Source organism: Orbicella faveolata, unplaced genomic scaffold, assembly GCF_042242905.1.
Source record: "Orbicella faveolata isolate gen_17 unplaced genomic scaffold, um_ofav_v1 contig_46, whole genome shotgun sequence".
Taxonomy (NCBI): Eukaryota; Metazoa; Cnidaria; class Anthozoa; order Scleractinia; family Merulinidae; genus Orbicella; species Orbicella faveolata.
In genome coordinates, this window is record NW_028301576.1 from 22,177,536 (window position 1) to 22,455,000 (window position 277,465).

General features: G+C 38.2%; 9 protein-coding genes, 2 long non-coding RNA genes and 3 pseudogenes across 22 annotated transcripts; 6 read left to right on the top strand and 8 right to left on the bottom strand.

The window, feature by feature from the left end:
- The first annotated feature begins 20,163 nt into the window (after positions 1-20,163).
- LOC149098899 (uncharacterized) lies at positions 20,164-25,643 on the top strand. 8 transcript variants are annotated; one of them, XM_089277291.1, is made up of 7 exons: positions 20,164-22,295; positions 22,583-22,845; positions 23,315-23,439; positions 23,939-24,086; positions 24,438-24,564; positions 24,979-25,017; positions 25,265-25,367. In XM_089277291.1, exons 3-6 carry the CDS (start codon positions 23,372-23,374, stop codon positions 24,993-24,995), a joined length of 360 nt encoding a protein of 119 aa, XP_089133417.1. In that variant the 5' UTR covers positions 20,164-22,295; positions 22,583-22,845; positions 23,315-23,371; the 3' UTR covers positions 24,996-25,017; positions 25,265-25,367. The 8 variants fall into 8 exon arrangements, with proteins under 8 accessions (XP_089133417.1, XP_089133416.1, XP_089133411.1 ...); XM_089277290.1 differs by having other exon boundaries at positions 20,165-22,295; positions 24,979-25,367; XM_089277285.1 differs by lacking the exon at positions 24,979-25,017 and having other exon boundaries at positions 21,561-22,295; positions 25,265-25,643.
- A 49,417-nt stretch (positions 25,644-75,060) lies between these two features.
- LOC149098900 (uncharacterized) lies at positions 75,061-76,282 on the top strand (annotated as a pseudogene).
- Positions 76,283-109,123: 32,841 nt separating this feature from the next.
- LOC149098901 (uncharacterized) lies at positions 109,124-121,364 on the bottom strand. The gene is made up of 6 exons (XM_089277284.1): positions 121,175-121,364; positions 114,963-115,089; positions 113,171-113,242; positions 112,401-112,472; positions 110,141-110,212; positions 109,124-109,396 (listed from the first exon to the last, which is right to left on the bottom strand). The coding sequence occupies exons 1-6, from the start codon at positions 121,263-121,265 to the stop codon at positions 109,246-109,248; spliced, it is 585 nt and encodes a 194-aa protein (XP_089133410.1). The 5' UTR covers positions 121,266-121,364; the 3' UTR covers positions 109,124-109,245.
- A 6,526-nt stretch (positions 121,365-127,890) lies between these two features.
- LOC149098902 (uncharacterized) lies at positions 127,891-129,521 on the bottom strand. Its single transcript, XR_016203972.1, has 2 exons — positions 129,137-129,521; positions 127,891-128,072 (listed from the first exon to the last, which is right to left on the bottom strand). It is a non-coding gene; the product is annotated as an uncharacterized LOC149098902 (long non-coding RNA).
- Positions 129,522-134,322: 4,801 nt separating this feature from the next.
- On the bottom strand, positions 134,323-154,461 carry LOC149098903 (uncharacterized). Of its 4 annotated transcripts, XM_089277493.1 has the most exons (11): positions 154,081-154,461; positions 153,300-153,346; positions 152,316-152,603; positions 151,716-152,082; positions 147,054-147,202; positions 144,102-144,273; positions 143,529-143,617; positions 141,363-141,600; positions 140,119-140,233; positions 138,155-138,218; positions 134,323-136,869 (listed from the first exon to the last, which is right to left on the bottom strand). In XM_089277493.1, the coding sequence occupies exons 4-11, from the start codon at positions 152,035-152,037 to the stop codon at positions 136,786-136,788; spliced, it is 1,233 nt and encodes a 410-aa protein (XP_089133619.1). In that variant the 5' UTR covers positions 152,038-152,082; positions 152,316-152,603; positions 153,300-153,346; positions 154,081-154,461; the 3' UTR covers positions 134,323-136,785. The 4 variants fall into 4 exon arrangements, with proteins under 4 accessions (XP_089133619.1, XP_089133618.1, XP_089133617.1 ...); XM_089277492.1 differs by lacking the exon at positions 153,300-153,346; XM_089277491.1 differs by lacking the exon at positions 154,081-154,461 and having other exon boundaries at positions 153,300-153,653.
- An 8,265-nt stretch (positions 154,462-162,726) lies between these two features.
- Positions 162,727-167,380, top strand: LOC149098904 (uncharacterized; annotated as a pseudogene).
- LOC149098905 (kinesin-II 95 kDa subunit-like) lies at positions 167,345-192,087 on the top strand. Its single transcript, XM_089278017.1, has 26 exons — positions 167,345-167,586; positions 169,298-169,383; positions 170,303-170,407; positions 171,450-171,520; positions 172,511-172,564; positions 173,832-173,956; positions 174,496-174,579; positions 176,510-176,589; positions 177,044-177,113; positions 178,182-178,274; positions 178,524-178,595; positions 179,146-179,206; positions 179,400-179,443; positions 180,394-180,437; positions 181,295-181,390; positions 183,728-183,813; positions 185,766-185,902; positions 186,511-186,599; positions 186,768-186,876; positions 188,057-188,176; positions 188,543-188,661; positions 189,250-189,366; positions 190,057-190,162; positions 191,182-191,321; positions 191,530-191,604; positions 191,846-192,087. Exons 1-26 carry the CDS (start codon positions 167,584-167,586, stop codon positions 191,958-191,960), a joined length of 2,301 nt encoding a protein of 766 aa, XP_089134143.1. The 5' UTR covers positions 167,345-167,583; the 3' UTR covers positions 191,961-192,087.
- An 839-nt stretch (positions 192,088-192,926) lies between these two features.
- On the bottom strand, positions 192,927-204,263 carry LOC149098906 (sodium-dependent glucose transporter 1A-like). The gene is made up of 3 exons (XM_089278014.1): positions 203,961-204,263; positions 199,686-199,971; positions 192,927-195,328 (listed from the first exon to the last, which is right to left on the bottom strand). Exons 1-3 carry the CDS (start codon positions 204,261-204,263, stop codon positions 194,175-194,177), a joined length of 1,743 nt encoding a protein of 580 aa, XP_089134140.1. The 3' UTR covers positions 192,927-194,174.
- A 2,734-nt stretch (positions 204,264-206,997) lies between these two features.
- LOC149098907 (uncharacterized) lies at positions 206,998-229,080 on the bottom strand. 2 transcript variants are annotated; one of them, XM_089278015.1, is made up of 10 exons: positions 227,872-229,076; positions 216,714-216,986; positions 216,156-216,530; positions 214,448-214,596; positions 213,917-214,079; positions 213,196-213,278; positions 212,473-212,698; positions 211,595-211,715; positions 210,275-210,320; positions 206,998-209,916 (listed from the first exon to the last, which is right to left on the bottom strand). In XM_089278015.1, exons 1-10 carry the CDS (start codon positions 228,026-228,028, stop codon positions 209,803-209,805), a joined length of 1,707 nt encoding a protein of 568 aa, XP_089134141.1. In that variant the 5' UTR covers positions 228,029-229,076; the 3' UTR covers positions 206,998-209,802. The 2 variants fall into 2 exon arrangements, with proteins under 2 accessions (XP_089134141.1, XP_089134142.1); XM_089278016.1 differs by lacking the exons at positions 206,998-209,916; positions 210,275-210,320 and adding an exon at positions 210,911-211,095 and having other exon boundaries at positions 227,872-229,080.
- Positions 220,907-223,068, bottom strand: LOC149098908 (uncharacterized). The gene has a single exon (XM_089278013.1). It carries the CDS (start codon positions 222,870-222,872, stop codon positions 221,016-221,018), a length of 1,857 nt encoding a protein of 618 aa, XP_089134139.1. The 5' UTR covers positions 222,873-223,068; the 3' UTR covers positions 220,907-221,015.
- LOC149098909 (uncharacterized) lies at positions 223,064-225,418 on the bottom strand. Its single transcript, XM_089278012.1, has one exon. The coding sequence runs from the start codon at positions 225,314-225,316 to the stop codon at positions 223,064-223,066; it is 2,253 nt and encodes a 750-aa protein (XP_089134138.1). The 5' UTR covers positions 225,317-225,418.
- Positions 229,081-229,630: 550 nt separating the features above from the next.
- LOC149098910 (uncharacterized) lies at positions 229,631-236,822 on the top strand. Its single transcript, XM_089276737.1, has 3 exons — positions 229,631-229,958; positions 231,713-236,020; positions 236,655-236,822. Exons 1-3 carry the CDS (start codon positions 229,740-229,742, stop codon positions 236,820-236,822), a joined length of 4,695 nt encoding a protein of 1,564 aa, XP_089132863.1. The 5' UTR covers positions 229,631-229,739.
- A 287-nt stretch (positions 236,823-237,109) lies between these two features.
- LOC149098911 (uncharacterized) lies at positions 237,110-238,849 on the bottom strand. Its single transcript, XR_016203766.1, has 2 exons — positions 238,780-238,849; positions 237,110-238,113 (listed from the first exon to the last, which is right to left on the bottom strand). It is a non-coding gene; the product is annotated as an uncharacterized LOC149098911 (long non-coding RNA).
- A 32,629-nt stretch (positions 238,850-271,478) lies between these two features.
- On the top strand, positions 271,479-272,841 carry LOC149098912 (uncharacterized; annotated as a pseudogene).
- The last annotated feature ends 4,624 nt before the right edge of the window (positions 272,842-277,465 follow it).

The following is a 277,465-nucleotide window of genomic DNA, read 5'->3' on the forward strand; positions in this document are numbered from 1 at the left end:
TTCAATAATGCGCGGTTTTATAGCGCACTTTGGAAAAGAGTGATAGGCTGGGAACGAAGTCGCGCCGCAAGCGCTTATGGGATTATTTGGGGGGACGCAGGTCAAAACAAACTGGCGGAATTTAGTGCGGAATGTCATAGCGTGGATTGTAGTGGCGACAGCAAGGTTTTAACAGAGCTAGGTAGCAATAAGATCGAAGTCATTATTTTAGACGATCAAAAGTCAAGAGGGTTGAGGAGAATTCGAACGACGTGTCCCGCTGTTTATTTATACCACGTTGTAAATGAATACACGTGAATGCGGACATGGCGAAATGAGGGACAAATAGTTGAGAAATAGAAGAAACGACATCACCCAAGGCTGGGAGTTCTGCAGTTTTTAATATCACCTTCGAAAGGGCAGGAAAAAAAAGAAGATATTACAACACGGGGTATTCGTATTTGGTCACCCATCCAGGTACGAAGCCCGCCGAACAGGGCTTAACTTTGTAGGTGCTGTCCTTGTGGTATAGTGACTCTGAACGCAGTTTTTTATTATTATTATTTATTTGGAACATGAGAAAAGGTACAAAGAGAGAAAAAATCACTGATACTGGCTGGGAAATGAAAAGCAAATTAAAAAAAAAACAAAAATGAGAGCAATAATTGAGAGCAGTAATTGCCGAGTTTAGAAAAAATTAGTAGTAAAACGTGACGTTGAAAGCATTTCTGCAGATTTGTGTTAAATGCGGTTGCAGTTTGACAGTTATTTTAATAAAACGCCCTATTGAAAATGTGTCCAATCTAATTCATAAATTATGTCTAATTATGTTTTACCAATAGCTCCACAGTTTTATGTTCAGTGAAATGCCGAGTAGGAACGCAATATGGCGCTATTAAGGATAATGGTGTATGCAGCGGTGGTTCGTTCTTCTGCGCTTAGCAAAGTCTACATGTTTGACACGCGTGAAGTGAAACGAATATCGCGGTTTAAGAGGCAATGTACTGTCGTTTGCATTACAAATTGCCGTCTCCTGTTTGCGCGAATGGTATTTGAAAGCCTCAAACGACGAAACTGCGCAAAATGTGCTCCTTATCTTTGTCACTTATTGGTGGGAAAGCATGCATTAATCTCTTTACTTCTATATATTTGATAAACTCAGGCCGCTTTTAATTCCTCTGTCTTCGATCTGCCTTACACAGATTAGTAATCAACCAATCACAAGCCGTGCCTACTGTCCTGACACTGTGTGATATCAAGTCATTGACACGATATGGCAAGTTATTATAGTCACTTGGCCGAATTTGAGTACGGTAAATACCGAATCATACCTTTTATGGTACGCTTCGGCAGAACATCAGGCTTGTTTGGCCTCGGTCTTCATGGGTATTTTGGAGAGACTAAGAACCATGGGTCGACCAAACTCACCTGATATGCCACCAAAGCGGAATAATAGTGACCAAAACTGGCTAACGGGTGGCGGCCTTGGACAGCTTTAAAGAAATCTCATTACCAGTCACTTGACTACACAATAGACAGCACAGCACATGCCGACAGGTGTTGCTAATTCACCCTCATCTGCTACATCAGAGCGATTACTAGGAAACTTATTTGGTATTAACCACATACAATATTCGTTATGACAAATAATCTTGACGTGTCCTCGTAGAAGAAACAACAAAAGAGGAGCACAGGGGGGTGGAGTGGGATTTTACTTATTTATCCTGATTTTAATTTATTTTGTTTGAATCAGAGTAACATTGGGAAAAATGATCTTGATATGCAAAACCTTAATATAGCCTGCAGCTGTCTTACAATTCATTAGTCTGTCCAAAGACGTTTATTTTTTGCTACTGGCTATTTTTCTTCGAACGCGCTATAGCGGCCGCAAAGAGGGCGCAAAACAATTTTGTCTTTCTCAGGGTCGACCCTAGTGTTCGAGCATTTTTAAATCCCCTGCATTTAATACTTTTGCTTGGGCTCTAGACGAACTCAAAACGAACTAACAGGTTTGTAGATAGACTAATAATTAATGGGAGGTCAGACTATGGACTGAGCCACGGACTAACCTTGAAAAAGAAAAAAGGTAAGGTGAGCTTCACATTTTTCACGACATGATTTCTGCGAAGACGGCTCGACTATACATAGACATGACTCCACTCACTTAGAATGTATTCGACATTAGTGAAAGTGATTTCGAAAACTCTAAATGTCACGCACGGTAGCGAAAAATGAAAATGCAAAACCGTCCTTTGTCCATTTGGAAAGTCTTGAAAACCCTCTCTATTACCAAATTCAGTGCACTTGCGTCAGAAAATATCTCTGAACACGATGAAATAGAGACATTTTTTCATCGAATTCTACGTCAAACTTTGACTAATGCATTTTTTCGGCCTTACAGATAAATCCAATCTGAGTAGAATTAACTCGTATTAAGATGCAGTTTTTCGTTTATGTTCGAAAATAACAACACCACCAAACACACTGTAAGAACTTTCCCAAACTTTTCAAGCTCCGTGCCTACGTGTCGGCTCTTCTTCCCACAGAATTTCTCGTTCTTGTACACTTCTACTCGTGTTGCTACAACCCGATAGGAACACCGAAACAGTCTTTAATGTTCTAGATAAAATAATCATAAAACCCTTGGGTTTACCTATCATAGCAATTGTCCAACCTTTCGAGAGGAAAATTCGGAAAATGCCAAACTATATTACAACTTGAACGATGTAATTAGAATTAAGCAGTTACTATTTAAAAGGCCAATCGATATACTTACAGGTATCCCAAGTTCACCAAACCGGAGAAAACATTCTCTGTCAAATTCTGAATATTATTTCCCAATAAGTTTCTGCAATAGAAAAAGAAACAAGTAAAACATGTCTAGCTTTAATTGTGAGATTACGAATACGCATTGTAGTATAATAATAAGGTTAAATTGATCGTGCACCATGCGTCTAAACCAAACACAGTGTAAGCTCTCTTAACGAAGACTCTCGTAAGCGGACGAATCAACTTGCGACCGCCTTCAGAAAACCCGCGTTTGAACTTCCATATTAACTCTACATTTACTCATTCCCCACTATTTAGATTTTCCTTTGTTTTAAGCTCGCGTAAGCCGACACTCGAAAGGAATTGGGCCTGGCAATGAAAGATACTCATAACCATTTGTAAACTGCAGCACTGCATTTTGTTGCACTGAGACTGTTGAAAGAGTCTGGATTAGGGAGAGGGCGTAAGGGGCAGGTGGGCGGTGTAAATGTCAATTGTAAGTTAAAATGTTATCTATTTTTCAGTTGTCAGTTTAATTTTGGGCCATTTGTTATTTGTCAGGTAAGTGGCTCTTAATTATTAACTTAAAATGGCGTAAATCTCTCCTATTTGTCCCCGTTTGTAAACAACACAGTCGAAACCCTCTAAAACGGCCATCTTGAGGACAGAGGAAAAGGGGAGTGTAGAGAAGTGGCCGTTATGGGGAGGTAGTGGTGTAATATGACTCCCGTTTTATTGGGATACAACAATTCTTTTGAAGAAAGAGAATATAAATACGTAACACATTTTTCAAATATATATCCATGAAACAGAAAGTAAACTTAAACAGATGGAGACCAAAGAAGGGCTGTACAGATCAAGATTTGTGAACATTTACAATTAGAAAAATGGGCCTTCTATACACTCTTTGTCAGTCGTTGATTGTCTTAATTGTTATTTTGGAAGATGAGTCGACGCGTTTCATCGGGAGTTGGTGTTGTGGAGAGGTGGCTGTTGTAGAAAGGTTGAAAAAGAAATGTATGGCCTGTCCGCCTGGACCAAACCAACTGGCCGTTGTAGAGAGGTGGCCGATAGTGGAGGTTTCGATGTATGCCATGCATATAATTAAATGCAAAATCCTCAATAATTTTCTCTTTTTCCCACCCCTACCCCGTTACATTTGCGCTAATTCAATATTCAGCGCTTTTTGTTTCGCACGTGTGCTGACCATCCTGTGAGAAGTACAACTGAGTTACACTTCTCTATAAGCTCTGTTTTGATTCGGTCCGTGTTGATCTGAAAAAACAGACTATGAAAATTTACTTTATTGGGGTTGTGGATGGTCGTGGATGGTGTGATCACCAATTACTTGAAACAAAAGAAGCAAAAGATTCCAAAGTTAATAAAGAATACACAAACCAAAACACAAAACCTAACCAACAACATTTTCAGCAACACCAGGATGAAAGGGTTTTCTTATTATCCTCAATTCCGTTTTACATGCTGTGGAGCTTTAGTTCATAACTTCCTAACAGAAGGAATTTTTTGATTTTCCCTGACTCCTGAAGGGCGCGGCCTTCAATTGAGGAGCATGCACCAGATAGTATGACGGTGAAACTGGAAATGATTAATAGTAACAGACTTACAAGAAAACTGTCTTAAAAGAAAACTGATGTTTTCCATCTAAAGGCAGTCTAAACAACGTAACTTTGACATCAAGCAACAAAGGTTAAAGTAATAGTATTTTCGCCCAAAAAGGTAATTTTTTTCCTGAATTTTAAAGAATAACAATGGCTAAAGCTTTTTTTTTCAGTTTTCAGTAAATCTGACTGAAAATGTCGGTTGTCAGTTGACTTTTCAGCTATTTGTAAGTTGCCAGTTATTTATATATATATATTTTTTGGCCATTTGTCAGTTGTCAGTTAATCCCATCAAAACTCTATGTTAATGTTAATGCTGAGAGCAGTCATGATTAGTTCCACTAAATCCCAGAAGGCCAGTCCTGATACTTTACACTACTGTATAGAAATTATCGCCATTACGGCGGCATTGCATAGGGCTATCAATATAATGGTACATGTTTTCTCTCTCTCTCTCTCTCTCTCTCTCTCTGTGCATTCCAATTTTTCTTTTTATTGCTAACTGGGCAAGCTCCTGTAGGCCAAGCCGCCATCTATCCCTTATACCTCAAATGGCCACTGACGAGAACCATTGTCATAAGCGACCAGCTTCAGTTACGGACACCTTTATCGCGTGCCGAGGGTTCCGCGTTACGAGATGTTCCACTTTATCCATTCAGCCATTATTCAAATCTGTTCCGGCCGTCATGTCCTTTGAGGCAAGTTGACGGTTATTTTCTCGATGGCAATTAGTTTTAATATGTCTTTTTAGAAAAAAAAACCCAAGGTATATTCTATCAGCTGAACCACCCTACAACCTCCCGGCCCTCTATTGGAAACTTATCATTTTGGGAAGGAGGCGTGACGGAGGGAGAGTAGGCTTTTGCGTGTTCTACATGATGCTGAAGAAAAGACTGGCCTAATGATTTGACTAAATTTTGTTGAAAAAAAAAGGAACACTTGACAAAAGTCAAGGAGTCCATCAGCTCCAAAAAAAAGAAAACTTATTTTCAATTAAAAGTGTGAACATAAGTAACGAAGTGAAGCAAACTAGGAATACCCTCAAAACTCACATCAGGTAACTTGGCTTGCTAGTTAAAGTATATTGTCTGTTGTACTTTTGTGTTCAGCCTCTAAAGTATAATTTGCCTGATGAGAGTCAAACGAAGCTTTCATAAGGAGTTTGCAAGGCAGTCACGACAAATCATTACCTTGGTAACATGGCTCTTTCCGATATCTAACAATTCACCTAGTCTGGAGGCTTAGACGACACACACAGTAATTTCATTATCAAGTTTATCTATTTCTTTGTTCGAGTCCACTCGGCCACGCCAGCAGTAATAGCCGAATTTTGAAGAAAGATGTAAATATTTCAGTAGATTTGTATTAAATGCGATTGCAGTTTGCCAATTTTTGATTTTGAGCGGTTTTCCTCTGAAGTTCACTGTGAACTTGAAACTAAAACACTTTCAAATTTCCCGCATTTCATGAGCTCACCGACAATTATCCGACAATTTTCCCTACCGATCTACGATTATGAAGGATAAGAAACAGTAACTTTCAGAATATGTTTATTTCATACTTAATGAACAGTGAACTCGAATGAAAAAAAAAAGTCTGAATTTTGATTCATTTGACCTTTAAACTTTGTAATGAAAAGATCTCGTAAGTGACCACTCCAGTAAGCGACTGTGATCACATTTGGGATAACCCAAATGACTTTTCCTTTGTTTTTATTCTCTTTTAAGCGACCAAATCTAATGGTTCGTGTTAAAGATCTTGTACAGTGCAGTATTGTATTTGTATTTAGATTCGGGTTTACTTTCGTAATAACTAACTGAGACCAACTTTGTATGCGTCTGTCCTCGATTTGATGATAAATTGCGTCATAACATTGTCAAAGTAGCTGTGTATAAAGACACGAAAATCCTAGGTAAGAGTGCAAGTGAACGTGTTTTTTTTTTTTTTCTTTTCGCAAAGTTTACTAAAAGAATTATCAAAGCATTTTCTCAGTGTTTCTATCTAGTTTTCGCATAGTTTTACTAACGTCTATCATAAATGCCGTTCTATAGCTGGTTACGCTAGTCGTTATCTATTCTGTTGTAGATAGTGAGCATTGCGAGCCTAAAAGTGTGTAGCCTGCAGTACAGGCGGATCAGCGGGCTCTAGCGCGATACACGAGCGCGCGCGAAGCGCGAGGCGAGAAAAATTCGCCTGTAGTCACACCATTGTTTATCCTTGTCCAACCGTTCGCCTGGCGAACGGTTTTTGTTGATTGGTTGCTTTAAGCCACGTGACGTCAGACGCGAGAAAAAACAAAATGTGTTTAACTCGGGTGACAGGCGTACACGGACTCCTACGGCTCGTGACATTTCTACATTTGCCGTATCTTGTGTTATCAGGATGATTTTTTTTTTTTTAAGTAGAGTGGATCCGATAGATTGTTAGAGGTCAGAGCTCTGCATATAGTTTCAGCTGTTATCTATGGCTTTGTAGAGTTTGACAGCTCTGTAATTTGCCATGTGCCACGTAATGTGGTTTGTCTTGCCCTATTTCTATTGCAGAAATGTACGTTTATTGCAGAAATGTATCTCTTTAATTATTCGCTCTGCAGGAACAAAGTCGGTGAGCATCACTGTTGATCACTTGCATTCTATATTGTGATGCCGTGCCCGGTTGTTAGATTAAAACTGTGTTAAGCTATATGGCTTTTCACCACGGATCATATTTAGCTTTGTTCGGCGTCGCCAGAGAGTGCCGTTCTGTGTCGTCAAAGTTATGTTCCTTCCATCCTGAATTTGTTCGAGCTTTTCGTCTCTTGAGCTCGATGTTTAGGTTTATACCTTCTTTGTTCGTTTTGGCACAACATGATTTAAATTTAGCTAAATTTAGATGTTCACGTCTGTTGACTGTTTTGCGTCATGTAAACATTTGTAAATTGGTTATTTGAGACATTTTTTCGCGCCAGTAAATTGAATTGCTTTGTTCTCTCTCATTCTTTCATGCCAATCATTTCAAGGTGGCGGTAGAGCATAAACAATGGTGTGACTACAGGCGGATTTTTCTCGCCTCGCGCCTCGTGCTCGTTCTCGCGCTTAGCGCGCGCTCGTGTATCGCGCTAGAGCCCGCTAATCCGCCTGTACTGCAGGCTAAAAAGTGTACGTCTGTTAACAAAATGGCAGCCGCTTCTTTGCGTCTCCACGTGTGTGTAAAGAGGATTCAGATTACATTTTGAACAAGTAATATGCTAAAACAATTAGATTATTCTCTCTAGATCTCTATGCGTGATATAGTTGACTCAGACTGTGCCCTTAAACGATAGAAATCTCAAACTCATATTTTACAATAACTATGAGCCGTGTTGTACTCTTTCAAAAGTCTTCTTCCTCATGATAGTCATAGCACACAAACTAGCTTATTTTTCGAAAAAACAAACAAACAAACAAGCAAAAGAAAACAAAACGAACAAATAAATATATAATAATAATAGTAAAAACAAATTTCATTTCCCACCCTCGGTTTGGCCTGTTATGGCAAATGCTTCGTGTTCCTTTTCGAATTCCAAAAAAAAAAAAAAAAATCAGGGTTTGGTGTTAAAGCGATTTAAGTAGAATTAGGCAATGTTGCAATTTCGATAGTACGCTGAACAAAATTGTTGTGGATCGACGTCTTACAACTGAAAAACTGTAGAATTTTTACATTATTAAACTATTAAATTATTAAAATATTATAATATTAAAATAAAGTTTAACTTGAAATCAAAAAAAGTATTTGTGTCACTTTGCTTGTTGTATTTTTTTCTTGTAAAACGTTTTGTCCAGTGTACTCTGTATATTAGACATAGACATAGACAGTTTATTTTACTCGGACAACACATTTAGCTATGGTAATGGTGCGTCCCATAGACTTGATTAGCACCCGAGTCTACACTACGCATCAACTAGTTTATAGGTGCGCCAAGAAAACAAAATAGCAAAGTGAAAATGTATGTTCAATTGGTTAAAAAACACAATTGCTTTATTAATATATTAAAATTCAAACTCGGCTTAGGAGAAAAAAATAGAAATCAAGTCGAAGTTGAAGGATGAGTAGACAATTTGTTTTGTTTTATTCCCCTAAACCTAAGAGCTAAGTTAGAATTTTAAGATATCACAATTGGGCCTTTTATATTTTAAACGTTGATCGATTCACTTTACAAGCATAACAGGCTCACTAGAGAGTCACTTTTGCGAGTGGAACATCTGTGAAAAAAAAAAGACACAGGCAAGGATCTACTGCGCACGATTTTCCTGTCATTTGCGCGCACTTGACGAGCGCGTGTACATACATAGCATGAAGAGATGTCCTTCAAGTTAGTTTTCCCTTAAGGTTACAGTATACCTTCGGGTCGGCAATTTTCTTCAAATTTGGATTTTTGGGTCAAAATAGTGGTCGAAGAATAATCTCTAATTTCTGAAAAAAAAATTTGAAAAAGGTTAAATATTGGCGGAGAAATGGCGGTTTTACGTTTTCACCGGAGGTAAAAGTTTACCTCTTGATTGACAGCCCTATGGCGCGTATGCAATCAACCGAGACGATTTTCGCGGGAATTACCTATATGGATGTCACGAATTGACTACTCAGTTGATCAGCATTGTTGTTCTGACTACCCAGCATTTTTGATATTAGGCGTGTCTTTATTAAGTTTTAAGCAAACATAGACCACGTTTAAACCATGGACCGGTTCGAAAAAGCGAAAACAGCGAAGAACGAATGAAAATACATCAATGAGTGAAGAAGCGAAAGTTCGCCACGCGGATGAAGCTATAGTTATCGTATACGGCGGGCAAATATTCGTGGTAAGAGAAAAGAAAGATTCTGTAAAAATTTCGGAACTTGACAGCAATAACAGGGATGCTGACAGAGACTCTTCTGATGAGTCCGATATCGAGGAATCGTCGGACTCATTGAGACCATTTGAAATATTATCCATGCACAGTTGCCCACACACAGTTGCTCTCCGCGCTGTCTTTTGTTTATTTCGTTCGCTCAGCCACTCTAGCGTTCGTATCCTTTTTAGTCTTCCCCATTTTGCCAGACCAGCTTCAAGAAAAACCGAGCTACAGAAAAATTACCCCTCTGCCTTCGGTTCCTTGAGCGCATTGCGAAACACAAGAGTTTTTTTACAGATTCGCGCGTACATTTCACCAGGAGGTTAACGGTAGTAAAGTTTCCCTGCACTGATTGGCTTAGTTATCTGAGAACCCAGTTGAAGGCGTTTGTGGGCGGAGTTTGTTTGCGAAGCAGAACATTTTTCTTAGCGCTGTTTTCTCGAATAAATTTTTTCACTTGAAGCAGACACTTTAAAGAGTTATAACTCAAAGTGAATTTGTTCAATTGCTCTTAAATTTGGACAGTGGCTAGTTTAACATATAAACTACAAAAGCATGTCTGGGAATTGTTAATTTCGAAATACTTTTTCTTCGAGAGCGATTTTTGTACGATCACTCCACATTTTTTAAATCCTATTTCGAAAATGTTCTGTAACTTTTTACTGCAATCGAATATGCCAAAACGCAGACATGTTTTTTAAGCGCTTTGGGCCCTGAAACCGAGGAAAAAATTAAATTGGCGAAAAACGAAATTCCCTTTGCGGGCGCTCGCATTTAGTGGTCGTGAAAAATTCGACAATTCACTTTCTTTCAAAATTCTTGCTATAGTTTGATAGCCAGCTCCATAAGCTTTAATTTTATATAGGGGTTTAGGTGTCTACAGCTTAAACTGCACGCGCTACATCGCTTGCGCGCGAGACACCCCTGAAGGTATACTGTAACCTTAAACGAGCACGTGAGCTATATATTTTTTTTATTACCGACGTTTGGTGTACAATTTATTCTCTATAACTAAAAGGTTAAAAAAAATATGTTCGGAAGGAAGAAAGATATTGCTAAAAAAGTGCACAAAACCGTTACTCTAGGATGCAAATTATTATTATTATTAAAAACTTCGCTTCTATCGACTGCAAATTGTAACGTGAACCGATGAAATAACACACGTAATTCAGCATAAAAGGGGTAAGATTGGCCCATCATATATCTTTTGAGAGATCAGTGACCTTCTTTGTAATTGTATTTCTTGAAAGAGTTCTGGGTAGGGAATATTCAGAGAAAGTTTAAAAAAAATCGTTTGACAACTTTTATTTCTGAGGAATCATCTTAAAACGGCAAAATAAACAAAGAGCAAAAGCGTAATAACTTCTGTCCCTGAAAGAAAGTGCGCAAATAATCGCCGTACTTTTATTATATTTAATAAAGTCAAGCCGTTGTTTACTCTTCTGTCTTCGATTTGATGATCTACTGCACCCAGAATAGCAATCTGCCAATCAGAAGTCGTATCTAATGTCCTAACCATCCTCCAACCACCATCCTAATGATCAGTTTTGGGGGAAGGGAGGCTGGGATGGGGTGGGAGTTTGCTTGTTAATTATATTACGCTGGCCCGATTTTAGTTCATTTTGTTTAGATCAGAGTAACATCGAGAAAAAGAACATTGATATGCAAAGGCTTATAGCCTGCAACTGATTTATAATTAATTTTTCTGTGAACGGGACGTTTATTTTTTGGCTACTAGTTACTTTTCTTACGGTGCGCGATAGCGGCCAAGAAGCGGGCGCAAAGTAATTTCGTCATTCTTAGGACCGAGCCTAGTGTTCGAGCCTTTTCAAATCCAGAGCGGTTAATACTTTCACAAAATAGAGAGTTTGTGGACAGACTAACAATTAATGGGACGCCAGACTTTAAAGAAAATTCGCTTTAATTTGCTGGGCTTAAAACCATAAAATAAATAAGCAACAACAAAAAAGAACACCATGGTAATTCCTTTTCAAATATACTCAGTAAGGAAGCGCGCACTAAAAGCTGCACTTATACTTCTATTCAACAAACTCAGGCCAGAATTTTATGCGTCCTTGCATGATTTCATGACAAATTAGCAGGGCTCAGCCAAGTGGATCTATGAACACCAAAACTATCAAGATGGAAAATGCTAGGAAAAAGTGCAAGAGGGACTGACTTTCCTCTACTCAAAATGGCGAGTGTTGTCCATTATACCCAATGGGTGTTGATTCGTCTAGCCTTGTGGCCAACTCGACTTATCGGGAGTTATGTCGTGAAGAACAAAACTTAGTGGGCTATGGTTGTAGATGACTCCACAAAGAAGCATAAAAAGAAGTGCGAACTGACGACTTATTGAAGGGTGTTTGTAAATGGTCAGGGAACAGTGGTTATTAGATGAATTAGTTTACTGTCATTGCCCCAGTGCTACTGATGCCGGTTTTCAACTTGTTTGTTTTTATTTTTGCTCGAACCACTTAGCAGGCAAACGTGCGGTCTGCAGAATATGAAAGGATGTGATGAGATGTCGCGCTGGCTGCATCTTTTTATACGGTGTACTGGGTGTATCTTGACTATGGCAAAGCTTGACTTGTGATAATGCGTCGTAAAACGCTAATGTTCTTGATTCTCGAAAGATAATTGTATTGGTTTCCAGGGTTATCTAGTCGATGACATCAGTGACATCAGTGACATCAATGAGTAATCGATAGGCAATTATAATCGATGGGTAATCAGTTGATTAGTTATCGATTATTGCCAATGGGCAATGAGTAATCGATGAGCAATCGATAGGCTACTAAATTTTCAGTCCTCGATTAGTCATTGATTGAGTACATCGATTAGTCATTGATTGCAAATTTTGCAAATCTGTATTTGCTGTTACTGATCTTTATAACATAGCCTTAGCGAAGCGCGCGTTCTGATTGACTAATACGCTCGATCCATTTGCTCGTGGGTTGTACGCTGACGGCAGTTTGTTTATTTGTACTTTTTCTTAGCAATTTTTTTTAGTCGATGTTGATTGACACTGTAAAACATAATTCCTATTTTTTTCTTGTAAAATATGGGAAAATCTAATAATTCTTCTGGAGATGAGCAATATTATTCCTGTGAGCTACCAAATTTCGAGCTAAAGTTTTTTGCCGGGCCTCCACTTAAGGAATTTGCGAAGGCGAGCAGGCATTGGGTACTCGGAGACGGGTCGGGCCGAAAAAACAAAAAAAAGTTGGGTTTTGAAAACTGGTCTGTAGCAGCCTTTCGAGGTGAGTAATGCATTGCGGAAATTTTAGAGAGAATTTTCTAGCGATTTGACGACAGTAGAGTTTAGCACGAGCTTTCATTGTAAAACTTTTCTAGCATCGAAAGCCATTTAAATGCTTTAACAAATCTCTATTTGTGAAGTCTTATATATGAAATCCTTCTGTTCCGAAAACGTTATAAAGGCAATAGTTTTTCTGAGCTTTAATAAAGGAAGTTTTATCAAATATTGGTAGCCTCTGATGAATTATTTCAGTTCCCGGGGTTTTAGGTTAGCTCGAAAACTCGTCGCTTGATCGTGAATTGAACTCTTGAAGAAACAGCCGCTCGAAGGAAAGACTGTATCATGCACAAATATAAGCTTACATTTCTGACATTTTCCTTAAGGTCACAGTCTTCTGTTCATTTATACGGTGGCCCATTAGGGACAACTTTACAAAACAGAAAAAACACAAAATAACAAAAAATATCGCTGCACACTAAATCAAAGATATTACGAATGAAGTCAAACCAGCACTGCCAATGAAAGATGGAATGCACTCCTATAATTAACGCATGCACACCGCCAAAAAATTAAACGCACACTGCAAAGAAAAGTGGATTGCACACTACAAATGAAAGCAAAATGAAACCCCAAATTAAGTAAACAAAAAATCGCACAGCAAAAAAAACTGAACGCACACTGCAAATAAAAGCAAAATCATCACTGCAAACAAAAGTTAACCGCACGCCGCAAATGAAAGGGAAATAAACTATGCGCGCGCATTTCAACGAGAAGGCCTGAGACCTACGTAGTAAGCTCTAATTCGCGCGCTTTTTCCTTGAGGTGACAACCAAGATGGCGTCTCATTATGTACGGGACGAAATTCGTGCAGAAGTCCGTGAGGAGGTTTTCCGAATGCTTGGTTCTCCTTCTACATCAGGAACGGGACGCGAGATAAGTGAAGGTGCCAGTCGTTCTACAAGTCTAGTGAACTCGGATTCCCCTGATCACTCGTCGTCGTCAGAACGTACTCAATCGTTCGAAGAGTTCTATGGAAAGCGTGAAGAGGAACGTCAACACGGTTTTAAACCCCCCAAGAAGAAAATTAAAAAAATAAAAATAAAAAAACAGTCCCGCCATTCCATGGGCACTACTTCACAGAAATCGGCAAATGTAGAAATAAAAGTTGGTTTGGCAGCCCAAACAGATGGAGTGATAAAGCTTCGTCGTGGGAAGACTCAGATCATTACAGTAAATTCGCTAGCCAGCAAAGAAGAGATCATGCAGAGGGCAGTGGCAAAACATGCCAGCTTTGATCAGACGTTTGACGAGACCGTTGCTTACGCTTTGCTATATCCGGACTTTCGGGAAGTGATTCATGTTCCTGGAACAAATGACAAGTTCTCACTTGCAGCTTACAAGCAAGCAAACGGCAAGGAATTCACGCGATTTACATTTTACGTTATACCTCTTGAAGAGTTTTATACTAACAAGTCAGATAAAAGTGACAGCGAAACTTTCGAAGGTGCTGCCAAAGAATCGCATTTGTGTACATATGGTTTCTCTGGGCCATGTCGGAAAGGAAAGGCAACTGAGAGCACAGTTCTGGTTGTCGATGATATAAATGACGAGAATGAAATGGATCGGTGCCCTTGGGCTTCCACTGGATCTGCCGCTGAGCCTTTAATCACGGGTCAACGAACTGGTAGGTTTCTCTATTTTTTCTCGTCCTTGAAGAGTAGTTGAAGAAACTCGGTAACATTTAATCCAAACAAGTCAAGGTGGTAGTCAAAACTCATGTGAAACTTGATGTGAAGGTCAAAGGCTGATACGCAATTGTGCAATAATCACAGTCTTAAGCATAATGTGTGTGACCGGTGTGGGATAAGCACAAGCATAATACATAGAAATTTGTTCTTTTCTTGTACTTGAGCTTTAATTTCAAATAAGTGATACAGCATGAAACAAAATAAGCACAAGCATATGATCTGTTGTCACCAGATCTCCTCTGATGCCACTGCACTTGTCTTGTTGACTTATGTTTGTTCCACAGGCTTGGGCCTTGTTATTATTCACAAGTGTGGACAAGACTTAATGTTTACAAGTTATTGTCACAAAAAAGAGTCACGCAACTGACTGAGGTATCCAATTTCTGCATTTTTCTCATTTAGTGTCTCCAAAGAATGTAGCCTTGATGTGACACAAAATGACAACAAAATGATAATTCTGATTACATTTCATTACAGAAGGAAGTGATGTACAAGTTTTGAAAGAAACTTTTCCAACAAACACAGAAGAAGAAATCATTCAGGCCCTTGAAAATGCTGGTTCAAGAGATGGAGCTGCTGAGAAACTCCTAGCGACTGAACTGAGCAGTGAACCAATTGATCCCATTTGTAGCGGAGCTACCGCGCGCCTTTGGCGCGCGAGCAGAGCCCCATTCCTTAGAAATTTTGGTAAACCCATCAAGCCGAGAAAATTTGGTTATGACGTCACCGTACGAGCGAGCGAGCGAGCGAACGCCGTCCGTACAGACTGTGGGGGAGGGGGAGAGGAGCCTCGCGGTAACGCAAACTGGGGAACCGAGGAATGCTATCTTTTTTTGGCGGGATTTTTAAAGAAAAGAAAACTAATTTCTATTTGTCATGTCAACAAATGATAGCGGTGGTTGATCTAACGTTTTTAAGATGGGATTGCACTGAAGCATAAAACAAAAACAGAAAGCAAGAATTAACAGGCAAAGAAGTAGCGAAGAAGATCGTGAAAGAGGCCCTGTTAGGGGTAAATTCCGACAAGCGACATGGCCTTGAAACGGCGACATGAGAGCTATGAATTGGCGACGAACGACAGGCTACTCTAGCAAAATAGAGAAAGCGACACCAATGGCAAGATAGACCGGCAACGAATTTCGGAACTGAGAATGCAGTGATTGTTTTAAACGTCTGAGTCGAAGTGAAGACGCATTTCCAGAGTTTTAAATGTGTTTTCCTCTCTCACGCGCGATGTCGACGGGTCGTGAAACACAGGCTTTCTTATATATATGCTAAAACGTCCACGTCGAATAAATCGAGTCCGTCATTGCTGAGTATTTTTTCTCACTCTCAGCTAAGAGAGCAGTGGCCTAAAACGCCTAAAAACACGCTTAAGGAAAAAGGAAAGAGATCTTCGAAAGTCTTCTTCATATTTTTATCAGTGGGTCACCAGTAAAATAATATGAAGTTGTGTTATCAACAAATGGCATTATGGAAGGAAAAGAAAGACGGGAAAGCTGCCAAGGTCTTCTCGTCTTCAGCAGAAAGTAAGGGTTACGCCAAATTCAAAGAAAGATTATAGACAGGAGAGATTATCTGATTGAGGCCGTTGAGATTTTGAGTTAAAGAACGGTTGTTAAACATAAACATGGTAAACATAGTCATAGGTTCGATTGTACTTTAGGTCCAAATACTGACTGGAAAATGGCTGAAAATAGCAATTCCAAGCGTCTAAATTTCAAAATTTCGCGGGGAAGCATGCCCCCACATCTCCTAGGAGGTTAGCAACTTCAGCGCTCGAAAGCATGCCCAAGCCCTTAGAGAGCATGTCCCCAATATACCCCCCAGCATGCCCCCAGCCCCTTAGAAAATTTTGGAAAATTGAAGTAGTTAAGAAGTCTTCTCCTTCATTCTGAGTCGAAATGTGATGCTTTAAAAGTAACTTTAAAGTAATCATTAAACGCACTGACCGGAGAAATGCTGGCTCTGCATAAGAATTCCTAGTGCTAAAAAGTGTTCGAAGTAAGTGGAAAGCATACAAGGAGTAAATTATATCCAAAGAGATACTTAATTATATATGTACTGGACTAAAACAGTAAGGAACCTTCAATTCGTGAGAAATAATAGTTTCAGCGTGAGAGCGCAAAATTGAATTCGTTTGCGTGAGCCTCATGCTCAATGCGTGAGACTTGAGAGCACTGTGTCGGTTTCTTTTTGTAATAAACAAAGGTATTACGATGTGTTACACGTGTAGCTTCGTTTTAATTGAACAAGGTCAAATTTCCCGACCCAACTCCTCGGAGACGAAATTCCGACAGGCGACATAGTAATCTTGCGAAATGCCGACATGGCTGGTGGCGAATTCAGACAGGGGACATGGGTACCCCCCCCCCCCCCCCCGCCTAACAGGGCCTCGTGAAAAAGAGCAGACCAGCGGTGGGGAAGGAGGCGCAACAGTACTGAAGACTGCCGTGAATTATAGCGAGCCAAGGACTAGAGAAAGGGGATGAAATAATACGGAACAATGCCGTAAAGCAAAGCTAACGAGGACTATAGAAAGAGACGAAATACAGCCGAGCAAGAAAAGTCACATGATTAAAATCAGGTGACGAACTAGAGAACTCTGTGTTTAGAGTAATTGCAAAACAGAAGACACAGCGGAAAAAAGTGGTTGATTCGTTGATCTATCGAAAAGATTAGATCAGTTCGGTTCAGTCTTCACAACTTTTGCTGCAAGTTCCTGCCTGGAAGATTTACACTGGCCGAAGTGAATTGCCAACTTGATGTAAGTGACGTTTGTTGTGGCGTTTGCTATGGAAATTATGAAGTTGCCTCGGCGAGGTAAGGTTATTTTCAATAGGAATCCTTTTTAAAGTCTTCCTTATTTGAAGCCATGCTGTGGGACATTTCACAAATTACATAGGTTTAATTTCGCTCATAACAATAACACGTGAGTGGCTTTGTGGAGGTTGTTGTAAGTTGCATATTGTAAACAAATCATTAGTTTTGTCTCGAGTTTCGTCGTCACGTTAAAAAAAAAAAAAAAAAAAACTGTATATGTAAACACTGCCGGGCGAGTTTTGAAGTTTTCTCTGTGTTAGTTGGCACGTTACCGCTTCCTAGACTACAAAAATTTCTTAAACCAAGATAGGTCAACAAACCATTTTAAGCCGAAGCGAACAGGATTTGCTAAATTTACTTTTGACGTTCCTATGTGAATATTTACATCTTGTGATTACAAAGTATTTCCTCGTTTTGTTAGTTCAGTTTACTCGGTTTGGCAAATGCTTGGGGTGAATTTCCAGGTTAATTTGGTTGACGACTGGTAAAGTTACCGCCGATAAACTGACTGCAAAGGTAAATTACATGTAAGCCGTCGGCAAAAATACACACTGTGATATTGAAATCTATGCTTCAGTGTGAATAATTGTTAAACTTTAACACTGCAAGCTTAAACGAATTTTTTTTCATCCTTTCTTTCATTCGGTCAACCTTCATTGAGAAAGGATTTGCTGTTTGATACTCAGATGTAATGATATGCATATTGTGTTTATAATGTAGATTTCCTCGTTTTATTTTGTTGTTGTCCAGTTAGTTCGGTTTGGTGAAATGCTTGTAGTCGAAATGTCGAGTAGACGATTATGCATGTAAACCCTGTCGGCAAATAAAGCTCTACTTCGATTTTGATTTGCTATTTCATTTTATTAATGCCACTGCTTTTGGTTGGGGGTACATGGCCCCTCTTTTCCTAATGAAATGTTATTCACCAGTGTGGTATTTACACTTATGGAAATATTCCATAAAAGTGAGATAGTACTAATTAAAAAAAAAATGCTTAGAGCTTTACTCGGTAATGAACAGTGAAAATGGCATTTACATACTTAGAAAAAATTTAGGTCGTAGAAGTCCTCTGCCCTGACCATTTCTCGGTAATAAAAATAACTTTTACATATATACATTCAAACTTTAGTTGGTGAGAGTGCATTCCTCGCTCCACTCTCTCTCTCTGCTCTCTTCTTCACACTAATTTTTTGATTGACTAACTTATTAACCAAATGTCGCTGACTGTTTTCTTTGTTGTGCTTTACATTTTTGCTCATCGAAGAAAGTTTCAGTTTCTTCCTGGCTGTTTCCTTTGTCCTGTCCAGTACCAATTCGTTTCGTATTACTTTGTGAATTCTCTATTCTCATAAAATTTTATCTCATCAGGGTAATAGAATTCACTCTCAGAATGTTCAATCATCATTTTCAGTCGCTACAATTTTCAGGAAAAAAGCAGTGATTTCCTTAATTTCCTTTTGCTTTGTTTTAGGACCTTTTAGCAGGCCGGTAATTGTCCCATGGGCATTGTGGGAGAATAATTTTCCAGTAAAGAATTAGATTCATTTTAGTGTTAAGTACTTTTAAATTATTATAAATTGGGCATTTTATTTCTATTTTTGTCACACAGGATGTTTTACGATTTTACCAACATATATATGTACCATGTAAATGGAAATAATGCACTAGACAATCAGAGTGTACATTACATTTGCTCAAAACGCAAGCCATATATAACAAATGTTTGTAAAAAATATTTTTATGACTGAGAACTGGACAGGGCAAGAACTTCTCCTTCTTTTGTAAATATAATTATTAATTCCTCTCAGCCCTGTCAAAATGTCTCAGGAACCTTCATTTTTGCCACCTAGAGTCCATTATTTTCCACCATACCTGACACAGAAGCTCACCAAATCCTTACAAATAGGGTAAGGTCAACTTTATTTAGGCAGGGTGGCCCAATCAGCACTTGGCTGGTATCAAAAGGGGCCCTGCGTAAATTAAGACTACATTAAATTTCTATACATAGAGATTTACGTTTACAATTATAAAAAATTAAAAATAAAAACTACTCTCTAAAATAAAGTCTAAGAAGATTTTTAAAAATGGGGAGCGATGTTGCTTCTTTTATTGTAGTGGGTAAATTATTAAAATGAAGCGCACCAGAGTATCTGAAAGTCCTTTTCCCTAGCGTTAACTTGGGTTTCGGCAAGTGCATGTCGTTCCTTTTCCTCGTGTTGTAAGAATGAACGTTGCAATTTCTAATAAAATAATCCGACAAATATGGAGGAGCTAAATTATTTAAACATTTAAAAACTAAAATGCATTTGTGGGCTTTTCTTTGGGTTTCCAAATCCACCCACCCTAACATTTTAAAAGATCCTTCGGTTGTTGCCCTCCTTTGTATAATGCGTGCTGCTCTGTTTTGCAGACGTTGCAAGCTGTTACTGCAACCGATTGACAGCCCATCCCATACCGTGTTAGTGTAATCAAAAATCGGCTGAACTAAACAATTATACACGCATTTAGCAGCTTTTAGAGTAAGGTAGGGTCGTATGCGTGACAGCAGGCCGAGACGTTTTCTTACTCTCTTACAAATCAATTCTACATGTTCGTTCCATGAAAGATTCTCATCTAGTGTTACCCCTAAATAACAGAAGCTTGATACTCTGTCAATGTTTTTCCCGTGAAGCTCTATTTTATAGTCTGGACAGTGTTCTAGTTTTTGCCTAGTTCCAAACAGCATCCATTTAGTTTTACTCTGATTGAGTATCAGCCTGTTGCTTACTAACCATTTCTCAACATTGGTAAGATCGTTTTGAAGAACCTGCTTGATGATATCTGGACAGGAATCAGAGAAATATATAACAGTATCGTCGGCATACATGCCTATTTGTGACTTCAGTAGACTTTGCGGGAGATCATTGATGTATATCACAAATAGTATCGGGCCCAGTATGGATCCTTGGGGAACCCCATAACTAATAGTTAAGCTCGATGATTCGTCTTGGTTGTATTTGACCTTCTGGGATCGAGCTGTAAGGTAGTCTTCGAACCATTTCAAACTTTTCCCTCTAATTCCATAATGTTCTAGTTTGTGGAGCAGGCAGAGGTGGTCAACGAGATCGAATGCTTTTTTTAGGTCTATAAAAATAGACCCGGTAATCATCTGTTTATCCATTTGTTCTAAAATGTGATCAACAAAGTGTACAGTGGCTGTTTCAGTGGAGTGTTTCTTACGGAATCCTGATTGATGCACTGACAAGGAATGGTTTCTGATTAGAAATGCTACAAGCTGTGATTGAATTGCTCGTTCCATTACTTTAGAAATCAACGGAAGGACTGAAATCGGACGATAATTATTTGGGTCGCTCTTATCGCCCGATTTGTATATTGGAGTTACCTTCGCAGTTTTCCATTCAGATGGTATCATACAGGTAGAAATTGTTAAATTTATGAGGTAGGCGACTGGTCTAGATATTTCATTTGCTGCATCTTTCAGTAATCGAGCAGGAATTCCATCGAGGCCAGTAGCTTTAGTTGACTTCATTTTGAGCAGTTCTTTTTGAACAAATCCGGATGACACCTCTTCAAGGACAAAGTCTTGTTCAACTCTAGTTGACATAACTTTTGGCAGAGTACAACGTTCAAAATGGCTGCTCAGAGAGTTTGCGATCGATGTAAAAAAGCCAGAGTGATTTTGCTTATACTTATACTTTGAGAGATGGTGCAAACCCTTTCAGCAGGAGGAGACTCCATACAAAAATGAAGATAGCTAACTATCTTTGGAGATCAAGTTAGAAAACAAAACTTTTTAACTTTTTACATGTGTATACTACTTTGGTATTTTTGTGAGATTTCATTTGGTAGAAATTTGGGGACTGAGTACACTATATATTGTAACCACTGCATTTCAGTCATACCCCACAACAAAAAAATGTGTAAACTTCTTTTGTGCAGGAGTCCCAATTGTTAACTAAGAAAGAATGTAATGATTAATAACAATGTCTTGTCTTTCTCAATAAGAAAGAACAGGAAATGCCACCAAGAAGCACAGAAGACAGTTCTGTTATGTGATCAAGATCATTACATTTTTGGTGGCTCCCCTGAAATGCTTGAAATCATGGCTCTATTTTCATCATCACACCATCTTACACCTTAATCTGCTGATGTAATCCTAGTTCGGGCTGAAACTATAAAATCACTCGCAGTTTACTTCACATGCATGTACAGGTTGGATTATTTTCATCAGTAACAACATTCCAAAAAAATAACTGACGAGGGCCTCTTTTAGGCTTGGCTAAATCTGTATATTAGGTATGTAGTCCAAAGGGGGGAGAGGGAGGGGAGTTGATACACCATCTCACTTGTGAGAAAGGTGAGAGCAGTTATTTTCAGCTCAAGCATAAATTCATTATTGCATTTTTAGAGATATGGATGGATGTCTTTCTTTTAAATGTGTTTGTTTCATGCCAGAATGTACTTTCCTCTTGAACTTCCGGACTTGAACAACATTTTGATTAGCAGTGTTACAAAACGCTACCCATATCACTTGCCCATATTCACTGTGTGGTTTAGGCATGAATTGAAAAGTGGATGTTTTGCATCCATGCTTCTTCATAGAAGCTACAGCAGGTTTTCCTTCAATTTCAATAGTGAGAATCCATTAAATCCATCTGACTTTAAACTTGGTTCTCAACAATGTTGTTATAAATTTTGAAGCATTCAATAATGCTTTCTTGTCAAGTGCTGGTTTACTTTTGTTTTTGCTCTGGGAACCATTACTGGGATGGAAAACAAGTCCATCACAAATAACCTGTAAAATACTTATCACATCTCACTCAAAGTCTGTTTCATTTTTTTTCTTTTTGGCTATGCATATTGCCAGTTTTTTTTTTTCTTTACTTGCTTGTTTGCTTATTTTTCTTGTTCTTTTTTTATTGACTAATTAAGTGCTTTTTTCTCCTTAGCCTCCTATATGTCAAAATTAATATCCTTTACTCAACCCGATTAGCTTTTTAGTGATTACTGAGTACATTAACCTAATTTGGTCTCAAAAAATAATATTATTTTTCCACAGCCTTGATGATATCTTAAGCATCCTCTACAGAAAAGTTAAACAACAGGAACGAATCGATGTAAGAGTTAACAGACAAGATCTTTTGTGGGATGGCATCATCATCAAGTTCGGAGGGTGTGTTGAAAGTACAGTTCTTTGGAGAGTCTGGGATGGACACTGGGGGACTGCAGAAGGAGTTTTTATCTGGTAATTTAGACAGTGATATTAATTTCAGTAATCTGTTTTTGCCAAAATAATTATTAGAATGCAGGGAAACCTCAGGAATTTTTTTCACTGTGTGGGTGGCTGTAACTCAGTTATTTAATGGAGATAAATATATGTCCCTTTGTTGAGCTTTAATTGAGCTGGACAAAATAATTTATTTTCCTCCATAAATATCGAGAACATACATAGAAGTAAGATGTGTCTTGTAACTAAGTCTGTTTGATTAGCATACATTTGAAGACTTTTTCTTTAAATATTATTTTCTACAGCATTTGTTGCAGCTGTCCAGACCAACTTATTTGAGGGCACAGAACACAGCGGTCTGTCACCTGGACCCCATGTTGAGGCTGTGGGTAATGGCTCTTTCAAAGCCATTGGACAAGTCATGGCAATGTCAGTTCTCCAGGAGGGTCCACCACCTGCCTTCTTAGCTAACTGGGTTTACAACTATCTGTGTACTCCAGAAATCACAGACATATCACTAGCAGATGATGATATTGTTAATCCAGATGTCAGGACTTAAGTGAAAAGGGTAATAATATTCCCTTGTACAATGGCTTGACATAAAGCTTTACATTTGTATATCTCAGCTCGTTTTGCTACTGATTTGCACGACATTCTCACTTTCTTACATGGATTACTTTTGTGCTGTATATTCATCGAAAATGTCTTGTATATCATCATCATCATCCTCATCCTCATTTTATTTCTGTGATTTAAATTTAACAGATTAAAGTAATACAAAACCCACATATATTTAGCACGACTTTCCAAAGTTCATGCAAAGGTATTTGGCAAAAACAAAGCAAAAATTGATGGCAGTACTTTAAAATTCTCCCAAAACTCTCTCTACAGAATGTTCGTTTACATCAGAAAAAAGGTTATTCCATTCTTTATTTTAAAATGCTAACAAACTGCAGAGAGAGATCATAGAAGTAAGTTATTTATACATGTAATAAGTCTTAGGTATTAAACCACCTCTGACAATGATATGTCACCAGGTTAAAGAAGTGAACTGCCATGAAGAAATACAAGTCATTCTCCAAGATGATGCAGACATGGATGTTTTAATGAATACTGGCTTTACATCCAAAATTTCTTGGGAGAAAAAGGACAGTATTGTAAGGTACAAGCATTTACAGTATCCCAAGATGTATTTAACTGTTGCCTTTTTGCATGTAATTACTTGATTTGAAATGCTACATCCATGTCCTTTGTCAGCTATTGTGGACTACTTTGGCTAAAGGCAACGATTCTCTATAACTCCATTGAAATGCTGCAGCTTTTTCATGGATTAAACAATAAATAGAACATTTTCTCTGTGTATTTAAAAGATCAAGGAAAGACATGTAGTTAGTTGGGAGATTGTCAAACAGGAATGGAAACAGCTGAGAGTGGTTCAGTTTTGCACTGTTCTCCCTAACCTCTACCTTTGTTTCTATAACTTCAGGAAAACACCCTGAAATCTGAAATGTGAAATAGATGTAAGTACTACTTATCTAACAGTTTTCAAAGAAACTACCTAGGGATCAGAAACTTTTCCGTATTTGTTCACTTCGAATTTAATAGTGATATTGCATGTCATGGTTGACTTTGCATATGTAACAGAGAGAATTTGTTTTTAGGGTTATAACACTTCAGAACACCATTATGCGAGTGAAAGCTGAGCTTGATCAGATGAGAGAGGGGCTGAAGCTTCACGGTTTTCTGAGATACATGGAAGAATATCCATCACTGATGCAAAAACTCTTTGTACCAGGAGAGGATTACAATGTAAGAGTTCCTGGATGACACCTGCCTTGTTTTTTGTTATCTTTGTTAAGTTTTCCTTCCTCCCTTTTAATCACTTGTGCTGTTTATGTCCCTCACTAAGTTTGGAAGATTTTACCATTCAAAGGGATGAGCATTTGAGTTTATTGATGTACCTAGACAGCTATGTTCCACACAATCAGTCATATATCTCCTGTCTTGTTATTATTGTTCACCTCAATCCTTTGGCATATAATTTTTGTATTAAAGTCTTTACTATACAGTAGTCTTTACTGTATAACTGAACAGTTTAATTGATTTCCCAAATGAATTCCCAAAGTTAATGGTCTGATTAAATTTTTGGTTTGAATGCAGGTCACATCTACATACTTGATGAATGCATTAAATGCTGAATACTCGCAGTCAGGGTCCACAAAGAAAGTACAAGAAACAGCTGTAACGGCTCATTTCAATCGATATGTTGAAGAAACAGAAGACAGTAGTGAGTACCTTATTATCTCAAATCGGCCAGTTAATGCAAAAATTGCAATTGTCAAAATGAGTGTATATTGCTTACATGTAATAGCGATTTTAATCTGAACAGCAATTCTTCCAAGAGTGGTGCTTAGACTATCTCCAAATCTTTAGGATGCCAAAGTGAGTCAGGGTTTCCTATAAAAGTTCACTTTTGGAGAAAGTGATAAATGTTATCGATTTTTTTTTTTAAGAAAATACCATATATGGGGACATGCTCCAGGACATGACCATCATTCTCCAAGAGCTAACAGCTAATACTCCCCCCAAAAAGGCCAGGGATCTCATGGGTACCAATTTTATGCGGATAGCTTTTGTTTCTGAATTATTCCCTTTTAAACAGTAATGCCAGTGTTTTTTTTTTTTAATTTGTACCTCTTAGGAGGCAACACCCACTAAATGAGAGTCTGGTACCTTTGAGGTGAAATGAAGTTGCTGTTGTTGTTCTTGTTGTTTTAGGGGTGTTTTTAAAATTTTCAACAACCACACCTGCAGTATTTATAGGGGGGTAACTTCTCTTTCCTGGAGTTAGTATATCTCATTTTGTGTTTCACTCATAATCTAGAGAGTGAAAAGAGACCTATCATAAACCAGTACTGATAGATTTGTTGCTAATTGTCAGTATAAACTAGTACTGATAGCGCTTTATATTTTGTCTTATTGTACAGGGGACAATGAGTCTACTGACAGCCCTGTGAGTGTTAAAGATATTTTCCAGTTTCTTACTGGGAAAACCACGAGGCCAATTTTACCCTCAGAGAGGAACAGTTTTGGCATAACACTAAAATTCATTCATTGCAGCACTGACCACCAATTTGTTTTCCAATGGTTTCTACTTGTGTCCTTTGGGTACAGTTACCGGTGGCTCACATGACCACATACAGTGATTTTAAGTTTAACATGGACACTGCAATAACACACGAAAAAACCTTTGGCAGAGTTTAGATGACCTTTTATTGTCGCCAAGTGTTGGCCAAAGCCATTTCCGACAGAATGTAGAGTGTTAATTAGTAATATGGTTTCAATAAATTTGTTAAAATTCTGTAACTTGCGAGCAGCCTGTTGTTTGGATTACACGCATTTGTCATTGAAGATGGGTTCAAAATTCTCAGTGTATATCAGACATAGATGCAGAAATGAAACATAGTAAATGAACATGCAAATTACACTAGGAAGGTGAAATGATACCCATATCCCATTGAAGAGGATGCCCCTCACCATTTTATGGTGAGAAATGATTGTGTTGTTCCAGATAATATCCATACTCCTCCCGCAGAGGTTTGTTATTGGTTTGACCCCAGCCTTACGGATATTCCAGTTTTGGTTCAAACTTTTTTCTTTGAAGATTTTGGATTTGGAAAGTCCCCTCCCCCATGGACTTTCCAAGGCCTTGGGGTGAGTAGGGATATTTTCTGGTACCCCACAATATGTTATTTGGCTGGTAGCAGTGCATGAACTATTATGTTCTTGCCTCCTTCCTCTCTCCACAGGAGTCCTTCGCAAAGTGTTTTCCCCGGTCACAGAACGAGAAATTTAGGGTTCACCTTTTGCGAACTTGATTAGCTTCTCAAAAAGAATTCTTGGTTCCAGAATGCTTGTGGGGTGGGATAAGCTATGTTTTTCCATGACGTATTGAAAATACTCGCAGAAAACTAGGTTGGTTTCATCATATTCATTATCAAATCCTTCAAACCTATTTTCCATTTCTGTGATCTCGTGTGGGGATACTGGAACCAAGCAGTCGCTGTGTCCAAAATCCTCAGGCAGGAAGTACATCATGTCGGGAACACCGGAAACAGTGGCATGCTTTGACTTCCTGATCCGGTGACTGTTCCAATATTCCTTTACCTTATCCAGATCAGTCTGGAGCAGATCAGCAAAACAATTAAAAAATGGTTAACGCCATAGCGTGTACTATTGAGTTATGGATGCACGCGGGAGGTTGCTAAGCACGAAAGAAGCGTAAGAGTCGCACGAGGCGATAGCCGAGTGCGACTCTAGCTTCTTGAGTGCTTAGCAAACCTCCCAAGTGCATCCATAACTCAATAGTGTACGCTATGACGTTTACCATTTGTTTTATAACATAACATTGAGACATTGGAACAACAGAAGTCCTTTTATTGAGCTACATCACAAAAAAATGTTCGTGTAGTCTTACATGACAATAGAAAACAAACGCGCGAAAATTCATTCGTGACAACCGACTGCACACCAGTAACTCGATAAAATTTCATATTCACACAACTGTGAAGACAGTTTCGCATTTCTGGGAGAAGGACGTCGACCATTACTTTGGAAACAATGCCTGTCAAAAGATTTGCTTTGTAAACATTAGCACACACGTCAGCAGCGTACACCCATGGGCAAATAGTAGACGCTAAATTAACCAATGAGAGCGCGCGCTTTGCTTTAGTTATGTTATAAAACCAAATAGCCTCTTTATGCAAGTCTGGTCAGATCGAGAATATCCGATTCATGAAGGTCTTGAAAGACGTCGATCCGCCAACTTGAACGTTGTTTCCTGTAATGTGACCATTTACATTCAATACGTTGATTCCTAGTTCTCGATACATACTTGTGAGACTTCGATCCTGCATATTCATCCAATCCTTCAGCCCTCAAATAGCACTGTATTCCAGCAACCAGACCGTTTTCAGTGCCGGGGTCAGTATAGACGCGCATTGGGCACCCGTGTACTGCTTTGACATGCTTGATGAAGTAGCTTGCTACACACTTTGGATTTTTGTTCGATCGTTGGACCTCGAGTCAAATAATTCTTCGGCTAAAGCCGTCGACACAGCCGTGAATGGAAACTTGAAAGCCAAACGGCTTTAGTTTATCGTACCCGTCCATGTGCCAGCAGAAGTTGGATCCAGGTGACACATACATCCTGCGCTGAAGGCAACGGCTCCTTCTGTGTTCCACTCCCCTAGGATCGACCTCCCTTAACAATGACTCTACTAATCGCCGAGGAACATTAATCCGGTGTCTGAGACGCAAGACATGCCATATAGTCCTGTAGCCATTAAGGCTTTCAGGACCAGTACATATTTCTTGCAAAATGAGATCCCTGACGCGTTCCTTGAGCTCCTCGTCTACTTTTTCACGTCTCTTAAGAGCTTCTGTCTGAGAGACCGGGGCAGACTTGGAAATGAAGGTCCGCCGATTTCGCTTAAAATTGGTACACAAAGTCGTTATGTGGACTTATGCAATATGCCAAAGTTTCAGGTTCAACGACCTTCTTTCAGCCAAGTTCTGGATATCAGCCCCTCAGGGGCCCCTGAGGCAGATTTTTAGTGTCATTTTGGCCACTTTTCAATCTCTCGTTTAGCAACGTACAATTAATTTTAGACAAAACCAAAACCATAATTGTAATGCCCTATCCTTAGGCTTCTATGGGTAAAAACATTCGTCCAAGGGAATTTTTTGTTAGTCTGTGGCTGTGATCACGACTTGGTCCTATTTGAAGCATATGGGAAGCAACCGGAAATGGCCTGTTTTTCAGACCGCATATTTTCCATGCCCATGTTTTATCGCGTGAAGTCTTAGTATCCCTGCAAAGTTCAGCCCTTAGTTTAGTAATACCAAGAAAAAAAAATACTAAGGTTGAGGCTTTTTTACTACGAGACACTTTTAAAGAAATTGCCTACTACGCACCCCCTGTCAAACTCTTAATTACTTTTTAGGAGAGATTTTTAGACACAAGCTGCACAATTAACAAACAATCAATGATCCCAAAGTAAATTATTTAAAGGAAATATATATTTTCAAACCATAAACTAGAAATTAATCTTCCTACTGACGGATTTGAAACTAAATTTTATGTACCATTTGTACCCTGTACCCAGGGGACTGGAAGGTGAGGGGAATCTTTATACGTTGATAACAAGAAAAGTAATCAAAACACAATGAAACAAGTTGTTTACTGAGTGTATAAGTTAGGTGGCAAAAGCTCAGAAAAAAAAGCCTTATTGATGGGGCTCTGCCTTGTTTCCGTGGCAACCTTGCTTTGTCAGGCTTAATTACCCTAAGTTTGACTTTTCTCATCTAATTCTCTGTTTTTTATTGACGTTTTCAAGGTTTCTTGGGGAAAACATAGTTTTTTTGCACCTTTTAATTCTTTTAGTACCCTTTCTCTTCTCTTTTAATTTTGTTATACCTGGCAAAAACGATATTTTGATTTCATGGAATAGTCATGAAATCCAGACCGGTGGATTCAATATTACGGATGTTTTGAAATTTATGACATTCTAACGTCACGTGCCTTCATAGCTGACTATTCACCATGGTTAGAATTTTAAGCCGTGAGTTTTTTCTCCTTTCCCCTGACAGAAGATCACAAATACCCTGTGTGACTAGTGGTACCCAAATTTCCGACTTAATTGTGACGCACCCAGAGATACTTTCCTTCAAGCTTCCGTCCTAGCTCCTCTTTGGTATCGATTCTAAATAAGAATACTAACGTTACGATAGAGATTGAAAGTAAGTAAGCCTCGTGATACAATAGAGGGCCAAATTACTTCCTATTTTTGTCAGGAGATTACATTGTTTGAGCATGATACACGAAGCGTCTCCGCTGTGATTTAATATTGGGCATGTGAAACTACTTAATTCATCTCCAAGCCCTTTCGACTTTTCAAGTGAAACGACATCCAATATGGCGTCGAAAATGTTAGAAATTGATTTGTGGGTGGGTAGACAATTTAAGTTAGAGATATTTTGTTTAAGTGTGTATGCAGATGATGATGGAACAACGATCCTTGAACCAATGGAACGAATTAAAGACATTAAAGCGTGTAAAAAAAATCTTTGAACGTGCAAAATAAATTTATGTCTAATGAACATGCATGCAGTAACTCTACCCTTGGATGCTTATGGATGCAATAGGTATTACAATGCCGAGCGCCTGAAATATGCTATCTGAAACGTCAGCAGTAACCTTCTTTGATTTCTTCAATTTCTTTATTCTCCTTGATGGAAAGGGTGCTGACATGGCCCACTTTGGTCACGCAAACGGGTGAATTTTCGGCGGTGACGTTGGCAATCTTCTTTAATTCACACTTTAACTTCCATTCAGGGAAATTGTCAACTCTATAGGACGTGGCCAGTTTATTAGTACCAGTGCCCACTTTAATTTGACCAGCAGGTGGGTAACATCACGATCTAACGTCGCTAATGGGAGAGTCACAGCAGGCTCTGGCGGCTTGTTATCTCATGCCCCGCATATGTCATCTTCTTTCCAAACAGGACACTGTATAATCATGTTTTCAGTTTTCCAGGAGACTAAATTGTAATAGCCAGACTTTTTCGCTCCTCTGCCTTTCAAGCACACTCAAATGATAGTTTCTTTCCTTTCAAATAGACAATCAAGCCGGCAAGATGTCCACGTGCTGGCCATATATTCATTTCACAGTTGCATTTTATCAATTTACGACAGACTGAAGTAAACATGTAACGTAGTAACGCGTTCAGATTCTATACAAAACTGGCAACTGCCTAGCACATAGCACGGTAGCGGCCTAATGGTTAGCGGGCTGGACTCCGGATCGAGCGCTCCTGGTTACTAGGGCGTTGTCATGTCGTCTTGGAAAAGGCAATTTTCTTTCACAGTGTCTCTCTCCACCCAGATGTATAAATGAAAGCCGGTGATTATCATCCTGTCCAGGGAAGAAGAGCAATAACCAATTTAAGCTCCAGCAGGCATGACACACTGGACTTTGTGACGGCTTACCATACTACCTACACCAAGCATACTGGTCGTCCTTGGGATTATCGCTTCTTATTATGGAAATCGGAGTTAAGCGCCAGCAATCCTACCACTAGGGTGCTATAAGCAGTAGTCTTTGAAGGAAAATCCACTTCTCCCCTGCCCTATCTTTGGATATTTGCAGTACACCGACTTAGTCTGGATCTGTGCGCACTGAGAAAGCAACAAAAGGAAAATCCCGATGGAGAAAGGGAAAGTGTGCCGATGAGTAATTTTCTTGTAATTTAGTCAGCCATTCAGCGGCTTGGCGGGGAAAACGGACCATCTTGGACTTCCTCAATTTATAATACCTAAGCCGTTTGCACCGGCGGACTGGGTATGAATAAATATTCTGTAACATATCCATTCATTCTTCAGGTTCTCATGCAAGTTCTATACTTAATCATTCTATGTTGTATCAAGGAGACAAATCTAGACGAGAAAAAAACTGAACTTCAAGACAATCATAGCCAGAAAACTTCAGATAAGTTGGTGTGTCATGAACTCGCTACCTACGGTATGAATCAACCTGAATTTTCATCACTCGCAACGACACACTCACGATCAATTTATCGCCGGGGCTAAGGTTTTTAATGTTGCTTCACTTTTAAGGGATTATAAGAAAGGGGCATGTCTCTAAATCTGTAGCCAGAGAAGCATTCATAGTACGTGAATTTATCCAGACACCTTGCATATAGTGGAATAGTGAGACTGCATTTAATTTTACAATCAGCTTTCAATATATTCGAAATTTCCTTAAGGTTCAAGTGATTTTTAAGTAGTGTCATGAGAGACGTTGTGATTGCATTTAGAATGACTGATAAGTTGTTTTTCTTCAGAAAAGAAGTCCAGCGACTCCATTATCCGTAATTTTCAAGACTTCTTCCACAAAATTTATGACCGCTGCCAGACCAAAATCTGATCGGCCCTTAAAAAAATCACATGAAAATATCTGATTAACGGTAAGTCTTTTCGGTTAAAATTAACTTCATGATCAGAGTCTCTAATTCACGAATTAGAAGAAAAGAAACGTATTAATCGAAATCAAATGGCTCATTTTTACAGACACGCTTTGTTGAAACTTCAACCGGAGGTGGCCTGGTTAGTCATTTTCTCGTAAGTTTTTTCTTAGTAAAAAAGCCTCAACCTCAGTATTTTTTTCTTGGTGTTACTAAACTAAGGGCTGAACTTTGCAGGGATACTAAGACTTCACAATATAAAACATGGGCATGGAAAATATGCGGTCTGAAAAACAGGCCATTTCCGGTTGCTTCCCATATGCTTCAAATAGGACCAATTTGTGATCACAGCCACAGGCTAACAAAATATTCCCGTGAGCTAATACTTTTACCCATAAAAGCCTAAGGATACGGCATTACAATTATGGTTTTGGTTTTGTCTGAAATTAATTGTACGTTGCTAAACGAGAGATTGAAAAGTGGCCAAAATGACACTAAAAATCTGCCTCAGGGGCCCCTGAGGGGCTGATATCCAGAACTTGGCTGAAAGAAGGTCGTTGAACCTGAAACTTTGGCACATTGCATAAGTCCACATAACGACTTTGTGTACCAATTTTAAGCGAAATCGGCGGACCTTCATTGCCAAGTCTGCCCCGGTCTCTCAGGCAGAAGCTCTTAAGTCCATAGTCTTTCAGCCTTCGCTTAAGAGTTCGCTGATTCATTGTAATATTATGTTGCTTTTCGAACATCAGAGTAATATGCCTATACGTAAGACCTCTGTAAAAGTAATACTGACCCACGAAGTAACTCGCCGTGTTGAGTTGTTTCAGCCGATTCGTCCTCGCTGGAGCTGCTCGAGTTTCCACTGGACGCCATATTTATTAAACTCTGTCTTCGAAAAAGGGCGCGAATCTTAGAGCCTACTACTAGGTCTCAGGCCTTGTCGTTGAAATGCGTGCGCATAGTTTATTTCCCTTTCATTTGTGGCGTGCGGTTAACTTTTGTTTGCAGTGTTGATTTTGCTTTCTCTTCAGTGTGCCTTCAGTTTTTTTGCTGTGAGATTTTTTTTTTTACTTTATTTGGGGATTGATTTTGCTTTCACTTCCAGTCTGCAATCCACTTTTCTTAGCAGTGTGCGTTTTGCTTTCATTTGCAGTGTGCGTTTAATTTTTTGGCGGTGTGCATGCGTTAATTATAGGAGTGCATTCCATCTTTCATTTGCAGTGCTGGTTTGACTTCATTCGTAATATCTTTGATTTAGTGTGCAGCGATATTTTTTGTTATTTTGTGTTTTTTCTGTTTTGTAAAGTTGTCCCTAATGGGCCACCGTATAAATGAACAGAAGACTGTGACCTTAAGGAAAATGTCAGAAATGTAAGCTTATATTTGTGCATGATACAGTCATTCGTAGTATCTTTGATTTAGTTTGTAGTGATATTTTTTGTTATTTTGTGTTTTTCTGGTTTGTAAAGTTGTCCCTAATGGACCACCGTACATTTAAGCTTATTTTACCAAACAACGAAACTGACAGAGATCATTTTTAAAGGCCATTTATGTGTTCAAGTTCAGCCTTAGACGCGCAATTCATCAAACGTTTAAAGGGAAGTGGAAAAGAAAACATACCCCACAAACCGGCTATTGAATAACTGACATCTCAAGCAGCTCAAAGCCAGGCGTGTTTTGTTCGCTTTCCTCGCCACTCTCGCTTTTAAGAAATGTCTGGTTCCATTTTGTTCTTTTCTCTCGTCGAAAAGGCCGTGAAGGACAGAAAGCTCAACCACCAAAAGCTTCAACCATGTGCAGCTTGTTTTCAATTCTTCGGTAAACTGATCCAAATTTAGCTTAACGAATTCTTGAGTAACGCCTTTACCGACTGCCATTTCCGTTTGTTGTCAGCTTGATGTTTAGGTGAACTGAGCACTTTAAAATTGTTTGTTTGCCCGAGGAACTATTACCTCGCCGCTATTCAAGAAAAATTTTGATATGTCGCCTTGTCAGATTGTTGAATACACATTTTCGCGCGGTTTATCGCGGTTTATCTCAAAAGTCTCAATGTTATCAGAGAACTGGTGACCGTGCAACATGGAACTATCCAGTTGTGGATGCGCTTGGGTAGTTGGTTAACCACTCAAGAAGCTAGAGTCGCACTCGGCTATCGCCCCGCGTGACTGTTACGCTTCTTTCGTGCTTAGCAACCTCCCGCGTGCATCCGTAACTCGATAGTTGCACGCTGCATGCTTGCCATTTCTTAAACATGTCTCGACATGCTGGTACATTGTTTGACTTTAAGTGTAGGCGTAATTACGGAAACAAGAACGTCTGTTATAAAAGACAAACACTAAAAGAACTTACAAAATATCGCTACCAGAAAGCAAGAAATTTGTAATATTAGTGCACAATGATAGTTGATGAGTAATGATGGGTAATCGATGAGTAATCAATGGGTCATCAATGGGTAATCAATAATAGTAACCCATATCCTTTTAACTTCTGGACTACATATCCTGTATCCATTGACCACTATGTACAACAACATCGAACATTTTTTGAACATTTTTTTAACATGAAGTCAATGCGAGGAATAGTCATGTTTGAAGTTGGCCGAGAATATAAGACGGGGGTAGAGGGGGTAGTTTTGTACCTTACTTATTACCTTTAACAGGGGCGAAAAGGGTAAGAAATAATAAATCAGATCGAGGTTGACAAATGAATGAATAATGTGTTTTGTTTTATTCCCCGAAGTTTTCGGAGCCAAACTAGAATTTAAGGATATCGTTGGCCTACCAGTATTTGAAACGGTGTTCAATACACTTTACAGGCATTGCAAGCTCACTAAAGCCTCACTTTTCCGAGAGGAAAATGTGTAAAAGAAAAAAAAGGAAGTGGAGGGTTGGTGTTTTCATGATGTAAATGGAATTTAGCAATTAGAATTTAAAACACAGCTCATTGATATACTTACAGCCGCCTCAATCTCTTTAAACCGGAGAGAACATTTTCTGGTAAATTCTGAATATTATTTCCTTGTAGGTTTCTGCGATAGACAAAAAAAAAAATGTTTGTAAAAATAAAAAAATTCTTGGCATCAATATCGAGTTTAAGAGTACACAGTGTAAAATAATATTGTAACGTCGAAATAATTAAGCTAACTTTTATTTAATTATTTCTTAAGGTACACATCATTAATAAAAGCGTTCCAACCACCTTGCCCTCTGGAGCAAGAGCAACGTAAGTACCTGGTACCTTGATCTCCTCTTGGTTCAGGGCTAATTTCTGGATGGAAAATACTTTTCATGTCTTTAGGTGGGGTGGAGTGGCATTTGCTTGTTTATCACTATGTTGGAAGGTTCTGGTTAGATTAGAATAACACTGAAAGCATGACATGGATATGCGAAGTTTCACTAAAACCTGAGGCCAATTTACAATTTATGGGAAGCCAGACTTTGAAGTGAGTCCATCATAATGATTGAAAGAAAGCTTTTCCTGTCATTGAATCAAAAAAAAAAAAAAAAAAAAAGATAAATAAATAACACACAACAACAGCGTGTAAGTTCTTCTAAAGAAAAACATCTTGGAATAAAACGCGCAACAAACGTTGTACTTCTAATGAACAAACTCAAACCGCTCTTTTTTTGCTTGTCTTCGATTTGATGATCTACTGCAACCAAATTAGCAATCAGCAAATCAGAAACCGTGCCTACTCTCCTGACACGGTGAGATATTAGGTCACTGACCTGATATGGCTACGTTATCATGGTCACTTGGCCGAATTTGGGAAGAGTAAATACCGAATCATGCCTTGTTTGTAAAGCTTCGTCAGCATAGCAGGCTTGTTAGGTTTCGATCGCCAATCGACCAAACTCACCTGATATGCTACCAAAGCGTTCCAGAAAGTACCATGAGTACTTACAAATAATAGTGACTAAAACTGGCAGACGGTTGTAGACCCTAGACAGTCTAAAACAAGCAGCTCATGCCGATAAGTTTTGCTACTTCAGCCCTCTTCTGTTGCAACAGAAGGAGGTTTTTTTTCCTTTCGTTATTAGAAAACTGATTTGGCAATAACCACATTTCATATTTTCTATGACAAATAATCGTGGAAGAAAAATCAAAAGAGGATGTCATCGACCATCCTCCAACCGCCACCTGCCTGACCAAATGTGGAAAAAAAGAGGGGATGGGTGGGGTGGGGTGGGCGTTTCCTTGTTTATCCTGATTCTACTGAATTTTACTTAGATCAGAGTAACATTGGGGAAAATGGCATTGAAATGTAAAGCCTTGCTCTAACCGAAGAAAACAATTTCTGTCAAATTCCAAATATTATTTCTCGATAAGTATCTGCTATAGATAAAGACACAAGTAAAAATATGTATATCTAGTAATAGTGGTGAGATTATGGATACACTTTGTAATATGATAATAAAGTTTACTTTTATTAGAATTGATCCTGTGCACCATACGTCCAAACCAAATACAATGGAAGTTCCCTTAACGGACACTCTTGTAAGCCGACAGGTCAACTTACGACCTCCTTCACAAAACCAGTTAATTTGAACTCCCGTACAAACTCTGTGCTTACTCGTTCTCGAAAGCAGTCACAGACACGTTGAAGAATTGCCATTTAAAGTGTTCCTTTGTTTTTAAGCTCTCGTAAGCGGAAACCCGAAAGAAATTGGGCCTGACTATGAAAGCTACTCTCTGCATGAACATTTCTAAGCTATGGTCCTGCATTTTGTTGCACTGAAGCTGTTAATGTTAATGCTGGCTACATTTATGATTATTTCTTTTGCATGATTTTCCCAGACGGTGCCAGTCTTTGCAGAAGTTGGCAAAACAATTGCTAATTTGTTTGAAAAAATTAACTTAAAGGCATAAACAAATGTTCTAATTCAAGTAATGACGTTTTGTCTAAACGGACACCAAATTGAAGATTAAGGTCTAAAACCTTTATTGTCTTCCGCTATTTTAAGATGCGTCCTCTGCGAGTCAGAGGACAACTTCGATTATGGTGTGGTGTTTTAGCAGAGACCCATGATGTCAAGGCCAGGGGATAAAATACGTAACAACAAATATGGAAAACGACCCAAACAATTTCATACATGTATAAACTTGTTAACTTTAAACACGGAGTATTTTTCGATCGAGAATTACTCGAAAAAGCACATGAAAGTAAGAGGTTGCCCCAAAGTGGAGAAGTTGTCCAAGTTACTCTAGAATTTGCTTGAAATTTGTGATCCACCCATCAAGACTCGAAAAACACGAAAACTGCATTCACTGACAAAAGAGGAAAAAATAACCTAAAACACGAGAAAGACGTAGTGATGTTGGAAAAAAAACCTAACCAAAGCAAAATTATCCCATCGTAAACATAACCAAGACCGTCAGGCCTTTACAAGCAACCCGCCCCAGGCAAAGCGGTTTTAGAAGAACACAACTACTGGTGGAGCTGTTTTGCCATGTAACACGACCTTAAGCAAAACAATTTTGTTGGGAATACGCGCTAAAACGAAGCAGTGTGACTAAGAAAGAAGTATGACCAGAATTAGGCCGAGCGAAGTTCACTTCAGGTAGACGCGAAAACAAGATAATGAATAGTTACTGTGTGGGTAGAACGGCACATGCAAGTCAAAGGCTGAAGTAATTGCAGGAAACCTAGCCTGCGAACGCAGACGTATTTCCGGCTGTCACTTGGTTTCGCCGAAAAATAACGTCTGCGAACCCGAGCCAGAAAACGATTTCGGTGACGTAGGAATTATAAGCCAATCACAGTTTAGCTCAAATGAGCCCAGAACTACTGCGCGAGGTATTTGCTGTGAGGAGCATTCGAGTTTCATTCTATCATGGAATCTGATTGGCCAAGGAGAAACAAAAGTCATTACGTCACAGAAATCGTTTCCTGGCTCGGGTTCGTAGACGTTATTTTTCGGCGGAACCAAGTGACAGCCGGAAATTCGTCTGCGTTCGCAGGCTACAGGAAACCTGAACGACAAAGGCAAATCTGCCCTGCAGGAAAGGACAGAAAGAAAGTAGAAATTAAAGCGGTATGTGGAGACCACCTGACGAGAAGTGGAACCACCGGATACTCGATGCGACGAGGCAAAAGCAAAGAACGCATTCCATTCAGCCAAAACATCCACAAACATTGGAAAAGGTGACAAACGGTATGGACACTGATTTGCTGGTAAAGTGTCCAGAAAATCTTGAGCATTTTTAATCTCCGTAAAGCTATTTATTCAACAAAACAATTTGAAAGTTCCCGCTGGATTAAAATCAAATAGAACGGAAATTCTGGGTGAGAAATTTCCCGCATGTTTTTTTGGAAGGGCTTGATGACTACCAGTGCAGTGATCAGTACAGTGATATCATATCACGATGACATCAAGCGTCAGCTCCACTGACGGTCACACTTGTAAGTAGCCAACTGGTCTTCCTCGCTCCATTTGGGATTTTTAAGCCTGTTATGTTTATTTGCAATATTTGTTTCTTTCAGTTTAAGTGACATGCCTGAAAAGTAGCTAGCTGTAGCTAAGAGCATCCACCACTATATAAACATTCCGCAACGTCCAGCAGAACTCCTCGTCAGATTACTGACGTTTTACCAGGAAATATTCTCAACTTTCTAGGTAAAATAATGACACATCTAAATAACAACTACTTAAAATCGGAGTAAACTTTACTCAACATAATTCGCATTAACAATAATGGTTACGATTTACTCTACAGTTTGATATTCATATATGAACTCAGTTAAAATGACCTTGCTCTCCATGAGTTCTCGTAGCTCAGTGGATAGAGCGCCCGCCCGGTGTTCGGGAGGTCATGGGTTCGATTCCTGTCGGGGACTCAGAATTTTTCTTTGTCCCACGCTCGTGTCATGTTGATTAATTCACCTTCACATTTCATTACCGAGCTTAAAATTCACCATCTTTATTAACTTATCACTACTCACGATGACTTCGATAGGGTTGATCCTAGCAGTATGCAGGACACCTATCATATATGAACTCAGTTAAAATGACCTTGTTCTCCATGAGTTCTCGTAGCTCAGTGGATAGAGCGCCCGCCCGGTGTTCGGGAGGTCATGGGTTCGATTCCTGTCGGGGACTCAGAATTTTTCTTTGTCCCACGCTCGTGTCATGTTGATTAATTCACCTTCACATTTCATTACCGAGCTTAAAATTCACCATCTTTATTAACTTATCACTACTCACGATGACTTCGATAGGGTTGATCCTAGCAGTATGCAGGACACCTATCATATATGAACTCAGTTAAAATGACCTTGCTCTCCATGAGTTCTCGTAGCTCAGTGGATAGAGCGCCCGCCCGGTGTTCGGGAGGTCATGGGTTCGATTCCTGTCGGGGACTCAGAATTTTTCTTTGTCCCACGCTCGTGTCATGTTGATTAATTCACCTTCACAACATTTTAGGTGTTCACGGTTCGTAAAAGCGCTTTGTTTTCAACTGTTCGGTGTCGGCTTGGTCAGCTTCCAAATGGGCTGGCAGACTTTCGCAATCCTTAAATCAATTAAATAAACACAGGACAACGAAGGACAAGACCGTGGTGATTCCTTTTAGAAAACACCCAATCCCAGGTAAGAGTGAGAAAGAACCTGGGTTTCTTTAAGGCAAAATAATTCTGAAATCCAATCTGACCCTAACGTTATCGTTAACAATGTTGGTATAATATTCATTTCAAAGACCTCCCGTTAGATGTAATTTGAGCTTTAATATCGGGAAATTATAGTATCACTAAACACACTGTAAAAATGTGTGCATAATAGCGTAATCTATGTACCTGAAATCTTATTGACAGTAAAAACTGGCCAAGCACGTGGTTAATAAGTCGAAAGTTATCATAAAATGCACGACGGAAACACAAAACTACCGCGAGCGGTTGAGACAATGATGGCATAATAAAAGACAGTTTACATTTTGATAATCCAAATAAACAGTTAATTTCCTTTTATTTTCCCGCAGAGTTTGGTAAGAAAAATATCAAAGGATTTTATCAGTATTTTTATCTAGTTTTCGTATAGAACTAGCTGGTTGCACTACTCATTATCTATTCTGTTGTATATAGCGAGTAGCTTAGCAGTGTGCGGCTGTTAACAAAGTGGCATTCGCTTCTTTTCGTCTCGAACAAATAGTATGCTAAAACAATTAGATGATTTTCTCTCGATCTCCATGCGTAATATAGTACACTCAGACTGTCCCCTTAAGCGGTAGAAATCTCGAGCTCATAATCTAAAATAACTTTGAGCCGTGTTGTACTCTTTCAAAAGCCTCCTCCCTCCTGATAGCCATTGCACACAAACCTTTTTTTTCTTTTTCTTTTTCATTTTTCTAAAAGAAAAACAAAAACAAGCAAAACAAAAGAAACAAACAACGAAAGAAAGAAATGAGAAGGAAAAAAAAATAAACAAATAAGAAACAAACAAGATACAAAAGAGTTCGAGAAAGGAAAAATCAAAAAGTACCCTCCACCCTCCACTATCCTGGCCAGTTTTGGGCAAAGAGAACGGGGAACAGGGTGTTTGCTTGTAACAGCTCTGCTGAAATTTATCTCCGAATTTTAGTGCATTTTGTTAAGGATAAGATAAATTTGATTAAGAAAATGACATTGATGCACGAACTTGTACTACAACATAATTTACTATATATGGGAGGCCAGAGTTTGTGGTGAGTTAAACTTAAGCTTGATTAAACGCTTTTCTTTATATTTTACCTCTCACTTTCAATAATAAAAATGTAATGTTACTATTATAAATTTTTCACCCTCAGTTTGGGCTGTTATGGCAAATGCTTTGTGAAACTTTTCGAGTTAAAAATATATCAGGGTTTGGAGTTGGATCGATTTAAGTACAATTAAGCAATGTTGCAATTTCGATAGTACGCTGAACGAACTGTTTTGCATCGTCGTGTTAAAACTGAAGAAGTGTAGAATTTAATAATGTTTAAGAAAATCAAAAAAATAATTTGCGTCACTTTGCTTGTTTTATTTTTTCTTGTAAAACGTTTTGTCCAGTGTACTCTGTATATCAGACATAGACAGACAGTTTATTTTACTCGGAGAACACACTTAGCTATGGTAACGGTGCGTCCCATAGACTTGATAAGCAGCCGAGTCTACATTACGCATCAGCTAGTTTTTAGGTGCGTCAAGAAAACAAAATAACAAGATGAAAATGTATGTACAATTGATTAAAAACACCATTGGTTTATAAATATATTAAAATTCAAACTCGGCTTAGGAGAAAAAATAGAAATCAAGTCGAAATTGAAGGATGAGTAGATAATTTGTTTTGTTTTATTCCCCTAAGCCTAAGAGCTAAGTAAGAATTTTAAGGTATCACAATTGGCGCCTTTATTTTTTTTAACGTTGATCGATACACTTTACAAGCATAGCAGGCTCACTAGAGATTCGCTTTGTGAGTGGAAAATTTGTGGAAAAAAAAAAAAAAAACGATGGAAAGGGTAGGTCTACTGCTCATGATTTTCGTGTCTTTTGCGCGCGCTTCACGAAGGCGTGTATATACACAACATGAAGAGATGTCCTTCAAGTTAGTTTTCTCTTAAACGAGCATGGTGAGCTATATTTTCTTTTATTACCGACGTTTGGTATACAATTAATTCTATATAACTAAACAGTTAAGGAATAATGTTCGGAAGGAAAAAAATATATACCTTAAAGTGTCCTCAAAACCGTTACCCTAGGATACAAATTATGACCTTGAAAACAACGAGTGGAGAAACGTTTTAAGTCGATGTCGCTTTAAATTGTTTGAATATGCCATAAATTATATATTACATTGTTCCATATGCCTTAGAATTTCTACCTATCAAGTTTTTATGAAATCTTTCTTTCAAAAAAAAACTGTTTTATCGACCGCAAAATGTAACGTGAACGGATAAAATAACACACGTGATTAGGCATAAAAGGGGTAAGATAGGCCCATCATATATCTTTTTAGAGATTGGTGACCTTCTTTTTAATTGTATTTCCTGAAAGAGCTCTGGGTAGGGAATATTCAAAGAAAGTTAAAAAAAAAAATCGTTTGACAACTTTTATTTCTCAGGAATCACCTTAAGGTCATTCCTCACATTTGCATTGCGCATCCTTACTGCGCATAATTTATGGCGTCATTAGCGCGCGCTCGTGCACGCGCCCATTGAAAACATGACGGATTTGCCTTGATATTGAGCTCTGTCAGTTGAAAAATGGCTCTAGCTCACCAACGAGCACGGGCACCCCAATTTTTTTTTCCAGTCATTGTAATCAACTAATCATAAGCTTTGCGTGAGAAAGACTGATCTAATTTCTATTGCTGAAAATTGAATAAATAAGAAAAATAGCAGATACACTGTAGTCTTTTCTATTTTGCAGGCGGTAACCACGTCAAGAAATTTGGTTCAAATTTTTAATCAAGGATTTAACTTCCTGCCTGAATCAAACTTAAAATGTTTATTTGTGTCCGACACAATGTATTGACTCTAGTTTAATGCGTGTTCTTATGAGTCTGGGTTCACAAAGATTTTACAATTACTGGGAATGCGTTCTTATAATAAGCATTAAATAATGCCAAAATGGGGTATTTTCAATGCCTCACTGCTCCTTAATGAGCACGGGCACCCCCCTTTTTTATTTCAAAATTGAAATTATCATATGACAAATATTCAGTGGACAAAGTTTGAAAAAAATATATTGTCACATTTATTTCAGAGGAATTACCTTAAAACGGTAAAATAAACAAAGAACAAACGGGTAATAATTTCTGCCCCTAAAAGAAAGCGCGCAATAAGCGCTGGACTTCTATTAAATTCAATAAACTCAGGCTGTTTTTTACTCTTCTGTCTTCGATTTGATGCTCTACTGCACCCAGAATAGCAATCTGCCAATCAGAAGCCGTACCTAATGTCCTGACACCATGCGATACGAAGCCACTGACATGATATGGCTACGTCTTTATGGCAACTTGGCCGAATTTGAGTACGGTAAATACATAATCCCACCTTTTTTGGTATGCTTCGACAACACATCAGGCTGGTTTGGCTTCGGTCACCATGGGTAGTTTGGAGAGATTTCGAAACATGGGGCGACGAAACTCGCCTGATATGCCACCAAAGCGTAATAATAGTGACCAAAATAGATGGCGGCCTTAGACAGCTCAGATGAAATCTGATTATCAATCACTTTACTACACAGCACACCGGCACGTGCCGAGAACTTTTGCTAATTCAACCCTCTTCTGCTTCATCAGAGCGATTACTAGAAAACTCATTTGATAGTAACCACATACAATATAAATATTTTTTTGTTTATGACAGATAATTTTGATGTGTCCTCGTAGAGGAAGCAACAACAGATAATTTTATCAACCATCCTCAAACCATCATCCTCTTGACCAGTTATGAAATTAGAGGGGACGGGGGGGATGGGGTGGTGGTGGGGTGGTGTGGGAGCTTGTATGTTTATCCTGATTTTAGTTTATTTTGTCTAGATCAGAGTAACATTGGGAAAAATAACATTGATATGCAAAGCCTTATAGCCTGCAGCTGATTCACAATTAATTTGTCTGTTCACAGACGTTTCTTTTTTGGCCACTAGTTATTTTTCTTACAAAGCGCGATAGCGACCTCGAAGCGGGCGCAAAACAGTTTCGTCTTTCTCGGGGCCGAGCTTTTTCAAATCCCCAGCGGTTAATACTTTTGCTTCGGATCTGGACAAACTTAAAGCAAAATAGAGAGTTTGTGGACAGACTGACTATTAATGGGAGACCAGACTTAAGTTTCAAAAAAAAAAAAAAAAAAAAACGCATTTGCTGAGCTTAAAACGATAAAATAAATAAGCAACAACAAAAAGCAACACCATGGTAATTTCTTTTCAAATACACTCTGAAAAGAAGCGCGCTCTAAAAGGTGCATGTACTTCTATTCAACAAACTCAGGCCAGCTTTTTATGCGTCCGTGCTCGATTTTATGATAAATTAGAAGGGCTCAGCCAGGTGGATCTATGGAACACTAAAACTATTAAGCGTATTTTTGGCAGATGGGAAATGCTAGGTAAAAGTGCAAGAGGGACTGACTTTCCTCTAGTGAAAATGGCGAGTGTTGTCCATTATACCCAATGGGAGTCGAGTCGTCTAGCCTTGTGGTCAACTCGAGTTATCGGAAGTTATGTCGTGAAGAAAAAAACTGAGTGGGCTAAGGTTGTTGAAGACTGTACAAAGAAGCATAAAAAGAAGTGCGAACTGACTTGCTTGTGTTTGTTTTGCTGGAGCTACTTCAGGAGCAACCAAACGTTTGGTCTTCAGAGTATGAAAGGATGTGATGAGATATCCTGCTGGAAGCATCTTTTTATACCGCCTACTTGGTGTATCATGACTATGTCAAAGTGGTAAAACGCTGATGTTCTTGGTTCTCGAAAGGTAATTGTATAGGTTTCCAGGGGTATGTAATCGATGACATCAATAAGATCAATGAGTAATCGATAGGTAATCGATGGGTTATCAGTTGATTAGTCATTGATTATCGCCGATGAGCAATGAGCACTCGATGCGTAATCGATAGGCCACAAAATTTTCAGTCATCGATTAGTCATTGATTGCAAATTTTGCAAATCTGTATTTGCTGTTACTGATCTACATGTTTCGATATGCCGGTACGTTGTTAGGCCTTAAGCGTAGGCGTAATGACGTAAACAAGAACGTCTGTTAAAAAAGACAAACACGTAAAAGAATGAACAAAATATCGGTACAAAAAAGCAAGAAATTTGTAATATTAACAAAGAATGATGAGTAATCAATGGGTAATCGCTGAGTAATCAATAAGTCATCAATAACATCAATGGCAAATCAATGTCATCAATGAGTAATCAATGACATCGTTGAGTAATCGATAGGCCACAAATTATTGGGCTTCGATTACTCATCGATTAGTCATTGATCATCGCCAATAATCAATGAATAATCAGTTGATTACCCAACGTTTACTCGTTGATCATTCATTGATGTAATTGATCGTCGATTAGACACCCCTTGAGGTTTACAAAAACAAAAATTGTGCAAAAATATTCTGCTCCGTTGAGAGGGGGAGGGGTTTGAGTAACCCATATCCTTTTAATTTCTGCCCTATACATCCCATATCCATTGACCACTATACACAACAGCCTCTCACATTTTTGGAACACTTTTTTTTTTTTTTTTTTTTTTTAACATGAAGTCAATGCGGGCAGTAGCCATGTTTGAAGTTGGCCGAAAATAAGGGACGGGGTGGAGAGGGGAGTTTTGTACCTTAGCTCTTACCTTTAACAGGGGTGAGAGGAGTAAGAAATAAAAAATCAGATCGGCGAGGTTGACGAATGAATGAATAATGTGTTTTGTTTTATTCCCCTAAGTTTTCGGAGCCAAACTCGGCTAGAATTTAAAGATATCGTAATTGGCCTACCAGTATTTAAAACGTTGTTCAATATACTTTACAGGCTTTGCAAGCTCACTAAAGTCTGACTATGTGACCTCTTAGAACAGACGGAACTGGAAAATATGCCAGGCATTCTCCTCCAGCTCGGCTTTCGCAAAGCCTTTGACACAATCGAGTGGCCAATGATTCAGCAAGTCCTGTCAATTTTCAACTTTGATGTTTCTATTAAGCGTTGGATAGAAACTTTCTACTGTAATGCAGAGAGTTCCGTTATTAATAATGCTTTCACTACTATGCAGCTCATGTTGTCTCGAGGGGTAAGGCAAGGTTTTCCACTATCACCCTATCTCTTTATTCTATCTACGGAGATACTTGCGACTAAAATACGGTAAGATAATTCGATTTGCAGCATTTTTATCTTTCGTAAGGAACTCAAAATTCGCCAATTTGCGGACGACACCTCTCTCATTTACAGTAACCTAATATCGGTCCAAAACGCCTTGCTCATACTAAACGAGCTCGGGATTTTATCTGGCCTAAAACTCAACGAATCCAAAACCAACGTTCTTTGGCTAGGTCCATGGAAACAGCATACCGAAAGACCTCTCAACTTCATATGGAGGAAAGAACCGTTTAAAGTCTTGGGGATTCATATCTCTTACGATAAGGCGGGAAATGAGAGAAAAAATGTCAACCAAAAAATTGAAAACCTTAATGCAAAGCTGGGCACCTGGAGATTGCGCCAACTTTCTATCTTCGGGTGCTGTTTAATCGTTAAGTTTCTAGGGATTTCACAGATCGTTCACTCTATTGCCGTGCTGACATTCACAAGGATTACATTGCAAAAATTCAATCTTCAACTTTTAAATTTATTTGGAAGGAAAAGCAGGACAAAATTAAACGGAGAGTTCTATATCAAGATTATGAAGGAGGTGGTCTACGTGTAACACTCGTTGAAACTTTGGATAAGGCTCTACGTTTGGCATTGATTCAAAGGCCCCTAAAAAGTGACAGCCGGGGGACAGGAAATTGCAACGTCATCGCCTTGTTCCTTCTTTAAGAAATATGTGGGCCTATACTTCTTGCTTCACTGTAACTTTGAGGAAAATTTCCTAAAGTCCATTGAAATGCCATCCTTCTACAAGCAAATTCTCAGTTTCTTTTTGGAACTGAAGAGTATCTATGACACGAACAGAGACCAGGAATTAATCCTTTTTAACAACAAAGAAATACAAATACGTGGTAAAACTATGTTTTATCAGGATTGGTTTGACAAAGGAGTCTACTCAATTTGTGATATTCTCGACTCCAGTAGAATGTACTTAAATTTTGCAGATTTCTGTCGGAAATTTTCAGTTGAGTCCAATTTTCTAACCTATTTTCTGTCGGCTATCCTTAAACGACTGCTGGAAAAGGCGAGGGACTCTTTTGGCACCAATCCAATTTTTACTCTAGGGAATTCCACATGTCATCTGTCACCGTCGCTGTCGATCGACCTATCTAAATTAACATGTAAAGATTATTACTGGCTTTTTTTGAACAGGAAGGAACCTTGCGCAACTGGCCCTAGCAAGTGGCAACGCGACCTTCCACAGTTCACTCTCTCTTGGAGCACAATTTTTAAGCGGATAAAGTCAATCAGTAAGCAAAATAAATTAAAAGATTTTTTTACAAACTTGTTCATCGCAGTGTCACCACAAAGAAAGAGTTACATTTATACCGAATTGAAGACAAAAAGAGTTGTCATTACTGTGCGGATGACGACTCTTTAATGCACTTCTTCTTAGGTTGTCGTATTGCGGTCGACTTTCTCCGGAAAGTGCTATGCTGGTTTAATGAAAAGGAAAACTCTTCGATCACTTTAAACTCAAAAGAAATACTCTTCGGAGCAGTTACTGATAACGACAATTAAATAATAATAATAATAATAATAATATTTTAATAATAATAATAATAATAATAATAATAATAATAATAAATGTCTTTCTCCTCTATGCCAAATTCTACTTTCATTTCCAGAAAATCAACCAACGTGCATGTAATTGGGATGTTTTTGTCCGGAAACTAAATTTTATGTTGAAAATAGAAGGGTTCGCTTAGTGCAATTTGTCTTCTACTTCTCGTAATAAAAAAAAAAAAAAAAAAGAAAAAGAAACCTCGCAAAATTTTCATCTTAGCAATTACTTAAATTGAATAGAATATATCCTGTAGAAATCAGTTGTAATTATATGGTATTATTATTAGTACAGTGGTTACCCGTAAGAGTTGTATGTAGCGGTATGTTAATGTTGAAAAAAACGTATTGTAGGTAAGTTTGTCGTCAGTATTGTATTTAAGTAGTTTATTGTAATTAACATATTATAGGTAAATTTATTATACAAAAAAAAATGTGTGGCTATATCATAAGCTGAGACTCAATTAAAATGTGCAATCAAGTAAAAAAAAAAAGACTTAGAGATATGCACGGATATGTAAAGCTTCACTATAACCTGAGGCTAATTTTCAATTTATGGGAAGAGAGACTTTGGAGTGAGTCCATTATCGTGATTAACAATTTTTTTTCTGTCCTTGAATAATAATAGCGAAAAAAAAACAAAAAAACACTCGACAACACCGTGATAATTTTTCATCAAAAACATCTTGGAACAAAACTCAAATAAAAGACGTACTTCTACTGAATAAACTCAGGCCTTTTTTATTCGTCTGTCATCGATTTGATGATCTACCGCACTCAAATTAGCAATCAGCAAATCGGAAACCGTGTCTATTGTCCTGAGACGGTGTGATTTCAAGTCACTAACCTTATATGGCTACGTTATCATGGTCACTTGGCCAAATTTAGGAAAGTAAATACCAAATCATACCTTCTTTGTTATGCTTCGGCAGCATAGCAGGTTTGTTAGGTTTCGATCGCCATGAGTATTTTGGCGAGACTACGAACCATGGGTCGACCAAACTCTCCTGATATGCTAACAAAAGCGTATCAGAAAGTACGATTAGTATTTACGAATAATAGTGACTAAACCTGGCAGAAGGTTGATGGCCTTAGACAGCCTAAAACAAACCAGGAACCATTCACTTAACTAGCAGCAAATGCCGTCAGTTTCTGCGAATTCAACCCTCTTCTGCTGCATCAGAGCGATTTTTTTTGCTTTTTTCATTATTAGAAGACGGATTTGCTAATCACCACTTTCCATATTTTCTTCGACGAATAATCTTTATGTGACTTCGTGGAAGAAATATCAAAAGAGGATTTCATTGACCATCCTCCAACCGCCACATTCCTGACCAAATGTGGGGAAAGAGACGAGTGGGGTAGGGTGGGAGCTTGCTTGTTTATCCTGATATTAGTGCATTTTGTTTAGATCAGAGCACCATTGAAAAATTACATTGATATACAAAGTGTTGCCATAACCGAGGAAAACATTTTCTGTCAATTCCAATTATTATTTCTAGGTAAGTATTATGCAATAGATAAACTGAGTGATAAACATTTATATCTAGCATGGTGAGGTTATGGCTACACATTGTAATGATAATAAACTTTACTTTTATTAGAATTGATCCTATACACCATACGTCTGAATTAAATACAATGGAACCTCTTCTAACAGACACTCTCGTAAGCGAACAGGTCAACTTACGACCACCTTCACAAAACCCGTTTGAACTGCCATACAAACTCAGTGCTTACTTGCTCTTGTAAGCAGCTACGGACACGTGTAATTTAAATTTCACATTTAATTTTTAAGCTCTCCAAAGGAATTGGGCCTGACTATGAAAGATACTCAGAAACAATCGTAAGCTATGGTCTTGCATCTTCCTGCACTGAGACAGTCAATGTTACTGCTGGCTACAATAAGATTATGAAAATGAAGAGTTATATTACAAGTTAAACGATGTAATTAGAATTTAGCAATTGATATTTGAAATATTAATCGATATACTTAGAGGTATCAATAAATAAATAAATAAATAAATGAATAAATAATTAATTATTAGTCCGTCCACAGGCGTTTCGTTGTTGTCTACTAGTTATTTTTCTTCTGCGCGCAAGGGGACTGCGAAGTGTACACAAAACACTTTTGTCTTTCACAAGATCATCTCCATGTGCTCGAACTTTTTCAAATCCCTTGCGGTTGCCACTTTTTCTTGGGATATAGTCGAAGTCACGACAAAATAAATATCTTTTGGACAGAATAATAATTAAGGCAGGCCAGACTTTAAAGTGAGTTATACCTACGTTTAACAACAACAACAACAACAACAACAACAACAACAAAAATACGCAACAACAAAGAACAACACTATGGTAATACACTCTGTAAAAAAGTGCGCACTCAAAGCCGTCCATCTATTCAACAAACTCAGGCCAGCTTTCATGTGTCTCTGCTCGAATTCATGATAAATTAGGACAGCTCAGCAGAGAGGATCTGTAGAACGTCAAAACGATCGAGCGTATACTTGGAGGATGGAAAATTCCATGTAAAAGTGCGAGAGGAATTGATGATCGCGTGAAGTGATACTTGCCTCAAGAAAGCTATAGTAACTGGAAACATGTTATCAACGACTAAACGGTAGCAAACGTTAAGTGCTTCATAAAGAAAATACTAGACAATGGGTATGAGTAGCCAACCAACTAATATGTTTACTTTTAAGCTTAATTTTGTCTGTAGGCAGCAGGGCGAGGTTAGCAATTTCAAGCCCGAGAACACAGTTTTTCACTATACGGACGACCCTTAGCCGGCAAATAACAATTTGTTCTTCTCTCTCCTGCGGTATATTGGCTTACACTGTAAGTGGGTTTGTTTTTGCCACTGTGTCTCTGAATCGGCTTACGTGCCGTCTGCAAACCATTCCTAAAAAGCCTCCTTAACCACCAACTTACATACTAGACACAAAGGAATCTATGAAAGAACAGATTCATATCTTAGAAATTAACTTTTCTTGCATTTTGCTCACTTCTAACCAAAAACAGATCAAAGAGATAAACTCGACTGAAATTGACTCAGTTTTTTAGTTAAAGCTGTACGCCGTGATAAACACAAGATTACGCCCAATTGCAGCGTACAACCAAACTCACAAGCTTAAAACATTCGTTAGAATTTATTCATAGTGACTTCCCCTGACATTTTAAAGTGAATAGCGAAAAAGTTGTGTAGATTAATCGTCGATGGAAGTATGAAAAGGGAAAAGGAAGGCGATTGGCACTATTTCACTCACTAAAATTGATCAACACGACAAATTTCACCCCCTTTTTTCTCGCCGTTTAATACCTTACATACTTACATACTTTATTTATTTCAACGCGGTAAAATGTTCGGTAAATTATTATAATAGTATAAAAAAAGAAAATTTTAATTACAAGTACATTGTTTTACACGATTGCCGTGTGGGAGCCCAACTGACAGTTGTTATAACGTTGGTCAATTTCCCTTTCGAAGCGTTCAAGAGAGTCTGATTTCCGTAAATAAGCGGGTAGGTTATTCCATATAAGCGCCCTGCTATAGCCAAAGCCACGCTTGCAGTAGTCTGTGTGCGGCTTGGGCGGGTCTAGTTTGAGCTCAGAATTTCTTAGATTATACGATGTACTGCGGATGCTAAACACGTTTTGCAGGTACGGCAGAGTAAGCCCTCCCATCCCCCATCTCCCCCCTCCCCCGCCAATTTTTCAGTTTAAACATCAACATCGCCTTAAGACTTTTTTTTTTCTTTCCTGCGTGTGGAAAGATTGTTCAAGTGGAGTCTATTTAACAGAACTAAAAACTGGCACTTTTGTCATACCTAGACTTGGAAATGATCCTGGCAGCCCTAAGTTTTTGGAGTTTATCGTATAAAGACGTTCGTGCTAATTGTTACTGCGCACGCAAATTCACACGCCACGTCATGCACCGAGCGCATGCTCAGTAATAAAAAGAACAATGATAGGGCAGATGGCCATTGCTGTAGCTTTGCCTAGATTTAACGATCTTGGACGTTGGGTGATCCCTATGTTTCTTTTGATGGATCATTTTCTCTACCGATTTTCTACATTTAGCGAGAAAATGAAGAACATTTAAGCATTAGCAGTTTGAAATTTTTGCAAAATGCACCGTCGAATTCCATTGTTTTTACTCTTGGTTTTATCTGTGCGGCGGTTTCAAATGCGTCTAGAAGGATTAAGTTTTGTGAAAACGTTGGCAACATTTCGACTTATTTACGCAACATACCCTCTTCCAAAAAATATGACTAAGATCGTTTACCTCCGTTGACTCACCTTCGATATTTTTAATTATAAACCCCTGTAAATCATGCTGAGTAACGTGCGCCAATTTTTCAAAATCAGGATAGTTTTCCACACGCTTTATCTCTGAAACGAAGTCCGTGACAAGCATTTTTTTTTTTGGCATTTCTGACACAAGTAACTCATTATCTGACTGTAGTAAATATTAAAAAAAATCTATCGACTTGAAAATTTTCCTTAAAGTCCCTGTTGTAATGTAGGTAACGTTACCGAGTTGATTTATGCTCGGAACGTCGATCGCAACATGTAACTTTCACCTTGTCAAGTTAGGTCTTTTTTCCCTTTTTAACTGCTACCAAGAACTATTGGACTATTCAAAAGTTGAGCGTGTCCAGACACCTTAAGTTGTTATAGCCTTTGTTATTTTTATGCTTCAAGTAAGAGTAGAATTATCTTTATATCGCGTATTATTGCCTGTAATCGTTTAGTATCTTGTATTAAATTTGAGTGCTTATATCTGTTACTTAACTTAGATTTCTGTTTTTTCATTGTCGTATTTCAGTTCGAACCGATTTACGCGACATTCAGTGCGTGGATTGTCTGTTTTGAGACTAATTGAGTTTTGTAATTGTACTACGAACCTTATCACTCTTCAATAAACTCTGTTCACGTTACTGTTCAGCGATTAATTCTTGTCGAAATTTTGTAAAAACGAACTCGACAACGGTCTGCTTATGGGATTTACCTGGATCTTAGTTTGGTAATCTGTCCTTGTGAATTACAAGCCTATCAGTGCTATTTTATAGCTGTGAGCTGTGTTTGGAAAAGAGAGAGGGAAGGATGGCAGTGTCTGTCAACTCCACTGTTCCGTTTCACTTCAAACAGGCGCGCTATGGTAAAGATTGTATGATTGATAAAAAAGGAAAAACAGGTGTTCTTTGTTCGCTTGTTAGCTAGTAGTTTCCAAGTATTAATGCCGACGTCATCGCAAAGATTTGTTTACTGAGGTTCTTGAAGCGATTTGGCTACAAGCCAAAACTTCTAGCACCCTGGCCCTATTCTCTGTCATCTACAGACCACCTGATGACAACCTTTTCTCCGAACGCATCATCACGCCACTTGAAGAAGCCTGGTTGAGATCTGAGAATATTTTTCTACTTGGCGACTTCAACTGTGACTTCTCTTTCCAAGGCGATCCAGACAACATTCTGCACCGAAATACAATCAAACTGCGTTCTATCTTTGAGACGTTTAATATGCATAACATGATTCAGGAGGCCACAAGATCAACAATTTCATCATGCACCTTGTTAGATCTCTTTGTTACAACAACAAAAGATCTAATCAGTTCTACTGGTGTTTTCCCACTGGGAATATCTGATCACGATTTAATCTACGCAACCATTCGGCTCCAAAACAAAAGACCGCCGCCAAAATTCATTAAAAGAGGAACTTTAAAAGAATGGACATAGAGAAATTTAAACATGATTTTGAATGTACTCCATTTCACATCGCATCCATCTTCGAAGAGCCTGACGACCAGCTATGGGTTTGGGAACGACTATTCTACGATATTTCCAATGAACATGCTCCGTGGAAAGAGATAAGGGCAAGAAGCTTCTCCTCCCCACGTATAACTTGCGAAATTCGTCACAAAATGAACCGACGGTATAAACTGTTTAAGGCGGCAATTTCTAGCAAATGTCCAGAGCAGTGGTCTAATTACAAACGAGTCAGGAACGAAGTTACGTCTGATTTAAGGAAAGCTAAATCATCTTATTTTTTCCACCATTTTTAATGAAGTCAAGTCCTCGAGTGCATACTGAAATCTTCTTAAAAGGGCTACCAACCCCAAGGTCGCAAAAACATTGGGCCTCTCAAAAAGGATGACGGTGCCCTGGAATTTACGGACTCGGGAAAAACAAACCTTATGAACTCCTATTTTGCTACGATTGGCTTAAAGCTATCCAACACTTTACCCCCGCCTACAAGTTGTCGATACGGGAAAACTTGCGCAGACAAGGGCGAGACAGATAGTCCTCGACTCACAGATGCCTATGTTTCAAAGTCTTTAGTTGCGGACAAAATAAAGGCGCTAAAAACAAGAAAATCCACGGGTCCCGATAACATACCTTCAAAACTTCTGAAGCTAGCAGGCGATGCGATTGTCCCGTCACTCCTCAACCTATTCCGACTCTCCCTTAACACCAGTAGGGTGTTCACTAGCTGGAAAACTGCGAGGCTTACTCCAGTATATAAAAAGGACGATGAAACCGATTGTTGCAATTAGAGACCGATATCATTGCTAAGCGTCCCTAGCAAGATCCTTGAATCCGTAGTCAACGACACAATTGTTCGTCATGTATATAAAGCTAATAATCTGGTCACGGACAAACAATGGACATAGCGCGCAGGATTTTCGACAGAACTGCTACTAACAAAACAGACCGAAACGTGGAGAAAAGCTGTAGACGCAGGCTTAGTGGTAGCAGTTGCCTTTATAGATTTTAAAAAGGCATTCGACAGTGTGTCGCACACCATTCGCGAAATGAAGTTGGAAAGGGACTTTGGCATATCAGGACTACTCCTGGACTGGCTTAAAAGTTACTTAAAGGAAAGACAGCAATTTACAGCTGTTAATGAAGCAACTTCACAGATGATACCGATCTCTTTCGGAATTCCTCAAGGGTCCGTTTTGGGGCCAACACTTTGGAATCTGTATCGTGAAAAACTGCCCCGCGTATTAGCCAATCAGTGGTGAGATGCTTGAGAAAAGAGATGAAGGAGTATATTTGATACATATGCCTCAACACACAGAATATCGCACCCGCGTAAGACCGAGGTTGACACGTGCGAATACACTATCTTTGCCGCAATTCGCATTAAGCACGACGAAATTATTTTACCTCGAATAACACTCTAAGACAGATCGACCCCTGGTTTGACAGATGTCACAACATCAAAATAATTAAAAAAACCGCTGTCACTTCCGTTTAAAGTGGTGTCCTTTATGTCACTGCATTTCCCTTAAAACGTATCACTTTTAATTTCTGCACATGCTGGTAGTTTTGTACATAGCATGGGTTTCTATTGTATGCGCCAACTAAACATTCATGTAGCATGGGTTCTCTCCCGGCTTGGCTGACACTTTACATGTTTACTCGCACTCTTTGTACTTTGTTTGCGTGCGTAGTTTCATTTATATAAAATTATTGTTTTCAGGGCGAGGCTGAATATTTTTACTTTCCTGCCGATTTTATGCTGAAAATATTCTTGTGAACATTCTCAGAAAGAAAAAAAAAATGTACAAATATATATTCTTAATTTTGGTATTATTCTTTTGGACATTCTCAGAAAGAAAAAAAATATACATATATATTCTTAATTTGGGCATTATTCTATTTTTCCTTTCTTGCTAGAATGATTAGCGGGACCGTCTTTACTCTTTAGTTACTCTTTAATTTTGAATTCATTTAAGCACGCCGATGAAACCGCCGATAACCCTGTTGACAAGAAATCGTGCAACTGCAGACAAAAGATCACATGCCCACTTAACGGAAACTGCCTCCAATCATCAGTCATCTACCAAGCCACCGTCACACGCAACGACAATAACACCTCAAAAAACATACATCGGACTAACAGAAAACGACTTCAAGACAAGATATAGAAACCACACTGCATCATTCCGTCACGCAAACCACAGGAACTTTACCAAACTCAGCACACACGTCTGGACTCTTAAAAACAGCAACATTGACCACTTTATTTCATGGCGTATCATTTCATCTAGCTCGTCCTACAACAGTTCAAGTAGAAGATGTAATCTCTGTCTCAAAGAGAAATTTTTAATCATCTGTCGACCTGATCTGTCATCACTTAACAAACGTAACGAGCTTGTATCTTCTTGCCGCCACAGAAACAAAGCGTAACTACGTAACAACTAAACATTTAAACATTTAAATTTTCTGCAACAAAAATTGTGTAACTTTTATAGTATTTAACCGATGGTTTTGAACGTTCTTGTCATGAAAATCCCCTAAAGAGTGAGCGATCACAAAACAGGCTTGTCGGGATGAAAGTGTCGTTTTTTTTTTGTTTTTGTTTTTGTTTTTTTCTTTCTATTTTCAATATATATATTGCGCTCTACTTCAATGTATCGAGCACCGTAGTACGGAAAAATCGAAACACAGATTTCCTATATTCTTAACGGTATAGGAAAGGAGAGCATTATCTACAACAGTGTCCCCAGTTAGTTTTTCTTTTTTTTTTTCTTTTTTTTTAAGCTAAATATCATTGACTCTTAAATAAAGTCTTTCATTCATTCATTCATTCATTCATTCATTCATTCATTCGTTCGTTCGTTCGTTCGTTCGTTCGTTCGTTCGTTCGTTCGTTCGTTCGTTCATTCATTCATTCACCTGTTTCTAAAGGGCCTGGTGGTCCTCTCTCGTCAGGAGTATGAAACACTGACCAACTAAGGTTCCTTTCATAGGCTGATCGTTCAAGCATGCTTTATTAAGTACTTGCTTGTATGCCGGCACGCACTCGCCAGTGCGTTCGTTTTGTTTACGGTGCTCGCGCCCAGTTTGCATATGATGAAGAATTTTTCCGTTTAACGGAAAAATTCTTCATCATATGCAAACTGGGCGCGAGCACCGTAAACATATGCACAGGCTGCATTTCTTTGTCACATTTGAATATGGTATGGCACGAGCCATTATTTTCCAGGTCACAGCAAATTTGTCCTTCAGGGACCAGATGTGCTTGCTCAACTCGGTTGCGTTCCTTTTATTTTCGTTTCGAAATGAAGCCGTGTGATTGCTGAATCTTATTTTGAATTGGTTCGCGATAAGTCTGATATATGTTTCCTTTCCCATAGGGCTTTCAACTCTAGCTTGGTAGACCACGTTTTGGGTTAGGTATTCACCACTTAACGAGCAAATGTGTTTGTCTCTACAATTGCCGACACAACGTCAGATTGTCTGTCCAATCATAATTCTCATGCCGTTAAGTAATTTTGGAGCAAAACTGCAAAAACTTTGAACAACTTTAAAAGCACTATTAAAAAGTTTGACGTTAGCTCTCTGCTGGACGACTGATGTATGCGTTGTTCTTGCTGTTCATGTATGTAGTTAGTTGTGAAATAACAAATTAGGTAATAATATTATGATAGTATTTATCAACAAATTAGTGTTTTTTTTTTGTTTTTTTTTTTGAGTCAATTTTAATATTCTAATATTTTCTTAATTTTGCTAAATCTTAGGTGAATACATTTTACTTCATATTTTAGTCTCCCCAATTAGTAGAGCACTTGTGCTCAGCTAGTAAGACTGAGACTTAAATAAAGTAGTCATTCAGTCATTCAAATAGAGTATGGCATGACACATGGAAGTAAATGTGCAGAAATGTTTCAGCAACGAACATACAATTAGCGCTGTTTTAGACGGTTTTTGGCTAGCCAGTTTGCCTTTTAGAAAAAGAACTGAATTTTATTTGGTTTAATTAAAAAATAGTTTCGTTATTTCTTACACGAATAAGTTAGTTCAAAGACCAAATAACCAAAATAAACCATTCAGCTTGCTCTATTGCCGGTACAATATCCTCTATGTATTGGACCGGGCACTTTCCCGAATGATGCCGCGCAACTGAGATCTTCTGGTAGTTTTATGGCTTACGTTTATGAAAGAACTTGCTTTCACATAAGATAGCTTTTTGATTTATTTAACATCACATGTGACTGATTCGCCTTCTTGGCTCCCAATCACAATTGCGCGCTTGTTTTCGACTTCTTTTTCGGTACGTGTTCGTGGCAGTTTTTCTTAACATTTTCCGTCGGGTAATAAATATCGTATTAACCATGCTTGCTCGGGACCGTACTTGGAGGATATCGGCCCTCGGTCTTTTTTCAGTGTACGGACCTTGCTGTGCTCGGTCCGTACCGTCAAGACCTCGGCCGAAATCCTCCCAGTACGGCACTCGCGCATGTTTAATTACAAATTTTCAACACAAAATTATATTTTCAATATCTTAAACTTGGCTTTACTCTCATAACATGCTTAAAAATTCGAAAATTTTACTTTCGATATTCTTGAATCGCTTGAGTTGAGTGCATGAAACGTATTATTTTTCCACGCACTTTAATAGAACGAGTAAGCATTGCATTGGTTCTTAATGATTTGTTTGCATAATGAGTAATTTTATTTTCACTGCACACGGGTTGCACTTAAAGCGTAACATTAGCAGACTCTACTTTTGAGTCGACAGGTGTCGAATTGTGACGGCTCTACGACGACAATTTTACCCTCTCCCCTCTCTCGACCCCAATAGCATATCCTTTCCTGTGAGAGAAGTTTGTTCACGATTAGACTTCCGGTGAGTTTTGTCAACTATTTAAACTGCCCATTGTTCCATAGATCACTAATTGGAAAGGTGATAAAGTTCATTGTTCCAGTAATTTGAAAAAATATGTTGCAAAATTGATCGGAGAAAGTTTCAAAAAAAAATGTTCGGCAACGTTTATTTCTGAGGAATCACCTTAATTAAAACGATGAAATAAAAAGAAAAAAAAAAAAAAAAAGAACAGCGTAATAATTTCTCTTAAAAACCTCACTGCAAGAAAGCGGGCAATGATCGCTGTACTTCTATAACTTCAATAAACTCAGGTCGCTTTTTATTCGTCTGTCTTCAATTTGATGATCTACCGCACCCAAATTCGCAATCAGTCAATCAGAAGCCGTGTCTACTGTCCTCAAACCGTGTGATATCAAGTCACTGACCTGATATGGCTAGGTTATCATGGTCACTTGGCCGAATATGAGTACGGTAAATACCGAATCATACATTTTTTGTTATGCTTCGGCAGCACATAAGGCTTGTTGGTCTTCGAACCATGGGTCGTCCAAACTCGATCACCCGACATACCTCCAAAGTGTACCACAAAGGCACGATTAAAGTGAAGAATGATCATCGCAGTTAATTTTCCAATTTAAGCAATTGGAAAGAAGAAGCCTGAAAAAATCAGGGCTTCAACGGGATTCGAACCCGTGACCTCCGCGATACCGGTGCGATGCTCTACCAACTGAGCTACGAAGCCACACATTGGGAGCGAGGTCAATTAGTTGAGTTCATATCTTCCCGTGAGGAGTGAAATGATGTGAATTATTTCATGTAAACTTCACATCAAAGGCACGATTAGTTATTAGGAATAATAGTGACAAAAACTGGTTGACGGTTGGTGGCCTTGGGCAGCCCAAAAGAAATCTGGCCACCCGTCACTTGACTACACAGCGCACAGCACATGCCGAACGGTAAGGTCTCACATAAATGGCTTGATGCCCTTTGAGAGAACAATAGAACAAACAACAGAAACAATGCCCCTAACCCTAAAACAATAACAGCTGCCAACATTGAAGACTGATTTATTATAGTGTGGTCGTCCGGGTGAGTGTAGTTCTGAAAAGAACTGTTGTTGGTGACTGGCGTTTCGACAACCTGAGCGGAAGTCATCTTCAAAGTCAAGTGAATAGTGTTTGTCAGTCGATGATGTTACAAGTCTGGTCCGTTGAACGTGATTGGTCAGTATAGCCATGATGGTATTGGCTGAAAGACTCGTGTAAAGTTTGTCATCAGTCATTGGTGGGTTTCGATCCGTCTATTGTTAGTCAAGTAGGTCGGTTTTCGGTCCGTGTATTGTTAAGTCGGTCTGTTAGAAGTCCGTTTGTCGGTTTCGTTTCTGTCGTGGATGAGTCTTTTGTAAGGCGCCGGTAGTTGTTGACATCTGTTAAGAGGCGTTTGTTCTAGGTTAGTGTACCAGCTTTCCAGAGTCAGTCGTTGAAAATAGTTTGTACTGTAGGTTAAGCATTGAGCAGAGTCCCAGTCAATGTTGTGGTTTGTCAGTTGGTGATGTACAGCAATGTGATTGTTGGCATCACCATTTCTCGTGGCTCGTTTGTGTTCAGTCAGTCTCGTGTTAGGGTTTCTGCCAGTCTCACCAATGTAGGAAGTCTGGCAGTCGGAGCATTTGATCTTGTAAACTGCTCCCTGTCTGTCGTTAGGTTCGTCTCTGTCTTTCACGTTGGTCAGTAAGTGTCGTAACGTAGTTGTAGGTCTGTGGGCTACACGAATGTTGTAGGGCTGTAGAATCCGTGAGATGGTCTCAGAAGTGCCCTTAATGTAAGGTATAGTCACTGTAGTAACTGGTGTAGGGTTCCTGTTCGTAGCGTCAGCTTCAGTAGGTCGGTAAATGTTTCGTCTAATAAAGTCAGCGTTGTAGTTGTTTTTGTGAAAAACACGTTCAAGGTATCTGTTTTCGTCACGTAAGCTGTCCGGTGTGTCACAAACTAGTTGCGCTCGTCTCGTCAAAGTCTTTATAGTCGTGGCTTTGTGTGAAGTCGGGTTGTAGGATGATTCGTCAAGTAATCTGTCGGTATGCGTCGGTTTTCCGTACACTGTCGTTCGTAGTTCGTTGTTGTCGCGGCTTACCAAACAGTCTAGAAAAGGAAGTTTTCCATTTTCTTCGATCTCTTTAGTAAACTGGATGTCGGCGTTCTGTTCGTTTAGGTGGTCGTGAAAATCGTCAATTTTGTCTTTGTGAACGGCGGTAAAGGTGTCGTCAACGTAGCGTAACCAAAGCGGTATCGTTTGTCGGCAAGTTGCAAGGGCGCGTTCCTACACGTGTTGCATCACAATTTCTGCGGTAACAACAGAAACAGGCGACCCCACTGCTGTTCCATGCAACTGTTTGTAGTGTTTATTGTTGTACTGAAAGTAAGTCGATGTAAGGCAAAGGTTCAGTAAGTCCATGATGTTCTCTGTAGGTAACGGTAGTTTAACAGTAGATTGTTGTATAGCGGTCTCGGTACACTGTAATGCCAATTGAAGTGGAATACTGGTGAACAGTGATTTCACATCAAAGGACACAAGTTTGTAGTCGTCAGGTATCTGTACTGTCTTAATAGCGTCAATAAAGTTCTCCGTAGATTGTAGTTTGCGTCTTGATTTGTCGGTAAGGGGTTGCAGTATGGTCGTCAAGTACTTAGATAGTTGATACGTAGGGGACCCACAGAATGACACTATAGGTCGCATCGGTATACCAGGTTTGTGCAGTTTCGGTAGTCCGTAAAGTTTCACGGATCCTACAGCCCTACAACATTCGTGTAGCCCACAGACCTACAACTACGTTACGACACTTACTGACCAACGTGAAAGACAGAGACGAACCTAACTGTCGTGACAGGGAGCAGTTTACAAGATCAAATGCTCCGACTGCCAGGCTTCCTACATTGGTGAGACTGGCAGAAACCTTAACACGAGACTGACTGAACACAAACGAGCCACGAGAAATGGTGATGCCAACAATCACATTGCTGCACATCACCAACTGACAAACCACAACATATTGACTGGGACTCTGCTCAATGCTTAACCTACAGTACAAACTATTTTCAACGACTGACTCTGGAAAGCTGGTACACTAACCTAGAACAAACGCCTCTTAACAGATGTCAACAACTACCGGCGCCTTACAAAAGACTCATCCACGACAGAAACGAAACCGACAAACGGACTTCTAACAGACCGACTTAACAATACACGGACCGAAAACCGACCTACTTGACTAACAATAGACGGATCGAAACCCACCAATGACTGATGACAAACTTAACACGAGTCTTTCAGCCAATACCATCATGGCTATACTGACCAATCACGTTCAACGGACCAGACTTGTAACATCATCGACTGACAAACACTATTCACTTGACTTTGAAGATGACTTCCGCTCAGGTTGTCGAAACTTCAGTCACCAACAACAGTTCTTTTCAGAACTACACTCACCCGGACGATCACACTATACGAACTACTGATACTCCTGGGTTCAAACCATTTACTGTATTGAAGACTGAATTACAAGCTTACGAGGGCTGCTACACTTCTGCTACTTCAACCCTCTTCTGATACATCAGAGCGATTACTAGAAAACTCATTTGGTAATAACCGCATTCAATATTTTATAAGACAAATAATTTTGATGTGGCCTCGTAGAAGAAACAACAAAAGAGGATTTCATCGACCATCCTCCAACCACCATCCTCTTGATCAGTTGTGGGAAAGAGGAGGTTGGGGTGGGGTGGGTGTTTGCCTTTTTATCCTGATTTTAGTTCATTTTGTTTAGATCAGAGAAACATTGGGAAAAAAAAAGATTTTGGTATGCAAAGCGTTGCTATAACCTGCAGTTGATTTGAAATAAATAGATATCAGTCTGTCCAGAGACGTTTCTCTTTTGGTAACTAGTTATTTTTTTTCGAGCGCGCGAGGAAGTCAAGAAGCTGACGCTAAACCATTACATCTTTTCCTGGGCCATGCTCTTGCGCTCAAACTTTTTCAAATTCCCTACAGTTAATACTTTTGATTGGGCTCTATACGAACTCAGGGCAAAAAGGACGGTTTGTAGACAGATGAACAATTAATGGGAGGCAAGAATTTCAAGTTTCAAGTTTCAAGTTTCAGCAAAAACAAAAAAAAAACTGCTTTTGCTCTCCTTAAATCGATAAATAGTAAGTCCTTTTCAAATATACTTTGAAGTTATGTCGTGAAGAACAAACCTTAGCCGTCTAAGATTGTAGATGACTCTACTTAACAAAAGTTTTGGTAACATCAAAAAGGAAAGCGTGATGATGTAAAAAGGGAAAAAAGGTAGAAACTGAAACCACAAAAGATGAACTGATTTAAAAAAGAAAACAAAAGTGTTAGTAAGGTTATTGGAAATGGTTAGGGAACAATATTTATGATTTGTATTAGTTTGTTGTTGTTGTTGCTACTGCTGCCTGTTTTTCTTTTCTTTTTTTTTTTTTTTTTTTGCTTGTTTGTTTTTATTTTACTTGAGCTACTTAGCAGGTAAACGTCCGGCCTGCACAGTATGAAAGGATGCGATGAAATATCCTGCTGCAGCTGGAAGCCTCTTTTTATACCGTGCACTGCGTGTATCAAGACTATGTCAATGCTTGACGTGAGCTGCAGCGTGGCTAAACGCTGATGTCCTTGATTCTTGAAAGATACTTGTATAGGTTCACAGCATAGGGATATTTGCGCGCACGTACAAAATTTATACCAAAAAAAAAAAAAAAGTCTGCCCCGTTTAGAGAGGGAGGGGTTTAAAGTAAGGGCCTATATGTCCCGTATCCATTGACCACTTTAAACAACAACATCGAGCATTTGTGACTTTTTTCTTTTTGTGGGGGGCTTCAGCCTCCACTATGCTATCGTCGGCGGAATTTATTTGTCTATGTGTCGCGTATCGCGAGGTCTTCTGGGAGGAATTGAGTAGGCTTATATGACGTTATGACGTTACCGTCTCATGGCCACAAACATATTGCGATCTCGTTCTTTATGAACACTGACAACAACAGCAGTAAAATTAACAAGAAATTGTCAATACAAACTTGCATGTAATTTCGTTGCATTAAACGGGTTTTGTGGTCAATATTGACAGAAGCAACATTATATTACTTTGGTTGAAAGTAAAAGTTCCAGAGCGGAAAACAAGACGGTGTACTAACCTGGGATGATACTAACGGCAACATTAAACGCAAAAAAGATTTCCGCTGGCAATACTGGCCTAGCAACGATTACACGTATTGAGATGTTTATCCCAGTCGTCTGTCCCTTTTGTTCCTTTGGTGGGCCGGAGAGCAGGGAGCTGTATTTCCTCGTTGTTTACATTAGGTTACGGCAAATAGACACCACCTCTGACGTCTTTCCTCGACTATCTCGTTTGCACGCTAATAATTGAGGAAAAACTGCCCCGCCACCAGCAATGCCAGGCGATTTTTTTGATCCGAAAGAACAGCTAATATTTTCAAAACCAAGGAAAAACCTTTAGGTGAGATCGACATCTCGAAGTCCTGTCATCTGACTTTTGAATCTGTAACGGGTCACGCCTTCCGAAAACGAGAAAATCGATGTAAACAAGGGGTTTGTCGAAGTCCCAAAATTAAATTCAGGGAAAAGCTTCGCTCACTATTAACTTGCAGTTTGTTCTACTAAACAGCAAACGAGGCCAGTGAACTGAAGATCCACTCTGTTTTTCCATGCAGCGTGACGTTAAAAATAGAATTTTCGCGGGAGAATTTAGCATAAATAATGGTAAGGATTTGGCAAGTTTGAAATGTTTACATATGTTAATAACGATGTCACAGCTTAAATATTCTATTCTGCAGTCTAGCTAACTATTTTTTGCAAATATTTTAGTAAAACATGGATAACAATTGCAGAACGTCGGTATAGGGTGATATTCCTCGTTAAAAATTTGGAGGGAAATATTTCTGATTAATGATTTTTTTGGACTTCACGTAACCAATTGCTCCGATTTCCCTAAAGATACCAATTTTAACTAATCTAGATATTGATAACAGTGCAAGAGACTATCACAAGAATGTCTTTCTGTGGAAATAAACTGCCGCACTTTTGAAAAACGACTCACTGAAAATGGCTAAAATTTGGGCCACGCTCATTAACGATTCGGCGGCGATATTTGGCACCTCGTGAAAACCATAGAATTAATGTGAAAGACCTCTAATATTTCTCAATTAACTAATAAGGGAACAAACATTACCTCACGAAAATAAGAGTTTCTGGAATTTGTAGGAAGTACCTTTTAGGCTCACATATAGTTGCCCGAAATTTCGGCCATTTTAGACCGCTTTAGAGGCCAAAATCATTATGTGGTGATATCTCGAAGAAAAACGAGCGCCTACCTCGGCAAATGTCATGGTTGTTAATCTTTTCGGATAACTTTTATACTGGAAAAAGATGAATGTAAATGGCCGACCTAGATCTTTTGGTATTGCCCGGTTTTCTCTGACAATGACACTTAACTTCGAGGATTTGTATGGGATATCCTTTTCATTTGAGAGATACACTTTGGTCAGCATTGAAGAACTTAAAAACCTATTAAAGTTGCAATTGTGTTACGCACAAACATGGACTGGTTCTTTCAAAATGAAATGTGGTGTCAACTCACAAACATGGACTGGTCCTTTCAAAATGAAATGTGGTTGTCAAGCTGATATGCAACAAGTTCAACACGACCAGGAATGTGATTACAGTCAATGAATGTGTGTACAAGAAATTCTCCTAAAAAGCCGATAACAGTTCCTTTGTGTTCTTCAAATAACAAATTAATTAACTTCCCACTGTAAATAGCATGATAAAAAATATGTTGTCATCTTTTTGTATCTTAAAACAGATCCAACCGATCAAAGTAGTATCGGGTTTGACAAAACAATTATAACACCTACAATGAGAGACGTCTGTACCAGGTCATGTGCGCATAAGAACCTAGTAAACCAGAGTGAAGCACACTGAGCAATGTGGAACACTCCTTTAGACATAATTTTGATGTTTGTCATGTAGCAATGACTTTTTATCAAGTTTCAGCTGATAAACCTGTACTGCATACTTTTCACGTGAGTCGTTGGAAGTGCTATTACACAACTCTTTATAGAACTGTATGCTAACGGCCACTTGAAGATTAATATTGAATCCAGAAACAAACATGGATGTACTCTTCTATCCAGAAATTATTATGCAAACTACTAGTCAATCATCAACATATACTTTTAACATCACAAGGATCTACACGTATCAAAAGAAGCATGCAGACTGTATGAACAATATGTTCCTTTTTTTTTATTTTATATATATATATATATATATATATATATATATATATATATATATATATATATATATAGGCAATTGTGGAAAACGAGGACGGACAACTTCGAGCGAAAAAATATATATATACAGTAAAAAATCTAAGAAATCTAAAAAAAGGTTTTAAAATTTAATAAAAATAAACGTTTCGGTCAAAGACCTTCATCAGTTGCAGTGCCTGAAGGTGATGAAGGTCTTTGACCGAAACGTTTATTTTTATTAAATTTTTAAACCTTTTTTTAGATTTCTTAGATTTTTTACTGTATATATATTTTTTTTCGCTCGAAGTTGTCCGTCCTCGTTTTCCACAATTGCCTACAAATTTCATTACTCGAGGTTTGGACTACGAATCCTTTTGGATCCTTCTGGCGCGTGGCATCCCTGTTGGCTCGAAGCATCTTAACTTTATATATATATATATATATATATATATATATATATATATATATATATATTGTTTTTAATGCATTTACAGTAACTTGTTACCACATTTTGTATCATCTTAAAGCTGGCAATCAACAAAAGAACCTACATCCTGTAATTTGAAGATTTCGCAATTGAGCTACTAGTATTTAAAACGTCGATCCATATACTGTACATGCATTGTCTTCTCACTAAAATTTCACTTTTCCGAGTGAAAAAAAAAAAAAATTGCGCAAAAAAAAAAAAAAAAGGGAAGGGTAGGAGTTGGGATGATGTTAATAGGATACACACATGACCTTTGGGGCGCATATAGTTTATTTGTTGCTCGAGTAGCATCATTTGCACCCTCGCTCCGCTCGGGCGCGACAAAAGTCATTTCATTATTATTATTATCAATACACAAAGCCAAATCGTACAAAATCATTTAAATTAATAAGAAAAAAATGAAGCTATGATATGGAAAGTTGTTGCTAAAATACGATAAGCTAAACAAAAGCTAAACAAAAATCCTTTCTGTTTACAATAAAAGTCAAATGCTATCTAGTTTCAAAAAGATTAGTAACAATGATTAGCAAAAATCAAATGACTGCCTTGTAAGCTCCCGCCAACTTTCTCTGCCGCCGCGAGCAAAATGAAAATACAACGAAAACCAAATAAACTCAACCAACTTCTCCGCATCTCTCCAAACGCCGTCCGTGTTCTGCTCTTCCATGAGGTATTGATTCAATTTCTACCTGTCTCCTGACTGAATAGATGATTCGTGTTCTGGTTTTACATCGTTTTCTTTCGTAAATAGTTTGACCTTCGCTTCAAACATTTTGTTGGCAGACATGAATTCGCTGTCTTGTAAAATGTCTATGTTTCGGCTGAGTGGAGCGCAGGTTAGATGGCGATGAATGGCCGCTCTAATTCCACTTAATACACTTGGATTAAAGCTTGGCCTTTCTCTGTTTTCCCTTTCTCTGTTTTCCCTTAAGCGAAGAATTTTCGCAGAATTTCACTCAAGTCCGTCGGACTTACTGTTTTAAGATCCACTCTAATTTTTCTTTTCTCGCACCATTTCTCGAAATTCTTAACTCCCCCGCTGAGTTGTTTTCTTGGTGTTTTTGATTGAGCTTGTTGCTCAAATTCATCTAGTTGCTCGTTGTCCTTTTTCTAGTTTTGACTAGAAAAAATGCTGAAAATTTGGGACTTCAAAATCTCCAAACGTCAAACTTTCAATACAAAACTACAACGTGAGCAAGTGCAAACTCATCCACAAAAATTGGCGCTAACTCTAGCATTGAAATGATATCCTCAGTATCTCATTGGCCAAACGAACTTGTTTGACATCTCTGCAGCCAATCAGAATCAGGGCGGCAAATGCATTTTCAGTCCGCTCATTAATTTTCCAGTTTCGCCCGCAAAATGGCCCGTTTTACAGAGGGCAGTTTGTCATTTGGCCTCGTGTATTGATAGTAATGGAATTTAGCAATTGGTATTTAAAAGAATGATCGATATAGCAACAATATCGAGTTTAAGGGTATATAGTGTAATATAATATTGTAACGGCTAAATAATAAAGTTAACTTTTATTTAATTATTTCTTAAGGCGGGGGTAAACATGAATTTAAGTGAAAGAGGGATTAAAAGGAAACGAAAAGGGGTTTGGAACACCACCAGACAGTTGATTGCCCCCAAAAGGGCTCCCCGGGTTGGTGGGCAACTGTTTGGTGTACGTCTACCAATTTCTAACTGGAAATTCTAATTTTAAAACAGCATCAAATCTTCAAAATTTCATATTTCCATAAGTTTTACTATTCGTTTGAGAAAAACCATTTATCCCCAACTATACCCAAAAAACACCAAAAAATTTACAAAACAGTCCAAAACGTAGCTAAGTGAAATGGGTCTGAAATGAGCAGAGAGATTCTTCACTGCTTGAACGTGAACGAGATATTTGCATTCAAACCATAAAACCCAGCAAAAATACGGCCTTTATGTTAACCTCCGCCTTAATGGTATACGTCAATATTAAAAGACTTCCAACCGTCTTGTCTACTGGAGCAATATCAAGGTACACTATATTCTTAATTGCATAGAAAAGGAGAAATTAAAGCATTATCTGCAGCAGTGTCCTCAGTTAGTTTTTTCTTTTTTTTAAAGCTAAATATCATTCACTCTTAAATAAAGTCTTTCATTCATTCATTCATTCATTCATTCGTTCGTTTGTTCGTTTTTTTCGTTCGTTCGTTCGTTCGTTCGTTCATTCATTCACCTGTTTCGAAAGGGCCTGGTGGTCCTCTCTCGTCAAGAGCATGAAACACTGACCAACTAAGGTTCCTTTCATAAGCTGATCGTTCAAGCATGCTTTATTAAGTACTTGCTTGTATGCCGGCACGCACTCGCCAGTTCCTTCCTTTTGTTTAGGGTGCTCGCGCCCGGTTTGCATATGATGAAGAATTTTTCCGTTATGCACAGGCTGCATTTCTTTGTCACATTTGAATATGGTATGGCACGAGCCATTATTTTCCAGGTCACAGCAAATTTGTCCTTCAAGGACCAGATGTGCTTGCTCAACTCGGTTGCGTTCCTTTTATTCTCGTTTCGAAATGAAGCCATGTGATCGCTGAATCTTGTTTTGAATTGGTTCGCTATAAGTCTAAGGCTTTCAACTCTAGCTTGGTAGACCACGTTTTGGGTTAGGTATTCACCACTTAACGAGCAAATGTGTTTGTCTCTACAATTGCATGATATTTATTGTGATTGTGGATTATTCTAAGGTTGGACTTGTTGAGGGCGCTGATTTTTCTTTCTAAATTTGACATGCACGAATTCTAAGATGCAAAGTGAAATATGCCGAAACAACGTCAGATTATCTGTCCAATCATAATTCTCATGACGTTAAGTAATTTTGGAGCAAAACTGGAGGAAATAGAGTATGGTATGACACATCGAAGTAAATGTGCAGAAATGTTTTAGCAACGAACATACGATTAGTGCTGTTTTTGACGGTTTTTGGCTAGCCAGTTTCCCTTGTAGGAAAAGGACTAAATTTTATTCGGTTTAATTAAAAATTGTTTTCGTTATTTATTACACGAATAAGTTAGTTCAAAGATCAAATAACCAAAATAAACCATTCAGCTTGCTCTATTGCCGATACAATATCCTCTAAGTATTAGATCGGGCACTGTCCCGAATGATGCTGCGCGACTGAGATCTTCTGGTAGTTTTATGGCTTACGTTTATGAAAGAACTTGCTTTCACATAACAAACCCTTTTGATTTATTTAACATCACATGTGACTGATTCACCTACTTGGCTCTCAATCACAATCCTCCGTAGGAAAAAAGATTGCGACTGGTACATTTACCCATAATTCTTAGAGCACAAAAACCTTAACAACGTTGGTAAAAACGTAGAGAAACGTTATAAAAACGTCAACCTAGGCTACTCAGTTTCTTTAGCACAGGGAAAAATATTGTAAAAAATTTGGCTTTCTTTGTGCCTTATAGGCTGTGTTAGTTTCGGAAGGCATTGTGCTAAAATGTACAGCCGCCATCTTTTTTCCTACGGTGAATTGCGCGCTTGTTTGCCATTTCTTTTTCGGTACGTGTTCATGGCAGTTTTTCTTAACATTTTCCGTCGGGTAATTAATATAATATTAACCATGCTTGCTCGGGACCGTACTTGGAGGATATCGGCCCTCGGTCGTTTTTCAGTGCACGTACCTTGCTGCGCTCGGTCCGTGCCGTCAAGACCTCGGGCCGATATTCTCCCAGCACGGCACTCGCGCATGGTCAATTACAAATTTTAAACACAAAATTATGTTTTCAATATCTTAAGCTCGCGTTTATTCACATAACATTCTTAAAAATTCGAAAATTTCAGCTTCGATATTCTTGAGTCACTTGATTGCATGAAACGTATCACTTTTCCACACACTTTAATAGAACGGGTATACACTGCATTGGCTCTTAATCATTGGTTTGCATAATGCGTAATTTTATTTTCTCTGCATACGCGTTGCACTTAGAACGTAACATTAGTACACTCGACTTCTGAGTCGACAGGTGTCGAATTGTGACGGCTCGACGACGACAATTTTACCTTCTTCCCCCTCCCCAGCCCAATCGCATATCCTTTCCTGCTAGAGAAGTTCTTTCACAACTAGACTTCCGGTGCGTTTTATAAGCTATCCAACTGCCCATTATTCCACGGATCACTAATTGGGGAGGCGATAAAGTTCATTGTTCGAATAATACGTTGCAAAATTGATCCATACGAAGCCACTGACCGAATGTAGAAACACTGCCAACTAAACTACTCTGCCACCAACCAGCAAAATATACAAAGATTTTACTAATCTACTAAGATAGCTTTAACAAGCCCGTCGGCCTTAACAACCGACAAACATACAAGTTTAATGAACAAGTAAGGTCTGGAAGAAAAAATTGTCCAATCAGCCTATGCTAGCAATAACTAACAAAAACAAAATTTGCTTGACCTAATCCCTAAGAGAATTCATAACAGGCGAAATTTTAAACTTACATCTGACTAATAGCCTAAGAGAACATGACGCTGGCATTTGTATAGTAGTAGGCTTTACTGAAAAATAATAAAGAGCGTTGGACCCTATGATCCTTTTTAAGCCATTATAAAAACTTTTCGGTAGAAATTTAAAAGTTTGTTGACCTCTTTGTAATGCCCATTGCAGTTATATACATAAGTTAAGCAGCTGTAAAATTAACAACTGAACTTTCTCCGCAGCTCAAATATATGGTATTTCATATATTCATCCGCATTCTTCACCATCTACGAGTATATTACAAACTTGCAATGTTACCAGCTCCCAGTTGGCTTGATAGCTCAGTTGCGCACTGCAACGGTATATGTACAAATGTAGATGTATCGCAGACGTCATTGGTTTGAATCCCGTTCAAACCCAATTTTTGTCAGACTTTAATTTCACGGCTGGGTAGGTTGTGTATATAACTGTGATGCTCATTAATGTCTTCATATCTTTCTCCGCAGTCCAAATATAAAATCTTTCATCTTTCTTTAAATAATCATTAACAATTCGACCCTAGCATGTGTTACAGGATCTTTAATTTTTGATGATCACGCGTTTTAGAAGAGAAGAGAATCATTTTTGTCTTTATCCAAGGGACCGTCAGCATTTGTGTTTATCGTCTACATGTCGATACGGCGTTCGAAAATCAATGAAGCCCGCATGCCAAGGCTAGTGGTATTTCTAAGATGGCAGCAACTAATTGTGGCCTTGATATTTACCATCTTAATGACTAATACATGCTTATTTCCACTTGGATTTATAAGGTACTTTGGTGCACATCGTTATTAAGCAGATGGCAAATGGCCGTATTTACTTAGCAGGTGTTACACGTCCAACTAGTTTTAGCTATAGGTAGGTACGAGAGGCATGAAAGTCCATAAAACTCACGTGTTGACCTTTTGTGAGAGTGACCGTACTGGCTGGACCGTACAAAATTACCGATCCGTGCAGAAAGGAAACTTAGCAAACTCCATTGCGACACATTTGCGAAGCAAATGTAGAACAAAGCATTGTATGGGTGAAGTAATATTTTACCTGACTCTGCAGACCATCCACGAGAACACGAACTTCTCTTCAGCTACACAAGTAAAAACAGCGCCGAATTGCACTAAAAACGTGCGGAGCCATGTCCTTTACACAGTTTATTCACGTTTAGTTCGACTGTTTTACTACCTGGACGTATTATACGTCTGAGACGTATAATGACTGTTTTATACGTCGTACACATTGCCTAATTTCATGTCGCCCGGGAGACTGGCGCTAACGGATTTGTGCGGACAAAATGACAATGGCGTCCGCTGTGGTAGACGAATTAAGCACATCGTAGAAAGTAAAGAGTTACCGTTTTTGGCAGTGATAGTGTTCAAGGAGATATTGTAAGAGTTCCTGGAAAAGCGGTGGTGAATACTATACGTTAACAAAACTAGCCTCAGAAAGAAAAGAGGTTGTCGATGCTTATTTGTATGTTCTTGGCCAAGCAAAACATGAAGTTAATTTTAATGGCCATGTCATTTGCTCAAAACACTGGGCAGCAGGAAGCAGAACAGATATCGAAGACCTGTCGACTATAAAATTTACCACGTGTGGAGTCGAGCACTGGAACTGTGATGCAACACTTAGTATGAATTCGTTGAGAGCAAATAGTAAGTTGACTTACTACCGTTTCAGTGAAGTCGCTAATTGTCCAGAGAAACGCCATGCACACAGTAAAATTCTGAATAAAGGCGTGCATTTCAAACGAGATCTCATTTGTTCTGCCCACTGGACTAATACACCAAGAAGGGATATAAATGAACTTCCAGATTTGCCATGCAGTAACAGTTATCTTGAAAAGAAAATTACGACGAAAACAACACCAAGTGGAAAAATGGAGTCGGCCAAACGTGCTCTTACAATGCAGCCAAATGAGAAAGTAAAAAGGAGAAGACTAGTTTATAAAACAAAAGATAACCCCTCTGAATGTGAAGTGTTAAGAGAAGAAATTGAGGATCTAAAAGAGAAACTGAAAGTGAAAACAGAACTGGTAAATAAAATGTTTACATGATGAATTGAATTCACTTAAAGCGGAGAAAGAAGCCTATGCCAAACAACTCAGACAATTTGGCCAAAGCAACCAAAAGTCTTCATTCTCCTATGCTTGTTTGAAATTGTATCCACAACAAGTTCTGTACATGGTTGGATTATCATTAAATGACAAATAACTTTGACTGTCTTTTTGTGTGTGTCCTGCCCTCCATTTCTGCAGTTGTCTATCCTGATTATGAAAATGGACAAAGAAAGGGAACAAAGGGGACAGAACTAATGTGCTTTCTAAAAATATACAACACACCCTCCATCTAGGAATATTGGGATTTATGACAAATACAAGTGACTCTACACAGTCCAGAATTTTTAGTGCCTGGGCAGTTGTTTTTTGTTTTTAGTCTTTTTTTTCTTGTACTGTTTTCGATGCAATAGACCTCAGCCCTATACCTGGAGAGGTGTCCTCATTATTACCAGGGGATTTATGGGCTTCAGATTTTCAGGATACTGTACTTCTGACTTCTGGGTGATTGTACTGAAAACTGGATCTCTTCCTAAGAGAATTATGACATCCGCGGTGCAACACTTAGTTCTTTAAAGAACCATGACAGTGGCAAAACTGGCATATGGATCACACCATATGGTAGCTTGGTCATGTGTATTGATACATACCCAGGGTCGGTTACGAATTAATAGTGATTTAATTTCACACTGTGGTGTTCTTGACATGATAAAGGAAAAAGGCACCACAGTTTTGACCGACAAGGGATTTGAAATTGAGAATCTCTGTCACTCAAAGTGACCTGTACACAATCGCCCACTACTCAACTGTGATGCCCAGTATGAGGAGAGTGACATGAGCAGAAACTTTGATGTGGCAACTCTAGGAATTTATAATGAGAATTACATAGGTAGAATGACGGACTGTTCTATACTGGCATGTTGACCAAAAAGCAGATGTGACATTCTTAGTCGTGTTTATAAGGTTTTTGCCCATATTGTGAACATGTTGTTTGCCCCGATCGGTCCAAAGAGGCAGCTCAAGAACAAGGTTCTCATTAGCCATTCCCATTTGAAATTTAATCACTGTACTCATATCATGCATGTCTTAACCTTCGGACGTACAAGGCGGGAAAGAGAGGGTGGATGCCACCCACCCCCCCCCCCCCCCCCCCATAAGGTTTTTTCAAAGTTTTGAAAAGACGATTTACTCTACTGGGCTGAAACTTTCAGTAGCTGTTCCTTCGTTCTCCGTGAAAATTTTGATATGTAGTAAAGCAACTGTTCTATGCCATAGAAAGGTAAATTAGCTGGAGTAATCTGGCTCGTAATGAAGTAATCGTTTCTTCAACTTTTGTTTCGGAAGCCATTTTGAATAAGGAATTTTAAAAAGTCCGCAAAAATTCGTTACTACCAGTCTCCCGCGCGATTTGAAATTAGGCAATACACAGCATTTAAAGACCGTGTGACTAGGCGCAGCCACAAATTGCCCAAAACAAATGCTATTTTTCAATAATGGGTATAAAATACGTCTTATTTTGAGTTTAAAATTTTTGTATATTTTAAGTTTGGTTACTCAACAAACTATTGAGCAAACAACTGATTAATTAAAAAAAAGACTGATCTCACCTCAACCCCAAAATTCGGTTTTCTGCTGTGTTTATTTACAATACTGAGCCTAGGTCTTGGCGTCCATTTAGAATTTAAAGATATCTCAGTTGGCCTATTTAGTATTTAAGGCGCCGATCCATATACCTAGCAGGCATCGCGACCTTACTAAAGCTTCACTTTTCCGAGTTTGGAACAGGTAGGAGTAGGAGTTGAAACTATGTGAATTAAATTCAAGAATTAATACTTAAAACATGTACATTGATCGATATACTTACAGGTTCCACAAGCTCGGTAAACCGGAGAAAACATTTTCTGTTAAATTCTGAATATTGTTTCCTTGTAGGTCTCTGAGATAGATAGAGAAACAAAAACAAAAACAAAAAACAAAAAAAAAAAATGTAGCATCAATATGGAGCTTAACAGTACACACTGAAATATTATTACTGATCATGAGTAGTAAAGTTAACTGATATTAAACTATTTATTTAAATTATACGCTATTGGTTAACAGTGTTCCAACCGTGTTATACTCTGCAGCAAGTTCAGTTTCACCATCTAACTGGCAAATAGTTTTGATGTGTTTTTAGGTGTGTTGGTTGTTTATCACTATGTTAGAAAGGACAGTCCTCCAGATCTTAGCAGACTTAGTTTAGATCAGAGTAAGATCGAGGAAATGACAAGAATATACAACACTTTTATTTCATTTAGTTTATTTATTTTATTTCATTTTTTTTTTTTTACGTTTACATAGCCTACATAGTTAAAAGTGAACCATAGCCAGGTTAATTTTCTAGTGAGAGGATGTGAGCGTTCGTAACTTGGGGTCCCTATCGTGGAAAACTCCCCGGAGTAAAAAAGCCAATCAAATTCTAGGATTCGATATTTGGGGGAATGCTGAGAAGATTGAGGGAAAAATGTATTCCTTATTTGTTGCTTTAACAAACAATATGCCTGGATACTTTAAGTTGAGCAGTATTTTTTGAGCAAAATATATGCATGCATTATTGGACTAAGGGATTAATTATTCTTTTATAATGTCCTTTTCAAGTATGTCGACTCTTTTAAATACATTCTGGATCATCAGAAAATCGTACCGATTGCATAAGGCGCGTGCAAAAGACGAAAAACAACACAAAGGAAACCATTAGATTACCACTTGTTTGATTCACACTATGCGTAAACACACGGATACATTGTATATATTGAACGCAACACGCTTTACGAATGGCGAATAAACGATTACGCTATCTTTTGCAACCCATTTTGAGAAAGAAGAAATCATTTTACTTATCCTTCGCGCAGCATTCTAATCGACAACTGATTTAAGGCGTCACAATCTAGTTGGATCTTCACTATATATATTTTCGGTCTTGAAGGCCTTTTATAAAAGTCCATCAGCTGACGAAGTTGTATGGCTCACTTAAGGGGAACAAAGGAAACTTTTATATTCTTAATCTCTGACTCAGTATTATATGTATTATATGTAGATATGTATGATAGCAAGGATAGAACGGTAGCTCTCACTTTTTAAATCGAAATTTCAATTTGCCCCTAATACCCTGCGTTTAGTCGCTATCTTGGATTTCTAACGAAAACATTAATAATGCTATTTTTTGACCTAGACATATATTTGGAAAAAAATTGTATCTTAGACATTATTTCTGTATTACCTAAGGTAATTCGAGCTATGATGACGTCATAAATTACGTTACAGTGACACCATTTTGTTTTCTAATTTGTGTATTCAACCTCTATTTCAAATATCTGAAAAAAACTAAATTACCATTTGTTGTAATATTAACTTGTGGGTACCCCTCTGTGGAGTCCCTTACGTTTTCGTGGGCCGCCCCACATCTCGCGAACATGTGAGTTGGCTTATGTCGGACATTGTGTTGACAGTGTTTAACGTTGCGTTGAGTATTTGAGCCTTGTCTAAAGCTATCTTACAACATGGTGTCAGAAGTGAAAACCTTTTAGAGATTGCAAGGAGTTTATCAGGGCTTGGCTGAGTTACAAACCGGGATGGCTGAGCGAGATACGAGAACTCCAGGTCCTTTGGTGCTCGATGCAAACGCAGCGGACAACTGGAGAAAGTTTTTAATGCAGTTTGAAATTTATCTTGTGGCGAAAAGCAAAGATGACAAACCGGGCAAATTGAAGGTAAACATGTTACTTCACTGTGCTGGACCCGAAGCGATTGAAGAATATAGTCGTTTTGTTTACAGTGTTGGAGAAGACAAAGAATGTTATGCGGATGTTTGCAGCAAATTTAAGGCACTCTGTGAGGGAGCAAGGAATGTCATTTATGAGAGGTTAGTGTTTAATAAACGTAACCAGAAAGAGGGAGAGCGAGTTGATAACTTTGTCAGCGAACTGAAACGGTTGTCGCTAACATGTGAATTCGGCGAACTGCGAGATTCGCTAATAAGAGATCGAATTGTGGGAGGTGTATTATCTGATGAGCTGAGAGGGGAACGGCTAAAGAAACCTGATCTAACCCTACAGAAGGCTCATGATTATTGTCGTACCTTTGAAGCCTCAGAATTACAAAAGTCCAAGTTCAACATTCAAGCGAGTGCTGGAACTGAACATTCATTAGGAATTCAGCCTGTTAGACAAGACAGCTGCTCGTTCTTGTAAGTTTTGTGGTTACAAGCACCCATTTACTCGACCATCTCGTTGTCCAGCATTTAGAAAACAGTGCTTAAAGTGTAAGAAAGAAAGTCATTTTGCCCAAGTGTGCCCAGGGAATGTAAAAGAAGGTTCGAAAGTTGATTTAGTGCAACAAGAAAGTCCACCAGACCTAGACACTCAGAATATGAATAAGGAGGTACACACCTATTTTGGATCTATTGAACTGGACAGTGTTTCCGATTCCAGGAAATCAACAAAGAGCCTTATCACTCTTAAGATTGAAGGGCAGAATGTTGAAGTAAAAGCAGACACAGGTGCAGAGGCTACCGTCATACCCTTTCATCTGTATAAGAAAATCTCCAAAAAACCTCTCCAAAAGATTCAGCAGCCCTTGAAAGGCTGGCTTGCAACTAAGCCCATTCATCCAAGAGGCTGTGTACGCCTTCAAACTCAATACAAGAATCGTCAAATGAACCTGTTGTACCTTGTTGTTGACGGGAACTTTACACCCTTATTGGGATGTGATGCCTGCTTGGATTTAGAAGTCCTTCAGTTTAGAATCTCCAACTGATAGATACACCAGTACCTAATCCAGCCATGCCGGATACGCCAAGAGCACGTGGAGACCAGACCATCTTCCAGAAGGACCCAATATTGAGGGAGTACCCAGATTGTTTCAGTGACCAACCCGGCACACTTCCAAACAAAGTACATCTGGAAGTTGATGCTTCAGTACCCCCAGTTGTTCACCCTCCCAGGAAAATTCCAGTTGCTATGCTGGAGCCAGCACGAGAGAAACTCAAAGAGATGGAAGAAGATGGTATTATCGTGAAAGAGGATGAGCCTACGTCGTGGGTCTCATCAATGCTAGTTATTGACAAAAGAAAGGTGAAGGATAAAAGAAAGGACACTCCAATGTCAAAGGATGATGTCAGAATTTGTATTGACCCAAGAGATCTTAACAAGGCCCTGAAAAGACCCCATTACCCAATGGTTACCGTAGAAGAAGTTGCAAACCGACTTTCAGGTGCAAAGAGTTTCACATCACTTGATGCATGCAGTGGATACTGGCAACTCCCCGTAGATGAGGAGAGTTCCAAGCTCTTGACTTTTAACACACACGATACCAATTTACAAGACTCCCTTTTGGTATCTCACCAACCCCTGAAATCTACCAAAGGGAGATGGACAGACTGTTTGAAGGGGTTCCTGTTGAAATCATAGTGGATGATTTCCTGATACATGGTAAAGATCAGCTTGAAGTTGATGACAAATTGAGAAGAGTACTTGACAAGAGCAGGGAGGTAGGATTGAAAATCAACCCTAAAAAGGTGAAGCTTAGAGTACCAGAAGTAAGTTATGTTGGACACCTGTTCTCATCTGAAGGTTTGAAACCAGATCCGGAGAAGATCAGAGCCATTAATGAGATGCCACCCCCAGAAGACAAAGAAGGTGTACTTCGCATACTAGGAACTGTGAATTACCTGGACAAATTCATCAAGCACAAGGCTGACATACAAGAACCCATATCGTAACTTACCCAAAAAGATGCAGCATTTGTTTGGGAAAAGCCACAACAAGAGGCCTTCGACAATCTGAAATCAGTCATCACGAGTGCACCTGCACTAGCTTATTTTGACAACAGCAAGGAAACAGTGCTAAATGTAGATGCAAGTAGTAAAGGCCTTGGTGCAGTGATCCTACAGGACGGCAAGCCGGTTGCATTCGGATCCAAAACACCAACTAACTGTGAGAAAAGGTATGCAAACATCGAGAGAGAGCTGCTTGCAATCGTCTGGGGCGCACAGAAATTTCACACCTATGTATATGGGCGCAGAGTAATTGTAGAGACAGATCACAAACCCTTAGAGTCTATCTTCCGCAAGTCTCTGAATGATGCTCCCCCCAGGCTACAAAGGATGCTATTGAAACTTACCAAGTATGATCTTGATGTGCGATATATCCCTGGAAAACAGCAAGTCATCTCAGACTGTCTTAGCAGAGCACCTCTCAGTGATACGGAGCCAGTCAGTGAACCAGAAGATGTAATTGGAATCAATCTTATTGAGGAGCTCGGATTTGAAAGCAGCACACTGAAGAGATTTAAGGAGACCTCCAGCATTGACGAAACCTCGAGAGTAGTGATGGAGTATGTCTTGAAAGGGTGGCCGTCTGAGAAAGAACAGGTTGATGAGCTTGCTAGAGAGTACTGGAGTTTTAAGGAAGAGCTGAGTGTGGAGGATGGATTGCTGTTTAAATCAGACCGAATAGTCGTCCCAAGACCACTGAGGGCTGAGGTGCTGGATGAAATCGATGGAGCTCATATGGGAGAAAGTAAGAGCCTTAGCTTTGCCAGAGATTACGTATTCTGGCCCTCAATGACAGCCCAGATCAAAGACAAAGTCAGCTCCTGTTCAATTTGTAATGCCTTCCGCAACCGACAACAAAGAGAGTCATTGCATCCACATGACATCCCTGGATTACCTTGGCAGGTAGTCGGGACTGACTTGTTTGAAAATGGAGGCCAAACATACTTGTTGGTCACTGACTTCTATTCAAAATACTTTGAAATTGAATTACTGTGTCAGAGCACTGCCACCTGTGTCATTAACAACCTGAAGAAAATATTTGCAAGGCTTGGAGTCCCGGATAAGGTTGTGAGCGATAATGGTTCCCTATACAGCAATACCAGGAATCCATTCGACAGCACTCATGAGTTCAAGCAATTTGCTGAAGATTGGGGTTTTTGCCACACAACGAGCTCTCCAGAGTACCCCCAATCAAATGGGGCAGCGGAGAGAGCAGTGCAGACAGCAAAGCGCATTTTGAAGAAGGCTGCAGCTGACCAAAAAGACCCTTTTGAAGGGCTGTTGATGTACCGCAACACTCCATTTGAAGATATCGGCGTGTCACCTGCACAGCTGCTGATGAGTCGGCGCACACGCACAATGATACCAGCCCATCGACGTCTCTTATTACCGCAGGCAGTGGATCCTGATAGAGTAGTGAAAGCGCTGCGGCTACGTCAATTTGTCTCTAAGAAGAATTACGACAAACAGAGTAGAGATCTGCCTCCACTTGAAGCTGGGGACAAGGTGCGAATTCGGCCAAATAGAGATAGAGAATGGCGTGCAGCAGAAGTGTTGCCACGATCATACTTAGTACAGGATGAACGAGGGTGTGTCTATAGAAGAAATCGAAGGCAGATAATCTCAGTCCCAAATGATCATCCAATGAGACCACGGCTGCATGATCCTCCTTCAAGTCCCCAGTGTGCTGACTCTCCAATATGTCCATCATCACCTTCTATAAAGGACTCAGCACCAGAACCAATGGAATCAGCAGAAGGACCAAGAAATGCAGAACGATCACCTATTACAACCAGATCCGGGCGACAAGTTAAAAAGCCCCAGAGACTCATTGAATCCTGTTAGAAGGGAGATGTTGTAATATTAACTTGTGGGTACCCCTCTGTGGAGTCCCTTACGTTTTCGTGGGCCGCCCCACATCTCGCAAACATGTGAGTTGGCTTATGTCGGACATTGTGTTGACAGTGTTTAACGTTGCGTTGAGTATTTGAGCTTTATCTAAAGCTATCTTACAACACCATTAAGGTGCTCCACATCATACCATTAGAAAAATACCTTTTAGTACTGTTTTATTAACATTATATGCCATGAACCAATATAGCATAAATCAGAGTAGATACATACACTTTAGTCTAGAGCTTGTTTTACTAAAGAAACGCCAGGATCGTATAATGTCGTTCTTCGCTGCTCTCACTTACATTTTGGGCTATAATTTCTCAAACAAAATCACAATTCATCAAGTTTAAACACGATAACTCAAGACCATGAAGCTGTTGGATATCTGATCTTAATTAACAGATACTTTTACGACTTTATTTTTCTGTTTCCATTTAAGATTAGTCTGTCTTCTCCGTGTCGACATCTCTCCAGATTGCTACTGATAATTTGCTCTTGCAATGCGAAACCATAGAGACCACTCACTTGATAATGAGAATTACATAGGTAGAGTGAGGGACTGTTCTATACTGGCATGTTGACCAAAAAGCAGATGTGACATTCTTGGTTGTGTTTACAAGGTTTTTGCCCATATTGTAAACATGTTGTTTGCCCCGATCGGTCCCGAAGAGGCAGCTCAACAATAAGGTTCTCATTAGCCATTCCCACTTGACATTAAATCACTGTACTCATATCATGCATGTCTTAACATTCGGACGTACAAGGCGGGAGGGAGGGGGTGGATGCCACCCCCCATAGGATTTTTTCAAAGTTTTGAAAAGACAATTTACTCTACTGGGCTGAAACTTTCAGTAGCTGTTCCTTCGTTCTCTGTGAAAATTTTGATATGTAGTAAAGCAACTGTTCTATGCCATAAAAAGGTAACTTTGCTGGAGTAACCTGGCTCGTAATGAAGTAATCGTTTCTTCAACTTTTGTTTCGGAAGCCATTTTGAATACGGAATTTTAAAAAGTCCGCAAAAATTCGTTAGTACCAGTCTCCCGCGCGATATGAAATTAGGCAATAGACAGCATTTAAAAATCGTGTGACTAGGCGCAGTCACAAATTGCCCAAAACAAATACTATTTTTCAATAATGGGTATAAAATACGTCTTATTTTGAGTTAAAAATGTTTGTATATTTTAAGTTTGGTTACTCAACAAACTATTGATTACTCAGCAAACAATTGATTAATTAACAGAAAGAGTGATCTCACCTCAAACCCAAAATTCGGTTTTTTGCTATGTTTACTTACAATAAGCCTAGGTCTTGGCTTCCATTTAGAATTTAAAGATATCTCAGTTGGCCTATTTAGTATTTAAGGCGTCGATCCATTTACCTAACAGATATCGAGACCTTACAAAAGCTTCACTTTTCCGAGTTTGGAACAGATAGGAGTAGGAGTTGAAACTATGTGAATTAAATTCAGGAATTAATATTTAAAACATGTACGTTGATCGATATACTTACAGGTACTCCAAGCGCGGTATACCGGAGAAAACATTTTCTGTTAAATTCTGAATATTGTTTCCTTGTAGGTCTCTGAGATAGATAGAGAAACAAAAACAAAAAAAACAACAACAACAAAAAAAAAATGTGGCATCAATATGGTGCTTAACAGTACACACTGAAATATTACTACTGATCATGAGTAGTAAAGTTAACTGATATTAAACTATTTATTTAAATTATACGCTGTTGTTTAACAGTGTTCCAACCGTGTTATACTCTGCAGCAAGTTCAGTCCCACCATTTAACTGGCAAACAGTTTTGGTGTGTTTTTAGGTGTGTTGGTTGTTTATCACTATGTTAGAAAGGACAGTCCTCCAGATCTTAGCAGACTTTGTTTAGATCAGAGTAAGATCGAGGAAATGACAAGAATATACAACACTTTTATTTCATTTAGTTTATTTATTTTATTTCATTTTTTTTTTACGTTTACATAGCCTATATAGTTAAAAGTGAACCATAGCTAGCTTAATTTTTTTGTGAGAGGATGTGAGCGTTCGTAACTTGGGGTCCCAATCGTCGAAAACTGCCCGGCGTAAAAAAGCCAATCAAATTCTAGGATTCGATATTTCGGGGAATGCTGAGGAGATTGAGGGAAAAAAATGTATTCCTTATTTGTTGTTTTAACAAACAATACGCCTGGAAACTGTAAGTTGAGCAGTATTTTTTGAGCAAAATATATGCATGCATTATTTGACTAAGGGACTAATTATTCTATTATAATGTCCTTTTAAGTATGTCGACTTTTTTAAATACATTCTGGATCATCGGAAAATCGTACCGATGGCGTAAGGCGCGTGCAAAAGACGAAAAACAACACAAAGGAAATCATTAGATTACCACTTGTTTGATTCACACTATGCGTAAACACACGGATACATTGTATATCTTGAACGCAACACGCTTTACGAATGGCGAATAAGCGATTACGCTATCTTTTGCAAGTCATTTTGAGAAAGAAGAAATCATTTTACTTATCCTTCGCGCAGCATTCTAATCAACAACTGATTTAAGGCGTCACAATCTAGTTGGATCTTCACTATATATATTTTCGGTCTGGAAGGCCTTTTAGAAAAGTCCATCAGCTGACGAAGTTGTATGGCTCACTTAAAGAGAACAAACGAAACTTTTATATTCTTAATCTCTGACTCAGTATTATATGTATTATATGTAGATATGTATGATAGCAAGGATAGAACGGTAACTCTCACTTTTTAAATTAAAATTTCAATTTGCCCCTAATACCCTGCGTTTAGTCGCCATCTTGGATTTCTAAAGAAAACATTAATAATGCTATTTTTTGACCTAGACATATATTTGGAAAAAATTGTATCTTAGACATTATTTCTGTATTACCTAAGGTAATCCGAGCTATGATGACGTCATAAATTCCGTCACAGTGACACCATTTTGTTTTCTAATTTGTGTACTCAACCTCTATTTCAAATATCTGAAAAAAACTAAATTACCATTAAGGTGCTCCACATCATACCATTAGAAAAATGCTTTTTTGTACTGTTCTATAGACATAATACGCCATGAACCAATATACCATAAATCAGAGTAGATACATACACGTTAGTCTAGAGCTTGTTTTACTAAATAAACGCCAGGATCGTATAATGTCGTTCTTCGCTGCTTTCACTTACATTTTCGGCTATAAATTCTCAAACACACTCACAATTCATCAAGTTTAAACACGATAAATCAAGACCATGAAGCTGTTGGATATCTGATCTTAATTAACAGATATTTGTACCATTTTATTTTTCTGTTTAAATTTAAAATTAGTCTCGATTAAGAAGATATATCAAACACTCAAGACCAAGTTTCCAACCACCTCAAAATGTTTCAAAAATACTCCGCTACTAGCGTCGTATTTTCAACTGTCTTCTCCGTGTCGACATCTCTCCAGATTGCTACTGATAATTTGCTCTTGCAACGCGAAACCATAGAGACCACTCACATGATAATGAGAATTACATAGGTAGAGTGAGGGACTGTTCTATACTGGCATGTTGACCAAAAAGCAGATGTGACATTCTTGGTTGTGTTTACAAGGTTTTTTGCCCATATTGTAAACATGTTGTTTGCCCCGATCGGTCCCGAAGAGGCAGCTCAACAATAAGGTTCTCATTAGCCATTCCCATTTGACATTACATCACTGTACTCATATCATGCATGTCTTAACATTCGGACGTACACGGTGGGAGGGAGGGGGTGGATGCCACCCCCCATAGGGTTTTTTCAAAGTTTTGAAAAGACAATTTACTCTACTGGGCTGAAACTTTCAGTAGCTGTTCCTTCGTTCTCTGTGAAAATTTTGATATGTAGTGAAGCAACTGTACTATGCCATAGAAAGGTAACTTTTCTGGAGTAACCTGGCTCGTAATGAAGTAATCGTTTCTTCAACTTTTGTTTCGGAAGCCATTTTGAATACGGAATTTTAAAAAGTCCGCAAAAATTCGTTAGTACCAGTCTCCCGCGCGATATGAAATTAGGCAATAGACAGCATTTAAAGATCGTGTGACTAGGCGCAGTCACAAATTGCCCAAAACAAATACTATTTTTCAATAATGGGTATAAAATACGTCTTATTTTGAGTTAAAAATGTTTGTATATTTTAAGTTTGGTTACTCAACAAACTATTGATTACTCAGCAAACAATTGATTAATTAACAGAAAGAGTGATCTCACCTCAAACCCAAAATTCGGTTTTTTGCTATGTTTACTTACAATAAGCCTAGGTCTTGGCTTCCATTTAGAATTTAAAGATATCTCAGTTGGCCTATTTAGTATTTAAGGCGCCGATCCATTTACCTAACAGATATCGAGACCTTACAAAAGCTTCACTTTTCCGAGTTTGGAACAGATAGGAGTAGGAGTTGAAACTATGTGAATTAAATTCAGGAATTAATATTTAAAACATGTACGTTGATCGATATACTTACAGGTACTCCAAGCGCGGTATACCGGAGAAAACATTTTCTGTTAAATTCTGAATATTGTTTCCTTGTAGGCCTCTGAGATAGATAGAGAAACAAAAACAAAAACAAAAAAACAACAACAACAACAACTAAAAAACGTAGCATCAATATGGAGCTTAACAGTGCACACTGAAATATTATTACTGATCATGAGTAGTAAAGTTAACTGATATTAAACTATTTATTTAAATTATACGCTGTTGTTTAACAGTGTTCCAACCGTGTTATACTCTGCAGCAAGTTCAGTCCCACCATCTAACTGGCAAATAGTTTTGATGTGTTTTTAAGTGTGTTGGTTGTTTATCACTATGTTAGAAAGGACAGTCCTCCAGATCTTAGCAGACTTTGTTTAAATAAGAGTAACATCGAGGAAATATCAAGAATATACAGCACTTTTATTTTATTGAGTTTATTTATTTTATTTCATTTTTTTTTACGTTTACATAGTCTACACAGTTAAAAGTGAACCATAGCCAGCTTAATTTTCTTGTGAGGGGATCTGAGCGTTCGTAACTTGGGGTCCCAATCGTCGAAAACTGCCGGCGTAAAAAAGCCAATCATAGCAAAATATATGCATGCATTATTGGACTAAGGGATTAATTATTCTTTTATAATGTCCTTTTCAAGTATGTCGACTTTTTTAAATACATTCTGGATCATCGGAAAATCGTACCGATCGCATAAGGCGCGTGCAAAAGACGAAAACAACACAAAGGAAACCATTAGAATACTACTTGTTTGATTCACACCAAACACGTGTTCCCGTCAAATAAGTCAAGGTTTGCGTCATCGAGTTCGACCATTGTTGCTCCGCTCTCTCCGCCCGTATGTAAGCCGTGCATTATGGGCTCATATTGAAATTATATGATGAGATTGCGAAGTATAGTGAAATAATAAACGAGTATATGTGATATCTATGCGTAAACACACAGATACATTGTATATCTTGAACGCAACAAGCTTTACGAATGGCGAATAAGCGATTACGCTATCTTTTGCAAGTCATTTTGAGAAAGAAGAAATCATTTTACTTATTCTTCGCGCAGCATTCTAATCAACAACTGATTTAAGGCGTCACAATCTAGTTGGATCCTCACTATATATATTTTTGGTCTTGAAGGCCTTTTGTAAAAGTCCATCAGCTAACGAAATTGTAAGGCTCACTTAAAGGGAACAAACGAAACTTTTATATTCTTAATCTCTGACTCAGTATTATACGTATTATATGTAGATATGTATGATAGCAAGAATAGAACGGTAGCTCTCACTTTGTAAATTAAAATTTCAATTTGCCCCTAATACCCTGCGTTTAGTCACCATCTTGGATTTCTAAAGAAAACATTAATAATGCTATTTTTTTTGACCTAGACATATATTTGGAAAAAATTTGTATCTTAGACAGTATTTCTGTATTACCTAAGGTAATTCGAGCTATGATGACGTCATATATTCCGTTACAGTGACACCATTTTCTTTTCTAATTTGTGTACTCAACCTCTATTTCAAATATCTGAAAAAAACTAAATTACCATAGGGTGCTCCACATCATACCATTAGGAAAATGCCCTTTTTCACTGTTTTATAAACATAATAGGCCATGAACCAATATAGCATAAATCAGAGTAGATACATACACTTAAGTCTAGAGCTTGTTTTACTAAAGAAACACCAGGATCGTATAATGTCGTTCTTCGCTACTCTCACTAACATTTTGGAGCTATAAATTCTCAAACTCACACGCAATTCATCAAGTTTAAACACGATAACTCAGGACCATGAAGCTGTTGGATATCTTATGTTAATTAACAAATAATTGCACGATTTTATTTTTCTGTATCCATTTAAAATTAGTCTCGATTAAGAAGACATATTAAACAGTCAAGACCAAGTTTCCAACCACCTCAAAAATTGTCAAAAATACTCCGCTACTAGCGTCGTATTTTCAACTGTCTTCTCCGTGTCGACATCTCTCCAGATTGCTACTGATAATTTGCTCTTGTAACGCGAAGTCACAGAGATCACTCACATGGCGGCATAGCCTCTGGCTAGACTTCCCCTTCTCTAGCGCAGTGAATCTACCAGCGCAGCTCATCCACACTCTGGCACCTCTTCCTGTACAGCTGACACAACTGATACACAAGTGCCTCCGTGTCTCGTCAAATACTGTCCACTCCTCCCCAATTCTCGCCATATCTTGGACCTAAAGTTCACTGCATGCATTGGAGAGGTAGACCTGATATACATTACCCCATACCAAAGAAGGCAGGGATGGTTTCATGGCCTCTGATTGTGTGTACGACAATTAGGGTTTTTATGGGCTTGTTAATGCCTTGGTCAAGTTGCTTCTACAAGCAGTTAATAACTAAAGAAATTTCATTATTCTGATCTTTGCCTCTTCTTCACGCAGCACTTTCCAAGGTTTCGGCTATGAGCAAGCAGAAAGACAAGGTATCAGTTTTATAGTGGATGATGCATGTGCCTTCCACGTGATGAGTACGTCAAGAGAACCATACGCGTATCAATTGCCACGTACATGATTCGGTTACTGAGCCTGCATCTGAATGATTCTTTCTTCCGCTGTGACACGAGGGAATTGCCAATGTCAGGCATGTTTACAGTGATACTAAAAAGCTTGTGCCATGACTTCGCAGTATAGGTAGGAAGTATGTTGCTGTATTGTGCACCGTCAGAGGTAGTCACTCTTTTCGATCTTTCGATATTCTTGATCGATACCTGGTGATACACGTTGAACCCTACGTCTAGGCGTCTGCTACCTGAGCTACCACATTGGGAGAGTTAGGCTTTACTTGTTTGTCGCGGATGTCCATAGGGATCGGCAGAAGACCAAGGAAGTGGACTAATACCTGACTAAGAGGATAGGCGAAGACAGAATTCCTGTAAATCTGACGAAAGTGTCCGACAAGTGCAATCAGGGGGATACATTATGATCCATGCGAAAAGGAAATACTAGATCCCTATTGCTAACCTTATGCCTTCAAATCCTAATAGACTTCACCTTGGCTTTCTTCAGTGGATCAAAGTAATATAAAGTGGGATTGAATCAGAAACGGTCCGTTACAAAGTCATTTGATGCCTTCTTTCTGTTGCTCTTACCCTGCAGTAAGTCATCACTTACCTATCCTGTCACGTCGATACCCGTAAACACTCCCGTGAACACTGCCTATTGTTTCCATGGACTGGCGAATAAATCCTCAAGCAGATCCACTTGCTTTTCTACAGCTTTGATGTCTTCTTTAATGCTGGCTTGTGCCAACTCCTATACGCACCACGTCTCGTATCGTTAACATCTGAGTCGCGGCAAATTAACAGTAAACTCGATGTAGCCTCCTTCTGTCCAGCTGTCCAGCAATTAATAGTGTTCTCAATGGTCTTACCAGCTTTCTTTCGTCCAAAAGGATTAAAGGGACACAGTCAGCTGGTTCACGTGTGTTTTAGATACCATTTCATAGCTAATTTGCATATCACAGTGACGCGATTCATACTACTTTTAACCAAGGATGATAAAAAATAATACCATAGGATGAGCAAAAGCACACTCAAAAACAGGTTTCTCAGTAAACGATTGAAAATCAAGCAAAACAGTACGCAGATTGAAGCGTATTTCTAGATGTACTCTGATTTCAGGTTGAGGTGAACTTTTTTTTCAAAGTGAGAAAATTAGTGCCCAAGTCAGCGCGGTCCCACAACTGACTGTGTTCCTTAAAAGAAATATCTATGAAACAATATATCTATAGTGGGCTAGCTAAGAGCCTGAGCAACCGCACGTAATGCATTTGTCCGCCATTGATTAGATCATAGTGCGGAGTAAACACTTTCGAACTTTTAATTGTGAGACCACATATTTTCATGTGTGCCTGCTGTGCTTATAATTTAAGCACTAAAACAAACGGAAAATATGTTTGCAGTTAAAATACGTTTAATATTTGCATTTGAAACGCGACTTGTTCACTTCAACTTTAATGCCTTCCCCAAACATCCAAGATGGAGGCACGGGAAGGCTATTAGTATTCGATTTACAAAGTGAAAGCTACCGTTCTATTCTTGATATCGTATATTTTTATGATGCCTAATAGTCAAAGATTAAGAATATAAAAGTTTCGTTTGTTCCTCTTAAGTAAGCCATACAGTCCTGTCAGCTGATGCATTACATGTGAAGTTTTTCTTGTCTCGAGATATAAGCATACGCTTTCCAAAAAATCGTATATCCTTAAATTTTTGCGCATACCAATAGAAAGAGAAAGATATACATAGCATGGGTTCTTTTCGTTTTCTGTACATCATTTGATAGCCTTTTTTTCTTCATACATCGTCTCGAAACGAATCATAAGCCGAGTCGACCTCTACGTCGACTTTTGGGGAGTTGTAACAACCCGACGATATTTCACACCACCCCTCAACCTCGGATCCTTTCAGGTTGCAGAAGTTCATTCACCATTAGACTTCCGGAGAGTTTTGTAAACCATCCATACCTTCCATTTGCCTGCGAGCGGGCACTTCTGTTTGAGTTTCGCGCTCAAGCGCTGTTATCTGGCTTTTTCTCTTTTACGAACGATGCGCTTTGCGGAACGAACGACGTGGGGGAACTTGGAAACAGGGTAACTGCCCATTATTCCACGAATCACTCTGATTAAGAATGGGAAAGTTATTTTTCTACTGATTTGAAACATTTCCCAAAAGTTCCAAACGAAACAAGCAAGTTTGCAGGTTTACAAAGGCAATACTTAGATCGGCAACTAAGTGAGGCTTTGGTCATTACCTTCAGATTTATACAAATGGTTGACACGCCAAACGCACCACTTGGTCAAGATAGGAAAACTTTGACTTGAAAAGTCAAGCTCTAACTTGTATGTTTTTCAAAGAACTCTCCTTTCTTTACGTAAAACTTACTAAACACTCCGCCAAAACAACACCCCATACCCACACCCTCTCTCAGGGATATGCTCAGGCTTATCTCGAAAAAAAGAAATATTTTTGCATTTTAACGTCAAAACTCTCTCCAAACACAGGATGCCGTAATGGTAAAAAGAAAACAACAACAACAAAACAAAACAAAACAAAAAGCAAAAAAAGAAAATCTGTTTTACCAGCGTTTTCATCGCCGCTCACTCGCAAAAGATATATCGATGACGTCTTTTCTCCATGGAACATAAACAGAACGAGAAGAAATTTACAGATACAGAACCTTTCCTGGACTCATGTATACTAGGGCGAAAGATTTAAGAAGGAATCTATTCTCGACACTTGTGCGTACTTCAAACCGACAGAAACTTTCCAATGCGCACACTTCACCACCTGCTACCCCACAGGCGTCAGGAATGGCTTCATCGAAGACCAAGCGTTACGCCTTCTGAGAAAGAACTCTTCAAAACCTACATTTAAAGAACACATTACAGAGTACACAATTTAGCCACTACACTCTCAGAAATTAAATTTAGCGAAAGAATATAGACCCTACAAAGTCAACAAAAAACGGGCAAGGATTTTTGATGTTTGTAACTGAATATCGCCCAGCTGTGCCTAATCTTAAAGATATTCTTATGAGTAAACTTTTTAAGAGAAAGTAGGCCTCTGCTGTTTTAAGTGTCTTCCGCTATTTTGAAGCGTGTTCTGTGCGAGCCAATAAACACTACTATTATGGTGTGGTACCTCAGTAGAGACCCTTGAAGACAAGGCCAGGAGATAAAATACGTAAAAAAAAAATGCAAACCAACTCAAATAATCTCACACATACACTTTCAAAAATTTAAACACAGAGTATTTCTGGGATAAGTATTACTCGGAAAAACACACAAAGCTAAGACGTTGCTCCAAAGAAGAAAAATTGTCAAAAAGGTACCCTACACTTTGCTTGAAATTTGTGATCTCCCCATCCACACTCTCGCTAAACACTAAAACTGCATGTACTGACAAAAGAGAAAAAATAACCTAAAACACGTGAGACACGCTGTGGTGTTGGGAAAAACCAAACTGAAGCAAAATAATTCCATCGGAAATACAACTAAGACCGACACGCCTTTACAAAAAACCCGCACCAGGCAAAGCGGTTTTGGAAGAATAAGAAAAAAAAAATTGTTGGAAACTCCAGCAAAGACAAAGCAGTGCCACTAAAAAAAGAAGCACGACCAGAATTAAGCCCAGCGTAGTCAAAAGATGATGAATATGTGGGTAGAACAGCGCGAGACAACGGCTGAAGTGAATGCAGGAAACCTGACTGGCGACAAAAACAAATCTGCCTTACAGTATGTGGTATGTGGAAAACACCAGACGAGAAAAGGAACCACCGGATACGCGGTGTGACGAGGCTGTCTTGCTGGATGGACCGGACAACGCCGCAGAACAAAGTTTGAAATCACACACGTGAACAAACGAAAAGGAGCCAAAAATTTAAAAAGTTTCGAAACGGTGTCAAATGGTACAGTGATATCATATCGCGATAAAATAAAGCGTTATAATTAAATTTAACATTAAATTTTATGACTGAATTCTATTTACGGTGTGGTAAGTTGTTACATTTATAATTGCTGATTTTTCTTACATTTCGGTAGGACATGTTTTTGCATTTGCGATTGTTATTGCATTTAGCGTTAAATTGTATTACATTAACGGTTGATATTACATGTTTACATTACATTTTTACTGCACTTAATGTTACTATTATATTTAACGGTGACTCAGTCCTCTTTTCTCTTCTATTCCACTTAAACACTTTAGGATATTCCGGAAAACACTGGCCTATTTGTTGCTGGAATTTCCGAAATCCAAACCAGAATTTTTGATCGAGTGGAAAGCTCTAGCGCCCGAAAAGAACACATGTTCATGGGTGATCGAATTTCGACTTTTATCATCCGCATTTTGTCATCCGCATTTTATCATCCGCCATCCGCCATCATCCGGTCCGCACTTTACAGAATCCCTACATAAAGATTAAAGAATAGCTCAGCCTCACAGAAACGTCTTGGCCGTCCATGGGTAGTCCACGAACCCGGTCCACAGTGGGGTCCACGGAGCGGGGGTCAGTGTTTTCGGGTTACTCCACGCCAAGTTCCTTGACTGGTATACGAGCTGCTATTCACCGTACAATTACGGGACAACCTATTTCAAGGTCGATAAACATCTTGAAAGATGTCGATTTCACACAAGCGAACAAGATGTTTGAATTCGTTTGTGAATCATATTACAAGCGCGGGAACCCTAAACCACAACACAAGAATCCAATTGAAGTTGGAGATATGGCGAAATTGAACTCGTAGTTTTTCAAATGACTGTCCAGACAAGCTCCAAGAATTTGTGTGGTTCAACCTTTGTTATTATTTGGGGCGGAGAGAAAGGGAAGGTTGGCGCGAACTTACTAAGAACCCGCTCAAGTTCAAGCACGACGATCAACACAAAGAGCATATCACTATAAAGCATACAGAACAAACCAAGAACAATCAAGGTGGTTGTAAGCAGAAACACCAAGATTACACTGATTTGATTTCATGCCATTACAATAGCGGAAACAAAACTTGAACACAAGGAGGAAACGTTCTTAAACTTTTGCAAAGAGTTCTTTTTGGATGTGCTGCAGCTTATACAGTTTACATAGCTGTCGCACTACAGCAAGGCAACTTTAAAGCGTAAAATCTGTGATTTATTTGAAAAAACTTTAAGGCCGGACTGGAAAAAAGGACGAATTGGGAAAAGTAAAGAAAATGTTAAAAAGAAGATAAATAGAAACTTTATTTAGAATGTCATCAACCACCTAGCTGGGGAAAAACCCCCCTACTTATACGGGGTAATTTTGACCAGAAACCGAACAACTCTTTTAAAGTAACAGTCCTCATTAAAGCCACAAAGAAACTTCAGATAAGGAAGTGCTAAAAATAGCTTTGCACGCCCTTTCCAGCGAAACCCGTCAAAGTTCGTTGGATTTTTCACAGACACAACGGAATATATCAGAGATATATTTTGTTTGGTGTTTCAACCTAAGAAAGGTCAGTTACTATTGACACTACAGGGAAATAAGTTCGCCCCTTGTTTTTCTTTTTTTTTTTTTTTTATACAAACTAACCTGAATAGTCCATCATCAGTAACAGATGAAATGGTAGTTTACTGAAGCGTATCCGGCACGGCGTGGGAATCTACAAAAACCTAGGGCTAATTTAGAAATCTGTCCCAAAAGTACATAAACAATAGCCTCCATTTGGCGCGAAAATATGCGCGGATATTTGTCCGCGGACATTATTTGTTCTGAGAAGTGAACAGTTTTCCGAGAGCGTAGCTCGAGGAAAACTGTGAGCTTCGAGGAACAGATAATAACCAAGGACAAGTATCCGAGCATATGTTCGCCCAAAATGGAGGCTGTTGTGTTTATTATTCTTCAAATCTTTTTCACAACGCGCGCAGTTTTGAAAATTGGGCAATATTCTCGGATATTCCCCAGTTTTAGCTGGGGAATATTCGGACACGTGACGTGTTTAGACCAATCGCACGCGAGCGAAAATATTCGATGGATTATAACCATCAATTTTCCTAACTGAACATATGGAAATTCCCTACACTAGCCATAACAGGAAAAAATGGTTTATGATGATCGAATTCTGTTCACGGATATTCTATTTCTCCCTAAACAAAATATCGTAAGGTATTTTTCCCTTGTCCAAATTTTATCATCCGTAATACGGTTACCGCATTTTGTCATTCTCACATTTTATCATCCGGATTTTTCCATCCGCATTTTGTTATCCGCCTTTTATCATCCGCATTTTGTCATCCGCATTTTATCATCCGCCATCCGCCATCCGCCATCCGCCGCCATCCGGTCCGCACTTTACAGAATCCCTACATAAAGATTAAAGAATAGCTCAGCCTCACAGAAACGTGCTTGCTCGGACATTCTTGGCCGTCCGTTTCTTTCAAAAGAAGCTTCTGATGTGAATACCGCGTGTAGTAGCTCCATGGCCGGTGGCGAAGTGCATGTAGTTTTGCGGCTTTAAGCCAAACGCATATCGTTCAACCAATTATGTCAGTTTAGCAATTGTACTATCAATTTCAACACTTACAAATAAGCTTTGTCGAACTTTCCTTTCATGTCTTCTACAATTTTTGAAAACTCAAATGGCAAGATTTCGTAATTTCTAGCCAGCTATTGTGCATTTTCATTGAGGGAAAAATAAAAGTCATTCAACTTGTAAATGCTCGCATGATTGTTCAGACTGTTTTGTTGTCATTTTTTTTTTTTTTTTTAGTTTTTATTTTCTCAATGCCCTCCAGATTGGTAATAATAGTAATAGAGTTGATTTTGTTGGGCATCAATATGTTCCGGGCCCTTCTCAGGCTCATTTTAGCCCAGCACCTCGGGCTAAAATGAGTCTGAGTCGGGCCTAAAACATATTTATGACCGCGAACATAAACTCCATTGTTATAATAGCGCCCCGCTATAGCCAAAGCCACGCTTGCAGTAGTCTGTGCGCGGCTTGGGCGGGTCTAGTTTGAGCTCAGAATTTCTTAGATTATACGGTGTACTGCGGATACTAAATAAGTTTTGCAGGTACGCAGGAATAAGCACCCCCCACCCCTCCCCAATTTTTCAGTTTAAAAATCAACATCGCCTTAAGTTTTCTCTGCCGATTTTCTACATTTAGCGAGAAAATGAAGAAACTCTATAGTTAGAAATTTGAATTTTTTGCAAAACGCATTGTCGAATTCCGTTCTTTTTAGCTCTTCGTTTATCCGTGCGGCGGTTTCAAATGCCTCTTAAAGAGTTAAGTTTTGTGAAAACATCCCTGGCGTCATCCGCTTCTAAAAGATATGACTAAGATGGTTTACCTCCGTTGACTCACCTTTGATATTTTTAACTATAAACCCCTGTAGACCATGCTAAATTACTTGTGCCAATTATTTTCAAAACCAGGGTAGTTTTCCACACGCTTTATCTCTGAAACGAAGTCGGTGACCCCCACTATTATTATCATCATCATCATCATCATCATCATCATCATTATTATTATTATTAATATTATTATAATTATTATTATTATTGTCGCATTTCTAACACAAGTATCTCATTATCTGAGAGCAGTAAAGGAATCAAAAGGGTAAAGTCAACGCTGGGTAGAACTTGAAAAGCGCCACTTTCAGAGATAAATGGTCTCACACGTTTAAGGGCGCCTATGGCTGAGGATATCTTCTGATCTTGCCCATTTCGTCTATATGCCTTGTCCATGAAAGGTGTTCGTCAATTACCAAGCCAACTGATTTGGCTTCTTTAACTTTTTCGTTCGATTTGCCGTCGATTTCAATATTGATTTGGTTACTCCAGAGAGCATGTATTCGTTGATTTGACTCAATTACCACAAATTCAGTCTTAACAACATTAAGGGTTAGCATAATTATTACAATCCAGCAAATAAGTTTTCTTAGCTCTGAGATAACGACAATTTCAAGGTCAGCTATTGCACTGGCCGCTTAGGTTATATTTGCGTCGTCAGCAAACATCCTCGCAGAGGCTGAACTGAGGTAACTGGGCAGATCATTAATGTAAACTAAGAGTAGCAGGGGTCCAAGCTAGCTACCCTCTGGGACACCAAAAGAAACTAGGGCGACACCCAACAAATGGCCATTTATGCTGCAGTTTTGGCTACTGTCGAAGAAATATGATACAAAACATTTGAGACTACTCGTGGCAACACCATATTTATGCAGCTTCTGTATGTGGAGGCTATGGTCAATGGTATCAAAGGCCTTTTTGAGATCGATAAAGATAACACCGTTGACCACTGTCAATGTTGACCGACCAGCCATTTGTGGCTTCAATCAATGCAGTAAGTACACTATGTAGAGATCGAAATCTAGATTGGCAGTGAGTTAGTAAGTTGTTTACAGTAAAATATTCATAAAGCTGGTCGTATACAATTTCTGATTTCCAAAAATTCTGCGACTGTCGGAATGAGAGGAATTGGCCGCAAGTTGTTTGGGTTGTCCCTTTTTCCCTTCTTGAAAATAGGGGTCACCCTTGTTAATTTCCACTCAGTTGGAAACAAACCAGTGCCAATCGACTTTATAATTATTTGTGTGAGCGATGGTGCGACTATGTTGGCAGCCATTTTCAAAAACTTATTTGGAGTGTTATCTAGGCCCATAGCTTTCCTTTCATTAAGTTTTAGTAACAGTTTGCGAGCTACGTTCACTGCCGTAGCTTTCATAGAAAAGGTAGTTTCAGTTGGCTCGATACAGCTAGGACTCAGGTTCTATGTTAAACGACGGTATTTGTGAGGCTAGTCTCTCACCAATGCTAAACAAATATAGATTTAAGACTTCGGCCATCGCAGGAGATTCAGTTATAGGTTGTACTCTAATTTCATTTTCCGAAATATTCTTTACCTTGTTTGGATGTCGTGAGAACAACTTGTTAATTAAACGCCACTTTTTCTAGGTTGTGATTTACTGCAAGAAGATGATGAAGATTTGTAGTGAAATATTTCCGCTTGGCCTTCTTAATTTCGTTATTTGTATGGTTACGGGCACATCTGTATTGATAGCATGCCATGGTCAGAGATAGGAAATTCCGAAGCGCGTTAAAAACCAATCAGATTGCGAGATTCGTTACCGTGCGCCTCTTGAGGAAAAAAATGTATGTGATATTTGTCGGCGGGAGGTCCCTATCGAAAGTATCTTTACCTGAACGCGGTCTTGAGCACGGCCCGAGACCGAAAGCCGACGGAAGGTTGTTTCAAAGCGTAGCGCAAAATTTCTCTCGAGGTGGACCGTCCAAAGCCAGCAAATAATTTTTTTCATGTTGTTCTGTTGTCAATAAAATTGAACTGCCAAAATTAATAGCAAACTGAATATTTTTGAAATGGCGAAAAAACATAGGACAGGAAAAAAGATCTCTAGATCTTCCAAATGTAACGGCTTAAGATTTTAAAATCGCAAAATTTCATTGACAAGGAGTAAAAAAAAGCCAGTCAAAGGTAGGCTTGTTAACAATTATGCTTTTGTTTTCCTGCATAATGTTTGCTTCCAAATAGTACAATTCGCTTTCCCTCTGAGTGCTTTCATTCAGTCTAAATCCATGTCTTTACTATTTCGGCAACATTCTAAGACGTGGAGGTCACCACGATCTTGTTGGATAGTCACTCTGTTTATATTCCGCGTTGCAGACCTTTGGAACACGATCAGTACACATGCATACATGCTAAGGTTTCTTGTGTTGAGCTAGAGATTGCATACGCATATTTATTTCCATAAAAAAAAAGACTTGTTACTTTTTAATCTGCACACGATGATAGAACGAGGCATGCATAGTGCAAGTTCATTTTGTATGCGCCAGCTATACATTCATGGAGCATAATTCTCTCTCGGCTTCGTTTACACTTTACAGTAGTGTTAAAAGTATTTTTACTTATTTATTTATTTATTTATTTATCCATATATTTATAAATTTATCTGTTTACTCAATATTTATTTATTATTATTTCATTTTATTTTTTACCTTGTATGCGTTTGTAATTTTGTTTGTTTACATGGGCATTTCACTTAAAACATACATTATTTGTCTGCAGTGGTTTGTAGAACGAGATATACATTGCACGCGTTCGTAGTTTTATTTGTGTCTACGAGGGTATCGCTTAAAATGTATCACTGGCCTAAAAGTATACTTAAGACTGCTCTCGTTCATAGAACGAAACATACATTGCATCATTTTATTTTTCATTTCTTTTGTTTTGGTTCAATAATGCGCGGTTTTATAGCGCACTTTGGAAAAGAGTGATAGGCTGGGAACGAAGTCGCGCCGCAAGCGCTTGTGGGATTATTTGGGGGGACGCAGGTCAAAACAAACTGGCGGAATTTAGTGCGGAATATCATAGCGTGAATTGTAGTGGCGACAGCAAGGTTTTAACAGAGCTAGATAGCAATAAGATCGAAGTCATTATTTTAGACGATAAAAAGTCAAGAGGGTTCAGGAGAATTCGAACGACGTGTCCCGCTGTTTATTTATACCACGTTGTAAATAAATACACGTAAATCCGGACATGGCGAAATGAGGAACAAATAGTTGAGAAATAGAAGAAACGACATCACCCAAGGCTGGGAGTTCTGCAGTTTTTAATATCACTTTCGAAAGGGCAGGAAAAAAAAGAAGATATTGCAACACGGGGTATTCGTATTTGGTCACCCATCCAGGTACGAAGCCCGCCGAACAGGGCTTAACTTTGTAGAGCGGACGAGACGTGGTGCTTTCCTTCTGGTATAGTGACTCTGAACGCAGTTTATTATTATTATTATTATTATTATTATTATTATTATTATTATTATTATTATGTATTTGGAACATTAGAAAAGGTACAAAGAGAGAAAAATCAATGATACTGGCTGGGAAATGAAAAGCAAAAAAAAAAAAAAAAAGAATGAGAGGAATAATTGAGAGCAATAATTGCCGAGTTTAGAAAAAAATAATAGCAAAATGTGACGTTGAAAGCATTTCTGCAGGTTTGTGTTAAATGCGATTGCAGTTTGACAGTTATTTTAATAAAATGCCCTATTGAAAATGTGTCCAATCTAATTCGTAAATTATGTGTAATTATGTTTTACCAATAGCTCCACAGTTTTATGCTCAGTGAAATGCCGAGTAGGAACGCAATGTGGCGCTATCAAGGATAATGGTGTACGCAGCGGTGCTTCGTTCTTCTCCGTTTACCAAAGTCTACAGGTTTGACATGCGTGAAGTAAAACGAATATCGCGGTTTAAGAGGCAATGTACTGTCGTTTGCATTACAAATTGCCGTCTCCTGTTTGCGCGAATGGTATTTAAAAGCCTTAAACGACGAAACTGCGCAAAATGCGCTCCTTATCTTTGTCACTTATTGGCGGGAAAGCATGCATTAATCTCTGTACTTCTATATATTCAATAAACTCAGGGCGCATTTTATTCCTCTGTCTTCGATTTGATGTTCTGCCTTACCCAGATTAGTAATCAGCCAATCACAAGCCGTGTATACTGTCCTGACACGGTGTGATATCAAGTCATTAACACGATATGGCAAGTTATTATAGTCACTTGGCCGAATTTGAGTACGGTAAATACCGAATCATACCTTTTATGGTACGCTTCGGCAGAACATCAGGCTTGTTTGGCCTCGGTCATCATGGGTATTTTGGAGAGACTAAGAACCATGGGTCGACCAAACTCACCTGATATGCCACCAAAGCGGAATAATAGTGACCAAAACTGGCTAACGGGTGACGGCCTTGGAGAACTCTAAAGAAATCTGATTACCAGTCACTTGACTACACAGTATACAACACACAGCACAGGTGTTGCTAATTCAACCCTCATCTGCTACATCAGAGCGATTACTAGGAAACTTATTTGGTATTAACCACATACAATATTCGTTATGACAAATAATCTTGACGTGTCCTCGTAGAAGAAACAACAAAAGAGGAGCGGAGGGGGGTGGAGTGGGATTTTACTTATTTATCCTGATTTTAGTTCATTTTGTTTGAATCAGAGTAACATTGGGAAAAATGATCTTAATATGCAAAGCCTTAATATAGCCTGCAATTGTCTTACAATTCATTAGTCTGTCCAAAGACGTTTATTTTGTGCTACATGTACTAACTATTTTTCTTCGAACGCGCGATAGCGGCCGCGAAGAGGGCGCAATACAATTTTGTCTTTCTCAGGGCCGACTCTAGTTTTCGAGCATTTTCAAATCCCCTGCGTTTAATACTTTTGCTTGGGCTCTAGACGAACTCAAAACAAAGTAAAAGGTTTGTAGATAGACTAATAATTAATGGGAGGTCAGACTATGGGCTGAGCCACGGACTAACCTTGAAAAAGAAAAACAAGGTAAGGTGAACTTCACGTTTTTCACGACATGATTTCTGCGAAGACGGCTCGACTATACATAGACACGACTCCACTCACTTAGAATGTATTCGACATTAGTGAAAGTGATTTCGAAAACTCTAAGTGTCACGCACGGTAGCGAAAAATGAAAATACAAAACCGTCCTTTGTCCATTTGGAAAGTCTTGAAAACCCTCTCTATTACCAAATTCAGTGCACTTGCGTCAGAAAATATCTCTGAACACGATGAAATAGAGAGATTTTTTCATCGAATTCTACGTCAAACTTTGACTAATGCATTTTTTCGGCCTTACAGATAAATCCAATCTGAGTAGAATTAACTCGTATTAAGATGCAGTTTTTCGTTTATGTTCGAAAATAACAACACTACCAAACACACTGTAAGAACTTTCTCAAACTTTTCAAGCTCCGTGCATGCGTGTCGGCTCTTGTTCCCACAGAATTTCTCGTTCTTGTACACTTCCACTCGTGTTGCTACAACCCGATAGGAACACCGAAACAGTCTTCAATGTTCTAGATAAAATAATCATAAAACCCTTGGGTTTACCTATCATAGCAATTGTCCAACCTTTCACCCGAGAAGAAAATTCGGAAAATGCCGAACTATATTACAACTTGAACGATGTAATTAGAATTAAGCAGTTACTATTTAAAACGCCAATCGATATACTTACAGGATTACCAAGTTCACCAAACCGGAGAAAACATTCTCTGTCAAATTCTGAATATTATTTCCCGATAAGCTTCTGCAATAGAAAAAGAAACAAGTAAAACATGTCTAGCATTAATTATGAGATTACGAATACACATTGTAGTATAATAATAAGGTTAAATTGATCGTGCACCATGCGTCTAAACCAAACACAGGGTAAGCTCTCTTAACGAAGACTCTCGTAAGCGGACGAATCAACTTGGAACCGCCTTCAGAAAACCCGCGTTTGAACTCCCATATTAACTCTGCATTTACTCATTCCCCACTATTTAGATTTTCCTTTGTTTTTAAGCTCGCGTAAGCCGACACTCGAAAGGAATTGGGCCTGGCAATGAAAGATACTCATAACCATTTGTAAACTGCATCAGTGCATTTTGTTGCACTGAGACTGTTGAAAGAGTCTGGATTAGGGGGAGGGCGTAAGGGGGAGGTGGCGGGTGTAAATGTCAGTTGTAAGTTAAAATGTTATCCATTTTTCAGTTGTCAGTTTAATTTTGGGCCATTTGTTATTTGTCAGGTAAGTGGCTCTTAATTATTAACTTAAAACCTGAAATGGCATAAACCTCTACTATTTGTCCCCTTTTGTAAACAACACAGTCGAAACCCTCTAAAACGGCCATATTGAGGACAGAGGAAAAAGGTAAGTGTAGAGAAGTGGCCGTTATGGGGAGGTAGCGGTGTAATATGACTCCCGTTTTATCTGGATACAACATTTCTTTTCAAGAAAGAGAATATAAGTACGTAACACATTTTTATAATATATATCCATGAAACAAAAAATAAATTTAAACAGATGGAGACCAAAGAAGGGCTGTACGGATCAAGATTTGTGAACATTTACAATTAGAAAAATAGGCCTTGTGTACACTCTTTGTCAGTCGTTGATTGTCTTAATTAACTAACGGTTGTAGAGAGGTTATTTTGGAAGTTGAGACGCGTTTCATCGGCAGTTGCTGTTGTGGAGAGGTGGCTGTTGTAGAAAGGTTGAAAAAGGAATGTATGGCCTGTCCGCCGAGACCAAACCAACTGGCCGTTATAGAGAGGTGGTCGATAGTGGAGGTTTCACTGTATGCCATGCATATAATTAAATGCAATAACCTAAATGATTTTCTCTTTTTCCCACCCCTACCCCTTTACATTTGCGCTAATTTAATATCCAGCGCTTTTTGTTTCGCTCGTGTGCTCGACCATCCTGCGAGAGGTACAACTGAGTTACACCTCTCTATAACCTCTGTTTTAATTCGGTCCGTGTTGATCTGAAGAAACAGACTATGAAAATTTACTTTATTGGTGTTGTGGATGGTCGTGGATGGTGTGATCGCCAATTACTTGAAACAAAAGAAACAAAAGATTCCAAAGTTAATAAAGAATACATAAACCAAAACAAAAAAGCTAACCAACAACATTTTCGGCAACACCAGGATGAGAGGGTTTTCTTATTATTCCCAGTTCCGTCTGACATGCTGTAGAGCTTTAGTTCATAATTGCCTAACAGAGAATTTTTTGTGATTTTCCCTGACTCCTGAAGGGCGTGGCCTTCCATTGAGGAAAATGCAACAGATAGTATAAGGGTGAAATTGAAACAGACTCAGCAATTAAATTCGGCACAATTAATGCCACGTTTAATTCAAATGTCGACCTTGTTATTCAAGTCGGGTCAAATTAGTATCAGTTTTGGCGCATCTAGAATGCAACGTTTAAACCGAGCGTGAAGTTTAATGTGTCCAAAATACCTAATATTGATGCACGCTACTCTTAAGTGAAAAAAATAAAATAAAATAAAATAAATAAATAGATAAAGTAACTTTTAGTGATTCCAAATACATCATAGATGTTATTCACAAACTAATATCTCAGATTTTTAGACGTTCACCTTCTCTGAAATTTCTAGTATGGTCACGGGTATACATGTACGTGTTAACATAAAAAATCAGCTAAATAGTCATTCTTTTGATAATAACAACCAATGTCAAAAAAAAAAATTAAACGTACTGTAAATCTTACTGGTTCGTGAACAGCTAACAAGTCATTCATTCATTCACTGATTCATTTATTTATTTAATTATTTATTTATTTATATATTTATTTATTTATATATTTATTTATTTATTATTTATTTATTTTGTAACGGGAAAATCCGACTACAAAGGTCCATGTCAAGTTGATTATCCACTATGTACACGCTCAAAGCGTTCTTAGTTGTCTGGGAAAAGACAATTTGCCATCACCACGACCTTCTGGGTTAGAAAAAATATGTAACTATAAATGTCAAACGGTATAATTTTTTTTTTTTTTTTTCAAAAAAAAAAATAAACTTAAATAATTTAAATTTGAAATACTAAAAAAAAAAACTCAACCCAGACCTGAGACCTTCCTGAAGTCGACGTTTTACCAACACCCCTTCCTATCAATTCAGACCGACCAAAGCCACCAAATAAGGCTCTTTTTTCTTCTTGCAATAAATAAAGCCAAACTTAATACCCAGACATTGAGACAAGGGCAAATACTGGCTTTAAGGTAGTTTTTCGGCGGCTTTACGGAACAGTCAAGTTTCTATTTCGTGCTATGTAAGCTTCCATGTCTGGTCTGTAAACTTCTCAGCACCATTGGCCATAAATGTTAGACAGCTAATTCCTTGAAACCATCCTTAAAATTTGCCTATTTACCAGCTTCCAGTGAGAGGGAGCCGACCTACACATTCAAGAGAGGATTGGTAAAGCCATAGGGGAATGTATAACAAAGGCAAAAAGATCTACCAAGCTTGCGTACTCTGTCTGTACTATTATATCAATCACAATGCTGGAGAATGACCTGAAGAAGTTGGAAACCTTTCACCCTTCTTGTGTTCGTAAAATCTCGGATATCTTATGGTCAAGAAAGGTTTCCAACAATCTGCTCTTCAAACTGACAGAGCAAGAGGATATGGGGATTGTTCTTGTAAGAATAAGGTGGCGTTGGATCACTTACGCGCACCGTAAAGAATCTACTAACATTTCTAAAGATGTTTTCAGATGGACACCAGAGGGTAAAATGGAGAGGGGCCGTCCCAAATCCACCTGGAAGAGGACTGCAGAGGCAGAGCAACAGGACCTAAACCTTAACTAAGGACAAACCACAGGGCTTGGAATCGAAAGGACCGATGATGATGATGATGATGATGATGATGACGATGATTCTATTCGGAAATTCCACTAAATTCCTAGCGCACTCACATCAGATACGATTTTTTAAACACAATAAAACAAAAGAGATTTTATTCATCAAGTTCTTTCGTGTTTTCGGCTTACAAATAAATCCGATCTGACTTCAAGGTCATTCTTTAACAATTTTAATGCTTTTAGCCCTGAAGATAGTCCGGTAGAGTTAACTGAGGGCTGTTGTAAAAAAAAAAAAAAAACACAATAGACGTACGTCCAGGAGCCATAATCGGGGACGAAGACCGTAAGCGCGCGCTATTTCTAGTATTGGGATTGTCCCCATGATATGAGACAATAATTCTATTTTTAGAACAAATTGCGCCATCGCCTGCGGCACACGCGTGTACATGCTGCGAGGATTTTTGCAGATGTCGCGCGGGGGGAATGGCGTACATCGAACTCAAACAATAACTCTATAGTTTTTAAATATGTTTAAGATTGATAAATGTTTGAGAACATATTAAAAGCTAAGCTGGAAATATGTGAATAAAGCAGAAATATTAAGCAAAGTTACAATGACGCTTTCTTTAATCAACTTCGAATAACGATTTCGATTTTGTTGATCGAGTTATCAAACCTCCTTGTCTATTTTCATATCCGCAGTGTAAAACTTCGCTATGCTTATGTTGAAGAAACACTCATGATGTTAGTAGCCTTTTTTGCGTTCTTGAAATTTGTTGCATCTCAGCACAAAAGATAACGAAAGAAATCTTTGTCAATATTTTTTTGACAATTGAAAACACCGACTCGGCCTTGAAAGTGCACGAGCTGCACTATGCAAATGAGCTAATTGTACGCGTCAGACTTTCCTTTCAAAAACTTTTGCAAACTCACCAAACAAGCAGAAACAATAAGAAACCATCAAAACAGGTTTTGGTTATGATTAACCATTGTCTGAGAAACTCACAAATTAACTCGATACCAGAGTAGAGAGTTTTCTTGCTATATTCTTAAGTCAGAACAAACGCAAAAACTTACGCGTGAGCTTACAACTAGCGCGAGTAGATCTTATTATTCATTCCCAGCGCGAGATTGAAGTCTTGTTTTCGACCCTAAAAAACTCACCTTTTCCGTTAGCTCAGAGCATAAAACTACATATAAGCGTCCTGGTTCTTGTTCCCTGCCTTATTCCCTGCCATCACGGTGAAAAATCTGCAAGAGAATCTCGCAACTCTCACCATCTGATCACGCAACGTGACAGCATCCACGCGAGAGCCCCCGACATGTGCGTGGATCCGCGTGGATATATGACGTCAGGATGGCGCAATTTGTTCTAAAAATAGAAAAATTGTCCCATATCATAGGTGCGCGCGGATCCCAAGACTTACGCTCTCCGTCCCCGATTATGGCTCCTGGTACGTCTTGATAACATCAAAGAACTTTAGCCTGCGTAGCGTAGCAGGACGTAGCAGGCGTTAAACGGAAGAGGTGGAGGAGGGGGACTGGGAGAAAGAAGGAACGCCTGCTATAAGAACCCCCTTCTTTTCATTTCTGCGTTCGCTGACGAGCGCAAAATTCCTATTGGCTAATACTCACTAAGTAACTTATTAATTGTCAGTTGCACAATCGCATCAAAAACAACCAACAATAGTCGCGGACCAGAAAATGTATTAACAAGGGTTTTGAGAGAGCAAAAACAGTCGGCCAGCACAGTCTCTAGACATTTTGTAAATAAAATTTCGAAAGACGCTCTCCGCTTTTGCCCAGACTCGATGCCACAGAACCTGTGGAGATTATTGCAATTGTAATCCTCCTTTCTATTCCCTAGTTTCGAACTCTTGTTGGAAGTGGAGGACATTTCCACGCTAAAATGACCTCGATGTTTATGTTATGTTGAGATATTCCCATTTTTCACACTTCGATAATTGAGCAATAACACTCCGGAAAATGATTTTTCAGTTGACTAAATTCCCGCAGGAAGTCAGTTTTGCCGATAAGCCTGCGCTAGTTTCTGATTGGTGAAACTGTTGACAGTAATTGACAGCTGTTGAAATCGAATTACATCGAAAGCGGTGGGCGTGATGCGAAAAACCCGGTTCTTATAGCAGGCGTTCCTTCCCCTTCTTCCTCGCGTTTTAATTTTTGCCTCCCTACCCCTTTTCAGTTTACGACTGCAACGCAGGCAAAAGGACTTACAAGAGCTATTAAAAAAAAGAAATAAACATAACTTGTTTTTTTTGTTTGTTTGTTTCGTTTTGTTTTGTTTTGTTTTGTTTCGTTTTGTTTTTTTCGTGTTTCTATTTATTTATATAGAAACACTCGTGAAAATTTGGGATAACTCGTGAGAGCCGTGAAAACACTCATTCTCCCACCCTTTCTCCCGCGTTTCTACAATTCGATAAGACTACGAAAATGATTCCCTATTTCGTCAATAAAATAATAAATGTAATGTTGCTGTTATAATATAATCTTTTTTTAACATAGGGTTGACCTATAACCGCCCAACTTTACGAGTGGAAAATTTGTCAAATGTCTGGAGTATCGAACGATGTAAGTGGATAATAATGCTAACTTTTATTAAAATCTAACCTAGACCATTTGTCTAAACCAAATATTCTCTTTTGCCATGATTATTCCAACCGGTTATAACCGTCTACTCTTGCATGGGGAGTAAGCCCAACGTTATGTTTTCAATAAAAAATAGTCTTTGTTTCTATAGTGTGTCTTTTGGAGTTAAACTTAGCAGGATTTCATCGACCACCCTTCACCCATCACCCTCTTGAACAGTTAAGGGGAGGGACAGAAGTGGAGGGGGAGGGGGTTGGGCGTTTCGTTGTTATCATTATGCTGGAAAAGAACGGTCCTGTGGATTTCAGTACATTTTTTGGTTGTTACTGCATTTTGACATCTCCCTCTTAAAGGTCCCCCACTCTTATACCACTGTGCACTGTTGCTTTTAGCTTTCGGTCATGGCCTGTGAACAATGTAACAAACGTACCGATAACGCTTTCAATAATTCTTAGCCTGTAACTCGCAGGAAGAAAAAAACCGCTGAGCACAGGCTATTCGGCATCTATTCACGCAAACTTGATGATTTTCTTTTTGCTCGACAAACGGAGGGTAGGGGTTGATAGGACGCCCCGGCTACTGTCCTATTTCTGAAAGAGACTTCAATAATATAATATATTTGTCCGTTCAACCTTTTGACTACCAATTTTTCACCCAAAAATGCCATATTTAACCGTTAAATCAGTTGTTTGGCTGCCATTGATTATTATTATTATTATTATTATTATTATTATTATTATTTTAATTTACAATCAGTTTACAACATGTAATAAATATCTACTTACTTAATAATATATATCTTTTTTTTGTTAATACAGTTAACAATAAAGATTAGCGAAAAAACTGAGCAACGACGTTTCGGTGTCATCCTGGCACCATTTTCAAGTTAAAAAAATATTTGTGCGGAAAACACCTTCAAAATGAACACCGAGTTGATACAGTTGGTGACCTGACTAACAACTTTAAGATCCTAAAGAAATGTCAGGGAAAGTTCGATTGCTTGATCCACGAAATGTTGTGGATTCGCAAGAAGAAACCGAGCCTTAACACACAGTCAGACTCCATTCGCGCAAAAGTATTTGTTTAGGCTTTGAACAGACACTGAACTCATTACCAGTGTTTGACACCTCATTGGAATGAACATGAACATTGAACAGCTATCTTAATCTTAATTTATTCAATTTCGCACCTCTACCATTGGTATAAATTAGTTTACTTTTCGCACAAATATTTTTTAACTTGAAAATGGTGCCAGGATGACACCGAAACGTCGTTGCTCAGTTTTTTCGCTAATCTTTATTGTTAACTGTATTTCCAAATTTAATCTTATAAGAATTTTTTTTGTTAACCTAATTACTTCACAACTTCACATAAATCTGTGGGTTAGTAAACGTAAAAAACAAGAGAAGACAAGAAAAGTAAAGCAAAAAAGACGAAAAATAAAAAAGTTACAAAAGAAATTTATATATAGTCTTGAACTTTGTAATGTTGTTATTATGAACAGCAATTTTCCGTTGTATATTGATTTTTTTTCTCTTAGAAGCGTGAGAAAACTGGAAATTGCTGAGCTGAAAAGCATACGTCTAAACTAAAAATTCTAATATAGATTGAGAGACGAAGATTTGTTACAGGATTAGTAAACAATTGCAAAATATATAAATAACAAAATATTAAAAGATCTAGTAAGATCCAAACATGAAGGAAACATAATTTACTCGCGTTTCAGTCTGGGCTAAGCTGGTATGACAGAAGCGAGTTTATAGAGTCTCCTCTGAAAATCGACGGTTATGATGCAATTTTGTAAAGACACCAAAAACATTATTTTTAAGAGAGCTTTAGAACATCTGGCATAACTTTAATTATTTATTTATCCATTTATTTATTTTAGCATATCTTAAAACACAATTTTATCTCGTTTACATATAGATATAAATTTTTTTAGATATCTTTTAACCTTTTAGAATTGTAAATTTAGTCAGCATCGGGCAGGCGAAGAGCCACCCTGTGGATATACTGCCCGAAATGCCATTATTATTATTATTATTATTATTATTATTATTATTATTATTATTATTATAAATTATACTAAGTCGGACCCGGTATCTTAACGAGTCGATGTCATGATAAAAGGGAAAGCAACTTACTTGTTTGAAATATAAATGTCTCAAAGGAAGAACTTTTTCAGGCGTTTTCTGGTGTTTCTTGAAGGGATCCTGTTTCATGCGCACTTGGCAGATCAACAACCAGAGCGTTATGGCCGTAGATGTCGTTCTGTTGAGGCTGTGGTTGATCGGGCCTCCACTTAATAGGAATCTTGTTGAACGTCTACCGACGTCCGTTTATTACAAGCTTGTCTGCGACTATGGAGGCTTTAACACGGTCGGTCTTTTGGGCTCTCCTGAGAGCAGGAACTAAAATATTTTTCCGTATTTCACGCACGTGAAAAGGCAGGTCTTCCCCCATTCTGATGTTAGACTCTGCAAGAAGACGGCGCTGGCTCCAAACGTGGTCCCTGTCTGCCCGGCAGGTGAAACGGACAATAATCGGTCCTGGCCGTTGGCATGTTGTTTACACGCTGATCTGGGATTTGAAGGTTATTCTTCAATATATCCTTCACGATGTGATGTCAATTCTCGCCCTCTGTTTCGTTGATTCTAAATAGAAGCAGGTTCCATCTGCGGCTGTAAATGCTTTGGCAGGTCAACTCTGTCTCCTGCCTGATTTGGTCTTATTCACATGTGGCCACGCGGTCTTTGATGTCATCTTGCCCCTGTTGCGTAAACTGCAAGGAGGCTTCGAGTGCCGCCACTTTATCGGTCAAAACCTTTATTTCATCCTTCGCTGTTTGAAGGAGGGCTTGTAAGCCTGCGATATGTAAACCTTTCTCCGCGTCTTTTTGCTAAAGTGCCTTGTATAGGGTTAAAAGCTTTTCATAACGGCGGCCATCTTCCTCGAGTTCATCGCTTGTCGAGCTCCTTGGTCTTGCTCGTTTCCCTTTTTTTCTTTTTGCGTTCACCTCAACCACCCATCGTTCAAAAAACGTTTAGGAGAAAAACTTCAATTTACCTTTAGGGAATGATTGAAAGCAATAACTTTACAAGTAAGCTCACGTATGGCAAGACCTCTTCGGAGACTCGAAACGCAAGTACGCTCTCTATGGATGCATTCCCCAGACTCGTCTTTGGCTGCCATGACGCTAAATGGGCCAAAGTTTTGCTGAAAAAGCTAATTTTTATCAAAAAGAAAGATTTCCCGAGGACTAGGCACAAAAATGTGCAAGTTTCAATTTGGCGTGATTTCCCGTTCCGAATTTTTTTTTTCTTGCCCCTTTCCTTTCCTTTTTCTCGGCCCTTTGACGTTCGCGACCTTTTGCGTTGCATATTCTTTCTGGCTGCCGTAAAAAGTTGGGTGTTGATTATGGGCAAAGCCTAGAAATCGCACCGTGATCAATTATAGGTCAAGTGGGCCATTTTACCACCACTTTTGCACCAAAACTGATAACGTTGTTTTTCAGTTTGCTACGTCACAATGCCGTCAATATCCAAAGCCGACCATTGTGCGTATAGATCTATCCTAGCTCTACAATCTGCTTATTAAGAATATCTGGTGACGTTTAAATTGATGACGTCACAAGTGGTACGAAGAGCACGACCACCCAGGACGTGTATAAACGTCCTTGGCGGTCAAATGTTTACAGTATCCTCAACTTTGAAAGATTGGAAAACAAACCCTCGGGTAGTTTTTTAATTTCGTTGTCATCCAGCTTCCTGAAATTAGGTAGAATGTTGTTTATCTATTGTGCTTACTTACATAATTATTTTGGCTTATTTAGGTTTTTTTTTTTTATCCTGTTTACATTTAAAGCAATGCAAATAATATGAAGGATTTTAAAAAAATACAACAACAACAAATAAGTGGGTTTATCTTTCGTAGCAAGACAACTAACTCATTGTACCTTAACAGTGTTTTTGTCGAGGTGTTAATCTGTTAATATTGTATTCTTTATTCATAAAAGCCTTGCCGTTCTTTATTATCAATTCAACACTATATTTACAGCAGGAAAGAGTGACTTTTTATCATATTTGTTAAGAGAAAAATAAAGATAAACGTACAAGAGACGTAATTGAGATAGTCCGGTGAATATCCTTGGAGGAAGACGACGAATGGCATTCTGAGACAGATCCCTGCAAACAAAGAAGGAAAAATAGACACGTAAATATATATTTTTATGAAAGACATTAAAAACTTGATGTATATAATCGGGAGATGTTAAAACTGTTGTAGTGACGCAAAATGGTCTCGTATAACGTTGCGGATATACATGTAAACACTCCCAGTTGCCCCACATTATCTCTTTCAGCCTAGACATTATCCTCCAGCTACCCGCCCCCAGCCCCGCATGTTTAGTAACATTTTTACGTCGTTACTGAAGTTCAGTGTTTCATGTGGTAATGTACATTTAAACGTCACAATTGCGTCATAACCGCTTGTAGCTCGTTTGTAAAAAAACGCTTATAGGCCTCGGGGAAAAGTCTCCTATTTTTCTCTCAAGACCGCCTGGTATTCTAATAGAGACCGCAATGCGGCATGCGACATCATATTGAAATTCCGAGTATTTCTAAATCACTAGCGTGATCTGATATGTTGCGCAGCAGTCACTCGCTATATTTCTGGCGTACCACGCGTAAAATTGTGAACCGTTAGATAGCAGGCAATTTGAGGTGGCTTTTGAAAAGCAACGAATGCCGAAGTCGTTCGTTCAAAACGTCTTTCAAAGTCACTATACGAGTTGCTTGTAACGTTTCTATAGGTCAGTGTCAGACACAAATTTAAATGTATATTGCTAATATCCATCCCTGACTGCTATGTTAGCATTTTAAGTTCAATGTGTTATTTAGTATGTACAGAACGTAAATGGGTATACTTACAAGTATTGCAAGCTCGCCAAAGCAGAAAAAATATTTGCTGTCAAATTCTGAATATTATTTCCCTTTAAGTATCTGCAAAACAACAAGGAAGAACACATCAGCTAGGGAGCAGCAACCATAACAATTATTGTTAAGTTCACTATCGGGGGACCCTTCTTCGGAAACTAACTAGGTATCCAATGTTCTGACGTAAAGTAAAAAAAAAATTGCTTGAATCGTCTTTCACAAGATTTCCAGGTTTGCTTTTCAAGGGTATATATCTTATTCTATATATATATATATATATATATATATATATGGGACGGTACAAAAAAGCTTGGAAATCATGGAGGCGACGTTGAAAATAGTGATACAAAACTGAAAATTCGAAATCTTTATAATTTCGCAGTCACTCTGCAACGTATGAAGGACACTTAATATACAGAACTGACTGTCAGTGCCTTAGAGGTAGAGATTAGTTTATTCTGGTGGACCCTTTTTGTGTACTTATGGGATATATTAAAGCTTTTGTTTCGTTAAGTCCGTGTCTTTGACTTGTAGGTAAATCTGGGCTAATAATTCATTTAGGCAATTAACAAAAATGTACCCATTTATTGAAAAAAAATGAAATTATGTTTCTACTATTTTTTAAGCGTCTTATAACATTGATCGTAGCCTGAGTATTAGGCTTTTCATACTTGCGGGGTAAAAGGAGGAAATACACGGCAGAGAAGAGCCTGACACAAGGGTCTTTATTGCAGTCTTCCACCTTCTCATAGCGTGACAAGCGTCAGTGTGCGTATAGCTGGTTTTCACATGACGTCACTAAAATTCGAAGTACGAAACTATTGATCTTCCTGAGATTTTACTTCAATGATGTATAAGAGCAGCTGAAAACTAATTTTCGTACAAATTTTCGCTCCGAATGGGTTCTTGGTTTTGTGATACTCTACGCTTGAATTTCTAAGCTTTTGCGGTACGCGGCATTTACATGACGGCCTGGAGAGCTGTCACGATGGTTAAAAAAGTGACTTATTTCGGGGAACTTGGCTATCTGAACAGTTCATGTCTTAGAGAAAGTATTATTTTAATGTTTTAGAGTTCGTCGAGGGATAAATTCACGCGTTTGTAGCAAAACTCAGTGACAGATGTTTCTGTTAGTTTCTAGCCGGCATGTTGGTGCCCATACGGATGGGCACCAGCATGGCGTCTCCTTACAAATCTCTATAAATTTGGGTAAAAAATTTCTCCGCATATCTCGCGTAAGAAAAATTGCTCTGACCAGAATTTTGACGAGAGTCTTTGCATATTTACCTTCTTTCATTTCCCAGATTCTGGACTTTGTCCATTGACCGGTTTTGATTTTTATTTTGATCTATTTTGAGCTGCGTGACACTGAAAACCAGCAATTAATCAATCAAAATCGTTTCTGGCTGTCATGTTTAATTGCATGCATCACAGATCACAACGGCGAGAATTTGAGCAAATAATACAGTTTCGTCCATGTTTGAAATGGTTTCCGAGAATATTTGCACAATTTGCCTCGAAAATTTTCACACAGAGTATGGTAAGTGTGTCACCACAGTAACGCTTTTTTTTTCCCTGAAACTTCGAACAAAGAGTTTTCTAATGTTTTGTGTGAAAAACCTGTCATTCTTGTGGAATTATTTCTCGAGTTGAGAATTGTTGTCATTCAAGATAGTGAAGACGGCAAAAGGTCTGTTCGCAAAAAATGCGCTAGGAAAATAGTGAATTGCTACAGAATGTACGAGGAATTACGGGAGGCATTTGCGGGTGGTAGGGCACTTGACCAGGCGAAGGAAAGCGCTCCACGAACTCCTTCGAGAGCTGGTCCTAGAGGTTCAATTCCTGTTCGAGGCCAGCGATCCCCAACAGGAGTGACTCCAAAGGCGAAGCGGCAAAAAAAAAAGGGACTTGTGAAAATGAAGCTGAAGGGGGTCAGCGAAGACCTTCAACAAAGAGAGCTCTGTTTTCTGACCAATACTCTAAGCTCGACGATGAAATATCAAGCCTGATGAATATCGCGACAGAAAAGAATTTACCACAAATCGAAATACTTTCACTTCCGGCAGTGTGACGTTATGTTGCATTGTGTATTACCCAATCAGCGTAACATCCAGATTTTGGATGTTTGACAGAAGCCAATTAAAACGTTTGTGTCAGGCCTTTCTCTGCAATTTCCCCCTACCCCTACCCTCTTGCTAAGAAAGGCCAGATACTCAGGTTACATTGATCGAATTTCGATGAGCTACAAACTTACAAGTCTTGCAAACTGAACAAATCTGAAAATACGTCTTCTGGTAGCACTTCTATTTCATTTTCACTGATATTACTAGGGACAGTAAAGAAAATTATTTACAATCAAGTATCGCTATGATAGAATGACGATTATGCTGTTGTTGAACCACTCCTTGGGCTGGTAGTGTGGGGGGGGGGGGGGGGGAGGTAGTAATCTGCTACCGGTAACTTACAATTTAAGACTAATAAATTACAAAGTGGTTGTTATGCAACTCTAAACATCAGAGAAAAAGCTCACTCAGATAATGAATGAACATGCAAGTTATAAAAGTTATCTTGTTTTCGAAACAAAGCACTCATCGGATCGCTCTACCTTTGCACGACAAGGAAAATAAAAAGAATAAAGTGAAAAGATAACAAAAATAATAATAATAAACCCAAAAACAGTACATAGAAAAGTAGGGGGAAAAGCAGCTTTCGCTTTAGCCTACTCTTCTCTTGTTCGTTCTAACTTCACGACCTAATTAAAACGTTTCTATTGTACAAAAATATTCCCCTGATTTTATTTGTAAAGAATTGACTAAACTTTAGATAGAAAAAGTAAGTTTTGTGTATCTTCGATAATAGGCAAAAAATATAATAAAAATAGCACGTGATGACAAAGGTCACATTTGAACAGGTTCCTCAATAGAGTGTTCTTTTAACCAAGCTCGAAACGTTCGATTTTCTATTTCACCCAGGATTCCCAGAAAGGAGCCTGTTCTCAGACACTTATTGTTATTAGGTACTTACAGGCTTTTAATCGCCACCATGTGTCGGAAGGCTTCTTTAGGTATATAAGTTATCATGGTCCCATTTATATTGCTAATTCATAAAGACAAACACGATATTAGAAGTGTGATGTGCCACATGACCATCAATAACACCCGTAATAATTTAAGGGTGGACCTTATATTTATAATTAAATAAGGGCTCACAGTCGCAGTAAAAAAAGGAGTTGAAGTTGCTTACATCCAGGAGATTTACAACACAACTGTTATGAGTTTATCACATGCAACTTAAAGTAGGCCATATTTTAATTTGAATCTGCTTATTACGTTTTCTTATGCCCTTCCGTTGAATCGCAAAGAGATGTAATCTTCTCTGACATGAAGCATTTCTCCCAGGAATTCGTGAACAATGTTACTGCAGTGCATTTCCCAACACCCGGACGTAACAGATGCGAAGCGATAGCCTTCCCCAGTCCCTAGAAACCACAAGCCAATTGTCGCAAGCTTCTCTATCGGTACCGCTGCCAGGAATAGAGTGTTTCTTTTTTGTTATAACTGGTGAAAGAATACGGAAAAGCGCTTGAAAGGCCTCAATGCTCATTCGGAAGTGCTCTCTATAAAAGTTATCAGCATGGCAGGATTTCTCGTGATTTCCTGAATGAAACCATCACTGATTCAAGGACAGTTCATTTGACCGCGATGGAGAACATTTTGACGTCTACGCAAAAATCAGCATCTTGTTTGAAAGAACTCACCCTTGGAAATTTGCATAGTGTTTACAGGAAGGAAGAAGAACTGCCTTAATTGTGAGTATAGATAAACGAAACAAAAGAGAAAGAGAAGAATCGAGAAAATAAGAACAAGGTCCTCGAAGGCTGTCAGTTTGTTGTTTTTATAAGACATTTCAGTGCGGCCGCTCAATCACAAAGTATAGCCCCATTATTTCATCATAACCAACTTCTAACCGAGTTAAGTTATTTGGAAATTTTAACCAGGTTAGTGCGGCCGCAGCCAGTCTATTTAATCTCGGTGGGAAATCTAATATGTCTTCTACCTGTCCTCTAAAAGGTCGAAAGGAAATTTCAAGTAAACTATTTTTAAGGACGTTCGCGATAATTGTTTCTGCGCATCCTTACTTCGCACGCAAATTCACACGCCACGTCATGCATCGAGCGCGCGCTAAGTAATCAAATGAACAATCATAGAGCAGATGGCCATTGCTATAGCTTTGCCTGGATTTAACGACCTTGGACGTTCGGTGACTCCTATTTTTCATTTGATGGATCATGTTCTACGGTTAGCGAAAAAAATGAAGAAAATCTATCGATTAGAAGTTTTAATTTTTTGCAAAATGCACCATCGAATTCCGTTCTTGTTAGTTCTTCGTTTACCTGTGCGGGGGGTTCAAATGCCTCTTGAAGGGTTTTGGAATTATTTACGCAACAGATCCTCTTCTACAAAATATGACTAAGATCGTTTGCTTCCGTTGACTCACCTTCAACATTTTTAACTATAAACCCCTGCAGACCATGCTGAATTACGAGCGCCAATTTTTCAAAATCAGGGTAGTTTTCCACACGTCTTATCTCTGAAGCGAAGTCCGTGACCCCCAATCTTTTTTTTTTTTTTTTTTTTTTACTTACTTTTTTTTTATTTTGCATCTTTGACACAAGTGACTCATTATCTGACTGTAGTAAAAATTAAACAAAAATCTATCGACTGGAAATTTTCCGCACGACCGTCCTTAAGTCACATAGGTCAGCAACATCATGGTCGATACACATAACCATAATCTAATAAGAGAGTACACTTACAGGTTTGTTGTTGTCGTTGGAAGACACTTAAAGATGTAAAATGATGAATTTGACGTCCTGCACTTAACTTTGTTTTCAACTTGGCCGTTCCATTTCTCACCATGGCTGACACACAGATTTCTGCAATCTGAATGCAAATGAAGGAATTAAGAGCGTGTCCGATGCCAAAACACAAATGTTTGGTTTGGACAGGAGCCATAATCGCGGACGGAGACCGTAAGTCTTGGGATCCGTGCGCACCTATGATTTGGGACATTTTTTTTCGGGGGGGGGGGGAACAAAGTGCACCACCCTGACGTCATATATACACGCGCAATTTCACCAGTAGTTGCCAATCGTTTTATGGAACAGACAGAGCTGAGCCTTGTAGGCTACTGGTATAATTGTTAATTAGAACATTGAGAATGAAATTGGCGAAATTGTAAGAATATGTTAAGAATATACCCACGACTGAGGCCTACTCTGGGGCCTCATGTCGCCTTAGGTCGCCTAGAGCCGCCTAAAGTCGCCTAGAGTCGCCTCATGTCCCCTTAAGACGCCTAAAGTAGCTATTCGTTACGCAATGTAAGAAAGGTTTTCACACCCTCAAATTGCCCCTGTAGAAGGACATTACACTTAATAACCTTCATGTTAAGGTAAACTCCACTCCAACCTTAAAGAGGAGGGGCACGGTGGCCAAATGATTGGTGCAATGGACCCCTGTTGGGGATCATTACATTGTGCTCGTATTCTCACAGTGTCTCCTCGCCCAGATCTATAACTGAGTTCTGGTAAGGGGAGGGGTGGGAGGAGGTGCAGCAGAGGTAACTTCAAGAGATCATTAGTTGATTTGAGGTAGGCAATCAGTTCAATAAGTGTGCTTTCTATATTTTTTTACGGCCGTTTTCAATGCATTGGAACCATCTAATACTCCTCTTAAGAAGCTGAGGATCTGGCAATTACGTGAACATGGCTACCCTGCATGGAAAAAACCTCATATTATAACAGTCCTGCGCTTGTCTAGCCTCCATGTTAGCGTGAATTATTTCTTCATGTAGACAATACTTAAATAGGAATGACAATCTGATGAACACTCTTTATTTTCCCTAACAGAGACAGCTTTCTATTTTGGCTCAGTTCTTTTTTTTCTCTTGTATTTTCAATGTAAAAGAGTTAATAAAGAAAAAAAGATGACACTGTTGTATCATCAGGAAATATATTACATATAGAAAGAGATAAAATTTTACTGTATTGCAATAATTTCATTTATTACTTTTGTTGGGATACTACTGAATCAAACTCTTCAAAGGCCTACAGTGTATAAACAACAACAATGAGAGGTGTTCTGGGTCATCAAGGTAAAAAGAAAAAAAGGAAATTAAAGTATTCTGGAGTAAAGCTCATTTTTCTCTTTTACGTTGGGCAGTTAAAATATGGTCGTCCAAAGTCAATTGAGCCGAACTGAGGCTACACTTTAAAATACTTTGCTTACCCACTGTAAAAGAGTAACAAAAGTGAGTCATTTCTCCAGCAAAAATCATTGTTTGCATTTTTTCCACATTCGACAGCTGTAAAAGTTTGAACTTCGTAACTGGACGAACCAACTTGCAGCATAAATGTTTTCCTATCTTGACCGTTAAATTCTTTTCCTACATTTCATCGTCGTCAGTTTGATAAAGCCAGGTATTCACATCATCTTATATACTTTGCGTGGACTGTGCTACTCTTACTTTCACAAGGTACAGAAAATAATTTGTGATCAACTCTCAGCTAACATGCCGCCAGCACAATATTTTGATCACGTGACAGAATTTGGCCCCATGACAGTGATCATAGATCATGAGAGTAATCATAGTAGTACACGCGAGCACAACACGCGCGCAAGTGTGATTACTCCGAGATGCGTTTACAAACCGTAACAGAGAAATAACTAATTAATCTGCGCAGAAAAGAAACAAATCGCTAAACTGATTCTCTCTGAAAGTTAAATTGGGTGATTTGAAATAAACGTACAAGAAGTCCTTGGTTTCCGTTGAACTGACGTCATAAAATGAATGAAGCTGTATTGTATTGCTCTCCTTAAAAAACCTTGGTACAGCTGTACCCGCTTGTCATGAAACTTATCCCGGCGACACAGTTCGAGGAAAAAAAAAAGAAAATTTTTCAATCAGGCATTTTGTGGAAACACTTGGCGGGAGAGCTCGAATTTTTTTGTTATCTGATCAACAGTGGTAAAAAAAAAAATAATTCGGTTCACTCTAACTGGGACATCAAAGTCTTCTGGAACCTCCACAAAAATCAACATTTCTAAATTCCAATTCGATCGGGAATTCGAGGGCCACGGGTTTGTCTGTCGTAACACTGTTGTGTGTTACCCTCGTTGAACAAAGTTAATTTATTAATTTATTTTAGTGTTCTTACGATGGACCTTAGCATGTGGTATTGGGATGTTTTCTCTCACTGAGGCAAGAGAGTAATAAAATATAAAATATATAAATATATAAAATATAATATAAATCGATTGGGTCCCTGAAAATGACTGAGCAACTTTGCAAATTGGAAAACTATTCCCCAAAGTCGCCTTAAGAGAGGCCAACAGCTCAGATTTTGTCACGAGCGTTTTCTGGGTGCTGATGTAAAATAAAATGCAATAAAATCATATAATGTTTTCAAACGAATTGTATTTTAATTTACCTTTGAAAAGTATGGTGTATTCCTTCCTTTTTCTGACAAAACTAGCTAGCAAACTGAGAAAAACTAATACCAGACACACAGTTATATCAGGCTGGTCACATCCGTTTTGTTTAACTGAAATACACTCACTATGCTCAGTCTGTGATCTAAGAATGTACATAGCAATATTTTCAGCATAAAGTGGGTATAAACATAAGGATATCCAATCCGGGTATAAAAAATATACATTCATAGTTATTAATACAAAGAGTGTATCGATATGCCGGTGATTCGAGAACCAAAATTCATGAATATGCAGTGATCTCGACTTCGACTATCTTGATGTCACTGATCCAAACATTCAGTTCACTTTGCAGGAAAACAAAAAAAAAAAAAAAAGCTCCATGAAAAAAATTCCATTCCTTGACACCTGCCTACATGTGAACCAAGATGACTCATGGAATGTCTATGTACCGGAAAACGACTCATTCTGTTCAAACCTGAATTTCCATTCTAACTATTGTCTACAACAAAAAAGAGCTGCAGTTGACACTTGGCAGAGCTGGTACGAGAGAGTCCGAAGAATTGTCTTATCCAATAAAGTCAACAGCAACAACAACAACGACCATTTTATTTTGCTTAATACATAGAATATCATATAGCAAAAAAAATAATAATTAAACGTAAATGAGCAAAAAAACTACTCAAAATAGCAAGAACTAAACGAGCTGAGTAGTTACAAGATTATTATGCTTTAAATCGGTTGTAGGAAAAATAAAGAAAAGAGGAGGGAGAAAAAATACATTATTATTATTATTATTATTATTATTATTATTATTATTATAAGTCCGTAAAGCCTTGCCGCTTTTAACTTATGGTGCCGAGTTCAATCCGTGAGCTTAGGGCAGTCATATTATTATTATTATTATTATTACTATTATTATTATTATCATTATTATTATTATTATTACGATTATCTTAACAGGAGAATATGTCATAGTGTCATACATCAAAGAGCATTTAAATTACACGAAGTCCCACTCGTCCGAAGTCCCACAAGTTTTTTTAATTCTCTGTTCAGATCCCAATTAGCACATGTTGAGAAAAAAAAAAACAGAAAACCTCAAAAAAGTGAGGAGCAGTGTAACTAAGCTCTCTTTGAATAAAGGCGATGACTTCGAATAAGCCAACACCACCCCACCCCTCCCCCCTCCTCCCGTCCCCCTCAAAGACCCAAATGAAAATGATTAAACCGTTCCTTACATACACGTTTATAAAGTGGCTGATCAAGTTCGGTTGAGCCGAACGAAATATTTCAGACGGTCCAAAAATTTTAAAAAATTGGCATATAAACCGTGCATAATTAAAGATCCTCAATGATGACGCAATGTTTTATTATCATTATCATTATCATTATCATTATCATTGTTATTATTATTGGTTTTGAAACAAGTCTGTATGTTTATAGCAGCAGGGATGGCTCTCCATGGGTGTTGAACGGCATTTTGAGTAGCTTTCCTAACAGCCTGTCTATATCTCTGATGATAAAAGCGGGAAGGCCGCGGATATTCTTTTGTTTAAAACGCGCATCGAGGCAGCCGAACAGATGACACAAAACTGGACATTTTGAGGAGGCACCTAAATCCAATTATTGTCTCTTTTGTGTGCGTGCCAACCGGTAATGTTAAAAGCGCTTGTTAGCACGTGAATTCGAACGATTGAACAAATTGACCAGTTTCGATATATTAAAATGCAACCTGAAACAATACTTCTGAGCACGAGGTTCCAGGGAATACCTACAGAATTTGTGGGGTTTATTCGCCGGAGCGGAGGTATGGGGCCAATCAAAATCTTCACAAATTCCGAGTAGAAACAAATACTGGCAAACAAATGATCTCATTTATGGCCATGGATCTTTTGGCAAGAAATACCATACAAGTTTAAAGATCTAAATCAATTTACTTTCTCCAAAAGTGTTAAAAACTATGCTCTATCTCAGCAATATCAAACGTAAGTTTCCACAATTCTTCTAGCTCTTTCCTTTAGTAATCCGTCCTTCTACTCCCATGTATTTTTATGTTCACTTAAACGAGATGGAGGCTGACTCGATAACTTCGCGGTTCTATTAGCCTCCATGCACAAACTATATATCATTATTACCTTTAATTGTTATATATGTATCTTTCTTTTCTTTTTTTCTTTATGCTAATATTGTAAATTCAAAATGTAAGTGCAAAATAAAGTAAAGTTGAGGTTGAAGTTGAAGTCAAGTGCACGTCACTCCAATAGAATTCGACAGATGTAGCAAGTTTCGCGTGCCCGTGAAATTATTTTTGACAGGTATGTTTAACTTTGCTGTTTTCTTTTAGTTCAGAATGTAAGTTCGTTCGCGAAGTTCGCGGAGAAAGCTCGTTAGTTCAGAGAATTTTGAGGCGAGACGTAGAGACGTGGTGCGTAGAAACGCATATTGAGGCTTACGATACTTCGCTATGAAACTCTCATAAGCGAAAAGTCTGCAAATAAAACGTGGAGATTTACACCAAGAATGTAAGAGAGCACAAAATCGCGTCATAAGTGACATAAATGTAGTGGTCATTTCCTATTTCTCTTGTATTTTATACCTGAACTTACGACTTTAATCTTCTACTGCTGTATTTATATCGATATCGCTGCCACAAAATATATCTCTGAAAATATTTGAAAGAAGTATCTCAAGAACCTCTTTTTCCAAATTTTAACTCATAATCGATGGCAAAACGCTTAGCTAGATATTCCTTGCTGCATGATTTGGAATTACGTTAACACATAAAATATCTTTTGTGTTTCAGAGAATGTTCATCAATTGTGAAATGACTCAATTTATGAATATTCCCAAACAGTGAAGTTCTCAAACATTTTATGGCTTTTTTGGGAACTTTACGGATGGCGCTCACTACCACGTTAAAATGATCTGAATTTATTGTTGCTCGTTTTTTAATTTTTGTTATCAACTAAACTGTATGCAGAACACTGCGAAATATGAACCTTACTTAGGACGGAGTCACAGAGATAAATCAAATGCCTAGTTTTAATACATACATTGCATACATTACTTTATTTACCCACGGATTTCAGAGTAGCTTATGGAGCTAATATCTCCGATTATTTAACCATCAGCTTTGAGACTGATAATAGTAAAACATAATGCACTTGATTTCACTTTCACAAGGCCGGCTTTTCTTGTTATAGAAATACTAAACCAAAAACAACTAATTAAATGTGCATAAATAAGTGTGAAATGGCCATCTTCACCTGCAGGGGTTCCCCCTTACTTAGAGGGATCAAAATATTTTGGCCTATACTATTTTCGCCATAATCATTTATTCACCAAGCCCAACAGTTATGCCAAGTTTGAGTGAAATCAGTGATTTGAGCTGTATCACCGCAGTCCCTATCTGGTGCTCTCTTGGACATGCTCTTAATTGCTCTTATCTTGTTTATTTTACGAAGGAAAAATGATGATGATGGCTTTCAAAAACCAAAGAATTTCATTGTAGTTCCTACAGGAAAATGTATCTTACCTACAATAGTAACCGGTAAGTCTTTGGTGTCGTTACCAGCTTCATTATTGGCCACACATGAGTAGTTTCCAGATTCATAGAAGCGAGTCATTACCAAACCAGTTCCTTTAGCCAATAACGTGGAGTTCTTAAAGATGGATATGCTGATAGGTGGTGATCCTTCGGCAGAACACCAAACAAAGTGACCTGGTGCCGCCCGCACAACTGGGACTGAGATCAATAATTTCGGTTTATCTGCATATGCAAAGGTAATGCACAAAGACAGCAAACTTAATTTTATCTATTAGACTATAAAAGGCCTTTATGAAAAACTCGCTCATTAATAGTAGCTTTTTATTTATTTCTAGATGGTTAGCTTGCACTGTAGTCCAAACGGTAATACGTCATGCAACAGACAAGGCACCGAGCATTATTTATTAGCTTTGCCAAAGATCCATGTGAAGTCAGAATTGTTAGGTACACTGACAGCGACAGTATGTTATGAGACTTGTTTGACCATCACATGTGATTTGGACCCAGAATCTAACGTTTCAGCACAGTGCGACCACTCAAACCGGGCTACTTGGAACAAAGTTGACCAATCCGAACATTATATGAGGGCAAAGGATGTCATTTTGTTGTTGTTGTTGTTGTTGTTGTTGTTGTTGTTGATTTTTTAATAAACGGCCAACGATGTTACGGAGTTCAAGAATACAAAGAATCGTTCAACTCAATATATAAAACAGGCCAATGAGGTAGCGGGAAGGTATGGATCTCTTAGTAATCTTGGTAATTATTTATTTATTGTTATTATTATTTTTATTGTTTATTTTCGATCCTAAATGCAAGAACTGTCTCACGAACGAGCAACAAGACGACGAAAAACCCCGTCGAGCGGAACTGTTTGATATTCGGTGTACACTGTTTTTTTTCTAAACATCTGTCATAACTGTTTTTGATAGGGACCGTGAAATTAAAATTCTGTTCAAGAAAACACTGAGAGGAACTCTTTGGATCAGAATCCCTCAAAACACTTCGCAGGTGCCGAGAACTTTTTAGCGAGCTGCGATCAGCTCAGGGCGCACGTGAGATCTAGGAGATTTTATTACCCGAAGCCGTTTAACAAAAAAAAAAAGAGGAAAATACTAATGCTTAAAAAATTTAATGGATTAAAACTTGCCGATAAAAAAAGATTACATTTCCATTCGTTTCCTTTCGTACTGGTATCACCTCCCCCGGGGAGGACCGGATATGTCTTTTCTTCGGTCTTGTCTTTTTAATTTCATTGGCTTATTTACTAAAGAGGTTTGGCCCTTTTCTTCCTTAATTAAAGTTCTATTAGATCAACTTTGTTCCAAAAGGCCCAGTTCGAGTAATCGCACTGTAAATCGGCAAAACGTTATAGAACTTCACAGTATAATTTAATGGAGTGCGTTGTTTTATTTGTTTTATGTCATCTATAATTCTTTCTCGAAGTCGTTGTTCGTTAGAGATTCCCAGAAAACCACGCATATTGTGCATAAGGAACTGACGCCTTAAAATTTTTAGTTTTCTTTCTTTTCTTTTCTTTTTTTTTTTTTTGTTTGTAGTAGGGTATTTAGGGACAACATTTCTTAGCTTTAGAGGCATCCTCTTTAATAAAGTTATACTAGAATTCTTACAAAAAGAAAAGGAAACCAAGTATCCTTCCTCATATTTAAATTGCTCTGGACAATTCGTAGGTAACAGGCTTACCTTTAGTTGTGTTAAATGTGTAAACACCCTTCAAGTTGCTGAGGAGATTCATCCGCCACCATTGCATTGTTAGCCTCATTAACATATACCGACCACTTGACTGTATGATGAAAGGTCGCCTTGCTCCGGTAAAAACCCCTAAAGAGGTGTCAGTAGTTTTTCGTCCATCATAGATTCGGATCAATTTCTTTCCAAGCACTTGTGAATCAGATAACTGAAATGTCTCAAATTTCAATCTGATGGTGTGGTTCAGTGGTGCCGTGGTGACCCACTTGGAATGGTGGTAGCAGTACCAAGGTGATTTGAATTCGGAACTAATGGACTCGCCGGAAGATCCTTTAATTTCAAATTTGCATGTGGAAAACACAGCTATAAAGGTAGATGCCTCAGTATTAGATAATTGTAAAACAAAATCCAATTTGAAACACTTTATTTTACTGTCGAAATAGGAAATTATGAAACGAGTCGAAATAAAGTATCTCTTTATTTCCTGCGAGCCATTTTAGCCAATGAAAGCGTGCGCACAATCCTCCATAGGACAAGAGAAGAGATGGCGACTAGTACATTTACCCATAATTCTTAACACACGAAAGCTTTGACGACTCTCATAAAAACGTACAGAAAAGTTCTAAAACCTTTAAACCTAGTAGACGCAATGCCGTTAGCACAGGGACAAATACTGCAAAAATATGGCTTTGCTTGTACTTTACGGGCTGTGTAAACCTTACGAGGTATTGTGGAAAAATGCCGCCATCCTTTTTCATACGGAGTATTCACCCCCGTAATATTATGAGCAGGTGATCTAAAACAACTATGGCTCTTTTAAAACAAACTTTAATTTCTTGTCACCTTACATGTTTGAAACCTTGCTGTCGATTTAAAATAATTTAATTGTTCTATATTTGTCACTCCCTTGAGTTTATGCAAAAATAAATCCAAATTTAGTCTTGATCTCATTAGCCTTGCAGCAAATCCTCCGTGTGTGCGATTTTGTTTGCACGGATAATTTCAAAGGATTTCTATAGTCCCCATCTTTAGTTTTTACGTATATATAACTGCAAAATTAGTCAATCTTGCGTAATACTTTGATAGTACTGTCCACAAATGACTAACCTTGCGGATTGCACAGTAAAATTGCAATCAAGACTGGTGCTGTATAAAGCCAGCGTTGCATCTTTAACTCAGTGGAACAACTCCAGTAATGTTAACTGAAATGATATGAATGCTCTGAAATGTGACTGATAAATCTGAAAGGCCAAACCTAGTAGTGGGGAGATATATATAAACGCTTTCCACTCCAAATCATGCCTTAATCCATTTACCTCTGATGGTTAATCCCGCTCCAAACGAGAGCGGCAGTTTTCATAGATATAGTCATATTATTTATATTCTTTTTTTTCTTCAATCGTGTAAACTTTCGTCCTTGTTAAGAACAGGCCTTAGGTGAAATTATTTCATTGAAAAGTTGACTTTCTTGCTAACCATAGAGAACGCTCTTGATAAAGGGACGGAATATGTGTTTTGCCAGTTGGGACCTTAACTGTATTTTAAATTTTAAAGTTAACAACGGAGATCGTCGTGTAAGCTGTAGACTTATGATAGCAGTCCTATTAGCCACCCCATTGTGATTATTTCAAACAAGCGATTAATACTGGTACCACCTCCCTCGGGGGGTGCGGTGCGGTGGGGAAATTGTATTTTCTTTGGTCTTACCTATGGTTTGAACTTCTAGCCCGTATGGCCATCGCAGATTTCGAGAAAAATACCAAGCGCATTTTGAAGCTCCCGTTGCTATTATTCTAAAATGGCCATATAAGGTTATTTTGAAATCGTATGACAAAGCCAATTGTTTTCAAACTCAATCCGTTTTTCTTGATAAACGATCAACATCATGCACCTTGAGGGCCTACTACACAGGCCCAAAATAACTATCAATTATTGAATACTGGCTTGCAATGAATACAAATAGCTGGCTTCAAGTGCATGGGGTAAGAAATAAAGCAAGTTTTAGCGGCTTTTTAACCCAAGAATAAACCATATTAAAAGGAAGCCTGTGTGATTAACAAACTGGCGGATCCCAGATGACAGACATTTTTAAATGTGGCATCACTCACAGATGATATGACGTCATGATTGATACATGAAATTCTGATTGATTGAGTCAATACTTTAGAATTATATAGCGGAGGGTGGGTGGGGTGAGGGGCAAAGTGCTCAGGTTCACGAACGAGAAGTAAACGGGCTATATAGGGTTAACAAACAAATCAACTAAGGCGAGTCTTTCTTTTAAAAGATGAGCGCTAAATTATTCTTTTACTGGACATCTTATGACCAAAAGTCGTAAAGGAAAAACTTTTCTTGAGTTATCCCTATCAAGGAATACTTAGTACAGAGTTCCCTATGACTGGATTTTTAAACAGTTGCATGATGTGCTTAAGTTACAAACTGTTCTCTTTATTTCAATACTTGCTTCTTTGGTAGGATAGGAAAGCGAGCTTGCAGAAATTAAACAGCGGTAAGGTGATTTGAAAAGGAAACTTTCCGTTAACTTTTGATGTCTTTTGTTTATGAGCAGTTTCACATCAAATATGTTCTTACAATATTGAACCGATGAATATCGTTTAGAAACAAGAAAAGAACGACAGTACTCTAGCTGGGAGGATAATAGCGCTAACAACAGTAAAAAGCGTTGATGGAAACCCTACACTAACCTAACCTAGACTTACACTTATTCTCGATCCCCAGTGAAATTTCTTTCCAAGGAAACAATAACTTAACTGCAAAGAGAAAGACGAGTTTAATAGTTTAAACCAACATAAGTCTAACACAGTTTTGTTTCTCCGCTAAAAACATATAATCGGAAGCAAATCTGTAATTATTCATCAAGCAAATTCTTTTTCTTTTTACATTCTGAATAAATAGTTTTTCTTGAAATTTCTTGAAAATCAACCTGATGTTGTTCGAAACGTCAATAGCATTTAATCGCGGCGAAATCCTCACTGTGAAAAAAACGTGGTTCACTTTTAAAAATTTATTGACTTTTCAAAGGCATTTTTTCCGTGAGACGAAGATCGAGTCTAAAATGGTCTTGTCGTGATTCTAGATAAAATTAGCCTAATGTTGCAAACATAAGAGTGTTGTCTCAACACACTAAGGTAACCACGCATAAGAACTAAATAGCGCTTTACTTGGTATTGAAGCATTCAAATTGACTTCGCATTTAATTCTGAAGCTTTCTGGAGGAACGATTATCAGCATTGGAAGTAAAAAATTATCGGGAAACAATGTTCCTCTCACATCTTCAACCGAAACAATAGGCCATATTCGTATTCTCGGTATTGGACTGGAACTAGCTTGAAATGGAGGCTCGTGCGGGGAATATCATTAAAAAGAGACAAATGTCATTTACAAAGACTCCCCGCATTAGCCTCAGTTGCATGCTAGTTCCACTCCAATACCGAGAATACGAATATGGCCTAAAACCGGACCACTGAAAACAAAACAAAACAAAACAAAATAAAAGCAACAACAACAACAACAAAACAATTGAAAAAGTCTTCAGCTTACCTCAAACTAGATGCTCTCGTTTGTTTTTTTGTTTATTTATTTATTTATTTATTTTTTTTTTTTTTTTGTGAAATTAATAGTTTAAACTAAAATATGTTTTAGAAAAGCATATAATACATCTAAAAACAGATAAAATGATAAATGTAGTGAATACGCAGTCATTGACGCGCAAGTGTATTTATGTAAAGAATGATTCTCCGTTCGGCAGAAATTTCTTTGTCGCAATGTCTTGTAGTGCATTCCTCAACAGCTCTAGACAGGCGCAGAATCTATACAATAACTCGATTGAATACTTTCAAAAAAAAAAAAAAATCATTTCCGCGCAGTGCGAAAAGAACGTTTGGAACATATTACCATTATTGTATGTAAGCGCCTAAACAATTGACTATAATTTTAATGTAAGGTCGAGAAAAACTTCCCACAAGATTTTGAAAATTCCTAGGATTGTGAGACTCCTTAAACGAGCAATTTTTAATAGTAATGAATATAAAAACATAGTAGATCTCAGCGGCAAAACAATGTTCTTTAAAACAAAAGAATGATATCTACAGTAGACATTATCAAGAAAAAATGTTGACAAAGACTTCAACTCACTTTGATATCAAACTTTACATCCTGGTGAGTGGTCTCTGAGTAAACTAACCCAGTCACACTTCGAAGAAACTTTCAATGTTGGTCTAATGCAAAAATAACAAATGTTCAGTGTAAACAAGAAGCAAACAAGATGTCAGGCGCCCAAGGCGGCTCTCGGTGAGTACTGCTTTACCGATAGATTATTTTCACCAACAACGCAACTGGTTCGGAACTTTTTATTTCCCCAAGACCTCCTTTCAGCTACTTTACAATGTCATTTCATTCCTATGAGGGTAGACAGAGTTTATTCCAAACACGCGATAGGGGCAAAAGTTATCGTGTGAAGCGTGAAAAGCAACCAAAAGACATACGTGATGAGTGAATTATTTTTACGAAAAAAGTACCGTAAACAGTACCTAAGAAGTATATCTAGAAAACGTAAAATCTGTGCTTGAAACGGGATCACAACCTCGCGTTTCCTACCTACCCTTTCTTAAGAAATGAATAATTTATGTTTCTTGATTATCAACGAGAAAAAGCGAGTTATCAGCTTATTTTACTCCTGTTCCATGTTCGGACATCGCACATTTTAAACCAACATCAAATTGAAGTCTTCGAAAAGCGAGAAACTAAGTATTATTCTGCGTTCAAATAAAATTGAGCTCGTATTAAGAAAGCTAAAAGTCTGCTGCCTCGAAGACTTGGTTTTGGGTCAAAAAAATACTGACAGCCGAATATTATGTCAAGTTAATTCGCTGCACGAGCTAAAACGCTGAAAAGTGTTAATCGAGTTTAAAACTGTCAACTAAATTCACTCAGGATTGTGAACAACACTCTTCTTGGCTTTCAAATGTTTAACTGACTTTGTTTTTTTTTAATATACATAATGATTGCGAACAGCTATCCGATTATAGCACTGAACGTGTTTCTCCCAGCACATAGGATATACGCACAGTAAAAATTATCTGATAAAAAGTTTAGAGAGTCTTCAACTTACCTTGTTAACAGGAAACTTTAGGTTTAAAGGCAAGGGAAAATAGTCACACTGTAAAGAGATAAGGTTGGTTTAATTCAAAAAAATAAAAAATTTCACTTCAATTATTATGATTTTAAATAATTGTAAATTAAATACTGTCGCTCTTTTGTTTCGCACCGTTAAGGATACTGCAATTACCCTGCTGTAAATGCAACTACAAATTGCACACTTGGGGTCGACACGTAAATAACTCGGCCATTTTTGTATTAAGTTCAATACCACTTACTTCAGCTAACCTGAGAATATTGAAAGACAGAAGCGTTCGAATCTTTCCATGAAACATCTTTTGATGCTAATTAAGAGTTCCGCTTTAGAGTTCGACCTAGGAAAACGAAATGCTCAAAACTCTTACGACGATTAAGTGATCAAAAGCTAACGGGAATACGTTTTACACTCGGTTTCACAATAGCGTCCTGATCTCAACGCCAAGCTAAATGTTTCATTAAAACCATAGTATGCATATACACAGGTTGACAACGCTTCAGTTAATTCTATTCAAGTAGACTAAACTTTATGGCTTCAAAGATCTCTATTAACGAATTCGAGAGCGGTAAAGTTCTAACTTTGCAGCTTTTTCCCAATTTTTGTAAAGAACTACGTAAAACAATTACCCTTAACAACAGAACACACGACATTCGACATTTTAATGTAGCTTTAATTTAGTTAAGAGAGACATAAGCTCCAAGGTTTCTTTAAAACACTAAATATAACTGTGACGCAAAAGACAAGGGTCCGAATACGACAATATAACCTGTGCCACTTTTAAGACGCAAGAATGTTTTTATTCGTACATAACCACTGTCTGCCTAGTACTGGAAAACTTCATCTCTTCAGGTAAGATGAAAAGTTGAGACGAAATTAACTCAGGGCTGACAGAAAAACTCGCTTTAAATTTCAAATGTTAAACTGAGTTTGAATTTGAATACCATCCTGTCAAACAACAACAATCCCGACAATGGGAAAAAACGAAGGGCTGACTGACCGGCAAAAACATGTTCTTAATTTGTAACGAGGCAATAAATCGACAGCAGTAAGTAGCATCATTCAAGAAGTTTAAAAGTCACTCAGCCTACCTCGTCAATAGAAGACTTAGCTCCAAGTGAGTGGTCTCACTGATAATGAAGAACAGTCATTCTGTAGATATCAATTTCATGTTGCTTTTAGAAGAGGAGTTTAATGTAAATAATATGTCAAAATGCTCTGGTGTTCAATACTAATTGGTTGAATATTTTTCGGTTTCGATTTCCATCTGTCTGAGATCAAAAAACTAAATATCACGCTTCTAATCCAACTTTCCACGAAGAAACAAACAATACATTTCTAACCGAACTAATAATTTATAATATGCAATTAAATGCAATATTCACGATCGGTTTGAAAATTTGCTGAACAGTTTCTTTTTTTCTCCAAAAATAAATTATTTTTCAATATAAATGAGGTCTGCCCACATACTCTCAGTAGTCCAAGTGAAATTGCATTCCGTTTTTTTTTTTGTAAATTTTATCCACGGCTCCAGAAGCTCCGAGCTTTAAAAATTTATCGCGTATTAATAAAGGTCATCAGATTATCTCTATTAATATGGTTAAAATTTTATGATATCTCAAAATATCAATCGGTTTTACGTTTTAGGACTTAACTAGTCGCCATGTATCTCTGACCTAATATTTGTTGCTTTCTGACATTTCTTCCAAAAGGCCCGTTCATCTTGACAGTCTTTAAACAACCTTTTAATTAACTTGTCAGGCTATTGATTACTTGACAAATAAGGCAAGCAATTTGGAAGACGCTAATTTCGTTGGGACTTCCTTTCAGCTGCTTTTATAAAGTAAATACTTAGCTTTTAAATTCTCATTAAGGTGTTTGTGCGCAACTTATAATTTCTGTAGTCTAAATCATTAACATGGACAGTTGTCTTTATAATTATCGTGTCTGGTTTTAACTTCCGTTTGAAAACGAAAATATTTCTTTACAAGAAAATGACGAAAAAGCCAAATCGAGTTTAATATATATCTATTTTTGACTACCACGTCTTTGAATATGAAATTGAATATTACTTAGCATGATGGGCGAATTTTCCGCTTATCATTTTAAGCTTAACATTCCCTCCAGTTGATTTCGTTCGCTTTTTTAATCCGAAATTCGTTTTCAACTGATTGCTTTCATCCTACAAGAAGGCCTACAAAATGGGCCATCATTGAGAATTGGTTCATGGCGGGGAAATTCTTTGGAGAAGAGAGGTTCGGTCGGTCATAATATCTGGAATATTCAAATCAGAAAAAAAAAAAAATGGGTGTCATGGGTGTAATACCGAGTTTTTCATCTCAGCGTGGACACATGACGTAAAATATGTTCTAATTGGTGAAAACATGACATGTTTGCCTCCAAATATTTGAGGTTTGAAGGGCGTTCGTGCATTGTAAGTTCTGCTAAAATGGCGGGAAAAAATGGATATCCAAGACTTCTTCGAGAAAATGACCCCTTACTTTGGACAATCGATTCCAACAACTTCGAATAAGTGAACGACAGTTTGCTCGGTGTTCTGATGTGGTTTCCTGAAAGCGAGTCGATGTTACCTGTCTCGTGATGTTGCTTAGCGTTCTTGTGCGCAGCTGAACTTTGAAGACGAAACCTGAGACTCATTGTACTAACTGGAAGCATGCGACACCTCGTTTCTCAAATCCTAAGACAGAAGAACTGCTGGTTTGAAGTAGGCTCGATTTGCAGCCGCTTTGTGAGCCCGCGTTTCTTTCCCCACACCACGGCTGGATCACTGGTCTAGCCATTGTATTTTTGGACCAATCACGGCCAAGCCTGCTAGAATCGAGCAGGCTTGGCTGTGATAGGTCAATTCTGTCACTCGTTTTTCCAACATGGCGGAAAACAGTGCTGATGAGTTTTCTTTTGCTGTAAAGTGTGTTTTAGGGCGCTTTTCGTATCGGCAAATTAAGGGAAAAGATGTCTTAGTTTTACAGCCAACGGCTTCAGGAAAATCCGTAGTTTTTCAGTCTTTCTCGCTCATCTTCGATGCTGCGTTGATGAGATTCAGAAACCAGTCCGATTTACTAGTTGTGCTGGTTGTGCATTGGTTATATTATCTCTCTGCTCAACTCGCTTATGCAGGACCAAGCCAGGTTTCTTACTTCAATCTGTGTAAAAGTAATTAATATCTGGGACGAGCAAAAGAGGGCGGATTATTTTAGGTCGTGCTAGGGTCCCCGATATGGTGATCCATATAAATTTGATATATGTAACTTATAGGGAAAGGCTGAGGCTGAGGGCCATTGATGACGCCCACTTTATCCGACACTGGTAAGAATTAGAATGATTTGTCTCAAATATTTGTCGTAGTTGATTCCAAATTTATCTTTAGAAAACACTGGATATGAAGTAAGGGTTTAATAGCACGGGCCAGTTTTGACCGCCTGTTACAAACACATCTGGCCTGTGCACTCCAGTAATGCTCTATAGACTTTTTTAGCTTGGGTGGTTTGTTTTCCCATTACACATCACGTGATATTTGCTAGAGAATTGTCTTTTATCAACCTAAAAAAATATCTATTCATATACACGCGACTATTTGAAAATTTGAAAGCGAGAATTCTCAAGAGTATCAACACATGGTCTAAAATAGTGCAACAAGCGGCCTATGCTAAAAAGGTCTATTCCAAATGTCATGTTGAAGCATCGTCACATGGACATTTAGCACATAATAGCACGGTCTTACTTCTACATATTTTGCCTTCACTACACAACCGAACACACTGAAAGGTTGAGGCATGGGCGCGTTGGTCAGCCAGGCCCAAGATATGTTTTATTTGCGACAATAAGCTTACAACAAAGTGGATAAGAGATACATCAAGTAACGTCCTACATGCGCCAAAGCCGGACACGTAAACCCCAAAAACCTCTTGTTAGGAAACATAGGGACCGTGTACCCCCGACCAAATGCAGTGGCGCCATCTTTGGGGTTTTAAGGTTGACCTATAACTGACAACAGAATGAAAAAACAAATCATGTGACGCTAATTATACAATAAAAATAAACCTTATGGGAAAGTGCTAGTGGCAAGGCTGACCGTAGAATGTCACAAGTTTCTCAACCGTGTCTTTTTACAAACGTACTACTCACGAGCCTTCGCGTACTACTCTCCCACCCAGTTCTCCGTTCCGTGTCGGCAAAATATTAATTTATGTCAATACCGATTATCACAAATTACATTTTGATGCAGACGTAGGGGATTTTGAAAAAAACTTTGCAATTTTGATATCCAATTGTAAATGGAACACATGTTCTTTTGTAAATATTTGCCATTAATTAAGTCTTCATCTGTCTTACAAAGAAGGGAGGTTATTTGTAATCAACAAACCTGAAAAGTATCTGTACATTTTAGTAATTATTATCCCGTGAACCATCAGCTCTTGTGAGTGCACCCAAAAAAACAGGAAATAAGTTTTGAATGAATGTATGACCTGTTCTACTGTACTTGTTTATAGCCTTTGCTACAAAACTTGGCATTACTTACAGCATGCGGATCACCGAGGAAACGCCTATTCTCTCACTAATTAATTTTGCCGGAAAAAAGGTTATTTTTCGGCGATGTTTACCAGTAAATCAACTTGATTTTGTCCGTTGGTTATTTTCTTTATGGTTATTTTCGATAGACGCAAAAAGGTAGGGCTAACTAAACATGTGCTTGGATACGAGTTTTATTACGCCCGTGTGTTTACCCAAACGTATCATGCAATCGGGACAGAAACAGTACTTTACCTTATACTCCTGGTATCTTTTATCCCAAGAACAGAAAAAGAGTTCTTACCTTCAGTTTACAAATATGAGCTTTTTCGATTTGGAAATCCTTCAGAACTAGTACCATTCGGTGATGTTACCAAGAGTGGTAGAACCTGTATGGTAAAAAGGAAAAGGTCTAGTTTGCTGTAGAGGTCTTATAACAGAGGCAGGCCGAAGAAGCAACATTGGCTTATGATCCTTGGTATCACTGGATAGTTCTCTTGCATTGGACCACTCGGGCTCAGTGATGACGATTTCGACTCAACTCAGAATATTTGTTTACCGATTTACCATAAATAAGTTTATCGCTGCAAAGATACCCTTGGGGTCCAGATTCTTGCTGGCTACGATTTCGTGCAGTTCCTGTTTTAGTTTTACGCTTTTTTTTTTTGGATTATCCAAAATGTTTCTACGTAGAACACATTTTTGCTAACAGGTTTAATTTTCACGGACAGACAACCTCCGCCATATTTTCCCCCGCGCTGCTCGCATGTTAGTTTGCATAAAAAGCGGATACGACGTCACGGACAAAAGCGATACGGACCAGTGATCCAGCCGTCTGTTGCGAGGACTATCAACAAACGAAGTTGAAGTTGCGCAAGTAAATATTAATCGAAAATATATCAAAAACCTCTAATACTTGCAAACGTTGGCGCGAAAGTTTGCTTGTCGGCTGTAAAACTTCAAATATTTGGCAACCCCCAAAAAGACATGTTTGCAGCCAATAGGCCAATTCCGAGTTGCCTCAGTATGACTCAAGGGTTCATGAAGATTGCTCAAGTTGTGGTACAGTGATATAAATGTGATCCATTTGTGTACGGCAGTCAGTAGTATAATGGTTAACTAATTGTATGTATCCTCTGTTTTTTATCAGTGATTTTTTGAGAGACCTTTCGTCTGTTGTGTCTTGCATTAGATTAATATTGAAATCTCCAATAAGTATGGTGGGTATTCTAGTATCTGTTATTACTGAGTTATGAAGATAAACGAGGGCTTTTATCAACTCTAAAACTGGAACATTAGATTTGAACGGTAGCTACCTACCACATAGATATTTGGAATTGGACTGCTTAGAACTGTTACAGTAATTTCTACATTATTAATATTGAACCTGCATGGAATTCCTGTATAGTTTAAATCATTTTTTAAATGTATACGGCAGTGCATAGCAAGTTCTGATATTGAAGTTTTAAAAGTCATTTCTGTGAAGAGTAAATCCACTTGGGATATACGTATCTTCTTTATCTGACATACAAAGCCTTGTTTCCACAAAAATATTAACATCAGCTTTTTATCAGCGATTAGGCATTTATGTGATACTATTATTGCAGCATCAGGTAATAAAGAGCGGTAACATTGATCCATTAAAGTATTATTGACGGAAAGCTAGAATCTGAGTTGGAACATCACTCTGATAACAACTAAATCAAATATTATGATAATCAGAGAAGCTAAAAACAATCTTAACAAGTTTATGTTTTGTAAATATTTATTCAGCACGCCTTCATAAGGCTACTTATAGGTTATTGAACAGCCATCTAAAGTCAACAACAACAGCAGCAGCATCTGCAACAGCTAAACTAACTAACTACAAAATCAAAGTATAAAACATGAAATACAAAATTATTTAACAAGATGGTCTTAAATATAATAGTAGTAGCAGCGAAGAAAGTAATAAGAAACCTCAACGCTTGTACTTTCTCGTCTGAGAGTAAGTTTTGATCGCAATAGGAAAAAACATTATTTGCACAGTACAAATAATTCCATTGAACAAAGTTGTATGTGGATGAGAAATTGGTATAAAAAGTCTGGGCATGCAATTCTAAAAAAGAGTGCATGTTCCCAATTTTCAAATGCCTAGAAAATTCAATTTAACTAAGGTTATGGTGACGAGGGAACAATTGCAAATGGATCAGGTCCAACACTTAAACCGGATAGAGTCACCGACCCACTACCTGTGCTGTTCCTCTCCCAATTTTTGCCTTTCACAACAAAGTTTCAGTTTTGGAACCGTTCAAATTGAACCCGCTCTGTGTGAATACCTAGACTAGTTCATTTTGGCAGCGGCCATGCAATTTAGGCTATCTTCACCCAAGATTGGTCCAAAATGGATCAAGCCCAAAACTGCCTAATGCATATTCTGAGCATGACTAACTGGTTGAAGTCGCTGATTCGCTCACGTTGATTAAGTAGTCGACCGGTTTTTGAACCTATGTTGATGTACTATGTTGAGGAATTTTTTTTTTTTTTAATCAGTTTGAAAAGCCTAATTTCCTGTCACAATACCTACTATATACAATGACAAGCAGACAGATGAAGATGATATGGAAAAGCATCTAAAATTATTACAAAGAGTACATTGTAAATAAAATAAATTATACACATGACACGGGCTCAGTCATGATAGTTATTATTTTGAGGTGGATTGGATTAAAAAATCAGAGTGCAGCTCAAATATCTGAAAGTAATGAAATATATGTAATTATAATTCATAAAATATTTTTGCTCGCACGAGATTGGTCTAAATAAGTCACGTGACTGAATATAAACCAACTGGGGAACAGCCGAGTGATACTCCGGCCCAATTTTAAAAACAAGATCTCGCGTGTTGCGAAAATACTTAAAAGTCACAATAGCCTCCATTTGACCTTATAATTAGGCTCGGATATTTGTCCTCTGACATTATCTGTTCCTCGAAGCTAAGAGCTCACTTCCAGGAACAGAAAATGCTCGCAGACAAATATCTGAGCATATTTTCACGTCAAATGTAGGCCATTGCTTATTTACAATTTAAACTTTGGTCACTTTTAAATAAGAAGTTTTCGCATTCAATTCAAAATAATGTTTACCTGTAATTGGCTTGGAAATTCCTAACTTATCTAGGTTTACAATTACTTTTGTAAACATTACTGTCTATTTCTTCCCTTTTGCCCTTTTTCCATCAGAATTTTCCTAACATACGCCTTTTAACCAAGGTCGTCGAACCTCCACTAATGACCGTCTCTATAGAACAACCACCTCTCTACAACGGCCACCTCTACATGACGGCCATTTTTTTGTTCCGCTGACGGTCCATACCTCAGTACAACAATTCTACAAGGACCACCTCTCCACAACAGTAACGGCCACTAAAACGCGTCCCGACTGCCTAAATAACCTATCAACAACGGCCAGTTTAACAATAATTCACGAACGGTGTTAGACTACAAGTAGTCCCTCTTTCGCTTAGTCCGTCGTGCGCGACGCGAAAGAAAACTGCGAGAGAAAAATAGCCGCGCTATATGTTTTTTTTTTTCACAGTTTCTTTCGCGTCACGCACGACGAGACTAGGCGAAAGAGGGACTACTCGTAGTCTAGAACGGTGTATGCAAAACTCCATTTTTTATAGCAAAAGGTCAACGAAACTTAATCGGTACCGCGCCTCGTTGGTGTCTGTTTCTGTTTTATTTAAAGGACCTCAGTCATGCCATTTTTAGTTATTTTGGCCACGTGCAAAATTACCTCCAAATTAAAGGAAACCTGAAAATGATATTTTACTACGATAGAAAAACAGCACAGCGATATTAATAAACCATAAAGGAACAAGAGTGGTTAAGGATGGAGAAGATTGACACGGATTACAAACGACCAGCAATAAAAATTCAGGCTTAATTCTTCATCATGCGCAAACCTTGACGAAGCTCCTTTAATAGATATATACTTGATTGTGCTTTGTATTTATATACACACACAAAAAATCAGGTTTAATATTTCACCCTTACTTCCTCATAACGGTCACCTCTATTATCAATGGCCATTTTTCTCTGTCCCAAGGCAGCCGTTGTGGAGAGGTTCGACTGCTAAGTTATTAATTTAAATATAAACTAGTAATTGCTTGACTCAGCATCCATGCGACTACTTTACTTGGGCATTTATCATGTTGTCCAATGTGACATCAAAGTTGGCTTTCGTTTAAATTAAGTTGATCATAGTCATTTGTCGCTGATGGCTCCACATAGTCATAAGGTGGTACAGGGGACTGCAAAGGAAAAGAGAATAACACGTCATTTTGCTAACCTCAAGCTGACCGATCGCTTCTTGTAATAAAATTGATTAGGATCCAGAGAAGTGAGAACCATAAACCCCTGTGAAACCAATTTTCGAAAATCTGCGAACTCCTTGAAATTTCTAAAAACGACCACATTAAAAAAAAAAGAAAACATCTTCACAGCGAATGTCTCCGAGTAGTTGACAACGCGGGTGAACATTTTAAAGCAGTAATCCAAAGAACGAACGTGACAAGGACACGAAATTTATGGGAATATTACGGAATACACTAGCTACAATCTGAAAGCTAAAACAGTCGCTGACACGTGTGCGGTGTGTGATTTTGTAGGAATAACCAGGAATACCATATAAGGAAAAAAATAATTAACCTCTAAGAAACTCTGTACTAAGAATACAAAGTCGCCATAAGACAGGAGTACCTCAATACCGTCAAACCTCTTCATGTGTCCCTAATATTGACGTACTACATTACAGCGAGATTATATAAATTCTGGCTTGGTTGCAAAAAACAAAAAAACAAAAACAAAAACAAAACTGCCCGTATTATAGAGGTGTCTGAATGTCAGAGGCTCCACTGTACTGGTACTATGTCGATGATTGCTGGGTTGTTGGAGTTAGCCTAGCTCTGAAGTCAGTTTCAGAGCAGCTCACAGCCTACAGTCAGCATGTACTGTATTTCGCAACTTTCTCGTGCAATGGCAAAAAAGCAACGTTAAATGCTTGCCACTGATCAAACCACTTTGCTTTGAAATATTATTGCTTGAATCCCCTTTCTTCTATTTCTGAGCATGCAGTGAGGTTTCCAAATAAATTGCGGTAAACAAACATGGAAAACATATTGTAATGAAACTGATATAGCGATTGCACGAGCTATGATGCGCGTGCTAAGATGTATAACGGTTCTAAGACTAAGAGACGGTTATATGGCGAGTACGGGATGCGCAATGTACTCATAATACAGCGTATATAAGGGACTCACGTTATGGAGTGGCCTGTGTGTGTTAGTAGACTTGCCATGTACAAGTAAGCTAAACGTTGAGAGTCGAGTAATTAAACCGTTGGTTGTTGGACTCCTTGACTGGAAGTTGTTGTCGCCCGCGCGCGTTACAATATATTAACCTGACAAAAACCAACCTTGCTGTCAATATGTGTACTCGGGCTTATAACACTTAAGAATTAAAAAGTATATATCAGAAAGCACCAAACTTAGGACGAATAAAGATCAATTGTAATATTATGAGACAATATCTACTTACTTGAAGTATTAAACGGTTCCTCAAGCGTATTCTTGGCAACACACCACGTCTATGAAGCCATTGTCTGAGGAGAAGATTACACACACAGTTTGGATGCATGCCTAATCCTTGGTCAACAGATTTACTGCGATACACTAGCTGAGAGGCTAGTGAATTATTTTTAACAATAGCATTATTAACTCTCGATATCTATCGCGTGATAGTTGACGAGGTCGCAATCACTGAGATAAAATAACACTGCTAAGGGAGCGAGTTAACAGATGTTCGATTGCCGTGCAATGAAGAACTGTCTTGAGACGTTGATTCAATAGGTCTCCATTCTTTAAAGCAACTGTCTATAAAAAAAAAAAACACCCATCACTTTAACTCAAAATATTATTCACAACCATTTACACATTCCCAGCTTTATGCTAAACGTTCTAATAGAGCAAAGCCTATATTGCTTTATAATGGTAATTGGACTGAGTGGAGTGCAATTTGGTCTGAAATCATACGCGTGATTTCAAAATCGAACGAGCGCGCAGCGCGAGTTCGATTTGAAATCACAAGTATGATTTCAGACCAAAATTGCACGACCCGAAGTTCAATTGCCACTTTATTATATCCATTTTGAAATCGCACAATTTTATCGCCTTAAATTTAGATTTTTGGTGTAGTTTCAGTAGCCGGTTTGTTAAAAAAAGCGGAACCGGAAACGCGTTTACGTCTCATTTAGTATGCAAAACGATGTCATGTGACGAAAACTTATTCGAGCATGACAAAGAAACAAGCAGTTCTGAAGTCAGAACGAAAATAGTGTACTTCAGGGATAAAAGTTCAATTCTCGTCGCCTGAATCAATTATGGAAGGCCTTCCTTTCTTCTGTGGTTGAGGCTGAGATTTTTCATTGTCTTTGGAGAAGGAATTTAGAGGTGCATATCCTGTGCAATTCTGCGATCGATTTCTTTTGAGTTGTGAAACTCCCTCGAGTGCACGATGCCCAGTGGATAGTACGTTTTTTCCTTTTAAATACCGTTCAATGGCATGATTTTGAGGGAGTCCAGCTCGTTATCATCTCCGTTTCTTTTTGTGACCTCGGCGTAGGACTCAATACTCAGGAACTTATCAAGTTCTTTCGGCTACATTTGTTTTAAGATATTTCCAAGATGGCGGGACTGGCACGGGCTTCGCAAGACGTTCATTCATTCGCTATTTTGTGCAGTGTGGCGTATTTTGACTATGTTTATTCACAGCGACAGAGTTGAGCTCTTTTGTTGCTTCGTTTGAAACTACCAGAAACCTGGAAACATCTACCTTCTTGAGATGGCTCTGAATTTGTTGTTGTGTGGTTTTCATTTGTTTATGTTTTACTGGACTCGGTATCATACGGATCTTGAGCAGATGTTGAAGAAAAATCGCCAAAATATTCATCAAAATGGACACTGAAAGTTGGAAACTTCCATTAAAGTAGGTCTTCAGCCTGAAGGAGCTCATAATCGTCATTCAGAAACTGTAATTAATTAAATTCGTCAATTCTTTTGGAAAAACACTACAATAACAACAAAGTTTTGGCAATAATAGTTGCAAAATTCTCCACAAAGTGGCCTTTTGCCTTTCATTTTCCTGAAATTTTATTGATTACTTTAAACTAATCTTGAAATCTGATTGGTTGTTTTGTTTTATTGCCCCATTCTCATTGGCTGAGAAAAAGATGCGATTTGGGGCAAAAAATAGTGCGATTCGTGAATAAATCGCACCACTGAGAGCCAATCAGATTGCAAGGATAACCAGTGATTTCAAAATGGATGTAATAAAGAACATAATCGCTCACAGGAGCCCATTCCCAGAAGCGACAAGATCTCTCTTTATGTCCAATGACCCCTCCTTGGATTTCCCAAGGTGGTCGCTTAAGAGAGATTCTTCCGTTAGTAATAAGAAAGCCACTCTTGACTACCAGCAGTATACTGACAAAAATACCTTCGTACCTTAGCAAGTATACTGCAATCGAAGCTGTTATAGATGCCACCACAACTGACACTGTGATCAAAGCGATTTGTTTGCTGCTCAGTTTTCCTCCGTCCTTTGGTGGTGTTGAGTTATCTACATGAAAAATACACACATGCCGAGTAGTTACATATGAGTTTGTTACCAGGGATTCATTTTAAAACAAAATGGAAACACGAAAACAAACCCTGGCCCAGTATTCAAAACGTCATGTATTGTTTTCATCTTACATGCCACAAAAACATGAAGATTGAATATTTGTTCATTTAAAAAACAAAAACCTCCCTCAGAATACGTTTAACTGTGCTCTCTTTCAAGAGCACCCCCACCATGTACCCATCTTTCCTAAAACGATGAGTAAAAGCTTGGGTCCACTTCTTTGCTCTTTTAATCATGTACTGCTTAGAATACAATTTAAACTCCATGAAGGTACGTCGCATTGTGTTCGCAAACTCATTAATGACTAATGAAATTTTAAAGGCTGCCGCACACTAGCCGATTTTTTGTCGTAGAACTGCAGATTTTTTGTCGGGGTCAAATCGGGTTAAAATTTGTCGGGCCATCTGCTTGCCGCACACTAGCCGATTTTTTGTCGCGACTGACCGCGTTCAGGCTTGGGGCTGAGTCATCCAAAATCAAGATGGCGCGTATTCACTGATGTGACTCTCCTGACATTTCTTAATTAGTTGAGGGGCGCGCGAGCCCCGACAAATTGTCTTGGTCCACTGCACACTAGCCGACAAGGCCCGACAAGACGTTTTGAGATCTAGCACTGTCAGATATCGCTCGAAAAGCCCCGATCTTCTCGCAGACTTGTCTGAATTCACCGCACACTAGCCGACAAGTGAAGATTTTTTGTCGGCCGACAAAAAATCGGCTACTGTGCAGCAGCCTTAAGAAGAGAAATCATGAACGTGACAGCGTTTACACGACCCGGTAACACGGAACAAAATCAGCCATGTTGGGGCAAAAGTTACACAGCGTGACTTCCAGGACAAGGCAGCTTGTACCAAAAGAGATTTTTATGATTTTATTTCTCCGTTTTCTCCTTAGCTCTAGTTTCCATTGAAAAGATATATCAAGATACTGTTTGACCACATTTCCAAACACCTCAAGGTTTCACAAAAATACTACGCTATGTGTCATATCGTTAACTCTCTTGTCGCTGATTAGAAATGCGGTCAAACATTTTCTTTCTATTGGATATTTTACTTTCTTAACCCACCTTGAAGTTCCTTAATTATGTACGGCTCACCACCTGCACTACAAAATTGTTCTTTGTTACACATCTTTATGAAGACATTGTAACTTTTGGCAGAATCAAGTCTTTGCAAAACTGCTCTATTTGATGTGGCATCCACATGATATTCACAGTCTGGAACAGAACCTTGGCTAACATGATGATAATTGCAGTAAACCACATGTTTACCAGGAGTGCCATGCCAGGAGGAATTGCGTGCCAACTGGAAGAAACGATAGCAAATAAGTATTATTAAGAGTTGAAATAGAGGATATTACATGGCCGCACGGAGATAAGAAATTTCTCTTCGAGTGTTGAAAAATATTTCACGAGTGAGCGCTGCGGACGATTGAAATATTTTTCAACACGAGTAGAGAAATTTCGTATTTCCAAGCGACCATGAAATTTTCTTTTTTATTAGATACAATTCTCACAGTACATAACGACGTTTTTGAAGATTTCCAACCATGGATGAGGTGCTTTATCATATCCAAACTGATCAAGGGTGGGGTAGGTGCTGTCAGCTGAAGCCAAAGGATGATGCTGAAAACACTTATCAAGACTTTCATTACTAAATTTATACTAGAGACAAATTATCCGATGCCGGATTTATATTAGGAGACATTGGTTTATCCAACTGATACGCCCTATCAGTCTGACATGGATAAATAGCCTAGGTATAAATCCGGTGTCTAGACGAATTAGGTGGCAAAATTGATCTTGAACTGATTCATCTGTCAGCACGACTTGCAGACATGCTGAGACGGATCAGCCCAAGACAAATTAATGAAGAGATTGTCTGTAGTTTACAAAAAGACAAGGCTATTAATACTGCTTCCTGTTTACATAGCTGAGGATCCCGTTAATTTAAAAAAGCAATTTTCAAGATTTTCAAGAAAACACCTCTATGCAGAGAAAGGTTAATGATATTGACAAACCAGATGCACAATGAGGTGAAATGAATTTTAAATCACATCCATTGGGATTTATTATAACCTGGGGCTTTACTCGTTGACAAATTCCTGCAGATAACTTCCAATTCATTTGAATTCATTCAGGTGTGTTGTTGTTATCCCCAAGGAATCAACAACAAGAAGAGTTTATCGCAGGTATGGCTTTTGCCAGGTTAGGACCGATGCTAGAAAAATAATTACGGATTATTAGTCTCAGACAAATAAATCGTCTCTAATGTAGATTTGGCCATTACTCTGGATACACAAATTAACAAATCAAATATTTTTTATCGTTATTATACAATGTTGGCTTGTAAGGGAAATATTAACCAAACTTTTTTAAGTCGTAAGTGGAACCAAGGAGTAGAGATTAGAGAGATTGTGGGAAGGCAGAAGAGAAGGAAAGTGGGAAAAAAGGAAACAGAGGGAAGTTAAGCGCAGACCTTACAAGACAGACAGGCAGGCAGGCAGAACAGAAGAAGGGTGGGAAGAAACGAAACTGAAGGCATGGTGGGGGGTGGGAGAGGGGGGGAAATCCCTTAATGTAGGTATGTGCGGCCCCAAAGGGCTAGGTTTTCAGCATTTTTGTCAGAAATAGGGTATCAATTTCGGCCAACTTGGTCATAAATAGGGTATGGTTTTTGCACCCTAGTCTTGAACTGGGTATGCTTTTAAGAAGATTATAAACTACTTTCTCAGCAGTATCGATAAGACCATCAACAAAAGCCCTTCACAAATTATATTTACAACAATTTAACATTGGTCTAAACTAGGGAACTAGTTATAAAGCAGGTCTGAACAGGGTATCAATTTTAGGGCCAGGTCATAAAAAGGCTATCAAATTTTTCGTCAGGTCATAAATACATGTATGGTAGGAAATATCACATATTTCGGTCATAAACAGGGCCGTTATCTTTTTGGGAAAGCGGGCCGCACACCCCTACCCAATTTTTCTGGCAGTACCCACCCCGGGACTGAAGGGTGCTAACCAGGGAGTTTGCCAGACAGGCAGGCAGGCGGATGAGAAGGAAGGTGGAAAAGTAAGTAGCTGACCACTCAGTAACAATGAAAAGCCATCGATTGTAATCATTTCTAGTACCTTTAAATAAAAAATGTAATATATATTACAATTATTAAACTGTAGCTTCATTACCAGTGTTCCTATATAGGCAGTGTAATTTAAAAAGCTAATACACACCTCCCACTCTACCGTAACATTCCTCAGAGCAGTATTACCAGGGAAGATCGCTGACCAATCTCTTATCACCTTCGATGGAGTATCTGGTTCTAAAATTTAAATTGCAAAACAACTACAGAAATATTAACAATAAATTAAATTAATTACATTGTAATTGCAGTTTCTATGTTTTAACTGTACTATTTAAAAAGTATTTGCAATGTAAATAGTCATTTTCTTGCTCAAAAAAGAAAATCTTGTGAACCTTTTTGTATCAGCACATGACTGTATTTTAAAGGTCGGTTGCTGAATTATTGGACCATGCAAAATGCATCTGACAAGTTAACTAGCAATATTAATAACTTTGTGCTAGTACAAGAGGTTTTATTCATGTACACACATGTACAATGCAAGCCAAGCAAGCGGTTCAGAATTCGGAGTTAGTAAAGTAGTATTAAATATGCTTTCTAAAGCAAAACACCTTTGTCTGAAAGGAGTCTACTTACATCTCCAAGAGTTTAAACTGCACATACAAAAAAATAAACAATTTTGATCTAACATGCTTGTACAGCTGTATCAGCACAGAAGACATACCCCCAGCTGGTGTTTTCACAATGCATGGTCCTTGCACTTCACTTGGAGCACTCTTCTTTCCTTCTTCATTAACAAATCTGACTATTATGTAGACGTAATACTCCATAAATGCCTTCAATCGCTTGAGCAAGGTAACCTCTGTCAAGCTGTTTTTAATAGATATAACCTTGGTCTACAAGGGAAGAGTAACAAACAAAAGATCTTCATCAGGCTCCATGCATGCATATATATATGCATCTGTTTAACTTTAATTTACAGTATGCTGTTTCAACTACATGTAGTTGGTTTTTATCTAACTGATCAACTTATTTACTGTGAAACTCAAAAACCATATTTACAATAACTGCAGCAGAAGTTCTCTCGTGCTCATTGGCTGATTTTCATTGTCACTACGCGCACTGACACATGAATTTACAATTTATGTGATGTTGACGAAAGAAGCAGGAGCGGACAATTTGACAATTTGTTATAATTGTAAAAAACAAATTGACATTAGTTTTTCATGCATCTGTCCTGTAATGGACAATAAATTTTGTCATAAAATTGTCAAAGTGGTCTGCCGATCCACCCGGCTATCGCCTTGTGGATCCACAGCTACTCTGACAATGTTATGACAAAATTCAGGATCAATAACAGGACAGATGCAGGAAAAACAGGCATCAATTTATCAAAAAAATAAAAAATAAAAAACCAGAAATATTTAAGGAAATATCTTATTGTGTAGCAATGAAAAAGCCAATTAGACACTGACAAGGAAACCAAATAAAATTATTTGCAAACAGCAACTGTAATTATTTTGCGGTTGAGAGGTTTGCTCAAATTTCCTGACCTTTTTTGTGATTGGTCAGTACACGACATGTCAGAATCAAACTAAAGTGTTCACGGTCTTTTGAGTTACGCTGTAAATTTTTCAGAAAGGTTGCTCAGAAGACTTAGGGTGAACTTCAGCCACCTTCAATAAACAATGCACCAAGGATGACAGTTGGCAGACTTTCAGTGCCTTTCTACTAACTTCAGTAAATTATCCTCTGAACATCTTCTGAAAACAATTTGCGCCAGTGAATATTATACACCCTTTGCCATGGTATCACCCCCTTAATTTGCTCTATACCTTGTTACGCTTCTTGCTCTTGAGCTAACACTTTCAAGAACTGCACTGATGTTAGCGAATCAGTATCAACGGAATAATTTTTCTAAGAGTATTTAACTATTACTGTGCAACTCAGGAAACCGTGAACAGTCCAGAAATAGCATATTAAACAAGACGAGTCTGAGGTTTGTTAACATTATTGAAGACCAGGTTTTATTATTACAAATTTGCAGAAAGGTTTCGGCAGGTTTCTTTCACAGGTCACAGGTCAAAGGTCACCAAAAATATGCCAAAATGTCATAAAACAGATGCATACAAGTGCGTCCCAAGTGCAACTATAACAGCTCTTTTCTGAAAAAAAAAAAAAAAACACGTAGGGGAAATCAGTTGTAGCACTGAAACAATAAAAAAAATGATCCAAAGAAAGCCAAGACTTACTTCTGTTGAAAACATAAATTGTCTGTAGCCTTTCAATATAATATGAAAACGCAAGAGGCTTACACTGATCCGTGAATTATGCATTTACTTACGCGTGATTTGTGAACCAACGACTTTTGCGGGAATAATTGTCCACTTTCTTGGGGGGATTTTAGCGTCATTAAAGCTCGTAAACTACACTAAACTAGATGTAAAACCTGCCCATTCCACGCGACTGAGAACTAACCACAACGACAGTGAACCAGGAGGACCAAGAATCTAGTCTGTCACGATGTGTCACACATGCACACGGCATTTCGATGCATCAAAATGGAGGGTCCTGTATGTTTTGCGAAACGTGGATAGAATTTGTATTTTTATGTGACACATGATTTAGCCTTTGCATTTTTATGTGAAAAGTGATTTTTTCTGTTAACATGAAGCTGTTTTCGAATTTTTTGTGATGCGTGAAAAGGCCGATTACTTATGCGTGAAATTGTTTTCAGAGTAGGTATAGGGGTCCCTCTTGTTTCTGTTTAGTACATACTCGTTGTAAGGATTTCCAAAAAATTATGTATATAGAAATAAAACAGTTCAATTTGCTATCATAATGAATTATCTTATTACGATAAAATATATTAACACTACATGTCTGAAAGCTACATTTCAACCCATTTCGTACATATACTACCCTAGAAACTTTTTCATTAAAATTATAGAGTAAAACATTTTTAGTTAGGGTTTGTTGCATGGAAACATCGATAAACCTCTCGGGAATCTCGGTAATTGTTACATCGCAAAATTTACTGAGTGTTTTGATTGTGACCTGTGACCTGTGACCTGTGAAAGAAACCTGCCGTAAAGGTCTTTACAATATTTTCAGCTCCTAAACTTCAGGGTTATAGCCATGTAGCTAGATCAAAACAAGTCAACAGCTATATCAAGGCTAATAAGGCATGTATACAGAAGCAATGACAATACATGATGTAATTGTTGTGATTGACATTTCTCCATGATCATGTGATGTATTCGCTCTTTACTGAAATTAGTGTACATGTATGTTTGGATTCACTCATGGCTGGTCATTACAGTAATCAAACAGATCAAAGATCTAGTAACTCTCTAGAGGCTTTGATCCCCTCATTAATGTTAGGCTTTAAGTTCTTGATGTAGCCGCGAGAAATGCTAACTGCGCCCATCCAATTGAAATAACAACAGTAATAATTATTGGTTTGAGGTTTTTTCACATGTATTGAACTTTACTGTGACTTGTCAGTACACAACTGACCTGTCAGAATCAAACTAAAGTGTTCATGGTTTTATCAGTTTCACAGTAAACCAAGAATAGTTTTTCATTTTTTAAAAAAACTTAGACCTCAGTGTCTCACTTCTAATCGACTAAAGCAAAAATAGCAGTAGAGTTACACTATGCAATACCAACAAACCTTGTTTTCCATTTCATTTCTTGCATGGTACAGTATTTTGTATTCCATCTTTGTGTATCTCCATGCAGCCCTTGCAGTCCAGCGGACTCTTAATTCATTCTGCTTATCAGTTGTGACAACATTGAAACTCAAAGGAGGCAAAGGGGTAGCTTAAAGTTAGAAAAAGTCAAAAACAAAAACGTTAGATTGAATTAATTCAAAAACAACAAAATATAAATTTTATAACACATGTAGCGGGCAGACAGGGAAATATTGACCAGGAGAGCACAGAGCGTAATACATATTAGTGCAATGCATGACAACAACACAAAGTGCAAGCTGCGTCACAATTATTAGTGTTTTACACGGTCTGAGATTTATTATTTGTAATCTAACTTACAAGTGTTCATGAATACATTTAATTGGACAGGCACATTTTCAAGCGGCAGCCTGCAGTGAGTATACAGGCCGTGTAGTTCTAAATTTGTGGATCCATAAGGGTTTTCCTCACCCAGTGGCCGGTACAGTCAACAAAGCAACCAAAGTGTTGAGGATGGGGGAGGGGTGATGAGAGGGGACATGCACTGCAGAATGGAGGGTAGGGTGCATTACTACAATTTGGCCACACGGATTGGAGCTGGTCAGCTACACATGTACCATGCAATCTTCTGTGGTCAATTCTACCTTAACTATGGCTGAGGATAGGGAGGGGAGGGACAGGAGCACATGGGAGGGGACCTAAAGGAAACATCTTGGGAGAGAAAGACTATATTGAAAAAAACATGAATATCCATTTGAAATATTGTACAAGTCAATAAAAACTCTATCTTTACTGCATTTCCACTTGTAAGTAAACAGCCCTCAGTGACCATTTAAGGAGCACACTTTTCAAATCAAAGACATGATCAGTTCTACTGATGCAAGTTCAAATCCTTCAACTAATTGTTTCATATCTTCAACAAACATACAAATGAATGTATTTTACCATGACTATGATTTTCATGGTTAGTGCAGAAATCAATATACTTAAGAGCTTCTGCCTGAGAGACCGGGGCAGACTTGGAAATGAAGGTCGGCCGATTTCGCTTAAAATCGGTACACAAAGTCGTTATGTGGACTTATGTAATATGCCAAAGTTTCAGGTTCAACGACCTTCTTCTAGCCGAGTTCTGGATATCAGCCCCTCAGGGGTCCCCAGAGGCAGATTTTTAGTGTCATTTTGGCCACTTTTCAATCTCTCTTTTAGCATATGGGAAGCAACCGGAAATGGCCTGTTTTTCAGACCGCATATTTTCCATGCCCACGTTTTATATCGTGAAGTCTTAGTATCCCTGCAAAGTTCAGCCCTTAGTTTAGTAATACCAAGAAAAAAATACTAAGGTTGAGGCTTTTTTACTACAAAACACTTTTAGAGAAATTACCTACTACGCACCTCCTGTCAAACTCTTAATTACTTTTTAAAAGAGATTTTTAGACACAAGCTGCACAATTAACAAACAATCAATGATCCCAAAGTAAATGATTTAAAGGAAATATATATTTTCAAACCATAAACTACAAATTAATTTTCCTACTGACGGATTTGAAACTAAATTTTATGTACCATTTGAACCCTGTACCCAGGGGACTGGAAGGTGAGGGGAATCTTTATACGTTGATCACAAGAAAAGTAATCAAAATACAATGAAACAAGTTGTTTACTGAGTGTATAAGTTAGGTGGGAAAAGCTCAGAAAAAAAAACCCTTATTGATGGGTCTCTGCCTTGTTTCCATGGCAGCCTTGCTTTGTCAGGCATAATTACCCTAAGTTTGACTTTTCTCATCTAATTCTCTGTTTTTTATTGACGTTTTCAAGGTTTCTTGGTAAAAACATGGGTTTTTGCACCTTTTAATTCCTTTAGTACCCTATCTCTTCTCTTTTAATTTTGTTATAATTGGCAAAAATGATATTTTGATTTCATGGAATAGTCATGAAATCCAGACTGGTGGATTCAATATTACGGATGTTTTGAAATTTATGACATTCTAACGTCACATGCCTTCATAGCTGACTATTCACCATGGTTAGAATTTTAAGCCGTGAGTTTTTTCCTCCTTCCCCCTGCCAGAAGATCACAAATACCCAAATTTCCGACTTAATTGTGACGCACCTAAAGATGCTTTCCTTCAAGCTTCCGTCCACCTCCTCTTTGGTATCGATTCTAAATAAGAATACCAGCGTTACGATAGAGATTGCAAGTAAGTAAGCCTCGTGATACAATAGAGGGCCAAATTACTTCCCATTTTTGCCAGGAGATTACATTGTTTGAGCATGATACACGAAGCTCTCTGCTGTGATTTAATATTGGGCATGTGAAACTACTTAATTCATCTCCAAGCCCTTTTGACTTTTCAAGTGAAACAACATCCAATATGGCGTCGAAAATGTTAGAAATTGATTTGTGGGTGGGTAGACAACTTATTTTAGAGATATTTTGTTCAAATGTGTATGCAGATGATGATGGAACAACAATCCTTGAACCAATGGAACGAATTAAAGACATTAAAGTGTGTAAAAAAATCCTTGAACGTGCAAAATAAATTTGTCTAATGAACATGCATGCAGTCACTCTACCCTTGGATACTTATGGATGCAATAGGTATTACAATGCCGAACACCTGAAATATGCTATCTGAAACGTCAGCAGTAACCTTCTTTGATTTCTTCAATTTCTTTATTCTTGATGGAAAGGGTGCTGACATTCTATACAAAACTGGCAACTGCCTAGCACATAGCACAGTAGCAGCCTGGACTCCGGATCGAGCGCTCCTGGTTACTAGGGTGTTGTCATGTCGTCTTGGAAAAGCCAATTTTCTTTCACAGTGTCTCTCTCCACCCAGATGTATAAATGAAAGCCGGTGATTATCATCCTGTCCAGGGAAGAGGAGCAATAACCAATTTAAGCTCCAGCAGGCATGACGCACTGGACTTTGTGATGACTTACCACACTACCTACACCAAGCATACTGGTCGTCCTTGGGATTATCGCTTCTTATTATGGAAATCGGAGTTAAGGGCCAGCAATCCTACAACTAGGGTGCTATAAGCAGTAGTCTTTGAAAGAAAATCCACTTCTCCCCTGCCCTATCTTTGGATATATGCAGTACACTGACTTAGTCTGGACCTGTGTGCAATGAGAAAGCAACAAAAGGAAAATCCCGATAGAGAAAGGGAAAGTGTGCCAATGAGTAATTTTCTGGTAATTTAGTCAGACATTCAGCGACTTGGTGGGGAAAACAGACCATCTTGGACTTCCTCAATTTATAATACCTAGGCCGTTTGCACTGGGGGACTGTGTATGAATAAATATTCTGTAACATATCCATTTGTTCTTCAGGTTCTCATGCAAGTTCTATACTTAATCATTCTCTGTAGTATCAAGGAGACAAATCTAGATGAGAAAAAACTGAACTTCAAGACAATCATAGCCAGCAAACTTCAGATAAGTTGGCGTGTGATGAACTTGTCACGTATGGTATGAATCAACCTGAATTTTCATTACTTGCAACGATCCACTCACGATCAATTTATTGCCGGGGCTAAGGTTTTTAATGTTGCTTCACTTTTAAGGGATTATAAGAAAGGGGCATGCCTCTAAATCTGTAGCCAGGTAATCATTCATAGTAAGTAAATTTATGTAGACACCTTGCATATAGACTGGAATAGTGAGACTGCATTTAATTTTACAATTTATAAGCTATCAATATATTCGAAATTTCCTTAAGGTTCAAAGCGATTTTCAAGTAGTGTCATGAGACACGTTGTGATTGCATTTAGAATGACTGATAAGTTGTTTTTCTTCAGAAAAGAAGTCCAGCGACTCCATTATGCGTAATTTTCAAGACTTCTTCCACAAAATTTATAACCGCTGCCAGACCAAAATCTGATCGGCCCTAAAAAAATCACATGAAAATATCTGATTAACGGTAAGTCTTTTCAGTTAAAATTAACTTCATGATCAGAGTCTCTAATTCACAAATTAGGAGAAAAAAAAGGTATTAATTGAAATCAAATGGCTCATTTTTACAGACACGCTTTGTTGAAACTTCAACCGGAAGTGGCCTGGTTAGTCATCTTCTTGTAAGTTTTTCGTAGTGAAAAAGCCTCAACCTTACTATTTTTTTCTTGGTATTACTAAACTAAGGGCTGAAGTTTGCAGGGATACTAAGACTTCACAATATAAAACATGGGCATGGAAAATATGCGGTCTGAAAAACAGGCCATTTCCGGTTGCTTCCCATATGCTTCAAATAAGACCAAGTTGTGATCACAGTCACAGGCTAACAAAAAATTCCTGTGAGCTAATGTTTTTACCCATAGAAGCCTAAGGATAGGGCATTACAATTATGATTTTGGTTTTGTCTGAAATTAATTGTATGTTGCTAAAAGAGAGATTGAAAAGTGGCCAAAATGACACTAAAAATCTGCCTCTGGGATAGATGAATTGACCCAGTGTGTACTGAATGTTGTGCATGACTACCTTAAGACAATTGGAAAGTCAAGACACTTTAAAAGTACTGATAGGAATTCATACCCAAAATATCAAGGATCATAACTTTCAGAACTTGATTATTACCACTGAAGGCAATATGTACATGTGCGGCACACCCAACAACATCAGATCCCAACACATGATGCATTACCTGAATACACTGGAATGATGGGCATATATCGCCAGCTTGTCGCACTTCCAACAGCATTTTCAGCAACCACAGACACTGTATAGTTACAGCTTTTCTCACATGGGGAAACAAAATCTTTACTATACTGTAGCACACATAAGAAATCTTTATCTATACTCAGAACATTCATAGGTCGGCAATCTGGGTTACTGCTCCAATTACAGACACCATTATTTGTAGCGAAGGAGTCATTCAAACACAGCTTGACAGAGTAATTAACAGGCAAACCTCCAGTAACGCTTGATGCTGACCAAAACACACGATACTCTCTCTCAAGGTCCATGGCACCCACAACACTATCTTAAATTACGTGGAGGACTAGGTAGATCTGAAGAGAAAAAAGGAAACATTTACCAGGATTTGCTTCATAAAGGAAACTAAGAGCTTTAATTTGAAGCTACTCAAAAAGTCTTATTAATATACTGTAAATATTTTGAATGCTTAAAAATTTCAGACAGTTTAAGTTAAATCATCCGAAACTTTTTGAAAGTAAATGTACTTAAGGCTTTTCACACAGGAGGGTCCAAACTTAATTGAAATCAAAACTCTTAATTCAGTTACCTGCCACTATAAGAGATATGTTAACTCCTTGTGACATGTTACCAAGTTTTGGGCCACACCAGTAAATTCCATTGTTTTTGCTGCTTGTACTTGATAATGTCAGTTGTATTGTGGCAGTATCAACATGCTGTACTTCACCAAATAACCATTTCTTGTTATGTTGCCATGTTAAATTCAATGCCTGCGTATAATTTCCCACTGAAACAGTGCAGTTTAAAACAAATGTAGAGTCCCTCAATGAATGGTACAAATTGCTGGGCCTTTCTGGTTGAAGTTTAAAATCCAAAACTGAAATTAAAAATGAAAAGAATCTTCTTTTGGTATCAAATGATAATTTATTACTTATGCTTTAATTGTAAATATTTCAAATACACTTGTCGTATTTAGCATTATTTATAATATTTACCTTGTACTGTTCCAGAAAATATCTCTACCCCATTCTCTGGAGGGTCTCAATATCCATACCCTTCCCACAGAAAGCTTTTTGGTTTAAACCACCACCCCCCCCCCCCCCCCGCCCCCCAGCCAATGCCTCTGGAAATTCTAGTTTTGGTTTACTTTGAATTCCTTTAGAAATTTTGGCCTTTGACACCTCCCCCTCCCCTGTGAAATTTCCACAAACCCTATTTGGAGTGGGTCATTGGATATTTTCTGGAAGCACACCTTAGGACTCAGTCCTCAGTCATAGGGAAACTAGGCATTTACATACTCAATGTTACAAATCTTACAATTCCCCTAAGCTATGACTGCAGGAACAATTAAGGACTCATTTGAGTGTCCCCCCCGCCCTCCCCCCGTCATATTACTTGTGCCTTGAAAATCATGCAAAGTTTGCATCTCTGGTAAGAGAGCTTTTAGCATCTCACGATTTCCAGCTTAAAACAATTCTCACAAAGTGTTTTCTTAAACCATTTTTTTTTCTTTTTTCTTTGAAAAGTGAAAACACATTCTCGGGTATGTCCAAGCATATGACAAAAAGGTTACCTTGCCTGACATCGAAATCAGCCTTCGCAATGACTAAGATGTATTTCCTGCAAAATATTAATCATCTATTTCCTTCTCATCTGCCCATGTTTCCTTTCTAGCCTAGTTGTATTTATTAAATCTTCATCTCTTTGTGTGCAGTCCACACAACCAAAAAACCCTTACACAAGAGAGGGCATAGGGAGGGGAGGTGAATGGTAAATGCGAGACTTGGTGAGAAGGTGAGACTAACATTTTTCTTTGCAAGCCTAAGCCAAGTGGAGTGTTAACTGGGACATTCTTCTGACTATCTGACTACTGAATGCACTACATTAAACATATGGTGTGTTTTTCTACTGTTGCAGTATCAAACAAAATTAACAAAATGAAAAAAAAAAAATTAAATGTCAATTTTATACTGGAATGACAATTTAATCTCAGACTTGCACTAAACTGAGCTTGAGAGGATTTGAGTACAGGGTCTTTTGGTGGTAAAACATATATAAGCTTTAGTTAATTCATAAATCATTAACTTAAGTTTATATTGTGTTTCACTTGAGATGCACAAGTTCCCAAAACTTATTAGGAAACTAAGTTAAAGACAAACAAGTGAACTCAGTTCCGTAGCATTCAAACGTGGACGCAGCACATTCTAGCCCGTTAGTAAGCTGAATTTTACGACATACGTAGTTAAAAGATATGAAGATTAAGTTCTTAAGTTAAACTCGAGTTACAAACATCACTGAAGCGGTCAGTCAAATAAATACAAAAAGCTTACATAAAACTTCACATTGAAACTTACCACTTGATAAGGATCCATCAACAGTAGCCAGCAGAGATGAAAACAGTACCAACAGGACGAGTACAAGAAAATGCGATTTCCTCTTCTGATTTAACATCGATCTCAGTCGGCACGCACAATCAGCACATCATTAAACATGCCTGAACGCATAAATTTTTAATCTTTCGCTGTCTTTTAGGAAGACTCATGAACGCAGATGTTCTTCGCTTCGACTGATGAAAATCTTCACCGGTTCTTCACATGTTGGATTATTTTTCTTTTCCTCTCCACCTCAACTGAATAAAAAAGACTCTAAAGCTGATTTAGGTCCACCATAGTTACTTTCTAAATCTCGTGATCATGGTTGCTTAGAACGAGCGTCAAGTATGCATTATTCTACTGTCCTGAACCACTTCATAGCGAGGACTGCGAACTACTCCCACACTTTGGTTATTTAGTTTGTTTTTAGTTTGTTTGATATTTGTTTTTGTTTTGTTTGTGTTTGTTTCTCTATTTTTGCTTGTTTTTGTTTGTTTTTGTTTTTGTTTTGTTTTGGGGAGGTGGGGGGAGGGGTTAAAACAATAGCGTGGGACAGGAGCATATCACATGTGCTCCTGTTTGACACAGTTCTGGTGCAGCGTTAAATGACTTGTCTGACCACAGGGGACCCGAACACTGCATTAAAAATAAAATTAAAAAAAATAAATGCAGTGTTTTTTACCAGTGTTTCTGTATCTTTTTGAGTCGTTTAAAAGGGCTTTGAATAAAATCAAAAAAGTTTACATTTCGGATATCGTCATTAACTCGTCGAGGAAGAGATTCCCACATGTAATCGGAACGTCACATTTACAAAGTGGGGAAATATGCTGGTCAGAAAACACATGACCCACCCCTTCCATTTGGCACAAAACTGACTGACCCACCCCTAAATGTAGGTTGAAAAACACATGACCCACCCCCTACAAAACATGACAGTTTTGGTTGCCTAATCCAACGAAATCACATTTTGTGTAGGAGATTGTGGTACCATTTACGTTTTAGATTTATTTCTCGACAATAATACAAAATCTTCTAAAAACTGAATATTGTCTTCCTTGACTCTTGCAACCTTCCGCCCTCATGATGGCGGCCGGGTTACGTTTGATCTTAAAGCTAAAAAGAACAAGCAGCTGACCTAACTCCAAAGGCAGGGAAGCCTGATGGAGTGGTTGCTACTCTCAGCGAGGAAAACGAAGAAAAATCGATTTGCCAGAAGAGCTTAACCGTTGATGTTTATGACGGAGGACGGGTTACCCATGGCCTCACAGAACAAGCAGCTGACCCAAACTCCAAAGGCAGCGAAGCCTGATGAAATGGTTGCTACTCTCAGCGAGGAAAACGAAGAATACTTGATATGCCAGGAGAGCTTGACCGTTGATGTTTATGAGGGAGGATGGGTTACCCATGGCCTCACAGAACAAGCAGCTGACCCAAACTCCAAAGGCGGCGAAGCCTGATGAAATGGTTGCTACTCTCAGAGAGGATAACGAAGAATACTTGATATGCCAGAAGAGCTTGACCGTTGATGTTTATGAGGGAGGACGGATTACCCATGGCCTCACAGAACAAGCAGCTGACCCAAACTCCAAAGGCAGCGAAGCCTGATGAAATGGTTGCTACTCTCAGCGAGGAAAATGAAGAATACTTGATATGCCAGAAGAGCTTGACCGTTGATGTTCATGAGGGAGGGCGGTTTACCCATGGACTCACAGAACAAGAATTTAACCCATCTCCAGAGGAAGGGAAGCATATTATATTGTGAGCAGCCAAGGGATGTCGAGGACACTTGGCTGTAACTGGAAGAATGATGGCTTAGTCAGTGGACAAACATGAACGAACTCATAAACTGGACTTCGATTTCTGCCTGATCGTAATTTAAACTAAATAACTGTATTCTTGAGTTTCTATGTTTTGCGCCTATTACGGTATTTATATATATGAAATAAGAAAATAAAACAGAAGCTTTAAAGGTGACGACAATTAGTGACGTAACGTTCTAGAAAATTGTATGATTAAGAATAAAGGCAATATACAGTCAGGAGCAATTTGTAGACTGCTCAGTTTAATACCTCGCTGCATTTACTTAAATTTGTGTATTATAGAGGCATATTCAGCTTTTCGATAATTTGCTTTATTTGCTCATAATCGCCATTCAAGTTCAAGTTTTTATTATAGTTATATGTATTTAGTTTTGGAAAATAGCGTGGTAATCGTTTGAATCCGTTTTTAATATTTGCTTACCGGCTATTCGTATTTAGCCTTTGTCTTTACCTCAATACAATTTTTAATTTCTGCCGTAATTGTCATCAATATTTAAATTTGTGATTACTTGTCATAATTGTTAAACACTGCATTTTCAAAAGCTAACAGCACTCGCTTTATTTGCCAGAGTTTAATTACAAGATATTTCCTCTGTTATTACATTTTGCCAGTTTCTAATTAAACTTGTGGATTATTTTGCCAATAAGTTCACGTTCTGACCGACTGAGTTTGTGATGTCCATTCAGTCCAATAGGACTTTATTTAACCACCTGTTATTTGCTCATTTATCTCAGTCATTGAAAGTTCAAACACTTGTTGTTATGTATACTTTAACTGTCTCGTCTAGATAATGCTATTAATATTTAGATATTTTGTTTTAAGTGAGAACTTGTGGAACGAAGCCGCTCCTTAACGCCATACAAATCATTAGCCATTCATTACTTTTGATTTCGTTGGATCGTTTTCAATTGAGAGTAATTTAGTTCGAACTTTTCCGTCCAAGTAACATACGCTGGTAACAATAAGTTCTTAAGTTGAAACTAGGATTTTTTTTATTATGTACCAGTCAAATCGAAGCTTCAACATCCCCTCACGGGAACTCCCCGGGCATTTGGACTTCACTTTTCAGTAGCTTCTATTATGCTTGTGATGATGTGTATGTAAACATGGTTTAATAGACAACACCAAAGAGAACCAAGGCCTAACATGCTACGAGGCACGAGGAGGACAGGTAACAGGTAATAACCAAAGAGAACCAATAACAAAGCTGACAAATTTTGATGTCGAATTATTATCAATAAACCCCTAATATAAAAGTAGCGTTTTGTCGATGTGGATCAACTGCATGTAAGTATTACACTAGACCAATTTTCTACTCGTAGAGAAACACCATGACGTAGAGAATATTTCAATTTAAAATAAGTATATTTAAGGTGTCTCCATAGGGTAATCATTTATGGCGTTGCGCGCGCAAGTGTTATGTTTTGAATGCTGTCTTTGCATTCGCTTTCACACCGAGTCCTCTCAAACTTATTACATATAATAAGCAATGATTAAATAGTATTTTGCTATCATCTCTGTTAAAATTTTGGGATTTAGTCTTGAATTTTAAATGTTCAAACAAATGTGTTTTTTACTGTTTTTATGGTTTTATTTGTGATTTTCATGAATTTCCTTCGGTGAAATCTTCCAAATTTTTACATCACATCGCTTCCAGTGGAATACGAATTTTAAACGCGAAAATAGTAGGGTTTGTAAAGGCAGTTTTTTCGATAATTTCAAATTTATGTCTTTTACCGCTGCAAAAAAATCTGGTCTTAAAGATTTCCCTGAAAAATGAGCTCCAACTAAAATAAAATATTTTCTACCAATCTGCCAAATTTAACAGAATTTCACCGAAGGAAACGCGAGAAAATTCACTCTCAGTTTTGCTTTTGTGCTCATGTTGACGTAATAAAATATCGAAAAACACTGCCGTTTTCCTTTGAGCGCGCGCAGATTACTTCCTCAGCGCTCGTGCGATCGTAAAACTATAGGGAGCCACCTTAATACCTCTGTTTTTATTGAAGCCAATTTTGTTAAATATTGGATACATCAGTAACAGAGAAACAATTACAAAGTTGCCAAATTTTGATGTCAAATTATTAAACCTTTAATTATATAAACTTTCATTAGTATAATTGAAGTAACCATATTAGCACTCTGTCGATGTAGAACATAACTATTAATTTATGTGCTACTACTGCAATGTCAGTGCCAGTCAATGCGAACTTTCAAATTTGCGTAGTTTCTTAAACTTTTTAAAAAATATATGAGTGTAAAATATGTTTGTTTCTGTTGAAATCATTTTTGTTTCTTCCTTGCTCTTGTTTCTTTTGCCTTCTGCACTGACTTTGCACGGTTTTCCTTAATTCTTTTTCTGAAGATGGCTAACCCAAATCTTCACTTCATTGAAGGAAAGGCAACACTTTTTAGCCAATGTGATAAGGCCGTCTTCCGCATCAATCCCCGCCTTTAAGGCCTCTTTAATAATTATAATACGGAACGAAGCTTGCGTAGGCCTTTGGTTTTAAACCAATCCGCCACGAATCCGCAATCTTTTCCTTTGAATTCATCAAAGTTTGTCTCCGCCATGATTTATCAACCCCTATGGATTCAGCGGGACACGTGACATGATATCGAGGCTAGGCATCAAATTACCCACCCGGTATGAGTGGTGATCAAATGCCCCGCCCCCGGGAAGACTAAGATGATCAAATCCCCTCTCCCCGCGGGTAGGAAAAGGCGTCAAATGCCCGGGGTATACCCGGGGGGGGGGGGATGTTGAAACTTCGATTTGACTGCTATATTAGTTGCACTATCCTTAAAGGACTTTGTATTTCGTTGTAATTGCTTTTCACATCTTTGAGCAATAGCTGGTTTTCACATGACGTCACTAAAATTCGAACTACAAAACTATTGATCTTCCTGAGATTTTACTTAAATGACGTATAAGAGCAGCTGAAAACTAATATTCAGACAAATTTCGCTCCGAATGGGTTTTTGGTTTTGTGATACACTACGCTTGAATTTCTAAGCTTTTGCGTGACGCGGCATTTAAGTGACGGCCTAGAGAGCTGTCATGATGGTTAAAAAAGTGACTTATTTCGGGGAACTTGGCTATCTGTACAGTTCATGTCTTAGAAAAAGTATTATTTTAATGTTTTAGAGTTCCTCGAGGGATAAATTCACGCTTTTGTAGCAAAACTCAGTGACAGATGTTTCTGTTGGTTTCCGGTCGCCATGTTGGTGCCCATACGGATGGGCACCAGCATGGCGTCTCCATACAAATCTCTACAAATTTGGGTAAAAAATTTCTCCGCATATCTCGCATAAGAAAAATTGCTGTGGCCAGAATTTTGGCGAGAGTCTTTGCATATTTACCTTCCCAGATTCTGGACTTTACATATTGACCGGTGTTGATTTTTATTTTGATCTATTTTGAATTGCGTGACACTGAAAACCAGCAATAGACGCTGGTAAAAGTCATACATAAGCGATCGCAGTTGCAAAGCTCTTTCGATCACATTTCGATTAAATTTTATGCACTTTTTCGAGAAAACAAACACTGCTCTTAGAACCAAGCAGTCGAAGTTATTGCTGTTAATTGGTTGTCCAGTTCGTTACTAGATCCCAGTACCCAAGAGTGTAACGGCTCTTCCTTGCAAGCGAGTGCCCCGGTTTGTGTCTTATTAGGGAGCTTAAGCAATGACGACGGCGACCCCGAGGACAACGCCTAGTAAAAAATGAATTTATGTTTTACCTTCGAATTTCGCAACTGTCTTGATCTGTTTAGTGCGCCTTTTGGTCTCAGAACTTGCTCAAGCTAAATATGCAACGCCAGCGTTCAATTCCAAATGAAAATGCGAAAATTAGTTGCCGTCGTTCGCATTCTCCAAAATACGCAGAACTTAGTCATTTCACATTGTTGTTTTGCAGAGGACGCAAAAGAAATGTACAAGGATTTATAACGCACGTGCACAGCCATTGTTTTGCTTATTAAACCCTTCAGTTTGATTGGTGGACTTCTCGTTCCTGTTGCCGTCGTGATTTGCTTTAGCTCCCTCGTCGTACTAATTAATAGGGAGTTTTAGCAAACCACGACGTCGGCGACGGCGACGAGAACGACATTAAACAAAAGGTTTAATAGAGAGTTTTAGTAATGACGACGGTGATGAAGACGACGCCTTGGAAAAAATTAATTTATATTTTACCTTCGAACGTCACAACTCTATAAATCAGTTCAGTACGCCTATCGGTCTAAAAGCTTGCTCAGGCTAAACATGCACCGACAGTGTTCAGTTCAAAAGAAGTTACCAAAAACTTAGCCATTCGCGTTTTCCAAAATACATAGAACTTAGTCAGTTCATGCTGTTGTTTTGCAGAAGACGGCAAAGAAATGTACCAAGCTAAGATTCAAAACGCACGTGCACAGCCATTGTTCTGCTCATTAAACCTTTTGCTTGGTGTCGCTCTCGTCGCCGTCGCCGTCGTGGTTTGCTAAAACTCCCTAATGAGCAGAACAATTGCTGTGCACGTGTGTTTTGAATCTTGGTACATTTCTTTGCCGTCTTCTGCAAAACAACAGCATGAACTGACTAAGTTCTATGTATTTTGGAGAACGCGAATCGCAATGGCTAATTTTTGGTATCTTCTTTTGAACTGAACACTGTCGGTGCATGTTTAGCCTGAGCAAGTTTTTAGACCGATAGGCGTACTGAACTGATTTACAGAGTTGCGACATTCGAAGGTAAAGTATAAATTCATTTTTTACAAGGCGTCGTCCCCATCGCCGTCGTCATTGCTAAAACTCTCTATTTCTCAGGAAAAGGACGGGTTCCTATATAAAAAGGACCAGGATGCTCGTCGGAAAGTTTGAAAAGAACCCCTAAGAGGTTCCAAGATCCTGTGTTGTGCGCTTGGCTAAAATATTTTCTGCCCCTAAAAGGTACCAAAACTAAAACAACAATTTAACTGACACTGCCTTTTTTTGGTGCAAAACCTTAAAGGGGCTGCGAAAGCTCCTGCTGAGGACCTCTTGGGCTGAACACTAAGAGGCACCAAAACTGTTTTTTAATCCCTGAAAGGTACGACGAGAACCCCCGTGTTCTTTACATGGGGTCCCTTCCCCCGGGAATTATCTCGTTGATGAGTCATTCAGAGTTCGCCAGTTCCAGTTCGTTTACAAAAGAAAAATCTTCCGTTACAATATACTGCTATTTTAAATAGGACTAACTTTATATAAACAGTGATTTTGCAGCTCCTTGACTGGGGCGAATTCAACGCCCATTTGTTTATTTTGTTCTGTCCTTCACCGGACATGGTGGCTTTTTCTGTTGGGCCCAGTCCACACTACGCCGGAGATATTTGAAAATGCAACTTTATTTCTACGGTTAGGCCTACCGTCCACACTAAATCATCACACAAACGGAGCTTTTTGAAACTGCTCTTCAAACCGGAGGAATTTGAAAACGTCGGCCTTTTGTTTCCGTGTGAACAGAAAACATTTGAAAAAGGAGCTTTTCAAAAACGATGGCGTGACGATAATCATGTGATTTCCATGGCTTAGTTTTACTCAAACACATGCAAATCCAAACTGACTGGTGATTGTTGCAATCAGCCAAAAATTGGAACATTTTAACATCTGTCAAGTGACACCAGGAGCCATAATCGGGGACGGAGACCGTAAGTCTTGGGATCCGCGCGCACCTATGATCTGGGGCAATTTTTCTATTTTTAGAACAAATTGCGCCATCCTGACGTCATATCCGCGCGGATCCACGCACATGTCGGGGGCTCTCACGTGGATGTTGTCACGTTGCCTGATCAAATGGTGAGAGTTGAGAGACCTTGAGAGATAGTCTTGCGTATTTTTCTCAGCGATGGCAGAGAACGAGGCACCCAATACAAACCAGGGTGCTTATATATAGTTTTACGCTCTGAGCTAACGGAAAACTCTCTACTCTGGTATCGAGTTAATTTGTGAGTTTCTCAGACAATGGTTAATCATAACCAAAAGCTGTTTTGATGGTTTCTTATTGTTTCTGCTTGTTTGGTGAGTTTGCAAAAGTTTTTGAAAGGAAACTCTGACGCGTACAATTAGCTCATTTGCATAGTGCAGCTCGTGCACTTTCAAGTCCGAGTCGGTGTTTTCAATTGTCAACAAATCTTGACAAAGATTTCTTTCGTTATCTTTTGTGCTGAGATGCTGCAACAAATTTCACGAACGCAAAAAAGGCTACTAACATCATGCGTGTTTCTTCAACATAATCGTAGTGAAGTTTTACACTGCGAAAATGAAAATAGACAAGGAGTTTTGATAACTCGATCAACAAAATCGAAATCGTTATTCGAAGTTGATTAAAGAAAGCGTCATCGTAACTTTGCTGATTATTTCTGCTTTATTCGCATATTTTCAGCTTAGCTTTTAATATGTTCTCCAACATTTATCAATCTTAACCATATTCAAAAACTATACAGTTATTGTCTAAGTTCGATGTACGCTTTCACACGAAAGTGCAGCGGAAGTACAATTTGTCATGTTTACTGACTGCACAAAACAAGCATCGGCGGGCGCTCTCGTTCATCGGCGACAGAGAATTTACTGAACTTTTACACGAATGAAACTGAGCAGTTTCTACGGACGTAAAGTTATTGGGCCTTGATGAAACATCAAGCGTTGCTTACAATTCAGGCGATTCTAGGTCGGTCAGTCGTAGTGTTCGCCCACTTTATTTTTTAGGATTATGTTTCGATTTGATCAACTTGGGTAAATAATTGTAGAAGACTCTTTCCTCGGGGTCTCGTGCTGCTGCATTAGATGAAGAATATGGCGGGCAGTCACGGCTCCATGCGCTCCGAAATAATTCTCGTATTCTTGCTGTTCAACTTGTGGACTCTTGACTGGCAGATTTATATTCGCATTCCTAACACTCCCGGGGTTTCCAATATGTTCACATATGGATCCCAGAGGCGAATTTCAACCTACAACAGCTCACTACCGTGCAAAGTTGATTTCATCCGAATGAAAGTCAAGAAATATTTTAGTGCCAGGATCAGTCGCTATCCAAACTCCACCTCATCATTCCAACTTAGCTGCATAACCATCAGTGGCGACATTTGTCCTGACCCAGGACCTCCAAGAAAGCTCAACTGTCAAACCAGCGCCGGTTTGAGCGTCCTTTATTTAAACGCAAGAAGTGTCAAAACCTTCGTCCCGCTTGATGGTAATCCTTCGTGCAAAATATGCAAATTAACTATTTTACAACAGTTGGTTTACCGCCGCTCGTACGATGTTGTGTCCATTTGCGAGACATGGCTCAACGACACAGTGCTATCATCTGAAATACTTACTGGGTATAACATCTATCGTAAGGATAGAACAGGAAAGACCGGAGGTGGAGTGCTGATTGCTGTTAAAATTGACATCCGGTCTAACCGCCGCTTTGACTTAGAGAGAGAACAAATCGAACTTGTAGCCGTTGAGCTGTTTAAGGATAGCTCTAAACCAGTTATCCTTTACACATTTTATCATCCAGATCCTGGTCCTGACGATCTAAATCTGTTGAACTACTCTCTTCAACAAAATTCCGAAATGGCCTGTATGGTCTTAGTTGGCGATTTCAATCTTCCATCAATTAAATGGTCACTGGACGAGTCTACCTCAACTAGCTTAGGCGGAACGGCGGAAGAGGAACTATTCTTAACTCTCAGAAAACTAATGGAATTTTTTAACTCTTATTATTCGTAGTATGTTTGAAATTGTAAGTCCAGTTTATTATTTGTAACCATTTTTAATAGTAACTTAATTAAGTATTTTATTGTAAATAATATCGTATTTTAGCATTTTATTGTAAATAATATATTTTTAGCATTCTAATTATTTTAAGCTGAGGGCCCCAAGTTTATCAGTAACTTAAGTTACTGTCACGGGTCACCCTCATTAAATAAAGTCTTTCACTTCACTTCAGGAAGCTTTTTCTGACCTTATGGAGGATAATTTTCTTCGTCAGTTTATCAAAAGTCCAACGCATATTGCTGGAAACAAACTTGATATGCTTCTATGTAACTTCTCCGAAGTCATAGACCATGTTTCTACAACTTCTCCTTTGCAAAATGAATTTCCCTCTGACCATTATTTGGTGGACTTTTTTATCCGACTGAAATTCAAGCGATCAAAGCGTGTGCGCCGTAAAACGCACGACTACAAAAGGGCAGATTTTGACGATCTGCGAAGTCGCCTACAGCTGCTACCTTCTGACATGTCGCACTCCGACGATGTTGACATCTATTGGTCTCGGTGGAAAGATTTATTTCTAGCAGCAGTTGCTGAATGCGTCCCAATGAAGACCATTGGAGACACCAACTCTCCTCCTTGAATAGACAGGGAAGTTAAGTCTGCATTACGCAGAAAGTACCGTGCCCTGAGGAAATATCGTGAAAACAAAACCGTGGAACGGAAGCTAAAGCTTAGATCTTTAAGCAATGAAATCAAGAAACTTGTTCGACAAAAAGATCGCGACTATCTCCTTAAAATTGAAGGCTCTTTAAAGGAAAACCCTAAACTATTCTGGAACTATCACAAAGCTATCCTACATCATCGACCGGGCTCGAATACTGAGATCACCTTTGACGAGAAATCAGCAAAAACTGCAGCCGAAAAGGCTGAGCTTTTCAATGCTTATTTCTGCTATGTGTTTACATCATCCAAGCAGGACAAAGCACGCAGTTTGCAAATGTATCCCATGAGAATAAATACGGAACTTTCTGAGATCACACCATCTTTCATGATCAACGAGGTGAGAGATTGCTCGTTTATTTTGGATCCGTCAAAAGCCACTGGCCCCGATGGAATTCCTGCGCGTATTCTTAAAGAGTGCAATGAGCAGATCGCGCCAAGTCTTTGTTCCCTATTCAACCATTCTCTGCGCACTGGGCGGTTCCCATCAGAATGGAAGTCAGCTGATGTTACTCCGGTTCATAAAAAAGATCTTTTAGAGCCAGCTGAAAATTACAGACCAATCTCACTTTTACGAATTGTGAGTAAAGTTATGGAACGCTGCGTTTGTAATAGACTTTATTCCCATGTCTCGCAATCTATTACATCCTTACAACACGGATTCGTGCGTTCCCGTTCATGTTCTTCGCAACTCTTATCCGTACTCCATTCAATTGGGGAGGCACTCGACAAAAATTAACAGACGGATATTTTGTACCTTGATTTTGCCAAGGCCTTCGACACAGTTGATCACGTCATTCTTATTGAAAAGCTGAAATGGTACGGTGTCACAGGTCAACTGTTAGATTGGTTTTCTGACTACCTAAAGGACAGATCGCAGAGAGTTGTGATTGACGGCACCGCCTCTGAGCGTCTACCGGTCACTTCCGGTGTACCCCAGGGTAGTCTTGTCGGCCCACTCCTCTTTGTGATATTTATCAATGACCTCCCTGATGTCATCCATGAGCAAACCAGCACCGCCCTGTATGCTGATGATACCAAGCTGCACCGCACTATTTTGTCAGTGAAGGACTGTGCTATTCTCCAGCAGGATCTGACAAGTTTAAACACCTGGAGCCACGAATCAAATATGAAGTCCAACGCCTCCAAATGCAAAGCGCTAACAATTACGCGAAAGAAAACACCTGTAAATCATGAATATCACCTTGGCGAGGTAAACATACAACGCGTTCAGGAAGAAAAAGACCTCGGGGTAACTATTACTAAAAATCTAACCTGGGACTCGCATGTAACGCGTATTGTACTCAAGGCTAATAGAATGCTGGGACTCTTAAAGAGAACTTGCCCACTTATGACCGACATCAAAGTAAGGCGGACACTTTATCTATCTCTCGTGAAGTCACAGCTTACTTATGCCACGGAAGTTTGGTCTCCTGCTAGTGTCAATTTGAGAACAATCTTAGAAAGAATGCAGAGGCGCGCCACTCGCTGGATACTAAGAACTAGAATCGGCGAGATGTCCTACAAACAACGATTGCTGACTCTTCGCTTGTTACCACTAACATATGACAGGGAACTGAGAGATCTTTTATTTCTCTATAACTGTATTTCTGGATATACTGACCTAAAAATTGAACGATATGTTACTTTTACCACACATGGCCGGTCCCGCTCTAAGAACCCCACCCTCGTACTAAAACCTGCTTACTGTAAAACCGCAACTTTTCAAGCTTCTTTTTTCAATAGAATTGTAAAACCCTGGAACACTATCTGTAATCTCGCCCCTCAGGACAAATTTTCTAGCCCAAGTTTATTCAAATATTTTTTGCACGCCACTTATTTTACTTTACTGGACACTACCTATGATATTGACATGCCCTGCTCCTGGTTCCTCTTCCGTAACTGCCCTTGCCACCGCTCTTAATTTTCTGTGACTAATATTATCCGCATCTTGTTTTAAACTATTGTAATTAATTAGATTTAACTATAATTTTTAACAATAAGTAATTATTAGATTTTATTGTAATTTTTATCAAATTTAAGATTTTCTATCACCATTCTTACTAGCTTCTAGGGTTGCGCCTCGCATGGGTAACTTTATTTTCCCGTTCGCGCAATTCCTATTGGTCCTTTTTCTTCTTTTAATTATATTGTAATTTTGTGACCAATAAAGTTGATAGACAAACTAGCAGTTATTTTGTTTTACTTTTCGGTCGCGATAGACTGGCAAATTCCTCGCAAGCGTGTGGCAAGAGGAGCTAGGAAACTATGAAGTCCTAAAGCTCTGCTATATCTAAATATATCCAGCTAGTTTTTTGCTGTGTAATGGAAAAGCTGTTAATCTTCAACATATGTGAAATTTAAAATGGAGTAATGTATAGCTCATGTAAAAGAAGCATCCGTCGGAACACAACTTGGTCAGCTATATATGTCTAAGCTTAAAGCGGAACGTACCTAAATTCGACACTGTCTTACTTCACTCAAACTGGAGCAGCTTACGACGAAGACACTTAAGCAAAATTCCAACAGACGTAAACGCGTTAAGTTGTGGGCCAAAAACATGAAAAAAATTCGGGAATTTCGGACGCCATTCCCCCCGCGCGACACCCGCAAAAATCCTCGCAGCATGTACGCGCGTGTGCGCAGGCGATGGCGCAATTTGTTCTAAAAATAGAATTATTGTCCCATATCATGGGGACAACCCCAATACTAGAAATGGCGCGCGCTTACGGTCTCCGTCCCCGATTATGGCTCCTGGTGACACTAGATAATTTGTCCACTGGGTTTGGTGCAAAATAAGGTTATTTCCAGAGGAAGCCTGTAAAAAGCACTGAAAACAAGAATTAACTGTCAAAACTTTAGTTCATCCCACAGAACGAACAGAAACTTACAAGATCAGGAGCCCATCACCAATGGGCTCCTGATAGAGGACGTAACTGCCATGGTACTCCGTTTGGACGCTATTATCCGTGGGAGAATGGGTATAGTTATGGTTTCGGACGAGAAAGACTAGAAACTATATGAGGGGAAAAAATGGCGGCCGGCTTGGTTCGTCAAATGGATTCCCAAACGGAATAGAAAAGAAGTGTCTTCCTACCTCAATGTTAACATTGATATGTTCAAAAGCGAAAAAAATTCATCTACTTGACGCTAAACTTGACGTTTAGACTCTACGTTTTGAGAACAAGGCGGTGCTGAGGGCTTGAGTTTAGCTGAGTTTAGTCGCCATGGTGAGTTACGAAACGTAAACTGTTGATAATGGAGGGCATATACGTATTTGTCTATAAATTTTAAATTGAGCTGATTGTCATTTTATCATTTTCTTGATTCGTTTTGCTGCTTTGTATTGTTTTTTTTTTTTTTTTCCGAAATGGAGTGAGACCTTTCAAAGATGACCCTTCATTTTGTGTCAGTGACAGTTGAAATTCAAATATGCTGTTTTTTAGTGCTAGGTGCTAGTGCTAATAATCTCAACTACATGTCTAACGTTATTATCATTTCTATAATTAATACCGAAAGGCATGATAAATTTGATATCAGAAAAACTAACTCCAACAAAACCTTTTTCTACTTTCAACATCAATGTGATCTATTTTTCAGTTGAAGTTTTAGTTACAGGCTTAGGCTCATTGAACATACATGTACATATACCTGTAAAGCTTAAGGCTACGTGTGTTATGTTGCTATGGTACATTGATTAGTAATAGTAATTGGACCGAATGGAGTGCAATTCAGGAAGTAATTGTGCAAGTGAAGCACGAGGCTGATTTGAAATCACAAGCACGATTACTCCCTGAATTGTACAACACAAGGTCCAATTACTAATTAATCGTATCTATAACAAATTTAGGAACTAAAAATGTCTTTTGAGAACTTCTTTTGAGCGAAAATGTCTGTAGCGCTTTTCATAAGTTGTGAAAACTGCAGGAAACATCGCGAAGGAAGCCATTAATTAGCACGCATAATTAAGGGCACAGAATTGAGCACTGAAGATGTGAGCTGCTAGGGGGGTCTGGGGGCATGCTCCTCCAGAAAATTTTGTTACCTAGAGGTTCAGAAATGCTATTTCCAGCATTCTCAAAGGGCTATTTGTAATTTTAAGTATGGTAAAAAACTCAGTTTTTCAAGGGCATCTTTTGGAGATCTTTTGTTGAACAAAAACAAAAGAGACCTTTTGTTTCGCTAAACGATAAATTCACCAAAATGTGGCATTTGTCGCTAGTTGTTCAAAGCAATACAAGTTTTATTATTCATATAATTACGCTAATGTCTCGCTGTTGCTTCGTTAGCGCAAGCAAATAAGGCGCTGAATGGGCCGGATTCAAGTTTGTTTTGTTGTGACACCTGTTCAATACGAGGTCGGGCAATTTTTTTTCCCAGTCTATTTCCCTACTTCTTTCAAAAATCAAAACATTGTATTTAAAAAAAAAACTGTGCTGTTGAAACTGCTTAAAGTAACTGCTACCTTGCGTCGAAATCCACCTTCGAAGGATTCGCTCCAAAAGATGTCGCTTGGAAAACTGAGTTTTTTTTGCATAGTATTACATTATTTCTGAAAAACGAAACGCAAATCAACAAAAACAATTATGCAACAATGCTTTTCATGTCAAAACAAGTCAATCTGCCAAAAATTGGTTCGATCCTACGAAAAATGAAAATCACCCCCAAAAGCGATATATGCCCTTTTTGCATGAAATCCTTCAATTCTTTTAGTGCTCTTGGCAATTATTCTTCATTTACATGTATCTTTTGTCTTTAGTTGATTTTTCAGGTATTTATAAATGTAACACCCTTCTAACATTTGTTGTTACTGTAAATACTCTTGGTCTGAAAATTAAAAAAAACTTCTGCAGAATTCAAAAGCAAGACATATACATATTAGGTATATGCTCAGTTAACTACACTACTGAAACTAGTTGACGTTTGTCATGTTGACTTCAGTCTAGCAAGAAACCAGGTGAGTCTGTGAAGGTGGTTGTAAGATGCCGTCCAATGAATGAAAAGGAAATAGCCCAAGGGCATCAAAGGTAGGACTGCTCTAAGCTGTGATAAATTTGCAGGTAATTTAAGAGGTCTTCCAATAAGCCAAATCCCTGATTCTGAAAATCCTGTTGGGACCCTCTAATTTATTTTGCATTGCCAGCTTATTCACAGTCTCCAGCAACATATAAACTTAAAAACCTACATGTATCTCAATTTGCTAGTTTCAATCTAGTAAATTGAGATAGGCAGGTTCTTAAATTTCTATGTTGCTGGAGACTGTGAACAAGCCAGCAACGTAAGATAAATTAGAGGGTCCCAATAGGTTTTTGGCAATCTGGGATCTGGCTTATTTGAAGGCCAGGATTCAGGATTTTGCAGGAAAAGAGGGAAGAGATTCAGGATTTAAATTTCTGAATGAATTTCTTTAGTTTCTGAATGGAATTTACGGCTTAAAAATTGAAATGCATTTTCAAGTAACTTGCTGACAAACAGAAAACATCATTGTACATGTACATGTATGCCAGCATCCATGACAATTCTTTTTGCGTAGTAGAATTTTAAAATTTGTTTTCATTTAGTATTCTCAAAGAATCGTTAAATAGTCTTGTGATACAAACTAAATATGATTTTGAAAGGGAATTACTGCATTATAATGGGTGCTAGGAGAAAATATTACTATTTTTGTATTCGGTTCTGTCGCTACGCCACTCTGACCAATATATGAATTCATATATTTTCTCTCAACTAGCTGCCAATACATGTAGAATGGGGTAGTGTTGTCTCAAAACTGCATTTACAATTATAGTTTATATTACATGTACATGTATATTAACTTACAAATTCCTGCAGTTACACTGTAACTACACATTATGATGTTTTCAGACTGCTACAGCTGTACGTGTTTGACTAACTTATTGATTCTAACATGTCTAAATTGTGATGTTATTCTTTTTATGCTTTAAGGATAATTGAGATGAATGTTAAAAAAGGGACAATAGAAATCATCAACCCAGCTAAGAAAGAAGAAGTGCCACGCATTTTCACTTATGATTCAGTTTATGACTGGAAGTGAGTTAGTCATTGATTAAAAGTTATGTGTATTAAATAGGGGGACTGCCTTGTACATGTAAAAGCCCATAGGGTTTCTTCAGTTTCCGTCCAGAATAGTTATCCTATTTTTGTCACAAATCATATGGTAAATGATTTTTAAACATGGGTAAATACAATATGTAAACAATCAATCAATCATCTCATTCATACATACATGTACAGTGTAACCCAATTTAAGGCAGCAAAGAAGTGCATCCTGTGCTGACTTGTGGTCCGACTTCTAAGGGCACTAGGTCTATTATGATTAAGGGTTGAGAGGAGGTGATGGGAGAAGTCTACCCTAATTTGATGTCATTTAGCGCAAGATTGAATAGCTTGATACTAAGATACTACTCTGACAATGAAAGGATGTGATCTCATTGCTGGGCAGGCATATTTTTGTGCATACATTGTTCAAGTATGATTCCTGAAAATAACTTATTGGTTCTGCACTGCAAAGCCCAGCCCTCCAGCAGCTCAATACCAATGAAAAGAACTCCTTAATAAAGGACTTTGATCATTAATTGTTGCTGCCCATCCTCACTGAACAAATAACTTTAATTTATTGCCATGTCATGCCATGTAAACAGTCAAATGTGTGCACTCAGATAAGAAGAAATGTATTGAGTGTCACCACAAATTACCCTACCAAATTAATTATTAATATTAACAGTGGAGGCAACTTTTCTGTAGCTTAAAAATGTTACTCTTAGGATTTTACCTTTTAGGATTTAGGATTTTAGATTTTTTAAAGGATTAGGATTTTAATTTTAGGATTTTAAACTTAGGATTTCAATTTTAAAGTATTGTAAAGCGCCATGGACAATTAGTGGAAAATGGCGCTATATAAATGTATATTTATTTATTTATTTTATGATTTTGTCTTGATTATGTGTATACATGAATGGTTTAGGTGAAATTGTCCATTGAATAGGTTATTATAAAAGTTTGCTAAAAACTGCCATAATTTACCAGCTGGCATCTGCATTTTAACGTTGCTGTGCTTGTGATATTTATTTAGCTCAAAACAGATTGATCTCTATGATGAGACGTTTAGACAGTTGGTGGATTCTGTTCTTGAAGGGTATAATGGTAGGTTTTTTGCTTTATTTTGATTATGTATAACCAGTGGCAACAATAAATTAATTCATTAAAAAAGAAAAAAAAAATCACACTGCTTTTATTACAAACAATTAATACTTTGAGTGGCTTGGTCACACTTTTTTCCAGGTGAGCATTGTTTGGTTTTCTTTCTATTGTTTAATTCAATCTATGTTAAATTACATGGACTCTAAACTAACTTGTGATGGCCTTGGTTTGCAGTGAAATGGGCAGAGGAAAAATGTTTGATTGCTTGGTTTCGAGCTTCTAGGCGGAAATATAGCCCCACTTAATTGTAAGACTAATATTGTACAGTCAACTAAAGCTCCACTAACGGCCACTCTCGTAAGCTGTCAGCTGTACTTTCAGACACTTTTTATCAATTCCCGATTTTACCTCCTAGTCAAACTCTGTAATTTACACATTCTCGTAAGCGGATGCGAATAAAATTTTGAAAATGTAAATTGGATTTTTCTTTAGTGTAACGCCATCTCATAAGCAGACAACCCATGAATATTTGACTCTTGGCAATGAAGTTTGTCTCTAATTTGCAATAAATCAACTTACATGTAAGTAAGACCTTTGACAGTGCTCAACAGAACAGTAGTGGGGATCGGTTTTGTCAAATCTCCATTTGTTGGCGGCAAAGCAAGCTGTCCCTACAATTGAAATTAAAACATGTCAGAGTCTGATGTGAAATTTTTTAGTGTCACGTTGTGGCAGCGTTCTTCATGGTCCACTTTCCTTCTTGTTCTCGTAAGCAGATAGCTCTATTAACAAACACTTATTCTAATTCCGGAGGGACTGTCCCCTTATGAGAGGAGACTAAGTGTGTAAAAAGGTGAAGTACATTTTTCCCTCCAGGCCTTTAATTTTTCTTGGAGTACATAATTACACTGTATATGAATGGAACAAGACTTGACTTTTTTATTATAAATAAGTTACTTTGTGAATTTAAATGTACAGTATATTTTCTGCTAGGTACAATATTTGCTTATGGACAAACAGGAACAGGGAAAACATTTACCATGGAAGGTAATGTCAGTTAGAATAATTTGTACATACAGTGTATTGCCAATAATTATATAAAGCATTGTTAATAAAAATAAATGTGTACAATAAGCACTTAATGACTGCCCCCAAGGGAAACAGTAAGTTGTGTTTCCCTGAGACCCCTCAATGAACTTTGAGGTCGAGAGGGAAACAAAACTCACTGTTTCCTGTGGGACCAGTCATTAAGTGATTTGTTATACATGTACCTCCCAACTCAAAAATTGAAAGAAAAAAAAAAGCTGCAAAGAGAGATGTTTGCTTGAGGTGGGCTGGCTCACAAATTTGTTGCGGTTTCAAGGAGCACGACCTGATCACGTGTGAGTCCAAAGTTCAAGTTGTTGTTTCCCTAGGGAGTTAGTGAGTTTTGACCCATGACAGGTGACACATTCTCCTCCAATCGGAAAACGTACATGTATTTGAGTTGGGAGGTACATTGTATAGCAATAGCTCTTATTACAGTCAAGTTTGTGCATGGTCAAATATTCTTCTGTCTAAAAAGGCAAACAAACAAGGTCAATACTTTAGCAGAATTTACCTTTTTGCCTCATTTCATGTTAAACCGCTAACAACTAAATAATAACAGCTGTTTTTGGTTGGCTAATACTCCGCCTTTCAAATGTTCGGCGGCTCCTCCCAGCTTCCGACTACTGCTGAGCACTGTTTCATTGTCTGATTTGATTACCACATGTTCGGTAGTAATTGGCAGCTGGGAGGAGCTGCTGAACATTTGATTGACAGCAGCAAAAAATGCATTTTGTTTTGTCGATTGAGCTTTGAATTTTTAAGTCCGCATGTTACTGAAAGGCGCGGTAAGCCATGGTAAACAAGCAAGACACTCAAGTCTTCCCTCCAGGTTGTGGATATTTTACTAGATTTGAACGGTCATTCTCTGCCATGTGAAAAAGCAAACAAAATCTCAATAAGTGAAACACAGTTTTACCTTCAATCACTGGTATGTCAAGTAGAAGATTAAAGCTGAAAATGGACGATGTATTGTGCATCTGTGTGACTTACACTGTACTTATTTTACACAATTTTATAACTGCACATTTTTGGGTTACCATCATAGGACCGCAGTCCAAGCAGGCAAAAAGCACTAGGCGGTTATGTGTGATTCACAATCATACATATAAAGCCAGTTCCGCTAATTTGTTGTCAAACACTCTGCCTTAAAAACAAAATTGACATCAGGTAACTTATCAGTGATTAAAATTGCAATTTTAGTTTCTTTATTCTTGCTGCTTCACAGGTGTACGGACAGACCCTGTTTTAAGAGGAGTCATCCCCAATTCCTTTGAACATATCTTTACACACATAGCCAGGACAGAGAATCAGCAATATTTAGTCAGAGCTTCTTATCTTGAAATTTATCAGGTACACTATACTTCAGCTCTCTTGTAGCTGTTCCAGATACATTGTAAAAGAGAATTGTGTGTAAGGTAAAAAATCTGACCAGCTGACATGCTAACTGATGCTGCAAATTAATTGTGTGACTAACTAACTTAAATATTACATGTGCCTTGTTGATCCTTCTGAAATGTCTCCCCAGAGGAAACTTTTTTTCCAGGATCCTGATAAGATAACTAGTACATGTATGTTGAGATCCTCCTGTGCAATCCCATGTAAGATCCTATGCAAGATCCTCTTTTTGTCTATAGGGTTCTGTCCAAGATCCTTCACAATCCAAGAACTAAAAAATCATAATTTGTAGTGTAATACAGCCCTACACCTCCTACTAGAATCCTTAGGGTTTCAACTAGGCTTGGCACCTTTCCTTTACCCTACTTTTGAAAACAATACATGCGTTTTATATTAATAAGTTTCTTCTTCCTCTTTCACTTTTCTTATAATGAACTCTAACGTAGTAACAAAGTGTACAATGTACAATGTACAATGATTTTTGGCATTTTCAGGAGGATATCAGAGACTTACTGTCAAAAGATGAGAGTAAAAGACTGGAACTTAAGGAAAGACCAGACACTGGTGTTTATGTCAAGGTAATTAATAAGTAATTGTTGTTAATGCCATTAGCTAAATAAATGTTACTGTTCCTTCCTTAATAGATTTGATGGCCTCAAGATGAAGTGGCTCGGGTTTGTCAGCCCTGGCCAGGGACATTGTGTTGTGTTCTTTGGCATTAGAATAATATTACTCTCACAGTGCCTGTCACCACCCAGGTGTATATATACGTGCAAATGGTAACAACAAAATGTCATGCTGGAAGGAGAGGGGGAGGGGAGGGGGGTGTATGTATTAAACTACAGTCAAACCTCTAGTTGTGACTACCTCTCCTTAGTGACCAGTTTTCCAAAATACCAAAAGTGTCCCAAGTCAAATCACTATATTTCAAACCTCTTGTAAGCGACCACCTCTCGTGAGTGACTGAGACCACTTTTATAGCTAAAAGTTCGAAACTTTCCTTTGTTTTTAACCACCCGTAAGTGACCACTTGACAGATAATGGAGCTCGAAAGATGGATAATAAGGTGTAACATTATCGTATTCCTGGCTGGTACAAGAAACAGGAATTTCTCAATGGGAAGAACAGGATCTTTTTCTAGAAATTGACTTTTACATGAATTAAACATTGCATCGGCATTGACGCATCGGTTAAGTTTCGGCAGTTACCATATTCTAATGAGAAAAAATTTTGACCCATTAAAAAAATGGTCTGAGCTCTCGTAAGCAACCTCCTCTCATACGTGACCACCTAGGCTTGACATTTTTGATGGTCGCTTACGGGAGGTTCGACTGTAGCATCCCATCCACAGGGCTGTCATTAAGGGCCATAACCCGCAACACCGGTTACGACTCAGTTTGTTTGATAGGCCCTTGATGTTACGGGTGAAATTGACTCTTGTTGATACAATTCACCCACAAAGCAACAAGTTTGTTATGAGTGTGAAGATCAAGGCGACAGGTGACTCAAAACTTAATGACAGCCCTGATCTGGTTGAGAGCAGAAATACTCACTGCTGTGCTATGGAAACCAGTGATAAGGGCCATACTGGGCACTTGACTACAGGGTTTGAATATATACTGTAAGCATACTTTTAATCACCTTTTTAACTGACCTAATTGAGTAACATTAACAATTAAGGAATCAATTTAAACCTGAGATGTTCAGTTAATACCATGTGTATGACAGCACTTGGAATACAGTGAAACCTGTGGTAAGCGGACCCCACATTAAGTGGACACCCTCTATTAAGCGGACACCAGCTTGAGTCCCAAAATTTTCTTCCCACATTTATTGTAAAATAAACCTACATTCAGGGGACACCCCTGTTAAGCGGATGTGGACACCAATATTAAACCATTTTGTTGCACAAAATTTCAAATAAGCGGACACTTCAAGGGCATATTTTACCTCCAAAGGTTCAGTTGAGACTCCTTTAACATTGTTCAGCCATGTCATTTTAAAGCTAAGTGATTATTCCAGATTGATGCATTGACTGACTGGACATTGCGCTATGAGCAATCTTTGGTCTTACACTGTACGTGTTACACTGAGTTACAAAAGGGTTAATAATTAACTATTATTGCACAATATATAAGAACCTGCTTAGAGCGGACACCCTGTATTAAGTGGACACTAGTGAGAGTCCCATGGGTGTCTGCTTAATACAGGTTTCACTGTAGACATACGTGTAGGTGAAGCGTGACAGTGATGTAACAATGTTGTTAAGTTCTGTAATGTCTTAGGTGAAGTGACTTGATGAATGTGGGAACAAAATAATACATTGAATCACAGTGCACAATGCATCTCAAAGAAAACTCCATTCCACTTTATCAAGAGGACAACAAATAGACAAGTTTATTTCTTACTTTTTATAAATGGATGCAAAATTTAGAAATAAATAAACAAATTAATAAATAAATGAACAAACACTTAAAAATGTTATTATTTGTATTGTGCTTCTTGTAGGATCTTCAGTCCTTTGTTTGTAAAAGTGTAAAAGAGATTGAACATGTCATGAATGTTGGCAATCAGAACCGAGCAGTGGGGTAAGTGTTGTTACACCATGTTATAACTCAGCTTACAATTCTGACCAATCCTGCCCCACTACTCTCTTCTCCTTCACCCCCACCCCCCGGACAATGTTGAGTGTCAGGGATCAAAAATGTCTCAGAAATCCTCTACAGTCTAAGGACTGCATTTCAACCTTTGTGTAGGCTGATTCTATGAGTGTAAGTTATTAGTTACTTGCAATTTCCACATATGAAAGGCGTGAAATGGGGCAGTCCCCCAGATAGTGTTGGCTAGGATTTTAGAATGAAGTCATGTACTGGGTAAAGTATATGTAGCATTATTGATGATACATGTGAAAGGATTTATGTATCCATGCAATGTGCTACATTGTATGAAATGGAGATGACTACGACGCTTTTGCACGTATTGCTTGCCTATGATTGTGTTGTTTGTGTATGAATACAACAACGGGTTTTTTTTTCCCATAAGGGCAACCAATATGAACGAACACTCGTCAAGGTCCCATGCTATCTTCATCATCACTATCGAATGCAGTCAGGTAACTCAAAATTCCATCTACATTAACTTTTAGAAAACAGTGCTAAGAAAACACGCGCGCTGATTGATTAAAAATCGTGTTTCTATTAAACAATTATTTGATAATGAACTCGAGTCAACTATCACGCACAGAAATCGAGAGCGAGTAATCTAATTGTTTTAGTATAAATCTATTAGTCGTTCAAAACTTTATCTAAGTCCTCTTGACAGACACTTTGAAAACGCCATGAAGCGGCCGTTATTTTGTTAGCAAGGGCACACTGCTACGCTACTGACTATCTATCACAGAATTGATAGTGAGTAGCGTAGCCAATCAGAGAACGGCATTCGTGATAGAACGCTAGTAGATTTATACTAAAACTCGATAGAAACACGGTACATGTTTTCTATTTCGTAAATATAACATTACAACTACAGTCGAACCTCTGGTTGCGACCACCTCTCCCCGGCAACCAGTCTTCCAAAATACCAAAAGTTTCCAGGTCAAATCACCATATTCGGAACCTCTTGTTAGCAACCACCTTTCGTAAGTGACTGCGACCACTTTTAGAGCTAAAAGTTTGAAACAAAATTAATTGAAAACGGAACTTTTTGAAACGACGATGTCACGGTAATCAATACATGTGATTTTTCTGCCCGAGTCTTCCTCAAACACAAATCCAAAATTGTGGCTGAAATGGCGGGAACAACAAGTGGGTGGCCACGTGGGTCCAGCTAGACCCATATTAGCGTGTGCTCAAAGTTGCACTGAATTGAACGTCTCTGCCGCCGGTGATATTGTTGTGTTTTCAAATTTCTCCGTCGTAGTGTGGACAGAAAAATTTTATCTGTTTTCTAGTGTGGACGGCAAACATTTGATGGGTTTTCAGGGTGAAAATGCCATTTTCAGATTTTTCCAGAGTAGTGCGGACGAGATCCAAGTAAACTGTAAGAAATGTTTTCCATCATAAGTGACGACCGCACTACCAATAATTACAAAATGGGAGCAAATGGCTTTATATGTCCGGACAGGTGATAAAAGGAAAAACAGAGACTGTTAACTGTTGAATATTACGCAATTCTGTTGCAGCCTGGTGCAGATGGTAAGAGTCACATTCGGGTTGGTAAACTGAACATGGTGGACTTAGCTGGCAGTGAAAGGCAGGCCAAGACTGGTGCTACGGTAAGTTCTGCTCTTACTTACAACGGTGTGTTAAATTAATTCATCAAAACTATAACATTTTTATTTTCATCTGGGGCGACGTTTCGTCAACGAATAGAAAAGTGCCGTTATGGTCGTATCCCACTGTACCCCGACTCTAAGAAAACAACGGCATAGGCATGAAATCTTTCTACTACCAACTACTGTTGGTGTGTTAAGTTCGTTTTGTGCTGTTATTGTAGCCGGCGTTTTCTTGTCTTTTCATGGTAGGGAGAGAGACTCAAGGAAGCTACTAAAATCAACCTATCACTTTCTGCACTCGGTAACGTGATATCTGCGCTGGTAAGTAAACCGCCGAGTGAATTGTGTTTGTAGATTGAAGTAAAGGATATGAGTCAGTTCCAGATGTCAAAGAAAACAGTCAACGAAACAAACAAACAAACAAACGAAGAAACTTAAAACAATAACAATACTAAAAAAAACAGCAGCAACAGCACCAAGACAAACAAACCAAACTAACAAACAACAAACAAGCAAAACAAAATGGAGCTGCTTTCAATATGGAGTGAACTTCAGTGTAATACATGAACGTGGTGTCTATTAGAAAGTGACAGTTAACCGTTAATTTTATTTATCCTGTCAAAAGTTAATTTTATGCAAAGAATTTAAATAAACGATGCTTATTGTCTTGAACACCACTTTTAAATGCACAAGAGGGAAAGAATTATGAATTAGTATTTTGTATATATTTTGGGGCATGGTCAGGGATGTTCGGGTTTGTACGATTGGTCTGCGTAGGCCTGTTGGATATTGTTTTAAAATTGTCTATCCGTACGCTTAAAGTAAATGGTCTATCTTAAGCGATCAGTTAATTTAATGCTTTCTTGTGTAGGTGGATGGCAAGAGTACTCATATTCCTTACAGAGATTCCAAGCTAACAAGATTGCTACAAGGTGAATTGAATGATGAATGCATTCTCAACAATAAAAAAGGTCATTAACAAGAATTGCCAAATTCGGGGATGTTTGTTAAATATATAACGATTATCAGTGGCGGCAATAATGTATATTTGTTTTGTTTTTGTTTCGTATTGTTTTCTTTGTTTTTTCTTTGCCGACGATATTCTTCTTTCTCTGTTGTGAGCAGATTCTCTGGGAGGTAACGCAAGGACGGTTATGGTGGCCAACATAGTAAGTACTCTGTTCTGTTCTTTTTCTCACAAAGGCTGGCTTGCGGTGTCACGCCATCAAAGATAAAAATCTTAAACATTCAATAAATGAAATCACGAAACTGGGATATGATAGGTGATTGATTTAAAAACAACCTCGCCAAGATTTAGGTCTGTGCAGTTTTTCATTCGCGCGTTTATTCAGAAAAGTGTTTCACTCAAATTTATGGAGCTTTGTATGAAGTCGTCATGTTTGTGCCCCTCGGGGAGACACAAACATGGCGGCCGTAAAGTAACAGAAACATTGGTCCTTGGGTTTTGCCAATGAAATGAAACGTTGTTACTCTAGAGCTCTGACACAATGAAATTAGCACTTCTTATAGAGCAAGAACTGTTTAGTTACTAAAACCTTGAGCAATAACTCATCTTTTGACCTAATCAAGAGTCTTCTGGTGCCGCCATTTTAATGTCACGCAACGCATAACCTTGGAAATTCAGACGTGTTCTATTACGTACTGAGGAGCCCTGTCACTCTAGAGCTCTGACACATTGAAATTAACACTTCTTATAGAGCAAGAACTGTTTAGTTACTAAAAACTTGAGCAATAACTCATCTTTTGACCTAATCAAGAGTCTTCTGGGGCCGCCATTTTAATGTCACGCAACGCATAAACTTGGAAATTCAGACGTGCTATATTACATACTGAGGAACCCTGTCGGACTTAAACGTGGCAAAACGTCAAGTTATTAGAGGGTCTTACATCTGATGAAACAAAAACTACAGAAGGATTGGTAATTTCTTAGTTTGGAAAATGATGGCGTCACATGAAAACCGACAATAAATAGTTGAAATTTCAGCTCAGCACTGAGGCTGAGCTTTAAGAGCGATATCTTCTATGTTAGTTTCCTGAATTCGACTAAACTGCGTTTCCCGTGACAGCCGATAAGTTTATTTTTGTGATATTCTTGCAGGGTCCGGCAAGTTATAATTTTGAGGAGACAATAACGACATTAAGGTACATGTATCATATAAAAAGGATGCAAAAATTAGAGTATAATTTTCAAACCTTTTAAATCTAAAATCGAACGAGCTCGAGCTCATTTAGTAATCATGAGTAACTGGACTGAGTGGAGTACAATTCGCAATGGAATAGGACTGAGTGGAGTCCAATTCGGTCTGGAATCATACGAGTGATAACAAAATCGGACGATCGCGCAGCGGGAGTACGATTTGTTTATCACGAGTATGATTACAGACCGAATTGGACGAGACAAGTCTGATTACTAATTAGTCATAAAGATTACAATTTCCGAGAGAAGAAGAATGGCCAAGTTATGAAAGAAAGGGAAAATTTGCATTGAAAGACTGACAAAAGAGGCGTAAATTGTTTAATGTCACTCTGAAATTAAACTACATTTTTGAATGTGATTGGCTTATTGAACTCTCCAATAACAAGCTGTCCGGTAACAAACTGTCTGATAACAACTTGGCAAGTGAATTAGTGGAAAACAGGAGTTTTCTTAAACCAATCACAATCGAGGAAATTGAGATTTTTATGATTAATATTGGTAACAGAACATCACGTCGTCCAATTCAATCTGGATTAGCAAATCAGACTCACGCTTCACGGTCGTCCGATTTTGTTAATCACTCGAATAATTACAGACCGAGTTGGATTCCACTCAGTCCTATCACCATTAGAAATAGGCACGCAGAAAACCAATTACGATCAAGAATTTTGTTTTAGATACGATTATGCGCTGTAGTGTCGCGTTATTCGCGAGCAATAGTGTGTACTTTCTGCAGTTTTCATGATTGTCATTTATATTGATTGAAGTTAATTAATCAAGCCGTTTTTCTTTGTTGATGCAGATATGCAAACCGCGCCAAGAACATCAAAAACAAGCCCAAGATTAACGAAGATCCTAAGGATGCCTTGTTGAGAGAGTTTCAAGAGGAGATTGCAAAGTAAGAGAAAAGTTCCCAGTGATACACACCTAAAATCTCGATTAAAATCTGATAGCATTTTCAAGTGACATCACTGAGTCAGTGAGTTAGTGCTTTACTTGAAGAGACAATTTACGGATCGAGAGATTAGAATGAACATTAGGGACCTTTAGATTGGACTACGAGTACAAGATTGACTACGAATACGATTTTCAAATTTCAAACCAGTGACGTTTCCAGAGTTCTCTCTCTTCATGTTGGTTTTAGGAAGAGAAGGCTGTGACGGGATCAATTCCAAGCATACACGTCGTTCCAACTCAGATTTATTGACAATCGCTAAATTGATAAATCAGTAGGTAGAACGTTGTTGATGTATACTGCCGAATTGAGGACGTTCGCGCTAAATGTTTCTGCGCATCCTTACTGCGCACGCAAATTCACACGCCACGTCATGCATGAGAGCGCGCGCTCAGTAATAAAATGAACAATGATAGGGCAGATGACCATTGCTATAGCTTTGCCTGGATTTAACGATCTTGGACGTTTGGTGACCCCTACTTTTCTTTCCAGAAACACATTTTATTTACATTTATCCCCACATTGACCAAAAATGAACAAAAACTCAACGTGAGAAGTTAAAAAAATTTCAAGATTTCTGTCCACGGGACGTCGAATCCTGCCATCTTACGGCTGCAAGGCTCGTGAAACTGTGGTCGCTAAATGCAAATTTGTTCCTTAAGGAACCTCACCAGTTAACTAAATTCACTTAATAGGTCCACTTAAACAATATTTGGCAGAGAATATTTCACTTCAAAGATCTGATTGCAATATTTTTGGGCTTACAGACACTGTGGCCTTATTCGCTAACAAAGCCCGATTTTTTCCGATTTAGGGTGTTCTTCCGAAGTCGGTGACCCCCCATTTTTTTTTTTTTACATTTCTGACATAACCAATTCATCATCTTACAGTGGTAAAAGTCTCAGAAAAAAAATCATTGTTGGAAAATTTTCGCACGAACGTCCTTAAGGTTACTTCAAACCTTCGCGGGAGTCCTCCAGAAAAAAAATTCGTACGCGCGCTGTTTTCAAGGAAACCCCCACAAACTATATATCAACAGAAAGGTTATAAAATGTAGAATTCGATAAAATTATGTTTTGGTTTGGATTTTGCTTTCCAAAAGGGGCAGAGGCCGTCAACTCCAAAATGACCGACTGATGTTCCAGCGAATTAATCGGGTGTCAAATGTGATCATTCATGCAAAATAACTGTGTAGTGTTAATCACAAAGCCTCAATCTCCAAAAACGTGTCAGCATTTTCTTTTTATAGTTCGACTATCGAAAAATTCGCGTAACCTGTTGCGTTAAAGGCCGCCACGAGGAAAGTGTTTAAAATAAAGGAATTCGCCGACACGCTTTTGTTCCATATCTATCAGTGAATGTTCTGACCAAATTTCATGGAAAACCGTCAAATCTGCATATCCTATTAATTCCTTTAAAGAGAAGGGATTCTCTCGAAAAACGAGTGCGAGTTTTCGCCTTCTTAAGATTTATAAACGTATCACGCCTTCACAGAGGAATGTGTCAACTTGAAAAGCCGCGAGCCAATGAAATAACAGAACCCCTAGCGTTCACAGTATGCAAACTTGTGCTTCGCGGACATTAATTTTCTTGACCAAAAAAAAAATCGACCAATCTAGCCCCGCGAAGGTTTGAAGTAACCTTAATACCGTACTGAACGCTTAAACTTGACTCAGTTTACGACTGACCACCGAAACAACAACATGGCGGCGCCATTTTTGATAGCACTTGGCAAAATTTTCCTCGCAGGGGTTAATGGGTAACAATATGAAAACTGCATGCAGCGCGGGCTCATTGCGGCGAAAACTGCAACAGAAACAATGTTCCTAAACCCAAAACAAGTTCCTAATACAAAGGCAGCTCATGGGATGAGATGCGTATGTGACGCTATGATGTGAAGCCTGCAAACTAGAATTGAAAAGTTGTTCTCGTACTCAAACATTGAGTGCCCTATTATGTGTAAAAGGTGCCTCATTTCAAAGTGTCTTCCATAAAGCTGGTGTTTTCAAATTCCACCGGTTTGAATAAAAACTTCGTTTTCGTGACGGATTAGTGTGGACGGCAGGCCTAACCGTAGAAATAAAGCTGCGTTTTCAAATTTCTCCGGTGCAGTGTGCGCGGGGCTTAAGAAATCCCTGCAAAATGCTTGGAAGCCACAGTATGACGTAATCCCAAGCGTCGTTTGACCGGGGTGCGCCTCCCGCACACTTAGCTTCAAGTTTTAATTGGTTGACTGCTACATGATACTGAACTGGTCTGACTCAATTACTTTATTTACAGGTTAAAGAGAGAGCTGGAAAGGCGCGGTGGCGGTGGAGGAGGAGAAGGATCAAAGAAGGCGAAGAAAAGAAGACAAAGGGAAAATGGTGAGGATTGCAGGAGTGTCTTGAGAAAGATATACAACTTAAGGAGTAACGTCACGGCGACAAAATTTTGAAAAGTTTCTCTTTTGTTATTGGTCATAATCATCTTGCTCAGTCCTTCACGCCCTTGTCTATCAGTTTCGATTTAATTATTTCTCCTCTTGTGTCCTCTTGTGTCGTTGCTCCTTAGGGCCGATTTACACGATACGACTTTTTCGCATGCGGCAAGTTTACGACAGGCCACGACATGAATTGTTTCGTGTAAATCAAACCTACAACTCGCTTACGACTGTTGTGTACGTCAAAACAATTGTCGTAGGATTTTAAAACATGTTTTAAAACGCTGCGAGAATCGTAGCCGAAATGGATAGAAAATGACGTATTTTGTGACAAATTGCTACTGAGTAGGGGACGAAGGAGACGTTTTTCTGGCGTCAAAATGGCGGACGAAGTTGTTGTTGACTGATTCACATGAAGTCGTTTCTCGAAAAGTATTGAAGAGATTAAAGCGAAAAACATCTCGTTAGAGAGTTTTTTCAAAGCGCAGGACAGCGAAAATATTTGTTTACCATTTGTTAGAACTTTCGCTCCGTGAATCCCGGTGCAAATTTTTACATATATAATTTTGTAAGTGAAAATGTTGTGCGCGTGTAAATGGTCCTAAGTCATGTCGTAGGCCTGTCGTAAGCTTGCCGCATGCGTCAAAGTCGTACCGTGTAAATCGGTCCTTAGAAAACTATTATGTTGATGCCACCTGTAATGGAGGCTCATGCGGGGGAATATCATTAAAAAGAGACAAATGTCATTTACATTTCAAAAGACTCCCCGCATTAGTAAAGAATTGGTTCATGCTTAGTGTGCGTATATCGAGTTATGGATGCACGTGGGAAGTTAGGAAAGCACGAAAGAAGCGTAAGAGTTGCTCGAGGCGATAACCGAGATCAACTCTAGCTTCTTGAGTGCGCTCCCAACTTCCCAACTAGTGCATCCATAACTCAATATACGCACAGCTAAAAGCATGAACCAATTCTTTTATAACTTGGCGACAACATATTGGGCGCTAAAACATGTTTTATTTGTGATTGACTACGAAGTTCTCACAATGCAAGGTGAATTAGGAATTAGCAATAGGAATTAGGTAGGACTAGCCCGCGCGCTATGTTATAAAGAGATTTCATTCATGATGGCTCAATAGGAATTATGTAGGACTAGCCCGCGCGCTATGTTATAAAGAGATTTCATTCATGATGGCTCAATAGGAATTAGGTAGGACTAGCCCGCGCTATGTTATAAAGAGATTTCGTTCATGATGGCTCAATAGGAATTAGGTAGGACTAGCCCGCGCGCTATGTTATAAAGAGATTTCGTTCGTGATGGCTCCATAGAAATTAGGTAGGACTAGCCCGTGCGCTATGTTATAAAGAGATTTCATTCATGATTGCTCTACAGAAATTAGGTAGGACTAGCCCGCGCTATGTTACAACCTTAGTTGCAAGCTAGTCCCAGTCAAATACAGGGAATATTGATATTTTCCATGAGGAAGTAATTTTGTGCGGTAGAGAAATGATTGAAAATATCCCCTCATTGGTCTTTTAATCCAAATGTGATCAGCATCTAATTTCTCCTGTCAATGATCATACATTGTTATGCAAAAGGTGATGAGAAATACGAGATTCATTGACTACAGTACACGCGGTGCAGTACAGGGAAACGATAACAGCGTGCGCTTTTTCAACGCACATAAAAAAGACTGCCACAAAAACGCGTTTGTACTTTGTGTGTTTGTTCGTTTGTTTCTGTTATTGTTATTATTACTGCTGCTGCTGGAAGTTTTGTACCGTTTTCACCAACTACAGTATCTGAGAATCTGAAAACCTGAAAAGGGTGTTGTATTGAAGGTGTTTTATTGTTTAGTTCTATATTTTTGTCTTGTTTTGTTTTGTTTGCCTTTTAAGGCTCTATCGTCCAAGAAGAAGACGAAGAAGGCGAGGAAGGAGAATCGAAGAGCACAGAAGATAAAATCAAGCTTGAACAAGCCAAGCTTGAAGAAGACAAGAAATCTCTGCAGGATAACCACACAATGATGGCTGAGGTGTGCATCCACCACGCGCTGATTTATTTCTCGTTCACCTGTGAACATGCACTGTGTTTCTATCGAGTTTTAGTATAAATCTACTAGCGCCGGTTCTATCACGAATGCCGTTCTCTGACTGGCTACGCTACTCACTATCTATTCTGTGATAGATAGTGAGTAACGTAGCAGTGTGCCCTTGTTAACAAAATGACGGCCGCCTCTTGGCGTTTTCGAAGTGTCTGTGAAGAGGATTGAGATAAAGTTTTGAACGACTGGTAGATTTATACTAAAACAATTAGATTTTCGCTCTCGATTTTTATCTATAATCCCCAGCTAAAACTAAGGAATATCTGAGTGATATTTCCCATTTTTTAAAACTGTGCGTCTTGCAAAAATAATTAACAGGATAATAAACACAATAGCCTCTATTTGATGCGAAAATATGCTCAGTTTTCCTAGAGCTACGTTCTCGGAAAACTGTTTGCTTCTCGGAACAGATAATGTCCCCGGACAAATATTCGAGCATATTTTCGCGCCAGATGGAGGCTATTGATTATTTAACACAAGAATTTTTCAGTTGATACCACTTTTTACTATTACTCATTCTCTACTTTTCTTTTTTTAAGGAAAAAGAGAAACTCATGGGTGAAATTCAGAAGAGGGCGCAGCTGTTGAAAAAGCAACAAGAAGCACAATCTGCTTTAAAATCAAAAATCAAGGTACGTTGATTTATAACAACGGTAACTAAAAGTGGAATGGGATCGTTTTCTTCTGAGCTTTTGGTTAATGCCATATTAATTATATACTAAGCTTACAAGATAAGGCCTGTACACGAGGGTTAAGGCATCTTGTTAAAGATTTGTTTCTGTGTCTTTTTTTCTTAAAAAATGATGGAAAGCAAATTACTGGTTGGAGGGAAGAGCATTATCGACAAAACGTCTGAACAAGAACGGGCGCTAGAGGAACGAAGGAAACAGATCGCTGAACAACAAGTAATGACATGTACTAGCTATTGAGCTCGCTAATTTCGCTTTCCTCTTTCAGGATAACACCAAAATACCACTACATAATTATATAATTATCACGCATGGCTTTATTAAAATTAGAACCTTCTTTTGAATAGAAGAATCAATTGAAATCCCCTTCAATCCCAGCGAAAAGGGGCTCAGATTCGAGCTTTAAGTTATTTCGCTCCAATAATACCCAGCCCTGTTTTCCTTAGAGAAAAGTACATTTTTTTCCAAAACTTTCTTTTTTCTTTATAATTCTGTCCAATTTACCTATTTAAGTCTCTATAACGAGCAAACTTTGGGCCGATAAACGATCTTATACATTTTTGCCAAAAATACAGAGGGTTAGGTTGTGCTTTTATTTAACCCTTCAACGCCCAAATTTTCACGAAAAATGCCGTTTTTGACCGTGAAATCAGTTATTATGGCTGCCTTGACGCTAAATGGGCCTTAGTTTTGCTGAAAAAGCTTTTTTTTTAAACCAAAAATGTAGATTTCCCGAAGATTAGATACAAATTTACAGTGTACAGTATTGTAATTTGGTGCATGCGCATAAGCCAAAATTGTGGACTTTTTTTTTGTTTTTTTGTTTTGGTTTTGCGTTTGCCCGTTCAGAATTTTTTTCTTACCAATTTTCTTTCCTTTTTTCTCGGCCCTTTTACTCTTGTTACCTTTTGCGTTTCATATTCTTTCTGGCTGCCGTAAAAAGTTGGGTGTTAATCATAGGCAAAGCCTGGGAATGGGACCTTGATCAATTCAAGGTATTATGGGTCATTTTACCACCATTTTGCACCAAAACTGTTAACGTTTTTCAATTTGCTACGACAGAATGGCATCGATATCCAAAACCGACTGTTGTGCGGATAGATCTATCCTAGCTCTACTATCTGCTTATCAAGAATATCTGGGGACATTAAAATTGATGACGTCACAGGTGGTGCAAAGAGCACGACCACTCAGGACGTGTATATGCGTGCTTAGCAGTCAAAGGGTTAACGGCATTTTTTTGTGAATTTGGGTGTTAAAGGGTTAATATTTCCACGATTCTTATTGTTTCAATGTTGAATCGGTGTTGCTCGTTCGTTTACCGCGATACCAAACTATTGTCTTAAGATTCTTTTCACATTTGTCAAAATGTCTCTAAATTGTGTTTCATTTTTAGCGCCGTGAAAGAGAAATGCAACAAAAGCTTGAGGAGAAGGACGAAAACACCCTGGAAATAAAAGAAACTTTCACATCGCTTCAACAGGAAGTGGATAGCAAAACTAAGAAGCTGAAAAAGGTAAAAAAAAAAAAAGTTAATAAAATACAATCTCTCCTTCTCGACTGGCCATCGCTTTAAAGATTCAGATATCACACAATACATTTGATATTAGCCATAGGGACGGTCAGGGAATGTAGTGACTATCATCGAAGAATCGACTGGTGATGCAAGACTTTGAATTACATTTTGTACTCAGCGGATTAGAGTTAAATAATAAAACAAGCAGAAAATCGCAAACCACATTGAGAAAAATATCTGTGTAGCAGTCACTTCGACAGCGCAAGAGCACAGGGGAGCATCTCAAGAGCATACAATACGTAGGAAAGGAAAATTTAGTAAAGTAGCGTAGAAAGCCAACTTGTTAGTCTGAAATCTGTCTTGCAGTTGTTTGTAAAGTTACAAACCATTCGGTCGGAGATCTCTGACCAGCAAGAAGCGCATGTTCAAGAAAGGCAAGAGTTAGAGCAAGCACTGGAGGATCTGACAAGGGAACTGAAACTAAAGTGAGTTACAAACTTCGGTTTTATAACACGTCTAGTTAGTCCAGGGGCCCGTTTCTTGAAGGTCCCGAAAAGATTTCGCACCCGGAAAGCCATAGCAAAATCTTAAACCTTATGATTACAGAGCTGTTTTACTCACATATTCTTAATATGAAGAGATTCCGTTCATACAAGAAGTTTTAAGATACAGATTAATTTGTTCAGGAGAAAAAAAAATCTTCAAGGTCGGGGAAAAGTCAGGGGTTTTATCTTGAGTTAGGAAAAAAGTTACATTTTGACGGAAAGTCAGTAAAATCTGAAATAGTTTAGCATGGCTGATTCAATTCCATTAAGGGCTGGAAGAAACATTTTGGATTACTGTGATGTCACTGAAGTTTTTCCCCAATGAAGAACAATTTGATATTTATATTCAGGTGAAAATCAGGGAATTTTGAAAACTGATGTCTGTGGTAACCATATTTGTTAAAGTAGCGTGTCAATTCTTCCCAAGATATTTTTTATGGAATCCTTGGTTCACAAGCTATTTGTCGGTCTTTTTGGCAAAGTGAACTGTAATTGACCGTGATTATTTCCTTTTTTTTTCTTTTGTAGAACGTTAATAATAGAGAACTTCATTCCTCCAGACGAGAAAGTCAAATTAACAAACAGAGCGAGTTACGATGAAGAGAACGAAGAGTGGAAGTTAAAACCTTCTTCTCAGAATGGCAGGTGATGGACATTTTGTTGACTCGTACACAAAGTCCTATTCCTTTTTTTTTTTTTTCATTAAAGTACGTTGTAGAGTGATAATGGGAAAGGTTTTGCTTTGATTGCTATGTATTTTCATTTAAAGAACCTTAGTCAGTCTCCACCATTTTCGATGCCATCGAAATTATTGATATTGCATGGTGAAGCGAAATCTTATTGCTTTCCTGTAAGTTGTGTTCCTAAAAGTACATTTAATTATCTTTAGTGGTTATGCTTCTTTGTTTCGACATGCTCCGAATAAAATATAATAGCCAAACTTTCGCTTGTTAACAAAAACAAAGGTGTGGCTGACTAGGGTCCTTTAAGAGTGAATAGCGGCACTCCTTGTCGTTTCTTGTTAACAGCTTTGGCCAATACCCCTGTACACTGCGAGCAGTCTCTCTTTTGCTCCAAAATCCGTGGGGAAGAAAGCAAATCAAGTGAACGTGCGAGCGTGACTGCGTTGCGTTCTTCGTTGCGTTCTTCTCCACGGATTTTCGAGCAAAATAGGGACTGCTCGCAGTCTAATGCCGCTGTGACTTTCCCCTTTTTAACCAATCAAATAAAGTTTACCCGGTTCAATATTATCCTTTTGATTCACGTTCTACTGATTGCTTTTTGTTGTGGCTTGTTATGTTGACTAGTTCTAATGTTGCACGTTGTATTGAGCAGCCAGCAGGCTATGGCCAAAAGACCAGTATCAGCTGTTGGGAACAGGCGACCCATCACCGACTACGCCAAAATGGCGGCGGCTATGGGCGGACACATGAGATACAAGGTACCTACACCTATCAGCCAAACAACCCAGCATTTCGTCTTGTTAGAAAGTACCCTCATGGTGTAACTTAATACCTTTTAACGTGACTTGATTGCGAGGTTATATCCTGGAAATGTTACTCAGTAACTCAAAAACATATCGGACACCGTTTTGAAATGCAAAAGATTGTTCTCTAGTCTTACTCGTCTTCGCTGTGAAAAAAAGTTGTAGAAACGTTACGTGAGTCATCAGCTCAATTTCTTCAGTCTTCAATATCACAAGGTGGCAATATTTAACATAATTGATTAATAACTACTTATTAACCGAGAGTGAGGTCTCTACGAGAAAATCTCCAACCGAGACCGAGGCGAAACATGGAGGGTCTTGGGGAAACAAAACTAACTGTTTCCCGGGTAGCCAGTCATTTAGTGTTTTGGAACACTTCCCAACTCCAAAAAAAAAAAAAAAAAAAAAAAAATGAAAAATCGTTTGCTTGAGGCCGGCTGGCACACAAAGTTGCCGCAGTTTCAAGGAGCACGACCTGATAACGTGCGAGTCGAAAGTTCAAGTCGTTGTTTCCCTAGGGAGCTAGTGAGTTTTGACCACGGCACATGAGACGCTCTCATCCAATCAGAAAACGTATTTGAGTGGGAAGGTATAACAACATAGAATATGTCAATGTAGCTAGAGCTTATGAAGCACATTAAAATCCTGTTGTTGGGAATCTAAGATTAACCTGCGGGTCTGAAGAATCCCTTAGACCTTTCCTCCTGTTGTTGTTCTTTTGGTCACTTTCAAACGATATTAGCAGTGAATGATGTTACATATTTATTATTCGCAATATTAGCAATACATGGGCACCTAACTAGTTTGGTTTCTTATAGTTAGTCAGGTACCCTGTTACCTTTTTCTTTTCGTGAAATATACTTTATGATAAAAAATACTATATTTTAGATGAAGTAGAAATAAACTATTGTTGTTGTTTTTTGTTGTTGTCGTGGTTGTTTTGGTAACGATGTTTGTTTTTTGTTCCTTCCAAGGCTGAAAATATCATCATGATCGAACTAGACATGCCTAACAGGACTACCAGGGATTATGAAGGTCCTGTTGTGGCACCCAAGGTTCAAGCGGCTCTTGATGCTGCTCTTCAAGATGAAGAGGACCTCACCCTTGATGCCGAGTAAGCTACGGAAAACTTGGTTGTTTTACTATCAAGGGATGTCAATGCTTACAGACACCAAAACATTTTGATTTGAGCTATGGTTTATCTCAACTGTAGGTTAATAAAAATAATCTATAGCTAGTAACCATCGATCTGTATTGGTGCTTTTTGTGTGCATGTTAGTAGTGATGTCTTGACCTTTGTCGTATATTACTTTCTTTTGTAGTGTTCTTCTCAGTAAAACTAAAGTGAAATCAAAACGAAGGGACAAGCCTGATCGCAGCGAGCGACCGAAAACAGGGTAAGCTGAAAATCAAAAGTACTTTTCCGTTACACTGATTTGAATTTGAAACCTTGCCGATCCGTGCAACACGGTCTCTGATTGGTTAATTTCCACGTGGTTTGCACGGACTGTTTCACAATGAGTTTAATAAACCATATAAACCACAGCGCTTTTCGCTGCGTGAAATTTACTACTTTGCTCTACACCATCGAAACATGCACGAATCGCGTGTCGTAATTCTCTAACCTTATTTCCTTAGACGGAAGAGTCGAGGCCCTCAGTCATCAGGTCAGCAGCAGGGTTCATCGGAGTCTGCGCAATATCCAACTGCAAGAGGCTTGTTAGCTCAACAGAAGAGAGTGTTACCACAGTAACGACACTGGATACTAAATTATTGCTCAAGTCGCTGTACCGTATTTAAGGAGAGGGTGTAGCACGGTCATGCGCTTGTATGGTTGTTTCCAAAACGAGTGCAAGTTGAGTTCGCAAGGTACCAAGAAATATTACACTGAAAAGAAAACAAAGAGCTATATTTAATTTCAAGTTGCCTGAACAGATTAATCATTCGGACCAAACGTAAATTATTGATCCCACGTAATATCAGTTGTAAGTTTAAAATGCATTCCAATTCTCGTCAATGTTTGTGAGTAATTTGTTTTAACCTTCAAATCCCGGCCAAACGATCGCAACATTTCAACGCAACATATCGCAACATTGTTGGGCGCAACATGTTGCGTGCGTTTGGCCACCGTGTTGCGATGTGTCGTTGGCTCAAGTTTGGAAATGGTCAAATTGGAGCCAACAACACCCAACATGTCGCAACACATCTCAACAGGGTGGCCAAACGCACCCAACATGTTGCACCCAACAATGTTGCGATATGTTGCGTTGACATGTTGCGATCGTTTGGCCGGGGCTTAATGCAAACAACTCGGACTGAAGTTCACAGGCAACGTCTTTGAGTGCCCTTCCCAATTTTTTTTTTTCTCCTTTCCTGTGGTGTAAACGAGCCGTAGAGACAGTTCATGAAATGGTGACTGTCATTTCCTTACTTCTTTGGTCTCATAGCTCCGTTAAATTTATATAATGGTTGTGTAAAATGTTTCACTGTTAGTTATGTGGGAAGCAATTCATGACGTGTTTTCCCGTCTCCATGAAGTAGCCTTACCCTCAAATTTCGTCACTGTAGCGCTTGTGGCGACAGTTTTTACGAGGGAATATTCTTACTGCTCGGGACGAGCTCAGACTGTTTCCTGATTGGACAAAAAAATCGTGAACTCTCCGGGGAGGATTGCCGAAAATCGTCGCCTTTTCTGCACTGAACAGTCAGTGAACCAAACTGTGAAAGCCCTGCATTTGTTATTGAATTTAAGTAAATTTAATTCTTTCAGCTGGAACATCACTTAAAATACTGTATTGTAAATACCTGTAATAAAATGCTCTATTTATTATAAAATATACTGAGAAAATTGTTACTGTGAATGCTGTAGCGAATAAAAGAAAGGAAAAAAACTGGACCTAAACCTTTTAATAATCACCGGTCTTGTATCGCGAATTCACTAACAATCTGCCATTTTTTAGATGAACTCCAGTGGCCAGGGGCCCGTTTCTCGAAAGCCCCGGAATCATCTCTGGCCCGAAAAGCCATTTTCAGTTAATCGGTATTTAAAGACAGAGAGGTGTATACGCCTGAAACCTCTTGTACGGAATGGAACCTCTGTTTATATTAAGAATATGTGAATAAAACAGCTCTGTAATCATAAGGTTTGAGATTTTGCTACGGCTTTCCGGGTGCGAAAACTTTTCGGGACCTTCCTAATCTAGAAACGGGCCCCAGGTCCGTAAAGAAGTTATATTTTCACCAAATTTGTTGCAAAAACTCTTTTTTAAAGTTTCTCCCGAGCTCAGTGGACAGAACGCTCGCTCCCTGTTGTTTAGGGGTTCAAGAGTTCGTATCTCTGTGTTGGTCGGTCTAAGAACTTCACCTTCTTATTTCAATACCAAATTTAAAATTGACTATCTTGTTTGTTTGTTTGTTTGTTTTTAAACACACAAATTTAGACGGAATGCCACGTGATGGGGGGAGGGAAGGGTAGTTCACGCAGTACAATCAAAGGGTCGCGTTTTCTTCAAAAAAAAAAAAGACTGAGATTTGGCAAACAGAAGCATTTGATACTTTGTATGCATGGTCAAGTGACAGTCCCACGAATCTTCATTGTCGTTCTGTACTTTTTCATGCATGTTTTGCATTGCCTAAAACAAGAGAAGGTGAAGGGTGATAGGATTAACTTCCCTTATAGACTTTTTTCCGTAGGTAATCCTTCCCTGGGGTCAGAAATCCCGGAATCCCAGAAATAGCCAATCCAGTGACGCGGATTTTGGTCACGTGACCAGCCCAAGCGGATTAACGCGCATTTAAATCTTCGACGAAAACTTCCACGCAACGCTCGTGATAAAATGACTCAGTGAAGAAATGGTTACCATGTCTAAAATTAAATTGAGATATGAGCTTGGAAATATTACAGGCTCTCACTGGGGAATGACACTCTTTTCACTTCATTCTTCTAGACTAGATAAAAAAAATACTTCTACGCCACTTGACTATACACTGCCCGGTCTTGATCGCCATTGAAGAATTCCTCGTTATTCTGCTCCAAGAGCTGTAGAACCTCATCAGGCTGGCGTTTACTTCTCCCGTCTTCATCTTTTTCTTGATTCCGCTGGTACAACATCCCAGCAAAGCCGGTGCTCCGCTTAAAGTAGCGACTAACTCCCACGATCAACAAGTAAGTCAGAAGCGTTAAGATGCTGATGACAAACGCACAAGCCATCAGCGAGCACGGCCCCACCGATGTATCAACAATCGTGTTTCCCACAGCAAGGGGAATGAGCATCTCGCCAAAACTTGCCGCCACTAAAAGAACAGATGCCGTCTTTCCTGACACTGTTACAAAATACTCCGCAAAGTTGATGGCAGATGGGAACACGGACGCCATTGAAATCCCCAAAATGACGGTGCCCGCCCACAGTTTGGTATGGTCGGATTTGTTGCATTCTAAGTTAGAAATTTGCGACACTAGTATGGCTGATCCCAACATGCACCCAGCCATGTCAAGCCAGAGCATCTTGGAAGGTCTCAGATACCTTGACAACGGTACAGATGCCAGTCGCGCCAAGGCGAAGCTGCCCCAGAAGGCAGAAGTGAGAAATGCTGCATCATCCTCGCTCATCGATGGAATGCTCTTTACACCGAATGTAAAGATGTATCCTCCATATGCAATCTCTAGACCCACATAGAGCAAAAGGAATATAGAAAACAGCGAAAGAATCACCAGCCTGTATACCAGGCTGCCTTGGTTGCTTTTAGCAGCATCTTCCTGCTGACTCTGAGCGTCCTGTAGACTGCAAGCTTTTATTAACACGAACGCAATGAATCCAACAGCAGTAATGGCCAGGGGGAGAGAGCTGATCCAATACGCCCACGTGACAGGCATCGTACTCTCACTGGCATTATAAATACTGCAATTAGTAATATTCACTACGTGGTAAGTTGTTGTGTTTATGAACTCTGTTTCGTTTGTGGTTGCGTCTGAGACATTTATCCTGAGTGGGCCCATATCTTGAAGAAAGGGCTGTACTATAAGAGGGGCCACAAACGCGCCGAAGGCGAACACAAAGTGAAGAGCCTGCATGTAAGGTCTTGATTTCTTACCCCAGGTGTTCAGCAGAAGGACATTCCCACCTGAAACACAAGATGAATATTGTTCATTAGCCAAAATTAAAACTCCAGCGAGTAAATGACAATAAATTTCCAAGTGTTCTAACAAAGCTTTCAACATGCTATGGTTCAAATTTACCCTCAGTACCCCTCTATTCTGGTACATGGTAATGTACTTAAGAAAACAGCCCTAAGAAAACACGCGCTGTTGACGTAATGATGGCGCGTGCAAAGAGAATTTACATTTTGATGATCAAAGTAAACAAGTTGTTTTCCTTTTTTCCGTCGCGGTGTTTTCTAAAAGAAATAGAAAACATGCTCCCCGTGTTTCTGTTGAGTTTTAGTATAAATCTACCACCGTTCCATCACGAATTCCGTTCTTTGATTGGCTAAACTACTCACTATCTAGTCTGTGATAGATAGTGAGTAGCGTGGCAATGTGCGCTTGTTAACAGAATGACGGCCGCTTCTTTGCGTTTTCGAGGTGTCTGAAGATTATTTAGATAAAGTTTTGAACGACTAGCAGATTTATACTAAGACAATTAGATTATTCGCTCTCGATTTCTATCGACCTCATAATCAAATTGTTTAATAGAAACACTCGTGAAAGTTTGGGAGAACTCAAAAAAACCATGGAAACACTCGCCTGCGTCTCGTGTTCCCACAGCATTTCTCATTCTCCCAAACGTCCACTCGTGTTTCTATAGCTCGATACAAACACGGTACATGTGTTCTATTTCTTAAATAATGGACGTGAAACAAAGGAAAATACCACATTGTACCAAAGGTAAAATTGAACCACAACATCATATATATGCATATACCTGGGGCGGATCTAGGGGGGTTCAGGGGTCTCAGACGAACCTCGTAGAACTTGTAAAAATATTACTCAATGCATTCAATCCTTAATGGAATGAAACTACAACGTTTTCTGACATCGGACTTGGCCTCAGAATGCCGAGAATCCGATTTCCGAGAACCTTAATTTCATAAATTTTATGGGGGAGAATGCCCACGGATTCCCCTACAGGGTACCACCTTCGGCGGTCTGTATCTCGAGCCCCCCTCTCTAAACTCCTGTATCTGCCCCAGTATACGTATTTTGTGATTGGTCAATAGCCGCTCACTCAGGCATCAGTGCAACAAACGGGAGTAAAAGCTGTAGACTGTGGACAAGCTGTTCACACAGTGGATATTGTTATAGATGTGTAACTAGGTAAAGTGTGCATTGGGCCAAATGGTCCATACCATCAGAGGTTATCCCAGGTTTTGTAGCATGAGGCAACTAGAAGTATTTCTACTCCACACTGGATAGGATGATATATGTAGTCCATCCCAGTTTTACTACACAAACAATCCCCCCCCCACCCCCGTCCCCACCCCCAAACAAAAAAATATACACAGTCGAACTTCCGGTTGCGACTACCTCTCGTAAGCGACCACCTCTCCTCAGCGACCAGTTTTCCGGAGTACCAAAAGTTTCCAAGTCAAATCACTATATTTGGAACCTCTTGTAAGCAACCACCTCTCGCAAGTGACCGCGACCACTTTTAGAGCTAAAAGTTTGACATTTTCTTTTGTTTTTAGCCTCCTGTAAGCAACCATTTGACAGATAATGGAGCGTAAATTGGATAATAAAGTGTTGTAGCATTGTCGCATTCCTGAGTAGTACACGAGATGGAAATTTCTCAATGGGAAGTACCAGATTTTGTCTCGAAATTGACTTTTCACAAGATTAAAGCATTTCAAATATGGGGTAAGTCTCTGCAGTTACCATATGCTAATGAGGCAAAATTTTCACCCAATATGGTCTAAGCTCACGTAAGCGACCACCTCCTGTAGCGACCACTTAGGCTTGACATTTTGGGTGGTAGCTTACGGGAGGTTCAACTGTACTTTAATTCACTGGTGCCTATTTATACAAGCTGGGTGGAGAGAGGCACTGTGAGAGTTAAGTGTCTTGCCATCATACAGGGTTGCAAATATTTTTTTTTCTCTTGAAAGGACATATGTCCTACTAAGACACCATCTTGGTCAGACAAAACAGATTGTGGTCGGACATCGCCAAAAAAAAGTAAGATTTACTCACGGTAGATCTTTATTCATCCTTACGGTAAAATGATTTACCGTAAGGTAAATGTCCGCACAACATGTCCGACCACAGTTGGGATTTGTCGGACGAGCAAATTTTGGCTAGCCAATGTCCGATGACTGACTGTTATTTGCAGCCCTGATTACACAATAGTTCCTCCACTGTAGATACATTTAATTTATTGCTATTTAGCCAAAGTGGTCGCAATCAAAAAGCAACCATCTTGATATACTGGGCAAAAAAAGGTAACCCCTTCAGAAAATAACCCCTCCCAAAAATAAGCTCACTACAGTGCAGATATCAGGTGTAAATTTCCCTCCCTCTTATGATACCTCGACCCACAACAGGGTTGTTTGAGAATACAGTGTTTGCCCATAGGATTATTATCGCTGAAAATGTTGAAGTATCTGTTAGGAACTGCATTGAATTACATGCACATGCTGAGTCTGTATCAAGATGAACTTTTGCTACGGGTAGCAGGGCGTGGTGGGGGGGGGGGGGTGAGCTGGTGGTAGGGCAGTTGGAAGAAAATAGACAGAGCCAGGAGCAATTTTGAAGTCTCCTTTAAGTGTTTCTTTTCAGTTACCATTCAAGCACAAAACGTTTTCTGCGACATCAAATCTCCCCTAAAATGCTTTCAGTTTTTAGCACCTGTCTACCCTCCTACCTACCCATCAAAGTGACCCTTTCACCAGATTGGAGGCAGCGTAGCCAAGTGGTTTAGGGCACTGGATTTGAAATCTGGAGTTCCCTGGTTCAAATCCTCCACCCTACCGCTATCTTCGACTGCATTGTGTAAATAGCCAACTGGTTAGACTCCCACCAGTTGGGATTCTTAATTATTATAGTTTATGTTCTATTTGCAATATTTGTTTGATTATTTTCATGTATTTACAGTGTCCCCCAATTAGCACGACAGTGCTATTAATACATTAAACATAGTTTACTTTAAAAATACCATACTTGTAGTCAGGCATGATAAAAGCCAAATTATCCCAAGTACAACACGTGGTCGACGCTCTAAAGATCAATGGTTATACCGACCAATTTATTAGAAGCTGTCAAAGTACCATTGTTTCTACAAACCAGTCTCAAACTAAAAGAGGTTTTGTTACTTTGCCGTACATTCAAGGAACTTCAGAGAAAATCACAAAAACTTTAGATCAGTTCAATATCCATGTTGCCCACAAACCCGTGATGACCGTTGCCTCTATTTTAAAAAAACCTAAAGCCAAATTCAGTAAAGACCTATCAACAGGAGTGATCTATAAAATCACTGTAAAGACTGTGACAAAGTCTATATCGGTCAAACATCGAGAGCCCTAAGATCCAGGACTAGAGAACACAAGAGAGCGATTTTCAAGGGAGACAGGAATTCTTTATTAGCCCAACATTGCATACAAAACAATCATGATTTAGACCTTGATGATGTCAAGATCAATGACCGCTGTTCCCAATGGTCAAAAAGATTATTTTTAGAAGCGTGGCACTCAATTTGCAAACCGAATACCACTAATGAACACATTTACATTCCTGACATTTACAAGGCCCTTGGCAATCCCAAGTGACGTTTCTGCCGCTCTTTTAAAGCACTCATTTGCGTTTGTAGCCATTTATGCTGAAGAAGGTTATAGTATTTTAACCGAAACGTCCACACAAAAAGTTTTTTAGTCAGTGACAACAAAATTTTAATTCTTATTTTTATAGTTTACTTATTTATTTATTTATTTATTTACTTATTATTATATTATTATTACTACATGTATCTCAAGCAGCCAGTTTTAAAGAAATGGAAATTTTGTAAATAACCATCCACATCATTGAACTGATTCACAAAAGAGCCAAGCCAGGTGGCCTGACACAAACATGAGAGAGACTTAGGGAGAATTTTAAAGTTTATGTCACACATATGGTCTCAGGCAAAATAGTTTCCCTATTAGGGTGTTTTAAATTAACTGGCTGGATTAAAATTCTCTCATTATCAATGCCTCAGTAGCCACTTCAAAACAAAACGCCAAGAAAATTATCTTTACGTGTACCATATTTCATTATCTCTGTAAGCAGCATTGGGTAGAACTTTCCAGAAAATATATCCAGGAAATTCCAATCCCTTCTGTGGGGGAAAAATGGTTATTTTCTGGAACTGCACATTAAATTTGCCAATTATCTAGTAAAGAGTATGATATATCAAATTTGAAACAGTGACACTGTTACATTTTACATTTTATGGCAAGAACTCTGCTCTGACTGATGTTGACAACATTATTAATATTATTTGATCTCTCAAACCTGTGTCAAGTGATCCAAGCGCCACTCCTAACAGTGATATGACAACCACCAACCCATAAATACTACTAACGTACGGCAAAACCCACATCATCAGAGTGGCCCACAAACATGACAGCGATAACACCACGTGCCCATTGTACTTGTCAAATAACCAGCCGCCAACAATGCTCCCAGTGAGGTAACCAATAGAGCGAGATGTGAATGCATATGACATGTGTGCCAGGCTTGTTTCAATTTGACAGGACAACTCTATCAATGTGGGTCCTAGGATTGCCACAGAAGTACCCTGTGTAGAAAGGGAAAAAAATTGTTAGTATTAATAAAAATGATGCAATATTAGTGTCAGAATCACTTAGCCATTAAACTGGCTTTCCAAGAATTTCTGTGTGATTAGCTTAGACTACAAGTAGTCCCTCTTTCGCTTAGTCATTCAAGCACGTTGTGTGGCCATTTTTTATTGTGGCTTTCTTTCGCATCATGCATGACGGACTAAGCAAAAGAGGAACTACTGGAAGTCTAGCCTAGTGTTAGGTAACAGTAATATCAATGTCTTCATTTTGAATTCACTTTATAAAAAATCAAACATGTGCGAAAAATACTCAAACATTGTGCTCTAAACCAAGCAAAAAGATGGTCTAAAACATAAAAAAAAACTTATAACAAGCTGTCTGGGTTTGCCTGGATTGTCTCTGAATCAAAAACAAATTAAATGTTTGAAAGAACCTAGAGGATACACACCATGTGCTCACCATTCTTCTAACTATGCCCATGTCCACTGCAGCACCAGAGAGATTAGTTGAACAGACCATAGGAACAGTGAACAGACATGCAAAAGACAGTCTGTTTGAGGTCAGAAACAATGGCTTGAATGATATAATTTTTTTTCTTATTTTCCTGTCAGTGTATCTGTAAAACTCTGAGGGTGCAGTAAATCTAACATTTTCACAGAACTAATTCAGCCTAAAATGTGTTTTGCAGGCTGCTGGGGTAAATTTTCATTAGCTATGTTTCAGCAGCTTAGTGTCCCAAATTTTCGTCTGCAATCCGTCTGAGGTGAGATAAGATTAGTGTACAAAAATTGTGTAGTTCCACAAAATATTCTCTCTCCCCCAACTCCACTGAAAATTCCAATATTAAGGTCATTCCCCTGTATTGCATTGCGCATCCTTACTGCGCATAATTTATGGCGTCATAAGCGCGCGTTCGTGCACGCGCACATTGAAAACACAGCAGATTTGCCTTAATATTGAGTTCTGTCAGTTGAAAAATGGCTACAGCTGGCTAACGAGCTTGGACACCCCAAATGTTTTCCCAGTCATTTTAATCAACTAATCATTAGCTTTGCGTGAGAAAAGACTGATCTGATTTCTATGTTTGAAAATGGAATAAATAACTAAAGAAAAATAGTAGCTGCATTGTAGTCTTTTCTATTTTGCAGTTTGATAGCCGTAGCAAGCAATTTGGTTGCAATATTTTAACAAAGATTCAGCTGTCTGTCAAAATCAAACTTAAAAAGTTTATTTGTGTCCAACACAAGTATTGACTGTAGTTTGAGGCGTATTTTCATGAGTCTGGGTTCACAAAGAGTTTACAATAACTTAGAATGCGTTCTTGTAATAAGCATTAAATAATGCTAAAATGGGACACTTTCAATGCCTCACTGCTCCTTAACGAGCACGGGCACCCCCCTTTTTATTTTATAATTTAAGTTCTCATATGATAAATATTCATTGGACAAAGTTTGAACAAAAATCTAAATCCAATTTTATTTCAGGGGAATTGCCTTAAGCTTCAAACATTTCTATATTTTTTTCTTTAGTCTTAAAGAACCCACCCCCTCCCCCTCCCTAAGGAAATTCCAATTAAATCTCTGAAATAAAACACCCGAAATTCTAGTGTCTGAATTTTTTTGCAAGTAATGAATTAGTAACAATTTGCAGTTTTAACGATAATTGCAGAAATCCTTGTGTGCTCAATGGCTAATTTTCATTATTATGAATTGGATCATTGGATAATGCAATTCGAGCATTTTCATTGGCTTAGCCATCATGGGTTGTCAGCCATTATACCTTATGTTTTAAGAGTTTTTTTTTTAGTTTAGTTTTCTATATTTTAGGGGTGTTTTCAATATTCCAATATTCCACTCACGCTTGGTGGATATCGGATGATTATAATGATAAGCCAACTCATATCCAATGCACGCTCATGGAATAATTGACAATTAAGAAATGGTAAGCGTGCAGCGTGCAATTATCCAGTTATGGACACATGTGGGAGGTTGCTAAGCATGAAAGAAGCATAGAAGAAAGAAAGAAGCTTCTTGAGTGCTTAGCAAACCTCCCAAGAGCATCCATAACTCGATAGTTCCACACTGCATATTTACCATTTCTTGTATAAACATATTGAGACTTTTGAGATAATATTTATTAAATCTCATCCTACTTACATCAATTTAAAACCGCACGAAAATGTTCATTCAAAAATCTGACAAAGCAACACACCAACAATTTTTCCTGGATTGCGGCGAGTTATAGTTTTAATATATTTCCTCGATCAAACAAACAAACAAACAACTTCAAACTGCTCAGTTAACCTAAATATCAAGCTGACAACAAACGAAAATAATTATTGTAGTCAGTAAAAGCGTTTCTCAAAAGTTGACTAAGCTTACAGTAAACTGGATCAGTTTTCCGGAGAATTGAAAACAAACTGCACATGGTTGAAGCTTTTGGTGGCTGAGCTCTCTGTCCTTCATGGCCTCTTCAACAAAAGAACAATATGGAAAGAAACATTTCTCAAAAGCGAGAGTGGAGAAGAAAGTGAACAAAAACCCCTGGCTTTGAGCTGTTAGAGATGCTCTTATTCAATAGCAGGTTTGTGGGTTATGATGTCCTTTCCACTTTGTTTTAAATTTGATGAATTGCAAGTCTAAGGCTGAACTTAAACACATGAACGGCTTTAAAGGATGCTTTGTTACTTTCGTTATTTGGTAAAATAAGCTTAACTGAGCAGAAGACTGAGGCTTAAAGGAAGATGTCAGAAATGCAAGCTTATATTTGCGCAAGATGCAGGCATTCCTGCGAGCAGCTGTTTCTTCAAGAGTTCAATTCACGATCGAACGACGAGCGATCTAGCAAAACTGAAACCCAGGATCTGAAATAATTCATCAGAGGCTACCTATATTTGAAAAACTATCATCTTTAATTAATGTTTTTGGAACAAAAGGATTTAGTTTGTAAGACTTCACTTAAAACAGATATTTGCTAAAACTCTCATGTTCAAGTTTTTCTCGCCAAAGGTATTTCAATGGCTTTCAGCTGATACAGACCAGTTTGTTGTTTTGTTGGTTCGTCTCCGAGTGCTTGTTCAACCAGCTCATTCAACTCCTGCTCGCTTAAATTAGCAAGGTGGAGGTCCGACAAAAACCTTGCGCTAGAAATTTGGTAGCTCACAGGAATTATCTTCCTCATCTCCAAAAGAATTATTAGATTTGTCCATATTTTAGGCAAAAAAATAGGAATTATGCCTTAAAAAAGTGGCATCGTTAAAAAAAAAAAATTGCTGAGAAAAAGTACAAATAAACAAACTGACATCAGCATGCAACCCACAGGCAAATGGATCGAGCATATCAGCCAATCAGAATGCATGCTTGTCTAAGGCTATGTTACAAATGTCCATAAGCCTGCAGACACATGAATTTATAATTTATGCAATAATTTATTGTAAAGAAAAAAACAAATTACCTCAGTTTTTCATGTGTCTGTCCTGTTATTGACAATGAATTTCATCATGCATGTAACATTGTCAAAAGGTCAAAGTAGCTGTGGATGTCAAACTGTCCGCTCTCACTCGTTGCGTGGTCATCACATAAACTATAAATTCATGTGTCTGTCTAAAACGCGACAATGAAAATTAGCCAATGAGTGCACGACGATTCCTGCAGTTCTCGTGAAAAAAAAAAAATTACACCAGTTTTTCATGTGTCTGTCCTATTATTGACAATGAATTTCATCATATCATTGAAAAAATAGTCTGCAGGCTATCACCTATCCACAGCTACTTTGACAGTGCTAGCAGACGCATGAAAAACTGGTTCGATTGCCTTTCTTCGATTTATTTACCAGTCGATCTCGAGGCTTATTGTCATTATAATAGCAGCATATTGTTTGTGCTCAATGAGGCGAGCATCTACACTAAAATTCACGCAAGCTGTAACAGAACATTCCTATAAACATTTTAGGTTCACTGCAAGCATGAGTAAGAAATTCTGCTCACCAAGCCGAAGAAACTGACAAAGAGGCACACAGTTTTCGCCACTCGTACAGATGATGGCGAATATTTCGCCACAGTCGCCGAACCATTAGTATTTCGTGAACAAGCCCAGGAAAGATTTTCACGTTTGGCCTTTGAAGTCCGTATAAAGTCGACCATTTCGTCATCTTCATCGTCCCAAGCGCGAAGAATTTCCGCCATTTCGTTTGAGCTTGCTTGCTGACCCAGATTTTTACCGCCTCTTTTGGCAGTCGACGACGATAATCCAGCCATTTTACAAGTACCGAAATGTTCAAGAAGTCGCATAAACGTCTATCATCGCAGGAGGAAAGGGAAATTTGAGAGCTGAACTTAACGATGTTACACGTAGTCCAGAAAAATAACGATGCACTGCTTACATCACACAGGAGTCCATTTTTGTTTTGCGAGGATCGCATTTCAGACAGTCACAAGACGACAAATACTCTCCCTACCAATACCTAGACGGGAAATAATCTTTAAAACAAAATTATTATGTCAAGAAACAACAACAACAACAAAAATTGCTTCATCCTGGAAAATTTGGTATACGCCTAATGATAGAACTATGTTTCAAATTCAAGTGAAATGCTAAATTTCAGCATGTCACGGACTCTATATCTCTTTCTTCCCTACCCTACCCCATAGTGGCACTTAAGTTGACAGCCATTTCCCGACAACGAGTGTGTGAGGTCAAGCCGCTTGGAAGAGCTGGATATTTTTATTTTCAATTTGCGAGACGCACTTGCATTCCATCAACAAGCCAAAACAGGTCAATGTGAAAGAGGCCATTTCTTGATGGAAACGAGTATTCTCGCGAGGACACGGTGGCTGATGGCTCTAAACGCGCGTGGAAACCGTCTGCGAGAGGCTGGGTACCATTTTGAAAACAGCTAGCTCAGAGATTACCTCATAGGGTTATAAAAAGGCATGTATGCATGGGGTTTTTCATCCTCTATTGTGCAATTTAAGTTGCATTTTTTTTATAAGGATAAGCATAAGTATAAAGTGGACAGGGAAAAAGAAAATGGGAAGAGCTGATAAGAGCCACATTTTGCACATTGGCAAGAATCCATTGGATTCCTGGACAGAGCAACTCGGATTAGTATTAATCCGTAGATTATGATGATAATAATAATAACAATAATAGATTATAATAGGGTTATTATAATCTGGTAATAGATTATTATAATCCAGTAATAGATTATTATAATTCAGTAAGAGATTACTATAATTCAATTGGAAGGATTAGACTATTATCAATAATATCATCCGATATCATCATCTCTATTATAATCCAGATAAAATTCCCGTGAGTGTTTGGATATAACAGATCTATATGACAGACACACTGCAGACATAACACGGGACTGACGAGACATAACACCGATCACATCAGTCACATGCTATGATGATTCCGTGCGTATGCTAGAGCTGGTAGATACCACTGTTGCCCCTAGGAGTAAATGAATAGGAACAAACGCCTCTGCGCCAGCAAATCCGTGCCATGGGCATGCGCGTTTACAAAAAAGGGGAGCTTGAGAAAGGGAATAACTAGCAGTTGCATGAGAATAGTGAATATCCCAAAGACACTAACTGTTTCGAGGTTCGGAGCCGGCATATATCACGGTGGATTAATATTTATCAGAATATAATTGATTAAGGCATGGCTCAAACCTCAGTAAAGGATTACAATAATCTATTACTGAATTATAATAATTTATTACTGGATTATAATAATCATCAGGATTAATATTAATTCAATTAATATTAATCCGAGTTGTCCTGTTTACACCAAAAGGAAATTAGCGATGTTAGATAATTAGAAAGACGTTTGCTCAGAGGGTGGGAACAAGATCCAGTTAAGTTTCAGTCAAAGCGAGAAAATGCTCAGGATGCTAATAAATCTCGATAACATCGAAACGAAAATTGTCTTAATTTCATAGACAGTTCACCACTTAATTAATGAGGAGAAATCTGGGGCGAGTTACATCTCACAGTGGTTTGTGGACTCGCCCCAGATTTCCTCTTGTTTCTAAAGTGGCTAATTTGGACGGATGAGAATGCTCCAAAAAACACCGTCAGTTGTTTACAAGGTCGCAGTTTGGCTTGAAAAAAATTACCTTTTTCGGTACATGTAAAAAAAACCCACCCTCTTTGACACTTGCCAGGTCTCAAATTACAAAACACGACAATAGACCATTTTACAGTTGTCTGCTCAGTGACCTGGCCTATGTATGGCAGCGAGGCTAGAGTTGACCTTGTTTTGACACAGACCTCACTGCTTTTTGTTGTTCTGATGCTAACCAGGTGCATTTACATCTTGACAAAAGCACTGAGGTCTGTATCAAAACAAGGTCAACTCTAGCCTCGCTGCCATACAAAGGCCAGGTCACTGAGCAGACAACTGCAAAATGGTCTATTTGTCTGGCTTTTTCATCGTTGGCAAAATTTGACTAAGATTGCTGGAGGTCGCACAATTGTAGAGTTTTCGATATTATTTTTAGCATCCCAATGCAAAGTGTGTAATGGAAAATGTCTAATAAAACAGTGAGCCCACTTTCCCAAGCTTCGCATCTTGTGAGCTACAAGTGGCAAAAGTAGAGAGGTTTTTAAAAAATGACACTTTTCGATATTGAACCTCTTATTCTATTTCATTTGCATTTAGCGTTGATTCTCTGATACCCCCAGCCCCCTGATTCAATGTTGCGTAGGTGCTATGATCTGCGTTATCTTAGAAATAGAAAATTCAACATTGTTTGGGAGGAAGGGGAGGGGGGGGGGGGATGTTTCCCAGACGCTCGAAAATCGAATTCTACTGTGAAGTCTTTCAACACTATTGTAGCTCATTGTAGTTTCGCAGAACTCGACCATGCACTGCATTTAATTGTGAACTCTTTTTTTGTTCCACAGAGCTGGTTCGTGGGATTCTGTTCGGGTTGGCTGTGGATGTGGGCAGCAACATTGCTTAACAATCAAATCCGTCGAACCGTCCTCAGAAACCGAAAGCCATGACACTTCATTAATGTTCAAAGTTTATTGGTTTATATTCAATTTCTGAACCCCATAACAATTTTAGTGTATGCTATAAAAAATATATCTATATTCTAAATATATTGGTTTTTTTTAATTTGGCTTGTTGCTGATGTTAACCACTCATAAAAAATGTTTGGGTAAGAAATTCTCATCAACACTCTGCACCGATAAAAACATTTCTCATATACAAAAAAATGTTGAGCCAGCCATTCTTAACACATGAAAGCAAATTTTCATATCAGTAACCCTGAACTAGTACTATTGCTTGGAACGAACAAAGTACTTAGATAAATCATTTAAAATTGCAATAATTAACCTCGATATAGGAATGTTCGATTTTTTAGAAAAAGAATAGAAAGTGATAATTATACCACAGCACTTTTGTGAATCACTATTAAAGTGCCACTATGATGAAATTCTCGACATCCATTTCTTTACATTTTCGTACACATTAGGTCTTTCCTAGATATCTTGCCAAATTTCAATTTTCTACGAACATTAAAACTCGTGGTTTTTGGACCTTAATTTCCGAGAATTTACGGCTGCCATTAATTTTCCTTGTTCCAAGTCTTGGTTGAAAATTGGAGAAAATGACATCATTTTCTCAAAAATACCACATGGGTTGAAATTATGATAACAATTAATGTAAAAAAATTGCACGAATATATGAGCCAAAGTTTTTGTTATTCTTTATGCGAATTGCTGCGCTAATTGTTATTATAATTTCAACCCGTGTGGTATTTTTGAGAAAATGACGTCATTTTCTCAAATTCTCAACCAAGACTTGGAACAAGGAAAATTAATGATGGCCATAAATTCTCGGAAATAAAGGTCCAAACGACATGAGTTCTAATGTTCGTAATAGATTGAAATTTGGCAAACAATCTAGGAAAGACCTATTGTGTGCGAAAATGTAAAAAAATGGGTATGGAGAATTTGATCATAGTGCCACTTTAAATTTTATTACTGAAGTCTACAAACTAGGAAAAAGAGTACAGTGATAATTGACGACACAGACGAACAAATCTTAAGGGGTATTTTTCCCTCAAGAGGATATTTCTTCATCTAGGAAAAAGGGACTGACTAGCAAAAACTCAAAGAGGTCCATCTGTGAACTGTCACTGATAAATTGAAACTGCCATACAAGGTGTGGCCAAAAATTACTTGCTAAAAAAGTAACATCACGAAGTGTAGCAATTAAAACAAATTAAAGATACACCCGTTTCCATTATTTTTAGGTACCTGATTTAACTGTCAGTTAAGCACGTCTACCTCTGTCAGAGTTTTTGATTAGTACTGGTAATAGACTGAGTGGAGTCCAATTCGGTCTGTGGTTATACGAGTGATTGTCATCTCAAAAAAAAAATTCATGGGTAAATGGTTTTGGGATATAGATGAATGCTCAGAAACAAGGTTGAACCAAATAAAGCACTCAGCCACCTTGTTCTAACAAATCGAATATGGTTTAGCGTGGTCTGTACTCTTATCAACAACGATGTGTCATCACAGTGGTCAAAATGTTGTGGACTCATGAGGCACAGCCGAGTGAGTCCACAACAAATGACGCGTATCGTTGTCGATAAGAGTGCAGACCACGCTTAACCACATTTCAATTTGTTTTTTACCACAATATAAAGGTCAAAGAAAATGTTTTTTTTTTCAGAGCGCGAGCTGAAAAAGGCATTGCATGACACACTGACAAGAGCAGTGTTGTCTGGATCGACAACAGCAAATTAGCCAATCAGATTGCGAGATCAGTAGCAATTGTGGTATAAATAGACGCCATGTTACTGGACAATGTTATTGGACACTTTGTCTTTGGACAGCAAAGCAGCTTGCGCTCAGTGGTGAGAACCAAGCAGATTTGTCATAGTTGTGATCAGGCATGTCAGTCAAACCAAGGGAAAAAATGCAATTGAACATAAGACTGCCAACCAGCAGGAACCAAACCAGCGGGCTATTGAGAGGAGTAGCCAAGAATTTGAACTTGGGACTACCAAGAACATGTGAGATCTTTCACATGAAAATGAGTTTAATTTGTCAGCGAATAAAGAGCTAAGAGAATTGAGCTGAGAGAAACTTAATGTTACCTTCACCGGCAGTAGTGTACAATCCAATCCGTTTAAAATAAACTATACTGCGGCGGTTGCTGTTAGATACTTTCTTTTATCAAGAGAGCGTGAACTTTTGAAAGGTAAGAGATCAAGTTATTCCTCGATATGTACCTTACTCCTAAGGTAATCCCCCTCAAGTTATTTTCATATCACATCTCAGGTCCCCGGGAGAGTTTAGAAAATTTAGCCACCAAAACATCCACGCACACGAGTGGCAACATTATCCGCCAGAGAACTGGGTACTATGTCTAGAAATAACTTGAAAAGGATTAACCTTAAAAATAAAGCCTATACGTGGATTAACTCTTTATTCTTTATCCCCTCTTGTGTTTACTTATTCCTTTCAGTGCATATATAGACCTTTGATCTTATCTGCATCGGGAGAAAATAGCGTTTCGGGGTCGGAGAATCCAGTATTTTACCTACATTGCACCTCAAGGCCAAGGAATTCTTATGGAGCCAAGCTGATGTAAAATATTAACTTGCGGAGGGCTTGGTTTGCAACATGACCCCAAACGGCTCAAGCGCCTCTCTTTTCGGGGACTTCTCCAAGAACTTTTGCGGACATGGAATATTACCACATAAGGGCCCTTTTTTTTCCCAAGGGCCGTATGAGTAGTACACTCCTGAACACAGCTCCCTTGCTCAGGACCTTATTGCAATTGTGTACGGCTCTTTCATAGGGTCCTTTCACATCCAGCATGTGACTGCACGGTGATTACATTGTAACAGTTGTTATTGACCAAGGGCTCTTCAACCTCGTCATAACCATGGATAACCGGGGGCATAACCTGCCAAAGGAGAAAGAAAGGGTCTGAGAACTACAGTGAGAAAAACTAAGAGAAGAAAAAACAAACCAAAGTACGCGATGTGTCAGTCCAGAAACAAGATTTGTCACAGATTTTTTCAGCCGCAAACAATCGCTCTTTCAGGAATGTGTCTTCAAGAAACTATTGCTGGATTCCAAACCTGATTCATATCACCTAAATAAACGCATCAAACCTTTTTTTCAAGTCCCCTCGTATCATTTTTTTCATCTTCCTCAAGAAATCATGTTTGATTTGCCCGAAAGTGAAAACCTAAGTAAACCTCATCTCTTGATGAAAGATTTTGCAGATTGAACTCAGATTGATTGTACTTGAGTCTTACCAGAAAATCTCTTAAGGGAGGTCCCGATGTTCCATTCTCACGCCTCCTGAAAGAAAAAGAAAAAAAAACACTGGTAAATTACCGAACTGTTAAAAGAAATGTTGATTCCGATGAGCAAATTACTGTACTATCCTGGTATAATGCAGAGATCGTTCAACTGCTTCTGAATTGGAAACAGACCGAGTTCAGTTTCCCCCACGTTAAAATGTGAGCAATCCCTGAAGTCTGAAGTAGCATGGGCTGAGTGACTAGCAGCAAGATGTGTGGCAAATTCAGAGCGGGAAAGCGCAATAAGCATGCACGAGTTTTGGCTGTGTGCTAGGCTCCAAGTTTGAAAAAAATGGCAGGATTTCCTTGATCTTTTGAACCAAAAGATCGAGTTACGAACTTTGTCTGCTTTCCCCGTTAAGTCTTCCTGGTGAGCAGCAACATTTTAACATCACTAATGGAAAGCTGGTGTATTGTTTTCCTGGAGAATCAGTTTTTGTTTGGACAAAATTAACCTAAAGAAGGTTTCCGAACCCTTTATTTCCCAATATACAAGAAATTTTGGTGCGAAGACACATTTTTGCCACAAATACTCTTTACATATTGCATCCATTCAAGCAAACCAGTCAATATATAAGCAAGAGAGCCTCTCAGCAGGCAGGGGGAGACTTCTTTTCTCAACAGTGAAATGCGGAATAAAACTTGCGCCCAATTATAAATAAATCAACCGAACGATATCCTCGCGTACCTTATTATCAGTCCGCTCTTCTTTCTACCATTGCAGCCTGTACTATTACCTGAGCCTGCAAGTAGGGGTAGGGATGCGCAGAAAGCTGCGCAGCATGTTTTTAAGCTTCTAATGTGGTAATGTTTCTATTGTAAACTCATTCCCAGGCTTCAATTGTAGTTCCTGGGCCTCTATTTTTCGCTGCAGTCAATCCGTCCCTGGTAACTTTACGTGCCTGGAATTATACTATAAGATCTACATCTAAGGAATAGTAGTGTGGGACTCCGCTCAAAAATCAGACCATTTTGTTTGGTTTCCTGGTATGTTTATTGTTTCAAAACTATTAATATCTCGATCTTCAATGTATTGTAAACTCGGCAAACAAAAATAAAACCTTCTCGGGGCCGGTAACTACTGGGACTTTCGAGAAAGGAGCCCCTGGTCACAATCTCTTAAGTTTCTCTACATCTCCAATTGCTCATCAACATCTCCACCCCAGCCCCCCTTGCACCAACTACCCACCCCAAAGTAGGCACTCACTACCCCTCACTGAAAATTCACCTCCCTGTCCCCACTGCCCACTCCTGAATGTTTATCCACCTTACCTTCTGTAGCACGTGACAATAATGATTACTAGAACTATGCCCATTACTGCTCCAGCCACGCTCATCAACACAGTTTTTGTGACACTGTTCTTTGAATTTGTGGGACCTGAGGATGAGTTACCTAAAGGAAGTAACAACAAGCATATAGGAGACATGCGATACTATCCCACATCATATGTAATACCATGCTTAACAAATTGACGTCAGTTTTTCATGCACCTGTCTTGTTATTGATCATGAATTCCATCATAACATTGTCAAAGTAGGTGTGGATCCACGAGGCAATAGCCGAGTGGATCCGCAGTCAATCAGCGAGCTGACTCGCTCCCGTCCAAATTTTACTTTCTTCAACATCCCCTCATGCGCTCCTTTACATCGAAAGATTCTCTGACCAATGCGAGTCCAAACATCTTATGACTAAAGTACTTTGAACGTAATTGAAGATTACTGTACGTTTTCCTTGGTTTTTGGTTTTAAATATAATGAGACAAAACAGACTGCGTCTGATTCTCGAAATCGTCATAAAGAGCTTGCTGTTGACCATCCCTGAAATGAAATCAATATGTGAGAAGAGTATAGGGCATTGAACAACAAGCTCTCGTTCTTCAAAAAATAAACTGTTTTCTCTCCTACAATGAACATCTGTAGACTGTGACCACAGTTGTAAGCTCTAGGGGTTTCATGAACGTTTTCAGCAGAAGGACAATTGGTTTTCACAGGCGGGCAAAACTCTTTGAACTGAACTTTTTTTATAGGAAAATCTTTCTTCCAGATGTTCAAACCTGGCAGACAAAATTAGCCTCACGGCCCGCCAATATGCCTGGCGCGTCATCCTTAACGAAACCCCTGAAGCTCCGACAGAAGGTGTTTGTATGTACCTTTACGAATGCTAGGAGTGAGGCACATGTTGCTGATAGAGCTACACAATCCCGGTTCATTGCACAGTTTCATCCATACATGGCAAGAGTCAGACAGTTTCACGGCAGTTATGACTGCACTGTGAGCAGACGTGTCATTGAGTGTTACATTTCCCGAGCCTTTTGAACAGCGGTACAAAATCAGTGTACTCTTCATGGGACCACTGAAATATTCAGCGTGAGGAATCTACGATAAAAGAGAAAAATATGACCGGTATATAATCAGTATCTTGTGTACTGTTAAAAAACTGAAGCATTCGGTAATGTATTCCCAGATCTTTGATTGGCCCAGCATGCAGCCATTGGATATCAGCCATTACACCCACGCCCTACACCAAGGCCAGTGGAAGGTGCAGTGGCCTCGTGATTAGAAACTTAGTGCGCTTGTCTCCGGATTATCTCCAGGTTCGAGCTCTGGCCGGGGACATTGCATTGCGTTCTTGAGCAAGACAGTTTACTCTGACAGTGTCTCTCTCCCCCCAGGTGTATCAATGGGTATCACCAAATTGTTGGGATAGCCTGGCAGAATTTTGCAATGGACGAGTATCTCACCCAGGAAAGCGAGGGTGGGGAGGGAGAGTAGGAATACTCTTAGCCACTTTATGCTACAGTCCCTGTCACTTGAGTCAGCTGGACTTCATTAATAAGTACCGGCTTTACTTGTCATTGACAAAGATCACATACCCTCCAGGTGATCATCAATCCACGACCACTGCTAACATTAATCCAGTGACTACAGTTCATAATTAGTGGAGGATCCCTTGGTGCTAGAAAAAATAATCAACAAAAGAATTACCTGTGAAACTATCTGTGAAATTCATCCTACACTGTAGGTCACGCTTAGCACTGAGATTGTAGGGCGTGGCCCATACAGTACAGTGCACACACCACTTCTCACAAATGCTTCTCAGAAAAGGTGAGACTAATAAGAGATCTTGACGTGACTACATAAACTCAACTGTCAGCTGACAATTCTTTGTTTTTCTCAACAGATTGCAACAAATAGAGATGGCAGACCTACGCACTTTTCACGAAATTTCCACTAAGTGTACACATCGTGTTCCATTAAGAGCTAGCCAAATGCAAGCTAATCACAGTGCTATTCAAGCTTACCGTACCCAAATTCACTGTTAGACAATTGGAAGCGATGTCCACTGACCTGATATCCTGAAATAGAGTCACTGGCCTGAATTTGGCTCAATTTTGTTTCAGTTGATTCCACACCAAAAATACAAGGCTAAACTATAACATTATCAAGAACCTCTTGAAATAAAGAGATAGGGTCTTATTTGCAAACTCAAGTTAACTTCACAGAACAATCAAATACTCCAATCTAACATCACTAAAGGAGATTTTCAATTATTTGGAACCTTATGGTCACGATTTTTAGTACAGTGTAGCTTACCTGAGACATCTGTTCTCAGTGTACGTTGTGTCGCCTCACTGTAGATACCATATGTGTTTGTGTTTTTCTCTGCATACCGCACCAGTAAGTAGAAATGGTAGCGGGAGAATCCAACCAGGTCATGTATTAGAGCATTAGTTTCTGGTGCTCTCCTGGTCAAGCTCTACAACAGCACCACAGTAGTCACAGACATTAAAATAACACTTTATTAAGATGTTTAACTCACTAATAACTTGAATAGTCATGTACAGCTAGGAAATCAATTGGGTTGTCTTATCTGTTGATTTATTATTAGACTGAGTAAATAACTTCATAGTGATTGACTGCAGCAAATTATCAAAATGTGCGTGCACTCATAATTAATATAATAAGCGAATAATCATGTAAAAAAAAATTAGCAAATGATTTCATGGATTTAGATGAATCACATTACCCAGCACTCCCTCAGTAAATAGTGCACACTATAAACATTGTATTGTGTGAAACAAATTCCAAGCTGTAAGTACAAACATCTACTAACAAAGTTTTTACCTTATTGTGGTTGTCACCATCTTTATGGTACAGAATAGTATACTCCACCTCTATGAGTCGGCCTCGTCTGGCATCTTCCCATGAGACTTTCACAGTACCAGGTGGTGTCACTTCTTTGGCAGCAAGAAAAACTGCAGGTTGTGGGGTTGCTAAGTGAGCAAAACAGGCTGTATATTAAGAGTTGGTTTAATTAAATTTCTTTTCGAGTCATCATTTCACAGAACACAGTAGACAGTATTAAATTCATGTGCCTGCAATGTGTGCAAAGGACTGCTGTGCAAAGGGCTGCTGTACACAGGGGTTCTATTCAGGGCTGGGCACCAGGCAAATTGACTGGCTATGAGGATGATTTTTCCCACCTAGTTTAACCATCTAGAGGAAAGTTTTCTTATAAAGAAGTTCACTTCAAAACTTTAATGACATCCCTGTAAACATAAGTTACTTAAGGTGATTCCCTTGTAAAAGAACCCACCATAGATTTCTGATGAAACTTGATATGCTGTTGTTACAGGACAAAAAGATATTAAAAAGGTAGTATAAAGAGGGGGTCACCGTGCTTGTTTTCATGCCACAATGCTGACAAATACGGTTATTTAGGTGACTTTTGGTAGTTTCCGTGCGCAACAAATAAGCTTGATTGTTTTTCAATGCAGCGTGTTACATCACACAGAGTTTGACTTTCTTTGATTGTTTATTCATCTACGTCCCAGAAATACTCTGCAATTTTTTATCTTTTAAAAGAAACCTAATTTAGACATGCGCTGTTGAGCTATGTGTGAGCGCTAATGACGCGAAAATCATGCGCAGTAGGGATGCGCAATACAATACTAGGGAATCACCTCAATCACCCTTGACAAGCACTGCACCCTCTACACGCATTGACCTATGATTATAAAACTCATTCTTATCGCATGGTGATTGCATGCTTGGATTAATCAGAGGCAAAAACGTTTGCCTCGAGATCATGGTATACTATGAATGAGATTCATCAAGTATTTTTCCATTCTGACACTCTGTATATATATTCACTGGGAGCAAGGTCAGTAATAACTTTCATGTGATCTTATGAAATCACAATATACAAATTGTTTTTTGTGTGTTCATAAGTTCACAGGAAAGCCAAAATAATCTCCCCATCATTTGAAAACCCACATGACAGGGCTAGGAATAAAAGTCCCAAGAACTCCAGCTCACCTTCGGACAAGCAGCCCTGCATAAGTCTTAATTTACTTTTCTTTACTTACACCTGTAGTTGGCAGCTGACTTACCCGGGCAAATAAAAAGTTACCTGCCCAACAGGTAAGTCAGAGACTGACTTACATATTAAACTGGTTTTAAGTAACACGTCTCTAATAGCTGAATGTTGGAAGGTGCCTGAAAGTTCAGTGGGAGCCAGGTTAACTGTGTGAGGTAGCCATGACAATATTGTGAGCAACTTACAATAACCTAGCACAGTCCCACTGTACCTAATTTATACTTACCTAGAGGGAAAGCAGGGATGGGTGGAGCAAAATACTTTACCAAGACTGTAAGCAAAGAGCAACCAGCACAAGCAAAATGACCTCATAGGGAGAGCTGTAAACTGAGCCCTGTAAAAGTCCTGAGTTCACCCCACATTAGTGAAGGAGACAGCTGGCCAGCATTGTCTTGAGTTTAACCTAGTCTAAATTGAGCCTCATTTAATAGCCTGTCACTGATAGACACTTACTATAAACTATGCTGTTCAGGACATTGTAGGTGAATTCAACTGGACTACTCATTCTTGACCCAAGAACATTGCTGGCTTCAACAAAGGCAATATAGGGTACTGGAATAAAGGTGTGTGGATAAAATTGATAAAGAATCGGCCGGATTTTACACATGAATCGACCTGACTCTGATCCCTGTTGGGGACGTACACCTTCCCAGAGAGTTACAGAATCCTTCAAGGTACAGTTACGAAGTGGAGTGGATGCATTCTTGCATCTTGCTTTGACAGCATAACTGAGCTGTAATCCACCCTGGTACCAAGGAGCTTTCCAGTGAACATAAGTTTTCAACTCAACATTGTTGACCCATACATCTTGGGGCGGACCAGGAAGATCTACATGTAAGACAACACCAAATATATTATGTAGGAATATACATATATACTCAAATGTACATGTGCAGTATCATCCAAGTTATGAAACAAAGGCAAACACCCTACTCAACTATTCAAAGTACAGACTGCTGCTAGCAACATGTATAATAAATGACAGCAAACACTGCACTGATTTGAACTTACCGCCTACTCTCACAGTGACAGATGCGGGTTGAACTCTGTTGCTGGTATTTTCTCTACACACATAAGTTCCATTGTCACTCCAACTGACATTATTGATCAGTAGCTGGATTGTTTTATTGTCCAGGGACCTGGTGAGTTTAGTCAACCTTTGGGTGCCATGATACCAAGAAAACTCAACTTTAGATGAATTCACAACTCTGACAACAGTACAGTTTAGTCGAAGTTTCTCACCAACTCTGATTGTCACATCATTTGACGTGTACAAATACATTCCTAAATGTTAATTGAAGGAAATAACTGATGAGTACTTTATATATGTATGATCGGTCAAATTTGTAGTAGCGTAGCAGTGTGCCCTTGTTAACAAAATGACGGCCATTTCTTGGCGTGTCTATGAAGAGAAATTTAATAAAGTTTTGAACAGCTAGTAGATTATACTAAAACAATTAGATTAGGGGCCTACTAGAAACCGAAAAACTGTGCAAAAAATCGCCGAAAACTGCAAAACCGCAAGAAATTTCGTCCAAAACCAAAATAAAAGCCCTCCCTAACAATGCTTTGGCAGCTTTCAAAATCTCTCTTTCTGTTATTTAATTTTTATACGTCTAAACTTGGTTTACTTTCCGTGTTCTTTCTGCGTATTCCCTCATTAGTGCAGAACACATCACAGTATAAAAAGCTCGTTTTTTGTGTGTAAATTGGCTCCACAGACCTATAGCAATGTAAAACTAAAAACAAATTGCACCATGAAATGATTTTAAGTGATTTTTGTTTAAAAGAAACATCGCAATTCTAAAGTCACTTTTTGATTGCCATTGTCAGAATTTTCATTTGTGTGGGCATAATGGCAGCCCCATTTTACAACTTAACTACTTTATTTTACAACCAAATAGTCTCTCCTTTGCCTTTATTCCAGGTGAACAGAGCAAGTGAGCGTAATGTTATTCCTGCAACAAAACAGGGAGATAACTCGCAATTGAGGTATAGAAACACGATGGTCTAAAGTCTGAGGTCAAAGTCTACAAAAAATTATCCCAGCCGCATGATATTTGAGAAATAGTCTTTTGCTTTGATGTTATCTTTAGTTTTTCATAGTCTGCTTGGCAGCCGTTTACAACCCAAAAAAACACTGTTAAAGAGACTAGGCTTGCCATGCATTCCTCTAACTGTAAGTAGTCCCTTGGAATTACAGTTTTAGCATGACTGTGAGGTGGAACATCCTTGGCAAAACCAGAAAAACTGTAAAATGCATTGGGCAGAAAAATCCGAAAATCCGCCATCATTGTTGACAAAAATTGGAAACCAAAGACTAAATTCGAGAAAACCCGCAAACCGCACAAGACACCAAAACCGAAAAACTGCATTTTGTAAGCGCGAAAAGCAAACCAAAAATTGGCCAAATCTGTAAAACCAAAAATCCCGACGCCTCCCTCATATAAACCTTTTATAATCCTACATTACATTTAAGTTTGGATCACTTTGGGTGTGAATTACAAGGACAGAATATAGCAGGCCAAAAATCCAAGTAATCACATGTGTAGAGCAGTGCATAGTGTTAAAACGAACTCGACAAGAACTTCTGACTACGATGTAAACAGAGTTTAATTGACAGAGATCAATGTTCCATACAAACTCAAATGAAATGAATCACGTGCCAAGACGAAGGTAGAATTAAACCACGTGCTGTAAGCTTAGCCGTAAGTCGTATGATGTAAACCGTATGCCGGTTCGAACTGAAATACAATAACGAAAATAGAAGCTAACGTAACTAACATACCGAAGTATAAAGATAAAATAACACAAATGAAGAAACTATTGCTAGCATTCTCAATAACGTCCGTAACATGGAAGTGTAACATAATCGGCACTTATACTGATCATACGGAAGGCTGGAAAACGATTAATAGGCTACACGGTGTGTAACTTGGACGGTACTTTTATGGCAAAATAACCTTATATTGGAGATATGGACCTAATCAAGCGCGATTCCGAGCATACAGAACTAACTAACCGATTTAGTAACGATAAAAGGAAACTCAACCGAAACAAAAAACAATAGAAAACCTAAGAACTAACCCTAAAGAACAAGGAATAGATTACTCACTTTGGTTTGCACACGCACTGAACTTGACTTGATAGAATAGACGAGTAACAGTATATAGAGAAACTATGGCCCAATGCCGAGTAGAAGTTGACGCAGTGAAATCTGCACTTGAACTGACCTAACCGAGGAAAACCTCGTGGATATATCTAACCGGAGAACACGTACGCAAAACCTAGCAGTTATGACCATTTTCCTAACGGACATAGCAGCTGAGGGCTGGTCAACCACAGTAGATTAAATAAGTAAGTAAGGCCTTGTTTGAAAGTGACAATTACTTGATAACATCTACAGTAAAGTAAGTTCCTGCGACAAAAAATGAATTAACATCACGTTTCAAAACCAACATTCCGGCCCCTTAAAGGCGGTACTGCAGATAGCCTTTACAAGGAGATAGAAAAAAGGGTTTGAAACATGAGGTTGACTAAATGATAATAGTATTACTCATATTAATTGGTAGATTACATTGTTTTGTTCAAGAGAGTTCTGCAATCCACTGAAACTAATGGATTGTCGATGTTCATAAGTTCCTTAATTCCTTGAAACGGCGGCTGCTTCCAGTAGCACAATCTTGTCGATTGGTCGCACGAGTTCCGATGTACTGGTCTTTAACTTGACGGAACGAACCAGTCCATCTCTACGGTTGGTATACACCTCCAGGATCCGACCAAGTGGCCAGGAGTTACGGGGCTTGTTGTCGTCAAAGACCAGGACAATGTCATCTACTGCAAAATTCCTCCGCTGCTTTTGCCATTTCTGCCGTTGCTGCAGTGACGGAAGGTATTCTCTGACCCATCGCCGCCAAAATATGTCTGCTAGATACTACACTTGACGCCATCTCCGATTGTAGTAGTTGTCATGGTTGGTAAAGTTTCCGGGTGGAACAGTAGGTCCTGAGCGCAGCAGCAGCAGGTGGTTGGGTGTCAGAGGTTCTAGGTCACGTGGATCATCTGACAGCTTTGTGATAGGTCATCCGTTGATTATTGCCTCCACTTCACACAACAGGGTGTTGAGACCCTCATCGTCTAGCACTTGCTCTTTCATCAGTGCCTTCATGACCTTACGTACCGTCTGTATACACCTCTCCCATACTCCGCCATGGTGAGAGCCGGCTGGTGGGTTGAAGGTCCACTTGATATTCCGTTGGAGGAGAAAGTCATGAATCTGCGATTGATTCCATTCGTTGATTGCTTCCCGTAGCTCGCGCTCTCCCCTCACGAAGTTCCCGCCGTTGTCGGATCGCATCTCCTCAGGCTGACCTCTCCTTGCGATGAATCTGCGCAATGCACTGATAAAGGACTCTGTGTCCAATGAGGAAGCCGCCTCTATGTGGACTGCACGTAGGGTGAGACATGTAAATATCACGCCATACCGTTTGACCCTTGTCCTTTCGCGTCGCACTTCGAATGGCCCGAAGCTGTCTACACCTGTGTAGGCGAACGGCGGTTTCGAGGGCATTATTCGGTCTTCGGGAAGACTCGCCATCTTTTGTTGAGCTGTTGGCGTCTGGCGTTTACGGCAGCTGAAGCACTCGTTGAGAATGTTTCGCACGGCAGATCTTCCGTTTATTATCCAGTATCTCTGCCTAGTGAGCGACAAAGTGTACTCTAGGCCCGAATGACCAGCAACGTGGTGGTAATACTGGATAAGAAGCTTGACCACGTGGTGTTTCTTTGGCAGGATAACTGGATGCCTTGCATCGGTACTGATTGGCGCTCGTTGTAAACGACCACCAACTCGTATGAGACCATGAGTTAGGATTGGGTCAAGCTTGAAAATGTTGCTAGATTTCTTCAACACGTTCTGTCTGCTAGAAGTTGTCTGTTGGTCCACTTCCTTAAGACAACCGAGTTCCTCCTTGAAGCATTTGCTCTGGACGTGCTTGAGGATTTCGAATTCAGCGTTGTTCAGTTCCACTATGGTGATGGGCGTGGTTGTGTCGGTTGACTGAATTGGACTCGTCACTCCTCTCCTTCGTTCCTTGCTAAGACGGGTGAGGTTTGACTTGTAACGGAGTATCCACGCTACTATCTTCTTGAGATAGGTCCAGGATGAAAACCGTTCAATGATTTCTAAAACGGGATCTCGAGTAGAAGCTTCGCTCATATGTACCACCGCGTCTTTCTTGACTTCTGGGTCATCATCAGGAATGGTAACGTTCATGTCAACAGGTCGTTGTGGCCATGTCTCAGTTGACTGAGTTAGGAATTCTGGGCCGTATCCAGCGTTGGAGAGAGTCTGCTGACGCGCCTCTTGATGCGTCGTCCGCTGGATTGAATTGTGTGTTTACGTATCGCCACTGAGGGAGAGGATGCGTCGTGTATCGTTGCGACCCGATTGGCAATGAAAGTCTGAAAGCGCCTGTCTTGGTTTTCTAGGTAACGCAGGACACAGGTGCTGTCTGTCCAGAAGAATGATTGACTGATCGGTAGACTCAACTCCCCTTGAGATATTTTCTCTAGTCTTGTTGCTACAACGGCTGCTGATAACTCCAGTCGGGGAATGGTAACTGGTTTGATTGGTGCAAGTCTGGATTTTCCCATGACAAACGAACATTTCACGTTTCCATCATGACCTGTGATTCTGAGGTATGTGACGGCTCCGTAACCCTGTTGTGACGCATCAGAGAAGTGGTGAAGCTGGCACGACGTGATCTCGCCGAGGTCTGGCGACTTGAAGCAACGGTCGATTGTTAGTTGCTCTAGTTTGGGTAGCTCTTGCAGCCATACTTGCCAGCGGTGCAGGAACTCATCTGGAATCTTGTCATCCCAGCCATACTTGTTACGACAAAGGTCTTGCAGGATCAGTTTCGCATTGAGAATAAATGGAGCGGCGAACCCCAGGGGGTCGTATACTGAGCTGATTATGGATAGTATACCTCTTCTTGTAGCAGGCCTGTCCTTAATGACAATACTAAAACCAAACTGATCAGAGGCTACGTTCCATTGTACACCAAGAGCTCGCTCCACTGGTAACTTGTCGAAGTCGAGGTTTTTGACTTGAGCTGCTCGTTCTGACTCTGGCAAGGACTCGATGACCTTTCTTGAATTAGACAGCCATTTCGTGAGCTTGAATCCGCCTCGTGCTAGGAGCTCGCGCAGTTGTCTTGCGAGTCGAATGGCGTCATCGTCTGATCCAACTGACTTGAGGCAGTCATCGACGTAGAAATTGCGTTTCACGGTTGAAATGGTTTGGGGGTCAAAATCTGCTTTGTTGTCTTCCGCTGTTTTCTTCAGTGCGAAGTTTGCGCAGCTTGGGGAAGACGCGCCTCCAAACAGATGGACTCTCATCTGGTACTCTTCTGGCTGATTGTCGAGATTTCCGTCTGGCCACCACAGGAAACTCAGAGCCTCGCAGTCACTTGGCCGGACGCGTACCTGGTGGAACATTGCTTCCACATCAGACATTAGGGCTATTTGATCTTCTCTGAATCTGGAGAGTACACTAACAAGAGAGTTAGTCAGGTCCGGCCCCTGTAAGAGCTGGTCGTTCAGTGAGGTTCCGTGATGCTTGGCTGAACAATCGAAGACTACTCTCACTTTACCGGGTTTCTGCGGGTTGAATACGGGATGATGGGGAAGATACCAGCGGGTTCCTAGAGGGCCAGAGTCTTGACTGTTCACTTTCCTGGCGTAATCCTTAGATAGCAGATCGTCCATCAACCCTTTGTATTTCTGATGGACAAGTGGTTCTCTCAGCAGTCGCCTTTTCAGCTGGAGGAGTCGGCGCTCTGCTAGAGTTCTGTTGTTCTGTAGGCGTGGCGGGTAGGACTTCCAGGGTAAAGCCATTTTGTAATGACTGTTTTCTAGTTTAACTGTTTCTTCCATGATGTTCAGAGCCTTCCGGTCGTTGAGTGACATAGACGTTTTTGATTCATAGAAGGTGTCGCTAAATTCTAGGTTGCAAAACTCATGAAATTGTTCATCAAGGGTCTTGTTTCCTTGAACAAAGTTCGCAGTGGACACTTCAGTCGTGGCTGCTCTGCCCAACGGGCCGTTAAGCACCCAACCTAACACTGTTCGAGTTGCAAAGGGACCGCCATCCTCACGTGGTCTCATTTCTTTGGGTTGTAGAGCCTCCGGTATGTCGCTGCCGATTAGAAGGCCAATCTCAGCGTCTATGTGAGATATGTTGACGCCTTTCAAATATGGCCAGCGGTCGACATCCTCTTGCCGGGCGATAGCTTCAGGGGGAATAGGCAAGCTTGGCCTAGAGTAGACCTTTGGCAGCTGTACTGTCTTGTTCTCGCTTAGATCGAAAGCTTCCAAACTGACCAGGGAGCATTCAATAGGCTCGCTTTCACCTTGCAGCGTTGTGACAGCTTCGTTTTAGTTCCCTTGAAGTTCAGCCTTTCCAAAAGGCTTTCGGTGCAAAACGACGTGTTTGAACCGGAGTCCAGGAATGCGTACGTTTCCACTATTTTACCATGACCCTTTGCTTTGACCCGGACTGGAAGAATCGCGAGCCCGGTTAGTGAATTACTTGATGTGGAGTTACTGGACTTGATGTAACCATTGTTGGCAGAGTTAGAATTAACGGGCGGTGGCTCCACGCCTTTGCCTTGGCCCCCAGTTGGGCTTTCGGTTATGGTTGAAGCGGTTGACGCGTTTGTATTGCTTCTTGGATGTAGGAAGGTAGAATGTTTACCGACACACCCTTGTACCCTGCAGAAGCTTTTCTTTGGGCAGTCGCGCACGAAGTGACCGGCTGTCAGGCAGTTACTGCAGAGTTTATGGTCGTCTACGAACCTTTGCCTTTCCTGGAGAGACTGTTTGCGAAACTTGTCGCAGCGTGATAGCCAGTGGCTAGAAGAACATGATGGACACTTGGGTTTTTCCTTTGAAGTTTTATCGGGTGGAGGTTTGCCTTGAGTTGAGAAGCGCCCTCCTCTTGGCGGTTTTCTCGACGATTTGCCGTTAACTTGCTTTCCCCTGTTTTCGTTTACCACCTTGCCGAAAATGGGATGGGTTGCAGCTCTTGCCTTAGCTGCCACAAAGTCCATGATATCTTTGACCGTGATGTCTCGGTTTTCCTTTTCTATGATACGGTCAACAGTATCGCGCCACTTCAATCTAATTCCAAATGGAAGCCGGTCGATTATCTTCTTGAGGTTGTCGGGATTGTCCAGCTTATTGACGTAACCAATTTCCTTCAAAGTATTGACGCAGCTTGAAAGCTGGATGGAAAACTGCTCAAGCGCTGATCCGTCCTCAGGTTTAATCGATGGCCCCTCAATTAGTCGTTTAAGATGCGCGGCAGCGATCTTGTAGCTCCGACCGTATCTTTCCTTCAGCAGCCTTCTCGCTTCCACGTAGCCTTCTTCTTCTCGCATGGAAAGACAACTCCTCATTAGTTCCTGGGCAGGACCAGAAGTATACTGCACTAGGTAGTACAGGTGAGAGCTTGAACTTGTGGTCTTCTGTTCCACGAGGTGTTCAAACGCGTGTATGAAGTCGCAATAATCGATGGGATCACCGCTGAAAACTTGCATACTCGGCTGCAGAAGAGTCAGTGCTGCTGTACTTTGCTGCTGATGACGTACAAGCTGCATAAGGGCTTGGTTATGTCGATCTTGCGTCTCCATTAGACGAACGAATGATGCATCGTGATGGCTACTGGGTTTGATGTCATATGGCAAACGTTCTTGGTTTGGTGTCATCCTATGGCGATATTCAGGTGCTTCGGGGTTCAGAGGATACTTAGATGGCTGTCGAGTTTCGTTTGGTTCATAGGGTTGCTTGCCTTGAGAACCGATTACTGACTCGTCAATGATATTGCCTGGGGGGCCTCCCTCCATGGGCGTAGACGCAGACTTTACGGGTTTGAGTGCTGCTCTGACCGGCGTGACTTCATCCCGATGAAACAGCTCACGCTCGCGGTTTTCCTCAGCTTCTGCCTCCTCGAACACTTGTCTCTCGGCCTCAGCCTCTGCGATGTCGGCTTGCAGTTGGATTTCCACTTTTCTTTGCTTGATTCTCAATTCTTTGATTTTGACGTCGTGCAGTTTTTGAAGGGTAGCTGCCTTGGCCTCTAACGCTGCCTTTTTTGCAGCGGACCTTGCCTTTGCACTAGGGGTACTGCTTGTGCAAAAACCAATAACAGATCGCGTGTGGAACGAATCACGCGATCCGGCGTTACTTACAGAATCCTCGGGGCCGACGAAAGCACTTTGAGCTGTCAACAACCTTTGAGCGTCTGGTTGCATGATCCATGAAGAGATTTCTCTCTCTAGTTCCGACGCTAGTTCTACGAGCGAGTCGTAATATTTTTCCGAATCTTGACGTTCTCTTTCGGTCTTAATTTGGCTATGATAAGCTTCATGAGCGATTTTGAATTCCTCTAGAACTTCGTTTAGCTCAATCTGCACTCTTTGAATGGCGTCGGCGGATTCACGTGCGGACAATAACTCGTTAAGTCTATTGACCTTTCTTGTCACGTTTGTCTTCGCAAAACTGCGGGCGGCCTTTAGATCATCCGGTGATTGCGGTTTTGCGGAAGCCATTGTGGAGCGTTAATCCTTGATCAATCCGATTAATTGCGGTAGATAAGAAAACGACAATCGTGCGTTACACTGAATGGCAAATTGCAGATAACACGGGGTTGAAGTGCATTGGAGTGATTGACGTGCAAATTAGTCAGCGAATTCGAATTCCTTCGCGGTGCAGCAAATTCAAACTAAATGTGAATTACAAGGACAGAATATAGCAGGCCAAAAATCCAAGTAATCACATGCGTAGAGCAGTGCGTAGTGTTAAAACGAACTCGACAAGAACTTCTGACTACGATGTAAACAGAGTTTAATTGACAGAGATCAATGTTCCATACAAACTCAAATGAAATGAATCACGTGCCAAGACGAAGGTAGAATTAAACCACGTGCTGTAAGCTTAGCAGTAAGTCGTATGATGTAAACCGTATGCCGGTTCGAACTGAAATACAATAACGAAAATAGAAGCTAACGTAACTAACATACCGAAGTATAAAGATAAAATAACACAAATGAAGAAACTATTGCTAGCATTCTCAATAACGTCCGTAACATGGAAGTGTAACATAATCGGCACTTATACTGATCATACGGAAGGCTGGAAAACGATTAATAGGCTACACGGTGTGTAACTTGGACGGTACTTTTATGGCAAAATAACCTTATATTGGAGATATGGACCTAATCAAGCGCGATTCCGAGCATACAGAACTAACTAACCGATTTAGTAACGATAAAAGGAAACTCAACCGAAACAAAAAACAATAGAAAACCTAAGAACTAACCCTAAAGAACAAGGAATAGATTACTCACTTTGGTTTGCACACGCACTGAACTTGACTTGATAGAATAGACGAGTAACAGTATATAGAGAAACTATGGCCCAATGCCGAGTAGAAGTTGACGCAGTGAAATCTGCACTTGAACTGACCTAACCGAGGAAAACCTCGTGGATATATCTAACTGGAGAACACATATGCAAAACCTAGCGGTTATGACCATTTTCCTAACGGACATAGCAGCTGAGGGCTGGTCAACCACAGTAGATTAAATAAGTAAGTAAGGCCTTGTTTGAAAGTGACAATTACTTGATAACATCTACGGTAAAGTAAGTTCCTGCGACAAAAAATGAATTAACATCACGTTTCAAAACCAACATTGGGAAGGGACTAGTCTGTACATGTACTTCACTGTATACAGTCATGCAATATAAGTATTTTGTAGTCGTCCATTTAAATTTTATTTTTGGTCACTTATGAGTTGCTAAGTAAATATTTATTCTATGGATAATAATATACATGAAAAAATTACTTGATTCTGATTGGCTGAGAGCAGTGCAGTTCAAGTGTAACACCAGTGCAAAAAGTGTAACACCGGTGCAAAAAGTGTAACACTAGAAGTGCAAATTACACAGCATAATTCTGAGTTATGATTGGCTGAAAGACAAAAGGAAATTTTCTAAGCCAATGATATCACATAAGATAATGATGAAAATTGTGTGCGGAAACTTTGAAAAAAGTTTTCTCAAATGAGAAAAAGTGGCTTCAAGAAAGATCTTCCGGCACTTCCTCCACGTGAATTTTATCATGTTTACATGTATATTATTAATAAGTAATCATGCGGTTTTTCTTGCTCAATTTGGAATTAATTTGCACTTGTGAGTTTTTCAAAAAGCTGAAATTGCACTCGCCAAAGTGGCTCGTGCAATTTCACCTTTTTGAAAAACTCACTCGTGCAAATTAATTCCAAATTGAACTCAAAACCGTATGATTACCTAAAGTAATGTTGGCTGCTTATCATGAAAATCCCAAATACTGTGCTCTTGACCTTCTCTGTTGTCACTGAAACATTCTATGCAGTCACCCCAAAATGCACACCATGCAGACTGCAGACTGCAGACCATGCAGACCATGTAGACTGTGCAGACTGCATACTTTTTTTTTCTGCATAGTCTTGTTTCTACATTTATTTTTGACTCACATATTTTCTGGTTCTGTTCAATTATGTACCGGAGTGTTTGTTATCCCCATGCCCGCGCAAACTCGGTGGTGTGTGACTGTTGATGTGTTATAGATTTTGCAAGGGAAACTCACTTTAGTTCTAAATAAGCTATTTTACACTGTAAAATGTAGAAATAAACTTCACTTGTATTATAATGTCACACGTAACATGTGCATTCTACATGCAGTTTGTACTTCACTCTACATGTTCATTTAAAAGTTCTGAATCGAAGTAATAATTTTATATTAATCATAATAATTCACCCAAAAACACAGATTCAATGGAAATTAAACACTAAGATATGTGAAATAACAATTGCGATAATTAATTACCACACTGAAATACATTGTGTAATGAAAACGACTTCGGAATATGATTGATATCGAGCTTACACTGTAAGCTTAAAAGACTGTACCACTAGTCAAAGCAACATCGCTTAATACATATATATTACAATTATTAATTAGCCTCGAGTGAAATTCAAATGCACATGGAATTGATCGAGAAAAATGGTAAAGAACTAACAAGTTAGATCTCACCAAGCCATTTCATTCATAATTAAGCCATACCTGACGAGAAGTTGTTTTGGTGTTTTATAATGCCCACTTCCTCTGAGCCGGGAACATGTTGAGTCTCGCAAATTATGCAACAATGGAAGAAAATGCACAGCGAAAACAGATGCACAACTCGCAGAACAATCCTAGATTGAGGCCGTTTACGAGCCATATTCCATGTTCAAACGGCAAATAATATCTTTGCATGCCTGCAATATTTCCTGGAACAGGCGGTTGCTATAGTTGACTGAACAATTTGCATCTGATCTCGTAAACACGCAATGGTTCATTCGTTCCACAGATTGATAAATCACCACCCAAAGTTTACATAACCTTGACATTTTGCTCCAGAATAGCCCATCTTGTGCGTCCTCAGCACACCACCGCTTTCGTTCTACTTCAACGCACAAAAAATATCGATTTCCACCATCGAAACTTTCAGTTTCTAGAACTGTTGACATTATTTTATGCAAATATTCCACGTGAGGAAAATGTTCACTCGGCACCGCCATTTTGAATCTTTGCGCGGTGGGGAACTGGTATTACTCTCGTTCTTAAAAATTCCTGGGAAGACTGGGATTTGGTGGGATTTAGTTTTCTCGAGCGCGGGAAAATGACGTCATAAAAGCTATAATGGCATAACAATGAAGCTCGCTTGACGCAATTTTGACTAAAATACAACTCCAGGTAAGCATGGATAATACACACCATGGAATTTTTTTTTTTTTTTTTTAACTTGGGGTGATAGTAGACTACGAACATTGGCCATCGTTTCTCGCGCTTTGGAAGCTACAGTCGAATCTCCTTCAGGAGATGGCCACTTTTTCTTTGGTCAGGGCAGACGGTCCGTACATACCCAGCTCTAATTTTAACCTCTCTACATCGGCCACCTCCCCACAACGGCAATGTCCACTAAAGCGCTTTCCAACTGCCACAATCTACACAACTTTCAGAATCTCTCGACAACAGCTAGTTTATCAATGACTGATCAACGTTGAATACAAAACCCTACTTTTCATTGTGGAAGGTCACGACACTTGATCCGTTCCGCGCGTCTCTGGTCTCTGTTGCTGTTTGTTGCTGTTGTTTTATTGATATATTTTAATTGCGTTGGGTATTTATATGCTACAATCTGACCATTGTTTGCACCGCCAAATAATATTAAACTGCAGACAGGAAATGAAACCAGCATTTTTAAAACCTCGTTTGTTTTAGGTTAAAGCACAGGACGTGTTGTCGTTTTGAGAGCTACCGTGTGCTAATTAAAAGGATCAATAGCTATGTAAATACATGCAGAAAAATACACATCTAACATCATCATCATCATCATCGTCATCATCATCACAACATGGTGTTATGACACCAATAGTGCGACAGACATCTAACTGAAGCATGAGTAATAATGATTGCGCGTTTAACAGATTGTCTACTAATTCTCTCTTTGTTCCCAGAGGATTCCTAAGGAAATGAGAGGAGGGTAGAAAGAGAAGAAGGGCGTGTTTTCTTTTTCACGTAGTATCAGCCTTGCAGTCTATTGTTTCTCTTCGTGTTTTCTTCCCTTCTCTCGAGACTTCAAACTGCTAGCCTACAGGGTCAAGGCAGCACTAGAGAGGCCTCTGCGGAGGACAGAAACTTATCCTGATGTTTAATTGACTAATTTAGATCAGAAATGCAATACAGTTGAACCTCGATTTAACGAAACACTATATAACGAAGTCTTCGGTATAAGGAACGATATTCTTCGCCCCAGTATTAGTGAAATATACGGAAAAAAATCTCGATACAACGACACCTCGTTGTATCGAACATATTTTGCCAGACCCTTGGCCCTTTGTTAAATCGAGGTTCCACTTTACCCTTCTTGTTTTAGTTGGACTGTGGCAATGGATGATGTGTCGACTTGTAAGGGTGCTGCTGAACGTTCATTTCGCCACGAAGAGGAGAGAGAGAATAAGGAGGTGGAGCACCCCATCGCAGATGATTTTGGCAGTTACGACTGTTTCATGCAGTCTTTTGACTCTCCTGACGAAGGAGATGAGCAAACAGAGGAGTTGGAAATGGAGTGTTTCGATGAAATAGACAAGAGCAACTTCGATCATAAGGTAGCTGCTGATTTTTTTTTTTTAATAACGTATAGGAACCTGTGTTAATATTGAGAGCTAAGGTATTTAATCATGGCACCAGCTATACAACTCGCCAAACAATTTCCGAGTTTTTTCAACTGGAGTTTAACGCGACTTGTGGTGCCTGCACGCCAGTCCCAGGAGGGGAACTCTACAAAGTTTTGTACGGAGAGGCCCCGCCCCGAGGTTCAACCCCTTACCATTTTGTATCCACTTTGACATAAAAGATAACCCTTTCGTACTCCTTTTATAGAAAAAAAACACCTCGGCCTTTCACATACCGACTTAGAAACACTGCATCTCTTTCCTAAACCCTTGGAATGAATTGAGTAAACAATATTACTGATCGAGAACATAAGCATTACCGAAAGAGATGTTAACCAAAGAACAAGTATCAATTATTCAGTCGCTGTCCACGTTATACCTAAATGACAGATTTCCGTACCCTTTCATTCGCCTCAACTTGTGAAATCTTTATTCTTTATATACCTGAAGTTTGAAAAAGGTACCTCTTTCGGGCGGCGCCTCCCCGTACTGGCCTTTATAGGAAGTACCCCATCCCCCTTGGGTGTCAAGTGATGTCATCATTTTCTAAAATCTCAAACTAATGAGCCACCAAATTTATTATCCTGATCAGGCATAGGAGGAGGTAAGTTTACATCTGTGAAGTTTATATGAAATAATTCATATACGAACTGTGGTAGTAGATGAAAGTGAAGAATGATCATCGCAGTTAATTTTCCAATTTAAGCAATTGGAAAGAAGAAGCCTGAAAAAATCAGGGCTTCAACGGGATTCGAACCCGTGACCTCCGCGATACCGGTGCGATGCTCTACCAACTGAGCTATGAAGCCACACATTGGGAGCGAGGAAAATTAACTGCGATGATCATTCTTCACCTTCATCTACTACCGCAGTTCATATATGAATTATTTCATATAAACTTCACATCATTTCACTCCTCACGGGAAGATATGAACTCAATTAATTGACCTCGCTCCCAATGTGTGGCTTCATAGCTCAGTTGGTAGAGCATCGCACCGGTATCGCGGAGGTCACGGGTTCGAATCCCGTTGAAACCCTGATTTTTTCAGGCTTCTTCTTTCCAATTGCTTAAATTGGAAAATTAACTGCGATGATCATTCTTCACTTTTAAGTTTACATCTGTTAACAACTTTTCAGTTCAATAGCTTGCTTCGTCTGAAAACAGGCACATTTTGAACTTCAGAATTATGGTGGTGTGTGACATAAATCTATAAACGCGTTTGTCGAAAAATATATACTTATCTCGTGATTTTTAGCCTTTTTGGAAGTTAAAGTATTAGGAAATTTATGTGCTATTCAATATGTTTGCTTAATCAGTTCAGATAATCAGTCACCTTGATAGCCAAAGAAAGTTCCAGATGTTTACACCTTTTTCCGCGGCCGCCATGTTGGTGTCCCACGGAGGTACACCAACATGGCGGCTCTGCGCTGGGCAAAATATTTCGACAAATATTCATTATTTTTTTGTTATTATTATTTTTTATCACTATTCTTTTGTTGTGATCGAGGAAAATCATATGAAAACTGGCTTAGTGAACAATGTCGAAAAGGATCACCCAACTTAGCGAAAAATCCGTAGCCGGCGAACCTATATGGAAACCAGTCTTAAAATGTTGCTGACCGACGTTTCTAATTCAACTATATATCGCTCCAGATTAACAACACCAATTTGTGATTTGGCCTTGCAGAGCCGAAATGCCGATGACGACGAAAACAGAGAGACAAATCTTCCAGAAGATCTCTTAGCCGAGATGGATTTGGCATCCAGAGAAAAGAGCTACCGTCGCCATTTCATCAAATTACAAAGTCTGGTTGTAGAAAAAATAAAAGAAGTGGAGGAAATCACAGCAGAGAAAGGAGAACTGGAGCGTAACGTTCAGACTGCTCTTCAAAAGCTGTGGACGAAAGAGGAAGAACTGCATTGCCAACGAGCGTCCTCCTTTGAACGGGAAAAATGCTTCATTGAGAAATTGAGACAGGAATCTGTGCATTCGGAGGAGCTTGAAATTCAGGTTCAGACCCTGACAAACCAGAAGGACATGTTGTACGAGCAGGTGTTTCAACTGGAACAACAGTTGTTGATGGTGAAAGGAGAAACAGAAAAGGGAAAGAAAGAGCTGGACCGCAAATTACCAGAACTTGAGAGTACTCAAGAATCTCTCAAGAAGATGACCGCTGGTCTCATGGGTCAGATCGTGGATGTTATGTCAGTTGACAATAAACAGAAGTCTAGAATTGTTGATGAGTCAACTTCTACTGCAGAAGAAAACGGCTCGGATTTGAGCAGTTCCGAACACTACAACGAAAGTGGAGAAAGCCTAGAGGATGATCTCAGCACAGAGGTAAAGATGATCAATTTGAAGGAACAGTACTACAATCTAAGAAAAGAGGTAAAAAGCTTGATTTCAAGCATTCATGATCTCTGGTACAAAGTAAATCCCAACTGTAACTCTTGTGACGTCGGAGAACAAATGGAAGAAGTCGATTCTAGGATACTGTTGAGCGAAATCTTGCTGGCTTTTTGTAAAGAAAAATCCATGGTGGCAGATCTGGAAGAGCAGAATGCTCGGCAACTTAAACATCTGCAGGAAGTACAAGAAGCTCATTGCTTAACAGAAGGAAGGGTTCATCGGCTTTGGATCAAATTTTGTTTTCACGAACAAAAAGAAGATTTGCAGACAACATGGACAAAAGGGATTCCTGAAACCACTGAGGAAACAGATGATGTCTTAGAGAAGATTGAAAGTGCGCTATCCAAGAATAAGTCTACTTTACAAGAAAGCCAAGAACTTAAGCGTCTAAACGCTTCACAGGGAAAGAAGATGGCAGACCTGAAAGCACTGGTTGAAAAATTCAGAGAAGAACACAGGCAATTATCAAAAGAACTTGAAACGAAAAGTGCAAAGTATGAGGAATCGAGGCTCTCGACGAACAAAACTATCGAAGACAAGGATGTAGAGATAGAAATCTTGAAAGAACAACTTCAAGAAAGTGAGAAAAACGAAGAGCAGCTTAAACTTGAATCTGCGACTAGGAATAAGTGTACAGATGATGCGTTGGAGAAACTGTTACAAAGTAAAGAACGCGCTTTTGAGGCGTACCAGAAGAAATACCAAAAGGAAGAAGTGGCGCTACGAGATGAAATAAGAGACTTGAGGGAAGCTTTGGAGAGGGCGAGTAGAGACAAGAACGATCTGCAAGAGTACTGTGAGCTACTTAAAGGTGATGTAGAGAAATCAGAAATCTTGATCAATTCTGCTGAAAAAGACGAGAGATCGCTGAAAGATTTACTGGAACAAGAAAGAAAAAATGGTCAGAAGCTTTATCTCACCGCTAAAGAGTTGTACGACGAAGTCCACACGAAAAGCCATGAAGCTTTTTCACAGGCTACAACTATCACGGTTTTGCAAGAAAAGGTAAGGACCTTGGAGTTGGAACTTCGCACAACAGTGCAAGACTGGCAAGTTGACAAGAAAAACCTTCGGAATGCCAAGGAAACAGAGCAGTACTTGCAGTCATCACTACAGCAAGCATTAAGGGAACTTTTCCAACTTAAAACGAAGAATGAAGAGGAGACTGACGAGGGCAAGGAGGACATGATAACTACCGGGGCAGCTGATGAAGTAGGGCATCAGAAAGCGTTACAACAACGATTTCACGAGCTTGGAAATCTCTTGCACACTGCACTGGCAAAAGGTTGCCAGGATTTGGAAGAATATGCAGCGAGGATAGAAGAACTTTCTGACGAAAACAAGCTGCTCGAAAAAGAAGTCAACGAATATAAAAGGAGTTCAGTGATCTCGCAAAGGACCAATCATAAGCTCAAAACATTGTTACGTGCAGTAAAGGATGACTTGTTGGAAGAGATAAAGGCCAAGAAGGAACTTGAAGTTCTGATGGTGAAATCAAACGAGAAAACGGAACCTAGTCTAAGAGAAGACAGAGGTTTTGATGCGGAATCTACGACATCGATAGATCAACTGGCAGGTGTAGATGAAGCTCGCAAAAGTAGCGATCAACTTGCCTCTCCAAGCGACTCTTATTTTCAGGGCCAGAGTAAAGTTTCAAAAGTTAAAGGATTTGCCAAAAGAAGGATATCTAAAGCTATAAACAAACGTTTTAGTTTACCCTCTATCAGTGGTACTTCACCAAGGAAAGAGAAGAAAGCGGGACAAATACCCGAGTCCACAGACCAGCGAAATTCCCTTCAAACCACTGAGATCGAACACAGAAGCGAACTCCACGAGACATCCAAAATGGCTGAGCGGGAGAAGCGGTTAAGAGATCTTTTGATGGCGGTGCAGCGGGACAAAGAAGAACTAGAACAAGAGGTTGAATCACTGAATGATGAGTTGCAAAAGACAAAGACGGGACTACAGAGCTACGGAAATTTAAAGGAAAGCCTTGGCGAAATAATAAATAGAAACGTCCGCGAAAGCCTAGAGATGAAGAAGGCCTTGGAGTCAATTTACGGAAAGACACGACGAGCTCATACAATGATAAACAAGGACCTTCACCGCCTGTTAGAAATTTTGAAGGAGAAAGACAAGCGTATACGCAAAGTTCAATGGACGTCCGAAAAAGTCGAGAAGGAAAACGCCGACTTGGTTAAAACGGTAGCGGCATTGAAAGAAAGACTAGAAGACGAAGTCGTCCTTAAAGAGATAGCCATTGACGAAGGAAGACAGCTGAGGGAATCTTTACAAACGATTCTTGAATCTAAAGAGAAAAGATTACTGGTGTATGAGCCCCCCCTGTTAATCGATAATCTAAACGCGGACATGATTTTGCCCCAATTTGGCAAGGAAGAAGTCCGCGCTATTTTGAAGGACGTCCTAGGTAAAATTGAATGTTCCAATTCAGAGGAGGTTAGCAGCCTGAAAAAGAAGTCAGTGGATCAAATGGAAGAGCTTGCCACTATTCGGAAAGACAATGAATATCTGAGAAACTTAGTAGATGTTGGCGCGCAAGAAGAGTTGCAAAGGGCAGAGGACAGGATTGCCTACCTGACTGGCCAACGAAAACTCAGCCAGGAGAGACAAGAGACGTTGCGAGAGGCGGCTATAAAAGACAAAGTTCAAGTAAACCAAGAAGTCGAGAGGCTCTATGAACGTTACGCTGAGCTTAAGATTATTATAAAGGGCAAAGAAGCGGCTTTAGAGCGGTGCGAGGAAATTGAAGAAGTGTTGATGAGTGAGAATACTCACCTTCAAGAGGAGATTGAAGCATTAAAAGAACGATTCGGTGTAGACGGTTTATCACCGATCACACAGAAAGCGGAAACAAAGAGGGCACTAGAAGGGTGGAAGAGGAAGTGCCAACGACTTCAAGAAAGCTTTGACAGGGAAAACAATCACTTGCAAGAAGAGAACAGCTGGTTGCATAAGCAGTTACTCGAGGAAAGCTCATTATGCGAGGAACTGCGGCGTTGCAACACGGGCCTCGAGGAATCTCTCAAAGGCGCCGAGGAGAAAGTCAAAGAAATGCATCAAAGGCTTGAGGAACGCCAGGAAGCCCTTGCTTATTTAGAAGAGAGGCGAGTTGTGCTCGAAACCAAAATCGCCTGCCTTCAGAAGGTGAACGATGATTTACAGAGTGAGCTGAGTAAAGAAAGGTCCGAAGCTGAGCAGAACCTCATGGAGTTGCAAAACGAATACGCAGCCACATCTAAAGACTTGAAAAGGCACAAACAAGAAGGCAACAATCTGGTGACCAAAGTGTTCTTGCTGGAAACTGCAAAAGAAAAACTGGAACAAGAGCTTAGAGAAAAGGAACGTAAGAGGATGATTAGTTTGGAGTCGTTCACCGAGGAAAGAGGCAGGCTTAGTGAAAAAGTCAGGGACTTGAGGATTTCACTTGAGGAAGAAGTAAGACGCAGGCTTGACCTGGAAGAAAAAATGCAGCAAATTGTCAAGATCTCCGTCATGGAAAAGGAAAAGAACCGAGTGAGAGCTGTGGAGTTGGAGGAAAGTTCTTGTCTGGATCAAGATGCAAAGGTATCGAATTTGAACTAAGCGTACGGCAGGAAAGACGGTTTGAAACTGTCTTCCCATTTTCTTGCTTAGAATTTTAACATTTTGTTGATCAAAAATGAAGAACACCGTGACGTTTTTGGAAAGCTATGAGACTTCTACCAAAGTTTCTCGTCGTAAAAAGCTACATCTACATGCAAAGAGAAAAATACAGCGGTTTCATTGCATAGTTTTAAAAATGTTTTATAAATATAACACAAATAATTACTTTCCACTAATGCAAAGTTAAAGTAGAGGGGAAAAAGGGTTGTGTCGAGCCTCGACAAATATGAGGTATAGGGAAAAATTCACCTGCTCAAAGCTGGTAGGCTTAATCTTAATTGTGGACTCTTATGACTATTTCCAACGACTTCGTGAACCCACTTGTTCCTAGTACTAGTATTCATAGAGTCGAAATAAAGCATGTGGGAGGCCGGTGCACGGCCGTTCACACATTGGTTTGTTCAAGAAACCATCATCCAATGATTGACCCAGTTTTGAGATTATTGTGCGAGCGCATCATCTCCAAAAATGTGGTCGCAGTAACACTTGCAGAGTGTTTGAAAATATCGTTAGAATTCTTCCCTTTGTCTTTCCTATCTTTTTTATCTACATACAGGCAAAACCGAGAGGAGTCTTTAAAACAGAACGCAACACCGCAAGTCCAAAGTCAAAAGCAGTTAGAGAGATTCCAACATTAGCTCTAACATTTACCAATGACGCCTTGGAATCCACTGGCCAGCAAATGGGGACAGATGCTCCTACGGAATTAACATTTTTCCTTTGAGACAAGTATATACGTCTCCGTTGGTAAACGATAGGCAAGGCTACCCATCAAATAAAGCACTACCCAGTGTAAAAGTTTTAACGTGATAAGGTAAACTGATAAACTCTCCACTGGAGAGTCATTTATCTGGTAGATAAGATCAAAGTAAATGATCGCTAGATAGCTACTTGTTATCAGCTTTCGACTGCGTCTGAGACTTGCGTATGGAGAAATGTAAGGTCAATCATGAAAAAAAGATGTTCTTAAAAATACAACTGCTGCTGGAAAATCTAAAAACAACAACAAGATTGCCAGCTTTTAACTTTCTTCTTTTTCTTGTTTCAGGAAGTCAAATCTACAAGGAGTCTCTCTTTTTTTATACAACGATTTTTTTTTTTTTGATAATTCTGATCGATCTGTCTCCGTGCAGTTTTATTGCTAGATAAATAACACGTAACAATGAAGAGTTTCTCTGTGTAACAGATTTATACAACTGTCGTCTGAAAGAATACGAGTCTTTTACTGGGAAAGTGATATTTCAATAAATGTTAGAACTATTCCACCTCCTCGCCTTGTTTCACCTTGATAGCACCAATAAATAAAACAACTCAAATACCCTCTGCTCATACAACTCAATTCTCTCATGTACATTTGCTTGTCTGTTCTTATCTCCTGTTGATTATGGCACCATGGAACCGTTTGTTTATCTGGCATGATCTCGAGAACTTAAATGAGCTCGCAAACACCGTTCTCAACCTACAAAATGTTATTTTATTTAACTTAAAAATGGGCAGATGATACTTTCTTTTCGAATGGACTCGCGTAAACTCCCGTTGTCTATGGACCCATGCAAATAGTTTTGTGACATGAAATCGTACCACAAAGTCAGCAAGATAATTTGGAACGTGAATAATTGGTCCCAGCTCAAATGCTGTTGGTAACGTTCGTTCCTCCACGCTTTGGCAGGCCTCAGGTGGGAAATCCTGGCAACACTAAATCCATTTTCACACCCACAACAACCGTACCTGTCCTGTCACATCGCCAGCTGTTGACCCATGGACAATCGAACGCCAGTTGAGTTTATCGACTACGGATGACAATTCTTGAGGCCAGCTGTTAGCCTACATTCTATTTACGTCTCTGATTAAAGAAACGGGAAAAAGAAGTCCGAGGATGCTTTAGCTTCAAATGTTGGTACAGGCTTGATCTGTGCCTCTGGTTTGTTAGATACGGCTACAAAACCAACTGATGACACGACCTCAACTTGTTGTTCAAGGCTGGAACTACCAGGCTGGCATTGTATTCCTCCGCACTGGAGCAGTAAAGATGGTTGTTATTAGACTCCAACACGTACCTTGCCTTGACACATTGGTTCATGGTTTTACACAATGTACATGTGGTGTAACACAAATTTAGCTGTTTACCAACTTTGGTACTCTAATTTAATTTGGGTTTACGGCTCACTTTCAGAACCAAACAACTGTGGAACTTGCGAGTCAAATTCCATTTATCCAGCTCAAATCACTTTTGTTAGATTAAGACTACAAAATAAGTAAAAAATTGCATTTAAAAAATAACACTGGATCCTGCGGGAGCTGCAGTTATGGAATTTCATCCCACAGTAGAGATTTCATTTCGGTCATTACCACGTGGTCTAGAAACGAAGAAACAGGCCACGCATTCCATCTACCTTGACTTTGGCATAGCAACAGACTTTTTTCGACTGGGCGGTTTTTTGCCCTATCTCAGGCCATGTGATGATACTCTTAAGTTTTCTTCCTTTCAAATTTTCCAATAGTCAAGCGTGCATATGAATAAACTATGTTTAGATGGATAAAAGAACAATTCTCTACAGAATATCATGTGGTCTGTAATGGGAAAACAAACCACCCAAGCGAAAAAGGTCTATTCAACCTATATTTCCGGCGTCAAATCCAGGTTGAACGAACAGGTTAACAGTGGACATAAGAATTTTCACCTGATACTGTATATCTTTGGGGTCGTCATACTTATACATAACTCCCACAATCTGAAAACGAGAAAAAGGAAACCGGTATGTATAAAGCTACGCGTAGGTCCTATGGGTTGAAAAAAGGGAAGGGGGAAAATATTCACCACAATTTGAAGAATGATTTAATTTATAGAGTTCTTAGATGAACCTAAGGATGGGTGTTAAGAAGAAATCCAATAAATAGTCAAGGACGTCACTGCTATAATTGCATGTAAAAGGTTCTGTATGTGTTTTTGTAACTAAACATTTCATGTGATAGGCTGACTTGGATGTTCAAATAGTTCAGGATAGCTCGAGATATTTGAAAACAAAAGCTGATCACATTGAACAGTAAATTAGAATGGTCTTAACCTTGGTTAAGGTTTGGCCAAGAAACCAAAATTTGCAAAACGAATCTCGATACGAAGTCCCAGTCTCATGTTTTGACACTCGCCTTCTCCTTGTACAGCCTGTAAAATAAAGAAAAGTCATGAGACAAGAGAAACCTACTTGAGACATTCCTAATGCCGCTTTACCTCATTGACAGGTCTTGTGTTGAGAATCTTGACCCAGTCTCCCACGCTATTCATATCTGAGTTGCCGAAAGAGGCCACGTACGTGGGCGGGTCTCCTATCAGTGTGTTCAACACTGTCTCCTGAATCAACTTGCACTGTGAACCCGTCAGAGTCAATGGTACACTGGAAATAAAACGTCGAAGACAGACAAATGAGATTAGTAGTGCTTGACGGCTGTTGATCTCAGTGGAAGCTCTGAAACAGAGCACTCTTGAGTCTTCAAACCAGCAACAGTATTCCATGTAGATATGATGACTGATGAGTGAGTATTAATTAAGCCGTCCATTCACAAGTACATTAAAGAGGGGAGACAGTGTGATAGATTGAACGTAAGACACGTTCCAACTATTTTTCTAACGAGTGAACTGAAACAAATAGAAGGGTTTTGTAAGCCGTTTAAGGACGGTGCCTACTTTTGTTAGTGCGCACACATTCTGCGCATCACGCAAGATAGGTTTAACAGTGACGCAATCAACCAAGCTACCTAGTACACGACTAAAATGAAATCAAAATTGTCGTACTGTGAGCAAATCAAGTTTAATGAACCTGTACTTAAACTAGGAACACCAAATAGTAGCATATCGCTAAGAATTAACTGTTAGCCTCTATCGGCTGAAAAGCTTGCTGTTATCTGTTGTAAATTATACTGAAATCCAACTGTAAACATGTACCTGCAGATGGCGTAGTGCACGCGCAAAACAAGTGCGAGATACGCAATTGTTTTACTTACTGGGGAGGCGACAGGAAAAAATGTAACGGTGCACCGTAAAAGTTTTCAAAAAAGATCAATAATTTAAAACAAAACGCGTGGTTACTCCTACATTTTATGTTATGAAATGGAAGTGGCAAGCCTATTCAACACGTGATTAGTTACTGGTTGTGAACAAAAGGTGTTTAGACCGTATTTTAGCTGAACCCGAGGAAGGCTTTCAGACACGCTAAAAGCGCTGTTGTAACGATTTTGTTATTAAAGACATCAAAAATGTTTTTTTGTGTTGCCATTTACCATGCATACAGTTTTAAGATCTTTATAAATATATTTGTTTTTCTGTATGTAAAGGCGAATTCTAAGGAAATCTGTGAAGAAATATCTTTTTCTTCTTTTTTTTTTCAGAAAAATGCTGAAGTCAGCATTTTTGTTGAAATTCAAGGCTAAAAAAAGCGCGGCTACCCCCGGTTTTCTTTGTGGATTCCAATAGCCCTTGCAAAGATCTACTTTTTCCGTGTGGTCCTAACCTGGCGCAAAATCCTTTGTATTTAGGAGATCAAAAATGGATCAAAAACGACTCGCCTGAAACTACCCTGAGGCCATTTAGTTTTTACGACACAACCTTAGAATCCCTGCCAAGGGATGACAAGGTGCCGTTTATATCCAGTGTTACCTGATAGTGCAGCGAGTACGCATGTCCACTCCAAACGTTACCGAGGTACGTTCAGTCGAGTTATTGCAGGCTCCGTTTGCCGCGGGACTGATGATGGTCAGCCACAAGTTACGGTCACTACTAAGAAATAGCTTTATTTTGTAAGAATTTGCCCACTTTATAAGCATTGCAGAAATTTAATTTACGTATTTTGCGCGAAATGCCATGAAGAAAGAAGCATTCATTAGTCTCTATTGCACAAAATTAACTGAAGGCGAGGCAATGTATAAACTGGTGAAGTCTGCTATCACTGAACTCAATCTGGACCTCAAGAAAATTTTTGGTAAAGCAGTACGATGGTGCAGCTAATATGAACGGTCTACATACACAAGGGACTCTAAACAAGAATGGAAGAGTGCTCCCCGCTTTGTATCTACGTCTTATGTTACGAATATGTCCTCAACCTCGCCCTTCAGAATACTATGACACAGATTGAACTATTGCGTAGCCTGCGCGGCAGGCCATAGAATGGGAGGGAATAGATCAAAATGAAGGCGGGTGGATCGAGCAAGTTTCGAGGAAGGACGGCCTGTGAGGACCTTATTGTTTTCTTCGTTTTTTCCGTCCACTAGTCGACCGTAAAAATCCTGCGGCCCGTTTCTCGAAAACCTCCGAAACTTTTCGGGCCCTTAAAGCCATTTTCAGTTCATCAGTATCTAAAAAGGAAGAAGTGTACACGCCTGAAACTTCTTGTATGAAGGAAACCTCTGTTCATATTAAGAATATGTGAATAAAACAGCTCTGTAATCGTAAGGTTCGAGCTTTCCGGGCGCGAAAACTTTTCAGGATCTTCGAGAAACGGGATCCAGATTGGTCAGATTTAACGAATCACTTAGTCCGTCGTTCTGATTGGTCAGCGACCTGTCATTCAAGAGCATTGGGGTCTTCTCACTCATTCAACATGGCGGGTAAATCAAGGGATCGTTTCGAACTATTTCTAGAGGAAGCGCTGTGATCTTTATAAAAAAAATGGTATCAAATTCGTGCATTCGACGTTGTCATTCCTTTTTCGTTGCTTTGTGTTTCAGGAGAGCTAGTTCTTACGGTTGTGCGATTAGCAGGACTGCCGCGTACTGCAGGCGACAAATCATCAAGTAACTTTCTCCTCGCACCTTCGGAATTCTCCTCGTTTTCTTCTCTCTTCTGCGCTAAACGTCATACTATAAATTGAACAAGTTCACACAAGTTCTCGATCTTTCGATAACAGGCACTACAGGCCAACTGCGAATCGTTGTTAGAAGTAATCACTGTTATCCCAACGTTCTTCAGAGATTCGCTCAAAACAACTCCAAATATTTCTTTTCTCGCCGACGGTTTAAACATTTACACATGTTTTTGCCACGCAGTTGCCATATATTACCTTTAGATTCACCTGGCAAGCTCTACAAACATTTTTAGAATGGTTTTTCTCTTTTGGGTCGGCCTCTTTTCGCTTTTTCCATCCTCCAAAGGCCTTCAAATTATTTCATTTTCTCTCGCAAAAAATAAAAACAAGAAATACGAAAACCCGTTGGCGCCTGCAGACTTTGCCGGGAAGAAAGCGGCGTGATTCTGATTGGATAATTTTAACAGCCAGACATTCCACAGTTGAGTGGGTTCTGCATAATTAATTAGGGTGTAGGTTCGATTTCCAGCCGTTTTGTGAGCCCGCGTTCCTTGTCCCACCCCACGGCTGGATCACTGGTCTACCCATTGTATTGTTGGGCCAATCATAGTCAAGCCTGCTCGAATCGAGCAGCCTTGACTATGATTTGTCAATTCGGCCCTGTACACTGAGGTAAGAATTAAAACAGGAATGCAAGCTGCAGTGAGTTGCTTATTCGATCTAAATATTCAGCTGACCTTACCTTCTGAGTCGTTATTCTGGCTGTTCTGCAAAGAGGTAAGCCGGTCTGCTAGCTGGAGAAACGTATCTAGTAAGTGGTTCAGTTGGTCGTTGTTCTGATTCTCCATTTATGTAAATCAAGGAATGAAATGCTGAGAAACGTGACAATCCCTGAGAACCGCGACCGAACACCGCAACCACGTGCGTGAAGCTACGAGAATCAATGACGTCATTTTTTATATCCCATAATTATTGGCGGCTCTGGGTTCGCGTTTAGAGCTCAACATTCAACTTTGGGATGTAAAGACGAACTAACGTTACAATGTTGAACTTGGCCTGGCAAAGTTCGACATTGCGTTACAGATGATCGTAGTCTATCTTAAAGTCGTAGGTTCACACGCGCTGTTGGACATTTTGATTAAAACATCAGAAGTGGATGTATATGACTATGATGTCTAAACTTACAAACTAATATCACAAGTGGATGTATATGACTATGATGTCTAAACTTACAAACTAATATCAGAGGTGGATGTATATGACTACGATGTCTAAACTTAGAAACTAATATCAGAGGTGGATGTATATGACTATGATGTCTAAACTTACAAACTAATATCAGAGGTGGATGTATATGACTATGATGTCTAAACTTACAAACTAATATCAGAGGTGGATGTATATGACTATGATGTCTAAACTTACAAACTAATATCAGAAGTGGATGTACATGACTATGATGTCTAAACTTACAAACTAATATCAGGGGTGGATGTATATGACTATGATGTCTAAACTTACAAACTAATATCAGAAGTGGATGTATATGACTATGATGTCTAAACTTACAAACTAATATCAGAAGTGGATGTACATGACTATGATGTCTAAACTTACAAACTAATATCAGGGGTGGATGTATATGACTATGATGTCTAAACTTACAAACTAATATCAGAAGTGGATGTATATGACTATGATGTCTAAACTTACAAACTAATATCAGAAGTGGATGTACATGACTATGATGTCTAAACTTACAAACTAATATCAGGGGTGGATGTATATGACTATGATGTCTAAACTTACAAACTAATATCAGAAGTGGATGTATATGACTATGATGTCTAAACTTACAAACTAATATCAGAAGTGGATGTATATGACTATGATGTCTAAACTTACAAACTAATATCAGAAGTGGATGTACATGACTATGATGTCTAAACTTAGAAACTAATATCAGGGGTGGATGTATATGACTATGATGTCTAAACTTACAAACTAATATCAGAAGTGGATGTATATGACTATGATGTCTAAACTTACAAACTAATATCAGAAGTGGATGTATATGACTATGATGTCTAAACTTACAAACTAATATCAGGGGTGGATGTATATCACTATGATGTCTAAACTTACAAACTAATATCAGAGGTGGATGTATATGACTACGATGTCTAAACTTAGAAACTAATATCAGAGGTGGATGTATATGACTATGATGTCTAAACTTACAAACTAATATCAGAAGTGGATGTATATGACTACGATGTCTAAACTTAGAAACTAATATCAGAAGTGGATGTATATGACTATGATGTCTAAACTTAGAAACTAATATCAGAGGTGGATGTATATGACTATGATGTCTAAACTTACAAACTAATATCAGAGGTGGATGTATATGACTATGATGTCTAAACTTACAAACTAATATCAGAAGTGGATGTACATGACTATGATGTCTAAACTTACAAACTAATATCAGGGGTGGATGTATATGACTATCATGTCTAAACTTACAAACTAATATCAGGGGTGGATGTATATGACTATGATGTCTAAACTTACAAACTAATATCAGGGGTGGATGTATATGACTATGATGTCTAAACTTACAAACTAATATCAGGGGTGGATGTATATGACTATGATGTCTAAACTTACAAACTAATATCAGAAGTGGATGTATATGACTATGATGTCTAAACTTACAAACTAATATCAGAAGTGGATGTACATGACTATGATGTCTAAACTTACAAACTAATATCAGGGGTGGATGTATATGACTATGATGTCTAAACTTACAAACTAATATCAGGGGTGGATGTATATGACTATGATGTCTAAACTTACAAACTAATATCAGAAGTGGATGTATATGACTATGATGTCTAAACTTACAAACTAATATCAGAAGTGGATGTATATGACTACGATGTCATAACTTAGAAACTAATATCAGAAGTGGATGTATATGACTATGATGTCTAAACTTACAAACTAATATCAGAGGTGGATGTATATGACTATGATGTCTAAACTTACAAACTAATATCAGGGGTGGATGTATATGACTATGATGTCTAAACTTACAAACTAATATCAGAAGTGGATGTACATGACTATGATGTCTAAACTTACAAACTAATATCAGGGGTGGATGTATATGACTATGATGTCTAAACTTACAAACTAATATCAGGGGTGGATGTATATGACTATGATGTCTAAACTTACAAACTAATATCAGAAGTGGATGTACATGACTATGATGTCTTAACTTACAAACTAATATCAGAAGTGGATGTATATGACTATGATGTCTAAACTTACAAACTAATATCAGGGGTGGATGCATATGACTATGATGTCTAAACTTACAAACTAATATCAGGGGTGGATGTATATGACTATGATGTCTAAACTTACAAACTAATATCAGAAGTGGATGTATATCACTATGATGTCTTAACTTACAAACTAATATCAGAAGTGGATGTATATGACTATGATGTCTTAACTTACAAACTAATATCAGGGGTGGACGTACATGACTATGATGTCTTAACTTACAAACTAATATCAGGGGTGGATGTATATGACTATGATGTCTAAACTTACAAACTAATATCAGAAGTGGATGTATATGACTATGATGTCTAAACTTACAAACTTATATCAGAAGTGGATGTATATGACTATGATGTCTAAACTTACAAACTAATATCAGAAGTGGATGTATATGACTATGATGTCTTAACTTACAAACTAATATCAGGGGTGGATGTATATGACTATGATGTCTTAACTTACAAACTAATATCAGAAGTGGATGTACATGACTATGATGTCTAAACTTACAAACTAATATCAGAAGTGGATGTACATGACTATGATGTCTAAACTTACAAACTAATATCAGAGGTGGATGTATATGACTATGATGTCTAAACTTACAAACTAATATCAGGGGTGGATGTATATGACTATGATGTCTTAACTTACAAACTAATATCAGAAGTGGATGTACATGACTATGATGTCTAAACTTACAAACTAATATCAGAGGTGGATGTATATGACTATGATGTCTAAACTTACAAACTAATATCAGGGGTGGATGCATATGACTATGATGTCTAAACTTACAAACTAATATCAGGGGTGGATGTATATGACTATGATGTCTAAACTTACAAACTAATATCAGAAGTGGATGTATATGACTATGATGTCTTAACTTACAAACTAATATCAGAAGTGGATGTATATGACTATGATGTCTTAACTTACAAACTAATATCAGGGGTGGACGTACATGACTATGATGTCTTAACTTACAAACTAATATCAGAAGTGGATGTATATGACTATGATGTCTAAACTTACAAACTAATATCAGAAGTGGATGTATATGACTATGATGTCTAAACTTACAAACTAATATCAGAAGTGGATGTATATGACTATGATGTCTAAACTTACAAACTAATATCAGAAGTGGATGTATATGACTATGATGTCTTAACTTACAAACTAATATCAGGGGTGGATGTATATGACTATGATGTCTAAACTTACAAACTAATATCAGAAGTGGATGTACATGACTATGATGTCTTAACTTACAAACTAATATCAGAAGTGGATGTATATGACTATGATGTCTAAACTTACAAACTAATATCAGGGGTGGATGCATATGACTATGATGTCTAAACTTACAAACTAATATCAGGGGTGGATGTATATGACTATGATGTCTAAACTTACAAACTAATATCAGAAGTGGATGTATATCACTATGATGTCTTAACTTACAAACTAATATCAGAAGTGGATGTATATGACTATGATGTCTTAACTTACAAACTAATATCAGGGGTGGACGTACATGACTATGATGTCTTAACTTACAAACTAATATCAGGGGTGGATGTATATGACTATGATGTCTAAACTTACAAACTAATATCAGAAGTGGATGTATATGACTATGATGTCTAAACTTACAAACTAATATCAGAAGTGGATGTATATGACTATGATGTCTAAACTTACAAACTAATATCAGAAGTGGATGTATATGACTATGATGTCTAAACTTACAAACTAATATCAGAAGTGGATGTATATGACTATGATGTCTTAACTTACAAACTAATATCAGGGGTGGATGTATATGACTATGATGTTTAAACTTACAAACTAATATCAGAAGTGGATGTATATGACTATGATGTCTAAACTTACAAACTAATATCAGAAGTGGATGTACATGACTATGATGTCTAAACTTACAAACTAATATCAGAAGTGGATGTAGATGACTATGATGTCTAAACTTACAAACTAATATCAGGGATGGATGTATATGACTATGATGTCTAAACTTACAAACTAATATCAGGGGTGGATGTATATGACTATGATGTCTAAAGTTACAAACTAATATCAGAAGTGGATGTATATGACTATGATGTCTAAACTTAGAAACTAATATCAGAAGTGGATGTATATGACTATGATGTCTAAACTTACAAACTAATATCAGGGGTGGATGTATATGACTATGATGTCTTAACTTACAAACTAATATCAGAAGTGGATGTATATGACTATGATGTCTTAACTTACAAACTAATATCAGGGGTGGATGTACATGACTATGATGTCTTAACTTACAAACTAATATCAGAAGTGGATGTATATGACTATGATGTCTAAACTTACAAACTAATATCAGAAGTGGATGTATATGACTATGATGTCTAAACTTACAAACTAATATCAGAAGTGGATGTATATGACTATGATGTCTAAACTTACAAACTAATATCAGAAGTGGATGTATATGACTATGATGTCTAAACTTACAAACTAATATCAGGGGTGGATGTATATGACTATGATGTCTAAACTTACAAACTAATATCAGAAGTGGATGTATATGACTATGATGTCTAAACTTACAAACTAATATCAGGGGTGGATGTACATGACTATGGTGTCTAAACTTACAAACTAATATCAGAAGTGGATGTATATGACTATGATGTCTAAACTTACAAACTAATATCAGGGGTGGATGTATATGACTATGATGTCTAAACTTACAAACTAATATCAGAAGTGGATGTATCTGACTATGATGTCTAAACTTACAAACTAATATCAGGGGTGGATGTATATGACTATGATGTCTAAACTTACAAACTAATATCAGAAGTGGATGTATATGACTATGATGTCTAAACTTACAAACTAATATCAGGGGTGGATGTATATGACTATGATGTCTAAACTTACAAACTAATATCAGGGGTGGATGTACATGACTATGATGTCTTAACTTACAAACTAATATCAGAAGTGGATGTATATGACTATGATGTCTAAACTTACAAACTAATATCAGGGGTGGATGTATATGACTATGATGTCTAAACTTACAAACTAATATCAGGGGTGGATGTATATGACTATGATGTCTAAACTTACAAACTAATATCAGAAGTGGATGTATATGACTATGATGTCTAAACTTACAAACTAATATCAGGGGTGGATGTATATGACTATGATGTCTTAACTTACAAACTAATATCAGAAGTGGATGTACATGACTATGATGTCTAAACTTACAAACTAATATCAGAGGTGGATGTACATGACTATGATGTCTAAACTTACAAACTAATATCAGAAGTGGATGTATATGACTATGATGTCTAAACTTACAAACTAATATCAGAAGTGGATGTATATGACTATGATGTCTAAACTTACAAACTAATATCAGGGGTGGATGTATATGACTATGATGTCTAAACTTACAAACTAATATCAGAAGTGGATGTATATGACTATGATGTGTAAACTTACAAACTAATATCAGGGGTGGATGTATATGACTATGATGTCTAAACTTACAAACTAATATCAGGGGTGGATGTATATGACTATGATGTCTAAACTTACAAACTAATATCAGAAGTGGATGTATATGACTATGATGTCTAAACTTACAAACTAATATCAGGGGTGGATGCACATGACTATGATGTCTAAACTTACAAACTAATATCAGAAGTGGATGTATATGACTATGATGTCTAAACTTACAAACTAATATCAGGGGTGGATGTATATGACTATGATGTCTAAACTTACAAACTAATATCAGAAGTGGATGTATCTCAGTATGATGTCTAAACTTACAAACTAATATCAGGGGTGGATGTATATGACTATGATGTCTAAACTTACAAACTAATATCAGAAGTGGATGTATATGACTATGATGTCTAAACTTACAAACTAATATCAGGGGTGGATGTATATGACTATGATGTCTAAACTTACAAACTAATATCAGGGGTTAATGTACGTGACTATGATGTCTTAACTTACAAACTAATATCAGAAGTGGATGTATATGACTATGATGTCTAAACTTACAAACTAATATCAGGGGTGGATGTATATGACTATGATGTCTAAACTTACAAACTAATATCAGAAGTGGATGTATATGACTATGATGTCTAAACTTACAAACTAATATCAGAGGTGGATGTATATGACTATGATGTCTAAACTTACAAACTAATATCAGAAGTGGCTGTATATGACTATGATGTCTAAACTTACAAACTAATATCAGGGGTGGATGTACATGACTATGATGTCTTAACTTACAAACTAATATCAGAAGTGGATGTATATGACTATGATGTCTAAACTTACAAACTAATATCAGGGGTGGATGTATATGACTATGATGTCTAAACTTACAAACTAATATCAGAAGTGGATGTATATGACTCTGATGTCTAAACTTACAAACTAATATCAGGGGTGGATGTATATGACTATGATGTCTAAACTTACAAACTAATATCAGAAGTGGATGTATATGACTATGATGTCTAAACTTACAAACTAATATCAGGGGTGGATGTATATGACTATGATGTCTAAACTTACAAACTAATATCAGAAGTGGATGTATATGACTATGATGTCTAAACTTACAAACTAATATCAGGGGTGGATGTACATGACTATGATGTCTAAACTTACAAACTAATATCAGAAGTGGATGTATATGACTATGATGTCTAAACTTACAAACTAATATCAGGGGTGGATGTATATGACTATGATGTCTAAACTTACAAACTAATATCAGAAGTGGATGTATATGACTATGATGTCTAAACTTACAAACTAATATCAGGGGTGGATGTATATGACTATGATGTCTAAACTTACAAACTAATATCAGAAGTGGATGTATATGACTATGATGTCTAAACTTACAAACTAATATCAGGGGTGGATGTATATGACTATGATGTCTAAACTTACAAACTAATATCAAAAGTGGATGTATATGACTATGATGTCTAAACTTACAAACTAATATCAGAGGTAAATGTATATGACTATGATGTCTAAACTTACAAACTAATATCAGGGGTGGATGCATATGACTATGATGTCTAAACTTACAAACTAATATCAGAAGTGGATGTATATGACTATGATGTCTAAACTTACAAACTAATATCAGAAGTGGATGTATATGACTATGATGTCTAAACTTACAAACTAATATCAGAAGTGGATGTACATGACTATGATGTCTAAACTTACAAACTAATATCAGGGGTGGATGTATATGACTATGGTGTCTAAACTTACAAACTAATATCAGAAGTGGATGTATATGACTATGATGTCTAAACTTACAAACTAATATCAGAAGTGGATGTATATGACTATGATGTCTAAACTTACAAACTAATATCAGGGGTGGATGTATATGACTATGATGTCTAAACTTACAAACTAATATCAGAAGTGGATGTATATGACTATGATGTCTAAACTTACAAACTAATATCAGGGGTGGATGTATATGACTATGATGTCTAAACTTACAAACTAATATCAGGGGTGGATGTATATGACTATGATGTCTAAACTTACAAACTAATATCAGGGGTGGATGTATATGACTATCATGTCTAAACTTACAAACTAATATCAGGGGTGGATGCATATGACTATGATGTCTAAACTTACAAACTAATATCAGAGGTGGATGTATATGACTATGATGTCTAAACTTACAAACTAATATCAGAAGTGGATGTACATGACTATGATGTCTAAACTTACAAACTAATATCAGGGGTGGATGTATATGACTATGATGTCTAAACTTACAAACTAATATCAGAAGTGGATGTATATGACTATGATGTCTTAACTTACAAACTAATATCAGGGGTGGATGTACATGACTATGATGTCTTAACTTACAAACTAATATCAGAAGTGGATGTATATGACTATGATGTCTAAACTTACAAACTAATATCAGGGGTGGATGTATATGACTATGATGTCTAAACTTACAAACTAATATCAGAAGTGGATGTATATGACTATGATGTCTAAACTTACAAACTAATATCAGGGGTGGATGTATATGACTATGATGTCTAAACTTACAAACTAATATCAGAAGTGGATGTATATGACTATGATGTCTAGACTTACAAACTAATATCAGGGGTGGATGTATATGACTATGATGTCTAAACTTACAAACTAATATCAGAAGTGGATGTATATGACTATGATGTCTAAACTTACAAACTAATATCAGGGGTGGATGTATATGACTATGATGTCTAAACTTACAAACTAATATCAGAGGTGGATGTATATGACTATGATGTCTAAACTTACAAACTAATATCAGGGGTGGATGTATATGACTATCATGTCTAAACTTACAAACTAATATCAGGGGTGGATGCATATGACTATGATGTCTAAACTTACAAACTAATATCAGAGGTGGATGTATATGACTATGATGTCTAAACTTACAAACTAATATCAGAAGTGGATGTACATGACTATGATGTCTAAACTTACAAACTAATATCAGGGGTGGATGTATATGACTATGATGTCTAAACTTACAAACTAATATCAGAAGTGGATGTATATGACTATGATGTCTTAACTTACAAACTAATATCAGGGGTGGATGTACATGACTATGATGTCTTAACTTACAAACTAATATCAGAAGTGGATGTATATGACTATGATGTCTAAACTTACAAACTAATATCAGGGGTGGATGTATATGACTATGATGTCTAAACTTACAAACTAATATCAGAAGTGGATGTATATGACTATGATGTCTAAACTTACAAACTAATATCAGGGGTGCATGTATATGACTATGATGTCTAAACTTACAAACTAATATCAGAAGTGGATGTATATGACTATGATGTCTAAACTTACAAACTAATATCAGGGGTGGATGTATATGACTATGATGTCTAAACTTACAAACTAATATCAGAGGTGGATCTATATGACTATGATGTCTAAACTTACAAACTAATATCAGGGGTGGATGTATATGACTATCATGTCTAAACTTACAAACTAATATCAGGGGTGGATGCATATGACTATGATGTCTAAACTTACAAACTAATATCAGAGGTGGATGTATATGACTATGATGTCTAAACTTACAAACTAATATCAGAAGTGGATGTACATGACTATGATGTCTAAACTTACAAACTAATATCAGGGGTGGATGTATATGACTATGATGTCTAAACTTACAAACTAATATCAGAAGTGGATGTATATGACTATGATGTCTTAACTTACAAACTAATATCAGGGGTGGATGTACATGACTATGATGTATTAACTTACAAACTAATATCAGAAGTGGATGTATATGACTATGATGTCTAAACTTACAAACTAATATCAGGGGTGGATGTATATGACTATGATGTCTAAACTTACAAACTAATATCAGAAGTGGATGTATATGACTATGATGTCTAAACTTACAAACTAATATCAGGGGTGGATGTATATGACTATGATGTCTAAACTTACAAACTAATATCAGGGGTGGATGTACATGACTATGATGTCTTAACTTACAAACTAATATCAGAAGTGGATGTATATGACGATGATGTCTAAACTTACAAACTAATATCAGGGGTGGATGTATATGACTATGATGTCTAAACTTACAAACTAATATCAGGGGTGGATGTACATGACTATGATGTCTTAACTTACAAACTAATATCAGAAGTGGATGTATATGACTATGATGTCTAAACTTACAAACTAATATCAGGGGTGGATGTATATGACTATGATGTCTAAACTTACAAACTAATATCAGAAGTGGATGTATATGACTATGATGTCTAAACTTACAAACTAATATCAGAAGTGGATGTATATGACTATGATGTCTAAACTTACAAACTAATATCAGAAGTGGATGTATATGACTATGATGTCTAAACTTACAAACTAATATCAGGGGTGGATGTATATGACTATGATGTCTAAACTTACAAACTAATATCAGAAGTGGATGTACATGACTATGATGTCTAAACTTACAAACTAATATCAGAAGTGGATGTATATGACTATGATGTTTAAACTTACAAACTAATATCAGAAGTGGATGAATATGACTATGATGTCTAAACTTACAAACTAATATCAGAAGTGGATGTATATGACTATGATGTCTAAACTTACAAACTAATATCAGAAGTGGATGTATATGACTATGATGTCTAAACTTACAAACTAATATCAGAAGTGGATGTATATGACTATGATGTCTAAACTTACCAACTAATATCAGAGGTGGATGTATATGACTATGATGTCTAAACTTACAAACTAATATCAGAAGTGGATGTATATGACTATGATGTCTAAACTTACAAACTAATATCAAAAGTGGATGTATATGACTATGATGTCTAAACTTACAAACTAATATCAGAGGTAAATGTATATGACTATGATGTCTAAACTTACAAACTAATATCAGGGGTGGATGTATATGACTATCATGTCTAAACTTACAAACTAATATCAGGGGTGGATGTATATGACTATGATGTCTAAACTTACAAACTAATATCAGAAGTGGATGTATATGACTATGATGTCTAAACTTACAAACTAATATCAGAAGTGGATGTATATGACTATGATGTCTAAACTTACAAACTAATATCAGAAGTGGATGTACATGACTATGATGTCTAAACTTACAAACTAATATCAGGGGTGGATGTATATGACTATGGTGTCTAAACTTACAAACTAATATCAGAAGTGGATGTATATGACTATGATGTCTAAACTTACAAACTAATATCAGGGGTGGATGTATATGACTATGATGTCTAAACTTACAAACTAATATCAGAAGTGGATGTATATGACTATGATGTCTAAACTTACAAACTAATATCAGGGGTGGATGTATATGACTATGATGTCTAAACTTACAAACTAATATCAGAAGTGGATGTATATGACTATGATGTCTAAACTTACAAACTAATATCAGGGGTGGATGTATATGACTATGATGTCTAAACTTACAAACTAATATCAGAGGTGGATCTATATGACTATGATGTCTAAACTTACAAACTAATATCAGGGGTGGATGTATATGACTATCATGTCTAAACTTACAAACTAATATCAGGGGTGGATGCATATGACTATGATGTCTAAACTTACAAACTAATATCAGAGGTGGATGTATATGACTATGATGTCTAAACTTACAAACTAATATCAGAAGTGGATGTACATGACTATGATGTCTAAACTTACAAACTAATATCAGGGGTGGATGTATATGACTATGATGTCTAAACTTACAAACTAATATCAGAAGTGGATGTATATGACTATGATGTCTAAACTTACAAACTAATATCAGAAGTGGATGTATATGACTATGATGTCTAAACTTACAAACTAATATGAGGGGTGGATGTATATGACTATGATGTCTAAACTTACAAACTAATATCAGAAGTGGACGTATATGACTATGATGTCTAAACTTACAAACTAATATCAGAAGTGGATGTATATGACTATGATGTCTAAACTTACAAACTAATATCAGAGGTGGATGTATATGACTATGATGTCTAAACTTACAAACTAATATCAGGGGTGGATGTATATAACTATCATGTCTAAACTTACAAACTAATATCAGCGGTGGATGCATATGACTATGATGTCTAAACTTACAAACTAATATCAGAAGTAGATGTATATGACTATGATGTCTAAACTTACAAACTAATATCAGAAGTGGATGTATATGACTATGATGTCTAAACTTACAAACTAATATCAGAGGTGGATGTATATGACTATGATGTCTAAACTTACAAACTAATATCAGGGGTGGATGTATATGACTATGATGTCTAAACTTACAAACTAATATCAGAAGTGGATGTATATGACTATGATGTCTAAACTTACAAACTAATATCAGAAGTGGATGTATATGACTATGATGTCTAAACTTACAAACTAATATCAGAAGTGGATGTACATGACTATGATGTCTAAACTTACAAACTAATATCAGGGGTGGATGTATATGACTATGGTGTCTAAACTTACAAACTAATATCAGAAGTGGATGTATATGACTATGATGTCTAAACTTACAAACTAATATCAGGGGTGGATGTATATGACTATGATGTCTAAACTTACAAACTAATATCAGAAGTGGATGTATATGACTATGATGTCTAAACTTACAAACTAATATCAGGGGTGGATGTATATGACTATGATGTCTAAACTTACAAACTAATATCAGAAGTGGATGTATATGACTATGATGTCTAAACTTACAAACTAATATCAGGGGTGGATGTATATGACTATGATGTCTAAACTTACAAACTAATATCAGAGGTGGATCTATATGACTATGATGTCTAAACTTACAAACTAATATCAGGGGTGGATGTATATGACTATCATGTCTAAACTTACAAACTAATATCAGGGGTGGATGCATATGACTATGATGTCTAAACTTACAAACTAATATCAGAGGTGGATGTATATGACTATGATGTCTAAACTTACAAACTAATATCAGAAGTGGATGTACATGACTATGATGTCTAAACTTACAAACTAATATCAGGGGTGGATGTATATGACTATGATGTCTAAACTTACAAACTAATATCAGAAGTGGATGTATATGACTATGATGTCTAAACTTACAAACTAATATCAGAAGTGGATGTATATGACTATGATGTCTAAACTTACAAACTAATATGAGGGGTGGATGTATATGACTATGATGTCTAAACTTACAAACTAATATCAGAAGTGGACGTATATGACTATGATGTCTAAACTTACAAACTAATATCAGAGGTGGATGTATATGACTATGATGTCTAAACTTACAAACTAATATCAGAGGTGGATGTATATGACTATGATGTCTAAACTTACAAACTAATATCAGGGGTGGATGTATATAACTATCATGTCTAAACTTACAAACTAATATCAGCGGTGGATGCATATGACTATGATGTCTAAACTTACAAACTAATATCAGAAGTAGATGTATATGACTATGATGTCTAAACTTACAAACTAATATCAGAAGTGGATGTATATGACTATGATGTCTAAACTTACAAACTAATATCAGAGGTGGATGTATATGACTATGATGTCTAAACTTACAAACTAATATCAGAAGTGGATGTACATGACTATGATGTCTAAACTTACAAACTAATATCAGGGGTGGATGTATATGACTATGATGTCTAAACTTACAAACTAATATCAGAAGTGGATGTATATGACTATGATGTCTAAACTTACAAACTAATATCAGGGGTGGATGTATATGACTATGATGTCTTAACTTACAAACTAATATCAGAAGTGGATGTATATGACTATGATGTCTAAACTTACAAACTAATATCAGGGGTGGATGTATATGACTATGATGTCTAAACTTACAAACTAATATCAGAAGTGGATGTACATGACTATGATGTCTAAACTTACAAACTAATATCAGAAGTGGATGAATATGACTATGATGTGTAAACTTACAAACTAATATCAAAGGTGGATGTTTATGACTATGATGTCTAAACTTACAAACTAATATCAGAAGTGGATGTATATGACTATGATGTGTAAACTTACAAACTAATATCAGAGGTGGATGTTTATGACTATGATGTCTAAACTTACAAACTAATATCAGAAGTGGATGTATATGACTATGATGTGTAAACTTACAAACTAATATCAGAAGTGGATGTATATGACTATGATGTCTAAACTTACAAACTAATATCAGGGGTGGATGTATATGACTATGATGTCTAAACTTACAAACTAATATCAGAGGTGGATGTTTATGACTATGATGTCTAAACTTACAAACTAATATCAGAAGTGGATGTACATGACTATGATGTCTAAACTTACAAACTAATATCAGAGGTGGATGTATATGACTATGATGTCTAAACTTACAAACTAATATCAGAAGTGGATGTATATGACTATGATGTCTAAACTTACAAACTAATATCAGAAGTGGATGTACATGACTATGATGTCTAAACTTACAAACTAATATCAGAGGTGGATATATATGACTATGATGTCTAAACTTACAAACTAATATCAGAAGTGGATGTATATGACTATGATGTCTAAACTTACAAACTAATATCAGAAGTGGATGTACATGACTATGATGTCTAAACTTACAAACTAATATCAGGGGTGGATGTATATGACTATGGTGTCTAAACTTACAAACTAATATCAGAAGTGGATGTATATGACTATGATGTCTAAACTTACAAACTAATATCAGGGGTGGATGTATATGACTATGATGTCTAAACTTACAAACTAATATCAGAAGTGGATGTATATGACTATGATGTCTAAACTTACAAACTAATATCAGGGGTGGATGTATATGACTATGATGTCTAAACTTACAAACTAATATCAGAAGTGGATGTATATGACTATGATGTCTAAACTTACAAACTAATATCAGGGGTGGATGTATATGACTATGATGTCTAAACTTACAAACTAATATCAGAGGTGGATCTATATGACTATGATGTCTAAACTTACAAACTAATATCAGGGGTGGATGTATATGACTATCATGTCTAAACTTACAAACTAATATCAGGGGTGGATGCATATGACTATGATGTCTAAACTTACAAACTAATATCAGAGGTGGATGTATATGACTATGATGTCTAAACTTACAAACTAATATCAGAAGTGGATGTACATGACTATGATGTCTAAACTTACAAACTAATATCAGGGGTGGATGTATATGACTATGATGTCTAAACTTACAAACTAATATCAGAAGTGGATGTATATGACTATGATGTCTAAACTTACAAACTAATATCAGAAGTGGATGTATATGACTATGATGTCTAAACTTACAAACTAATATGAGGGGTGGATGTATATGACTATGATGTCTAAACTTACAAACTAATATCAGAAGTGGACGTATATGACTATGATGTCTAAACTTACAAACTAATATCAGAAGTGGATGTATATGACTATGATGTCTAAACTTACAAACTAATATCAGAGGTGGATGTATATGACTATGATGTCTAAACTTACAAACTAATATCAGGGGTGGATGTATATAACTATCATGTCTAAACTTACAAACTAATATCAGCGGTGGATGCATATGACTATGATGTCTAAACTTACAAACTAATATCAGAAGTAGATGTATATGACTATGATGTCTAAACTTACAAACTAATATCAGAAGTGGATGTATATGACTATGATGTCTAAACTTACAAACTAATATCAGAGGTGGATGTATATGACTATGATGTCTAAACTTACAAACTAATATCAGAAGTGGATGTACATGACTATGATGTCTAAACTTACAAACTAATATCAGGGGTGGATGTATATGACTATGATGTCTAAACTTACAAACTAATATCAGAAGTGGATGTATATGACTATGATGTCTAAACTTACAAACTAATATCAGGGGTGGATGTATATGACTATGATGTCTTAACTTACAAACTAATATCAGAAGTGGATGTATATGACTATGATGTCTAAACTTACAAACTAATATCAGGGGTGGATGTATATGACTATGATGTCTAAACTTACAAACTAATATCAGAAGTGGATGTACATGACTATGATGTCTAAACTTACAAACTAATATCAGAAGTGGATGAATATGACTATGATGTGTAAACTTACAAACTAATATCAGAGGTGGATGTTTATGACTATGATGTCTAAACTTACAAACTAATATCAGAAGTGGATGTATATGACTATGATGTGTAAACTTACAAACTAATATCAGAGGTGGATGTTTATGACTATGATGTCTAAACTTACAAACTAATATCAGAAGTGGATGTATATGACTATGATGTGTAAACTTACAAACTAATATCAGAAGTGGATGTATATGACTATGATGTCTAAACTTACAAACTAATATCAGGGGTGGATGTATATGACTATGATGTCTAAACTTACAAACTAATATCAGAGGTGGATGTTTATGACTATGATGTCTAAACTTACAAACTAATATCAGAAGTGGATGTACATGACTATGATGTCTAAACTTACAAACTAATATCAGAGGTGGATGTATATGACTATGATGTCTAAACTTACAAACTAATATCAGAAGTGGATGTATATGACTATGATGTCTAAACTTACAAACTAATATCAGAAGTGGATGTACATGACTATGATGTCTAAACTTACAAACTAATATCAGAGGTGGATATATATGACTATGATGTCTAAACTTACAAACTAATATCAGGGGTGGATGTATATGACTATGATGTGTAAACTTACAAACTAATATCAGAAGTGGATGTATATGACTATGATGTCTAAACTTACAAACTAATATCAGAAGTGGATGTATATGACTATGATGTCTAAACTTACAAACTAATATCAGAAGTGGATGTATATGACTATGATGTCTAAACTTACAAACTAATATCAGAAGTGGATGTATATGACTATGATGTCTAAACTTACAAACTAATATCAGGGGTGGATGTATATGACTATGATGTCTAAACTTACAAACTAATATCAGAGGTGGATGTATATGACTATGATGTCTAAACTTACAAACTAATATCAGGGGTGGATGTATATGACTATCATGTCTAAACTTACAAACTAATATCAGGGGTGGATGCATATGACTATGATGTCTAAACTTACAAACTAATATCAGAGGTGGATGTATATGACTATGATGTCTAAACTTACAAACTAATATCAGAAGTGGATGTACATGACTATGATGTCTAAACTTACAAACTAATATCAGGGGTGGATGTATATGACTATGATGTCTAAACTTACAAACTAATATCAGAAGTGGATGTATATGACTATGATGTCTAAACTTACAAACTAATATCAGGGGTGGATGTATATGACTATGATGTCTTAACTTACAAACTAATATCAGAAGTGGATGTATATGACTATGATGTCTAAACTTACAAACTAATATCAGGGGTGGATGTATATGACTATGATGTCTAAACTTACAAACTAATATCAGAAGTGGATGTATATGACTATGATGTCTAAACTTACAAACTAATATCAGAGGTGGATGTATATGACTATGATGTCTAAACTTACAAACTAATATCAGGGGTGGATGTATATGACTATCAAGTCTAAACTTACAAACTAATATCAGGGGTGGATGCATATGACTATGATGTCTAAACTTACAAACTAATATCAGAAGTGGATGTATATGACTATGATGTCTAAACTTACAAACTAATATCAGAAGTGGATGTATATGACTATGATGTCTAAACTTACAAACTAATATCAGAGGTGGATGTATATGACTATGATGTCTAAACTTACAAACTAATATCAGAAGTGGATGTACATGACTATGATGTCTAAACTTACAAACTAATATCAGAAGTGGATGTACATGACTATGATGTCTAAACTTACAAACTAATATCAGAAGTGGATGAATATGACTATGATGTGTAAACTTACAAACTAATATCAGAGGTGGATGTTTATGACTATGATGTCTAAACTTACAAACTAATATCAGAAGTGGATGTATATGACTATGATGTGTAAACTTACAAACTAATATCAGAGGTGGATGTTTATGACTATGATGTCTAAACTTACAAACTAATATCAGAAGTGGATGTATATGACTATGATGTGTAAACTTACAAACTAATATCAGAAGTGGATGTACATGACTATGATGTCTAAACTTACAAACTAATATCAGGGGTGGATGTATATGACTATGATGTCTAAACTTACAAACTAATATCAGAGGTGGATGTTTATGACTATGATGTCTAAACTTACAAACTAATATCAGAAGTGGATGTACATGACTCTGATGTCTAAACTTACAAACTAATATCAGAGGTGGATGTATATGACTATGATGTCTAAACTTACAAACTAATATCAGAAGTGGATGTACATGACTATGATGTCTAAACTTACAAACTAATATCAGAAGTGGATGTACATGACTATGATGTCTAAACTTACAAACTAATATGAGAGGTGGATGTATATGACTATGATGTCTAAACTTACAAACTAATATCAGGGGTGGATGTATATGACTATGATGTCTAAACTTACAAACTAATATCAGTAGTGGATGTACATGACTATGATGTCTAAACTTACAAACTAATATCAGAGGTGGATGTATATGACTATGATGTCTAAACTTACAAACTAATATCAGGGGTGGATGTATATGACTATGATGTCTAAACGTACAAACTAATATCAGAAGTGGATGTATATGACTATGATGTCTAAACTTACAAACTAATATCAGAAGTGGATGTATATGACTATGATGTCTAAACTTACAAACTAATATCAGGGGTGGATGCATATGACTATGATGTCTAAACGTACAAACTAATATCAGAAGTGGATGTATATGACTATGATGTCTAAACTTACAAACTAATATCAGAGGTGGATGTATATGACTATGATGTCTAAACTTACAAACTAATATCAGAAGTGGATGTACATGACTATGATGTCTAAACTTACAAACTAATATCAGGGGTGGATGTATATGACTATGATGTCTAAACTTACAAACTAATATCAGGGGTGGATGCATATGACTATGATGTCTAAACTTACAAACTAATATCAGAAGTGGATGTATATGACTATGATGTCTAAACTTACAAACTAATATCAGAAGTGGATGTATATGACTATGATGTCTAAACTTACAAACTAATATCAGGGGTGGATGCATATGACTATGATGTCTAAACTTACAAACTAATATCAGAAGTGGATGTATATGACTATGATGTCTAAACTTACAAACTAATATCAGAAGTGGATGTATATGACTATGATGTCTAAACTTACAAACTAATATCAGAAGTGGATGTATATGACTATGATGTCTAAACTTACAAACTAATATCAGAAGTGGATGTATATGACTATGATGTCTAAACTTACAAACTAATATCAGAGGTGGATGTATATGACTATGATGTCTAAACTTACAAACTAATATCAGAAGTGGATGTACATGACTATGATGTCTAAACTTACAAACTAATATCAGGGGTGCATGTATATGACTATGATGTCTAAACTTACAAACTAATATCAGGGGTGGATGCATATGACTATGATGTCTAAACTTACAAACTAATATCAGAAGTGGATGTATATGACTATGATGTCTAAACTTACAAACTAATATCAGAGGTGGATGTATATGACTATGATGTCTAAACTTACAAACTAATATCAGAAGTGGATGTACATGACTATGATGTCTAAACTTACAAACTAATATCAGGGGTGGATGTATATGACTATGATGTCTAAACTTACAAACTAATATCAGGGGTGGATGCATATGACTATGATGTCTAAACTTACAAACTAATATCAGAAGTGGATGTATATGACTATGATGTCTAAACTTACAAACTAATATCAGAAGTGGATGTATATGACTATGATGTCTAAACTTACAAACTAATATCAGGGGTGGATGCATATGACTATGATGTCTAAACTTACAAACTAATATCAGAAGTGGATGTATATGACTATGATGTCTAAACTTACAAACTAATATCAGAAGTGGATGTACATGACTATGATGTCTAAACTTACAAACTAATATCAGGGGTGGATGTATATGACTATGATGTCTAAACTTACAAACTAATATCAGAAGTGGATGTATATGACTATGATGTCTAAACTTACAAACTAATATCAGGGGTGGATGTATATGACTATGATGTCTAAACTTACAAACTAATATCAGAAGTGGATGTATATGACTATGATGTCTAAACTTACAAACTAATATCACAAGTGGATGTATATGACTATGATGTCTAAACTTAAAAACTAATATCAGAAGTGGATGTACATGACTATGATGTCTAAGCTTACAAACTAATATCAGAAGTGGATGTATATGACTATGATGTGTAAACTTACAAACTAATATCAGAGGTGGATGTATATGACTATGATGTCTAAACTTACAAACTAATATCAGAGCTGGATATTTATGACTATGATGTCTAAACTTACAAACTAATATCAGAAGTGGATGTACATGACTATGATGTCTAAACTTACAAACTAATATCAGAGGTGGATGTATATGACTATGATGTCTAAACTTACAAACTAATATCAGAAGTGGATGTACATGACTATGATGTCTAAACTTACAAACTAATATCAGAAGTGGATGTATATGACTATGATGTCTAAACTTACAAACTAATATCAGAGGTGGATGTATATGACTATGATGTCTAAACTTACAAACTAATATCAGAAGTGGATGAATATGACTATGATGTCTAAACTTACAAACTAATATCAGAAGTGGATGTATATGACTATGATGTCTAAACTTACAAACTAATATCAGAAGTGGATGTATATGACTATGATGTCTAAACTTACAAACTAATATCAGAGGTGGATGTATATGACTATGATGTCTAAACTTACAAACTAATATCAGAAGTGGATGAATATGACTATGATGTCTAAACTTACAAACTAATATCAGAAGTGGATGTATATGACTATGATGTCTAAACTTACAAACTAATATCAGAGGTGGATGTATATGACTATGATGTCTAAACTTACAAACTAATATCAGAAGTGGATGTATATGACTATGATGTCTAAACTTACAAACTAATATCAGGGGTGGATGCATATGACTATGATGTCTAAACTTACAAACTAATATCAGAAGTGGATGTATATGACTATGATGTCTAAACTTACAAACTAATATCACAAGTGGATGTATATGACTATGATGTCTAAACTTACAAACTAATATCAGAAGTGGATGTATATGACTATGATGTCTAAACTTACAAACTAATATCAGAAGTGGATGTATATGACTATGATGTCTAAACTTACAAACTAATATCAGAGGTGGATGTATATGACTATGATGTCTAAACTTACAAACTAATATCAGAAGTGGATGTACATGACTATGATGTCTAAACTTACAAACTAATATCAGGGGTGCATGTATATGACTATGATGTCTAAACTTACAAACTAATATCAGAGGTGGATGCATATGACTATGATGTCTAAACTTACAAACTAATATCAGAAGTGGATGTATATGACTATGATGTCTAAACTTACAAACTAATATCAGAAGTGGATGTATATGACTATGATGTCTAAACTTACAAACTAATATCAGAAGTGGATGTACATGACTATGATGTCTAAACTTACAAACTAATATCAGGGGTGGATGTATATGACTATGATGTCTAAACTTACAAACTAATATCAGGGGTGGATGCATATGACTATGATGTCTAAACTTACAAACTAATATCAGAAGTGGATGTATATGACTATGATGTCTAAACTTACAAACTAATATCAGAAGTGGATGTATATGACTATGATGTCTAAACTTACAAACTAATATCAGGGGTGGATGCATATGACTATGATGTCTAAACTTACAAACTAATATCAGAAGTGGATGTATATGACTATGATGTCTAAACTTACAAACTAATATCAGAGGTGGATGTATATGACTATGATGTCTAAACTTACAAACTAATATCAGAAGTGGATGTACATGACTATGATGTCTAAACTTACAAACTAATATCAGGGGTGGATGTATATGACTATGATGTCTAAACTTACAAACTAATATCAGAAGTGGATGTATATGACTATGATGTCTAAACTTACAAACTAATATCAGGGGTGGATGTACATGACTATGATGTCTAAACTTACAAACTAATATCAGAAGTGGATGTATATGACTATGATGTCTAAACTTACAAACTAATATCAGAAGTGGATGTACATGACTATGATGTCTAAACTTACAAACTAATATCAGGGGTGGATGTATATGACTATGATGTCTAAACTTACAAACTAATATCAGAAGTGGATGTATATGACTATGATGTCTAAACTTACAAACTAATATCAGGGGTGGATGTATATGACTATGATGTCTAAACTTACAAACTAATATCAGAAGTGGATGTATATGACTATGATGTCTAAACTTACAAACTAATATCACAAGTGGATGTATATGACTATGATGTCTAAACTTAAAAACTAATATCAGAAGTGGATGTACATGACTATGATGTCTAAGCTTACAAACTAATATCAGAAGTGGATGTATATGACTATGATGTGTAAACTTACAAACTAATATCAGAGGTGGATGTATATGACTATGATGTCTAAACTTACAAACTAATATCAGAGCTGGATATTTATGACTATGATGTCTAAACTTACAAACTAATATCAGAAGTGGATGTACATGACTATGATGTCTAAACTTACAAACTAATATCAGAGGTGGATGTATATGACTATGATGTCTAAACTTACAAACTAATATCAGAAGTGGATGTACATGACTATGATGTCTAAACTTACAAACTAATATCAGAAGTGGATGTATATGACTATGATGTCTAAACTTACAAACTAATATCAGAGGTGGATGTATATGACTATGATGTCTAAACTTACAAACTAATATCAGAAGTGGATGAATATGACTATGATGTCTAAACTTACAAACTAATATCAGAAGTGGATGTATATGACTATGATGTCTAAACTTACAAACTAATATCAGAAGTGGATGTATATGACTATGATGTCTAAACTTACAAACTAATATCAGAGGTGGATGTATATGACTATGATGTCTAAACTTACAAACTAATATCAGAAGTGGATGAATATGACTATGATGTCTAAACTTACAAACTAATATCAGAAGTGGATGTATATGACTATGATGTCTAAACTTACAAACTAATATCAGAGGTGGATGTATATGACTATGATGTCTAAACTTACAAACTAATATCAGAAGTGGATGTATATGACTATGATGTCTAAACTTACAAACTAATATCAGGGGTGGATGCATATGACTATGATGTCTAAACTTACAAACTAATATCAGAAGTGGATGTATATGACTATGATGTCTAAACTTACAAACTAATATCACAAGTGGATGTATATGACTATGATGTCTAAACTTACAAACTAATATCAGAAGTGGATGTATATGACTATGATGTCTAAACTTACAAACTAATATCAGAAGTGGATGTATATGACTATGATGTCTAAACTTACAAACTAATATCAGAGGTGGATGTATATGACTATGATGTCTAAACTTACAAACTAATATCAGAAGTGGATGTACATGACTATGATGTCTAAACTTACAAACTAATATCAGGGGTGCATGTATATGACTATGATGTCTAAACTTACAAACTAATATCAGAGGTGGATGCATATGACTATGATGTCTAAACTTACAAACTAATATCAGAAGTGGATGTATATGACTATGATGTCTAAACTTACAAACTAATATCAGAAGTGGATGTATATGACTATGATGTCTAAACTTACAAACTAATATCAGAAGTGGATGTACATGACTATGATGTCTAAACTTACAAACTAATATCAGGGGTGGATGTATATGACTATGATGTCTAAACTTACAAACTAATATCAGGGGTGGATGCATATGACTATGATGTCTAAACTTACAAACTAATATCAGAAGTGGATGTATATGACTATGATGTCTAAACTTACAAACTAATATCAGAAGTGGATGTATATGACTATGATGTCTAAACTTACAAACTAATATCAGGGGTGGATGCATATGACTATGATGTCTAAACTTACAAACTAATATCAGAAGTGGATGTATATGACTATGATGTCTAAACTTACAAACTAATATCAGAGGTGGATGTATATGACTATGATGTCTAAACTTACAAACTAATATCAGAAGTGGATGTACATGACTATGATGTCTAAACTTACAAACTAATATCAGGGGTGGATGTATATGACTATGATGTCTAAACTTACAAACTAATATCAGAAGTGGATGTATATGACTATGATGTCTAAACTTACAAACTAATATCAGGGGTGGATGTACATGACTATGATGTCTAAGCTTACAAACTAATATCAGAAGTGGATGTATATGACTATGATGTGTAAACTTACAAACTAATATCAGAGGTGGATGTACATGACTATGATGTCTAAACTTACAAACTAATATCAGAGGTGGATATTTATGACTATGATGTCTAAACTTACAAACTAATATCAGAAGTGGATGTACATGACTATGATGTCTAAACTTACAAACTAATATCAGAGGTGGATGTATATGACTATGATGTCTAAACTTACAAACTAATATCAGAAGTGGATGTATATGACTATGATGTCTAAGCTTACAAACTAATATCAGAAGTGGATGTATATGACTATGATGTGTAAACTTACAAACTAATATCAGAGGTGGATGTATATGACTATGATGTCTAAACTTACAAACTAATATCAGAGGTGGATATTTATGACTATGATGTCTAAACTTACAAACTAATATCAGAAGTGGATGTACATGACTATGATGTCTAAACTTACAAACTAATATCAGAGGTGGATGTATATGACTATGATGTCTAAACTTACAAACTAATATCAGAAGTGGATGTACATGACTATGATGTCTAAACTTACAAACTAATATCAGAAGTGGATGTACATGACTATGATGTCTAAACTTACAAACTAATATCAGAGGTGGATGTATATGACTATGATGTCTAAACTTACAAACTAATATCAGAAGTGGATGAATATGACTATGATGTCTAAACTTACAAACTAATATCAGAAGTGGATGTATATGACTATGATGTCTAAACTTACAAACTAATATCAGAAGTGGATGTATATGACTATGATGTCTAAACTTACAAACTAATATCAGAAGTGGATGAATATGACTATGATGTCTAAACTTACAAACTAATATCAGAAGTGGATGTATATGACTATGATGTCTAAACTTACAAACTAATATCAGGGGTGGATGCATATGACTATGATGTCTAAACTTACAAACTAATATCAGAAGTGGATGTATATGACTATGATGTCTAAACTTACAAACTAATATCAGAAGTGGATGTATATGACTATGATGTCTAAACTTACAAACTAATATCAGGGGTGGATGCATATGACTATGATGTCTAAACTTACAAACTAATATCAGAAGTGGATGTATATGACTATGATGTCTAAACTTACAAACTAATATCAGAGGTGGATGTATATGACTATGATGTCTAAACTTACAAACTAATATCAGAAGTGGATGTACATGACTATGATGTCTAAACTTACAAACTAATATCAGGGGTGGATGTATATGACCATGATGTCTAAACTTACAAACTAATATCAGAAGTGGATGTATATGACTATGATGTCTAAACTTACAAACTAATATCAGGGGTGGATGTACATGACTATGATGTCTAAGCTTACAAACTAATATCAGAAGTGGATGTATATGACTATGATGTGTAAACTTACAAACTAATATCAGAGGTGGATGTATATGACTATGATGTCTAAACTTACAAACTAATATCAGAGGTGGATATTTATGACTATGATGTCTAAACTTACAAACTAATATCAGAAGTGGATGTACATGACTATGATGTCTAAACTTACAAACTAATATCAGAGGTGGATGTATATGACATGATGTCTAAACTTACAAACTAATATCAGAAGTGGATGTACATAACTATGATGTCTAAGCTTACAAACTAATATCAGAAGTGGATGTATATGACTATGATGTGTAAACTTACAAACTAATATCAGAGGTGGATGTATATGACTATGATGTCTAAACTTACAAACTAATATCAGAGCTGGATATTTATGACTATGATGTCTAAACTTACAAACTAATATCAGAAGTGGATGTACATGAGTATGATGTCTAAACTTACAAACTAATATCAGAGGTGGATGTATATGACTATGATGTCTAAACTTACAAACTAATATCAGAAGTGGATGTACATGACTATGATGTCTAAACTTACAAACTAATATCAGAAGTGGATGTACATGACTATGATGTCTAAACTTACAAACTAATATCAGAGGTGGATGTATATGACTATGATGTCTAAACTTACAAACTAATATCAGAAGTGGATGTATATGACTATGATGTCTAAACTTACAAACTAATATCAGAAGTGGATGTATATGACTATGATGTCTAAACTTACAAACTAATATCAGAGGTGGATGTATATGACTATGATGTCTAAACTTACAAACTAATATCAGAAGTGGATGAATATGACTATGATGTCTAAACTTACAAACTAATATCAGAAGTGGATGTATATGACTATGATGTCTAAACTTACAAACTAATATCAGAAGTGGATGTATATGACTATGATGTGTAAACTTACAAACTAATATCAGAGGTGGATGTATATGACTATGATGTGTAAACTTACAAACTAATATCAGAGGTGGATGTTTATGACTATGATGTCTAAACTTACAAACTAATATCAGAAGTGGATGTACATGACTATGATGTGTAAACTTACAAACTAATATCAGAGGTGGATGTATATGACTATGATGTCTAAACTTACAAACTAATATCAGAAGTGGATGTACATGACTATGATGTCTAAACTTACAAACTAATATCAGAAGTGGATGTACATGACTATGATGTCTAAACTTACAAACTAATATCAGAAGTGGATGTACATGACTATGATGTCTAAACTTACAAACTAATATCAGAGGTGGATGTATATGACTATGATGTCTAAACTTACAAACTAATATCAGAAGTGGATGTACATGACTATGATGTCTAAACTTACAAACTAATATCAGAGGTGGATGTATATGACTATGATGTCTAAACTTACAAACTAATATCAGAGGTGGATGTATATGACTATGATGTCTAAACTTACAAACTAATATCAGAAGTGGATGTACATGACTATGATGTCTAAACTTACAAACTAATATCAGAAGTGGATGTATATGACTATGATGTCTAAACTTACAAACTAATATCAGAGGTGGATGTATATGACTATGATGTCTAAACTTACAAACTAATATCAGAAGTGGATGAATATGACTATGATGTCTAAACTTACAAACTAATATCAGAAGTGGATGTATATGACTATGATGTCTAAACTTACAAACTAATATCAGAAGTGGATGTATATGACTTTGATGTCTAAACTTACAAACTAATATCAGAAGTGGATGTATATGACTTTGATGTCTAAACTTACAAACTAATATCAGAAGTGGATGTACATGACTATGATGTCTAAACTTACAAACTAATATCAGAAGTGGATGTATATGACTATGATGTCTAAACTTACAAACTAATATCAGAAGTGGATGTATATGACTATGATGTCTAAACTTACAAACTAATATCAGAAGTGGATGTATATGACTTTGATGTCTAAACTTACAAACTAATATCAGAAGTGGATGTACATGACTATGATGTCTAAACTTACAAACTAATATCAGAAGTGGATGTATATGACTATGATGTCTAAACTTACAAACTAATATCAGAAGTGGATGTATATGACTATGATGTCTAAACTTACAAACTAATATCAGAAGTGGATGAATATGACTATGATGTCTAAACCTACAAACTAATATCAGAAGTGGATATATATGACTATGATGTCTAAACTTACAAACTTGACAACATGAAATGTAAAGTTGACCTGAAAACTATTATTAGCGACGTAAAATGAAGAGTTGATCATTGAAGTTGGAAGTTGATTTGTATTCACCGACATTGTGTTGTTAAGTTCGAAGTTGATTTACGCGAATATTAATGTTGAAATGACAAACTCCGATGTCGATGTGTAAAGTTGGACGTTGCGTTACAACTTTAATTTTTGGCGGAGATGGAACGCCATAGATTTACTAGTTGTACTTTGGCTACCTCGCTGCTTAACCCGCTTATGCAGGACCGAGCCAGGTTCCTTACCTCGATAGGTGTACAAGTAGCTTTTATCGGGGAAGAGCAAAATGACGAAAGCGTTACACGCAAAAAAGGAGTTGAGGGCAGTTTATTTCATGTCGTGCTAGGGACCCCGGAGTCGTTTATGGATGTAATCGATGGCGATCTCTATTTACAAGTGCAACTTATAGGAACAGGCTGCGGCTGAGTGCCATTAATAAGGCCCATTGTATCTGACACTGGTAAGAATTAGTATGATTTGTCTGAAATATTTGTCGAAGTTGATTCCAAATTAATCTAAAGAAAACACTGTATATGAAATGCGTGTTTTATCAAGCAAGTTCTACCTCAATGTTTCACAGTTAACATAATTGCGTAACACCTTCTGCTGGTTGAAAATAGAGGCTCTTTGAATTTAATGTTTATACTGTCTTTTGATATTGCAGAGGTATGTAAATGATAAATATACGTTAGAAAAGTACATCAATTTTGGGCCTTAACTTCTTTAACAATACAATCAAAATTATCCTATACTATTATTCTATATATCTCAATTTAGTTCAACACGGTTTATTTAGTTGTGACAATTCTTTTGAATTCTTCTTTTTTTTTTTTTATTGTGATCAGTCAGTCCTTTCAGCATTCTTTATGGCTTTATGTAATTTCTATTAAATAAAAGAATAATTCTTTCCACACAAAAAAATTGATCGTTGATTAAGTATGTACAAGGGCTTTTAGGTCAAAAAAGAGAGCAAGCATTCTGCCAATAGTTTTGAAGAATAAGTGAAGTATGTTCTCTTGTTAAAGGGGTCCCTTTGATTTGTTGTGCTCACCACCACAACAACTAAGAAAACCAAAGACAAAATTATTTAAGATTTGGAAATGGAAGAGTCTGTCATTCTTCATCAGATTCCCAATAAAAAGAACCTTGATTCTGTTCACGTTGTCAGTGGTGATGCAAACCTCACCTTTACCCCTTTTTCTAACTCTGATTGTTTATTTATTATTTACTGTCAGATAAACAAGTTGTCTTCAATGACACAGGGAGATCCAAAGAGTATATAATGAAGATGCATCATTCAAACCAGACTTGATAAACTAAATCAGGAGAACATTCCTAGTGATTTAGCCAAATCAGATGACAACATTTTAATAGCAACAATTGCATATGAAATGAGAGATTAAAGCCATAACCCATTATGGTCCTTCAAGAAGCATTGAAACATATCACCATAAGAATGGCAGGGCAGGAAGACCTGACCTGACCTGTGCACTGCAGTAATGCTCTATTCCAATTTCATGTTGAAGTATTGTGACAATTCGGAATGTACACACAACAACGGGTTTACTTTTGTATTTTGATGCAGATTCAAGTTATTCGGAAAAACCTTGCAAACCTCATAGATTTTGTAATGTAAGTGTAATGGTAATACATGTTGTTTTGTCTATTTTCTTCAAAGGGGGATTACTTGTTATCAACATATCTGAAATCTCTGTAAGTTTTATCAATTATTATCCAGTGAACCATCCTCCCTTGTAAGCACACCCAATACAACAGAAAAATAAGTTTTCCATGCATGTATGGCCGTTTTACTGTGTGTGTTTATAGTTTTTGTTGAAACACTTGGCAGTTTCTACGGATGCGGACCACTGAGGAAACCCGTGTGCCTCAATATTCAATTTGGCCAGAAAAAAAAAAAAAGATTATTTGGGGGCGATTTTTATTAGTAGATCAACTTGATTTTGTATGTTGGTTATTTGTAACAGCAATTTGCGAAAATTTCAGAAAATTAGGGTTAGAAATAAACCATAAGCTAGGATTCGAGTTTATCACGCCCGAACATAACACGTAATTTTGTTCACTTTTTTGTCGGATCACTAAAATCGGGATAGGAACCTGCAGCCTCATAGTTTGGTGTCTTTTTTGCCATGAAAAAATAGTTCTTACCTCAACTTTACAAGCTTCTTCGCTTTGGAAATTCTTCAGAACTAGCAACATTCAGTCATATGCTACCGAGAGTGGTACAACTGGTGTGGTAAAAACGAAAAGTTCTCGTTTGCTACCCCTCCTACAGATGTCTTGCAACAGAGGTAGGCTGAAGAAGCAACGTTGGCTTATAATTCCTGGTTTCAGTGGATAGTTCGCCATTTTTTTCCCCGGGCTGCCCGCATGGTAATTTGCATAAAAAGCGAATGTGACCTCACGGACAAGCGATACGGAGCAGTGATCCAGCCGTTTGTTGGGAGGAAGGTAAACAACCGCACTCCCAATACGGCTGGAAACGAAGAAATGAAGAAAACAAGAGCGTCGTTGCAGGCATCCCCTACCATCACGCGCTTTGCGCGCTCGTTTTTTTTTTTTTTTTTTCCCTTTCCCTTCTCTTCGAAGGCCTGCCACGCAGGCTAACCATTGCATAGCGTTCGTACTATCCAGGCTCTGTACAACTTCTTAGAAGCGAGTCTCAAATGGCACGCTCTGTTTGACGACACAGTCGTAGAACGCGAGGGTCTAAAACTGACGCTGAAGTCACTTAGTGTTAAGCGGTGGTCATGCCGGTGGGAAGCCGTAAAGGTCGTAAAGGCCGCATACGGACAAGTGGAACGCATTGAAAAAGCTATGCTCACGCTGTCTTCAAGCAAAGATCCAAAAACCTGCTCTGACAGCAGAGATTCATCTACCGCCATTTTATGTTTCTATCTGCATGTGTTCAAAATAATCTTAAGCAACACTAATAGTCTGTGTCGATATCTTCAGGGGAAGACGGTCGACATTGTCTCCACCCGTAGAAACGACAATATGACCATTCAGACACTACGCCAGTGTCGGAGTGAAGGAAGTTTCAGCAGTGCCGGCCGTATGGCAGATAGTATCAGCAATAAATGGGTCTGAAAATGAAGAGGCCGACTAATCAGATGAAAATCTTTGCTTGCGCTCAGTTGTTTCCCAGGCAAAGATTCACACGGGAACAAAAAGAAAGTTCGTTTTGGGTTGAAACAGGAGTGGTGTCGAGGAGTTCAAACTTTAGAATGTGTGTTAAGAAAACGTCGTCGAAGTTGCCTTCAAACACACGGAGCTTTGCTATTTTCGGGCATGTCGACTCCAGTTGTTAAAGCAACGCATCGCACTTGTGAAAAACTTAACGTAAAATATCATAAAAACAAACTCAAACTTTATGCTTTATTAATTAGTAGCACTCAAAAGAGTGTCGATTCTACCTGTCCGCCTTGCTTGGAAGTTTCGAAGACGAAATAAATGCATTTAAGGAACATTTTATTGCCGTTCTTTTTTTTTTTTTTTTTTTCAACTTTTCAGCTATATTGTCAGATGCATTGTTTGGTCCAACTTTAGTTTAAAAAACCAAACAGTCTATCAACAATAGAAGATACGGTTTGCGACAGTCCAATAAATTTTGCGGCAGCCCAATATTGAAAAAAAAAAACGATGACTAATCAATACTCGTGGTTAACAAGAAAAAGAACTTAACAGTATTTGGTGTGAAAAAACTTCTTTGAAAAAAAATTTCCGCATCTTTTTCCTCAAATAAGTCAGCTTTACTTGCGAAAGGTCGAGCAAACGTAAAATATTGCGAGGTGATAATGTTTTTTCCCCGCATTCGTCGAACAAAAATATTCCTATTTTTATACTGGTCTGACAAGTGCTTTAGGTATTACGGTCCATCGCTTCATCGATTGCTAGATATTACCTTCTCTGCTTTCGTCATGGTTTAAAAATGTACGTTTTTCTGTCCGTTTTTACGTAACACGTGGTAATTTTGGAGTAAAAAATTAATCTACCAACGGCTTTACAATTAATTTCTGGTCATTTCAGGTTGTGTTTTTCAAATTCATTGGGATTGATGCAACCGAGAAATACTATAAACTTGCAGTAATGCTTTCTTGTATTATCGAAAATATCTATTTTCTGACGAACTTTAACTTTCAAGTCGCTTTGATTTCAAAGTTTTACTCGCAGTTTTGAGAGCAAATATCATCTCTTTCTTCAGATACCAAGACCCATGGATGACAGATTAGAGTTTTGTAAAGAGTATGGTAATTCTAAGTAATAAGAAAACAACAAGAAAAGAAAGCTTAATAGCTATGATTAGTGCAAAAACTTTGAGAATAAATTGTGAGTAATTGAAACCGCTGAAAAACATGCCAGTTGTGGGAGGAATATGACAGAAATGGTTAAAACTACTGAACTCACCAAGGGCAGACTTATTGAAGCACCTTCCAGGCTGCGGTTACGGAAATCTTATGAAGCCGCAGAGCTCTACTCGATTGCTTTGTGAATCAACAGAAATTGATTTTAAAAATGAGATTGGTAGATGCTCTGATCTTGCGCCATCATTCAATGTAGCGAAGAGGCGCTGACAAATTATAAAAGTCAGTTAAATTACTGAGATCTTTAACTTTAAACAAACAAACATTCCACATGGTCATGAGTGGGTAGGAAAAGTGTGCATAGAGCCAAGTGATCCACTAGCCCGCAGCTTATCCTGGTTTCTGTAGCATGAAGCGACTAGGAGAATTTCTACTCCCCTCTGGACGGGATGCTAGCCCATTGCAGGATTACCCCGCAGCATTAAATTCGCCGCTACCCATTTATACACTCGGGTTGGGAGAGGCAGTATAAGAGTTAAGTGTCCAGTGCCCATTTTCACAACACAGTGACCCTAGCTAAGACTCGAACACGGACCGCTCAGTCCGGAGACGAGCGCGCTAACCATAAGGTCCCCACAAGGTTAGGAGAAGAAAGGAATTTTAAGATCGAAAGGACTCATGATGACTCGCGATTGTAGCGAGGAACATGAAAAGTTACATCAATCATCTGTGCTGCGCACATCATTGCTCAGATTATAGGAATATTGCCGACCTCTATTTATGAATGACATCCGTTGAATTTGAAGTGTCACTATTTCAGCACGACTGTTCCATTTGATTTTATCGACGTAAGCCGCTGAGAAACATTTGACACTTCAAAAGATGTCCGCCCAGCTTGTCCCAGTGGTGAAACGTCACTAATAACCAAAACAGCCGAGTTCATTTCAGTACGAACCTCACCTAAACACTATTGGTCTTTGATGAGCCCAAGTTTCGGAATTCTACTTTAAAACCTTGCAAAGTAGAAATGTTGGCGCGAAGTCAGTCGGTACAAAAGTAAACCTTTGAGAAAAATGCACTTTAAGTTTCTTACACGAAGTATTAAGCATTTGACGAGCCACAAATAGCGGGGTGGGGGAGGGTGCAGATTGGATCTCGGGGGAGGGGGTGCAATGGTTGTTCTATTTTGTAAAAAGTTACCGCAGTTGTGGGAAATATTCCTTTTCATAAGGGAAATGAATGAGCCTGTGATGGCAAAGCTTTTCACAACTAATCATACCAATCGAGTTGTTCATGTCTTTAAAGTTCTTTCTAAATAGTTTCGTTCATATTTGTTAAAACTAAACTATATTTCTGGTCACGTTTTTATAGCAAACAGTCGTTGCTATGGCCGTTGCTACGTGAAAAAACTTATACCACTGTGTACCTTCCTTAAATTTCACACTCATCTCGAAGAAAATTCGGCAAGATCGTTTAAGAGCTTTTTTGACAAGTCCTCAAGGGTCTTAATTCTGGTATTTCCAAGAAATATTTTAGGGTATCATACCCCCTTAAACAGTTTGTGGATTCAGTGAAAAAAAAAAATGTATTACATCGTTGAGTTGATGTTTGTGACGTGATCATGAGGACGGCGATAAAAAGAAATGTCAGCTGAAATTTGTCGAGCCAAGTTTCTTGGTGTCATTGATAAATCTATACTGCGAAAAACAACAACAACAACAAAACAAAAAGAGCTAAAAGACGCGAAATTGTGCTTACGCAAAATGTCCTGCAGTGATAACAGAGATCTACTTTGAACATGACAGCAATGTTTGGCACTCACGTGAAACATGTTTGTTTAGTTTTCGTTTCACGGCGGCTGACGATTTTTTGTCTGCCATTCAG

Excerpts from the sequence above, each read along its gene's own strand:
- LOC149098901 (XM_089277284.1), bottom strand. The coding sequence starts at position 121,265 with ATGACTCGCTTCTATGAATCTGGAAACTACTCATGTGTGGCCAATAAT. Across the intron at positions 115,090-121,174 it reads CTTACCGGTTACTATTGTAG|ATTGCAGAAATCTGTGTGTC; the intron begins GTAAGATACATT and ends ATTTGCATTCAG. Across the intron at positions 110,213-112,400 it reads TTGTTCAGTTTGCAAGACTT|ATACTTAAAGGGAAATAATA; the intron begins GTAAGTTTGTAG and ends GTTGTTTTGCAG.
- LOC149098906 (XM_089278014.1), bottom strand. The coding sequence starts at position 204,263 with ATGCGACTTCTTGAACATTTCGGTACTTGTAAAATGGCTGGATTATCG. Across the intron at positions 199,972-203,960 it reads TTGTCAGTTTCTTCGGCTTG|GGTACTTCTGTGGCAATCCT; the intron begins GTGAGCAGAATT and ends CTTTCTACACAG. Across the intron at positions 195,329-199,685 it reads GCTTGGATCACTTGACACAG|GTGGGAATGTCCTTCTGCTG; the intron begins GTTTGAGAGATC and ends CTTGTGTTTCAG.
- LOC149098910 (XM_089276737.1), top strand. The coding sequence starts at position 229,740 with ATGGATGATGTGTCGACTTGTAAGGGTGCTGCTGAACGTTCATTTCGC. Across the intron at positions 229,959-231,712 it reads AGAGCAACTTCGATCATAAG|AGCCGAAATGCCGATGACGA; the intron begins GTAGCTGCTGAT and ends TTGGCCTTGCAG. Across the intron at positions 236,021-236,654 it reads GTCTGGATCAAGATGCAAAG|GCAAAACCGAGAGGAGTCTT; the intron begins GTATCGAATTTG and ends ATCTACATACAG.
- LOC149098903 (XM_089277492.1), bottom strand. The coding sequence starts at position 152,037 with ATGGACCTTGAGAGAGAGTATCGTGTGTTTTGGTCAGCATCAAGCGTT. Across the intron at positions 143,618-144,101 it reads TGTGAAAACACCAGCTGGGG|AACCAGATACTCCATCGAAG; the intron begins GTATGTCTTCTG and ends TTTAAATTTTAG. Across the intron at positions 138,219-140,118 it reads ATTGCAGTATACTTGCTAAG|ACAATGGCTTCATAGACGTG; the intron begins GTACGAAGGTAT and ends TCTTCTCCTCAG.
- LOC149098909 (XM_089278012.1), bottom strand. The coding sequence starts at position 225,316 with ATGGCTTCCGCAAAACCGCAATCACCGGATGATCTAAAGGCCGCCCGC.
- LOC149098905 (XM_089278017.1), top strand. Across the intron at positions 178,275-178,523 it reads AGGCCAAGACTGGTGCTACG|GGAGAGAGACTCAAGGAAGC; the intron begins GTAAGTTCTGCT and ends TTTTCATGGTAG. Across the intron at positions 178,596-179,145 it reads GTAACGTGATATCTGCGCTG|GTGGATGGCAAGAGTACTCA; the intron begins GTAAGTAAACCG and ends TTTCTTGTGTAG.
- LOC149098908 (XM_089278013.1), bottom strand. The coding sequence starts at position 222,872 with ATGAGACCACGTGAGGATGGCGGTCCCTTTGCAACTCGAACAGTGTTA.
- LOC149098899 (XM_089277285.1), top strand. The coding sequence starts at position 23,372 with ATGGATGTTTTAATGAATACTGGCTTTACATCCAAAATTTCTTGGGAG. Across the intron at positions 23,440-23,938 it reads AAAAAGGACAGTATTGTAAG|GGTTATAACACTTCAGAACA; the intron begins GTACAAGCATTT and ends ATTTGTTTTTAG. Across the intron at positions 24,565-25,264 it reads TGAAGAAACAGAAGACAGTA|GGGACAATGAGTCTACTGAC; the intron begins GTGAGTACCTTA and ends CTTATTGTACAG.
- LOC149098907 (XM_089278015.1), bottom strand. The coding sequence starts at position 228,028 with ATGGCTCGTAAACGGCCTCAATCTAGGATTGTTCTGCGAGTTGTGCAT. Across the intron at positions 211,716-212,472 it reads CACTCCTAGCATTCGTAAAG|GTAACTCATCCTCAGGTCCC; the intron begins GTACATACAAAC and ends TACTTCCTTTAG. Across the intron at positions 210,321-211,594 it reads ATTGTCACGTGCTACAGAAG|GAGGCGTGAGAATGGAACAT; the intron begins GTAAGGTGGATA and ends TTTTTCTTTCAG.